The sequence below is a fragment of the Ornithorhynchus anatinus genome, chromosome 20 (assembly GCF_004115215.2).
Source record: "Ornithorhynchus anatinus isolate Pmale09 chromosome 20, mOrnAna1.pri.v4, whole genome shotgun sequence".
Lineage (NCBI taxonomy): Eukaryota > Metazoa > Chordata > Mammalia > Monotremata > Ornithorhynchidae > Ornithorhynchus > Ornithorhynchus anatinus.
This window is the reverse complement of record NC_041747.1, coordinates 8,825,668-9,114,025: the sequence shown is the minus strand read 5'-3', so window position 1 is coordinate 9,114,025 and position 288,358 is coordinate 8,825,668. Positions and strand designations below refer to the sequence as shown.

General features: G+C 43.5%; 7 protein-coding genes and 2 long non-coding RNA genes across 20 annotated transcripts; 3 read left to right on the top strand and 6 right to left on the bottom strand.

Moving 5' to 3' along the window:
- Positions 1-47,660: 47,660 nt before the first annotated feature.
- On the bottom strand, positions 47,661-75,674 carry SUCLA2 (succinate-CoA ligase ADP-forming subunit beta). The gene is made up of 11 exons (XM_001513578.5): positions 75,582-75,674; positions 72,178-72,358; positions 65,853-65,952; positions 65,463-65,625; positions 61,476-61,604; positions 60,249-60,387; positions 55,608-55,769; positions 55,360-55,502; positions 54,328-54,448; positions 50,533-50,621; positions 47,661-48,473 (listed from the first exon to the last, which is right to left on the bottom strand). The coding sequence occupies exons 1-11, from the start codon at positions 75,672-75,674 to the stop codon at positions 48,399-48,401; spliced, it is 1,395 nt and encodes a 464-aa protein (XP_001513628.1). The 3' UTR covers positions 47,661-48,398.
- Positions 75,675-77,989: 2,315 nt separating this feature from the next.
- Positions 77,990-83,486, top strand: NUDT15 (nudix hydrolase 15). The gene is made up of 3 exons (XM_029047770.2): positions 77,990-78,136; positions 81,237-81,433; positions 82,663-83,486. The coding sequence occupies exons 1-3, from the start codon at positions 77,997-77,999 to the stop codon at positions 82,800-82,802; spliced, it is 477 nt and encodes a 158-aa protein (XP_028903603.1). The 5' UTR covers positions 77,990-77,996; the 3' UTR covers positions 82,803-83,486.
- A 176-nt stretch (positions 83,487-83,662) lies between these two features.
- Positions 83,663-157,761, bottom strand: MED4 (mediator complex subunit 4). Its single transcript, XM_007668608.4, has 9 exons — positions 157,672-157,761; positions 153,880-153,962; positions 110,164-110,224; positions 88,714-88,780; positions 87,833-88,003; positions 86,891-86,948; positions 85,879-85,965; positions 84,938-85,069; positions 83,663-84,404 (listed from the first exon to the last, which is right to left on the bottom strand). The coding sequence occupies exons 1-9, from the start codon at positions 157,713-157,715 to the stop codon at positions 84,232-84,234; spliced, it is 876 nt and encodes a 291-aa protein (XP_007666798.1). The 5' UTR covers positions 157,716-157,761; the 3' UTR covers positions 83,663-84,231.
- ITM2B (integral membrane protein 2B) lies at positions 132,343-152,076 on the top strand. Of its 2 annotated transcripts, none has more exons than XM_007668607.4 (6): positions 132,343-132,605; positions 142,857-142,985; positions 147,308-147,511; positions 148,228-148,338; positions 149,378-149,531; positions 151,361-152,076. In XM_007668607.4, the coding sequence occupies exons 1-6, from the start codon at positions 132,489-132,491 to the stop codon at positions 151,447-151,449; spliced, it is 804 nt and encodes a 267-aa protein (XP_007666797.1). In that variant the 5' UTR covers positions 132,343-132,488; the 3' UTR covers positions 151,450-152,076. The 2 variants fall into 2 exon arrangements, with proteins under 2 accessions (XP_007666797.1, XP_001513545.1); XM_001513495.6 differs by having other exon boundaries at positions 132,346-132,605; positions 147,305-147,511.
- Positions 157,762-159,238: 1,477 nt separating the features above from the next.
- RB1 (RB transcriptional corepressor 1) lies at positions 159,239-254,568 on the top strand. Its single transcript, XM_029047864.2, has 27 exons — positions 159,239-159,473; positions 162,615-162,741; positions 176,649-176,761; positions 178,950-179,069; positions 180,411-180,449; positions 181,693-181,760; positions 183,592-183,702; positions 184,822-184,970; positions 187,744-187,830; positions 190,368-190,480; positions 190,883-190,960; positions 192,208-192,295; positions 194,152-194,268; positions 194,799-194,855; positions 194,944-194,975; positions 195,051-195,127; positions 195,879-196,069; positions 237,706-237,824; positions 240,385-240,530; positions 241,991-242,136; positions 243,309-243,413; positions 244,000-244,113; positions 244,210-244,373; positions 248,482-248,512; positions 249,100-249,242; positions 249,614-249,663; positions 252,606-254,568. Exons 1-27 carry the CDS (start codon positions 159,361-159,363, stop codon positions 252,677-252,679), a joined length of 2,772 nt encoding a protein of 923 aa, XP_028903697.1. The 5' UTR covers positions 159,239-159,360; the 3' UTR covers positions 252,680-254,568.
- Positions 167,112-215,884, bottom strand: LOC114805828. Of its 2 annotated transcripts, XR_005661183.1 has the most exons (3): positions 215,306-215,884; positions 213,168-213,193; positions 167,112-167,574 (listed from the first exon to the last, which is right to left on the bottom strand). It is a non-coding gene; the product is annotated as an uncharacterized LOC114805828 (long non-coding RNA). The 2 variants fall into 2 exon arrangements; XR_003753858.2 differs by lacking the exon at positions 167,112-167,574 and having other exon boundaries at positions 213,003-213,193.
- LPAR6 (lysophosphatidic acid receptor 6) lies at positions 213,237-215,309 on the bottom strand. The gene has a single exon (XM_007668606.4). It carries the CDS (start codon positions 215,073-215,075, stop codon positions 214,041-214,043), a length of 1,035 nt encoding a protein of 344 aa, XP_007666796.1. The 5' UTR covers positions 215,076-215,309; the 3' UTR covers positions 213,237-214,040.
- LOC114805826 lies at positions 242,165-255,588 on the bottom strand. 2 transcript variants are annotated; one of them, XR_005661182.1, is made up of 4 exons: positions 255,340-255,588; positions 255,074-255,205; positions 249,683-249,726; positions 242,165-242,236 (listed from the first exon to the last, which is right to left on the bottom strand). It is a non-coding gene; the product is annotated as an uncharacterized LOC114805826 (long non-coding RNA). The 2 variants fall into 2 exon arrangements; XR_003753854.2 differs by lacking the exon at positions 242,165-242,236 and having other exon boundaries at positions 249,538-249,726.
- Positions 255,589-258,650: 3,062 nt separating this feature from the next.
- Positions 258,651-286,974, bottom strand: RCBTB2 (RCC1 and BTB domain containing protein 2). 9 transcript variants are annotated; one of them, XM_029047868.2, is made up of 14 exons: positions 286,841-286,974; positions 279,532-279,667; positions 275,437-275,567; positions 273,121-273,279; positions 272,448-272,598; positions 270,736-270,902; positions 269,624-269,782; positions 268,596-268,703; positions 267,796-267,938; positions 264,903-265,093; positions 263,241-263,367; positions 262,544-262,683; positions 261,568-261,698; positions 258,651-259,487 (listed from the first exon to the last, which is right to left on the bottom strand). In XM_029047868.2, the coding sequence occupies exons 4-14, from the start codon at positions 273,244-273,246 to the stop codon at positions 259,347-259,349; spliced, it is 1,584 nt and encodes a 527-aa protein (XP_028903701.1). In that variant the 5' UTR covers positions 273,247-273,279; positions 275,437-275,567; positions 279,532-279,667; positions 286,841-286,974; the 3' UTR covers positions 258,651-259,346. The 9 variants fall into 9 exon arrangements, with proteins under 9 accessions (XP_028903701.1, XP_028903700.1, XP_007666793.1 ...); XM_029047867.2 differs by lacking the exon at positions 275,437-275,567; XM_007668603.3 differs by lacking the exons at positions 275,437-275,567; positions 286,841-286,974 and adding an exon at positions 286,446-286,571.
- Between the last annotated feature and the right edge of the window lie 1,384 nt (positions 286,975-288,358).

The following is a 288,358-nucleotide window of genomic DNA, read 5'->3' as shown; positions in this document are numbered from 1 at the left end:
ACTCTACACTCCTTGTGAGTGGGCAGCATGTCTACCAACTCTGTAATACTCTACTCACCCAAGCATTTAGTTCAGTGCTTTGCACAGAGTAAGTACCGGTGAAGTATAGTGCTCTATAAGTGCTCAATAACTACAACTGATTGATTCAACTCTTTCTCATTGGCTTCCTTATAGACACACGTCAACGATATACCATTCTACTCTAGTCCAAGCATGCGTTCTATCACTCTGACGAAAATGTTTTCTCAAGAGATCTCCCCAAGTACATCCCGGATGTTCTGCTCAGACATTTTCAGCTTCTCTGGACCCAATCTGTGAGTTGGGACACTCATCTTTATCCTGCCCATCCATCTTTCTTTAACTTTGCATATAGCTTGCACCCTGTCTTTGATAACTGTTGACTTCCTAATTTCTTTGTTTGAAACATACTCTCTAAATCATTATTTGCCCCTGAGATGCTTCCACTGATATCTGGATTCAGAAAATTCTCCTTTTTAGCACATGTTTTTGCCCAACATCTAATCCCAGCTCCACCACATATCTGCTATGTGATCTTAGACAAGTCAATTAACTTCTCTGTGCCTCAATTACTTCATCTGAAAAGTGGAGGTAAGAGTGTGAGCCCCTTGTGGGACAAGGACTGTGTCTAACCTGATTAACTTGTACCTACCCCAGAGCTTAGAACAGTGTGCGTCATATAGTAAGCGCTTAGCAAATACCATAATTATCACCAGCATTGTTGGGAGAACATTGAGTAGTAAAGCTTGATTTTTTTTCTTCACAGGATTTTTTACCCAACAAAGGCACGCTATCGTATTGAAACTGATTCATGCTACACTCCTCCTACTACTCAAGTCAAGCATGTTGGCTTATTGATTTCCTGGTCAGAAAGAAATTAATTTCTACTTCCTCAACGTTTATCTGAATTGACCCTCCTAGGCAATAGTCACTATGCATCTATTTGGTCAGGGAGTTTTGCTTCAACCCTAACTTTGTTCAATTGCTTCTACAATTCTCTGATTTTTCTTTCCTGATTTTGCTACACTAAAATAATGCAATTCATAGGAAAGAAACGGTGCATCAGTTGCTAATTATTAGTGCTGATTCCTGCTTTCCTGTTTAATTTGCTGAATAATATCTCCAATATGGCTGTAAACTGCTTCTGCAAGATGATGTCACTGTGTGTGCATAAAATATTATGATTTTCATTGTTCAAAGGCACCTCATTTTCTCTAGATGATCTGTATATGTTAAGTCCATTCCAGTTTTGCTGAGTGCATTGAAAATAGCATTACATTTCACTGAGTTGAACACTTTTCTTGTACAAGATGAATACAAAGCAAATTTAGTATTTTTGACATTTTTCCACTAGCTGGAAGAGGACGTGGAGGCGGTCAGTAGCTTACAGCTATTACATTGTCTGGAAGATATGAGGGAGGAACGACCTGATCTGATTATCTTGTATCGGCCAAGTGCTTAGCACAGTACTTGGCACCTAATAAGCACTATAAATACCAGGCAGTGCACTAGAGTTGTTTCACCTCTGCTACCTGGTGAAGAATTAGCTCCAGCTACTGCTCTCTGAAACTGGCCCAGGTAATTCACTGCCATCATCTCATGGCTGGATAAATCTGAATCCCAGTGAGGTGGCAGAAGCTTTAGGATTTGTGCAGTTCTGATAAACACTCTGTGGACCTAGAAGCTGGTTGGGAAAGAAAGCTGTTTGCCTCAACAGCCTTCCCAAAGAAGCATCGTCTCCCCAGAAAAAGACACAGGCATACAGAGAGAGAACAGCCATTTCAGCAAATTCTATGCAGCAAGACTCAGTATGTACATTCAATTCCTCGTTCCTCTCCTACTTAGACTTTGAGCCCCATGTGGTACAGGGACTGTGCCCAAAGTGATTATCTTGTGTCTACTCCCAGTGCTTAGACCAGTGCTTGGCACATAGTAAGCCCTTAACATTATTATATCATGATATCCTCAGAAGCACTTATAAATGAGAAAGATGAGGGAAATTTAAGAAAATGCTAGTAGAGTAAGCTAAATAAGGAGATCCCAAGAGCATGCAGCCCAGTAGGACAGCGGCTTCAAGTCAAGTGGGCCTCTGCTAGGACCCACCACGAGCCATGAGCAAACTCAAGACTAGTCTCGGAAATACTTTGAGAAGAAGGTGAATAAGCTGCTTCCAATGGGAAAACACTGTGGCAGTGACAGAAATATCTCCAGGCAAGAAGTAACCTCTATTTAAGGATTAGACCATTTTCCTGAATTGATGAAAACTGGACTGGTGATCTCTCTGACCTCCTTATGGTCAGTCTTGGTACAATATTTGGCTTCTCCAATGAACCAGATTCAGAGATCTGGGGCTCCCCTGACCTGTCTCACTTATATTTCCATAGAAAATAAACTTGGTATTTGTTAAGACTGAACTTTCAGCCAACTAAAGACGAGTCTTTCATTTGTTGTGGCTGTTAAAAAGAAATTCTATTTCAGAAATGCCTTTATTACAGAGTTAGCCATTTATCAAGAGAATGAGATAGAGAGCGCTTCCTTGTCCCTGGACATAGACTTCAGCAGTCATATGTAATGCTTCAAATGTAGTCCCTGCAGTTTAACTAGGACATAGAAAGATTAATGACATAAAGGAGGGCAATAAAAGGAACACCAGAATTGAACAATGCCCATAAGAGAGACTCAAGATGATTAATTTATATAGTCTAAAAAAAGGAGAGAAAACTTAGAGTCAGTCATCCCTGGCAAGGTAGTCTTGGAAGCAAATAAAGAAAATTGTTCTCTTTCTATGAAGTTCATGGGACAGAAGGGAAAAGGAGGAAGAGGCTAATGTTAGAAAAGAAAAAGAGTATTTTAGTCACTCTCCAGTATTTCTGGGCTCCCATCGCACACAATGAAAATTTGAAAAAGTTGTCTCCACATGGATGTCCCACTGGTACTTGAAGCTTAATCTGAAAAAAAACTAAACTCCATTATCTTCCTTCCTAAACCCATGCCTACATCTAATGTTCTCGTCCCGGTCAATACTGCCTAACCTTCCCTCTCCCAGAGGCTTACAAGTTTCCTGACATCTTTCATTCCTCTCTGTGTTTGACATCTCATGGTCCGTCTGCTGCTAAATCCTGTTGGAATTTTCTCCCCCTTATTTTGCACATTCTTCGCTTCCTCTCCACACCCACGGCCTCCACCCTAGTTCCAGCTCTCATCTTATCCCATCCAGACTCCTGCATCAGCCTCCTCGCTCTTCTCCCTGCTTCCAACCTCACTTCTCTTCAGCCTTTTCTATATTTTACTGCCAGATCATCTTCCCCAAACATCATTCGACTAGTATTGTCTCAAAAACTTATGAGTTTTACTGTGGGCTGTTTGAGGGTCACTGCTGGCAGACAAATAAATGTGGAAGCATCAATAAGAAATTCCCAATCTCCTCCCCTCCTACTGATCTAAGTGAGTTCATACAGGGAATTATCCCTGTTTTCCAAGTTGTGAGGCCATCAAGGAGAAGCAGAACTTTCTCGGAGATTTCCTCTACAAAAAGGGTAGAGTGCCAAACTGGAAGGCCAAATCTTGATTGTTTTTCCCTAGTACCAAAGTGGCTTCCTCATCCAATGATCCCCTTAGAAATCTGGCAAAACGTTTATCATCGGTGCTTACTGCAACATTTAGCCCAACCAAATGCCCTAAAAAATACTTTAGGTCTGGGGAGATGACATCAATCAATTGATCAAGTGTATTTATTGAGAGCTTATTCTGGGTAGCACATTATACCAAGACTTGGGAGAGTTCACTGGAGTTAGTAGACAAGATCCCTGCCCTCAGTGGGCTTACAATCTTGCAAGAGGGTCTGGGAGAGACAGGCACTAGAATAATTACAGATGGGGGGAAGCAAAAGAGTTTAAAGATATGTAGATATGAATGTAAGTGTCTCGGGTTGAGGTTCCACTAACTGTGAAAGCGGATAGAGTTGCCTACCTGGAATAGAGTTGGCCTGGCCTTTGGTTTCTCAGAACTTCATAAAGTGATCCCAGCTGCTGCTGGCATCTATTTCTGCCTTGTCTCATGGCCAAGGGTGTCTCCTGCCCACATTCACCTGCCAGGAGAAATCACTGATATAGAAAATGCAATAATAATTCATTTTAGCCACTTTCCCCACTATCTGTAAATAATAGTCTTCCTGTCTACCCTCCCACCTCCCTCATTTGATTGTAAATCCCTAGAGGATAGGGACCGTGTCTTTTGCTTCTGGTTTATACTGTGTGCAGCGTAAACACTAAAAAAAGCATTACTAGTATTACTCTTCACATAGTAGCCAATCAAATACCAGTGATGACGCTGCCTAACTTTGGAAGAAAATTGTTGTCTTGGAAACCCAACCAAGCCGACATCAGAAGCCGATCAGTGCCGAGGTCTTGAGGTCAGTAGAGGTAACTTCACCGGTCTTTCCTCTCCCTTTTGCACTGCTAAAACTTATAATTTACAACTTGATCAGGTCTGGGCAGTGATAAAGTAATTTTATCATCCTCATTATGTCATCCAAATGACTACTAACACTAGTGACTGTAATGGGCTAGGAGTGCAGAATAAATCTATTTCTTTGGAAAAGAAAACGCATATCATAAGGGGATAGAGGCGAAAACTGAAAAGTGAACTGGCACGTTCAAAGAGCGCTAGCAGAATCCACCTGGATAGCTGTGTTTTACCGCAGACAAAGTGAAAACTTTGGTGCAACTTCTCAGGGAACTCATTGCTCCTGAACCACCAGGCATACAGGACAGAGGTACGGAGAAACGGGAGAACCTGTTAAAAATGTTTGCGGGGTGGGGGGGGGGGACGTAAAGCCTTGAAGGCATCTATTGTCTGATTGTCTGAAGTCTCTCAGGTAATGCAGGCACTACCAGAGAAAGATCACAAGTGAACAATGCTGCACAGTGAGGCGGGCTGCCATGAACTACAACCTTCAGATGCTTCACAGTATTGCTTCCTCTGCATCAATGTCATTCCAGAGGGACCAGTCCACAGAAAAAGCAGCTTTTATCATCTTATTCAGTGGCATCGTGACACTTCTCAACATCAGAGCCCAAGTTCTCAAGCCCATCTGATCTCACTGTGGTAAGTACTGAATGTCATCTGGGGACACGATTCACTCCTCTTCTCTGAAGTTCTGGAACGCTACTCTGGACCTCCTCTGTTGGCTCTACAGCTGGAGCTGAAGTTTTGCATAAGGAAATAACATCTTGGGACCCATTTGTGATCTTTGATATTGCTGTTTCAGTGCTCAGGAGATAATGGATAGGAAAAATTGTTATTAAAATGCTTCATAGATACAGAACAGTCAGTCCTTGTTCTGGATTAAGGGTAAATTTCCAACCCTGAACATGGGGGGCTTTTTTAGGGACTTTATTAACAAAGTTATGTTCACTAAATAGTTTTCATTATTTCTTAAATCAAAGAAAGAAGAAAGGAACTCATGACAACTCATTTTCTACCAAGCAATTTGTAACATGCTCACAGTCTACATGCAATCTAACAGGAACAATGGAAGGGTAAATATGTTTGTAGTGTAAAAGGGTTTTGTTCTTTCAATAAACGAGTGCATTTTCCCTAAAATGAATAACTGAAATTACACTGGTTAATGAGTGTTTACCACAAACAAGGGGATAAAAGCTAATGTATAAGGTGACTCAAGGAGACAAAATTTATATTAACAGAAATACATTCCATTCGAGTGAAATAATACCCCCCATTTTGGGAGAATACGTTCATAAAACCACTGCAAAGATGAAAAGGAATTTTTAGAAACTCCTAGGAGTCCTGAAAATATGCCTGCCACCTCTCACTCACCCAATTAAATTGGAATATCTGAGGTGAATTTAACTTGGTGGCAATGAAATAAGGAATTCTGAGTGACCAACTGTCGGACGGATCAACTCCAATGACAATCTGCCTTTTCTGGCTGCTAATTTATGTCTTAAAAACTTAGCTCTGAACTTGAGAAGATACAATATAATGACTTGAGAACTCTTCAGAAGTGAAACTCTTTAAAGGAGTCCTCTATAGAGAGAAGCATAGTGGCACTAAAATGACCTCAGCTTTTAAGCCATAAAGGAAACAATTTCAAACTGGGACCAGGAAAGATTCAAAGCAATCCATTGCCGGGAGGGTTTCCACTAATTGAGTTATCATTGTCAATGCGCTGCTGCACTGAGAGGACGCAAAAAAAAAAAAAATGCCGACTTCAGAACAGTTTCCCTGACACACTCTGGAGGTCACCAGCAATCTTATGGAGCAGAAAAACAGGCTAACTGTCTTTACAAATAGGATGCAAGTGGTTGAAAGCATAACAAGATAAAATAGCAGAATAATTGAAAATACAGATGAAAAACCAAATAAAAAACATACAGTCATATATTTTCCAGGCAGCGTGGCTTAGTGGAGAGAGCCCGGGCTTGGGAGTCAGAGGTTGTGGGTTCTAATTCCGGCTTCGCTACTTATCAGCTGTGTGACTTTGGGTGAGTTACTTAACTTCACTGTGCCTCAGTTACCTCATCTGGAAAATGGGGATTAAGACTGTGAGCCCCATGTGGGACAACATAATTACCTTGAATCTAGCCCAGTGCTTAGAACAGTGCTTGACACATAAGCGCTTAACAAATACCATCATCATCATAACCCTATTTACAGTACTCCCCCAAGTGCTGAGGGCAGTGCTCTGCACACAGAAAGCCCTCAATCATTATCAGTGGTATTTACTGAGCACTTACTATGTGCAGAGCACTGGACTAAACCCTTGGGAGAGTATATTACAAAGAACTGTCAGACATGTTAGCTTGTTGGGGGCAGGGAACATATCCACCAACTCTATTACACCGTACTCTTCGAAGTACTTAGTGCAATGCTCTGCACACAGTAAGCGGTCAAAAAGCATGATAGACTGTTCCTTGCCCACAGGTGGCTTACAGATCCATAAATATTACTAAGTAATTAATTCGGTAGGAAATGTCACTCCTCTCTTAAAAAGACTCCATTTAGTCAGTTCAAAGCGGATTGGAGGAGGAACTATCATTAAATGGCGGGCCCAAAATATGGTTTTTGGGCAAAGGTTAAACAGATAGATGTTAAAGGCAATGGGGAAGCTTCTCACCTCTCCTTCTCTGTTCTCCTGTTCCCCCTTGGTCCCCAGCGTGTTTGGGTTGCCAAACTTTTGCCCAAGGCCCTCTGGGGCCTTGTTTCCCAAGTGCACCATTTCCCTTTCCTGGCTTGAGTGAAGAGTAAGGTGTTAATCTCAGGAACCTGGGTCTTGTTAAATGGCCTTTCCATGCTTGTCAAAACCTGAAGCAAGTACACCCACAAAAAACTAAACTCAGAGTCCCACAGGACTGGGTTTGACACTTCATGACTAAACTTTAAATGCTCAGAGATTCTCAGGTTTACCAGCTACTGCAAATGTCACGGGGAGAACACTCTGACAAACTTTGAGTTATCACTTCAATGTTTCGTGAGGCTACAATCACTGAAAACGCTTCAGTTGCTCTTTTTCCTCATTTAAGAAGAGACAGTACTCACAATACTTTCTCTCTGAGTTTTCAAAGGGACATTAAAGGACAGCCCCAGCATAAAACAAAAGCAACAGCTTTCCTATCAGCTGCAGACAGATAAATGGAAGAGCCACCTCCTGGCTCTCCAGCTCTGAGGGTTCTCGGAGCCAGAAGATAGTCCCAAACCCCTGGCTGGAAAGGTGAGGCGGTGATTCCCATGCTGCGGCAGGAAATTCTTTATTTGTGTTTGGGCGGGCTGTCGGGGGTGAGTTCCTTCCCAACCCCTTTTTTGACATTTTCTGTTGTTCTCTCTACCTACCCTTATTCCCCTTAATCCCTTCTGCCCTCTTCTCCTTTCTGTCTTTCCTGCCTTTCAGCCCCATTCTCATCCCAATTGGTTCTATCCTAAACCTGGGCACCTTGGCTTGAAGGCTTTAAGCTATTTATTATCCATGGGAGAAAGAAGACAAACACAATTATTTTAGAGTAAATGTTTCAAATCTGGACAGTTTCGGCGTATGCTCCTTGAGGTCAGGGATAGCACCTACACAGTATGCATTCAATAAATATCATTCAGAGAGGTGGGAGTCCTAGAATTATTATTATTACTACTACTAATAATAATAATAATGGTATTTGTTAAGTGCTTACTATGAGCCAGGCACTGTTCTAAGCCCTGGAATAGATACAAGATAATCAGATCGGACACAGTCCCTATGCCACAAAGGGCTACACAGTCTTAATCCCCATTTTACAGATGACGAAACTGAGGCACAGAGAAATTAAGTGACTTGTCCAAGGTATTAGAAGCCATGACATTCTGACTCCCAGGCCCATGCTGCTTCTCTATTTTGCTGAATTGGGCTGAAGAGATGGCAAATGGCTTGTGTTAAATAGGGTGAAGCATCCTGGGGGCATGGCATGGCAGATGAGAAGAGGGAAGCTGTTGTGAAGACCATTTGGGCTGAGGGAAGGAGGCAGGAGAGGTTGGACAAAGTACGGAGGTCTGGGAGGGACAGAATCTGTGATTATCTTGTACCTATCCTGGCACTTACCACATTGCTTGGAATATAGCAAGTGCTTTTAATAAATACCACCATTATTATTACATTTACATTGATATTTAATAATGTTGGTATTTGTTAAGCGCTTACTATGTGTAGAGCACTGTTCTAAGCGCTGGGGGAGATACAGGGTCATCGGGTTGTCCCACGTGAGGCTCACAGTTAATCCCCATTTTACAGATGAGGTAACTGAGGCACAGAGAAGTTAAGTGACTCGCCCAAAGTCACACAGCTGACAAGCGGCAGAGCCAGGATTCAAACTCATGACCTCTGACTCCCAAGCCCGGGCTCTTTCCGCTGAGCCACGCTGCTTCTCTAATATTTGATCATATAGCTATATTTACTGATCGTGTAGCTATATTTATTGTTATTTTATCATTTTAAATATAGTTATATTGGTTTGTTCTACTTTTTTTTACAACTTGGGAACACATTAATATACATTACGCCATATCTAATAGGAGGCCCAACTTGATTTAACATTCACTCTATTTTCACTGAGCCAATGAAGAGTGCTAACCAGAGTAGGGCAGTACTTAACTACAGACTGCTCCAACCCAATCCAGGCTTATAGAGAGAAAGGTTATGTAAGTAGTGCAAATTCAGGTATATAGCGAGTTGTTCTTTGTATTCTAAAGACAGCACTGAAGATGAGGCTCACCTACTAGGGCATGGGTGGATGAAAAGCCAAATGTGAGACCCACAGGCCTAGCCACGTTGTCTGGACATAAAGGCTGTTTCTCTCTTGTCGTGTTGTCATGTTTGATGTTTGTAATACTTGGTACTGTTTTCTCTTTGGCCTCCTTGCCCCTTCTTCCTTCAGAAGCTTTTGCTCAAAAAGAGCTGCTCTTTTTTCGATGGCAGAATGCCATACTGGTCTGTCTTCAGTGAATGACTCCCAGTTTTTGACAGTGCTGGGATGCAGCATTGTCTGAGTTTTTGTTTTTCCATATCCTTAAAATGTTTCCCTCTGTCTTTCTTGTTTTCTCGGTTTCCCGAAAACAACAATCATTTGGGTATATCCTGCTGTCACTCACTCTCCTCTCATGTCCTACCTAGCATGGCCACAATGAGGTGAGCTCACCTTCAATACTAAGAGACTGACATCCTTCCTGAACTTAATTGCTTGCAGCCAGGTAATTCCAGAACCAAGAATTGCAGATGCACCTCCAGGAGGAAGAGAAGTGCAGGCCAAATTAAGGGCCATGGTATTTGAGCTGGAAAGTTCTCTCCAAAGGAAAAATAAAATTCCTCCTCCCTTCAGTTCAATTTGGAAGCTAATAGGTCAGAGCAATTCCTGAGCCTGCAGTCTAATTCTGTGCTTTCTTCACAAGGAAGAAAGTGGTAGACGTAGCTTGGTGCCAAGGACTTAGGACTCTTAAGGCTCCACTGTGCTAGAAAAGGGCAAGGAGAAATCAATACGGTCATCATAAACCTGCTATGGTGGAGAGGGGACAGTGACAATGGGGAGGCAAAACTGTTACTTAAGGAATAAATTGTCAGCCGTGGCTTTTGATGAATCCAGTGGACTAACCCAAGTCCATGCCCTTTGCTTGAGAACTGCGCAAACAAAAGGGAACAAATAAGAGGAAAAGAGAACAACAGAAGAAACGAGAGTTGGTGATGTCAAGTAATCTGCTGTAATAATAATAATTATGGTACTTAAGCACTTACTGTTTGCCAAGCACTGTTCTAAGCGCTGGGGTAGATACGAGGTAATCAGGATGTCCCACTTGGGGGTCACAGTCTTAATCCCCATTTTATAGTCAAAGTACCTGAGGCACAGAGAAGTGAAGTGACTTGCCCGAGGTCACACAGCAGACAAGTGGCGGACTCCCTCCTCTGACTCCCAAACCCGGGCTCTTGCCGCTAAGCCACGCTGCTTCTGTAGAAACCACCTCAGTTTCCAGACGTTAAGCAGGTTAATTATTCCTATCCAATACAATAAAATAACTGCCTCTATCATCCCTCAACAAGCTTCCCAACTATATTCCCGGTTTATTCACAGGGCATGGATTTGGGTCATTTTACCCAAGTCAATCCTAGAATCATTTTTGTAATATGCAGCCTCACCCTTAAAAATGCTGGACTGCTTAAGTTCCTCCTCTAGGTAACTCCTCGTGGGCTTGAAAGGTGTCATCTCCATTTTGCTTTCCCTAGTGCTTAACACGGTCTCTCACACTCAAGAGGTGCTCAATAAACGCTAAGTTACATCTGCCCATGTAACTTCTATTAGCTCTGCCATTTCTATCACTTTCTGCTGGCTCCTTCTGAGGGCAGTGCTGCCCTGCCCCTTTATCTTTTCTCTCTTCCCTGCCCACTTTGGAGCCTGCGACACAAGAAAACACATTTTGAAGGACTATGACACTGCCAAATCTTTGGGGATTCCTGAATTTATGGAGCACTTCCCATGTGCAGAGCACAATACTGGGTGCTTTATGAGCATACAACTCAAGTCTCTGCCCTTGAGGAGCTTACAGTCTAAAGGAGGAGACAGCAGGTACAAATTGTATACATCCAACGGGAACCAAAGGAAAAGCAAAGATTCAACCGGCAACAGCAAGAGTGAGCAACACATAGATGAATGGAATAAACTATTGTCTGCATGAGGGCTAAGGATGCCTGATTTATAGCCAGAGGACTAGTTGCTAAATTACCTCTTGGGGACACTCAGATCTCGATTATCCACCATCACCTCACCTCTACTGAAGAGAAAGACTCTGATGATTAACTTCCCAAAATAGCACACTACAAAAAGAGATCCTAGAGGTAGTCTTATCCTCCTACAGAAGACAGGATTCAGGAAAGGAGAACCAGCCAAGAAAAAGCCCACAATACAGAAGGATCCTGCTAGAAGCAGAGCAACAGGAATTCTGTTTGGAACTACAGAACCAGAACCAGGTCCGTTTCAAGAACCAGAATTAGGCAGGTGACATCCACCAGCAGTTAGGAAGGCAGAACCCAACCAGGCTGCTGAAATGACTGAAAATGAATGAGATATAAACTCATAAAGTGAGAGCTAGGTAGGAGAAGGCGGAGCTGAAAGTGCCCAGATGTGAACAGATGAGAAGTTGGTGACTTCAAACTGAGCCAAAGAAAGCTGAGAAAGAATAGAGCAGTTTCAGAGCCCCAAATGGTGAATCACCAGCTTATTGTCCAAGGAAGAGCTGCTGTGATTTTCACTGTTATTCCCTGAAAAAACAAAAAAGTTGTCAAGAAGCAGGGCACAGTCCTCAGGAAATTAAACCCAAGTCATTTTAATAGAATACCTGAGTGGAATTGGTTTTGCTGAGGTATTATTGCCACGAGAATAATGAAAGCAAAACATAACCACTGAAAATTATTTTTTCTTTCTCAAAATATTCCAAACTTGACTTTTCTCCTGACTACTGAAGAACCTTCAATAAAATAGGGCTATTACATTCTGCCAAACAACCTGTACTGTTTCTCTTCTTAAATGCATCCCTCATAATGCTGAAAATGTAATTTTTTTAAAGGAGTGTAAGGCTAATTCAGGACTAAACTGAACTGGATTAAGAGTTTTCCTGACCTAGGTGCCCCAGTCTGTAATGAAACACAGAACATGGCATTGAAATCAGATAGCTGTGGCACTCCCGTCTTGGTTATTTTCAGTACAGGGGGTTAGGCAGAAAGCAAGGTCAAAATAGTGGGATTATTTGCACAAGTGAAGGAATAAGGAGAGATCCTCTATTATTACTCTATGACTACTAAATTATTAAGGCACTCTTTTGACAGTGAAATTGGCACTGGAAGGCAGATTGTAGGGAAGGAAGTCAGAACTAGGCTTCCAACAAATTTCCAAGTCACTTTGGAAATAACTTCATTAAAGTCACGCAGCAGGCAAATAGAGCAATTTAAAGATATGTACATAAAAGCTACTGGGATCACTATCATCTTGTAGGGGATGGGGTAAATAGCCATGTGCTTAGGTGATGTGGAAGTTCTGAAGTGTCAGTAGTAATAGAATTTATTAAGTGCTTTCTGTGTGCCGAACACACTGTACTAAGCTCTGGGAGATAATACACAATGTCTTGTCCCCGGGGAGGCTCAGCACAGTGTGGGAAATAGAGTGAGAGGATGAGAGGATAATCGGGGAAGCCTCCTGGAGGAGACGTGATTTGGGAAGGTGTTTGAAGATGGAGTTACGGCTACATTCAAGTTGAGCAAAAGGAAGATCAAGGAGTCTTAATGGAATGGAGCTGAGTGTGATTCAGCATTGTCAGCCCTGTGTCTGAAACAGCAAGCACAAACTTGATACGCACCGAATGGTAGATGTCAGGATGGAACTGGGAGTTGGTGCTCCCAATACCATCCCGATGAGTTTAGCAATGCCTTCAGGCTGGTGCTAGTGTGCTCTGTTCACTTCTACTGCTCGACTGCTCAGAGATGTGTGGAAAACTTGGAGAGGATTCAGAGGAAAGCCACGAAGATGATTTCAGGGTTGGAAAAATAAGACCTCAAAGAAAAGATAGGAGGAACTGGAATTGATGAAACAGGAGGTAAAAAAAAGCTGAGAGGTGATTTCAGTAAGAGTTCTCAATTATCTGATGAGCTCTTAACCAGCGAGGGTGACCCACTATTCCCTTGCTCCACTAAGGACAGAGCAAGAAGGAAGTTTGGACTTCAGGGCTTAGGTTAGATACACTGAGGTTGGTTAAATATTGGAGTGCTTCCACTGGAATTTGAGCATCACCTTCAAACAGGATAGACTCTCCCCCGCCTGATGGTTTGGGTACATATCTGACTGAAGGGATGGATTAGGCATTTTTAAAAATCCTTTCCAAATCTAGAAATCTATGAGGCTTTGAAATAGCTAGCTCTTCAGGCAGTTTCCCCACAACTTCACCAACCACCAAGACACAATGGATAAAGCACCGGCCTGGGAATCAGTAGGTCATGGGTTCTGATTCCGACTCTGCCACTTGTCTGCTGTGTGGCCTTGGGCAAGTCACTTCACTTCTCTGTGCCTCAGTTACCTCATCTATAATATGGGAATTAAGATTGCGTGCCCCACAAGGGACAGGAACTCTGCCCAACCCGATTTACCTGAATCCACCCCAGTGCCTCTGGCACATAGTAAGTGCTTAACGAATATCATTATTAAATATCAGCATCATTACTATTATTATTGCAAATGCCATCTCCTCCAGGAAACCTTCCCTGACTTACTGTAATGAGCTGAGGATCTCCATGGGAACTCACTCATTATTTAGTCTGCATGTCTTACCTGATGAAAGTACTTTGATTTGTGTAAAGTAGTTGGTGGAGAGGAAATGAAGGCAGCAGAAATTAGTTGAATTCCGCTTTGCCTCTATAATCTCTCCCAGACCTCATTCTGGCTCCGTATCTTCAATGTAACACAAAATGACCCTATTCAACTTTTCCTCAAGCCAACCTCAAATGACTGTACATGCTTATTGACCTCTGGATGTTCCCCCCTGCTCTCAAATTTCTTCCTAGGCTATTTTTCCTTTTTATGTGTAATCTAGTCATGCTGGGATTTCTCAGTTAATTCTATCTTGGCGCTTAAATATGTCTGAATTTCTATCGAGTACCTAATAGAGACTATTTCCCTCCACACAGTGTGTTTTGCTCCCTGCAATATCAGCTGCTTTCTTTGCACTTAGCAGTGTTCTCAGGGCTCAACATTACCAAGTTCACAGGAAGTTTCCTTTTCACACACAAAAAAAATGCCAAGCGGTTCGTAGGTTCTCCTGTTAGAGAAGTCGGTGGTATTTTTGAAAGGAAGAACACAAGAGGTCCACTCTAATGATTTCCAGAAAACCTGATGAAAAGTAAAAAGCAATTTGAGACTACAGTGATGTATAAATGCTTTTTTAAAAAAAAATCAACAACCCATAGCTGTTTATTGATGCTGCGACCAAACTCAGATAAATCTTGTTTTACAGGAAATAGCAGAACTGTTTGGAAACCACCTGCCCTAAATGGATTATTAGTTATTCCCCTGCCTGGGGGCAGGAGGTTGCAGAATATGACCTTGAAGCCCCTCCACATCATGAATCAAAGAAAATTACTCCAGGTTTAGTTTGGGAATCTTATGGACTGACGTTCCTCTACTACTAATCTTCTCACTGTGCCTCCATCTCGTCTACCTCACCGCCGACCCCTCGCCCACATCCTGCCTCTGGCCTGGAACATCCTCCCTCCTCAAATCTGACAGACCATTACTCTTCCCCCCTTCGGAGCCTTATTGAGGGCATATCTCCTCCAAGAGGCCTTCTCTAAGAGTAATCTCATTTAATTCCAAGGACATGCTTTAAAATCTTCCCCCGCCAAAGAAAAAATACAGCGTGGCCCCCAAATTAAGTGGAGTACTTTGTAAAGTGGCATTTGCTTTCATTACATTTCATTCATTCATTCACTCATTCAATCGCATTTATTGAGTGCTTACTGTGGGCACAGCACTGTACTAAGCACTTGGAAAGTACAGTTTGGCAACAAATAGAGATGATCCCTACCCCACAACCGACTCACAGTCTAGAAAGGGGGAGACAGACAACCAAACCAAACAAGTAGACAGGCATCATTAGCATCAATATAAATAAATAGAATTATAGATATATACACACATCATTATACACAAGTGCTGTGGGGCGGGGAGAGGGGTAGAGCAGAAGGAGGGAGTTGCAGTGATGGAGAGGGGAGGAGGGGCAGAGGAAAAGGGGGCTCAGTCTGGGAAGGCCTCCTGGAGGAGGTGAGCTTTCAGTATTGTCAGAACCTCCAAAGAAATGATAATTACTATTAGAAATCTCAAAAGGGATGTCAGCTGTGCTTCACCACAACAATTTGTGAAAAACCAAAGATCAAAATTACAGCCTGAAACATGTAACTTTCTCACTGGTCTGAATATTTTACATTTCTCACCACCTTAGCTTTGAAATAATCCTTTAATTAATCATGTTTCTCCATGACTAATCTCTGGGTAATCAAACTAATTTTATGTTGCACGGAAACAAATCCTTCTGAAAGTGTTCTACCCTGCACTTATCTCTACTAATCCTCAGGCTGTTGATTTCTCTCAACTTCTTCAATTTAAGGACACTGTGAATTTTAATCCTCCCTTCCTCGTGTCGGTGATCCAGTCACCCCCACCCGCAGGGTTCCCTTTCTGTAGCATCATTCATACCGCTAGTGAATTTATTGGACTCCACTGAGCCCAGGTCTCTGTGGGACGCTTCTCTCCCCACACCCCGCTTGATAATGAATCTTTAATATCAACCAGACATCTACTTACTAATCAGACAGTGGTCGAGAGGCAACTGGTGACCCCACCCCTCCGCCCAAAGAAGTGTTCTACGCCACCTTCATCACTCCAAATGCCTCACTATGACAAATTCTGACCTGGCCTAACTGCTGCTGCTTGCCATCACGGATGCACCTAAGGGCTACTCAGAGGCAACTCAGGGACTGAATCATCATCCAGCAATGGAATCTGAGGGGCCAAGTTCTGGTTCATTATTGCCCAATCACTCCCAACAATATATAACATGGGGCATCCAAACCACCTAGCTAGCTACCTCCAAATCAAGTTCCTGGAGAATAAAGGCACAAGCAAGGAGCTCCAATCTGACCTCTACACAGCCCTAATTTCTCAGAAGTCCCTCTGAAAAGACTAACACCAGCTGACTCTCTGCGCAGCTGACAGAAGCAGCATGGCCTAGTGAAAAGAGCACAGGCCTGGGAGTCAGAGCACTTGGGTTCTAAATCCCAGCTCTGTCAATTCCTTGCCATGGAATCTTGGGCAAGTCACTTGACTTCCCTGTGCCTCAATTCTCCTCTTCTCCCTTCTACTTAGCCTGTGAGACCCATTCGGGATAGGGACTGTGTCCACCCTAATTAATTTGTATCTTCTACAGTAGTTTGAACAGTATCTGAGACATAGTAAGCACTTAACAAATACTATAAAAAAGAAACCAGACAACCATCAAAAATATAGGGCACTGTCAGTCAATGAGTCAAAGATCAAATACTTGAGTCCTTGGCTTCCCCTTTCCTCCTCCTTTACTCTCTGCCAAAATTAGAATTAGAATTAGAACCCAGGTCTTTCTGTCTTCCAGACCCATGTTCTAGCCACTAGACCATGCCTCTTCTTCATTCTCAGAATAGTATTCTTCCCAGAATTAGCCCCATACGTAATGAAAATTGATTTTTTTCTGGGTTTACATCCTCAAGTTCTTTATAAAGAAGTATGTTTCCCCCACTTTTATATTTAATCGAGACATACATTAAAAGGATTTCCTAAGGACCTTGTGTTGCACCGCAGACAGCCCTCCTGATTCAATCTAGCTCATTCCCAAACCACTTCTGCTCTGCTCTTTAGCAAAGTCTGTATTTATGAGCTTTTCATTATCTCCTAAATGTCCAGTCCTACCGCTTGGCTTCCACAGGCCAATTTTTAAAGTACAGACAGTGAGTAGCTCTGCTGCCTCAGAATCATTAATTCAATCTTCCCCTCATTATTGGTGCTGCTTTCTTCCTCCAGGATTTCTTTCTCCCTGGGCAGAGGGCTTAAAAGCCTTTCCTGCCTGTTTTGGGACCACGGAGTCCAAAGCTAATCTAGAAGGGTTTCCACTTTAGAGAAACTGCCTTCAAGAAGGATCCAGAACAGCAGCAGATTCAAACTCTGCAAGGCAGAGAGACAGGCAAGGAAAGGCCATACTGTCATTGTTCTGGGTCTAGATCTTTATTCTGAAGAATTGGCTGCCCCCTCTTCTAGGGGGTATGGAACAGTCCTGAGTCGCCTGGCCAACCTGGGTGTGTAGAGCAGGGGAGTGAAGTTTTGATCCTTCCTTGGGAACTCAGAAGACTCAAAGAACCACGATTGCATTTCATCTAGTGGAGGGACACTGAGCCTTTCAAAACCCTTTATGGAAGCCCAGTCCTTCTTTCCAAGGACAGAAAGAAGAGGGAGCCCTTTGGCCTTGGATGGTGAGGCATCCCATGGGTCAAAATTCATGCTTTCCCTTTCACCTGAGTCTTTCCTCCCACATTAGCTGTTTCACCCCCAACTAAAAATGGTTGTCCAGGTGTCCAGGGGGGCTCCTGAGGAAGGCAAACTCTGAACACACAACGTGGCTTAATGGAAAGAGCACGGACCTAGATTCTAATCCCGGCTCCGCCACTTACCTGCTGTGGAACCTTGAGGAAGTCACTTCACTTCTCTGGGCCTCAGTTCACTCATCTGTAAAATGGGAATTTAATACCTGTTCTCTCTCCTACTTAAACTTTGAGCACAATGTGGGACCTGATTATCTTGAGTCTACTCCAGTGCTTAGTACAGAGCTATGCATATAGTAAACGCCTACCAAATACCACAGTGATGATTACTAGTATTATTATTACACCTTGTTGTCTCTGGATGAGGCAACCTGATAGGAGAAAACATATTTTGCTCAACTTTCGAGAAAAAGTCTTCCAGTCATCCTGGTTTTATGTCTCCCCACTTTGAGTGTAAGTGTCTTGTGGGCAGGGAACACATCTCTTCTTTATCCTGTACTTTCCAAGCACTTAGCATGGTGCGCTGCACCAAGAGGGCAATCTTTAAATACAAATACCACCCCTTAAAAACCAGGTTCTAAAATAATCATTAAGACGTAACAAGGGATAGAACAAGTATGTGCAGAGAAGCGAAGAGGCAAATATTAATCAGGTGATTAATAAATTGCTCTGAGAGGAAGCACTTTCACTCCTCTCGAGAAAAACAAGTATGAGGAAAGATTTGACCTACATCCGGTTTCCTGGGCAACCCATCCTCTTGCTGCTGTCATCATTTAAAATCCCCGTGGCTACAAGTGAACAAGTCTGCAAATCGTTTGGCAAACAAAGTATTTGACAATTTATCCTGTCAAAGCTAAGAGCAAGGGGAACGATTTTTAAGGAGAAGGAGCCATCGCTGGCAACGTAAGAACAAAAGAAATGCCATTCTTGGGTCAGACCAACGGTCCATTCAGGCCAGTTTTCAGCCTTCAACAGTGGCAACAGGATACTCAAAGTCACACCGCAACCCACCCCCTGCCACTGCTCATTTATATTTACTGAGCACTTAATGTTTGCACAGCATTATACTAAGCGCTTGGGAGAATACACTATAACAACAGACACATTCCCTGCCCATTCCAAGTCCCACCACACCATCACCACTCACAGCCCCACTATAGTGGTCTGATTCACATCCATTCCATACTGACACCTTTCGGGCAAAGGTAAGTTTACGACCTACTACTGTACCCAGAGAAAAGACAGACAAGAGGGAATTTTGACCAGCCATTCACAGGCACCTAGCCCCTGTGGAGCTCTCCCCAGGTGCAGGAGGACTGGCTAGAATTACCAGGTCTCCAAGGACCTGCTGCACAAGCAATATATCAGCTCTGCCTCTGAAAAATCCATGAATTGAAACAACAGTTTTAATTCACTGATACTGGACCCTGAGACTGCCATGGTGATACAAGGACATAAAGTCTAGAGAAGCAGTGTGGCCCAGTGGATACAGCACAGGCTTGGGAGTCAGAAGGACATGGGTTCTAATCCCAGCTCTGCCACTTGTCTGCTGTGTGACCTCGGGCAAGTCACTTCACCTCTCTGTGCCTCAGGGTCTTCATCGGTAAAATGGATTTTCAGACGGTGAGTCCCATGTGGGATATGAACTGTGTCCAAACTAATTAGCTTGTACTGACTCCAGCACTTAGTACAGTGCCTGGCAAATAGTAAGTGATTTACAAATACCATAAAAAATAAGTGTAGGGCAGGACCTAACGTGAATTTAAACTGGCAGTTGGTGCAATTGATATCTCATCTCTTAATTAGCATCGATTCAGAGATAACAATTCACTACTTGACTACGGCGGCGTGACTTTCATGGGGAGATTATAACCAGCAGGTTGTGGTTTCTGTACCAGTCACTGAGCCTTACCTCACTGAGCTATCACATCGTCGTCCAAGAAGAGCATAAAGTGACATGACTTTCGCTGAAAAGGATGAGCTTCAGAGCCGGGCCTCATCCTAGGGCTTTCTGGAAGTGAAAGAGGGAGAAACTGTTTGAGTGGGATGTACTGGAACCAGGTTCTCTGGTAGCATTAAAATCTAGATTGCTTGCAATAAAATATCCAAGCTGTCATCATGATAAATGGTGAGAGTTCTTATCCCACATGCTTCCGAAAAGCTAAAATGACATCAGCGGGTTAAATAGCATACTTGGGGGCCGAATCCAGTTTAGACCCCCTCAGTCTTTACCTTAGAAAGAGCTGCATTCCAAACTGGCTTTCTCAACAGTAGACACCATTTCAATTCAAGAAGAAGCTAAGAGTCACCATGCTATATCAAAATCTTGCTTAACAAAATCTTGTTCTATCAGGTTTAAATTAAATTCAGTAGTACTTAGGGAGCATCTCAGTTTGCACATCACGGAATTAGGCAATGGAATATGAACAATAAAAGTAAAGGACAGGTTCTCTGCAAGAGCTTACAATCTAAAGGGGAGACAGGCAGACCTGTGTAGATAGAGACTTCACATGCCCTTCTGTCTCCTTATGGAGCTGTTTGTCCTGATTTTGTCCTGCTTTCAACAAGCTGCTTCGGGGAGACTCTCTGACATCTACGGCCTTTGGATTCAGAGGCAGAGAGATGCTATCCACGTGTGTGGCTGAAGAGGCTCATAGGTCATGAGGACACCAAGGTGTCCTTCGGGCTCAGGATTCAAAAGCAGAAGCCGTGGCTGTGGGAGTGAGTGCGAGGGTCCCATTTCCCAATCGGTAAAGCAGTCCGGCACGCAGTTAGCTTTGAGGTCCTAGAAATTGGAAGGGGAAAGACTCTCAACTTTCATTTCAGTGCATACCACCAGGTAGGGAATTGAAGATGTGGAGGACGACATTGCCCGGTCTTACAGACGACTGAAGTGACCAAGATTCGTTCTCATTAAGTGGGTGCTAATAACGAGGGCTCCACTGTGATACACGATTGCTCTTAAATTTACATTGTGTCCAGCTCTGGGCCATGACAGAAGGGAATAACTTTAAGAAACAAACGGTGATTAAACTCTAATATAATTGAGCTCTCAAGGAGACTCAGCAAGCAGCATTGATCCCACCACACTTAAAAGAGTCTGGGAGCTGAGCGCCTGTGACCTTTGATTAATTTGTTAATCAAAGAGTGTGCTTCCAAGCCTTTAAAGATTTTCATGGCAGGGTTAGGGAGCTTTAGGCAGCAGGGACCTGAGCGGTTGGGAAAAGGGTGAACAGTCACCAGGCATCAAAGCACACCGAAGAACTGAGTGACAGCCAACACCGACTCTAGCCTGGAATCTCATTCTACACAGTGTCCTCTCCATGCTCGTTCCCTACCAGTGGCAGTGTCTCTTGGAAGCATAGTGTGGTATACAGGTGTGAAAGGAAGTGCTGTATGGCCTAGTGGAAATCAGTTACTCAATCTATGGTAATTCTTAAATGCTTACTGTAGGGAATGCACTGTACAAAGCACAGTACAGTACAGAGTACAGTACAAAAAGAGTACAAAACAATTCAGTTGTTAGACACAATTCTTGCCCTCAAGGAGCTTACAGTATAGAGGAAAGAGCACAGAACTGCAGCGTGGCCTAGTGGATAGAACATGGGCCTGGGAGTTGGAAGGACCTGGGTTCTAATCCTGGATCCGGCACTTGTCTGCTATGTGATCCTGGGCAAGTCACAACTTCTCTGTGTCTCGGTTACCTCATCTGTACAATGGGGGTTAAGACTATGAACTGTGACGTGAACTGCATCTAATCTGATTATCTTGTATCTATCCCAGTGCTTAGTACAGTGCCTGACACCTAGTAAGTGCTTAACAAATGCTTTAAAAAAGAAAAAAAAGGCGCACGAAGTGAGATGTTGTTTCTAGTCCAGGCTCCACCACCTACTATGTGATCTTAGGCAAATGACAACTTCTCTGTGCCTTAATTTCCTCCTCTGTAAAGTGGAGATGAAATACCTGTTCTCCCTCTCACCAAGACTATGAACCCCAACCTTTAACTTCCTATATATCCACCCCCTTATGTGGAATGGTTGACACTACATACAATGAGGTTTCCCAACATCACAGATTCCAGAGAATCAATCACAGCTTCCCTGTCCCCACTTCCAGGCCAAGAATCCCAAATTAAAAAATCTGTTCCCATATTATCCTCCAGGCATTTTACTCAGTTCCAGGTGGGTTAGCCTAACCTTAACACCCACCACCCATCAATGGGAGTTCTGCTGAAACAAAGTAGGGAATCATGTATTTTATGCAAAATGGGAGACTCTCCCATTCACGACGGATACATTGACCTGTAGATCAGCTCTAAGGTAATTTTCCAAATAATTTCTACGATCCTTTTCTTGACCTCCATATTCTATTATTTAAATACGGAGAGGACATAGACATCACCAAAACATATAGCGATGTGCTTTTAAAGACTTCTCAGTTTATAATATTATTAATGTAGTGCCTGTTCGGTAGCTGAAGTCATAACAGTATGGAGAGAAATGATGAAGCTGAAGGAGCTGCAAAATTCTCTGTTAATCATATGAAGAAGACATTAAGCTTAAATTATCTAAAGCAAAGTGCTTCTCACTGCTAAAAAGAAAATCACGTATGAGTGGCAGATGAGATGAAATAACAAGACAGAAAGAGTTTTTCTATAGTGTCTGCCACTCAGTAAGTCATAAACCTTTCATTAGAACCCGAAATGGAAAAAATGAATTATTAATAAAATTTTTGTCTAGGGCATGTCCCTCTAAGTCAATATCTATTTAAATTAGGAAAACATGAAGATGGTGTAAGCTTTTGATATAATTCTCCAAAAACAATTGGACAGTTCCAGAACAACAGGCTCAGCGAAGAAATAAAAACACGGAAATCCAGTTAAGAAACGAAAAGACTGCAATATAAAGTCTTGATGAAGACCGGATCAAAATCAAATTACAGCCTGTGAAATACTTTATATACATATAAATTTTAAATCATGCTTTTGTTTCTTTAATACCACTTTCTCACCCAGACATGTGGGTAGAACTGAGCAGGAAAAGTGTGAGGACTATTTGAAGGATCCAGCAGTGATAAAAGTCAGAATGCAGATGTCAGTAAGCTACAATAAAAACAATAACTATGGTACTTGATAAGCGCATACTATTTGCCAAGCACTGGTCTAAGTGCTGGGTAGATACAGGTTAATCAGGTTGGCCAGAGTTCCTGTCCCACATGGGGGTCACACTCTTAAATCCCCATTTTTACAGATGAAGTAATTGAGGCCAGGGAAGTGAAATGATTTGCCCAGGATCATACAGCGGACAGGTGACTGAGCCAGGATTCAAACCTAGGTCCTTCTGACTCCCAGGCCCATGCTCTATCCACTAAGCCACACTGCTTCTCACCTGGAGGGCAGGGAACTTGCCTACCGACTCTGTGATAGTGTGCTCTCCCTATGGCTTAGTTCAGGGCTCTGCACACAGTAAACACTCAATAAATACAATTGATTAACCGATTACACACAGAGAGCAGAAGATAAGTCATGCCAAGTTCACTTATTTAATTTACCTCTTGTGAATCAGGTAACAAGAAAATCCCCATAGCTACTCCCTAGAAAAGAACCTGGAGGATAAGCTACCTAATTTTTATCATGTTGTGTTAGCTAATACTATAATTGATTTTGCAAGGAATAATTCTTGGATGTTATCTGGCAGTGTTTAGAAATTCAAGACCTGCCTCTTGGAAAAAAGGAGGAAAATTCACCCCATCCCCCACTATCCACTCTTTGTTCTCCAAAGAGAAATAGGCTTTTTTTTAAAAATCACACGGCAAGTGGCTGGGTGAAATCAAGCTTTGACTATTTTTGCAAACTGAAATAATCTCCTGGGACACAAATTACCAGTACAACCCCTAAATGTCGTACTAACAATAGGCACAGGCCTGGCACACTGGAAGCACAAATATAGAGCAGAGATGTAAGTAGTTACCAAGAGACAAAGCAAAATGCATCTGGCCTCCTCTTCCTTACAACTCCCACTGCTTGGGGGAAATGGCAAGCATACACGCAATTCTTTCTTCATCCATTTAAAAATTGTGGGTGATATTAGCGAGCGACCTTAATTACCCACCAATTTTGGACTGTGTTATAAGATTCAGAAACTTTGATACTCCGTGCCCTTTTGGCAAGTGGCACTTTCAAGATGTATCTCAAGCTTTTGAAATTTTTCTTTAAATATTAGCAAATATGATGATATAGCCATCCAATAAATTATGCATACTTTATCAATCACTAGTATTTATTGAGTGCTTACTATGTTCAGACCACTGTTCTAAGTGCTTGGGAGAGTACAATACAACAGAATTAGCACACATGTTCCCTGCCCGTAAAAAGTGTATGCAATATGTGTATGTGTTCATTTGTAACCAAATTTGCATCCAAACCAGAGCACCCAATACAGGTACACAAAATCAGGCAGGGTTCAGGGTGGACTGGCATATACTAGTAAGGTCTCCTAGCATTTCTGTATTTAGCTCTATTTTCTGCTCAGAGACCAGGACTGCAGAGGACCCAGAAAATTCCCAGAGGTTGAGTGGGCTCCAGACATGCACCCCGGCCGCTATTCTCAATGATGTTATTACGATACGTTGCTGACCTCGCCTATCCCCAACAAAATGTAATACACGACATGATGCGGAATGTTGCTTCTCCATCACCTCTTCCCCTGCAGCGGCTGCCCAATCGAGCTCAGTGCTGTGCCTATAACTAATGCCCGCCCTAGCCAATCACACATAAACACACTTCTTTCTTGATCCATTTAAAATCTGTAGGTGACTTTAGTGCGCGACCTTAATTACCTGCCAGTTTGGGACTATGATCTTAAATAAGATTCAGGAACTCTGATACCCTGTGCCCTTTTTGCGAGTGGTATTTTCAAGATGTGGCTAAAGCTTTTGAAATGTTTCTTTAACTATTAGCAAATGTGATGATAGAGCTGTCCAGTAAATTATGTATACTACATCCATCTATCATATTTATTGAGCGCTTAGTACGTGCAGAGCACTGTTCTGCCATCCTGCTGCCATCTTTGCGGAGAGCAAAAGATGGCTCGGCCATCTTTGACAGGTTGCGAGTGGTTGCCATCTTCGGTTGGGCCCAGACCACAGCTCCCTCTGGCCTAGTGCCCTGATATGATGCCTTACCTAGCTTACTGGCAGAAACTGTCACTGCCTAGGAGGAGAAGGGAAATGACCAGATTAATCTGGGCTCCTTCTACCTCTTGATTTCATTAGCTTGTAAACAGGGGAGCTGATTGCTTAAATCAGGTCGGTTTTTTCATCATAAAATATTTCCAACTGCAATTAACCTGCAACGATGATATCAAACAGAAGTGCCCTAAGGGCACTGACGATTCAAAGGTCTAAAGAATTGGCACTAGTTGCTTCTGAGTTTGGGCTGTTACTGAAACCCCAGGGAGATAGAGGAAAGGCTCTAAGGAGGAATTACGCTACCAATATTCTGGGGGTAAATCTGAGCCTCTTTCATCTTAACATCAGCAGTCAGACCCCATGAGAGTGGATAATGTTTTGTGTAATTTGCTTTTACATCCATTAGTAGCTAAGATTAGTGCTCTCTTCTGTGAGTGAAAGATTAATGTTTTGTGCTTCCGTAATTGCAAGATTTGGATAATTGTGTTAATTTGAAATCTTAAAGTATAGAAAATTAATAAGTTTGCTTCACACGAACCACATTAGAAATGAATCTTTCTTAAAGTCGTTGAAAATACGAGATCGGAACCAGGATCTAGGAAAAGTGAAGAGTTACAAATGGGAACTTTCCACTCACAGAAGTGTCCACTGTCATAGCCCATCCTCCCACACTTGGATGGTTAAGTGTTTGAGGCCCATACTTGGTAGAGAATCAAATTAGACATAGCGGGAAGTCATAAGGAGAAATGAAAAAGAGTTGCTTAGAAGCTAACTGGGAGCCAAGACCAACACAACTATTGGAAGCAGACAAGCAATAATTAACCATATTTATTAAGACCTTCCGTTATGCCAAGCACTGGGTAGTTAGAAGATAATCAAATCACAGTCCCCATCCCACAGAGGGATGTAAGTACAGGAGCTTCTATGAGCTGCCCTCAGTGAAATGTGACCCTCTTGGGCAGCAGCTCCCTGAGACTTTTCCAGTAACCCTGTGGGCAAGCCTGGCCCTGCTTGTTCACATGAATGCATTCAAGGCTGGAGGGCAGCTATAGTGACTGTAATAATAATAACAATAATAACAACAGTAATGGTGTTTTGTTCAACCACTTACGATGTGCCAAGCACCATACTAAGCACTGGGGTAGATACAACGTGATCAGACTTGATATGGTCCCTTTCCACAGGGGGCTCCCCAAAAAAGGAATGTAGGCTATAATGAGTGGCGTTAGGAAGTCACCCTGGGAAAGAACATCAGATGAAATTGTAATAGTAGAGCTATTTAGTGAGTACCCACTGACTGCACTGCACTGTGGAAAGCACAACAGAAAGTCCGACAGAATCCCAAAACACATTCCCTGCTCACAAGGAGCTTACACTGTAAAAGGGAAGGCAGGCATAAAACTATTTTCACAGTTTTGCTACCTTCCTCTCCTCTACCCAGGATGGCTAGAGGGCCAGCTTCCCAGAAGTAGCTCAGAAAATGCCTAGCTCATAAAAGCAGGGACACCGAGAGGCTCCCCATTACTGCCACTTCATCGCAGAAACGCTCTATATTATCAGCCAAGAAACTAGTTTCAGAAGGAACATTTAATCCAAGAGCTCTTGTGAGTGGGCAGCCAAAGGAATTTCACAGCAACATTTGCTAGAAAAGCTGCAGCCTTTTAGCTGAGCCCAGCAACAGGAAATCCTCAGAATGGAAAGTGAGCAAATTTCAGGGCAAGATTTCATTTTCATTAAGAATGCCAATCTTTTGCTGGAGCCAACTTACTAAAAAGACTGATTATTTAGGTCTCATTTCACCATCAGTCCTCACTTTTAATGAGGGGAAAGAATTAAGAAAAAAAACAACATCCATGCAATTGTCCTGCATCAACAGTGACACCACTGACAGTGAAATTTTAACTAGGGATGAAAAAGAGAGCCTGAAAAAGCCAATTTGGGACTGACAATCCTGATCACAGCATGGGAGATTATCCCTTCTTCTACTCCCACTAGGAACCAGAGAGAAGGGGAGAAAGAGGTCTATCTGAATTGGGCAGTAAATTCCAACACAACTCTCAAGAGTTCTCAGGATTCACTTGGCCCAGCCTCCAGGAACATAAATTCAACTACCTAATCAATGTGCTGAAGGTCAATCTTCTAATCAGAGGTTTAACGCTCATCTTTAACATTATATTCTTCAACGTTACTGGGCTTGGTTCATCCACTGCCAGGAGTCCAAAGGTGATCCAGGTGATCAACTCCAAACCAACTTCCTTAACTGGCCCCTCTAAGGTCCTCATTGAGTCCCGGGTGAGTGGCTTCATGTGTGTACGGTGTTCCCTTCCCATTCTGGAGGGACCCATCTGTTTGGTCCCCTTGGCTTGCATGTTTAACCTTTTCCTTCCCAGCAATCTCTCCCCCCTATTCCCCAAACTGCATGGAACACGACTGCTTCCATTTGCTATTTTACTCAAAGGAGCAGTGGACGTTCTTGGGAATTTTTTTGGCCTCACTCTAACAAACTAATATACCCCTTTATTACAGATTGCGCAGGGAGAGAGACTGATGCTTGAGAGAAAGTAGAGGTGCCAGATTTACTGAAGATACTCAAGTGACTTGCAGGTGAAAGGAAAAAGATGTGAATGTGGAGAATGAGAAGAGGATGGCTTGGTCCACTGGTGGTAGAAGACAAGAATAACAGTATTTTATCAGGTGCCTCCTGTGTGCCAAAACATTGAACTTTGCCCTAATGGAAAGAGCCTGGGCCAGGGAGTCAGAGGACTGGGGCTCTAATCTCAGCTCTGCCACTTATCTGCTATGTGCCACTTAACGTCTCTGGGCCCCAGTTACCTCATCAGTAAAATGGGGATTAAATCCTGCTCCCTAGTCCTTAGATTGTGAGCTCCATGTGGGACAGGGACTGTGTCCAACCTGATTAACTTGTACCTCCCCAGCACTCAGTGCTTGGCAAATAGTACGCAAATAGTAAGGCTCACAGTCTTAATTCTCTGAGGCATAGAGAAGTAAGTGACTTGCCCAAGGCCACACAGCAGACAAGTGGAGGAGCCAAGACCTTTGCTCGCTCAGGTAGTAGAAGACCATCCATCCTAAACCCTACACTGAGGATGGAAAACACTGGACCACCTGATCTCCTTAGCAGATTAAATCTTACATCTCACTCAGAGGCTTTATACTAGTAATAATAATAGCAGTATTGCTACATAACCTTCCCTCTTCCATCCTGGTTCCATCCCACACACCACAACTTTAGAAATAGTGGATAGATGGCCCTGAATGGCAGCGAAGGGTCAGGGCCAGCCACTGTGGGACCTAGTTTTTTTAAAAAAATTACATGGGTGATTCAGATGCAGAGCAGGACTGGCAGAGGCTGGTATTCAGGGATGTGGAGCATGGAGGGGTGGGAGAACACGGGGCTGCCACAGACATGGAGGCTTTAAAGTTTAAAGGAGGAAGAAGTTGTGGGGAAGGGAGGGGAGTAAAGAAAAATAAATAGACTTACCTGGGCAGTAGATGGGGGCGTCACGAGGAATTATGTTCAGCGAGCCGGGAAGATGAAGTAAAAGTTGCCTCTCTGATGCTCACCTACGATTCATCAGCCAGTCATTTATCTTTCTGAGCAGATTTGGCAAGGGTTTCTCTGAAAGCAAATCAACATGCATTTGACCTGAAAAAGAAGCCCCTTCCAAAGGACGGTGCCTTCACCAAGTGGTCCAGTTGTGTTGGGGGCGTGATGCCAACTCCATATCTGGCTAGTTCATGACCACAAGTATCCTCTACATTTCTGGGTGACCGCCTGATTTCTTTTATGCTCCAGGACCGTAAGCCTTAAGTTACTGTTGTGGCTGATATGTACCTTGCATTATAATTATAATAATAATGGCATTTGTAAAGTGCTTACTATGTGCCAAACACTGTTCTAAGTGCTGGGGTAGATAAAAGGTAATCAGGTTTTCTCACGGGGGGGTCACAGTTTAATCCCCATTTTACAGATGAAGTAGCTGAAGCACAGAGAAGTTAAGCATCTTGCCCAAGGTCACCCAGCAGACAAGCAGCAGAGCCAGGATTAGAACCCATGTCCTCTGACTCCCAAGCGCGTGCTCTTTCCACTAAACCACACTGCTTTCTCCAAGCCCCAATCTAATGTCTACCTCCTCCACTAGATTGCTAACTTCTTGAGGGCAGGGATTGGGTCTACAACCTCTATTGAACTCTCCTTAATGTTTAGTACAGTGCTCTGCACGGAATAAGCGCTCAATAAACATTATAGATTGATTTTCATTTTCATCCCAAGATATAAGTTCCATGAGGGTAGGGAATTGTATCTACTTGGTCTACTGTACTCTCCCAAACGCCTAGTAGAGTGCTCGGCACTCAGTATTGATAGATTAGCTGATTACACAGAAAAGGAGGCAATGACTAGACCAAGATCACACAGAGCCATTACCCCTCTGACCGCCAACCCGGCTCCCATAGCTACCGAACCCTTGTGAAGTCAAGAACCGCACCACGGGTCCAGAACTGCCTCACATGCTCACATTTCTCGCTTTGCCCTTCGGGAAGACTCGACCCATCCTCTCACCGATATGCAGAGACATCTAGTTAGTCCGGATAGCACCAACCATAGGTTAAGCGGGCCTCCGTAAGAGTGCTCAGAGGATATCTTATAATAATCAACTGCCCACCCTGTCCCTTTTAATTGTGTTTTCTATGAATAATTCTCTACCTTGAAGTCATTAGAAGCAGAACTCCTTAGAAGATATTAAGGAGCTTTTGTGTTATTAAAGCTTTATTTCTGGCAAAAAGAAGCCACAGGCAACAATCCTTTTTTCAGTTGTCTTTACAACCAGGTTCATTAAAAAGCAGGTGACTGAAAAGCCTTGAATATTAATAACCATTAATGCTCAGAGAGCACATTGCATTGGGGCAGAGCTGGTCATTATCTCAGCAACTTATATGACATAAACACCAACTTTCCAGTTCAGTGGGAAAAATGACATCAACAAGGAGTTCAACAGAGCCTGAGGTCCTAAAATGCTCTTTAACCAGACTGGGAGTCTGAGACGGCAAAATTAAACTTTAATATTAGGGAGTACATTCTAAGCCCCTGAAGCTTAGTTAGAACAAGCAAAATAATTCAAAAGCCATTTCAAATTATTCAAGAGGAACCTACAAGCCTCTTAAAGGCACGATTAACCTGAGACGGTGCTTTTTGGAAGGTCACTGCAGCCACGTGAAGTCTTCCCAAGAAGTGAACTTCCAGGTCGCGTCTTAATATTTCAAAGAGAAAATGCAAAGGCTCTGCTAGGCAAAATCCCCCATGTTGAACCCTCACATAATCTAGGCCACAAGTAAATGGGGAACTGAACCACCACAAAGGAGAGTCTAAGCGGGAAGCCTCTGCAAGAACAGGACACGTTTGCAAGAGTGAAACATTAATACAACTACGCCATCGCACCCTGTGTTAATTACCCCTGAATAGTACCGTGGCCCAAATCCCTAAAAGATCAAGAAAGTCACATATCCTTCCCACAGGACATAGAGGCCACATCTAAACTGAAAAATTATCCACCGAACAAGAATCTTTGCAAATGTAGAGCCCTGACCCAAAGTGATGATCCCTGGATCTTTGTGACAGCAAGGTTATGGCCGGCAGAGATAAGAAAGTGAGGATGATATTCCACAAACCACCATTGCTATAATAGATTTCTTGCTTAGGTTCTCAGATCTAAAGTCATCACCATCAATATCAGTCTCCCTTCTGGAGCAGAAACACTTTCCCATTTTCAAGATAGCCCTCAGTGGAAATTGGACTGGCCTATGGCACCTAGAAGAGGCACTATTTAGCAGGGGTTCTGAAGAAAGCCATAGAGGGAGCACAATACAAATGTTTCCCCAGGAGCAGAACTGTTTGTGCCTTGGTGAATATAACTGCTCTGTGCTTTTGGTTGCAGGGACTGGAGGTCTTACTGAAATATTCACTTTGGAACTAGACTGCACCTGGAAAGAGAAATAATAACTCTACCCTAAGTTCAAATTGGATATGGTGGAGTGATTCCCCAATTAATGCTTTCATTTGTTGTTTTTAGAGTTTTCCATTTACTGCTTAATTAATACTGATATCCACTGTGCTCATTTCCCTATAATGACTTGTTTCTTTGACAATAGAGCAATAAAATGGTAGCCTATTTCTCAGCATGTAACCCTTTAGGTGGAAGTCAAAATGTTTTTCTAATGTTGTCAATTATTAACACATACACACTCATTCCCATTTGCCCCATTCCTACAGTTGGGGCTAGAGACTGTGGGACAGCTTCAGGGGAGTGTTCTCCAGCATGTGGTTAGGAGAGGGTCAACTGACCATCTCATGTTAAGGTAATTAAGCCCGTCAAACGGCAGGGACTGTCTCTATCTGTTGCCGACTTGTTCATTCCAAGCGCTTAGTACAGTGCTCTGCACATAGTAAACACTCAATAAATACCATTGAAGGTAATAATATTGGCAAGATATTAAGCAGGATTGTAATTCCACTAGATTATAAACTCCTTGAGCACAGAGATAACGCCTACCAATTCAGCTGCAGTTTACTTTCCCAAGCACTTAGCTCAGTGTTCCGCTCATGGTAAGCATTCAATAAATTCCACTGATTGATTGAATGGGAGGTGGTATTGCCAGGGAGAATGTCCTGTCCGGTTGAGCCACTCTTAACTCACCAAGGAGTCACAGACCTTCTTCAAGGAGGACAATAAGCCAGGCACTGTTATATTATACTCTCTCAACCACTTAGCACAGTGCTCGGCACTCAATAAATACAATTGAAAAACTGACTAAACCTTAAAAGAGGGGAGGAGGATGATATGCAGAAAAAAAATTCCTTAAAAGACAGACCCAAGGCACTGATGCACTGGAAGGCAGGAGGTAGGTGAGGAATTGGGGCTAGGTATTTGATGAGATTGTAATTTTTAATTAGCCAAAGACAGTGAAACCATTTGCAGCTCAATTTTCGAATGAAATGGACTTCTTTAAAATTTCTAATCTTGTCAGTGGAACTGTAACTTAAAACTAATAGAACACACTTGGGAAGAAACAGCAAAAGAAAAACTAATTTGATCAGTCTTTATTTATCAGTTCTTACTCTTCCTCTAACAATTGTAGACTATTTTGGTTCCTTTTCCCTGTGCTCTTGTTTCCAAGAACGTTCCTGGCATAAGATCCATCATTCTCAATGACCATGATGCAAATTATATTTCAAGGCAAATCATATTAATATAAGAAAAGGAGTAATAATCAAGAGCCTGTCACAACAAGATCTGCAGTCACTTACAAATGCTGATTTGGGGTGAATTTTCAATGAATGAAGTGGTTACATCTTCCTTTAAAATGGAAGTGTCACGGTACATCCACCAGTACACATCATGACATCAGTGAGGGGGGAAAAGGGGGCATAAAGAAGCATCGTGTCACCTCATGGAAAAAGCTTGGAGCTGGGAGTCAGGAAAACTGGGTTCTAGCCCCAACTCTGCAACTTTGCTCAAGTCCCTTAACCCCTGAGCCTCAGTTCCCTCACCTATAAAAAGGGGATAAAATGTATTTTGAGCCCCATTTGGGACAGGGACTGTGTCTGATCTCCTAACCTGGGATCTGTCTAAGTGCTTAGCACACCGTAAGTGCTTAGTAAATGCCATGATCAATTTTAAGGATCTAGATCACTCTATCACCACAGCATAGACATCTGACCAAATGATTGTCATGGGAGACTTCGATGCCTGTGAAGGCAGTGATTTAGAAACATGGAAAGAAATTGCTGGACTATATGGGATCGATGACCTAAAAACCACTGGCTTGGTTTTTTGTGGGTTTTTTTTTTTCAGTGAAAACACCAAAACCTCAGCTACTGAACACCAACATTTTTTATTCGGGACCTTGGCTCCCATTAAGATTAAAAAAATGCCAAAAACTGGGCTGGTTATTGCCTAATACATTCCAAACTTTCACTAATAATAGAGCCAATGGATGGTAAATTGGCATTGGATGATTGACTATTAAGCTCCTGGAGAATCAAAATGCACCCAAGAAACTTGGTAACAGCATAAAAGCATCATTTTCAGAGCCATAAAAAACCATCTAACTCAACCAGTGTGACCAATGACTGGGTGTTCCTCTAAGATGCTATCAGTCCAAAAGCCTTTAAGATGGTAGCTGTTGCCAGCAGACCACCAAAACAAGTTTTTGGAAAATGACCCCTCCTCCCCCCCCAAAAAAAAATCAAAATCTACTTGCGGTGGGGAAGACATGCAATATAATGTTATTTTGCTGATCTTGATGACTCCAACAAAAAGAATACTTATCAGAAACTACATCATGGACTATTGGACAAGCTAAGAAACAGGAGCAATGAACAGTGGATTGCCAACACCGATAAAATATAAGGCTGTATGGACTGAAACACCATGTAAAGGGCTTGATAGTATTCCAGGTGCCTCTCTTGAATCTGTTGTGCAGTAAAGGTGACATCTACAGTGGTATTTTTGGAGCACATATTTAACCCTGCTTTTTGGCCCCCTGCACAGGGAGAGCAGTGAGATCGGGTAAATACCCACAAGTCAGCTCTCTCCCCAAGTCTTCTTGAAAATGATGTCAGTGGTATCTTTGAAATCCAGTGACATTTCCTCTGGGTTTCAAACGTGACTTGTTTGAGCAAGTGACTGAGCACACGGTCCCCTCCCTGCTGGTAGATCTCATCAGATTGAGAACCAGAAAAATTGCATTGACTGAAAATCACCGACTGGACGACTAAGGTTAGATATCAGTTTGCGTCTCACAAATCCTCTGGGCTGCCAATGACTTCCATCAGCCCCACAGAGATGAATCCTATCCCCACAGGCAGCCCATTGCCCACTGATGCAAGGATTGGCCACGCCAGATGATGTGAAATGATGTGGCAGAACGGAGGTCAGTTAGGAGACAGCAGTGAAAAGCATATCAACCTGGTATACAGCAGTTAGGAGAGAAGGGGACAGAGTTGGAGAAGAGACTTCAGGTGGTTAGCAACATGACTGAATCAGGCGCCTTTACTGAGCATCTGTTGTGGGCAGAGCTCTGTACTAGGCACAAAGAGAAAAGAAAAAAAAGTCCTAGGCATCCTGGGGAGCAAATGAAACAGAGTACATATTTACACCATGAGGAAGAGGGTGTCAATCAGCCACTGGCCTCAACAGCTCCACTTAATCATTTTGGTAAAAATCTGTACATCGGTAATCTCATCCTTAAATCTGAAGTACACACACAACAGCACCCGAGAAACTTAAATTATATGTCTATCAAGGTAGGCTTGTGTACGTGGTTGACTTTCAATTAACACCTCAATAAATCTATCTATGCATTTCTATAAAGCTCCTTACCATGTTATCTAGACATTATTAATTCATTAATTCAATCCAAGAGGAAAGGATAGGGCTGCCTCTATTGAAATACACCCAATCAAGCGGAAGATGGGAAGTGGCTCATCAGGTGACTTTTCCAAGAGGACTGAATTGAGTTTCATAGGATGAGCCTCAGAGAAACTGTGTCACCATAGCAACCCAGGATGGATTTTTGTTCAATACTCAAGCTAATGGCAAGCTGTTTACAGTTGTATCAGGGAATTTCCATGATAAACAATAAGTAGGATGTGAATTGTTGAGCTAAAAAAATCCTGGCTTTTTTAAAAATATTTGTATCAAAACCAGGTGTAAATTTTAAAAGAAATTCAATTTAGGGTTTCATTTTACCTTTTTAAAAATGAGTCCCCAGGAGGGGCATCTAGCAAAGGGTAACACCAATGTCCCTTACCTGAAGAAAGAGCAAATATGGAGATTCTGGTAGGGAGTCATATGAAACTGCTACTCTGCGGAACAAGTACTTATATCCTGCCTTGCCTGCTACATCAGCCTCCTCGCTGATCTCCCTGCCTCCTGCCTCTCCCCACACTTCACTCCGCTGCCTGGATTATTCATTTATCTAAAAAAAAGGTTCAGTCCATGTTTTCCCCACTCCTCAAGAACTTCCAGTGGTTGCCCATCTATCTCCTCATCAAACAAAAGCTCCAACACTTCGAAAGCACTCCATCAGCTTTCCTTTTACTTTACCTCGCTCATCTCCTACAATCCAGTACACGCACTTTGGTTCTCGAACGTCATCTTACTGTACCTCGATCACATCTACCTCGCTGCTGACTCCTTACCCAGGTTATCCCTCTGGCCTGGAACTCCCTCCTTTTTTACATTCATCGATGGTATCGATTGGGCGCTTACTGGGTGGAGAGGACTATATTAAGCACTTACAACAGAGTTGGTAGACATGATCCCTTCCCAAAATAAGCTTACAATCCAAAGAGGGAGACAGAAATTAATATATTTATTGTATAAAGCATTTATGTACCTATCTGTATTTTGTTTTAATGTCCATCTCCCCCTCCTCTAGATGCAGGGAATATACCTGCCAACTCTGTTGGATTATGCTCTTTCAGGCCCTTTGTAGAGTGGTCTGCACACAGTAAGCACTCAGTAAGCTGCAAGGCATAATGGACAAAGCACAGGCCTCCAAGTCAGAAGGACCTGGGCTCTAATCCCAGCTCTGCCACTTGTCTGCTGTGTGACCTTGAGTTCACATCTCTGTGCCTCAGTTACCTCATCTGTACAATGGGGATTAAGACTGTGAGCCCCATGTGGGACATGGATTGCGTTCAAACTGATTAGCTGGGATCTACTCCAGTGCTTAATGCAGTGCCTGGCGCATAGTAAGCCCTTAACAAATGCCATTAAAAAAAAAATGCCATTGAGGACTTCCCTAAGCCCTCATTTCCCCAATTCCCTCTCCCTTCTACTTCGCCTATGCACTTGGTTGATATTCACCTCATCCTCAGCCCCACGGCACTTATGCACATATCTGTAATTTAATTTAAGGTCTGTCTCCCTCTGTTTAAGCTTCTTATAGGCAGGGAGCATGCCTACCCCCTTGGTTGAATTGTACTCCTCACCAAATGCTTAGTATGGTGCTCTGTATTAAACACTCAAATACCACTGTCGATTAAGCAGGTGGAGATGGCCCTGCCAGTGGCCCGGAGGGCTACAGCTGGGCCTCTTCTGTAGATGGAAGTTTGAGGAGATGAAAAAGACAGGGACGGTATGGGAGGCTCTGACTCCATAGCAGAATAATCCTCTCTTCTTCCTGCTTCCTCAGCCTCACTGTACTAGGCTCTGCCTTGGAGATGGGAGGGAAGGAAGAGAAAGGGAAAAGGGGAGGAGAGTTTGCATGGAATGAATGGAAGAAGGGGTGGGGAGAGGTTGGAGAAAATGCAGCAGAGAACAGAGGTGCCCAAATTGGGACAGTGTTTTATGGAACTCGGGGGTCAGAGAGAAACAGTTTTGTTTTTGTTTTTGTTTTAAATGATTCATGCAAATTTTTTAAAAAGAAATAATTGGGGGTGAGGGTATGGGGAAACGGAGAAAAGTTAATCACTGATACTTACTGAACATTTAGTGCGTGCAGAACACTGTATTGAGCACTTAGGAGAGTACAATACAGTTGAGAGATACTATTTCTGCCCTGGGGCCGTAGGGAATGATTCCAAGGCAGGAGGCCCTGGTTCATTTGTTCTTCACAGCTGGGTCTTGGGCCGCAACAGTTTTACTAAAACTTTACTTGGGGTCACGGAAGGGCCTACCCTCTCCTTTCCCCCTAAGGACCGCCCCAGTAAAAGCAATGGGGGTAGGCAAAAGGCTCTGCATCCTCAAACACCCCTTCCCTTCGCCTCCTCGGAACCGCTCGAGACCAAATGCCAGCGCTGTGTACACGAGGCACAAATATTCCCAAGAAGCGGAGTTGGAAATTGGGGTGAGCTCAAACTCGGTACCTTCGTTCAAAGGGCGGCTGGATGAGGAAGCTGGCAAATGCCACGGGCGTGCGGGCAGGGATCGTCTCTGTTGCCGAATTGTCCATTCCCAAGCGCTTAGTAGAGTGCTCTGCACATAATAAGCGCTCAACAAATACTACTGAAGGAACTCTGAAGGGGTGGGGGAGGGAAAAATAAAGTCCGCCCTGCCTCGGGCAATACCCCTTGAAAATCGCTGCCTTAACAAGAAACTATTTCAGCACCAAATAGGACAGAAGGGAGGCTCACTGTGAGCCCGTCACAGGGCAGGGATAGAGAAGCAGCGTGGCTCAGTGGAAAGAGCCCGGGCTTGGGAATCAGAGGTCAGGGGTTTGAATCCCCACTCTGCCCCTTGTCAGCTGTGTGACCGTGGGCAAGTCACTTCACTTCTCTGTGCCTCAGTTCCCTCATCTGTAAAATGGGGGTGAAGACTGTGAGCCTCGGGTGGGACCACCTCATTCTCCTGTATCTCCCCCAGCGCTTAGAACAGTGCTTTCTCTGCATGCAGTAAGCGCTGAACAAATACCAACATTATTATTATTATGGTCTCTGTGGCCGAATTGTCCATTCCAAGCGCTCAGTCCAGTGCTCCGCACCTAGTAAGCGCTCAATAAATACGATGGAATGAATACCGTCGTCACAGGGCAGAACTGTACCTTGAACTCATGTGAAGCTGAGGCTGAGGCAGCTCGGGGCGCCTTAAGCCGTTCGTCCACGGGGCGGGGGAGGGCAGCGTAGGTCGCTCCTTTGTTTTGCGAGTTTTTGCCAGAGAGGAGAAGGGAGATTAACTCGATTTCTTTTAATTTTATGGGCTGGGCCTCGCCCGGAGCCGGGCCTGCAACCTCCCGCTCGTCGGGCTGCGAGGGGCGGAGGGCCGAGGGAAGGGCGCCAGCGCCCCCGTGTGGTGGGCCGCCGTTCGGCCCCCAATGGCCGCTCCCCCTTCCTCGCTCTTTGCCCTCCCACCGCGGCCCTTCTTCATTCAATCGCATTTAATAAATAATAATAATAATAATGTTGGTATTTGTTGAGCGCTTACTATGTGCAGAGCACTGTTCTAAGCGCTGGGGTAAACATAGGGGAATCAGGTTGTCCCACGTGGGGCTCACAGTCTTAATCCCCATTTTACAGATGAGGGAACTGAGGCACAGAGAAGTTAAGTGACTTGCCCACAGTCACACAGCTGACAAGTGGCAGAGCTGAATAATAATGTTGGTATTTGTTAAGCGCTTACTATGTGTAGAGCACTGTTCTAAGCGCTGGGGTAGATACAGGGTAATCAGGTCGTCCCACGTGAGGCTCACAGTTAATCCCCATTTTACAGATGAGGTAACTGAGGCCCAGAGAAGTGAAGTGACTTGCCCACAGTCACACAGCTGACAAGTGGCAGAGCTGGGATTCGAACTCATGACCTCTGACTCCCAAGCCCGGGCTCTTTCCACGGAGCCACGCTGCTTCTCTACCGAGCGTTTCCTATGTGCACAGCACTGGCCTCAGCGCTCGGAATGGACAGTTCGGCAACAGAGACCATCCCCGTCCAATGACCGGCTTGCTTGGCCCCCTCGCCCGCACCTGTTGGCACAGATCTTGAACAATAATCATGTTGGTATTTGTTAATAATGTTGGTATGTGTGAAGCGCTTACTATGTGCAGAGCGCTGTTCTAAGCGCTGGGGGAGATACAGGGGCATTGGGTTGTCCCCGTCGGGGTCACAGTCTTCCTCCCCATTTTCCAGATGAGGGAACTGAGGCACCGAGAAGTGAAGTGACTTGCCCACAATCACACAGCTGACAAGCGGCAGAGGTGGGATTCGAACCCATGACCTCTGACTCCTAAGCCCGAGCTCTTTCCACTGAGCCACGCTGCTTCCTATATGCCAAGCCCTGTTCTAAGCGCCCGGGGAGATAGAAGGTCAGCGGGTTGTCCCACGTAGGGTTCAGTCTTCATCCCCGTTTGACAGAGGAGGGAACTGAGGCCCAGAGAAGTTAAGTGACTGGCCCAGGGTCACACAGCTGACAAGCGGTGGAGCCGGGATTAGAACCCACAACCTCTGACTGACTCCCAAGGCCAGGCTCTTTCCACTGAGCCACGCTGCTTCCAGAGAGGCAGTGTGGCTCACTCGTCACAGCCCGGGCTTGGGAGTCAGAGGACGTGGGTTCTAATCCCCCTTCTGCCACTGAGCAGCCCTGTGGCTTTGGGCAAATCACCTTGGGCAATCCCTGCTCTGCCACTTACCAGCTGTGTGACTTTGGGCAAGTCGCTTCACTTCTCTGGGACTCAGTGACCTCATCTGTAAAATGGGGATGAAGACTGGGAGCCCCACATGGGACAACCTGATCACCTTGTATCCCCCCCAGCACTTAGAACCGTGCTCTGCACTTGGTAAGCGCTTAACAACTGCCGTTATTATTATTATCTTTCATCACCACCTGGCACATAGTGCCTGGCACATTGCAAGCGCTTAACAAATACCATAATAATAATAATAATAATAACACTCTGTCTTCCCTGCTGCAGGGGAACCCCCTGAAAACAAACTGAACAGGGGTCTTGAATAATAATAATTTTAATAGTAAGAATAATAATGATGGTGTTTAAGCGCTTACTATGTGCCAAGCACTCTTCTCAGTGCTGAGGGAGATACAAAGTTATCAGGTTGCCCCAGGTGGGGCTCCCGGTCTTAATCCCCATTTTACAGATGAGGTAACTGAGGCCCAGAGAAGTCAAGTGACTTGCCCAAAGTCACACAGCTGATAAGTGGCGGAGGCGGGATTAGAACCCACGACCCCTGATTCCCAAGCCCGGGCTCTTTCCACTAAGCCACGCTATCTCTCTAGTAGTTCATTCATTCAATCGTTATTTATTGAGCACTTACTGTGTGCAGATCACTGTACTAAGCACTTGGAAAGTACAACAAATAGAGACAATCCCTACCCAACAGCTTATTATGCGACAAGCAGGTTCTAAGCACAGGGGGGATACAAGTTAATCAGGTCAGACACAGTCACACTCTACAGATGAAGGAACTGTGAGGCTCAGAGAAGTGAAGTGACTTGCCTAAGGTCACACAGCAGATAGGAGTTGGAATTAGAATCCAGATCCTTCTGACTTCCAGGCCCGGGTCCTTGGGAACGTGTCTGGATAACAAATTGTTTTCTTAATAATCCAAGGGATTTCAGCAACACAAGAGTTTTTTTGTCAGAATGACCTGGAAAATTGTGATTACATAGACTTGACCTGAAAATAGAGTTCATTTTAATAGTTTCAAGCAGTGCTGGTTTGGTCAGGGTTACTGTAGTGCCCAGGTCTGGATAAATACATACTTATCAATCACGGTATTTGTCCAACGCTGACTGGGTGCAGAGCACTGTACTAAGCACTTGGATGAGTAAAACACAACAGAGTCGGAAGACAAGTACCCTGCCCTCAAGGAGCTTATAGATGGGAGATGGACAATAAAGGCAATTTAAATGAATAAACCCCAATGAGGCTTTGGCAGAAAGACCCTCCTCCTCCACCTCTCCTGCGGAGACCTGGGAAGGCAGGTGGGAAACAATGAACCAGTTAATAATATGGGTTTAATTAGAGTAGTGTAACCGCAGGGAAAACAGAGCTCCTAGTTGCAATGACCCCTAAATGTCAGGGTGGATTAGCATTAATCATACTTTCAAACATTAATCATTTTCTCAAGACTAATCATTTTAACATCCAGACAGGTATAATTTGCTGATTAAAGAGACCACATCGGTGCAGTATTGAGTTCCTTGCAAACAGACACAAGATGACAGATTTCCCAACTTGGTAAATGGAGACATGAGGTGTTCATTGAATTTTGTCACCCCGAAGAAGTTCATTTCCCTTTCAATCCCACGGGTTCTACATTCCTCCCTCACTGATTGGCAGGTTTATTTCAATGGGGAGATTAAAAAAAAAATGTTAAATTGGTTACCCCAGCTTTGTTTTAGCATGTGTGTCGTAGTGTGTTTAATAAATACCAGCTATCTTGTGTTCCCCTTCCTTCCATCTTCTCCTCCCCAATCCCCAAGTGTACTTCTGACTTCGGGCCCAGTCGAGTTCTCTCCTCCACTACTTCTCTAGCTAGGTGGAATGTTCTAGTTCCCAATGAGACCAGGAGGGAAACACTTTTGTTGGGGTGTTTTTTTTCTTAATTAAGACTCCTGAAAGTCTGGGCCCCCACCAGACAACAGGTCCTCAACTTGAATTTGACCTGATGGCCATTTATCAATTAATGGAATTTGAGCAGTTACTGTGTGCAGACCACTGTACTAAACACTTGGAAAAGTGCACTACAATTGAGTTGGAAGGCACGATCCCTGTCCACAAGGAGCAAGGGAGCTTTGAAGAGGAAAACCCATTCCTACAACTGTGAGAATCTAAATTTAACTTCAAGGGTATCTAGGGGACTAATGAGGCTGCCATGGTACTGCTTACCACCATTAAGAGGATGGACCAACAGAAAAAGCACCACGCTGGGAGTCAGGAGACCTCGGGTTTTTGTTCCGGCTCCTCGGTTTGCTTGCCGGGTGACCTTGGGCATGTCACTTGACCGCTGTACCTCAGTTTCCTCAGCTATAAAATAATACCTGTTCTTCCTCCCTCAGACTCTGAGCCTTAAGTGAAGGGGACTAGGTCCAATCTGATTATCTTGTACCTAACTCAGCACTTAGGACATAATAAACCCTTAAATACCACTACTATTAATGAGAAGAGAAGCACTCGGGAAATCAACAACCTCCCACCTCTCCTATCCCAACAAGCTTTTCCAAATGGGGAGGAATCTGGCAGATGTCTGGGTTGACACCGTATATTACATCATTAAGTATAATTGCATAAAACAGCAGGCCATTTTAAATGGCTAAGAATCAGTCTTACCAGCTAGCAGCACAGCTCAGTGGATAGAGCATGGGCCTGGGAGTCAGCAAGTCATGGGTTCTAATCCCGACTCCACCACTTCCTGCTGTGTGACCTTGGGCAAATCACTTCACTTCTCTGTCCCTCAGTTACCTCATCTGTAAAATGGAGATTTAGACTGCGAGCCCCACATGGGACAACCAGATTACTTTGCATCTACTCCAGCACTTAGAACAGTGCTTGACACATAGGTGCTTAATACCATTATTATTATTATTGGTTGGGTAAGGAATTTGGGAGAGAGAAACCAGGATAAGGCATATTCTCATCATAATCATTATCCATCAATAGTATTTTTCATCAAATATCAAAAATATTTACTGACTGTTGCCTGCATCAGAATGGTTCTGGAGATTACTAATGAACACAGAAGAATTCCTAAAGATATAAATTGAAGAACAAGAAAGCTATCCTGAGTATCATTTATTTGATGGTATTTGTTAAGTGCTTACTATGTGTCAAACTCTGTTCTTAGCACTAAGGTAGACACAAGTTAATCAGGTTGTATGCAGTCCCTATCTTACCTGGGGCTCACAGTCTAAGTAGGAGGGAGAACAAGTATTGAATCTCTGTTTTACAGTTCAGGAAACTGAGGCACAGAGAATTTAGGTGACTTGCCTAAGGTCACACAGGAGGCAACAGGGAGAGCTGGGATTAGGAACCAGGATCTCTGACTCCCAGGCCCAAGTTCTTTCCACTAGGTCATGTTGCTTCCCCAGAATATAGTGTGCTATTAAAATTCTATCTAAACCACCAAGGACTTTCTTGTTATTGTGCTGTCACAGGTTCAAGACCCAGATCAAAGAGAGAAAATGAGAGGGGCAAGGGAAATTTGGGCACAAGTTGGGAGGAGGGGAAAAGGAGGTGTAGATGGTTAGGGAGAAGGGTTTTGAGGTGTGAGGAAGCCTGGGAGAGGAGGGTGGTGGGTCTCTTTGCATTGAGCAGAGAGAGAGCAGAGATGGGGGTGGGGGTGGGAGCAGCGTTGTGGGGGTGGAGGGATCTAACAGGTAGGAAAATAGAGAGTGAACAAGGAATAATGCTCGGTAGATTCCCAAGCTTCCAAATGAGCTTCCTCATCTCGAAGACCCTTCCCAGCCAATCTCTCTCTCACACAAACACACACACACACACCCTCCATTCCCCTGGCCCCCAACCCCATGCAGAAGTTGGGGAGAAGGGTCCTACTAGCAGCAGCAGCTCAGGGCCACTGAACCCACCACACTCATTTGCTGCTTTGTTCCCTCGGGCCAGCATAGCCCTCCAGCTGGGGAGCAGAGGCCGGGAGCAGAGAGAGGGGCTGGGGAGCAGAGCAGTGCCTCACCCTCTCCTCACCTCAGTGGCAGAGTCCAGGGAAGCGATTACTCCTCCCAACTACACGCAACTCCACTCTTTCAGTGCTGAAGCAACAGTGACTTGCCATCCCACCGAACCCTTTTCCCAGCTCCATAAATACTACAGGTCTGTACCATACCCTCTATTTAGTACTTTCTCACTCTCAAAATTCTTAAGGACTTCAGTGAATGTCTGTCATTCAGAGATCCTTCTCCTGGTGCTTTGCCAGAGAAAACAGGTCCAGTGAACTGAAAGGGAAGCTCTTCCTCTGCCTGACGCTGAGGCTTTCTCATCCCAGAGACAACCTAGTGAAGCCCAAGGATTCCAATGGATTCCGTTTCTCCTGGGCATCACCTGGAAGACCAGTTTGTCATACGGCCTGTCCGTTCAGACATGCTTGGTAGGTGATGCTTTCCAGAAGCTGAACTGTCTGCTCTGGCCCACGTCGTAAGGTAAAGGATGACGTGGCTACTGCCTTCGTCTTCACGGCATTCATGAAATGTGAGAAACAACTGAGCAAGCCAAACATCCGGCAGTCGGAGTCCGAGAAGGATGGCACCGAGCCAAGATATTTGATCCTTGTCCAACAGTAATTTTAACCTTTGCCCAGGAACTCACAGAAGGAGTTCTGTTAAACATTTTGCTCTTTGAACACTGCTGTCTCAGGATAGCGGGGGTCAGGGGTTGGGCACTCAAGGAGACAAGTGCAAGGAGAATGAGATTATGTTGGATATGGTGGAAGCTTCAGTGGAACACCCCAAAGAGCAAACGACAACCTTCAATATTGGTGAAGACTCCCAAAGGTGAAGTGATCAACTGAGCACCAGAGCCAGTATGTTCAGGCTGCCAAGGTGCTGACTTCAGAACAAAGGCAGAAGTTTTCCTACGAAGTAACAGAAGTTGTTACCTGTCAAACCTGAAAAACCTAACTCAACACCGAAGACATAAACAAGAACAATGGAGAAACCTGCATGAATGACTGAAATTGTTTGCCCTTGGAGTGTCACAAACTCAGGATGAAAACAGTCCCACAAGATAGACAAACTTCGTGTCCTAATTTCTTTTCAATTGCTTTCAACTTCTCTCACAACCCGCCCATCAAGGCAAGGCAAAGTGGCTGGGAAAACCAATCAATTTATTCTTGCCACCAACTGGCTCCCAGCATTCAAATGGTGATGTAGATACTTGGAGTAACTGAGCCAACATTTTCATTTACTCACCCACGCTGCCTTATAAATACGGTTGCAAATGCCACTGCTTTGTTTTAACATTGGTAGAATTGGTATCAACAAAAAAAACTAACGTTTTTATCTGGCAGATTAGATAACCCCTTACTCCAGAAGCAGAATCGGGTGGAAGGAAAAACTGTTTCAAAAGTCATATCCACAACTCCGTCTGTCACCATCCCCAGATCCATCTGTTGAAGCCTGTCTTTCCAATCCCACCCCTCAATAAGTGTTAAATGAAAGCCCAGTTTTCTTCAAGTCAGGAGGCTCAGGATCTAGTCTGCAACTGGCCTGCTGGGTGACCTCTGGGCCCCTGTTTCCTCATCTATAAAATGGAGAAGTACCTGTTCTGTTCAAAAGAAATAATTGAATATACAAGTAAATATGTGAGGCAGGGCTATACCTGATCTGATTGTCCTGTATCTGACAGCATAGTAAGTTCTAAATACTCTCAGAAGAATAATAATTATGGCATTTATTAAGCGCTTACTATGTGCAAAGCACTGTTCTAAATGCTGGGGAGGATACAATGTGATCAGGTTGTCCCACGTGGGGCTCACAATCTTAATCCCCATTTTACAGATGAGGTAACTGAGGCACAGAGAAGTTAAGTGACTTGCCCGAAGTCACACAGCTGACAAGCGGCTGACCCGAGATTTGAACCCATGACTCTGATTCCCAAGCCCGTGCTCCTTCCACTGAGCCACGCTGCTTGTCTCGGAGCTCCCCGATATTCTGGCATCAGGACATCCTTGCATTTTGGGCTCTTCCATCCCTAAGCCCAGCTTCCATACCCGGCTGTGCTGAGGAGCTCTGGGACTGCCACTAGAGTCCAATCAGACTGGCAGCCACAGGGGCAATCCAGAGTCCCACCGACCAGTGGGCTCCCCAGCCTGTCAGGAGAAACCGAGAGACAGATCCCCAAGCCGAGAGAAAGTTGCCCCCACCCCACCCACCACCAGGCAGCAGAAATGATTCCGACTCAAATGGTAGCATGGAGCGGAACCCCAAACATCTGTCACCCAATTTACCATTTGCCAATCTCTTTCTGGGGTGGGTAAATAGGCAACTGAACACCTCTGCCCCTTGAGGAAATTTCTGGAGTTTAGGATCTTGTTTGGAAAAGAACATTGGTTTTGTCTTGTGTAAGACCAGGCCAGTAAGATTAGAGATGCCCAAAGAACAGCAGAATCCACAGCAGGGCCACCATGGAGGAGGACAGGGGAACAATGTGAATAAGCAAAAAAAAAAAAATGGGGGAAATGTCAATGGGCAGATCCCCTTTTGGCACAAGGGCCAAGAAACACTGCAATTCTTTCATGGTAGAGAGAGTAGAGTGGAGTGTGTTGACCAGGCTGACAGCAGGGAAGGCAAGAGGGGAGAATGAAGTATAGGAGAGGCCAGTGAGGGAGCTGGTCCTGGGGAGAGGCGAGCCTCCCAAGGGGGAAACAGATCAGGGGGCTGCCAGTGCTGTCAATGGGGCTTACAAACTCTTAATTATGAGGCCGTTTGGACGACGGATCAAATGTTCTATCGAGGGCAAACAACTTGATTACCTCAGTTCTAGTCCACAACATCATCTGCACTACTTCATTTTCCAATTTCCTCAACTTCAGGTTATCACTTCAGACCATTTCAACATTTTAATCAATACTGCTCCAACTCTTCACTTTCACCTCTGTTTCTAAATCAAACTTTAAATACAAAATTGATCTTTTGACTCCTTTACCTTACCCCCTTTAACACTGCAAGCCCATAAATCCTATTTCAGCCTTTCCCTGCTTCACAATGAATTGCACAGCTCTTCAAATTGATTTTCACCCCATTAAGTCTCACCAGGACAAGGGCCAGGATGCTAAAAACAGTTTTTCACACTTTACTCAGTCTCTCCTTGCCCTCAGTCTTAGGACTGCATGACTTCCTCAAAAAAAACCTCCTCAAAAACATTCCTCAAAAAAAAAGGACATAAACAAGTCATGGGGCTCTAGGTAACCAAAATAACAACAATGACATTATCATGATGCTACTTTAAATCACGTTTCTGACCAAGAACTCCAGGTAGTCTAATGGATCATTATCTTAGGGTGGTCTCTGGAAGGCCCCAAAGACCATGAATTTGCATGTCTTCCAGGAGGCCTTCCCTGATTCTATTTCCCTCCCTACTCAGCCCCAGTTCAGCCCTTCTGCGTTGCCTAAGCACTTGGTTACTCACCCTCTCTCCCATCCTCCATCGCACATAAAACTCTACGCTTCCCCTTACCTATAATTTATTTCAGCATCTGCCTCTCCTCCTAGATTGTAAGCGCTCTGTTGGCAGGGATCAAGTCTAGTACCATCACAGTACTCTCCCAAGGGCTGAGTACAGTGTTTTGCACAGAGTAAGCACTTAATAGACACTACTGATTAGGGAAACTGCTTCCACATCAATTATAAAATCGAGGTGTTTATTTCTGGTCACTTATCTCAAACAGCACCTGAAGAGTGCAAGGCCCTATTTTAAGCCCTGCTAAAGAATATACTCAGTTGTACCTGGATGTGTTGCTTTCACAACACATATTGGGCAGGGGTCTGGGGATTGAATTGGAAGGTTTAATGTACAGGTGTACATTGGGGTCTTGTCTGACCCTTGACCTATCATCAGTGGAGTAAAGTGGATCTAGTAAACTGGCCATCTTATCACACCTAATGTTCACCACCATCCTTGAAGAGACAAGACACTTTCAGAAAACTTACAACTCAACAGGCTAAACAATAAAGTCCTTAAAAGCAGACCTACAAGAGCTGGTGGACACCAATGGCCATGCCCTGGACCCACACTCAGAAAGGCAAGCAAACGTTTTGCAGAACAACACGATCGTCACTCATAAACCTGAAGATCACTAAGGTGGTAGATCAGCCTGCACCAGTTAAGTCCTACAAATAATCAAAAGCTTTCATCAGTAAGAAGCTAAAGAAGGGACTGAATTCTGCTGCCTAGGCCACATTCTTCCCAACAATAAGGAAAAACAAAAGCAGCAAACTCCATTTAAGGGATTAGTATGTCCTTGGGAGACTACATGAGGCATGAAGGGAACATCGACATTCGTGTCCAACCAAGACCATGACCTATCATAGACAACACTTCCAACTTCAGTTTTGTAATGGTGACCCCTGAAGCACACTTAAACAGCAAGATGGGACTTGGCCCTGCCACACAATTCTACTACAGTCAGAACTCTGTCACAACACAGCTACTTAGGTGAGGCACGTACGCAGGGAGATGGGAGGTAAACCCAAGCATCCAGGGTCAGTTCAAGGTTCTGTTGGACCTTGGGACCAACCTCGGGCCAAGATTTATTCTTTCTCCAATTCCCCTAAAGTACATGCCCCTAAGTTTCCTAAATTTAAAAACCTTGAAGACGGACAGAGACGGCACTCAGAATCAATTTGGGAGAATTTTATTAACTTAAAATTGACATCTTTCAATTTCTTTTGAGTCTGCCAAGCCCTCTGTAAATATGCTTTATTTGTTCATATACAAAACTAGATGGTGCTTATTAACGGCACCACAAAAATCATGAGGATTTTCAGTGCTACAGTAAGTTTTGTAGTGATTAAAACATATTGTCCGATTGATCGACTGGTCACATCACTGAATGCTTAAATATTCTGGGGAGTGTTTGAAAGCACTGTTTATAAATAATAATTTGTAGGTTTTAGGTAGGTAGATAAATGTCTCTGATATAAAACATTTCAATACATTCCTCTTCTAACTAGAGACACAAGCCATTAGAACTATTATTACTGAAACCAATCGGGAAAAGAATAAAGTTTACCTTCAGTTTTTTTTATTCATAAGAAGCTTTCCAACCAAAAACTTTGTTACTGACAATAATGAACGAGCATATTGCAAGTGACATTCAGCAGAAGCTGGAGAAGGAAGCTGCATCAAAAGGAGAAATTAAGTATCTGCACTAGACTTTCTTTTCTTGAACCGACCATTTTGAACAGAATCATTAAATGCGGACCAGATAAGTCAATATTTGTGCGCCTGGAAGGCAATTAAAAACTTCCACACGATGTGACAGGGGGGAGAAACAAAGAAAGAAAGAATACCACAGAACACAGTATTTCAGAGAACATAGCACATGAACACTTTGTCAGCCACAGGTTTCCGGGATCAGATTGGCAACTGAAACTTCACATCCACCTGAGCTTGTTTGGCTAAGGTGACAATTTCTGAGAGCTTTACAACCTGAAAGAAAAAAAGCAAATCTTGTGAGGGGCTGTGCTTCCATACAGAGTTTGGGGGAATTTGAATTATTCTTCTCTTTGAATTAAATGGAAGTTAGGCCAAAGGGAGTTATTGATATGAAAAATGCAGTGTAAACTCAATTTACTTTTAAACATTTACTACCTGCCTTGCACTGTAGCACATATCAAAATATAAGGGACTGTGAGGTTTTGGAGTTTAAAAAAAAATCTAAACTAAAGAAAATCATCCTGAGTTTTTATTTCAAAAACTGGGTTCAGTGTAGCAGTGCTCTTTGGACATCTTCAGATCAGAACTGCTTCTGACTGTGTAAAGCAGGATAACCCAAAACATAAACTTGCCAAACTAAGGAAACCACATCTTAGTACCTGAGCGGGGGAGGAGGAGTCAGGGGATTCAGTCATGTCACCCCAATCTAATGGGAAGCCCTAGCCTTGCTTAGCTGGCATGTTTCAGAGCTGCTCAAGCTCAAATTTAAGGTGGCAGTGTAAGCAGTTGGGCTACTTAACTGCCTCAGAGAACGAGGTCCTGACTGTAACAATTCAGGGACATGTGAAGTCATTTTTTCCCTTTAAAAAGTGTGTTTTATGGCCCAGTAAATATAGTAGGATCTTCTTTTGACAGAATTTTGTCATTGTTGGAGCAGGATCACAGAGTTCTGTATAAGACATTAATATTTTCGAAGCACAAAAAGAAATTTAATGGTGTCCATTTCTAAAAAAAAGTGCATTAAGCCACAACTTTAGACAAGTTGCATGTAAGTCAAGACGTGAACTTGGCTCGAAGAGGTAGCACTTTCACCTCCAGGACAGAATAGCTGGTGATTCAATTACTATCCTGGTACTTGGATTAATGCCCAATGCTGACACTGTAATGCTGAAAGAAGTATATCAGGGAAGATCTTTCTATACTAGGAAATGGAGGTTATTCAAGAAGACAGAAAAGAGGGAAGAATTCACAACTGACTTTTAACACCATAGAACCATACTGAGTGAATCTGATGTATTCCCTGGGCTTCCAAGTCTCCTGTCATGTATCCACAAAAATCAGATTATTTCACTTGATTTTAGTATATAGCATTAAAGGTGGGAGGGAAATTTCCAAAGTCCTCATATTTTTAACTTGATCTCACGGAGTAAAATTAAGAAGTTACATTCATATGAAAACAACCATCCCATTAAATACAGTGTTTGTCATGATATTCCAATACATTTTGCCTGACTTATGAGGAAGTAATGTAGAGAACAATTATCCAAAAGGCAATATAGCTTTTACTTAGAATGCCTCATAGGAGACATTTGTACTTCTGAGTTCTTCATTACCTCTCCGCCTACTCTTTTGGTCCAGAACATTTCATTCATTCATTCAATCGTACTTACTGAGCACTTACTGTGTGCAGAGCACTGTACTAAGAGCTTGGAAAGTATAATTTAGCAACAAATAGAGACAATCCCTGCCCAACAATGGGCTCACAGTCTAGAAGGGGGGAGACAGACATCGGAACAAATAAACAGGCATCAATAGCATCAACATAAATAGAATTACAGATGTAACATTTCAAGACTTTGCCCTTTGATTTGTTTTCTGTTTACCAGTCACTGTAATTTCAAGATTTTACTTGCTTCTTTATATAACATGGCAGATTCACTCAAACTGCAAAAATATTGGGGAAATTTGCCACTATATTAGAGCAGTCTGAATTTCAAAAAAAGTATTTTTTTCAAATAATAATAACGGTACTTGCTAAGCACTTACAAAGTGCCAAGCACTGTTTTAAGCACTGGGGTAGACACAGGTTAATCAGGTTAGACACAGCCCCTGTCCCTGTCAAGGTTTCAGTAGGAGGTAGTAGGATTTAATCCCCATTTTACAGATGAGGCAACTGAAGCACAGAGAAGTGACTTGCCCAAGGTCAGAGCAGACATGTGGCAGAGCCAAGTTTAGAACCTAGGTCCTCTGACTCCCAGGCCTTTCCATTAGGCCATTTCTGCTTCTTTGGGATAATCTTGTGATAATTTTGCAACTGTCATCACCTACTTACCATTTTAGCAGCTTCATCCAGGTCATCACAAGCAAGAATTTTAAGACCACTAGCTGTAATCAAGGCTTTGGCATCATCAACTCGAGTACCTGGAGAGGATTAAAACAAATCATATTTAGATTCATGAAATCATTTTCTTTCTAAAACTCAAAAGTGCTTTCCTGTATTTTATTCTGATTATAGCCTTGTGAAATTTAGTTACTGCTGTCCTCAGGACTCAAAAGATACTTCTGATGATATTTCCTAAAAGTGTGTGTGTGGCTGATAAAGAGAATGTCAGACCCACATCCCTTCCTCATAAGGTGTATTAAAAGATTGTTCCTTTTCTGTTGCCTTGGCTCCCCCAATACCTGATTCTGTTTTGGATGGTGCCTGTAATTACCTTCTTGAAATCTCTCCTCTAAAAGTTACTCCATTTCTAATTGCTGATCTCAAAGTTCATCTGTCTTGTTTCTTTCTCCCAGCGGCCTACAGGTGTCACATCAACTGAAGTTATGCTTCAATTTGTCTTTAAAATGTTTCCTCCCTCCTCCTAGTTTATAGTCTCTACCACATCAGCTCACTGCTCAGGAGAAGTCTGGTCATTGGGCAGTCATCAATTCAATTACCTATCTCATCTAGTGATGGTATGAATTAACCAAGTATTGCTTCAATGCTGGGAGACTGGCTGCATTCAGGGAAGCAGCATGGCCTAGAGGATTCAGCCCGGGGCTGTGAGTCTGAGGGACCTGAGTTCTAATTCCAGCTCTGCCACTAGTCTGCTGCATGACCTTGGGCAAATCACTTCACTTCTTTGTGCCTCAGTTACCTCATCTGTAAAATGGGGAATATGACTATGAGCGCTATGTGGGACAGGGACTGTGTCCAACCCAGTTACCTTGTATTACCCCAGAGCATAGTATCGTGCCTGGCACAAAATAAGTGCTTAACAAATACCACAATTATTTGGATCTTGATTTTGTGATCCTGTTTTGTCATTTCCAGGATTCAGAGCAGTGCTTGACACATAAGCACTGAACAAGTACTATAATTATTTAAAGTTAGGAAGGGCACATAAGCAATACTAACAGAACTGTTCTACAAGTTAGATATGGCATTTATGGTAGATCCAAGCCACTGGTCATACAGAAGCTCGTATTCTACAGTTACTCTACATTCCTTCAGTTTGGATCAGTCAGTCAATCAATGACATGTAGTGAATGCTTACTGGGTGGAGAGCACTATTTTAAGTGCTTGGGAGAGCCCAAAAGAGATGGTAGACACGTTCCCTGCCCACCAGGACGTCACAGTCTAGCGGAAGAGATATTCAACCTTGATGCCATATTGATACCACACACTGTCTTTAAAATGTTAGTTCTGACTTCCCCACTTATAAATTTCCCATTTCATGTCCTCATACGGCAGCTGACTGGGTATCCTGTTCTTATTTATTTTCTTCATGCGTTCTACCAACTTAAACTCTTGGGCTGACAGAGAATTTACAGAGTGACTGCATTCCAGGACCTTGCTGTTGGTCATCCTGTCTTGCTATTTGATGTCAAGCCTCTTTCTAGGGGACACTCATGAAACTTCTCAAGAAGCTATCTGTGTCTTCTGCAGTTGGTCTAGGTACCATCACCACCACCAACAACATTTCTGGAGCATCTACTGTGGGCACAGAACTGTACTAAGCACTTTAGAACATAAAGTAGAAGAAAGACATGGTCCTTGCCCTTAGAGAGCTCTTAGCCTCACAGTCATATGACGGTGGACACACCCTCATTTTTAAAGAACTTCAGTCGGGACTGGGTAGTACAGGGTGACAATATGGAGCTCTGTGTGGCCAATGGAAATCTTTGGGTGTGTGAAGGATTTTCACAGTGCAGACTAGTATGTATCCTCGATATTATAATGTCTCTGCAAAGCAGTTTATAGTCATCTACTCATTTTCTTCTAAATGTACTGTCAGAACAAAGACAATAGCATACAGCAACTTCTGGATGACAATCAAAGGCATTTGATATCCCTCATTGCCTGTTGAGCTGAAAGAGAGCCCCAGAGAATTCTGACAGCAGCTTCCTGGTCTCGTTACACCCTAACACAGAAGTAGAGACTCGGCTGAATGTGATCCAACCAACTACATTGCCTTGCATTACTCTGAGGATGATGGGAGAAAGTCAAACTGAGCATTTTATTTAGACTCAATTGGTCATACCACGGGGTAAGTAGCCTTAGGATCTCAGTGACACTTCTCAGAATAGCCAGATTTGGTTAGAAGCACCCAAAGATTAGGCCTATCAACTGCTTTTTAAGATGTTAGAATTCAGGTCAAAGGGCTTGGTTTTTGTTCCCTGACCTTGCCCTACATGGGTCACGTTTCAAAGATGATGCCTGCTGTACTCTTAGTTTGGCACCATGTAAGCATTCAGGAAATGTGTAAGTAATGGTATTCTGTAAGTAGGGCCCCCCACCCCCCCCAATAAGACCTAAAGTTAAAACACTATGCAAGTAATTCTGCTCAGATAGTTACATATAGCTGTCCCATGGCTTTGGCAGATTTTTCGTTTGCGATTTCGCCTTATCTGTGGTTGCCTAGACTGAGTGGATCCCACCAGCAGCAGTGGGTCCCGCCCCAGCCCCTGCCGTCTGCTCTGTCTCCAGATGCCAGCAGTCAGTGGCTGGCAGATAATCCCTACATCCCCTTGGAAGCCCCAGGCGGCCAGGAGTTGTTGGATAAACCTTTGTCATCCGGCACAGATGGTATTTGCAGCTTTATCTCATTTGCAGGGGTTTCTCTAATGAATCCGCCAGGAATACAGATGGACAACTGTACATATTTTAGAGTACTTATCACTAATTCTCAAACTATGATATGGCTTTATATAAAGGGTATCAGGTGATCTATGTATCCCACTATAAAAACACTGTAATAACCCTTAACCATACATTTAGCATTTCAAAAGGTTATTAGGGGATTATTTTACTCCATGTTCCCAAATATCTTAATAACTGAGTAATATACTGAGCTGCACAATGGAACTGCAAAGGCACACCCAAATCATGCTGAATTCCACCAACAACCCCGTGAATGTTCATTAAATACATATTAAGCTGCTCTTTTCTTAGACCTTGGTGGAAGGAGCACGGGCCTGAGATTCAAAGGTCCTGGGTACTAGTCTCGGCTCTGCCAGTTTAATCAATTAATGGCATTTATTGAGCACTTACTGTGTGCTGCCCACTGTTCTATTTGCTTTTTTAATGGTATTTGTTAAGCATTTACTATGTGCCAGCCACTGTAACTAAGCACTGGGTAGATACAAGGTTGGACACAGTCCATGTTCTACATGGGATTCACAGTCTTAATCCCCATTTTACATAAAGTATGTGACACACATGCTTGGCAGAGAACAATATAGTTGGTAGGCCCGTTTCCTGCCCACAAAGAGCTCAGTCTAGAGCCTCTGTGCCTACCCTGTGACTTAATTTCTCTGAGTCTCAGTTTCCTCATCTGTAAAATGGGGATCAAATGCCTGTTTTCCCTCCTACACAGACTATGAGCCCCAGGAAAGGTCTGACCTAAATACCTCGAACCTACTCCGGCATTTATTGCAGTGTTCATATATATGTACATATAGGTACAATGTATTACCATTATTATAAAAAGTATCTTTATGGCAAACTACACAGAGTAGGTATAAAAGTACATTCACTATATATAGCTTACTGTAAAGAAGATGTCTACAATTTTCTGTGGTTTATAATCGGAAACAATTAATTTGCAAGTCAAATTTAAAAGTTACTTGATTGACTACTGACCTTGTAACCGTACCACAATAGGTATCGTAATATCCAGATCTTTCACTGCCATGACTATGCCTTGGGCAATAACATCACATCGCATGATCCCACCAAAAATGTTTACCAGAATAGCCAGCACCTATGGGAGAAAAGTGAATATGAGGAGGTTTCAAAAAGATAATCAAAAGGAACTAAGTTATCCTCCAAAGGAAACACTGATTTTGCAGTATTAAGAAGCTTCAAATTTAAGTAATTGACAATCTGGACTGAATCTAATAGAATCACAACCCAAAGATAATTTATATTTGATCCCAAGTCACTATCCCATCCACAATGCCATGAATTCAGCCCTTTTTTTCATGAGGAAAACTTCCTTAAAACTCTGAACTAAAATGGCAAGTTCCACACTTAATCAAGCTGGGGATCTTGACTGCAGCCAAAGAAGTGTTTCTTGAGAAATACTGTTGCAGTGAAGAAAATAATCTTTAAATTTAGGACTACAGAGTTATGTCATCAAAATGCTGAGGTGATCGTTACACGGGGTCATTACACAGCTGTTTTCCATTCTGCTTAAGATAGAATAAGAGGGAATTGATAGACTGTAGCCATGAGGGATTTAGTGTTAATACAGTGGAAAAAAAAAAAATCCCTGACAGGAGCACTGCTACTCAATTACCAAGGGAGGTTTTGAAATTCCTCCTCTGGAGGCTTTCCAGACAAGAGTATATTCCCACATGTCAGGGATGGTTTAGGTGTGGTTCCACTTAAAGGCATGGGGACCCGCTGGGTGACAACTTAACATCTGACTGGCCCCATGTTTTTATGACAAACCTATTTAATATTCACTCTGGAGAGCCACCAAGCTTCACATACAACCATAACTACAAAAATGTTATTGTTCCTGCTAATGTTGCATTATACTGAGGAATTATCCACTATATAATAATGTTGGCTCCCAAACTGGGCCAAAGGGAGCGTGTTAGTTTGCTTTTATCCTCAAAGTCGACACATTATTCTCTTTCAAAGTTGAAACAGAAGTGCTGGCCTTACCTTTTTATCTGAAGTGATCAGCTTGAAGGCTTCTGTTACTTGATGGACTGTGGCACCACCACCAACATCAAGGAAATTGGCTGGAGTACCTCCATGAAGTTTAATTATATCCATTGTGGCCATAGCCAAGCCAGCACCATTCACTGAGTAAAAGGGAGAAAAAAAACAATTCCTTCAGCAAGGAGCCCTACCAAACCAGAGCTCCTTAAACACCAGTCCTCTCTCCCAAAACACCCCCAGAACAGTACCTAGACAGCCTATGTTTCCATCCAGTCCTATGTAGTTGAGATCTGCCTTAGCTGCATCTTTATCTCTTTGATCCTCCTGTGTCCAGTCCTGCAGATCAAAGATTTTCTTCTGGCGATATGCAGAATTGGAATCAAAATTAATCTTCGCATCCATACAGAGCACTTGAGTGGAGAAAAGAAAATTTGGTCTTCGATTTAATTCAAAGACAAAAATACAGTACTGCAAACAGATAAGCTTTGCCTACTATAAGAGTGAGGGAAGAAGCAGTATGGCCTATTAGATAGAGCACAGGCCTGGGAGTCAGAAGGACCTGGTTTCTAATTCCAGCTCCTCCACTTAGCTGTTCTGTGACCTGGGCAAGGCACTTAACTTCTCAGTGCCTCTGTTATCTCATCTGTAAAATGGGCATTAAGACTGTGAGCCCCATGTGGGACATGGACTATGTCCAACCTGACTAGTTTGTATCTACCCCAGTGCTTACCACAGTGTCTGGCACAGAGTAAGCACTTAACAAATGCCATTTAAAAAAAAAAGGTACAGGAAGGGCAAAGATGCTGATTTTTGTTCATCATTAACAAAATAAATCTTATTTATGCCCTGCTACAGTCAAATAATTGGGTCAGGAAGAGCTACCCAGTGGCTATTGGTTGCTTGCCAATTCACTCTGTAATTTGACCTGACTCTCAAATTGCCAGCTCCTCTCCCAGGTGAATGAAAAGTCAGGAGAGCCTGGCTCAGAGAGCCAAGACAAATGCCCTGATTGCCAGGTAACAATCAATAGCTCTGGTGTGATTCATTGGAAAGGTAAATACTTGTTGGCCATCTGAACTGGAACAAATATTTCACTATATCACTCTATTCTTTCCAAACATCACAGGGGTTAAGATTGGAGGCCAAGTGCTTTTATCTGGGCAATCAGAAAAACCTACACAGTAGGTATCCCCAAGTGATTAAAGAAAAAAATAACAAACAAAAAAAACACCAGCCAATATCTTCACTCGCCTCCAAAGTTCTGCAGTGTCTATTACATGTACCACTGCTCCCTGTCACCTCCTTCTGGCCATGATCCCCTTATGAGTTTAGGGACAGGGATAGCGACTAATTCCCACCGGTGTACTCTCTCCTGCTGTTTAGTACAGTGCTCTCTACATAGTGTTTAATAAATACCATTACTACTAGTACCTAGTACCGTGCTCTGCACACAGGAAGTACTCGATAAATATTATTGATTGATGATCTCTAGGCTAAAAAAGCATAAACATACACCCAGAGTTTAAGCTCGAATTCCAATAAAAACAAATAGAGGCAGAATTGACTGCATTTTTTGGAGCCAGGTCACATGAGCACATACTAATTTCCATTGCTTAAAATGGCTTCTTAATCTGTTAGTTTAGTGGAACTGACTTCTACTGAAGTACCTAGGGGATTTCTCCCAAACTCCATCACACCAATCATACCCCACTACAGTAGCTCTAAAACCCCCAAACATGACCCTCGGGTGGGTGAATTCGGTCCTGCCTCTTGCCCAATATATTGACCTTCGTGAACCCAAAATGTCTTTCACTGAATTGCACAGATAAGTGACACTTCCACCATAATACCTCAATCAAGCATTGGTTGGGAGGATGAGGGGGGAGAGTGTCCATATTTCCAACTACAAGGCAAATTAAATCCACTCAAGAGGCTTTGGTGTTTACCACCCCTTCTGCTATGTTACTGGTCTGTCAGTAAGAGATTCTCCAAATAGTTCCACCTTATTTTGGTTAATAACTTCACAAAGTTGCAGAACTGGCAGATGGGTATTTGGACATTTCCACTCTGTCATCCTACCTGCTCCCTCTGCTCTTGGTTATCAGCCTCCAATCAGTCTCCTATTACCTAGTTGGCACATGTTCCGGCATCTGTGGTTTGCTCTTACTTCACTCTCAATGAAGGCCCACATTCATTCTAAAAGGGAACCCGAAAAACAGCTGGCCAATAAAGTGGTGATGACTGCAGTGGCTACCGAGGTAGCTAGCTTGGCAGTAGCCTTTTGGTCTAAGGTGCTACAGCACAGCATCACTGGCTGAAAAATGGGTTTCGAACTTAAAATTTGCATGTGAGTTTCACAGCTTGATACACACACCCCTTCCCATCTTCCTATCGTTGAGCCTACGAGCCCAGCAGGAGCACAAATGGCAGGGATTAGACAAGTGCAAGTAATGCTGCACAGATTCTCCACCCAAAAGCCTTCATGACTAGACTGTGGCTTGACCGGTGTTTACAGCAGGAGATTTTATCAGCATCAGAAGTTCAAAATAGCTATGTGAGAGAAATAAATCAGCAAGTTCTGCCTACCCAGTCTGTCCATCAAGAATGTGTTTGGGAACTGATTTTTCCTGTTTAATGTGAACTAAGGGGAGAAGTTGTGAATTGGTTAAATATGCTAGATATATATAAAAAAAGTTAGATCATTCAACTTAAATCTTATTGATTTGAATTACCTCAGAGGTATTTGGGGAATTAGGGTGAGACTGTGAGTAGACTGCCTCATTTATTTCTCTTTCAGAAATCTAACATGCGAGGGCCGAGTGAGGGCTACTGGTTACTGAGTCAAAGTAGAGAGGAAGCAAAGTCAAAGAAATCTTTTTAAAAAGTGAAGCCCAGGCTTCCCCTTGTCCCTAGCAGGCCCAACTCCAGTGGGAGGCAGGTTTTCAGCCTGCCTCAGGCCAGATTACAGAGTCAAGTGCTGCAGGGGAGCAAGGGAAAGCCTGCAAGTAGGATCACTCAAATTCAGAAGAAACATTTTTCAGATTATTCTTTCCTTTACTGAGTAGTTTGGGCAGGTTCATTCAGATCCCTGTGGCAGGCCTGCCATCTCCAGCCACCTCTGTCACGAGGGTGGCTCTGATGCAACTCTCAGACTCCTGTCAACTCTTCATGATATTAACTGGGGTCTTCAAGTACAGAGATCCGGCCGCTAATTATTTCTCCAACCTGGCCGAGAATGGATGCTGGAGCTGCTGGAGACTCTTTGGGGCTATCGATCGATCAATTGTATTTATTGAGCTCTTACTGTGTGCAAAGCCCTTCACTAAGCACTTGGGAGAATACACTGTAACAGAGTCGGTAGGCACATTCCCAGCCCACAAGGCCCTTACAGTCTAGAGGGGGAGACAGATATTAATATAAATAAATCACAGATATTTACGTTAAGTGCCGTGGGGTGAATGAAAGATGCAATTCCAAATGCAAGGGGCTAGAGTTCAAAGCCAAGGCCAAAACCTCCAAAGATGCCCTCCTCCAACCACCATTCCTCCCCACCTTTTGATGTGTCATTAGACTTGCTATATATTTCAGCTCCTTGGCAGTCCAGAGAGTACTAAGCAGATCCCCAGATCTACGCCTCCGGCCCTGACCGCTCTCCTTCCCTGAATCTTGCACTTCCTCTTGCCTTTAGGACATATCTACCCGGATGTCCTGACGACATTTCGAATTAAACATGTCCAAAACTGAACTTATTTTCCGACCCATACCCTGTCCTCCACGTTCTTCCCGTCACTGAAGACACCACCACTCTCCTCCCTACCTCACAAGCCTGTATCTTTGGCGTTGTCCTTGACCAACCTCTTTCTTTCCGTCCACATACTCAATCTGACACTAAATCCTATTGGTTCTACCTTCACAGCATTGCTATAATCTGCCCTTTTCTCTCCTTCCAAATTGCTCCGTGCTGATCCAAGCACTTATCCTATCCCACTCTGACTACTGCATCTGCCTCCTCGCTGACTTCCCAGCCTCCTGTCTCTCCCCACTCTAATCCACATTCTATTCTCATCTAACAAAACCATTCAGGACATGTCTCCCCACTCCTTAAAAACCTCCAATGGCTGCCCATCCATCCCCTCAAGCAGAAACTCCTTACACTTACTCCTTACTCCTTTAAAGCACTCAATCAGCTCACCCCATCCTACTTCACCTAAGTTAGGGTGTGAGAAACTGTTCATGCTATCCTACTAATTAGGCATTTTTAATATAATTACCGCGCAACTATTCTTCTGCAACAGGGCCCTCAGATTTTTAAAATGAACACTGAAAATTCAATGACTCTTTCAAGGTTTACAAGCTACTCCACTGTGACAGAATTTAGGCACCATTACCACACTACCAGAAACAGACTTCAGCATAAAGGTCAAATCTAATTATGGGTGCTATGTTGAAAAAGAGGCCTCATAAACGCTGAAGAGAATTAGAAGCCCAAAGAGATTTATTATTGGGTACTACTGAAATAAAACATGTTATTTTACAAAAATTTCAGTACTCGGGGTATTTTAAAACCACATTTTAAGAAAAATTTAGGCCAGAACATAAGAAACGTAGAGAAAACACTGCACTGAGAAGACTTGATGATTCCACATTCCATTCACCACCAAGCACCTAAGTTAGACAGAATTTAGCAATTACTCTGTCAACTGAAGTGACAAGCTAATCTTCTCCTGTATGTGGCTAAGAATAATATTATCAGGATTCCACTATTGGGTAACATGCTCCTGCCCAAAAAAAACCTGCCAAAGACCCATCTCTACATTAGGAAATGTTCCTCCTTCATTTGAAATGACAATTCAGAATTTTTGATCCCTCTAAAAATAAAGAAAACTTACCAACTCCATCTGCATCTTCTACCATTGGGTTTATTTCTACCATAGTGGCATCATATTTCATAAAGAGGTTATACAGCTTCATCATGTTTTCTGCTGCTGGATCCACAAGGTTGGCAGGAAATCCCATTTTCTGGGCAAGCTGAAAACATACATATTCACAGTTAGTGTGGTCTTTTTTTTCTGAAAACCATTTACAGATTATAAAAGTTTTGGCACCCACAGTTTTAGGAAAGGATTTCATTTTCAAATGGCAAAGCAACCCTTACCCACTAGTACAATTGTATTTCATTAAAATACAATTTAATTACATATTTTCATATATCTACACTATGCATAATTATGCACATCAATATATTCACTTAAATATTAGCCCAGAGTAAGAACTTAGTTCAGAGGGGGAGGGGAAGGAGTCGAGAGGCTGCTCAATTGTAAAGATGGGATCCAATCCATATTCTCCCTCTTGCTCAGACAATGAGCTCTTGTGAGACAGGGACTGTGTCCACCAGGATTAACCTGTATCTCCTCCAGTGCTTAAAACAGTGCTTGACACTTAGTAAACACTTAAATACCATAACCAACAAATTATTTGGTAGCTGGCTCTTTCCAAGTCATTTTGGAGTTCCTTTTATAGAACATTTCTGGCCTTTACCATAAGAATGAAGTCTTAAGCTTTGCAAATATAAACCAACCATTAGCACTAGCTGCATTTCTCTGTGGTTGCTACAATATCCCCTATTCCCTTCAGAGGATTCATTTGGTCACTTGCCAGAAAGGCATATTGGAATGTGTCTGTCATATTGTTGTGCTGTATTCTCCCAAGCACTTAGTAAAGTGCTCTGTACACAATAAGGGCTCAATAAATATAATTGATTGACTACCAAGGAAGATGTGACATACAGATTTGGCCGTAAGGGAATTATAAAAATAAAACCTGGAGGCTTTTGCACTGAAACCTGAATTTTATCCAGTGACCTCCTCAAAAATTATTTCTTAAGCCAAAAACCCATACTCTGATATATATGGCTTTTGCAAATATAAATGGAAGATGTCCAGCATATAAGTCCTACTCAAAACAAATCCATATTTTGATTTGCTTTGAAATGGATAAAGGAGTTTTGTCAATCAGGTTCACTTGCTTAATGTAAAGCTAATCACTTATTAAAAATGGATTCATGTCTACATTCTCTGATTATGGGGCCGGAAGCAAGATATTTTGAAGCAACATACCCTGACAGCCTGTTCCTTTTTGATGCCTTCCATGATATCAATAGGTTCCTTAACTATGGCATCAGGATTCTCTGCAGCTACGTCTTCAATATTGACACCACCTTGAGAACTGCCTATTAGTACAGGACCCTAAATAAAAATAAAAGCAAATTTTAATCAAATTATCATTCAGGTCTCATTCTTAACAAAAGTACTCCCAGGGTATATAAAATAAATAAGCCAGTAACAGATTAATACACAAAAGCATCCATTCATTTTTAAAGTTAGTCCATCTGATCTCCTCCTTTGGGGTTCACAGAAGCACAGGGGTCCCTCTTGCTGGGTGTAAGTGGAATTCCCACTTGAAGCCCCAAGGTTTTCAGAGCACCTCTATCTTTGATTTCACCCACATGCATAAGACTGGGTAAAGAAAAGATGCTTCAGTGCTAACTGCTTGAAGGAAGACCCCTAATTCTCAGATCCCATTGGTTTCTGGAAGGGGGGGAAGACAGGAATGGGAGAGGAAAGGCTGTGGATGTGTCCCCTATTTAAGGAGACTCTGCCATGATAGCTGTCACCTAAACTGGTGTCTATTTTTGTAGCCCAAAATTTGATAGGCAGCCCAGGAACCCAGTCTAAATGACAATTTCCAAAATGATATTCTTTCCATTTTAAATCTCTCTAATTTCAACTGCATTTGGTATTGTTCATTTCCTCTCTTAACTAAGGTAGTGCATTGATGAAATCCATTCTAAAGTTTGAAGGGACGAAAAGGGAATTTATCCATCCAATTAAGACAAATAGGTGAACTTTTAATTATCTACGCTTACAGCATAATGAGACATAAGGTGGATAAATTAAATGGTGATTACTGCAAAAACCTCAATTCAATAGTTTCAACTTTCTTCCCGCCTCTTTTCAAAGCTAACGAGCAGCAAAATTGATTTTCTTTTCATTTCACCTTCTTTCTTGAGAGGAATAAGTCTTGGAGATTAAGACTATGAGTCCTATGTAGGGCAGCAACTATGTCCAAGGTGATTAGCTTGCACCTATCCCAATGCTTAGTACAGTGCCTGGCATGTAGTAAGCACTTAAATACCTTTTTTTTTTTTAAAAAAAAAAAAAGGATCTTACAACTTACAGGACGGGATCAGAACACTAGCCCCTATGCTTAGTATTCCAAATTCGGCAACTGCAACGGGATGCTTGGGGAAGCAACATGCTGTATGCCTTTTTCAACATCTACCATAAGCGTTAAGAAAGTATGCCACAGCACTTATAACCGCAATTTATTAATTTATTTTAATATCTCTCTCGCCCGTTAGACCGTGAGTTCCTTGCGGACAAGGAACATGTCGTCTACCAGTTGTATTGTAGTTGCCCAAGTGTTTAGTACTGTACTCGGAACACAGTAAGTGCTCAATAAATACCACTGATTGATTGATGCCTAATTTCCCCCCCTTGCAACTAATTATGGCCCACTCTTCCATGAATTTTTGTTCTGCACAGCTTTCTTTGGCAATGAATTCTATTTGTTTTCCATCCCCTGTGGAGAGAAAATGTTTTTTCTTAATTTTATACTTCCCCTTTCAAATTTCCTTGGGTGCTCCCTAATTCTGGGGGCATTGGTACAATGGAGAAATTGGAAGTTCCTGGAAGTTCCTTTACTCCTAGCAGGGCATAATCTGGCTGTAAACCAAGGAACTGCTCAGAGGCAGAAAATAGAGCAGATTCTTGTCTCAGAGCCAATTCCAGCAGTGAGGCAAAAGTCAAGGAACTTCCACTCATCATTCTCTTCTCTGGTTCCCTTGGAGGGGCCCACCATCTGGCTCTGTTTTGGGTCTACTGGAACTCAATCCAACCTCATTTGTGGCTACGAAAGAATGGACACAAAGCACAGGAGAACTGAATGATCAGCTCCTAAAAACAGAAAGGAAAAAAGTAAAATCAAAGGTTCCCTAATATTTGGAAGACATTTTGAGGTTTGTCTGCAAAAAAGGGTGAGACTATTATGAGGTAGTTTTCCTATACATTAATTACCCTGTGCTAAGAATACCCAAAGGCCAGTTAAAAACCAATAAAGATTAAAAGCACAATGTTGACTCTTACGCAGATTTCCTTCTGGGACCAGAAGATTGAACAATCATATCTTGTTTTTAGGGCTCCCTTTTAGATTCCTTCCCCAGGACTTTGGAAATATACTAGAAATACTTTGAGACACTTTCAACAATTTATGGTTAGCAATTATTCTACTCATTTCCTAACGGTGATTTTGTTTCCTTATATTATCTTTGTGACCTTCAGAGACTTACATTAATAGACAATTTTAAATATCTTACATGAAAACTCTTAATTACTAAAATGAAGATCTTTTTCAATTGAATGGCCCAAAATAGAGCAGTATGGACTAGTGGAAAGGAAAGAGGCTTGGGAGTTAGAGGACCTGCATTCTAATCCATTCTGCCACTTTCCTGCTATGTGACTTTGGGAAAAATCACAACTTCTCTGTGCCTCAGTTTCCTCACTCATAAAATGGTAATTCATTTCCTGTTCTCCTTCCTGCTTAGACTGTGAGTCCCATGTGGGACTGGGACGTTTCTGACCAAATTATCTTGAATTTATCCCAGTGCCTGGCACATAGCAAGCACTGCACAAAAACCACAATTATTATTAGTAACAAGAATCCTTGCATGTTTTAAGATTTAAGATTCCAAAAATCCTATTCCTAGTACCGACAAAATATTAGAAATAACAACTACTACAATAACTAGATATCATAAACCAAATTCCCTGAAATATTTAGAGCTGAATATTTGGCAGATTTTGGTTTCTTCTATCTACACACTGCAACATAAAATTCAAGTCATCTTAAAAATATATTTAAAGATGAGGGAATCTTCCTTTGAGAAATATGGACAAGTTCTTCGGTCCTGAGACCTCAGGGCCAAGAAGCTTCTCCCAGGAAGTGGTTATATGATAAAGTTTTGAACAAGTTGGTACTTACACTCCGTTATCCCCATTAGTTATGTTCCTACTGAGGCTCGGAGGGCAACAGGTAAGTAGGCAGGTAAGGGTCAAGCTCACTGCAAAATGCACACAGGACTCATTTTCTAGCTCAAGTGACATAGCACAGCGCGATGCAGTGCCATAATAACAATAATAATAATGACGGCACTTGTTAAGTGCTTACTATTTGCCAAGCACTGTTCTAAGCACTAAAGTAGATACAAGGTAATCAGGTTGCCCCCCCTTCTCTCCCCCCCCCCCCCGAGGGGTTCACAGGATTAAGTCTTAATCCCCATTTTACAGCTGAGGGAAACTGAAGCACAGAGAAGTGAAGTGACTTACCCAAAGTCACACAGCTGATAAGAGGTGGAGCCGGAATTAGAACCCACAACCCCTGACTCCCAAGCCTGCACTCCTTCCACTAAGCCACACCGCTTCTCTAAGAGTCATGACCCAGCAAAAGGTTGCCTTGGTAGCCAATGTAGGCAGGATATATGGAAAAAGAGCATAGTGAAGGTGATCCCAAGGCAACTGAAAAGCTTCAGACTTGGGACTGAGAAAGACTTAAATTCGATTTCATTTAGGCAAAGTTGATGGTAGAGCTCGCGTTCCCCCGTGAGGCCAAAAATAGTTCTAAGTCTTCAAAAAAATCACAAAAACAGTACAGCTTGACTACCACCCAGTGGTACGTTGTAGGTAGGAAAATGCTTTCATCTGACAAAATGAAAGCAAAAAAAAAAGATAAGGATGTCACAATAAATGAGTTTGTGGAACTTAAACACTGCTATACGTTAAATGATGTGGTAGTGCTTTTCCTGAATCATACAGCAAACTATGCTTTTAAAAAAGGGCTGAATAATTATCTTCACGCAAGTAAATATGGGATTCATGATATAAGTAACTGCATTTTCAAATACAAATCTGACTTGTGCCAAGAACAGCTAGAGCTGTTTTTAAGTCTGAATACACCAAATTCATTACTAAAACACTATGATTACTTACTTGAAATGACCTTTCCATTGTTATTGCAAAGTAGTACTCCCTCCTGGGATATCTACGTTCACAGACAAGTACTTGATTGCATATCCTGCCCTTTTCGCCTGTTTGCTTAGTAAATAGCTTCTTCCCAATCATTTGGGAAGAAATCTTTTTAGCTTCTTCTGGCCTGAAATAATTAAAAAAAAAGCCTCAGAACCTCACATCTCCTATTCCGAGTTTAATTTTTATCACATATAAAAAAATCAACCCCCCCCCAGTGCTTCTTGTGTTTTATGTTTAAATTGTATTATTTAAACATTAATGTCCTTTAAATGTATTGCAATGACAACACCTGAGGCATGGTTGTTTAAAATACAGATTTTTCAGCATCTGGAACATTTAAAACAGACTTACGAAAAAACTATTTTCACTCCTCCTTTGAGGCCACCTTCAAATGTTCCTTTTCCTCTGCCACCTGCTAAGACCTGTGCTTTTAACACAACATCTTTTGAACCTAAAAGGAAAAAATAATTACTATCAAAAATGAGTTATCGTTCAGTAAACAAGAAATTGTTAATTAGAACATACAACATAAATCTACAATTGGAGAAGCAGCATGGCCTGGGAGTCAGAAGGTCATGGGTTCTAATCCCGGGTCCGCCACTTGTCTGCTGTGTGACCTGGGGCAAGTCATTTTACTTCTCTGGGCCTCAGTTACCTCATCTGTAAAATGAGGATTGAGACTGTGAGCCCATGTGTGACAAACTGATTACCTTGTATCTACCCCAGTTCTTGGGACAGTCCTTGTCAATAGTAAGCGCTTAACAAATATCATCATCATCATTACTATTATTGGGAAGGGAAGAAAGAAAAATACTCAGTTAAAGATCAGGTATTTAACACTAGCTTAAAACAAATGGAGGACACGTGATTAAGGAGAGTTTGAATTGGTTAAGAAATACAGTGCTGTCACATGTTAAGGAACATCTGGTAAGGTGTCTGAGCTTCATCATCCACCTCTGGAGTCTACCTTGCATAAGAAACACAGAGTCAATAAAGCAGACTTGCAAATCAGAATAGAACCTCAGGTCTCAAGAGTCAGGGAACAAGCACATAAGAACTTGGATATATATTTTAATATATATCAAAGTTATGTATATACACACAAAGTTATACATATGCATATATGGATATATATATAAATTGATCATAGGTGTGATTTATTAATTAATCCAACTCATTAGAACTAAGACTTTGTACAGAAGGGGAAGGGATGGTGAAAATTCTTGAGTTCATTGGTGTTTTGACCCTATCTGCAGAATAAGTTATGCATTCAGATCACCCATTGATTCCCTAAAACAAAATGAGTATTTATTTTTACACAACTCAAGTGATGCAACCCTTAGGTCTTTAGAAAGTTGACTGAAGAGTGAGATAACTGGCTTCAAAAGTACACAGTCAAAAAAAAAAAGGAAAGACTCCCTTAATGGTGTTTCTTTGGGGTTTTGTGGCATTAAGAAGCTTTACAATACAGCATGGGAATGGAAAATGTATTTTTTCAATATACATTTTCAATTAAAAAAAAAACCTAAGTGGAAGAAGAAACGGAGAACTGCATCCTCATATCTGCATTAAAGAGAACAACAAATATATAAATAAGGGACCTGGTTAAGGAAGATTTGTGTGCATGCATGTATGCGATAGGCAAAAACAATGTAACTTTTTAAAAGGACGAGATACTAGGATGAGATCCTAAAATGGGAAAACAGAATGAGAATACCTGAATTAGCTGAAAAAGACTCACTCACTCAGAGTTCTGGTTAATGTTTGGCCCACAGATACTCAAATGTTTACTGATCTAATAGAGAACATCCTCATCACTTGACATAAGAATTTGAGTTCACAGCCAGTGAAGATGGAAACCAAATAGTCCTGAGGCCAGACCAGGCCGAGAACTGCATCTTGCTTTTCAGAGGACCAGATGTGGAGTTGCCATCTTGGCTCCATCTCTGGTTCCAAGGGTCATGACAGGCTTTCTGAAGTTGCCTGTCCTGTCCAAAAACTGTGTAGAAACAGCGTGGCCTAGTGAAAGAGCATGGGTCTGGTAGCCCAAGGAACTGGATTCCGATCGCGACTCCACCACTTGTCTGCTATATGACCTGGGGCAAGTCATTAAATTCTCTGTGCCTCATTTCCTCGTCTGTAAAATGGTGATTAAATCCTTCTCCGTCTTACCTAGACTGTGAGTCCCATGCAGAACAGGGACTGTGTCCAAACTGGTAATTTCACATCTATCCTAGCATCTAGGAAAGTGGATGGCACAGAATAAGTGCTTAAATACCATTATTACTATTATTATGAGAAACAAAGGGCTTCACCTCCATGATGTCAAGGGTGCGGGAAAGATCACCTCCCTCCCCCCACAGAAAGGGCACCTCTGAATAAGGATAAGTACAAACATATAAACTGAGAGAGGTCTGCTGGTTGTTCAAGGAAGCAGCCTGAGACCAAGGGTAAAGAAATACTAAAAGATTTTGGAAACTCTACTGGTAATTGGTCCATGAATAAACAGGAGTCCACTGCCAGAAAGTGAGGTATCTGCTGGACCTTAACAAAGGAAAAAAGAGTTACGGAAAATCAATTCAATCAGCGAACTGTAGCCTTCTCATCTCTCTGCATCACCTTGCCTAGTTCTCCCTGTCGATCCCTCAGGAGCAGCAGGAGCCTCTGGGCTCCCGCTCCCAAAGCAGGCTCCATTGTGCCCCCGCTTTACGCTCTGGCCGCTGCATTGTTATCGCTCCCAGAGGTGAGCGCCTATCTGCCATGCCCTCATCTTCGGCGGCTCCCTCGTGCTCACGCTGAGTCCTCATTCTCAGCGGGCCACTGCGTTAGATCAGTGTCTTTCCAGTCAAAAGCGCAATCTCCCCCAAGTTTTCCCCACCGCACAGCCTCCACTATGTCCTCCTGCACCCTCATCGGCCCCATCGGTGTCCCTGTGCAGTCCGCCCATCACTCAGCCCTTGGGTTGCTTCCGTCCTTGCTGTCCTCAGCCCCTCCTGTGGGTTGGTAGAGTCCTCCGTGACCCCAAGCTTCTCCGTGCCCTTGCAGAGTCCTCCCTGTCAACATCTTCCTGTCTGCCGCCCTCTGGCCCCTTCTGTGTATTTGCTGAGCCCAATCAGCAGTTCTCTCCCTCAGCAGGAGTCACCGTAAGCTCCAGGGATCCTCTCTGTCCACAGCTCCCTCTTAGGGGTCAACTCTCCAAGCTTCTGGTGATTTTGTGACCTTGCAGGTTCTCATTGCCATCAGCCCTGCCGGTGCCCTTGCAGAGACCCCCCCCCCAGGTCAGCAAGCCCCTTCCCTGCGCTTCTACAGTGTGTTTCGAGCCTACGGTCCACTCTGTGAGTCCTCACCTTCCACAGCACCCTTGGAGTTCCTGCAGGGTCCTCACCATCCACGACACCCTCTGTCCTGAGTCTTCACTGTCAGGGTCCTCCTCAGCTTTCTCTTATGGTCCTCAGCCAGGTGTCCCCCAAGGTGCTCAAGATCATCAACTCTCTCTGGGTAATCTGACCATCCCCATTTGTGCCCGCTAAGCATGCTCCTTCCGAGCAGCCCCTGCGTGGGTGACTCCAGAATCCTCACTGTCCCGAGCCCTTCTGTGATCTCAGAATCTCTCGACAGCTCCCTCTTGAAAGCTCCGGAACCCTGTGTCCTCACTGTCGGCGGCTTCACCTGGGGCAGGAGCGTCAGTGCAATTCCCTTCTCCTTAAACAATCTCTTCTAGGAACGTTCTCTCTGTCAGGATGCTGCTCTCTGGACTCTCACACAGTCCTCCCTCTCAGAAACACCCATGGTCAGGGCTCATTTTCCTTCTCCTCTTCAGGAGCCAATTCTGTCCCCTAGTGCAGAATCCTCACATCCAAGGGTCCCCTTCCTTCACAAAGCTCTCATTTCACCTCTCTTCTGCGGCCTTGTCATTTAGCTCCCCGCTACACGTGTTACCCTTTCTAGGTGCTCCACTTTCACTCTCCACCGCTTCTCGGCCAGGGGTCTCACGCTTACTGAGCCTTCCTCGGTCCTGGCAGAGTGCTCCCTGTCAGCGGCGCCCCTGCATCTCCCTCGTTAAAAGTCCTCCTGGGTCCCCTAAGCCTCCTCTCCATCCGCAACCCCTCACTGTATGGCAGCACTGTCGTTCGCTGCTGCCGCTTCCCCTCACTTGTACTTGCGGAGTCCTCACCTTCTACAGGCTTGGATCCCGGGCGCCCTCAGCGCAGGTTCACTTCCAATGAGGTGCAGGCCGAGAGGTGAGAGTAGGGAAGGGAGAAGCGAAGGCGAGAGGGAGAAAAAGAAACAGAAAGGAAACTGGGGAAAATAGCCAAGTCCCTCACCCCCTCTCTCACTGACTGTTCCCCTGCCATCGGTTTTCCTGATAATCATCAGCCACCTGAAATACTCTCTGTAAAACTCATTTGTTCGACATGAGTCAGAGACACGTACAGTGATAAAACTAATTCAGACTGATCTTTGTACTCTATAGTCCAAATGACAACTTATATGCCTAGGGGTACACAAAAGAAGGCAGCAAAGAGATCTTCTGCAGCCTAAAGCCATAACCAATAGGAAGAATGTCAAAAATGTCAATCATCACCTTCTTCCTCCAAGATCTTGCAATCTTGAACACAACCTGTATTTCAGAATACTGGGTTGGCTGGCCCACTGGTCTGACCCTAGAATGGTATTTACATTCTTTAAGATTAGTGTAGAACAATGTACACACTAGTCCCTGATGAACAGAGAGTGAGAGCTCTTCTAAAGTGTTCAAATGATTACCAAATATGCTATCTTAATTAGTTGATGGCTAGAAAATGAGCTTGGGATCTGGGCACGATAGGGGCCTAGTATTTTTTTTTTTAAAGAATTCTGTTATAGATACAATAAAGTGATAGTAGCTAGATGCTTTCTAGTCAGAAAATATGCCGAGAATTAGCACCAGGTGAGGTTTATTGCAATCATCTGATGCTAGACTGTGTAGAATAAGGACGTTAGCTTTTTGTAAGATTCGTGTTTTATAGGATTATAAAGAAGTAGTTTCTGAATTGGCTTTCTGTGATCAAACTATAAAGGGCCCTTCAAAATCTTCAATAAAATGAACTGCATCCATGTGCTGTTTTTCCATAGGTTTTCTTTGCTATGACTATATTCTTTTAGAGAGGGACGATCATTCTCTCTTTAGGCCGCAGGAGCCCGGTAGAAAAAAGCGGCAATGTCAGGAAGAGGAAACAGGTAAACTCCAACCAAAAAGACCACTGTGATCTTCTTCCCAGGGTCTGGAGCTTGAGCTGCAAGTTCTAAATTTGCTGTGGCCAACTCATGGACACTTCTCACCAAACAATATTCACATTCCCCAATTAAGCCCTCTTTTCCCTGGCTCCCTCTCCCTTCTGCATTATCTATGCGCTTGGATCTGTGACCTTTGGGCATTTGATATTCGCCCCATCATCGACTCCACGGCGCTTATGTCTATATCTATATATTATATATTATAAATGATTTATTTAAACTGTGGTTCCCCACCCCCATCAAGACTGTATGATTATTTTGGGCAGGAAACATGTTTGCCAACTCTGTTGTTGTATACTCTCCCAAGCTCTTAGTAATCTGCACATCATAAGCACTCGATAAATAACACTGATGGTGACATTCCGTCTGCTGCTCTATCTCCCGCAATATATATCCCTGGTAAAAGGCAACCTCATTTCCAGTCGAGTACATACATCCACACTTGAGTGCAAGACGAATATATTATTTTATAAGAGGCACAATGAATCTAAGTTTGCAATATATCTGAAATGCCAGCAAATATAGAAAGGCAGTAATGTCACCTCATCTAAAGGTGAAAAAAAATATTGTTTTACTAATACAGTGATTAATAAGAATGACATTTGTTAGGGGCTTACTATGTGTCAAACACTGTTCTAAGTGCTGAGGAAGATAGAAATTAAAAAGGTTGGACACAGTCCCTGTCCCACATTGGGCTCACAGTCTAAGTAGGAGGAAGAACAGGTACTTTATCCCCCTTTTACAGATGAAGAAACTGAGGGACAGAGTGGTGAATTGACTTGCCCATGGTCAACAAAGCAAGCAACTGCTAGAGCCGGGATTCAAACATGAGTCCTCTGACTCTCAGGCCCGTACTCTTTCCAAAGGCCATCTGGCTTCCATTGGGCCACGTTGCTAACTACAGAATCAGGGAAATTATCTACTTGAACTTCAAGACTCTTTCACTGTCCAAAAGCAAAGATAAGCAAAAGAAAAAAAAAGTAATAAGTAGAGCAGTAGAAAAACCATATGGGGTATTTTTCTGACATTCTAAATTTCAGTTGTCAGCCTCCCCCTCCCCAAAATACATATAAATAGAAGAGAATACATCTAAGGAAAACTCCTTTATTTTCCTTCTCCCAGTTATTTAAATCTTATAGGCTTTCAAACTTAAAATGTGGAATAAAACCACTAAATACTTGAGCATCACCCCTGGGTAATGCACTGGCTACAAGTTGGAAGACAAGATATATCCAGAAGCACACATCAGCATCCAAAGCAGGGAACAAGTTCCTTACACCACTCATATTCTTTGGTAAAATGAGGTAGTAATGCCACACAAACTGTTCTCTGCAGGATAAGGTTATTTCAAACTCTAAAGGCACAGAAAAATGAAGTCCTATAGCATTATTATTTATACCTAATTTTTGGGCAATTGAATAAGCTTCCTCTGGTGTTTTTGCCACTTGTCCACTGGGAACAGAAATGCCGGCCTCTTGCAACAGTTCCATACTCAGGTACTCGTGTAGGGAAAGTTTCCTCCGCGGCTGCTGCTGCCCCTGGAATCCATGGTTGCTGAACAATCCAGAGCTTCCCAGGACCTAGAAAAGCGGGAGATTTTCACTCTTTGTTTCCAGAGCAGGTATCTGGTAATCGTGTCGAATTATTATACAAAAAGAGGATCAAGCTGTAGAAGCATTAAAGAACAGAAACTATTACGTAGCTGTATTAGGAAATATCAGAAAGTAACAAAATCTTGCCACAAATGTGACCGAGTAACTCGTTGGCAACACTGAATTGCCCTCTAGGAGTGGCAATAAAGCCAAATGCAATGTTTCTCAAACAGTAATTTGAGACTCCTTCCCTCCCACCCTGCTCCTCCAAAGCTCGTGGAGGGGAAAGTTCCAGGGGGATGACGGAGCTGTAGAACTTCAATCTCTGGTTCAAACCGTTGGGAGAGTGTGATTTCTCCACACAAATCTCTCTCCCACTAGACTCACTAACGTTGGTTAGTTATACAGGACCCTTAGATCATTCACGGTCTACTTCTGATTTGGGAATGAGGAGCATAAAACCCCAAAATCCTTGTCAGAGAAGCTTCCAGGAGCAAGGAGGGCCCTATTGGAAGGGTGAGTAAGCACACAAACGAGTTATGGAAAGAAGCTGTGGGATGGTGACCCTGGAAAACAACAACAACAACTGGAAAAACAAAACAACAACTGGAAAAGTTGTTAAAATACGGGAGTATCGGTCTCCGAGAGTTCAGGCATTTGCATGGATGGCCTAGTGGATAGAGCACAGGTCTCGGAGTCGGGAGGACCTGGGTTCTAATCTTGACTCTGACACTTGTCTGTGTGACCATGGGCAAGTCTCTTAACTTCTCTGGGACTCAGTTACCTTGCTGGTAAAATGAGGATTAAGACTGTGAGTCCCATGTGGGACAAGGACTGTGTCCAACCTGAGTAGCTTATATTTACCCCAGTGTTGAGAACAGTGCCTGGCACATTGTAAGCACTTAAATGCCATTATTATCAATACATATCTTTACATTATATTGCTCTCCGCTACTTGTCTACTGTGTGACCTTGGGCAAGTCACTTCACTTCTCTGGACCTCAGTTACCTCATCTGTAAAATGGGGATTAAAACTGTGAGCCCCACGTGGGATAGGGACTGTGTCCTACATGATTCACTTTATCAACCCAGCGCTTAGTACAGTCCCTGGCATGCAGTAAGTGCTTCACAGATACCACAATTATTATTATAATATTTGTGAAGCACTTACAATGTTCCTCTAGATTGAGAGCTCACTGTGGGCAGGGAATGTGTCGATTACTGTACTGTACTCTCTCAAGCGCTCAGTACAGTACTTTGTAAACAGTAACCGCTAAATAAATACCACTGAATGACCAAGGGCACTGAATAGGACTCAACGTTTGGATGCGTTTTCATTTATCTGTTCTACTGTTCTTAAGGTGTCAGCAGCAGGAGCCCTGATATTAAAAATGATCAAAGGTGAAATCACCTATATCACTCCAGAGGGTAAATTTGAGGCGGTGCTTCCGTGGTCTTAAATTTATCTAGAGACAATCAAACGGTCCCCTTTAAGTGACAAATTTATATCTGTTCTTAGTTTTAGCACGGGCCATGTTCCAACAGACTAAATTCCAAAAATAGCTAGTGCTAACGAGGTCAAGCAGCAGGAAGTGTTTTAAAATGCTAACAGACCTTTCCACCAAATGGAAAAAAAAAACCCTCCAAACTACATCATTTACCAAAAGCAAAACCTTTTTGCCCACTATTCTAGATTGCAAACTTGCTGTGGGCAACAAATGTATAGATTCATTCACTCAATAGTATCTATTGAGCGCTTACTATGTGCAGAGCACTGTACTAAGCCTAAAGATGTGTACAGTCTAGTCTCCCAAGCTCTGCACATAGTAAGCGCTCAATAAATACCACAGATGATATTCTATATCTACCCGAGTCAATCAACTCCAAACACTATTCTCTTTACTTGGGCTTGGGGCCAGCTGGATGGGTCAAACTGTCATTCTTCAACAGACCAGCTGCGTGACTCTCCAGTAAGGCGGGCTCTGCGTAACACCTTTGGGAAGCGTCTTGCAGAAGGTGGGAATGCAACAAGACTAGAATTCTTGAGAAGCAGTGTGGCTCAGTGGAAAGAGCCCGGGTTTGGGAGTCAGAGGTCATGGGTTCTAATCCTCGCTCTGCCACTTTGTCAGCCGTGTGACTTTGGGTAAGTCACTTCACATCTCGCTGCCTCGGTGACCCCATCTGGAAAATGGGGATTAAGACTGTGAGTCTCACGCAGGACAACCTGATGACCCTGTATCTACCCCAGCGCTTAGAACGGTGCTCTGCACATAGTAAGTGCTTAACAAATACCAACACTATTCAATTTAGAAAGTTACGTTATTCGACATGGCAGGGATCTGAACCAAGTTCCTCAAAAAAAAAAAAAAGAAACCCCAACGAAGTCGCCTTAATGGAGATGCGCTAATAATAATAATTTTGGTATCTGTTAGGCGCTTACTCTGTTCTAAGCGCTGGGTAGATACAAGGTACTCAGGTTGTCCTACCTACCCTACACCCCAAATCGAGTCCAAGGACCCCCCTCGAATAATAATGATGGTATTTGTTAGACTGTAAACTCGTTGGGGGGAGGGATCGTCGCTCTTTACTGTTGAGATGTACGTTCCCAGGCGCTCAGTACAGTGCTCCGCGCACAGTGGGCGCTTAATTCGAGTGAATAAAAGGGGGGGGAATATAGATTTCGCAGGGAGGTCCTGGGTTGTGTGTGTCCCTGGAGAGCCGCCCCCCTCCCCAAATAGCACCTGGCAGGGGCCTTTCCCACTGGGACAGCAGCAGGTCCTGGGAGCCGCCGGGTTCATCTGAAGGTCACTGTCGTCGCCGGCCGGGGCCCCCCCCCGACCCACTTTCTTTATGGACCCCCATAAATAAAGCGGATCCCGGCCCGCTTTATTTATTTATCCCTTCCTTTCCATCAGTGCCCCTCTGCCCCGCCAGACTGCGAGCGGGCAGGGTGTTGGACGGGTCCTCTCCCCAGCGCCTAGGACAGTGCTTTGCACAAAGCTCGGTGTGCTCAATGCGATTACTAAAATAATGAGGGATTGCTGCTAGTGGTGAAATGAGGAGGATCACGGCTGTTGCTAGTGGTGACCCCGGGGGGATGAGGGCCGCAGGGGAGGCAGGGACCGGCTTGCCGGGCCGGGCCTGGGGCGGTCCCGGGGAGGTCCGGGCCGGTTCGGCCCCCGTCGGGAGGGAGAGAGGGCGGCCGTCCTACCTTGGCGGCGGCGGCGCAGAGCGCCGTCCGCGGGCCGTGAGTCCGCAGCGCCGCGGCGGCCGAGAGGCGACCGGTCATCATGGAGGCCGCCATGGCGGGGACCCTCCTCACCTTCCCCTCCGCCGCCGCCCGCGCAGGCGCAGCAGCAGCAGCACCACCACCGGACGCCCGCGCAGGCGCAGCAACAGCAGCACCACCACCTGCCGCCCGCGCAAGCGCAGTCGCAGTCGCCGGGGTTTGGGAGGGGGTGAAGGCACCCCAGCCGCCCGCGCAGGCGCAGTCGCCCGGCCGTGGGTGTAGGGGGGAGGAGACCCAGCCGCAAACGCAGGCGCAGTCACCGCTGGGAGGGGGCAAGAGCCCCAGCCGATCGCGCAGGCGCAGTCACCGCTGCGGTTTGGGGGGGGGAGAAACCCCAGCCGCCGGCGCAGGCGCAGTCGCCGGGGCGGGAGGGGGGAAGGGCCCCAGCCGCATGCGCAGGCGCAGTCACCGCTGCGGGGGGGGGAAAGAAGCCCCAGACGCCGGCGCAGGCGCAGTCGCCAGGGCGGGGGAAGAGCCCCAGCTGACGGCGCAGGCGCAATCGCCGGGCCGTGGGAGGGGGGGGTGGGAAGTGCCCCAGCCGCACGCGCAGGCGTAGTCACCGTCTCGGGGAGGGGGGGGAAGAAACCCCAGACGCCGGCGCAGTCTCCAGGGCGGGGGGGAGGGGGGGGAGGAAAGAGCCCCAGCTGGTCGCGCAGGCGCAGTCGTTAGGACGGGGGGAGCGGGAAGAGCCCCAGCCGCCTGCGCAAGCGCAGTCACCGCTGGAGGAGCGGCGGGGGTGGAACCTCAATCGCCAGGCCGCTGCCGCTCGGAGCTCCAGCCGCTTCACTCGATGTAGGCCGCTGGTGCTGCCCTCGGCTGGCCGCGGGGAGGAATTACAGGGCCTGCGCCGGGGCGGGACAGACGGCCAAACCTCACTCATTCATTCACTGATGATGAGGATCATATTCATTCACTCATTCAGCCGTATTTATTGAGCGCTTACTGTGTGCAGAGCACTGTGCTAAACGCTTGGAGTGTACAATTCGGCAACAGAGACCATCCCTGCCCAATAACGGGCTCACAAGCTAAACGATAATAATGTTGCTGTTTGTTGAGCGCTTACTATGTGCCAAGCACTGTTCTAAGCGTTGGGGGAGATAGAAGGGCATCAGGGTGTCCCACTTGAGGCTCACTGTCTGAATCCTCATTTTACAGATGAGGTCACTGAGGCACCGAGAAAGTGACTTGCCCAAAGTCACACAGCTGACAGGCGGCGGAGTGGGATTAATAATAATCATAATGTTGGTATTTGCTAAGCGCTTACTATGTGCACAGCACTGTTCTAAGCGCTGGGGTAGATACAGGGGAATCAGGTTGTCCCACATGAGGCTCACAGTCTTAATCCCCATTTTCCAGAAAATGGAAAGAGCCCGGGCTTAGGAGTCAGAGGTCATGGGTTCGAATCCCGGCTCTGCCACCTGTCAGCTGTGTGACTGTGGGCAAAGTCCCTTCACTTCTCTGGGCCTCAGTGACCTCATCTGTCAAATGGGGATGGAGACTGCGAGCCGCACGTGGGACAACCTGAGGACCCTGTGTCTCCCCCAGAGCTTAGAACAGTGCTCTGCACAGAGTAAGCGCTTAACAAATACCCACATAATTACCCACAAATACCCAGAGAAGCAGCGTGGCTCAGTGGAAAGAGCACGGGCTTTGGAGTCAGAGGTCACGGGTTCAAATCCCGGCTCGGCCATTTGTCAGCTGTGTGACTATGGGCAAGTAGTCACTTCACTTCTCGGTGCCTCAGTTCCCTCATCTGTAAAATGGGGATGAAGACCGTGAGCCTCACGTGGGACAACCTGATTCCCCTGTATCTCCCCCAGCGCTTAGAACAGTGCTCGGCACATAGTAAGCGCTTAACAAATAACGCTTAGAGAACGCTTAACGCTTAGAGAAGCAGCGTGGCTCAGTGGAAAGAGCACGGGCTTTGGAGTCAGAGGTCATGGGTTCGAATCCCGCCTCGGTCACTTGTCAGCTGTGTGACTTTGGGCAAGTCACTTAACTTCTCGGTGCCTCAGTTCCCTCATCTGTAAAATGGGGGTGCAGACTGTGAGCCCCACGTGGGACACCCTGATTCCCCTGTGACTACCCCAGCGCTTAGAACAGTGCTCGGCACATAGTAAACGCTTAACAAATACCAACATCATTATCATTAAAACAGGAGAAGATCCGGGGCGGCCCCTTGGTCACCTTGAGGAGCGACCGGAAGTGGAAGGGGCGGTGCTGAGGCGGCGCCATTTCCACGGTCCCGGCCGCCGAGGCGCATGCGCGGAAGCGGCGGGCGGTGCCGGTGACGTCACTTCCGCCCCCCGCGCGCGCGCGGGGGCGGCTTCCGGCGTGATGGCGGCGGGGCGGCCGGGCGTCGGGGTCGGGGTGGTGGTCACCAGCCCCAGGCACCCGCGGTGCGTCCTCCTCGGGAGGAGGAAGGGGGCCGTCGGCGCCGGCGCTTTCCAGCTCCCCGGGGGGCACTTGGAGTTCGGGTGAGTTGTCGTCGCGGGAGCCGCTCAGTGAGTCCCGTCCCCTGAATGAATAATAATGTTAATAATGTTGGTATTTGTGAAGCGCTTACTATGTGCCGAGCACTGTTCTAAGCGCTGGGGGAGATACAGGGGAATCAGGTGCAGAGCACTGTTCTAAGGGCCGGGGGAGACCCAGGGTCCTCGGCTTGTCCCACGGGAAGGCTCCCAGGCTTCATCCCCATTTTACAGATGAGGGAACTGAGGCCCAGAGAAGTGAAGCGACTTGCCCACAGCCACACAGCCGACAAGTGGCAGAGCTGGGATTCGAACTCATGAGCCCTGACTCCAAAGCCCGGGCTCTTTCCACTGAGCCACGCTGCTTCTCCGAATGAATGAATGAATGAATGAATGAATGAATGAATGAATGAGGGAATGAATGAATGAAGTGGCACTGGGACCGGAGCAGTATTATGGCATTTGCTAAGCAACGTGGCTCTGTGGAAAGAGCCCGGGCTTTGGAGTCAGAGGTCATGGGTTCGAATCCCGGCTCGGCCACTTGTCAGCTGGGTGACTCTGGGCAAGTCACTTCACTTCTCGGTGACTCAGTGACCTCATCTGTAAAATGGGGATGAAGACTGGGAGCCCCACGTGGGACAACCTGATTCCCCTGCGTCTACCCCAGCGCTTAGAACAGTGCTCGGCACATAGTAAGCGCTTAATAAATACCAACATTATTCTTATTATTATTAAGCGCTTACTATGTGCCAGGCACTGTACTGAATGAATACAAGCGAACATAATAAATATGATAGTATTTGTTAAGCACTTACTCTGTGCCAAGCACTGGGGTGAATGAATACAAGCCATTCAGGTTGTAATAAATAAGTATGATAGTATTTGATAAGCGCTTACTCTGTGCCAGGCACTGTACTGAGCACTGGGGTGAATGAATACAAGCCAATCAAGTTGTAATAAATAATAAGTATAGTATTTGTTAAGCACTTACTATGTGTCGGGCACTGTACTAAGCACTGGGGTGAATGAATACAAGCCATTCGGGTTGTAATAATAAGTATGATAGCATTTGATAAGCACTTACTATGTGCCAGGCACTGTACTAAGGACTGAGGTGAATGAATACAAGCCAATCAGGTTGTAGTAAATAATAAGTATAGTATTTGTTAAGCGCTTACTATGTGTCAGGCACTGTACTAAGCACTAGGGTGAATGAATTCAAGCCAATCAGGTTGCAGTAAATAAGTATGATGGTATTTTGTTAAGCGCTTACTATGTGCCAGGTACTGTACTAAGCACTGGGGTGAATGAATATAAGCCAAACAGGCTGTAATAAATAATAAATGTTACGGTATTTATTAAGCGCTTACACTCTACTAAGCACTGGGGTGAATGAATACAAGCCAGTCAGGTTGTAGTAAATAATAAGTATGATAGGATTTGTTAAGCGCTTACTATGTGCCAGGCACTGTACTAAGGACTGGGGTGAATGAATACAAGCCAGTCAGGTTGCAGTAAATAAGTACGATGGTATTTTGTTAAGCGTTTACTATGTGCCAGGTACTGTCCTAAGCACTGGGGTAAATGAATACATGCCAGTCAGGTTGTAGTAAATAAGAAGTATGATGGTATTTTGTTAAGCGCTTACTATGTGCCAGGCACTGTACTAAGCACTGGGGTGAATGAATACAAGCCAAGCAGGCTGTAATAAATAAATATTACGGTATTTGTTAAGCACTTATACTGTACTGAGCACTGGGGTGAATGAATACAAGCCAAACAGGCTGTAATAAATAATAAATATTATGGTATTTGTTAAGCGCTTACACTGTACTAAGCACTGGGATGAATGAATACAAGCCAATCAGATTATAAAAAATAATAAATATAGTATTTAAGCGCTCACTATGAGCCAGGCACTGTACTGAATGAATACAAGCCAGTCAGGTTGTAATAAATTATAAGTATGATAGTATTAAGTGCTTACCATGTGCCAGACACTGTACTAAGCACTGGGGTGAGTGAATACAAGCAAATCAGGTTGTAATAGATAATAAGTATGGTAGTATTAAGCGCTTACAATGTGCCAGGGACTGTACTAAGCACTGGGGTGAATGAATACAAGCCATTCATGTTGGACACAGGCCCTGCCCCACGTGGGGCTCACGATCCCAGTCCCCATTTTACAGATGAGGTAACTGAGGCACAGTGAAGTGACTTGCCCAAGGTCACACAGCCAGACAAGTGGCGGGGCCCAGGTATTTCTGACTTCCAGGCCTGTGCATTATCCACTGCACCGTGCTGCTTCTCTAAAATAATGGTATTTTTTAAGCGCTTATTGGATGTCCAGCACTGTCCAAAGCAGTGAAAAGCAGCTTGGCATAGCTGCTAGTGCACGGGCTTGGGAGTCAGAAGATCATGGGTTCTAATCCTGACTCCGCCACTTGTCCACTGTGTGGCCTTGGGCAATTCACTTGACTTTTCTGTGCCTCCAGTACCTTATCTGTAAAATGAGGATTGAGACTGTGAACCCCACGTGGGGCAGGGACTGTGTCCCACCCGATTTGCTTAACCACCCCAGCGCTTAGTACAGTGCCTGGCACATAGTACTCACTTAACAAATACCATAATTTTAGTTGTTATAATATCACAAAAGAGTTTGGGGACTTGGTAAATACAGTGTTTCCTCTAGTTTCTAAGCTGATTGTGGGCAGGGAATGTGTGTGTTTATTGTATTCTCCCAAGTGCTCTGACAATGCTCTGTACACAGTAAGTGCTCAATAAATATGATTGAATAATGAATGTTTATGGACTATTTGAAACCCAGTTTCCTCTAATAGTTACAATCATTTAGGGATAAATAATCACCCTAAGTAGATAAGGCAGATAAGGCAGGGCAAGATGGACTGAGAGTGCTTAGTACAGTGCTCTGCATACAGTAAGCGCTCAATAAATACGATTGAATGAATGAGAGTGTTAATTTATTGAGGTGTGTGTGCTGGTGAAATTCTTCTTTTGTACTGGAAGGTCCCAGTTACAGACTTTCCAGGGTGAGCTTTAGGTAAAGGAAAACAAATGCTGTGGTGTATTTTTGTTGTTTTTCCAGTGAAAGCTGGGAAGAATGTGCTGAAAGGGAAACCTTGGAAGAAACAGCTCTTCACCTGAAAAATGTTCGCTTTGCTTCTGTTGTGAATTCTGTCAGTGTGAAGGACAGTTACCACTATGTCACTATTTTGATGAAGGGAGAGGTGGATGTGACTCATGAATCCGAACCACAGAATGTAGAACCCGAAAAAAATGAAAGTAAGATAGTTGTGTAGTAGTGCTCTTAATTGAGAAGAGTGTGTGGCTGGGGGCAGTTACTGGGGTTCTCATCCTAGTTTTTTGTTTATGGTACTTGCTAAGCGCTTACTATATGCCAGGCACTGTACTAAGTGCTGGGGTAGATATATGATAATCGGGTTTGACAATCCTTGTGTAGGAATTGTAATCTAAATCTCCATTTTACAGATTAAAAAAATACTGAGGTACAGAAGCACAGTGACTTGGCCAAGGTCACAGTAGACAAGTGGCAGAGCCAGGATTAGAACCCAGGTCCTCTGACTCCCAGCATTACCACTGTACAAATGGCTGACTTGAAGCAAAATGTTTTCACCTTCATAGACTCATTTCGTAAAAATGGGAAGGTTACGCATTCGTCTTCCCGGTGTTTGTGACCAGCCTGCCTCGGCGCGTTCCCACCTCCCCGCCCTGAGCTCTTGCCCTTTACCAGGTAGGGCTGGGGGCCCCCGTGGCATAAATCGGAGCCTGGGTCCCCACGGAGCGAGCAGGAGCTGAGCGCGGCCGAGGCTGGACAGGAGTTGGAACTCTGGAGCTGGGGCAGCATCGTGCCCACCGCAGCCGTGAGATCTGTGGGGCCCTGCGGAGGCAAGCAAGGCAAACGGGCGGGCATTTGGGGGCTGGAAAGCCCACATGAGTCCCACCCAGGTGCCCCGAGAGGCCCAGAGGTGAGGCGGTGGAGGAGGTGTGACTTCTTTGGCTCATTTTACTTACACTTCCTTGCCCTCTCCTTCCTCCTCCTGCCCCTGTCTCCTCCAAGCCACACCCCCTTTCACCCCCATACTCAAATTGCAAAGTCTTCTGTGCCAAAAGTTCTCCAAGAACCTTAGATTCCCCTCAGCAGTTAGCAAGAGTTATAGGATTACGTGTATAGCAACGGACTGATAGGAAAATCATTTGGGTTTTGAAGAACATGTGTAATTGCAGGTATTTATCTTATCTGAATGTCACAATGTACATTATAACCTACCTAGTCTACCTTGTATTGTGATATTCAACTTTAGAAAGTGAAATGGTCCTGGCCCAGAGTCCAGCCAAAAATCATATTTTACTTCCAGCAGAAAATACCGTGACTTATTAAAAGCAGTTCAGATACTTTGGATCTAGCACACATTGGAATAAAAATAAAACTTGTCCTCATTTGCCCTTTTTTTCCTTCATGCTAAATTTATTTTCTCATTCCTCTTTTCCAGGTTGGAAATGGGTCCCTTGGGAAGAATTTCCTCCACTAGACCAATTATTCTGGGCTTTACGGTGTTTAAAGGAGCAAGGTTATGATCCTTTTAAAGAAGATTTTAATCACCTTGTAGGATATACCGGAAATCACCCTTGAAAGAAAGCCCTAGGTACTCTGGTATAAATTTTAGCTTCTCCTGAAGTAACGTCCTTTCAGTGTCTCCAAATACCTGGAGCTGTTGTCATTGAAACCAAAAGTCACTATTTTATTCCTGCTTACAGTGATTGTCTTTAAAAGAAGAAACTCTCTCTTGATTTGAGAAGCAGCAGGGCCTAGTGGAAAGAGCATGGTCTTCAGAGTCGGGGGACCTGGGTTCTAATCCTGGCTCCGCCACTTGCCTGCTCTGTGACCGCAGGCAAGTCACTTGACTTCTCTGTGCAGTTTCCTCATCTGTAAAATGGGGTGTCATATCTCCCTCCCCCTTCCCCTCTGGAGGGGAATTCATGAGTCCCTAGCATCCAGACAAATTTGGGAGTGGGAGACTAGGGATGAGCAGAACTGTAAAACACTCTGGAATTCCCAGCTCTTTCGAGAGGCATTCATCCCCCCAATTAATTCCCACCACCTCAGATCATATCATCCCTGAGCATATATACCAATATACATATTTTGTTACTTGTGCTTCTGTTTATTCTTAAAATATTTTTTTATTCACTCGTTTCAGCTAGTTGTGTCTTTATTTTTCATTCTCAGTTTATCATTTGGTGCATGCCTTTTCCCCTTAGATTGTAAGTTCCTTGGTGGCAGGGGGGGTCTTGTGTTTTACTAATATTAATATCTTGTAAGTGCTTGGATCTCAAGTACTGTCGATGATGAAGATCACCTGCCACTATCTTCACCTCCTCATTCCGTGGGAGGTTTATTCTAATTCAACATATGTTGACAGGAATTTCCCCTTTCGAGACAATCCCTTTACTATCTACTAGTAAATTCTAATATTGAAAACACAGTGCACATTTTCTTTAAAAAAAGCAGCACACTAAAGTTGAATTTATTTACAAAACCATGCAATATTACAATAATTACAAAAAGTTGTGAAAATAAGCATTATTTCAATACTGATCTGCTTCTGAAACAGCCAGTCATCTTCACTTTAAGACAGGGGTGGGGGGTGGGGGGGGGGCTTAAGACAGGTTATTTTCATTGGGGACATCTGTGCCTTTTGAAATAATTACAGCAGAGTTGTAACGTACAAAAGTCCATATCCCCGGGTGCTTTTCCCAGAGCTCCTCTTATTATACATTCATCAAAATAACTGGTTCAGGTTGGGGAAAGGCAGTGCTGGCACAGTTCTTCTCGAGAAACCGAAAAATCCCCTTCAGCGAGAGACATTGCTAGTCATTTTTAATGCTTAATATCTCTCTTGTGAACTCGAACAGAAGCCACAATTGCAATTTTTAGAAATCTATTGTGGTCCCAACTGAGCTGCACATTTTCAAGAGAGTCAGTGTTTTGGGCTATTTTGTGGCTTTGAGATTTGCACGGTATTTCTGTGGTCGACCTGGAAAGTCTTTGTCCTCTGTCCTTAATCAGAGTCACTACTGCTACTCGAAGAATCTGTTGACATGACCTCTACGTCGTCTTCGTTTTCCTTATTGTGCCCAGGAGGTTCCAACATAAAGTCATTGCTATGATTGGGAGGTAGCATGTTCAGAGACAGATCATTTGACTGCCATGGGTATTGTGGGGCGAGAACATCTAGAGGGGAAAAAAAGTCACTTTATTCAAGTCTCACCCTTCATTTCTCATTTATCACTGTGATTATTTTCAAATTAAAAGGTTTCCCTAATGTCAAATGATGATCAATTTTCCATTCTAATGCAAGCAGAATCCTTGGAGTAATTGTGGGTGACACGGGTTCTGCCCCACCCCTCCCCCGCAGCTACCTTAAGGTCAGACCAATAACCTTGTACCTCTATTGGACTCTCCCAAGTGCTTAGTACAGTGCTCTACACACAGCTCCTGCTCAATAAATATTAACTGACAACAAAAACAGGAACTCTTAAAGCTCACTAAGGTGGGCTTTTCAGAAAAGAACCTTGGAAACCAAGTCTATGTGAAGAAATGCTTTGAGAGGATTGTTTTGTAAACTAAGTGGGGAATCGGAGTTCCCCTGCAAGGAGGATTACGGCTTCAGATCTTTCCGTCCCCCTCTATATCCTCTTTAATCTTTAAAAGTACAGTTCTCACTGGGGCCGGTCTTCTACAGACATCACCGATAAAACACCAACCTGGCAATCTGCCCGCTGCAAGTGCGTCACCTGGGAGGTGTCCGTTCACACCATTCGTGGAAGGATTGCTCATCTGCCCCAGTAAACCACTTCTCATCTCCAAATCCGTTGGGTACGGTCTACGTGGGTCCCCTTAAAGAGAATACATGCGCTTTTGTTTCAAACAGAAGCATCAAATTGCTACTGCTTTTATTTCATTCAGTTTCTCTGGCTTCACATTTGCCAGGTGGAGCTCATCTGATCAAGGAACTCCACCTCCCCCAATCAGAGGAAAAGTACAAAAGAAAATCCCTTCAGAGAGCTAGTTGTCTTAACTTCTGAGGTTCTGCACTTTAGAACTCTGCCAGGCAACCAGAGAGAAATCCCTAAGCAGGAATAAAAGCAGAATGCTCTGTAACTCCCGACCCTTATAAAAAGCTATAAAAATCAGCTCAACCAATCAACTGAATTATAAGGCAAGGCTAGATCAGTAGCACAGCCACAAAAGAGGCATTTAAGATAAAATGGCTATGAACATAGACTGCAAACTAATGCACCAACTCTACAAAGAAAACAGGTAGTCAGTTTGGAGCTCTCGAGTCCTGGGTCTTGCAGGCCTAAATGAAAAATAATGAACCTGCTTCTAAAGACCACTTCTTTGGCCCACACAATGTTTAGTTCATGGCCCATCGAGTCAAAGAAATTACTTCAAAAAGTATTTCGGAAGTTGAAAACGCAGGTCGCCTGACGTAGCCCATTGAGTAGAATTCAGTGGTTCAGATGGAAGAGAGAGAAGCTTTAAATCATTCACCGGTTAGGTTTGGCTAAGAGGATAATTCAGATGCAGGAAGATACGTTCTATACACCATATGAAAATATCTTTACAATTTCCTAATTAGAGGCAAAAATCTCCCAAGTTCTCAAACTCACATATATTGAGAATGAAAGACAAAGGTGTTTACCTGGGACCCAAGTCAGAGGGGCACAAACAGCGTTGCTTGCGCTAATCCTATGGGCATATTTAATTATTTCTTCAGAGGAGATGGCCCCTGCAAAAGTAACAGTAAAAATTAAAGGGGAACATTACACTTATTTCACACAATCAACAGGTTACATTCCAGTTCACTCAGAACTAACCTGCTACTTTAACTTTTTTCTGTACAAGATAACCTTGCCCCTTCCCTTCTCATTCATATTCAGTGGCACCTGACAAGCTATGTTTAAAATCCAAAGGGGAAAAGAGATCGACATAGGAAGTGAACGACAGCTAGCAAAATTAACACTGTATTGCCAATTCTGCATTAACTCAGAATGGGGGACAAGAACAAACTCAGTACATGATACGGATTATCCAAAAATTTAACCTATCAAGTTTCAAACTCCTATCCTAACCCCAACTGTGACCTCCTTGTGGCCAGAGAGCTAGTCTCCCAACTCTGTTGTGCTGCACTCTCCCAAGTACTTAGTACAGTGCTCTGCACAATGTGAGTACTCGATAAAATACCACTGATTGATTTGGCTGGCTAGAGCTGTAATAAGAAGCAATGGGTTTTTTCTCTTCCTAAACCAATTTCACTTCCTAGTCAGGGTATTAATGAGCAAGGAAATACTGAGAGTGAGGCTGCCAAAGCAGGAGCAAGATGGAGCCAGATAACCACCCCCACACATCCAGGACCCTACACACTAAAACCAGCCACAATGAAACAGACATAAAACCTTCCCCGTCAACAGAACTTAAAGGAGTGCCTATGTGGAGAGCGTCATATGAGGAGCTTAGCACATGCTTCTTTCCCTTTACCGGTTTATTTTCTAAATTGTTAACTGAATGGAAACATTACTGAAAGGAAAAAAAGATGAGATCTTTATAAAACGTTTCTATGTTAGCAATGTTACATAAATCAAGCATCTTCAGAAATCCAGGTAGCACTGAGTAAATTGCTCAAAAACTATTCCAAGCTTTTTAGCCATACAAACCTTTTCTTGCTTTATCTATTGATTTGAGCTTTTCTTTTGCTTGGTAAACAGCTGTTGCCTAATTTGGGGAGGAAAAAGAATGAGAAATACATTATTTAGGACCACCTCAGTGATAGTTTTACACTCAATATGAGCCCTTTAATGGAAATTTGGAATCACGTAGGTAAAATGTGGTGATTCCTACAACTGCCTGCATGGTCCCTTAACGTAAGAGGGGGTCAGAGAAGAAGCAAGCAGCCACACTTCCCCTATTTGTTCTCTAATAAATGCAAACATCCGATGGGGATCCAAGCCACGAAGCAAGAGAGCATGGCTCTGATTCTTTCCACGTGACCAGGGTCGGGAGAACGTCTGGAATATGAGGCTTGCACCTTCTTTCAGGAAACCGATATTCCAATTCAACTACATCTCCACAGTTGGGGAATAGTCATTTGCCAGCGGACACTTGGAACTGACTCCCCAGTGCACAGAATTGATAAAGGATGCAACGCTAATTAAGGAACCACATTCTGTCCTCAAGTGAATCTCTTCTTTGCTACAGATAGCAAAGGAGAAAATAATCTCTACATTTTTGTAATCAAACCCTTGCTTCTGACTGAAGACTAAATTAGAGGAACACACATCTATTGATCTAAAATAATTTATTTTCATATAAAACATCCAAAATGAAAAGATCTGTGGTGTTACCAAGCTTTATGAAAACTTTAGACTATGAAGGGAGAAAAAGACAGAGTTATCTAAGTAAAGAACCCAAACAAATAAGATGAAAGAAACAAAACCAAATAATCAAATCATGCACAAGCCTTTGTAATATTTCTCAACCCAGCTTAGCTCAGCAGTTATTTCTAGATTTGGGCAAAAAGCTATGGCTTTCAGCCCATCAGAAGTACAAAGGACATAAAAACCCTCCTCCCGCTGCAAAAACCACACCTATCAACTTACCAATATTTGTTCTGCTTCTTTCAACTGTTTCTGCAGCTGCTGAATATCACTATCTCTCTTCTCTACTTCTTTTTCCAATAGTTGCATTTCATGATGAATTTTCCCTTGCTCAAGTGCCAGTTTCATTAATTCTTGAAATTCCCCATCTCTAAGAATTAGCAACTCCAGGATCTGTCAGGTAAGTCTTGGGTTAACTAGGTGACAGTTGGAACACTGAGAAAACCATTCCTATCCACTTTTCTCCAAAATCCCATCCCAAAGGAACAACCTAATGAATTGCTGATTGTTTGGGGGGGAGGGGGGACACAGGACATAGAGATATAGTTCTTAACCCTCCCAACTGAGCCCTGCCCACTGCTACACTGGCACCTCTTCAAGGGCAGAAGTGATGTCTAATAACTCTATTGTACTCTCCCCTGCACTTATCTAAGGCCCTCTACACAGCAGATGTGCAATAAATGCTACTGATGGGTGGAAACAGCCCAAGGCTGGGAATCAGGAGGCCCGAGTTTATGTCCCAGCTCTGTCCCTGGCCTGCTGAGTGATATCTGGCAAGTCACAACTTCTCTGGTCCTGTTTCCTCATGTATAACATGGGGATAAAATAGATGGAGTGCTCCATGTGGAAGATTGGGGCCAATCTTGTAACCTTTTACCCACCCTAATACTTAGCCCAGGGTAAGCAAGCACTAGAATCATTCCATGACTACTGACTGATTGATTGAAAGTAATGCAAAAGAAAATTGTCAGTAAGGCTGCAGTCAGAACTCAGTGTTGCCCATTGGGTGGCTCAATCCACCAGGACTCACCGCTAACGAACAGGAGGCTGGAGACACAACTCATCTGTTTATGGGGAATTGGTTTCTAAAAAAACCTACTTACCTGGTTCTCCTCCCCAGGCTGCAACAACTTCTGGTTTCTTGAAAGTGCCAGGATTTCTATTAACTCCCTAAAAAGAAATTTTCGGTGTTGTATCGCCAATACCTCTCATTTTAAAAGCCACAGAAATGCATTAAGAATTGTCATAATAAAATGCTTTCTTGATCATACTACTTAATATTCTCACCCTATTCCAATGGGTAAAACCTGGGAATTATAGGCAATACAACCATAAAGAGACATGGAATTAGACCTGGGGTCGAGACATTTAAGAGGTAGGTTCAAAGCTAATAAAAAGAGAGATGCTGCATATAGCAAGCAGTTATCTAGAATGCTTAAGGAACTTGTTAACCAAGCAAGATATGTAGGTAACAGGTTCCAGAAAGCCTTAAATTCTTATCTCTGATTTATTTTACTACCTGTAATCCCCTCGGGATCTCTAATGGGTAATTAGAGGAAAATAGTTAAGGATGTTAAAAGTGCATTCTTAATAAAAATTAAAAAGGGGGGATGCCAAAGAGAGCACCTATCATTTTTCCTATCGGAGACAAAATGCAATGCATTTCCACTAAGACCCCGTTTTAATGACACTGAAATTTCAGTTGCACAGGAGAGACAACATAATCTAGTAGAAAAAGCATGAGCTGGGAAGTAAGGCGGTCCAGCATCGAGCCCCATCTCTGCCGCTGGCCTGCCAGTGAACAGGAACTGCGTCTGACTTTCATTCATTCATTCAATCGTATTTATTGAGCGCTTACTGTGTGCAAAGCACTGTACTAAGCACTTGGGAGAGTACTGTATAACAACAGACACATTCCTGCCCACAGGCAGCTCACAGTCTAGAAGGGGAGACAGACATTAATATAAATAAATAACCCTTTTTTAACCTCTCCCAGCATACACAGCACCCAGAACACCATTTGCCTGCTGTGTGACATTTGGCAGATCTCTACCTCTCTCATCTGTAAAATGGGGATTCAGTTGCTGTTCTCCCTCTCTCATAGACTGGGACTGTATGTTGGACAGGGACTGTGTGTCTGATCTGACTGCACCATCTAACCCAATCCTTAGTATGTGCTTGGCAAATAGTCAGCATTTAATAGATACCACAATTATGATTAGTAAATAGCTCTAATTATTACTATGGGAGTAGGCATGTTCCCCAGGGATAGCAGCACCACCATCACTCAGGCACCACATGATTACCGAGTTTTTTCACCCCCACACAAACTGGCTTTCTTACTAAAATAACAGCCACAACCTCAGGAATCAGACAGCTGATGTTTCACTGCCACGATCCTTTCCTTATGCTTTCTCATTCTTTGGCTCTGCAGAACTGCACATATACAAATCTATCTCAATATTTGCAGAGTTTAGACCAGGAGCAGCATCTTTTCATTTTAAGCATGGGCACCGACCTGAGATGTGGGCTTGGAAAAAGAGGGAAATATCTCAAGTAACCAATAATATTAGCTCCTTTGAGAGTTGTTTTTTTTTAAATGACTTCCATTTAGATCTGAAATCAGATGCAACCTGGACACCAGGGCTACCTCTTCGCAGGACTTCAGAGACCGGTTTCAGGAGTTCCCGTCAAGTGTTCTAGATCCCTGGTGTTGATCCAGCATCACTCAAGGAACAGGGAGATGTGGTTCTATTCTCGGTTCTGGCTGTACTTGACTATCGTGGGCGAAGATGGCACACCCTACTCGTTTACTGTATTCGAGTACTGGCAGAAACACGACTGACGGGTATGAGAGTGTGTGAATGGCACTGAGCAAACCACTAGTACTCGAATCAACTTGTCTAAGCCGGTTCTGGGTCATGAACGTCAGGGCCGAGGCCAGTCCGTCGCTCCTGGGGGGAAGACTCCATCATCACCGAGTGCTCTGGAGTCACTTTTCCAAACCGGCAGAGCCGTGAATGGGGGGAGCATGCTGACATCTGATAAACCTCATGTGGAAACGTCATGAGCCGGTGAATTTATGGATCATTTCAGAAGCAAATAATCAATCAGTGCAATTTAGTGAGCGCTTACTCTGGGCAGAACGCTGTACTGAGGGCTTGGGAGACTATAATAAAGTTAGCCGATACGATTCCCTGCCCTCCAGGAGCTTACGTTTTAGTGGAATAATTTAAAAAGCATAGGGGCACCCAATAAACTAATGAGGACTCACTTGGAAAGTGCAAAATTCATGGCTGGCAGACTCGAGGTGAAAACAATTTGCCTAGAAATATCATGCTGCTAATTCTCATCTTGCCATTTTACTTTGCTCACTGCCTTCCTTCCTCTCAAGAGGATTTCTCAGTTAGCATGTACATCACCTCTCCACCAAGAGCTACAAAAATAGCCTACATCAGTTCACTGTATCTCCTGGGTGACTCTGACGGGCATACCCTTGGATGCGCTCAGAGGACTACAATAAAGGTAAAAGACAAGATCCCTAGCCACAAGTCGAGCATGTAATATTCACGTAATAACGTTCGTAGAGGGGAAGTATTATGGCAGTTGCCTTGCACAAGGTTTTAAAATTTACTATAGGAATAATAATAATGCCATTTTGGCAATTGCCTTGCTCAGGATTTTAAAATTCACTATGGAAATAACTGGCTAAGCGAAAAATCCACTTTTCCTATTGTCATCTGTATTTGAGCCTAATAAAAGTATAAACAGTGTGCCTATGCTAATCTGGGACTGTATGGAAAAATAACTGGTATTTAATCTTGTTGATTCGGCAGCCCTGCCTAAGGGTCAATTCCATTATTAAAAATATAATAGGCCCCATTCACTTTTAACCTAAATTTTCCACTTAGGAGCACAAGTGAGCATAGTCGCTTCAGGTAGCTCGGAAAAAACGTCTCAAGTGCTCCGAAGTGATTTCTTTAAGTCACAAAGTCGGTCAGTAACAGAGCACCGGACTAGAAGTCGGGTCGCATCCAGCGCTTAGGACAGTGCTTGGCACATAGTAAGTGCTTAACAAATACCATCATTATTAATTCCAGATCTGTGTCCTTGCCATAAGACCTCAGTTGCCTGTCTACAGTCATGGAGGCTAAAGTTCTCAGGAGGTGATAATGAGCAGTGAAAGAAACTACAAGCAAGGCACAAGACAAAGTTGGAGAAGCCATCAGCAGTCATTTACACCGATCGTTTAGTTCTGAATGGGGATCTTATAAAATAGTTTTAAATTTTAAATAATGGAATTAGCTTGAAGATAGGTGATTTCATTCAATCGTATTTATGGAGCCCTTACTGTGTGCAGAGCACTGTACTAGGCGCTTGACCCAAGGCCGTGTGAAAAGTTTGTATTCCAATTACTTGACTACTGCTTGATCCTCTAGACTCTAAGCTTGCTGTGGGCAGGGAATGTCACTGTTTATTGTTGCACTGTATCTTCCCGAGGGCTTAGTACAGTGCTCTGCACACAGTAAGCGCTCAATAAAGACGACCGAATGAATATGGGGGAGAAATGAGGAGGGGCTCCGGGTCCCCGGGGCACTTTTGGTTTTGAACTCCTAGAGGAGGGTTGTTAAACCATCAGCAAATCCAGGCAGGGGGCGGGGAGGCAGCCAGACAACAACTGTGACTTTCATTTTCTCGGTAACCAAATCATCACCCCGGGCCCGCAAGGCCCCTGGTGGATACGTTCGGCCGCCGGCACTAAACCTTTCACTGCTCCACCACTTCTGAGCTGGGTGACCTTGGGCAAGTCACTTCTCTGGGCCTCAGTTCCCTCATCTGGAAAATGTGGATGAAGACTGTGGGCCCCGCGTGGGACAACCTGACTACCTTGTATAATAATGGTGGCATTTGTTAAGCCCTTACTATGTGCAAAGCCCTGTTCTAAGCGCTGGCGGGGCATACAAGCAGAGAAGCAGCGTGGCGCAGTGGAAAGAGCATGGGCTTTGGAGTCAGGGCTTGTGAGTTCGAATCCCAGCTCTGCCACTTGTCAGCTGTGTGACTGTGGGCAAGTCACTTAACTTCTCTGTGCCTCAGTTCCCTCATCTGTAAAATGGGGATTAAGACTGTGAGCCCCACGCGGGACAACCTGATTCCCCTGTGTCTACCCCAGCGCTTAGAACAGTGCTCTGCACATAGTAAGCGCTTAACAAATACCAACATTATTATTATTATACAAGGTGATCAGGTTGGCCCACGTGGGGCTCACAGTCTTCATCCCCATTTTACAGATGAGGTCACTGAGGCCCAGAGAAGTGAAGGGACTTGCCCACAGTCACGCAGCTGACAAGGGGTGGAGGCGGCATTCGAACCCATGACCTCTGACTCCCAAGCCCGGGCTCTTTCCACCGAGCCACGCTGCTTCTCTAAACCAGCGCTTAGCACGGGGATTGGCACAAAGTAAGCGCTTAACAAATGGCATCATTATTATAAATAAATACCATTACTGCGGTCGTGAGGTTTAGGGGCGGGGAGTCGGGAGAACTGGGTTCTAATTCCGGATCCATCTCTTGCCTGCTGTGTTGACTCTGGACAAGTCATTTTGGAAGCGGCTTAGCCTAGTGGAGAGAGCCCGGGCTTGGGAGTCAGAGGTCGTGGGTTCTAATCCCAGCACATGGTACGTAGTTCAGTGCTCTGCACATAGTAAGCGCTCAATAAATACGATTGAATGAATGAATGTGAGCCCCAGGTGGGCGAGGGGCTGGATCCGATCTGGTCGACCCATATCACCCCAGCACTCTGCACAGTGCTCGGCCCACAATAAGCGTTGAACACACAGTCCGCTTACTATTCTTGTGGCTGTGAATCTGTTCGTTATTTATTCGAAAGTATTCATTGAGCGTTTACTATGTGCAGGGCACTGTACTAAGCGCTTGGAATGTACAATTAGGCAACAGAGACCATCCCTGCTCAATAATGGGCTCACTGTCTAAATGAAGCCGCACGGCGTAGTGGCTGGGGCCCGGTCGTCATTCATTCATTCAAAAGTATTTATGGAGCGCTTACTATGCGCAGAGCACTGGGTTCTAATCCCGGCTCTACCACCCGTCTGCTGTGTGGCCTCGGGCAAGCCGTTTCGCCTCTCCGGGACTCAGTTTCCTCCTCGGTGAGATGAGGATTGAAGGTGTGAGCCCCACGTGGGACAAGAGACCGTGTCCAGCCCCATTTGCTGCCCCCACCCCAGCGCTTAGTACAGCGTCTGCCCCATAGTAAGCACCTTCCAAACACCACCAATCACCACCAATCCTCCCCCGATTAGACTACGAGCCCGTCATTGGGCAGGGATGGTCTCTATCTGTTGCCGAATTGTACATTCCAAGCGCTTAGTACAGTGCTCTGAACATAGTAACCACTCAATAACGAGCAGAAGCAGCGTGGCTCCGTGGAAAGAGCTCGGGCTTGGGAGTCAGAGGTCATGGGTTCGAATCCCGCCTCCGCCCCTTGTCAGCTGCGTGACTGTGGGCAAGTCCCTTCACTTCTCTGGGCCTCAGTGACCTCCTCTGTCAAATGGGGATGAAGATTGGGAGCCTCACATGGGACCACCCGATGACCCTGTATCCCCTCCACCCCCCCGGCGCTTAGAACAGTGCTCTGCACCCAGTAAGCGCTTAACAAATACCCACATTATTATGATCACTTCTCTGTATTATGATGACTTCCTCTGTAAAATGGGGATGAAGACAGGGAGCTTCACGTGGGATCACCCGATGACCCTGTATCCGCCCAGCGCTTAGAACAGTGCTCTGCACACAGTAAGCGCTTAACAAATACCAACATTATGATTACTTCACTTCTCTAGGCCTCGGTGACCTCCTCTGTCAAATGGGGATGAAGACTGGGAGCCCACATGGGACCACCCGATGACCTTGTATCCCCCCCCCCCAGCGCTTAGACCAGTGCTCTGCACACAGTAAGCGCTTAACAAATAGCAACATTATTATGATGACTTCATTTCTCTGGGCCTCAGTGACCTCCTCTGTCAAATGGGGATGAAGACGGGGAGCCTCACGTGGGACCACCTGATGACCCTGTCTCTCCCCCGGCGCTTAGAACAGTGCTCTGCACGTAGTAAGCGCTTAACAAATGCCAACATTACTGTTATTATTAAATACTACTGAATGAACCGTCCTCATTCTAGAGAAGCAGCGTGGCTCAGTGGCAAGAGCCCGGGCTTGGGAGTCAGCGGTCACGGGTTCGAATCCCGGCTCTGCCACTTGTCAGCTGTGGGACTGTGGGCAAGTCACTTTCAACTTCTCTGGGCCTCAGTTCCCTCCTCTGAAATGGGGATGAGGCCTGGGAGCCTCCCGTGGGACAAGCTGAGGACCCTGGGTCTCCCCCGGCCCTTAGAACAGTGCTCTGCACGCTGGAAAGAGCACGGGCTTTGGAGTCAGAAGTCACGGGTTCGAACCCCGGCTCTGCCACTTGTCAGCTGTGTGACTGTGGGCAAGTCACTTAAACTTCTCGGTGCCTCAGTTCCCTCATCTGTAAAAGGGGGATGAAGACTGTGAGCCCCACGCGGGACAACCTGATTCCCCTGTGTCTACCCCAGCGCTTAGAACAGTGCTCGGCACATAGTAAGCGCTTCTCGATCATCATAGTAAGCGCTTCACAAAACACCAGCATGATTCTGAAGCCCTGTGCGGTGCGGGGGCAGGGGTCCGGTGTGCGCTCTGACCTGGCCAGCACCTCCAGGTCTTCGAGGCCCGCCAGCAGCTTGTCGCGGGTGCTGTTGCCGCCGGGGGCCGCGGGCCCGGCTGCTGCTGCTGCTGCTGCTGCTGCTGCTGCTCCTCCTCGCTCCTTCTCCGCGGCCCCCGGCGGGGCGGCCGCCCCCGGCCCCACCGGTCCCCCGGCCGCCCCCGGCCCGGAGGCGGAGGCCCCCGCTGCCGCCGCCCCCGCTGCCGCCGCCGCCATGGTGGCCGGTCGGTCCCGGCGCCGCCAGCGAGAGGACGACGCGGCGGACGGAAGGGCCCCGCGGGCCCGGAGCGGCCAAGAGGGCCCGCCACCCCGCACACACCCCCCCCCTCCGTCTCCACAGCGCCCCCACGAGCGCCGGAGGACCCGCCCTCACCCCCGCAGCATTCATTCCTTCAATCGCCTTTACTAATCATTCATTCAACGGTCTTTATTGAGCGCTTGGAATGGGCAAATCGGTAACGGATAGAGACGGTCCCTGCCCTTTGACGGGCTGACAGTCTAATAATCATCATCATCGTGATGGCATAATGATAATATTCATTCATTCAATAGTATTTATTGAGCGCTTACTATGTGCAGAGCGCTGGACGAAGCGCTTGGAATGGACAAATCGGTAACAGATAGGGATGGTCCCTGCCCTTTGACGGGCTGACAGTCTAATAATAATCATCATCATCATCATGGCATTCGTTCATTCATTCATTCAACAGCATTTATTGAGTGCTTAACAGAGACGGTCCCTGCCCTTTGACGGGCTGACAGTCTAATAATAATCATCATCATGATGGCATTCGTTCATTCATTCATTCAACAGCATTTATTGAGTGCTTACTTTGTGCAGAGCACTGGACTAAGCTCTTGGAATGGACAAATGGGTAACAGAGACAGTCCCTGACCTTTGACGGGCTTACAGTCTAATAATAATCATCCTCATGATGGCATAATAATAATAATAATGTTGGTATTTGTTAAGCTCTTACTATCTGCAGAGCACTGTTCTAAGCGCTGGGGGAGATACAGGGTGATCAGGTTGTCCCATGTGAGGCTCACAGTCTTAATCCCCATTTTACAGATGAGGTAACTGAGGCCCAGAGAAGTGAAGTGACGCCCACAGTCACATAGCTGACAAGTGGCAGAGCTGGGATTCGAACCCATGACCGCTGACTCCCAAGCCCAGACTCTTTCCATTGAGCCAGGCTGCATTTGTTCATTCATTCATTCAACAGCATTTATTGAGCGCTTACTATGTGCAGAGCACTGTACTAAGTGCTTCGAATGTACAAATCGGTAACGGATAGAGACAGTCCCTGCCCTTTGATGGGCTTACAGTCTAATCGGGGGAGACGGAGAGACAAGAACAGTAGCAAGAAATAGAATCGAGGGGATGAACATCTCATTAAAACAATAGCAAATAGATAGAATCAAGGTGATGTACAGATCTCATTGACAAAATAAATAGGGTAATGAAAATATATACAGTTGAGAGGACGAGTATTTGTTAAGCGCTTACTATGTGCGAAGCACTGTTCTAAGTGCTGAAGAGGACACAAAATGATCAGGTTGTCTCACAGTCTTAATCCCCATTTTACAGATGAGGTAGCCGAGGCATTGAGAAGTGAAGTGACTTGCCCAAAGTCACACAGTTGACAAGCTGCTGAGCCAGGATAATGTTGGTATTTGTTAAGTGCTTCCTATGTGCAGAGCACTGTTCTAAGCGCTGGGGGTAGATACAGGGTCCTCGGGTAGTCCCATGTGAGGCTCCCGGTCTTCATCCCCATTTGACAGATAAGGTCACTGAGGACCAGAGAAGTGAAGTAATAATAATAATGTTAGTATTTACAAAACTGCTCATCAGGGACAGTGCTAGCTTGCCATTCGTCTGCAATTCTTTTCCTCAGTGGCCAGAAATCTTCTGCAGATCCCTGTATTTAGCATAGGACTTTACGTACTTAATAATAATAATTCTATTTGTTAAGTGCTTACTATGTGCCAGGCAAAAGACACCACAGTTATTATTATTATCTTTCTGAGCTAACAAGATTTCTCAGTGGTGACGGCTGGATGGTCTGCATCTCGATTTTGCACTAGATTTCTTGGTGGTGTAGAAACTGTGTTCTAATCCCAGCTCTGCCACTTGTCTGCTGGGTGACCTGGGGGAAGTCACTTCACTTCTCTGGGCCTCAGTGGCCTCAACTGTAAAATGGGAATTAGACTTTGAGCCCCATGTGGGACATGGACTATATCCAACCTGATTAGCTGTATCTACCCCAGCGCTTAGTACCGTGCCTGGCACATAGTAAGCACTTAACTAATGCCATTTAAACATACACAAATAATAGCAACAACAACAAAAAAACCCTTGGTTGTCTTCTTTCTTTTCCTTCTCCACATTTGTTGAGCACTTACTATGTACTAGGCACTGTACTGAACGCTGGGATAGATACAAGATCACCGGGTTGGACCCAGTCCTTGTCCCACGTAGGGCTCACAGTCTTAATCCCCATTTCACAGATGTGGTAACTGAGGCATATGGAAGTGAAGTGACTCGCCCAAGGTCTCACAGCAGATAACTGGTCAAGTCAGGATTAGAACCCAGGCCCCTCTGACTCCCAGGCCCGTGCTCTAGCCATTAGACCACACTGCTTCTCGTGTGCTTTAAATGACTGAAGACACGAATTCACTCTGCCAAAAGCATTTGCAGTGCCTCAGAAAGTCAACCCAGGTTTCCAGGAAAATTGCCAAACTTCAAGAAAGCAAATTTCAGAGGCTTTTTATTTTTCTAATCCAATTATCTCATTTAAATCCAAATGGAGCCCTTTAGCAAGAAAAGTTTTCCTCCGTCTAATAACGGCTCTCATCTCATGCATCCCATCTGTCCTACTTCGATCACGAGACCCTCAGGGCTCTTGGGGTTCTGTGGTCCCAAGTACCCCATCCAAAAACCATACCGTCTCCAAAAAGTCACTTCATGTTGATTTACATGCATTAGCTCCATTAAAGTAATTGAAGTATTTGTCCCATCATCTCCTCTGGATTTCAGAAAACCCTGTTTTTGGAGATGAATCCTCAACCATTTCAGATTAAACTACCATACATACACATAAGATATCTGCACCGTGGATTTCAAAGGGAAGGCCCACAGTCTTTAATCAATCAAACCTAATACTTAAAATAAAAGCCTCCCATTTTACAAAACTCCCAACATTAATCCTCAACAACCCTGAGGAAAGATGGACAAGAATTCAGTATTAGCCCTTGTGTATATAGTATTGGCCTTTTTGAACTCTCATTTCTTCTAGGTATCAGTTCCTGATTAATCTTTTATCTCCACACCTTGGGCAAGTTACTTCACTTCTCTGCACCTTTACCTCATCTGTAAAATGGGTAGTAAGGCTGTGAGCCCCACGTGGGACAGGGACTGTGTCCAAGCCGATTGGCTTGTATCCACCACCGCGCTTTGAACGGTGTCTGGCACATAGTAAGTGCTTAAGAAATGCCATTACTATCATTAGTATTATCAACATTAATGATAACAATAATCAATAGCATTGATTGAGTAGAAGTGAGCTGCAGACACTGAAACCCTCCCTTCCTTCCTGCACCAGTATCATAAACTTTTGTAGACCAAATTGCTAAATTTCAGGAGCCAGTTCCTGAAACAATGGCAACTTCTACAAACGTTAGGGGCAATTTTTTTAATGGTATTTGTTAAGCGCTTAGTATTTGCCAGGCACGGTACTAAGCACTGGGGTAGACACAAGATAATCGGGTTGGACACAGTCCCTGCCTGGCATAGGGCTCACAGTCTTAATCCCCCTTTTAAAAATGAAATAATGGAGGCCCAGAGAAGTTAAGTGACTTGCCCAAAGTCACAGAGCAGACAAGTGGCAGAGCCGGTGTTGACACCCAAGGTCTCTGGCTCCTGAGCCCATGCTCCTTCTACCAGGCCATGCTGCTTTACATTCTAAGTGCTTAGTACAGTGCTCTGCACATAGTAAGCACTCAATAAATACTACTGAATGAACGAATGCTTCTCGAGGCCTAAGTCAAAAGACAGGATGAAAGAAGCGATCGGATTGGGGAGTGAATCAAATGAAAGGAAATAATAACTGATGATAAGCTGACACTTAAAAGGAAGAAAAAGAGTCATTACAAATGCAGGAGACACATGAGGAGAAAAAGAAGAGGCTGAAGAAGCAAAAGGGGAAGCCCAAAAGAATGTAGTATTTTCTTTTTAATTTTGTAGTTTTGATCCATTCTACATTTCACATCTCTGATGTAATGATTGCTTGACCATTTCCAGGAACAATTTGGCTGGAAGTAGGGAACCACCTGCTCCCCAGACACAAATCCCACTGGTTGCTTTGCATCACCCCTTTTTTCTTCTTCTTGAAAACACTGGCCCATTAGCTCACCCCCTTGGGTACTCTGGAAGATTCATTTTATTTTCCATCCCCACCCCTCTAGCCCTCGCCCCTCTTCCAGCCTTGGTTCTGATTAAAACTCCCTTACCTCTTCTTTGTCTGTGGAAATAATACAATTGTGTGGAAGCGTATTCTAAAGTGCATAACAGAAAAACCCCATGGGGTACTAAATGGAAACTAAAAACCTAGGGCATGCCCTGGGTTCAGAGGGAAACCTCACTGGGAAACCAAAGTGGATGCTTTGTCGGTTTGGATGAATTAATGAACTTCCTATGATGCTGAGCTCCATCACTGCCCCTGCTGATTCTGAGTTCCGTGTGGGTGGGGCTTGTGTCTTACCAACTCTTCTGCACTCTCCCAAGCGCTTAGTACAATGCTCTGCACACAGTAAGCATTCAGCAAGTGCCACTGATTGATTGACTGCTGAGGAGGGCTAGAATCCCTCCCAGCTGAACTACTGTACTGTGTGAAATTGGGATAGAGTGAAATGGCTTCTCGACCCCACAGAGAGCAGCACAAAATGGAAAATAGAGTTTATAGGTGTCCCCTCCTCCCACTGCCTTATGGGAGCTTGGTTCGGCCTCACCTCGCAATGTATCGCCAGTGATCTGGTGAGGTGCTGATTGCTGAAGGTGAGCTGTTTTTGCTTCTTAGTCTGGATGCTGATCCCATAAAGACCTATCCTTCATACTCAAAGATGAGCTAAGCACAGGCCTGAAGGTCAGAAGCATAAGCTTCTGTAGTTCCCCTATGGCTGCATGTGTGAGTGGGTACAGGTATGAAATATCCCATCGTCAGTAGGCCTTGCCCTTGAGGGGCTTTTCATTCGTGGTGATGGTTGGCTCTGAGCCATCCACGCTCTCTCCTCCAATCACCCCGTACCCCAAAGCAGGCCTTGTGAGATGGCTGGCGAGGGTATATGGGGCAGTTTGGGACGGTGGAACAGCGTATTTCTGTGCACCTTCTCAGCGGTGGGTTCCGCTGTGCCCTTATCTGATGACCACCCTGATGCTGAGTGGGGCATTCACCTCGGTCATACCAATGGAATTTGTTAAGTTCTTACTATGTGCCAGGCGCTGTACTAAGTGCTAGTAAGATATCAGGTTGGACACACTCGGCTCACTGAGGTCTTCAGATGCCGAGAAGCAGTGTGGCCTAGTGGAAAGAGTATGGACCTGGGAGTCAGATGAACTGGGTTTTAATCCAGGCTCTGCCACTTGTCTGCTGGGTGACCTTGGACAAGTCACCATTTCTCTGTGCCTCAGTTACCTCGTCTGTAAATGGGATTCAATACCTGTTCTCCCTCCCATTTACACTGTGAATCCCGTGTGGGGTAATAGAGGTTATTAGAGTTCACAGAAGAGCAAGGATCCCACAGATTCAGGATATGCAGGGAGGGCATAAGATTAACTTGCCCCAGATGGCCAGGGAAGCTGGGTTTCTGCCTAGAGAAAAAAGGCAGTCTCCTCATAGCAAACAGACCAACTGTCCACTCTCTTCGGACCCCTGCTCCTCTACTCCCTGACCTCCCTTGCCTTTTCAATTTCAAAGGCTTCCAAACTTGTGTTTTCTGAACCCAACCCTGGCCTGAGGGTTGTACCAATGAGGTCATTAAAATAAGTGCATTGCTTAACATTTAGTGGATAAGAATTTGCAGGGGGAGGGGGAGGGTGCAAAATGAAGGGGGTTTTTTTTCGGGGGAAGGAGGGACGAGGGGCATGGGGGGGCAGGTCCATGCGGAACAACAGTGTCTCTGTTTTCACACATTCTCCAAAGGACGCAGTTCTTTGCCTTCTTTGGGGGAAACTGTTGTTCTCCGACAAATTGGGTTTCAGCCAGATCTGCTCCTCAAGCCCCTCTTAATCAGTCAATCAGTTGTATTTATTGAGAGCTTATTATGTGCCAAGCACTGTACTAAGCACTTGGGATAGTACAAAGACCAGGAATAGCAGACACATTCCCTGCTCCTAAATTACGGCTTACCCTCTAAAGCGGGAGACAGCCATTAATATGAATAATAAGTAATTTCTAATATATAATTCAAAGATTCTCAACCTAGTGCTTTGGAGCTGGAGTGGGGCAAATATCAGGTGCCCCTACATGAACTATTCCCGACTTTAGGAATACCCAAATTGTCAACGGACCCACTTGTTCTACACTGTGAACTGTGAGGTTTCTGGTAACCGTGTGAGCGGGTTATTCATTTTACACCTAATGAACATTTCTCCTAATCCCAAATTGAATAGGCCTCCCAGCGGACAGGGGAAAGCCTGCTCAAGCTGTTGCTTCAACCTTCTTTCATTTGAAATCACTTGCCAGACCAGCCACGCTTGTATCTCCTTTACATCAGACACATCAGCAACCCTTTGCAAGCTAGACTCCCAAGCTGACTGATTTTTCGGGTTTCAGCTTCAGCTAGCTGATGAGGCTAATGTGCTCTATAAAGAAACCCAAAACTCCTTCTTAGTGTCTGGCAGCAGAACTGCATGGACGCTGAGAAGCAGCTCCTCAAATTGCATTTTAATAACTGGCCCTAACCGTCGTTCATTCATTCAATAGCATTTGAGCGTTTACTCTGTGCAGAGCACTGTACTAAGCGCTTGCCGGTCTAACTCAGTAGGGCACCTCAAAATACTGCATTTTGAACTTCTAAGACCAGTGGTGTTTTAAAGAGTGTGGCTCGGTAGAAAGAGCGCGGGCTTGGGAGTCAGAGGTCCCGGGTTCTAATCCCGGCTCTGCCGCTAGTCAGCTGTGTGACCTTGGGCGAGTCGCTTAACTTCTCTGTGCCTCAGTTACCTCATCTGTCAAATGGGGATTAAAACTGTGAGCCCTGCGTGGGACCACCTGATCACCTTGTATCCCTCAGCGCTTAGAACAGTGCTTGGCACAGAGTAAGCGCTTGACAAATACCGCAACTTAACTTAAAGGCTCATCCGCTGTGTAAGTGCATGTGCTGAAAAGTGAATGGAAGTTGAAATTGGAGAAAATCTGGTGAACCCTCAAAGGTAGTATCTACCCCAGCATTTAGTACAGTGCTTGGCACCTTAGTAGTCCCACCACGAGAGGGAACTCTTTCCTCACTTCCGGAGTTCAATAGATGGTTGATGAGGGAATACTCACTGCTCTTTATGTCTGTGCTTTAGACCCAAGAAGCCATTTCAGGGATTAATAGTTTGGAGGATTCGGAACTCTAGCCTGCTCCCCTTTAAGCCTCAATAGGCAAAGACCGGGAAAGGAAGGTCTTACCTCTTCCTCCTCTGCAAAGAATTAGTTGGAGATGGTCCCCACCTACCATCTGTTAAAGAAATGTGTCCCAAAAGGCAGACCAGTAAGCCAGTAAACTTGCACAGGCCTGAACAAAGGAAGTCAGCTGGTCTGAGGCAAACAGCTCAAGGGAGCTCTTGAGCATGTGATGTCTCCAGCATTGTCCGAGAACAAAGAACTTTTTGCTGGTTTAAAAACACAAATGACAAATCCCAAATGACACCAGGATTCAGCAGTTTTAGGGAGCTGAAAAACTCTGTTTGCGCCTTGAGTAGGGTCCTGAGCTGTCAAATAGGCAGGACAATTTTTAACAATAATAATCATTATTATGGTATTTAAGCCCTTACTATGTGCCAAGCACTGTTCTAAACACTGGGGTCGATACAAGGTAGTCAGGTTGGAAAAAGTCTCTGTCCCAAATCGGGCTCACACTCTTAGTCCCCATTTTACAGATGAGGTGACTGAGGCTCAGAGAAATGAATTGACTTACCCAAGGTCACACAGCAGACATGTGGCAGAGCTGGGATTTGAACCTATGACTTTCTGACTTCCAGGCCCATGCTCTACCCACTAAGTCACACTGCTTCTCCAACTTGTAAGCCTGTAAAGTCTCATCCTCAAGGGGCCATCACTAAGTAAGTCCTTCTCCAGACAGGACAAAAGTTGGGGGCAGTTTCAAGGAGGTGCAAGGGAGTATCACCTGCCAACTTCAACACCTTCACAGCCTTGGTTTCTTTAATGGAAAAAAAGAAGGAAGGAAGCAAGGGATATTGATAATGGCAGGGAGAACATTTATGGGAAGAGTAAACAGGTCGACATTTCCGAGTCACCGAAGCTGGTTCTGCCGCTCCAGGGAAAAGCAAGATGGGAAAAGGACAGAGCTCTGTCTGGAATGGGCTCTGAAATGGGCATTCTTCATCGTCAACAGGATTTATTGCATTCTAACTAAATGCAGAGGACAACACTAGGTGCTGTACAGGGAAGTGTAAAAATCAATCACCAGTATTTATTGCACTCCTATGCCGAGAACAGGACTAAATTCTATGGGGAATTGTAAAAATTGATCAATAATACTTATTGCACTCCTATGCCGAGCACAGTGCTAGGTGATATGGGGAAATCAATCAATGAATGATATTTATTGCATCCCTACTTTATGTCAACACCATACTGAAAAGGATATGACATGGTTCCTGCCCTCAAGGACTCGGAGGTCAATGGGAGCTATGTCCCAAGAGCAGTTTTGGCTAAGCACTCTGCTGTTTGGGATCAGGACTGCACTGACCCATGGGGATGATGGGAGAATCCCAGTGGGCTGTTGCTCTAGTTCTGACTCTAAGTGGCCCAAGGGCACACAAAGAGCCGTTCAGGGCCAGTTAGGGGACTGCCGGACTTTGTTGAGAAGCCTCCTCTCATCGATGCCTCCGCCACCGTCCCGCCACTTCCCCAAACCCATGCACCCTCCCCCTGGCTCACACACACATCTTGTTCTCAAGTGTTACTACTAGAATTCCCCAAGAAAGCTTTGAGCTAATCTGGCTCCTTTGGGGATTACTGCCCTTAGCTACCGGGCATGGGCTAACTAACCATTCCTCTCACCTCTAGTTAAACCATCCAGACTGAATTTTTTAAATCTCAAAGAGAAACTGGAAGAAGTAAACATATAAAACATTTCACCTGTAATAGAAAATCTCATATTAAGAAAGTGAGCCCACTGCAGGGACAGTTTTTAAATTTCAAATAGCCTTAATAAGCAGGTGTTTTTCTTGTTAAACTCTTCATAGCACTTTGGGATCTCCTCAGATGAAAGATCCGGAGCAAGTGCAATGTGTTATTATGCCCATCAAATATACCCACTTCAAATCCAGGAAAAGTGCAAACAATTTAATTCCATAAACTGCAATGTCTTTCAGCCGCTTTGATGTGCCTGCAGAGTCCTCAATTACACTACATCCTCCCCTCCCCGAATGTTTACATCAAAGCAGTCTCATGTGCACCTTTATCCAACCAGCTGTTCATTCTGACAGGCTTTCCTCTAATTAACCCCTTTTCCTCTCTCCTCTTTGTTATAGCTATTGGCCCAGCCTTTTACTAAAGGAGGAAGAGGCAGGAGGAGCAGACTGTAGTCTCTCTCATTGGCTCCGAATCTGAAGACCTTTCCATTATCTTCACCTGTAGTTATAGAAAAGCTTGGGCATGCAGACAGCTAGGATTTCTGGGTGTAGAGGCATGGGTGGAGTTTGGTCTCTCAACTTCAAGAAGGCTTTTGAGCCTACCTCACCTACCGTTTTGACCAGTACAAAGGTAAAATGTCTAGACCAATCGATCAATGATATTTATGGCGCGTTTACTTTGTGCTGGGGAGAGTACAACACAACAAAGTGTGTAGACAGGATCCCTGCCTTTGAGGAGCTTTCAGACTAGAGCGGGGACAGACATTAAGACAGATGACAGAGAGGGAGAGCTTCAGAGTAGAAGGATGTGTTCAGAAGTCCTGGGGGGCTGGGGGTGCAGGGATTATCCAAGTGCTTAAGGGCTGGTACCACAGACCACAGAACTAGGATGTGGTCCACCTTAAAACCGTGTTTATCAACAAATCAATGTCAATTTAGGAAGAACACCCGGTGAGCTGCCAGAGCCTTGGTTACCAAACAGTTTTGTCAGCGACCTGGAGGCTGAAACTGACCCACTATACTTGCAGATGACTCCAACTTGGGGACTAGCCACTGGGTTGGAAATTGGGATTAAAACAACTTTGGTAAAATGGGCACAGTATCAAAACCAGAATGGATTTCGGTCAGGGTAATAGCCTGGAGAAGAAAAAGAAACTGCATAAATACAAAACGGGGACCGAGCAACTCAGTAGAAGTTCTCCAGGTGAAGACCCAGAAATCATATTGAATAACTAGCTGATCGAGAAGCAGCAAATTAACAATGAAGTGAAAAAGGAAACACGATACCAGCGGACAGTGGACGTCCAAGCATGTGGTGCATGACCCTGCAGAAATCTCAAAATGTGACCTAATAACCATGTGCCTTAAAATGTGGACTAATTTTATTCTAATTTACCTGCATTATGCTTATTTTCTTCGGGCCAAGATAGCATAAGTATGGTGTCCAATCTTATTTCATGCTGTGCCAACTCAGCATGCTTTTCCGATGCTTGCACTGCCAATTTGCTTTCTACTGTGGCATCAGTGCCGCACTTTAACAACTTATCTTCAGTGCTAAAACAGCCAAGGATGCTAAGTAAGTGCTCCATGCCAAGGGGAGCCTGACATACATGTACCTCGCGTCTGCCAATAAGCAGCAGGGAAGAGGAGGAGGCATGGCCTAGTGAAGAAGCGTGGCCTAGTGGAAAGAGCATGGGCCTGGGAATCAGAAGACCTAGGTTCTAATCCCAACTCTGCCACTTGTCTGCTGGGTGCCCTTGGGCAAATCGTGTCACTTCTCTGTGCTCAGTTACCTCATCTGTAAAATGAGGATTAAGACTGTGAGCCCCATGTGGGACATGGAGAAGGTCCAACCTGATTATCTTTTATCTACCCCAGTGCTTAGATACAAGATCCTGTCCACATGGGGCTCGCAGTCTAAAGGGCAGGAGGGAAGGTGTTTTGTTGGGGTTTTTTAATAGTATTCATTAAGTGCTTAATGAATAGTACAGGCACTGAGTGCTGGAGTAGATACAAGCTAATCAGATTGGATTCCATCGCTATCCCACATGGGGCTCACAGACTTAATCTCCTTTTCACAAACGAGGTAACTGAAGCCCAGAGAAGTGAGGTGACTTTTCTCTTATGGTGTTTGTTAAGCACTTACTATGTGCCAGGCACTGTATTAAGTGCTGGGGTAGATACAAGCTACTCAGTTTGGACACAGTCTCTGTTCCACATGGAGTTCAGTCTTCTTCCCTGTTTTACAGATGAGGTAACTGAGGCAGAGAAGTGAAGTGACTTGCCCAAAGTCACCCAGCAGATAAGGGACAGAACTGGGATTAGAACCCAGGTCTTTCTGACTCCCAGGCCTGTGCCCTATCCACTAGGCCACGCTGCTTCTTGGTATTTTATCCCATTTTTCAGAGGAAAAAACAGAGGTACAGAGAAGTTAAAGCGGCTTGCCCAAGGTCAAGCAGCAGCTAAATGGTGGGGCCAGATGTAGAATCTGTTGACTCCCAGTCCCCTGCTCCATCCGCTAGGCCTCGCTGCCTCTGTGAAAGGCATCTGTGCATGGTGCCGGGGACATTTCTCTCTGCAATTTCATTAGTGCCACGTGTCATCTCTCACCTGCGGAAATTTTACTTGGCTCATATGAGGGATATCTGACTCAACCACGGAGCTGAACTTGGTCCAGCAGGGGCTTTAAGATTAATATTTTCACTAAAGATAAATCACATGTGTTGTCTCAAACCAATAAGACTCTTAGGCCTAAAGTTTTCATTGGCTCCTTATCAGGCAGTTAGGGTTCCTGGCTGTCTAGTGGTTGCCTGGCAGAGGGAGGGAGTGCTGCAGCCCCTTTGTTATTATTATTATTATTATTGTTATTATTACAGGGCAGCCTTCCCTCTGATACTCCCACTGCCTTCATTTTTGTCACTACTGACTGTTGCCTTCCCCCATCATTTCTACCACCGCAAGTTTCAGGGAACAGCTTGCAGTCACAGAGGAAATGATTGAGACTGTGAGCTCATTGTGGGCAGGGGATGTATCTGTTTGTAGTTGTAATGTACTCTCCCAAGCGCTTAATACAGTGCTTTGCACACAGCAAGTGCTCAATAAATACGAATGAATGAGGGAAGCCAAAGGTCAGCGGCAGCAAATGGGCAGGGAGCAGGAGAGTCAGCAAGAAATGTGACTTCACATTGACCTCATCTTCTCCCATTTGCTGCTGGTTTCTGCCCCCCTGCTGCTAAGGCAGGTGCCCTGCCCCGGCCACTGTGAAAATCACCTCAGTAAATAGTTAACACCCTGGGTTTGGGGGTGTGTGTGTGTGTGTGTTTGGATGCATGCATTTATGTTGCTCCTGCCTAGATGTCTTCCTCTGCCTCTTTTTTCTCTTTCTCTGGCTCTTTCGTTTCTGCCACTTTTTGACTCATTCCCCTAATTCTGCTCTGCACTCCTGAAATTCTGGTCACCTGAAGAATAATAATAACAATAATGGTATTTGTTAAGCGCTTACTATGTGCCAGGCACTGATCTAAGCACTGGGGTAGATACAGGGTCATCAGGTTGGACACAGTCCTTGTCCCGCATGGGGCTCACAGTCCTAACCCCCATTTCGCAGATGAGGTAACTGAGGCCCAGAGAAGTGAAGTGATTTGCCCCAGATCGCACAGCAGACAAGCGGTGGAGTCGGGATTAGAACCCATGACCTTCTGACTCCCAGGCCCATGCTCTAGCCACTACGCCATGCTGCTCAATCAGCTGGTTAGCACAGGAATTGTTTTCAAAAAGTCTTTCTTGTGACTCTGTGGTTGGGATTAGGTGAGGGTAATGATTATGGTTTTTTAATAGTTAATTTTAATTTGTCATGTGCTTACTATGTGCCATGCATTGTACTAAGTGCTGGGGTGGATGCAAGGTAATCGGGTTGGACACAGTCCCTGTCCCACATGGGGCTCACAGTTTAAATCAAGCTGTCATCCAGCAGCCAACTAGCAGGGTTTTTTAGTGCCATCCTCAGCATTTACGATTGTTTTGATGTTTTGTTTGATTTCTACCTCTTCCCCCAGTAGGTGTTAAGCCGACTGAGGGCAGACTCTGTGGTTTTTGCTTCTATTGTACCCTCCCAAATCCTCAGTACAGTGCTCTACACAAAGGAGGCAATAAATATTACTGATGGTTGGGAAGTTCTGACAGCTTGTAACACTGTGTTCTGACTTCAATAACAGTGGAGATCAGAAGCCAAATCTCTATTTCCCTAAAAATTCTGACTTTATTTCTTGATAGGACACACAAGTCAACACAAAGAAGCATTTCCCATTCATTTAGTCCCCTTTCTTGCCTTCCCCTTGTAATCACAGTAATTGTGGAATCTTTTAAGGGCTACTATGCATCAAGCACTGGGGTTGATACAATTTAAGCAGATTGACGTAGTCCATGTCTCTGTGTCCTCACCTATAAAATGTCTCATGTGGGCCTCGCCATTTTACAGGCAAGGACACGAAGACATTAAATGACTTGTCCAAGGTCACACAGCAGGCAAGCAGCATAGCCAGGACTAGAACAAAGGTCCTTTGACTCTTAGGCTGTGCTTTTTCCTAAGCTTCCTGCTTTTCCCCCAGTCTATCTAACAGAGGGCAGAGAGGAAAGCTGTCCAAGGATTCATGTCGGCCCATTCTGGCCTTCAGGCTCAGGCCCTAGAGGCAGAAGTCCAACTCTCCCCAGACACCCACCAGCCTCTCCAAGCCCCCAGCAGACCCTGTTGAGCTCCCCACCTTCAAAGCCCTTCTCAGATCACATCTCCTCCAAAAGACCTTCTCGACTAAGCCCACATTTCCCATATCCGGCTTCCCTTTTGCGTCAACTATGTACTTGGGCCGTGTACCCCTGAGTCTCTCTGATACCCCAGCTCCACAGCACATATTCTTTTACTCTACTACTTCCTCTCCCTGTTATTTTAATGTCTGTCTCCCACTTCAGACTGTAAGCACCTTTTTTAATATATTTGTTAAATGCTTCTTATGTGTCAGGTACCGTACTTTGCACTGGGGTAGATACAAGCTAATCAGGTTGGACAGAGTCTGTGTCCCACATGGGGCTGCTCACAGTCTAAATCCTCATTTTACAGATGAGGTAACTGAAGCACAGAGTGGTTAAGTGACTTGCCCTAAGTGACACAGCAGACAAGTGGATCAGTAAGCAATAAATACCACTAATTGATTGAGGCAGTAAACTGTATGGGCAATTCCAGGCCTAAGCAATTCATGAAGTTACCCTGGGATTCAGAGGCAGTGCAAGCCCCCCATCCCAGCTCTTCCACCAGCTATTGGCCCCCCCTCCCGCCCAGTGGATTGGAAGGAGTGGTGAAGAGAAAAGTTGTTGCTCCCGCTTTCAACGTTGGGTGATGGGTGCTGGCAGACAAGAAGATTAATTCTAACAGTTATTGAGTGCTTACTGTGTGCTGGAGGGCAGAGAAGAGAATGATTTCACTTCCGGACGTGGAGGAGAAGAGATGCCTGGAACATAAAAAAAGCATTCAGAACCCAGAATGACTCCCAGTTTGAAACACAGTTTCCGCTTCTTCTAAGTAAAAGAGTGCCACTAAAATACCCTGCCTGCATGACCTGCAGGTAGTACTTTTCTGCTCTTCTATACTGCACTGCACTTAAGTCCTGGGAGCCAATCCCCTAACATTAATTGGCCAATGAGTCAGCTATTGTTAGCATCATTAATGGCCCAGGCAGACTTTGAGAAAAGAGTCCAACCACTAGTTAGGTGAGCCCCATGCAGATGTAGGCAGTGACTAACACCTAGAGCGTGTTCTAAATTTACACCTTGACTTTCAGTTCATGTGACTTTTAATGGAAATGTACAGGGCCTAGTTACTGAGGGACAACTGATCTTAACTGGAGGCTAACATTTCACGAAAAGTTTGAGCTAATTTAAAGGCTTAGGTGTTTGAGCTATGAATGGGTTAAAAAAAGGTCAAGAAATAGCAATGACTTTTTTTTCCTAGCCCCCCACTAAGGCCCCAGTCTTGCAACTCAGCTTTACTGAACTATAATCTTCTCGAAGAGCAAAAACAAAGTTACACATTTAGGCAAGTGACAGTTTCAGTTATAAACTTATGTCAGCCCAAAATAATAGGCTCGACTGAGCAGGTCTGGAAGAAGAAGAGAGTTCAAAGCCAGCTGAACTCTCTAAGCATTTGAGACCAAAAAGTCCAAGAAGCAAAGTAAACAAAAGAGTTTCCCCTTCTCATGCTACAATGTAAAACTGTGCTCTTTCTTTGCTTTTCTTAAGAACAGAAACTAGTGGGAGGAGACCCACTTAGGTGGAGGAAGAGCCGGAGCAGGAGAATTAAACCCCGACAAAAGTAATGGAAAATCTGACATTGTTTGGGTGGAGACTTTAGCATAACTGAAGACTGAATTGAAAGTTAAGTTGATGACTTCGGAAATATAAGTATAAAATTTCCTATTCCCGCTTTCATATTTTAATTAACTTTCTTGATAATCGTCTCAGCAGTTACTACGTATTAGGAAGTGCAGTAGACGGCAAGATCTTATACTGATATTCTCCAACTTTTGCATTTCCCTAATTTGTATTACTTAAATTTGCTCCCTTCAATTATGGCTGATTGGTGGCTCCCACTGGAGACAATTCACCTCATCAAAGGACTGGAATGAAAGGCAAAATGGGTTCAGTTATTATTCAGTCTAAGGTAGTTTATGCAAGAATATCAAGGTCACAAGAAAAAAAAAACCTCACCCCTAAATGCTAGGGCTAGACTATCTCTCTGGTCTCTGAATTTCTTTCCTTTTATGAAACTGCAAATTATAATTATGATATTTATTAAGCCCTTTCTAGGTGACAAAGCAGTGTTAATTAAGAGCTGGGGTAGATAAAAAGTAGTCAGTTTGGGCACCTACCCCATCCCACCCCAGACCCACAATCTAAATGGGAAGGGGAGCAGGTGTCTTAGATCCATTTTACAGATGAAGAAACTGAGGTCATACAGCAGGCCAGAGGGATTAGGTTGGGACCAGAAACAGAATCTGATCCCAGTCCCATAAGTCTTCCACTAGCAAAACCTTAAAAGTTACAAGCATTTATTAGAGCCCCTAATTAGGCCTAGTGAATGCTAGGCATTGTACCAAATGAGTTAGACAGACTTCCTGACCTTCAGGGATTTATGATATAAAATACAGTCGAACCTGGTTATAACATTCCTTTTTTGAATATTAACCCTGAGACAGGGTTATTCACAACTTCGTCCCTAAGAATTGTGCACAGGATACAAGCTCCAGCTCATTAACCTCTGTATGACATTTAGCTCTAGCGCCATGAATTCTTCCCCACCTTGAAGGTTGTTATAACCGGCTTCTACTGGCCTAATCTGTAAACTTCGAGCTGCCGTGAGCGCCAGAACCCTGGAAATATGCAAATCGGCAAACCCGAAAAAGATGACAGACCGCTCTGCAGATGCACTTATGGACTGACAATCACCCTGAGGAGTGAATTTACGGATCACATGGTAATTCTATACCCAGTTACGGATTCTCATTAGTCGTAGACAGCAGATGATGTAGGAAAAAGATCAGCATGGCAAATATTCCTCTGGGACACTATGCAATAAGGAATGGTGTCTGATGGCACTAGATCAAAGTAAAAACTTTTAGAGCTGTGGTTTTGGCCAAGATATTAGATTTGGGCCTGCCCTACATGTGCCATGCAGTATTTTGAAAGTTTCACCAGTGTCACCTTCTTTGAAGGGATTGCTAAAATCCAAGTCTGGGAGGGACGGAGAATCTGAAGGAGTTGCCGTTTCCAGGCTTTGCCGGCAGTGGAGCCCCACTTTCGATCAGCCTTCACTCGTTCACTCCGTTCATTCACTGATTCATTCATACAATCAAATTTTTTCAGCCTGTTTGTCTCCCCATTAGAGTATACCCTCCCTGTGTAACTTTGTTATTCTGCACTTACCAGGCAACCAGTAGAGTGTGCACCCCAAGTTAGTGTTCAATAAATGTCGCTATACTACTACTGACATTTGTTAAGCGCTTACTGTGTCAAATACTGCAATTATTATTATCATCATTCCCACCTAAGCCCTGTCTTCCCTCTGACTTTCCCATCACTGGAGAAAACACCACTACCCTCCCTGTCTCCCAAGCCTGTAACCTTGGCATTGTCCTCGACTCATCTATCTCATTCCACCTACATATTCAATCTGACATTAGATTATACCTTCACAGCATTGTTAAAATCTGTCCTTTCCTCTGCATCCAAACTGCTACCACGCTGATCCAAGCACTTATGCAATCTCACCTTGACTAGTGCATCTGCCTCCTCGCCGACCTCCCGGCCTCCTCTCTCTCCCCACTCCAATCCATAGTTCACTCTGCTACACAGATCAGCTATCGACAAAAACATTCAGTCCATGCCTTCCCACTCCTCGACAACCTCTACTGGCTACCCATCCCCAGTGAATTGCAGTGACTGCCTGGCCCCGAAAGAAGATGGAAGTTGCTCCACAATGACAGACCTCAAGGTGAGCAGAGGTGTTAGCTAAAAGGCTTGGTTCCCTTTTCCCTTTCAGGAACCCTCTGGACTGAACCCACCCAGAGCTCATTCTGACAGAGGAGTCATCACAATTCTCCCCTTTGCCCTCTTAGTGGGCAGCGAACGTGTCTCCCAACTCTGATAGATTGTACTCTCCCAAGTGCTTAGTCCAGTGCTCTGCACACAGTAAGCATTCAATAAATACAGTCGATTGACTGACTGGATGGACAGTGGCAAGGAAATGAAGATTCCAAGGTTTTTTCTTTATAAAATGGATATGAAGCAGATGGTAAAACGATACCCCAAAGAAATCCCATGCAACATCGACTCTATCTCCAGGGATCTGCAGAACAGGAAGCAGAGGTGCATCCCAGCATGAGTTTAGTTTGGAACACGGAGGACTGGGAGCTGTGAAGATCGTGACATCTCGCGTTTTAAAAAGTGAGGTACAGCGAAGCACGAGGAAACTGTGGGATAGGACAGAGGAGTTCCTAAGATTGCTAAGCAGCAATTCATTCAATATTCATTCATTCAATAGTATTTATTGAGCGCTTACTATGTGCAGAGCACTGTACTAAGCACTTGGGATGAACAAGTCGGCAACAGATAGAGACAGTCCCTGCCGTTTATCGGGCTTACGGTCTAATCGGGGGAGACGGACAGACAAGAACAATGGCAATAAACAGCGTCAAGGGGAAGAACATCTCGTAAAAACAATGGCAACTAAATAGAATCAAGGCGATGTACAATTCATTAACAAAATAAATAGGGTAACGAAAATATATACAGTTGAGCGGACGAGTACAGTGCTGTGGGGATGGGAAGGGAGAGGTGGAGGAGCAGAGGGAAAAGGGGAAAATGAGGCTTTAGCTACGGAGAGGTAAAGGGGGGATGGCAGAGGGAGTAGAGGGGGAAGAGGAGCTCAGTCTGGGAAGGCCTCTTGGAGGAGGTGATTTTTAAGTAGGGTTTTGAAGAGGGAAAGAGAATCAGTTTGGCGGAGGTGAGGAGGGAGGGCGTTCCAGGACCGCGGGAGGATGTGACCCAGGGGTCGATGGCGGGATAGGAGAGACCGAGGGACGGTGAGGAGGTGGGCGGCAGAGGAGCGGAGCGTGCGGGGTGGGCGGTAGAAAGAGAGAAGGGAGGAGAGGTAGGTAGGTAGCAATTCTAAGATTGAGAAACAGCATGGCTCAGTGGAAAGAGCACGGGCTTTGGAGTCAGAGGTTATGGGTTCGAATCCCAGCTCTGCCACTTGTCAGCTGTGTGACTTTGGGCAAGTCACTTAACTTCTCTGTGCCTCCGTTACCTCATCTGTAAAAGACTGTGAGCCCCACGTGGGACAACCTGATTCCCCTGTGTCTACCCCAGCACTTAGAACAGTGCTCTGCACATAGTAAGCGCTTAATAAATACCAACATTATTATTGCTACAAAATGGAGCTGGCTTTGCACTTGAATGCTTCCACAAGCTTAGTCCTCTGTTACTTGATCCAGCTAGCTGCCTCTCTAATGGCTCAGGGGGTGTCCCTTTACCAGCCAATCTGTTCTTTGCAGGAGGATGAATGGCTTTTTATGTTTTAGGCATCAAGGGATTCATTTTCACACTCTGAATAGGATGGACCTATTCTTCCATCTGGAGCTCCTGAGGGCATGACTCACACTCAGGGGTATTGGGAGGGTGGGTGGGGGGGGTTGCAGAGGGAGCACCACTCTGTTCCTTCCCTCACAGGCCAAATGCCTACCAAACCTTGATAGGGTTGTGGTCACCTGCCTATGCCTGCACACAACCCTGAATACACTTGCAAAATCCTGTACACACTGGCATACAACTTTATGAAGCATGTAATAATAATGATGGTATTTATTAAATGCTTCCTCATCGTCAAAGCTTTACTAAAAATCTTATCTCCTCGAGGAGGCTTTCCCTGACCAACCCCTCATTTCTCCAATTACTCATCCTCTGCCCTTGGGTCTGTACCTCTTAAGCACTCTGATTCTCTCCCCACCCCAGTCCCTCCCACATCACTCTTAGGCACTTTGTTAACCCACCTGACTCCAGCCCCACAGCACTTTTTATATAACCTTATACTCTGCCATTTCCCTATTTGTAATTTATTTTAATGATTTTCTCCCCAAATATACTGTAAGCTACTTGAGGGCAGGAATCATATCTACCACCTCTACTTTACTGCACTCTCCCAAGGGCTTAGTACAGTACTCTGCACACGATAAATATGATTGAATAAATTAATGCATTGACTGATTGATTCCTACGGCGCAAGGTACTGTGGGATTGATAAAGATAATCAGATCAGTTACAGTTTCTGTCCCTCGTGGGGATCATAGGCAGATGGGGAAACTGAGGTTCCGAAATAAGTGTCTTGCCCGAGGTCCATTCATTCATTTGATCCTATATCTTGAGTGCTTACTGGGTGCAAAGCACTGAACTGAGTGCTTTGGGAAAGTACAATATAACTATAAATAGACACATTCCCTGACCACGATGAGGTTACAGTCTGGAGGAGGAGACAAACAATATAAATAAATACATTACAGATATGCACGTAACTGCTGTGGTCACACAGAAGCTCAGTGTCAGAGCTGGGTTTAGAAGCTGGGTCTCCTGACTCCAAGTCCGGTGATTCTTCTACTGAGAAATACTGGTCTCTCCCAGGGGGCTGCTGCTTGAACTGATTCCATCTGCTGCTTCCCAAAGTGACTCTTGTAGGTTCATTAAGGTGCTTCTGGGGGGAGCGAGGCAGTGTGAGCAATGCTCTGAGGGCAGATACTGCCAGGAATCCACTCTGCTGACCTCACCTCCAGCCCCGCCCGCTCAAATAAACTCCCCGCCCCATCCATGGTGTCCCAAGCAAGGACAGGGCAAATGCCTCTGAGCCTGGTGCAGAATGTCAGCGGGGACCCATTCTCCCCACAACTTCACTCTGTGTAGATGTCTCTGTGCTGACTACACAGCCCATCCTCTCCCTACCCAGGGACAGGATCGGATCTATGACTAGCTGGCCAAACCCACCAAAGAAAATGAAATTTCTGCTCTCAACCTAAAGCAGTGTGAATATTGGGCTGGCTCCTATTGGAAAATTCACCCTTTCAAGGATCGCCACCCAGGGTGCCAACTCTGGGGTAGCAATGTCTTATCCCTACCTCACCATGAACACTAACCCTAACTCTGATCCTAAACTTCCCTACTGATAGTCTTGGGGGCATTCCATGATCGACTGTCAATACTTTGGGCCAGTGCTGAGGGTGATTGATGAAGAAAATGACTCTCTGAGGGGCTGAAGGTAAGAGGTGGCTGAAGGTGCCCCTGCCACCTTGGCAAGCCTCCAGCTATACCTCAGACCATAAATACTTCTTTATTTGGCTCCCCTATTAGAGTATAAACTCCTTGAAGACAGGGAATGTCACTCATTTTGTAGTTTCCAAGGGCTTAGTACAGTGTATTGCACCCAGGGGCACTCAATAACTGATTAACTTGGGAATCACCCAGTCAATCGCATTTATTGAGCACTTACTGTGTACAGAGGATTATATTAAACGCTTGGGAGAGTACAGTATAACAAACACAGTCCATGCCCACCATGAGCTTACTACTACTTCTATCAAAAGTTCCCTGGAATGCCCCAAACTTTCATCTTCTCAGAGTTCAGCGGAGTGTTTCTGGAACTCGCTGTTCCAGTAAATGATCTTCCTTCTTTCCCCTTGCCTCCTCTTTCCTCACTCTCATACCTGTTATACTTGTAACTCAGCTGTGCAGTTCCATTTCTCTAGGGCTGGTCCCCTGACCAACCCTCTCTGAGTGCTAAATCTTAATTGGTCAGACATTAGATTGTGGCATTTTTTTTGATCTGCAGGCACAATCCTACAAACACACCCAGCCTAAAAGATTAAGAAACAGTAACTGTTATGAAAAGATAAAGACAGGCTTTGCTAGAATTTATCCATCATGGTTAGGCCTACATTACATGCTTCAACTCTTCCAGCCCAGCTGCTCTGCTGATGCTGCGAAGGATGTCTCTGGCACAGCTTCTGTCCCTCGGCAAATCAATCAGTGGCACTGATAGGGCACTTACTCTTTGCAGAGAGCTGTACCAAGTGCTTGGAAGAGTACACTAGAGTAAGTGTACACAGTCCCTGCCTTCGAGGAACTTTCAGAGACACACCTTAAAATAAAGGTAAATTGTAATGCTCGGCTTCACATCTGGGTTTCATTTCCCCTAGCTGCTCACCTCTCTTTGTCGCCTATGCATTTGCCTGTGTATCCCTTAAGCCAATTTAAGGCTTTGATACTCAACCCAACCCCAAAGCATATCCTTATACTATGCTATTTTTCCTATCTGCAATTCATTTTAATGTCAGTCTCCTCCTGTAGACTGTAAACTCCTTGTGGGCAGGGACTGGGTCTACCGACTCTATTGCACTGTACATTCCCAAGTACTTAGACAAGCTCTCTGCTCAAAGTAAGCACTTAATAAATATCACTGATTGACTGATACCCAGCTCCCAGGGCCTTGAAAGTTTTCTCAATCCAGGTCACCACACTGTAATGACAAGTCTTGAGTGTTCTAAATGGGCAAACACCCCATTTCCTGTGAGTAGGACTCTGATGTGACCATCGGATGTGGATACATTTAATTTGGGGGTTATCTAATTGAGTTTCAATTCTAATTTCTCCTTCCCGGGAGATCACATGCTTAAAACAAAACTGGCAATTTCCCAGCTGCAGTGAAATCATCTTCAGGTGAATTAAGTTGGTGAATTAAATTTGAAGCAGCGTGGCTCAGTGGAAAGAGCCTGGGCTTCGGAGTCAGAGGTCATGGGTTCGACTCCCGGCTGTGCCACTTGTCAGTTGTGTGACTGTGGGCAAGTCACTTAACTTCTCTGTGCCTCAGTTACCTCATCTGTAAAATGGGGATTAACTGTGAGCCTCACGTGGGACAACCTGATTACCCTCTATCTACCTGAGCGCTTAGAACAGTGCTCTGCACATAGTAAGCGCTTAACAAATACCAACATTATTATTAACTTGGAATGGCATCCAATCCAACATTAGGGACAGGTATAAAGCAATGTCCTTCTCTTTTTAAATCTCCTTATAAAAGCAGTTATAAAATCTGTCTTCCTGTAATCCTGGACTAGTTTCTAAATCTTAGCCTCTAAACCCTTCATCTCTCTCTGGTTCTGGTTTGTTTAAAAAAAAAATCGAAATCCATATTAATCATAAAACTGTTACCCAGTCAATCGGTGAATGAGTCAGCAAAGAAACTAAAAAGGGCATCCGATTGTTCCTTTAGCCATTGGGACATTCTCCCTTTACTGGGAACTGGAGAGCACTACAGCATGAAAAACACAGTGGGGAGGCCTGAGTCAGTTGTGTGGGCATCTAAATAAGACCTCTTTAGACCAACAGGTGCATTTTTAATGGAACCCGCCAAATAGACTTAATCGATGGATTTACGTATGTAAATAATTACACTTGGAAAGCTTCCTGCGACGTTCTCTTCGCTACGAATGCTTTAAAGTCAATTAGCCATCATCTCAAGAAAATCTAACGTGTGGGTTAGTACCTGTAGACAGTCCCGAACCCATTCACAAATCCAAGTCCCGCACAGACTTACCTTTCTGAAATAACAAAGAAATAAAATCTAGCAGACATAAATTGAGAAGCGCTAAACATGTCAGAAGTAAATTCTTCTATATATTGTACTCTCCCAAGTGCTTAGTACAGTGGTTTCCACCCAGTAAGCACTTAATAAATGCAATCGAATGAATTAATTTGAAAAAAAATCATCTTCTGTGTAATTGTTCTTGCTGAACACCTATCAGCAAGAGCAGGGGCAACAACGGTAGCATTTATTAAGCCCCTATTCTGTGAAAAGCACTGTACTGGGGACTTGGGAACATACCCTGGAAGTAAAAAAATCTGATTCCTTCCTCTGATAAATTTACAGTCTAATGGAGTAGACAGGTAAATACAAGTTCCAAACTACAACAGGCAAAACAGTGAGAAAATACAAGTCTCAAATATAATAATGTTGGTATTTGTTAAGCGCTTACTATGTGCCGAGCACTGTTTTAAGCGCTGGGGTAGACATAGAGGAATCAGGTTGTCCCACATGGGGCTCACAGTCTTAATCCCCATTTTACGGATGAGGGAACGGAGGCACAGAGAAGTTAAGTGACTTGCCCACAGTCACACAGCCGACAAGTAGCAGAGCTGGGATTCGAACTCATGAGCCCTGACTCCAAAGACCATGCTCTTTCCACTGAGCCACGCTGCTTCTCAAAAGGTGAAAGAGTAGGAGCAGAGATACCAATGATACAAGCAAAAATAAGAAAATTAATGATTAAAGCTATTTCTAGTATCTGAGTGTGCATCTGTTGAACTGTGTGTGTGTATGTGTTGCTATTAGAGTGTGTACGTGACTGTGTATTGTTTGTGGGTGTGTCTGACACAAGTGTACGTTGACAGATATACAAAGACAAAAGCAGTCAAATAAATAAATGCATGCTCTGCCCTGCTTGGGAACTAATGATAATATGGGTGGTGTTTGTTAAACCTTTACTGTCTGCCTAGCACTGTACTAAGTGCTGGGGTAGATGCAAGTTAAATAGGTCAGACACAGTTCCTGTCCCAAATGGGACTCACAGTCTAAGTGGGAGGGAGAACAGGTATCGAATCCCCATTTTACAGATGAAGAAACTGAAGCAACTAGAAGTCAAGTGACTTGTCCTGGGTCACACAGCAGGCAAATGCCAGAGTCAGGATTAGAATTTAGGTCCTTTGACTCCCAGGCCCGTGCTCTTTTCATGCCTACCGTCATCATCATCATTATCATCAAAACTATGAGACAAATGGAAAAGTAGATTAGTTTACTCATTTAACCATGTTCTGCTGGTGGTTTTGGCACACGAGTGAGTAGACTGCAAGCTCATTATGGGCAAGGAATGCTTTTGTTAATTCTATTGTACTCTCTCAGGCACTTAATACAGTGCTGTGCACATAGGAGTCACTCAATATATGCCACCGATTGATTGACAGAAAAGCATCAGGACACAAAGTTAGCTGAATACACTGGTCTGTTAACATGAAGTGACACCCAGTCCTCTCCCCAGCCTTTCCTCTTACAGTGACTTGGGTGGTTGCTTTGTCATTAAGTTGCTCTAGGAGTTCACACACCCTTTCACTCATTGAAAATCTGTCATGATGGAGAAGTTTGGAGATTCCTTGGTGCATGACTAGTCTTATTTATTCACAGTTCATTTAGAGTTTATTTACAGATTTAGTCTTTCTAGGAGGGTCAATTGTCTTTGTGGATCTCAGGTGGATAGAACACTCTGCCCCTAGTTCTTTGGCAGCAAAAAGAAGGAAATGTATCCCCTTCTCACTTTCCTCTTGCTATTTGTTCAGAAAGCAACAAGGAAATTATGTGAACATTGGGCCAGAAAGAGACCACTTCTGCAGTCTTGGACCTGTTCTCAGACTTTGTTACACAATGATTTCTCTAGCGAAGCAGTTACCTAAGGTACATGGCTGTTTCTGTTCAAAAGTTTAAGCTTCTCTTCCAGGCTCAGATCATGCGTTTCTGCCATCTGAAGCATCAAGGCCCAGAATCCTGGGATCAATGAGCTCCGCATTTCCCCAAGGAGGAACTTCCTCAGTGACTGTACATGGCACGGTTGCACTTCCTTTGGCCTTTACAGATACTTCAAACCCTCTCACTTCCTTTGTCTCGCAGATAAAAATGCCCTTTTAAAAATGAAACAAATATTAAAAGTCTTTCTCACAGTGCTCATCACACAGCAGGCACTTTATGAATACAATAATCAGACACAGTCCCTGCCCGGAGGGGCTCACAATCTAAGTGGGGTGGAGGACAAAGGGTAGAAACATGGAAAAAAGAGAGATTATAAGCAGTGAAGTTAGAACATTCAATTTAAGACATTATATGAGAGACGAGACTGCGGAAGAGGGAGACTTACTTCACCTCACCAGACCAGTTCTTGGGTCAGCTTCTCCAACTTCCACCCAGTCCTATCAATAATAATAATAACTGTACTTTTTAAGTGCTTACTGTGAGCCAGGCACTGTTCTAAACAGTGGGATAGATACAAGTTAATGAGGTTGGACAAAGCCCCCGTCCCATAAAGGGGCACGCATTCTTAATCCCCATTTTATAGATCAGGTAACTGAGGTCTAAAGAAGTGAAGTGACTTGCCCAAGGTTACCAGCAGACAAGTGGCATAGCCAGGATTAGAACCTACGACCTTCTGACTCCCAGGACCATGCCTGAGAAGCAGAGTGGCTCAGTGGACAGAGCCCAGGCTTGGGAGTCAGAGGTCATGGGTTCGAATCCTGTCTCTGCCGCTTGTCAGCTGTGTGACCATGGGCAAGTCACTTAACTTCTCTGTGCTTCAGTTACCTCATCTGTAAAATGGGATTAACTGTGAGCCTCACGTGGGACAACCTGATTACCCCGTATCTACCCCAGCACTTAGAACAGTGCTCTGCACATATAGTAAGCGCTTAACAAATACCAACATTATTATTTATCCACTAAGCAACACTACTTCTCAGCTGGGAATGCCTCAGTTTCTGCTGAATCTGTACACAGGGGACTCTGCTTCCATTTCCTCTGTGTGGGCAGGGCTAAATCTCGGCAGTGGTCGTCGGGAGGGGTGGGGGCTGACCTAGCCACTGGGAAACCAGCCCTTGGTGGGATCCAGAGCCCAGCCCGAAGGAACTCATCAAAAGACAGTGTTTCAGTTTCCCAGATTTTGGGCAAGTCACATTTTTTCTTAAAGCAAGTCAAAGAAAAATTAGAAGAGAGATGGCATGGGGGCATTTTCTTTTAATTACAAGTTGGCTTAAATATGTATGGCCTATCACAAAGATGGTGGCTGCCTGGGATTTCCTACAGAGGGTAACCACCCAGTTCTTCTCAGGGTGGCGACGGGATGGAAGTGACTTGTCAGAGGGGCATAAGTCAGGGTCTTGGAGCCAAGCTGCCTGGGATACTTGTTCGGGGGTGGCTGAGGGATGGGAGCAGCAGTGGAGAAACACTCTTCTGCAAAACGCAGCATACCATGTGATTATTCGTTCATTCAATAGTATTTATTGAGCGCTTACTATGTGCAGAACACTGTACTAAGCTCTTGAAATGTACAATTCGGCAACAGATAGAGACCATCCCTGCCCACTGACGGGCTCACAGTCTAATCGGGGGAGACAGACAAAAACAAAAGCAATAAATAGAATCAAGGGGATGTACATCTCATTAACAAAATAAATAGGGTTTATGTTATGATTCTGTTACATAGTGTATGCTCCCAAATTAATATAATGGCTGAGGCTGTCTCTGGGGCAGAACAAGTGGTTCATAGTTCCAGAACATTCACCTCAACTGCTGGGGGTCTCCCTTGCATGCACTGCATGTGTTCGCCCCGTGCAGATTCAGATGACAAGAGGAATTTTCAATTAGAAAATCCCTCGACAATCTCACTTCACTCCACGCACGTTTGACTTCTCTGCGGTTCTCAGTTCCCCACCAATAGAGAAACCAAAACCAGTTCAGAATCCCAGGTTCATGGTGAGATAAAGAGCAGATGGTTCCCTCTTCTAATGTTTTCTTTACATCACCATCAACAGCAGTTCCAGAGTGCTACAGTAAAGAATACTTCTCTGAGCTCCTACTGTGCACACAGCACTGAACCGAGAACATAATTTGCGTTTAGCTTTTCCCTAAGGGCCTACTGTGCTCAGAACACTGAACTGAGTAAGTACTCCATGCCGAACATTGTTCTGAGTCCCTGTTTTATACAGAACACTGGACTGAGCTCCTATTCCTTTAGACTGTGAGCTTGTTGTGACCAGGAAATGTCTCTGTTTATTGTTATATTGTACTCTCCCAAGTGCTTAGTACAGTGCTTCGCCCAGGGTAAGTGCTCAGTAAATACAATTGAATGAATGAATGAATACCATGGACAGAGAACTGTACCTAGAATCTACTGTGTGGCAAGCATTATTCTGAATCCCCACTGTGTACGGAGCACTGTACTGATCTTCTACTGTGCGTGAGCATCGTCCTGAATACCTGCTGTGCGCCGAGCCCCATCCTGGACGAAGCACAGTACTAATTCTGTTTCTGGCATGATTAAACTGAGGAAAACAGGAGCCGGCCCCTGACCCTCCGGGCCTGGAAAATGATGTGGTTTGGCTGCGTAAGCCCCTTGCAAGGGTTGACTGGCAGTCAGCCAGGGAAAGGCTGAGCCCCAACCCGATGTCTCCTGGGGGCTGGGTGGTGGAGGAGCCAGATCTGGCTGGGCCCATTCTATACTGTGGATCGAGGAGAAGCCCCCCCAGCGGCCTCCCAACCAGGTGTAGGAGCAGCAGATCTGTGGTCCGGCGGCCATGCAGGGTAACTGGATATAAAGCCTTCAGTGTTTCTTTTGTGCTAATTGTGCCGCTTCAGAAATGTTTCCCCTCTTTTTCTGGGACTTTTAAAACTAAATGAGTCTAAAAAAGGAGAAATATTCAGACCTGCAACTCTGCCCCAATCAAGCCCTCCCCATCGATTAGGAAATAGGCTGTGATGGTCCAGGAACCCTGAGGGCCAAGACTGGCTGCTGTAGGCTTTGGACACAAGGAGGCTTTCGCCGACCCCTGTCCTGCAAACTAGATATCTAACTCCCAGGCAACCGGGAACTTCCCAATCCCACTCACTTGGCTTGGGAATTTAGTGTCTGGATTGTTTCCTTTCGGTTCGCTTTAGATTGCAATTTGCCGATGGACCTCATGATATTGGTGGCAAACATTTTTTTTTTAAATTTCAGTATGTGAATGAAATCTGTGTGAACCAAATCACACAGAAAAAGTTGGAAATATCACAGTTCCTCCCGTGACTAGTCTTATCCTGGAGCTTCCTCGCATTGGCTTATTCTAAAGCTTCAATAAAAATTGGTCGGAAGAAAGCACCAACTAATCCCCTTTTAGATAACAGATTTGATTAAAAAAAAAACACTTCCAAGGGATAGAGTATCAAATCCACTAACAACCAACCCTCGGGTTATGAGCAGAGTTGTCCTAGACTGGAGTGGCTGCTGTTTTTAACTGCTTTAGTTTACTAAAGCATCCTAACCCTGAAATTGCATGCCAGAGCCTAGAGAAATTCTACCATTTGAATGCAATTGTTTTTGTACAGTTCTTGATTTAAGTGAGACATAGTGATTAGATAGGATTGAGGAGAACAAGAGGGAAATAGAGGATTTCAATTTCAATTTGGGAATAAACAAGCAGCACATAGAATCATTCCGAGTAGAAAGGATGCAGCTTCTCATAGGACTGCCTCTCTCACATCCCTTACTGCCGAGAATTCTCCAAGATAACCGCCAGCCGCTAAGGAAATTTTAACCCACATCGATGGCTAACAACCTTCTCAATTGGAAAAATGACTTAAACAGAGTCTCAGTTTCTTTTGTTGCAGCATAAGTGTGTTTCTTCTTTTCTGGCCCATTGAGATGAAGAACAGCTGCTCAAATTTTTCTTTCTCGCTCTCTCCCTCCCTCCCGCCCCCCATTTTTCTTTTTTCTCTGAACCATAGTTTTTTCTTTCCCATTATAAATAATTGTAATGGCTTTAATTTGTCCTCTTTGTGACATTTTCTAGCCCTTTAAACTCCTTCTATCACCCTTTCCAATGATTCCATTATCTCCTTAAGCAGTGGTGCCCAGAACTATGTGGTAATGCAGTAAGGGTCTTACTAGGGCTGATCATAAGGCACTTTGGTCCTTAAATCTCTCATGGCAGGACCCACCATGGTTGCCTCTTCTGTCTCTCCTCTCAGCCCCTACACTGGGCTCAGGACCAGCCTCTACAAAACACCATCAGTTGCATTTCCTAAAATTCCTGTTAAAGACCACTGATGACAGACTCCTATCAATGGTTATGGAGCCATTTAATAACAACTTCGTCTGCCAGGGCAACTACTTTTAGATGTATTTTTCTGGTAAACCTCCATTTTGCCCCATATCTGCAGGAGTCAAACAGTTTTGGAATTTTCCCTTGCAGATACCAGAATTTCTCAGAGCTATATTCCAGCAATCGATTAATCAATCTTTGTTACTAAGTGCCCACAGAGAACAGAGTATTGTTCCAGGGGCTTGTAAAATAATAATAATGGTATTATGAAATATCTACTATGTGCCAAGTCCTGGGTTAAGCACTGGGGTAGAATCAAGATAGTTGGTACTGAATCAACTGTAACCAAACTAGCTATTCAAATCCCTATACCCCTGCAAGGAAAACAGGATTGCAAATTTCCATGGCAAGAAATGTACAGTTCGGGGATTTCTTTTTTCTCACAGTCATCTGAGTTGTCCTAAGCAAGCATGGACATTGTGTGCTCTAGATATCTGGACTTCGTTTTCTCATTACTGATTAATTATTTTAAGATATAATGGGAAAGCGATATCTGATTACTTTTTTATTTTTAACCTACTCATCAAAATTTGGAAAACAGAGACTGACTCCATGCAGGGTAGAATCAACAATTGTTTCCCCACCAAATCCTGAACCCATATATTTCTTAATGGTGCAAGTCGTCCAACTTCCTTCCAAAAGCACACAATACTGAGAGAAGGAAATCTGCTCAGGGATACAATAGTAATAATAATTGTAGTATTTGTTAAGAACTTACTATGTGTCTAAAACTGTGCTAAGCACTGGGGTATATAAAATACAGTCAGATCAGACACCGTCCCTGTCCCATGCCATTCCGAAACAGGTGGGTTAATGATCTGGGGGGAGGAGGGGACAAAATATATTTTTGTCCATGTAGCCTCCAAAAGTGACCCTGAGAAAAAGGGAAGAAGGCATAATAGTAGAGGTTCTAGCGGTGGTAGTACTTGTTATTGTAGAAATAACAGTGGTACTTGTTGAATATCTACTGAGTATAATGCTCTGTAATAAGCACTCAGGAAGGTAAGACAGAAATATGAGGCATGTTCCTTGCCCACAAGGAGCTTACATTTTGATGGGGAAGACGAACATAGACTATTACAAACAGCTAAAGCAGAATAAATGAAATGTTCAACTAAAATATGGACGTAGAAAACTGCTGAGGATGAGTGTAATCCAGAGGCAGGACTGGAACAGCAATATCAAAAACCTCATCCAGAAGCCCAGGCCTGGCCCAGCTCATAAACGGTTAACTCTTCTTCTCTTGCCTCCCAGGGCTAGCTAACTTCCTTGAGGTAGTGGGTGTACCCCATCTGCAGTGGGTGTGACATTTCTTTATGCTGTGGTGTTCCTGGTGTGTCTAGAATGTCATTTACATTGGGTAATTTCAATGTTCACAAGTCTGTCATGATGGATTAAGAGATATCCTGGATTTACAGTGAGTCTTTCCTCCTAAATTCAATATGTGAAAGTGCATTAAACACTTTTCTCAATCATCCCCCCACCTATTATTTATTTTAGTACCTGTTTCCCCTGTTAGATTGTAGTCTCCTTCAGGGCAGAGACCAAGTCTATTATTTCTACTGTACTCTCCCAAACCTTTAGGGCTATGCATGAGTGAAGACTCAATATAATTCTATTTATTTATATTGATGCTACTGATGCCTGTTTACTTGTTTTGATGTCTGTCTCCCCCTTCTAAACTGTAAGCCCGTTGTGGGCAGGGACTGTCTCTATTGCTGAATTGTATTTTCCAAGCACGTAATACAGTGCTCTGCACACAGTAAGTGCTCAAAAAATACTATTGAATGAATAAATACTACTGCTTGATGGATTGATTGACTGAAGATACCATGTCTCAGGTTCTCAAAGAGAATACTGGTCTTCTCGATTAGATGCTTTTCCTTAGCTTATTCATGCTTCTTTGAGTAGAATGTGGTCTCTACCATGGAAGACAATCTTTCAGTGTATGAAGAGACAGATTCCCAGGTTCAGAATGAAACAACCCCTCCATCTTCTTCAGACTTGCTGAGAGTCCACATTGCTCTTCAAATGGGGCAGAACGTAGTTCAAACACTTGTATACTCTCTCAACAGTTTCAGCTTCTATTTTGGTTTAGATGCAAAAAAGTACATTTTACACTGGCAGAAACTTAAAAAGGGAGACAAAGGGAGCATGAGAGAAGAGAGTTGTGGTAGCCAAAGAGTAAAGAGTTTCATCAGGAGTGTAACAAAAGAAGGTGGAACCAAAAACTTTACATGGGACCATCAGCAAACGATGAATGGAGGGGAGATGGGAGGAAGAGGAGGACAGATCAAGTCAAAAGAGGACATCAAGGAAACAAGAATGGAAACAAAGAGAAGGTGAAAGAAGAAAATGAGCACCATGTTGAAAGTTTTTCATCTTGCCCAAAAGGATCACTTCTCTCTTAGCTTTAGAAAAATCTATCAAATTTGTATGGTGCTCTTTTTGTTTTTCCAAACTGCTTTGACAAAGATCCTCAAGATGATGTGCTCAAAGCAAACGAAAAAGGGCAACAAGGAGGTTTCATTAAAAGTTTCAAAGGACACATTTAGCACTGTTACTCAGTATTCTTCTGGGCTTTATATTTGCAAAGAGTTTTCCAGTCAAAACAATTCTAGAAATCATGAAACATTATTTGCCCTTCTTTCTAGAGAGCCATTTGAGTGAATTGTGGTGCAGAAAGCGGGTAATATCGATAATATAATCAATATATCTATATAATATATATAATATAATAAGCGGTATTTTTTAAGCACTTACTGTGTGCCAGGTACTGTACTAAGTGGGGCAGATACAAGATAATCCTTAGGACACAGTCCCTGTCCCACATAGGGCTCATAGTCTTAATCTTTATTTTACAGATGAGGGAACTGAGGCACAGAAAGGCTAAGTGACTTGCCCATGGTCACATAGCAGACAAGTGGCAGAGATGGGATTAGAACCCACGACCTTCTGACTCCCAGGCCCACACTCCTTCCACCCAAGACTAGAACCAGAATTGGGGATTTAGTCAACTGGAGGGCTGCATCCTTGAGTGTAAACCCAATGCTCCCTAATAATAATTACTGTGGTATCTGTTAAGCCCTTACTATGTGCCAAGCACTATTCTAACCACTGAGGTAGGTACAAGATAATCAGGTTGGACAAAATCACTGTCCCACAGGGCGCTCACGATCTGAGAGGGAGAACAGGTTTTAATCCTCATTTTCAGATGAGGAAACTGAGGTAATGAGGTACCCAAGGTCACATAGCAGATAAATGGTGGAGCTGGGATTTCAATACTGGTTCCCTGACTCCCAGGGCAGTGGGATAGTGATAGATCAGTGGAGGGATGGGAGATCAAGTGAGTTAAATTAGTGGAGAGAGCTGTATTGAGGGCACCCATTTGTTCACCATGAGAAGGAAGTTTAGGTATGAAGACCAAATGGAGCTTCCTTCCCATGTAAATATGGAAATCAAGGTTAAAGATACAGAGAGGATCAATTCTAAGTCAATAGTTTCTTGCTGTTGCTAATGTGAATGAAAGCATGGAAAACAGGGGCCTGCCAGATCTCAAAAATTTTGGTTTAACACATGCAGTCTAAACTATCCATTCTAAATTTGGTTTCTCAGGAAATACTGGTATTGTTTTTCTACTTTCCTTTTGTTTTCTACTCCCAGCCCCCAGCTTCACAAGACAAAACTGCTTAGATTTGGTTTTGATCCAGCTTCTTTACTTTTCCTGTTATCGAATAGTTATTACAACCACAGAAGAGAAAATAGTCACAATAGGCAGAGTTCTCAGACCAGTTTTCACTAATTAGTTTCAAACAGGAAGACCTCATCATTCCATCAAAAACAATATATCTATGCTCTTCTCCTTGTTGAGACATAAGGTTCTTATTCATGATGCTGTCAAAATTTACCGTGAGACCTTGTGAAAGCTGCTTATCCTCCCCACATCTCAGTTTCTCCATCTACTTCATGGGTTTATGCAGGAAAGTTTGTTTTCTTTGGACCCAGATTTTACCCAAAGCAAAACGCTTGTGGCATTTTACCCGTTTCTGTTAGTTCAGAGAACCTGGATTGAGCCATAAATCTTCCTAATTAATCCCCCAGGGACATTTGCCGAGAGACACCCCAGCCTCCAGCAGTAGCATCCCAGGAAACTTGCTGCCCCAGTTTACCATCTCTCTCATTCATTCTTCAGACTCTGAGATGAGACCTGGGGATTTTGATATGGAATTGAATTTAGGAGGCGAAAGGTGGCATTCCCTCAGTCCCCTGTTTTATAGCCCTTCCTCCCCCCCCCCCACCCCACCCAGGTGCCATGTAACCACGGGTGTAGACTTTATATGGTTAAACCCTAGGTACTGGCTTTAATCCAGCTTCAGATCAGAAAACCATGGGCCACAGGATCAGTTTCAGGTCACCTTTAGAGGTTCAAGTTCTGTCTGGAGCCAGCCCAGAGGAGTGCCCAAAGAGCCTAGACTGAATTCAAATCCCAATCTACTTTAGGTGGACCCAAATGCCACCTGGACCCAAGATGATTTTCCTCCCCAGCAATGAATCACTAACAAGACCGGTTCTTCCTTCTCACCAACTGATAAAGCTGGGGCAGAGGCAGCTCTTAATTTGTGCCAGGATTTGCAGCCTGTAATAGCCCTTGGGCAATACCTTCATCTTGCAACCCCTTGAGTGTTGTCACTGACCTTAGGGTTGGGGGGGGGTGCTGTTGCCCAGGATTGGGGTCTTGGGAGAAGGACCCACAAGCAACCGTACAAGCCAGGTCCTGGAACCACCAATAAGGAATCCCAGGAGCATAGCAGTCTTTCAACCCAGAAACAGAGGAGGAGACATGGTCCTGTTTGGGGCTCTAGTTATCATGGTGATGCTGGCAGGGAATGCAGCTTAGAGTTGAGCAGCAGCAAATGGAGAAGGAAAGAGAAACCACTGAAAGCAGCTGCTCTTGCCACCTCCATTGCTGGCCCCTACATGGAACCCCCACAAAGGCGGTAAGCAGCTGCAGAAGGGACAGCTTTCGCCTACTCAGTCAGTCTTATTTATTATTACGATTATTATTATTATTCACGATAATAATTATTATTATGGTATTTGTTTAGCACGATGTGCCAGACACTGTACTAAGCACTGTGGCATCCACAAGCAAATCGGGTTGGACACAGTCCCTGTCCCAAGTGGGACTCACAGTCTCAATCTCCATTTTACAGATGAGGTAACTGAGGCACAGAGAAGTAAAGTGATTTGCCCAAGGTCATACAACAGACAAGTGGCAGAGCCAGGATCAGAACCCATGGCCTTCTGACTCCCAGATCCATGCTCTATCCACTACTCTATGCTGCTTCTGTTGCAGATCACTGTACTAAGTGCTTGGGAGAGTACGATAAAACAGTAAGCAGAGACATTCCCTGCTAACAACAAGCTTCAGTTTAGAGGGGGAGATGGGCATTAACATATATAAATTACAGATTTGTACATGAGTGTTGTGGGGCTCCAAGGCGAGGGGATGAATAAAGGGACCAAGTCATGGTGACACAGACGGGAATGGTAGAAGAGGAAAGAAGGGCTTAGTCAGGGAAGGCCTCTTGCAGGAGATGTCAAATTGTACATTCCAAGTGCTTAGTACAGTGCTCTACACATACTAAGCGCTCAATAAATACTATTGAATGAATGAATGTGTTTTCAATAAGGCTTTGAAGGCAGGGAGAGTCATTGCCTGACAGATATGAGGAGGGAGGGAGGGAGGGCATTTCAGGTCAGAGGCAGAATGCGGGCCAGAGGTCTGCACTGAGAGAGAGGACCTGGGGCAGTTAGCATTACTACTGTTTTCCCACCTACTCCTGCCACTGTTCCGTTCTGTAAGGTTGGGCTAGTAGGTGAACCACTAAATTAGTCAGTCTGTCAATCCTATTTATTGAGCGCTGTGTGCAGGGCACTGTACAAACCACTTGGGAGAGTTCAATATAACAATATAACAGGCACATTCCCTGCCCACAATGAGTTTACAATTTAGAGGGGGATTGGGTCTGCATTAAAGTATATGTATCTGGATGTGCATGTATATTTGCATATGTGTATGAGGTGTGTGTCTCCATCACCTCCCCTCCCCGCAACTCCGTGTCTGTGCCCGCCCTCCCCCCCGCCCCCAGATTCCCTTACTGGCTGTTTTTTCTCTCCCCACAGCACACTTAGAACCCCATCCTCTGGCAGGCTGCGGACTCCACCTTCCACTTTGCACTGCAATAAATACAGTCGGTGATCTTGGGCCAGGCTTTACCCAAACTGCTCTCCAGAAAAGCTAGAGGAATTCAACTTCACCTCTCATCCTTGGAAAAGTACGGTTGACTCTCTATTGACCCAGATGGGCAAGAGAAGTAGCCTAGCCTAGGGGAAGGAGCACAGGCCTAGGTGTCAGAGGACCTGATTTCTAATCCCTACTCCACCTTTTGTCTGCTAGTGACCTTGGGCAAATCGCTTAATTCCTCTGGGCCTCAGCTACCTCATCTGTAAAATGGGGATGAAAAATGTGAGCCCCAAGTGGGACGTGGACTGTGGCACCTGATTAAATTTCATCTACCCCGGCACTTGGTACAGTGCCTGGCATATAGTAAGCGCTTGACAAACACCATCGTCATTATTATCATTATTATAAGAGAAGCAGAGGTCGTGAGTTCTAATCCCGACTCTTCCACTTATCAGCTGTGTGACTTCGGGCCAGTCATTTAACTTCCCTGAGCCTCAGTTCCCTCATCTGTACAATGGGAGTGAAGACTGTGAGCCCCACGGGGGACAACCTGATTACCTTGTATCTCCCCCGGCGATTAGAACAGTGCTTGGCTCGTAGTCGGTGCTTAAGAAAGACCATCATTATTAGCACAGTGCTCTGCACGTAGTAAGCGCTCAATAAATACGATTGAGTGAATATTATTATTGCAGCTGGAGCTCCTCACGTCCCGGGAGGGGGTGGCCCGATGGCTTTCCAAGCTGCGGGCCTGGAGGGCCCGAGGGAGATGAGGTCCTCCCCCGCCGGCCCCGCAGAGGAGGAGGGTCCCGCCCCTTCTCCGCCGTCCCCGCCCTCGGCTCCGGGTGCGTGAGTCGTCGTCCCCGCAAACACAACCCAGCCCCAACCGGAGCCGGGGGAGCAGGACCAGCCGCCGCAGCCACCGCAGGACCCAGCCCGCATCCCTCCGCCGCCCGCCGGGAAGGGGACAGGCCGGCACCATGGTCAAGGTGGCATTTAACTCGGCCCTGGCCCAGAAGGAGGCCAAGAAGGAGGAGGCCAGGAGCGGCGAGGAGGCGCTCATCATCCCCCCGGACCTCGTCTCCGTGGACTGCAAGGTCCGGGCAGGGGTCCTGGGCAGGGGTGGGTGAGGACGGGGCTCCCCACCTAGGGTGGGCTGCACCATTTCAAGAGCCGGGGCGAGGCTGCGGGCTCTTAAGGAGGGAGAGAGAAAGAGAGAGGGGAGGGCGGTTGCAGGGGCCGAAAGAGGAGAGGAGGTCTGGGCCAGACCCGGGCCAGACCCTCACCCTCCTCCGGGCTTCATCCCCCTCCGACCCCCTCGCTTCTTTGTAAGGCGATGCGTGTGCGGGGAGGGGGGTGGGGACACTGTCAGGACTAGAGCCGCCAAGCCCGATTTTGGGGAGACAATGAAATGAGATGGCAACAGAGGGCAGGGGCATTTGTGCCAGCCGTTCGTGGGAGTCCTGTGAGGACGCGTTTCTAGAGAGAAGGCAGCGGCACCACCGCCCCCCCCCCCACGAAAACAGCCCATTTGTCACTTCCTTCCCATTATAAATCATCTTTCTAAAATGGCTGACAGTGGAACAAACCCAAACCTCTCTTTTCTTCCTACTTTCGTTTTGAGCTCGAGCGGGTGTGGACGGAATCCAGGCCCAGTAAGCCTCTTATTTAAAGCTTTTCCCACTTCACCTTCTTAGCCCGTGCTCCGATCCTTATTGGCAGCCGAAGTTGACCGGGGGGGAGGCGAGGCATCTCGGCTGGAGCAAGAAGCTGCCTGTTTGTATAATGAAAACAAAATCGTTTATGCCAAAGGTCAGCAGTAACATGACGGCGAGGGTTGAAGTGGGTGTTTGTGGAAACCGGCATTGGATTTACAAAACACTAAGCAAAAAAAAAAAAAAGTCGCAGGACGATAAGTACCGAAACAGAAAATGAGAAATCGAATCCCTCTGCCTCTAATTAGGTTTACTGCAAAAAATAGTTCAGCCTAATAAGCTATTTGGGATTTGTCTGTCTTTCCATTACAGCAACCCCTTCGTTTCCAGGGGTTTATAACAGCCGTAAGCATTGGGTTTGGACCGCAGCTGGTATCCCAAATTACCAAGCCAGTACCAATGAGAAACCCCGTGGTTTTAAGAAATATATATCGTGTCTATCACCTAGTAACTGCAGAGAGACAGTCGCCAAAAGAGAAAGGAGGGAGAGAGATTTCTCGGCTCCTAGGTTGCAAAGAAATCACTCTATAAAAAAGTTATTGCTGTTGGAGGTTTTTGTGCACCTCTATAATTCAAAATCGCGTTACTTCCAAATTAGTCATGTTACAAATTAATTTTCCCGTACCATTTAATGATAAAGGGACTCAAACACCGCTTTAACGTAGAGCGTAATGATGCGTTTTACTATTCTATATCTGGTCTAATTTGCTATAGAATTTGCCAGTTACAAGAACCTATTCAACTAGGAGTATACTGTATTGATTCAATAGCATTTCAGATTTTGCTTTGTACAAGAGAGTGCTTCAGATGCACACACTGAGAACTAATTTAATTACTGGTGACTTGCCTTGAAATAGAAACGACTATCCTCCTTAAATGGGTTACAGGGTTTCTAGTGTCTGTGGTTTCCATGAGTACCCTAAAAAGAGCGAACATCATGCTTGAAATGCACAATATGGACAGGCGGCAACTACTTTACAAATCACCACATTACCTTTGTTTTAGCTACGCTTGTTTAGTGTACAGAATATGACGCCTATTCATTTTCAAATGGAAACAGTACAGCAAAGAGTCTAATCTATGAGAACAAAAAAACCCCTCTATTAATATTTAATGACCTTACACAAGCCACACCCACCACTCCCGTCCTTTCTCTTCCCCCGCCCTTTTTCCCCCCCAGGTGGAAAAAAAAACCCACCCTATGATGTCACTGTCACTCTGGGCTATAGGTCTGCCTTAGTGCTATGGGTTACCCTTTGAAAGTCTTGGATTCCCATTGGTAAGGAAGCTTTAAATCTCATGGTTACAGAAACAATGACCCTCTTCTCGGGAGCCTCAGAAGTTATCTTAAAGTACACCATCTTTAGACTTGTGGTTGAAAGCGTCTATAAAACAGTGACCAAATATAGCTCTGAGGCTTTTTCTCAGCCTCTAAAAGACGGCATCAAAAGGAAAATACTGCGTGGGCCGAATCCTGCTTCAAAACTACAGTGGTAATCAGGGAATTGGCAGATTCAGCTAACTCCTGCAGAAAGACCAGAAAGCTCCTTTTCCACTGGTCACAAAATACTGCTCTGCATTTAGATCGAAGCACTTATGGGGCGCCTTGAAAGTTTGAAACCTTGAAAATTTACTGTACTTTGAGCAATATGTAGGTATGCAGCAAATCTTCAGAAATCCAAAATGCATAGTGACAAACGGGGGAAGTGGGGGGAAGGGGAATGGTGGCAGATTTATTTTTTTTTAAATGGTATTTGTTAAAAGCTTTCTACGTTCCAGGCACTGGACTAAGCACTGGGGTAGATGCAAGCTAATCAAGTTGGACACAGTCCCACTTGGGGCTCACAGTCTAAATCCCCAATTTACAGATAAGGTAACTGAGGAGTGAAGTGACTTGCCCAAGGTCACATAGCAGATAAGTGGTGGAGCAGGGATTAGAAGCCAGGTCCGCTGATTCTCAGGCCCATGCTCTTTCCATTAAACCATGCTCCTTCTCCAGGTGTTTTTTGGGGGGTGTTTGTTTTTTTTGAAAATTAACTTCTTATAACATTGCTTAGGTTTGACAGTGATTTTATGTTGTGATTGCTGCAAAGGGAAGAGGTATAAGAAGAAAAGTGGGGAAAGGAATGAGACAGAGTTGGAAATAAAAAATAAATGGCATCAGTTACGGTCACCATGTATCCTGGCAGCTTTCTCTAACCCATCAATCACTGCCCAGGTACTCTGAAGTAGGTAGCAGGAAAGCACCCAAGGAGCTCTTTTTTACCCACCCATTTTCCCCTGACAATCTATTGGTTCCTCTGCTGGAGGAGTCTCAGAGGAACTGTAAAAGTTCATTACTGTTATGAATTGACATTCGTGGATATATTCTGAAGATCACCATCTCACACCTTTTTTCCCCACTGCCTGAAATCAGCTCCCATTTAATTTAGCTCCAGCAAGAAAGTGATTCTGTATTTTATTCATCCTTTTTAATCCCACCCAACATATCAAAATACATATATTTTTTCCACTCAGAAGCATTCTTGGCATGAAAATGGAGAATGGGAGATAAAAAAAAAAGACTATGCTGGAGATTACTTGTCTCTTAGATGAATGTCCTTTCCCCCTCGGGTGTGGTCCTCTTTGTTAATACTTAGAATTTGCCTGCCCAACGTTTCTCTTCAAGCAGCATATAAAGGAGATCTTCCTGAGCCTTTTCCCCAACAGTGAAATAGATACTGTTCCTTTGCAGGGTCAAGTACAGGACAGTAAGCATATCTAAGGAAACTTCAGAAAGGATCCTTACAATCCAAGCTCCCAGAAACAGAGAGGAAGAATTATTTTTTCCCACAGATATTCCCTGCAGCTTCTTTACCAAATTAACTAGACAGGCTTGTTTCTACCTTTTGGGCTACATTGTTTTTAATCTATTCCATAGTTAGAATAGGAATACAATAAAAATCTCTCTCCCAGGCACTTAGTTCAGTGCTCTGCACACAATAAGTGCTCAATCAGTCGATGGTATTTATTGATCAAGTGCCCAATCAATCAATGGTATTGAGCACTTACTGGGTGCAGAGCACTGCACTACGCAGAGGGCAATAGAGTAGACATGTTCCCTACCCACAGTGAGCTTACAGTCTAGAGATAAATACCATTAACAGGGAATCCATGATAATTTTGATCAGTACTTAGTCTCCGATTCCTATTTTTTGCCCTTCTACTGCTGCCAAAGGAACTCAAGCTTTGATCCAAGGAAGTAAATGTTTGATCCACAAGAAAGTTAGAAAAGTCTCAGTTATGTTACAGACAGGGCGATAAGCAGAGGCAGTGAGTCAGAGTACTTGAATCTCTATCTGCCCAAGAAAGATTAACAGAGCCTGCGAGAGAAAAAGAAGCTAAACTGTGTAAGCTAAACACAAACGCCGAGTGAACTTGGCCAATCAGTTGTATTTATTGAATGCTTACTTTGTTCAGAGCACTATACCAAACACTTGGGAGAGTACTGTACAAGAGAGTTGGTAGACATGTTCCCTGACGACTAGGAGTTTTCGGTGTAGAAGAGACAGACATTAATATAAATCATGGATATGTGCATAATTGTTGTGGGCTGAAGGTAGTGAATAAAGGGTACAAATCCAAGGGAAAGGGTGACATAGAAGAGAGAGGGAGTAGGGGAAAGGAGGGCTTAAGTCAGGGAAGGCCTCCTGGAGGAGATGTGATTTTTAAAAGGTTTGAGAAGGTGGGGGGAGTGATGGTCTGTTGGCTATGGGGAAGGCCAGAGGCAGGTTGTGGAAAAGGTCGTCACTTCACTTCCCTGGGTCTCAGGTTTCCTCCTTTGAAAAATGGGAATTCAATACCTCTTCTCCTTCCTACTTAGACTGTGTCTGACCTCATTATCTTATATCTATCCAATACTTAGTACAGTGCTTGGCACATAGTTAATGTGCCACATAATACCACAATTTTAAAAGTAAACTTGTGAACCCCAAATCACTTAGTTATGAAACAGAATATATTTAGAAAACTCTCACTTTCAAATGGGAAAATTGAAAGCAAATTTCTATTCAAAATAATAGTCATAAGTTCAAAGGATTTTAGGTATTAAGGTTTGAAAATTGAACAGCAAATCTGAAGCTTCAATTTTGAGAAACATAAAACACTGTCCCTCTTGTTCCTCATTATTATGTTTCCTAACAAGCGATATTCTTATTTCTACAATAACATGCAGGGTCTTCGGGCAGTCTCTTTAACAGCATACTTAAGGAAAGAGTATAGTGTAATGGAAAGAGCCCAGACTTGGGAATCAGAGGACCTAGGTTCTAATCCCAGTTATGCCAACTGTCTGCTGTATGGCCTTGGGCAAGTCATGTAACTTCCCTGTGCTTCAGTTTACTCATCTGTAAAATCGGGGTTTAATATCTGCTTTTCCTCTCCTCTACACTGGGAGCCCCATGTGGGACAGGGACTGTGTCCAACCTGATTTGTACCTATCCCAGCACTTAGTATGGTGCTTAGCACATATACCATAGAGCTCAATACCATAATAATAACAATTACTATTAGGAAATCTGTTGTGGCTAAGTTCAGCTATGCTGTGAGCACAGCTATAGTAGTCCTGCCTCCCAGCTGTTTTGTGACACATGCCACTGGGCACAGGGGGACAGAATGAAAAGTGGCTCAGGGCAAATCATCCCCGTCACTGCCCAAACAACTCAAGTACATGTCCGGTTGGCAGTGGGATGGAAAACTTTCCCCTCTTAAATGCTGATTTCTGAACAGAGCCTACACTGGATGGTAAGAGGCCAGAGAGAAGGTGCACTGCTCTATTTTCATGTATGTAGTGGGCAAAAGATTCTCAAAGACACTCATATTCCTTGGTGCAATCTCATTGTTGGCAAAGTTCATCATAAAATCATCTTCCTTCACTTTTTTCTTAAAGTGACATTACGTTTGAGGCATTTTAGCCAGAACCAGTTATCTCAGATTGAAGCATTACAGTTGTATTTCTCAATCACATTTATTAAGTACTTAATCTGTGCAGAGCCCTGCTCTAAGCAAACCAACCTTTCTTAACTTCAATTTACACTCACTTTGTTTTCCAGGTTTAGTTGTGTGTTTTTTCCTGAATTAACCTAAACCAGTAACAGCTCAATATTTCAAGTGATGCTTTAAGCGTTCTTTTTTCCCCTTCCGTACTATGGGGTCATTCTGTTAAGCAATTTGTCTCTCAGATAATTGGAGGAAGGAGAGAGGGCGAGAGGGAGGATAGCAGCTACCAACCTGGATCTTCCTTTTTGCCTCACCTCTGCTCTCTGCTTCCAGATGCCAAAGCGGAAATGGCTCCCACCACCCCCACCCATTCCTCACTGGCAAGGCTCGGTCCCCATGCCAAGAAAGGGGGCCCACTTGGCCACTTGCCCTCCTTACCACCCCCCTCCTCTCATCTATCTCAGGATAGAGCCACAGTGGCTGACTCAATGGTAGTTCCACCCCTGCTTTTAAGTAAGAAATGAAACAGAGAAGCAGCGTGGCTCAGTGGAAAGAGCACGGGCTTTGGAGTCAGAGGTCATGGGTTTGAATCCCGCCTCGGCCACTTGTCAGCTGTGTGACTTTGGGCAAGTCACTTAACTTCTCGGTGCCTCAGTTACCTCATCTGTAAAATGGGGATTAAGATTGTGAGCCCCAAGTGGGACAACCTGATTTCCCTGTGGCTACCCCAGCGCTTAGAACGGTGCTCGGCACATAGTAAACGCTTAACAAATACCAACATTATTATTATGTTCCTTGTCTTGCTTACTATTCCAGCTTAACTCATTCTAGCAGTCTCACTAATGGGCAAATGGGGAGAATGCAGGTGTGTTTTGTGACTTTAGAAAATAAAAAGTATGTCCATGGGCTTGGTGTTCTAGCGTGGTAGGAGTTTAGGGTTGCGGATTCCGACCCTGCCCAAACACTCGGTGGATAATGAATGCTAATGTCTGCCTTCTATCAAATTCCCATTCCTCAGTGTTTCTACCCTTGGGAAAGGAGGCCCAAGTAGAAATTAAAATTACTGAGTGCCTGCACAAATAATCTCCTGTGAGTTGAATGGTTTGCGTATATCCATAAATAATATAATTAAATTAGAGGCTCCCTATCATTCCTGCAGTGAAAATCATCTTATCTAATTATGGTCATATTTGTACACAGCAAATTTAATAATTACAGATTGAAAAAGATCTCACTGATTCAATTGGGTCTCAATGGCACCAGTGATGGCCGACTCCTTAGCCATTTAGAGGGATTTACATCAGTTTAGCCTGGAAAGTATCGGGTCTTGAGCAGGGAGAATGTTCACTTGTAACCTCTGCATACCTCCCAGAGGGCCCAGGATTCTGGCTGAGTGACAGCCACTGCCTTGGGGAGCGATGGGAGGGGGGAGTTGGCTACACATGCCCCACACCCTCCATTTTCCAAATGCCTCCTCCAGCTTGTTGGAATTCAGAAGGCTAAGGGCCCCCCCCCCCAAAAAAATATGGAAGCTGGGAGGGCCTCAGGAGGGACAGGGCAGAAAGTGGAAAAGCCTGAAGTGCAGTTTGTCAGCTGGTATGCTGACCCCTTCAAAGGACATACGGTACATCCTGGGAAAGCTGGAAAACACATCGTGCTCCTTGACTGAGTACATCGGATACTCACTGGGATTCACTGACTGATTCGGCTAACCGTATTTTGTAATCTCTAAATGAGGTGAATCATTTAAAAGTAAAATAAATCACATTTTTCAAATACAAAAGCTATTCCTTTGTTATCTCCACTCATAAAAGTACCATTTATTAAATGCAATAAACAACAAATAGCATGAGAGATTATTTTTACTCACTTTGCCCTTATTTTAATTGTTCTTTATGGGACATTTTTATACATGAATTATTTTTGTTGTTGTTAATTAAGACAGGGACACAGTACTGTTACATGAATTGCTTTTGCCCCAAAACATTCAAGCTCCTGAAGGATTCAAGCCCATCTCTTAGGATAAGAGGTGTAATTTATCTGCACACTTTGAAGAAAATGTACTTTTAGATTCTTTCTCATAAAAAAACAAAAACTTATCATAAAGGATAGTATTAAGGCTGCTTCCATTTTCAATCCCTCCATATAATATCTAGAGGGACTGCCATTTTCCATGTCCTTGCTGTTGTGCTGAAGTTGAGGTGGATACAGAAGAGAAGGTCAAAGAAACACGGCCATGAACCTTCGCGATGGCCTTCGATCTTCCCTTTCGGGGATACACCTGGACAAATGTGTCATGAAAGGGGAGGGAGGGAGGAGGCAGGAACAGGTAAGAGTTGGACATATATATCCAGTCCTGGAAAGGCAGGGGGAGTCTGGGAGCAAAGAGGAAGAAATCAAAGGAAACCCTCTTTTTAAACTAGACATAAATGAGATTGTTTTAAAAATAATTCAGTGGTCAGTGTTACTATCACAGGATTAATTACATGACTGAAAAGTAAACTGGAACTAATAAGAGAATGCAAGTCACAAAACAATTAGGTCCAAAGTTCAAAAAGCCAGTCATGAGCTTGTCATTCTCAGAGGGCTCTTTTTGGCTATTTACCAAGGAGTGAAGTGAGGCTGGCTGCTCTCAATTAATATCTAGCTCTTTTCCCGGACCTCACCAGAGGTATTACTCAGCAGGCATGCTGAACATAGGTTCAAACAGGCCCTGACTTGGGATCCCTCATCACCTCAACTCCCTACAAGGTTAGAAGAGGCAATTTTTCCCCAACCAAATCAAAATGTGTGGAGAGATGTTTCTTTTCTTATGCTTATTTGGAAAACTTTTTTTTTTCATTTATTCAGGCTTTTTAATTATTTGAGACAATGCCAGCCTTGTGAGTTATAGATGGGATATCATGCTGGGCATGATAAATTTGAAATTAAAATGCCATCAGAGGTTTGCTGACAGGTTTGCACAGCTCTTCGCAACATCAGCAATTTAGCTAATCCTTACAAAATCACCCAGTGAACTAAGTAGGGCCACATTATTCGTTTTCTTGCCATCTCTCACCTCTTCTTCCCCCTTTCTGCCACCCCCTCCTGATATTATCAAGTTTTTTTGCATCCTGAGAACTTTTTTTTTTACCCCCCTCTGTTGGCTCAAAAACTTGAAAGGCCGAGTAACTAAATAACATATTACTCTCGTGCTCCACTATGGATTTTCTGACTTGGGCGGAGTAGTAATATTACAGGTTCATTTCCAAGGGAGTAACCCAAAGCTTGTCCTCTTGGTGAAGTTGTCAACAAGCATCCATGTTTGAAATACATCCCAGCCCTTGAGATGAATTATGTTTTCTTGCATACCACCGTATAGTTTTGGTTGATGGAAAATATGTGAACTTCTGGTGGGGGAAAAAATTAATCAGCCTTCAGATCTTTGATAAATCTCAGTTTTTCATGTTGGTATTACCTCATCACCTTCAATGAGGTGAAGAACTCTGTTTTAGTCATTTGGGAGCATATAGCAAAATAAAAAAGTCCAACCCCTGTCCTCAAGGAGTTTGTACTCTGAGGCTTACATGTTCATAGATGTGAAATATATAAAACCAAAAGCATAGGTTTAAGTGGTAAACAAATAATGAACAGGTACACACATGAATGCTGTATGATCGGGGAAGTGGGAATTTTCATTAAATTGGGATAAGTATTGGAGAGGAGACAGGAAAATCAATTAAGGTATGGTTAGAAGGTTTGCTTGGGAGGAGTAAAGAGTGTGAGCTAGGGAAAAGAAAAAAAGTAGGTAGCCACTGGAGGTTTTATAGGAGAGGGTGATGCGTTCTGAGCAGTGTGTGCAGGCTACACTGAAGAAGTGAATAGGATTAAATCAAGGAGACTGGTAAAGAGGCTTTATCCAGGATAGTGGTTCTAAGGATGGAGAGGCAATCAATCAATGGTATTTATTGAGTACTTACGTGCAGATCACTGTACTAAGTGTTTGGGAGAGTACAACAGAGAAGCAGTATGGCCTAGTGGATAGATCACAGGCTTGGGAGTCAGAAGGACCCAGATTCTAATCCTTGCTCCACCACTTGCCGGCTCTGTGACCTTGGGCTAGTCACCTAATCTCTCTAAGCCTCAGTTACCTCATCTGTAAAATGGGGAGTAAGACTATGAGCCCCATGTAGGATGAGAAGTATGTCCAACCTGACAACCACACACACAGTGCCTGGTGTGTAGTAGTAAGTGCTTAACAGAGACCATTAAAAGAAAAAATACAACAGAATTAGCAAATACATTCCCTGCCCATAATGAGCTAACACTCTAGGGAGGGAGAGGGGGAAGAAGAGGCAAAACCATTTGTTCTTAAAATCAGAAGTTAGTGAAAGGTTCAAGCACATTAATAGTTGTTCAAGAAAATTTTCAGTTGCAATTTTTACTGCATCTTTGACTATTAAAGGCAACTATTTTCCTCATGAAAAATCCATTCTGTTACAGGATGGTAATAGTAGCAATTATTGAGCCCCCACTTGGTATAGTCTACTGTTCTAGTGACCTGATGTCAATATGAGTAGATCAAGGGTTGTCTCTACTCGCTGATGCTTTGCATCCTGAAAGGGATGATACAATAAATGGAGATATAGAACTGACCCTTGACATTTGTTTTATATTTAGGACCCAGAGGAAGTGGTGCCCATTGGCCAAAGAAGAGCCTGGTGCTGGTGCATGTGTTTTGGACTGGCATTTATGCTGGCTGGGGTGGTCCTTGGAGGGGCTTACCTGTACAAATATTTTGCATTTCAGGTAAGTGGAAAAAATTTAAGTGCACTTTCTCCCATTTCTGTGTTAGATAGAGTGGTTTTCTACTTTTGCCATGGGTCTGGCATCTTTCTTTGGCCTCTGAGCTTTAACTTGGGTCACGTTGCTGGACTTGAGGTGAGCCTGACATTTGCCATATCTAATACCTGTCCTACCTCACTGCATATGCTCCAGAACTACAGCTCATTGCAAAATGCAGAAAAAAATGAAGGTTGCCTAATATTTAGCAGTCTGGAAATGAGGGACTTATGAGGTTTGGGTTTCTTACATACCATTTGACCATGTCAGCTAAAATCTTGGTAGCACTGACACGTTATGGCTTCTTTTTATAATATTAAGTGCTTACTCTGTGCCAGGCACCGTATCAAGTGCTGGGGTAGATACAAGGCAAGCAGTTGGACATAGTCCCTGTCCTTTGGAGCTCAGGGTCTAAGTCAGAGGGAGGAAGATGTCTGGGGACCCAGGAGGTAACTGGCTGGAATCAGGTCCTCATGCCAGGGCCCTTTTGCAGTTGCTTTCTTCCCTCCCAGTCATTTGGTTTGTCCATCCTGAAAAGTACATAGAGTGCTCAGCGCTAAGGTTTATGAAATATGTACAGCAGCATGGTCTAGTGGAAATAGTATGGGCCAAGAGTCAGGAGACCTGGGCTCTAATCCCATCTGTTGCCACTGGTCTGCTCTATGACCTTGGACAAGTTGCTTACTCACTCTGGGTCCTAGTTTCCTCATCTGTGAAATGGAGATAAGATAGCAGCCCTCCCTTCCTCTTAGACTCTGAGTCCTGTGGAGGACGTGGATGGTGTCAGGTCTGATTGTTTTGTCTCTCCAGTGCTTAGCCCTACCCTTCCCACAGAGTAAGCATTTAATACATACCAGAATATGTGTAACTCATGGTTTTCAGTAGTAAACAAGAATTTTCCATTATCATGCAGTTCTCTCTTGTCATTGTGAAATCCTCGGGCAATAAACCTGCAAGTTGAATTCCACTGTAAAAGTGTGAAGGATATTCTCCTTTCAGAAATCACAATGGTTATTGCCTTCTATTTTGAGTCACAAACTGCTTTTCAGATAACTCAAGAAAAACCTATTACTGAATCTTAGAAAAGCCCTCTTCCTGCAGCCCAACTTTTAGAAAAACGGGACAGAATGAAAGTAATAATAACAATAATAATAATGCTGGTATTTGTTAAGCGCTTAGTATGTGCAGAGCACTGTTCTAAGCACCGAGGTAGATACAGGGTCATCGGGTTGTCCCACGTGGGGCTCACAGTTAATCCCCATTTTCCAGATGAGGTAACTGAGGCACAGAGAAGTGAAGTGACTTGCCCACAGTCACACGGCTGACAAGTGGCAGAGTCAGGATTCGAACCCATGACCTCTGACTCCCAAGACCAGGCTCTTTCCACTGAGCCACGCTGCTTCCCCCGAAAGTCTACATCTTTTTACTCAGATGGGATTGGATTTTTCCTCAAAGTACAGAGGACTGCAGAAATGGCACAGGACTTGTAGGATTCCACATTAAAACCTTTAAGAGAAAAGACAAGGCTAGGGGAGCCAGCAAGCAGCATGGCTTAGTGGACAGAGCATGGGCTTGGGAGTCAGAAGGACCTGGGTTCTTATCCTAACTCCATCACTTCTCTGCTGTGAGACCTTGGACAAGTCACCGAACTTCCCTGTGCCTCAGTTTCCTCATCTGTAAAATGGGGATTAAGACTGTGAGCCCCATGTGGGACAGGGACTCTGTGCAATCTGATTAGTACTTAGTACAGTTCCTGGCACATAGTAAGTATGTAAATACCATAAAAAAATAGAAGCATCGCTGGCAAGGCTAGACATTGAGTCCTTTTGGACAAGCTTATAATGGTGGAATCTTTCTATTTCCTGAGATCTGGAGATATGTAGGAATGCTTGGTGTGGTTTGGAATATGTGCAGAGGGGAGTATTGAGAGGAGTTGAACACTGTACAGGCAACTGAATGCTTTTATGAGTTAAGATACAATATCAACAGTATCATCCACATGTAGATTTTGCTCAAATCTCTGGAGAAATGATGAGAAACTCCTTTTCTGTAGGCTTCTGGTTATTCTGGTTTAGGCAGAGTTGCCTATGTAGTTAATAAAAGGGAAGTGTGGCTCCATATGGGATTGATATCCTATCTGGGTGGTGATTTCATTTGAAATCAATCAGATCACTGATTACTCTATTTAAAGAACCTTTTTTTGTGGGCACCTTCGTAGTACCAAATAACTTTGCATTATAACATCCCGAAGAAGTATGCTTAGCAGAAATCTCTTTTAGAAATGAAGTAGCACAGGGATTTTAAGGCAAGAAGTGGTTCCCTTTAAATTTATTCAGAACCATTTACATTTTAAGTGGGAAATTTCTATGCCTGTTCATGTTACGCCTGATACCAGAAAGGGAAGGGTGTAAGAAGCGCCTGCAGTTTTCATGGGCACTGCAGCTGGCAGCTACAAAAATCCATTAACTCATGGAGGCAGATTTTGGACACTTACTCATTTAACCTCTGGTCTTGTTGCCTGCCTGTGGGGCCTGGAGAATGGGCCTGAGAAACTGAAAGAGAGGGAAGGGAACTTTTGGTTTACAGCCCCACTCAATGCCCTGTGCGGACCTGATTATCTTGTATCTACCCCACTGCTTAGTACAGTGTCTGGCACATAGTAAGCACTTAGCAGATACCATTAAAAAATAAAGCATGGAGAAAGAGAAAAGGGAAGGAGGATTTAGTTTTCTTTCTGGCACTGCCTTTATCACTTTCCAGACTGAGACTGTGGCTAGAGCTTCCTCGGTCCAAGTGAGCGAGTTGCATTCCAGGTCTACCCAACCTCTGAGATAGCCAGAACCAGGGGGGCTGGTTGCCTAGCCCAGGTCTAGGAAAGTTCTAGAAGTGGTGGCCCAGCTGGAAAGCTGCAGGGAGGCCACCCATGGACCTCCAGAAGATGCCACAGCAGCTATACAGTGTCCAGCCTTTGGCATTCCAAAAGTCCAGGAGTCTGCAGGGGACTGCTCCCTGAAACGGCTGCAAGATTCATTACAAGGCAGGTAGACAGTTCTCAGTGCCCAAGTGAGGCACCTGGTTATCTGGGTGTTACTTGCAAACTTAAGAAAGGCGAAAAAGGATTTTAATAGATTGCTCTCATTCCAAAGTGAAGCACTACTCAATTTCAAATCAAATCAGAGGTATTTGTTTAGTGCTTACCATGTCAGAACACTGTCCTGAGTCCTTGGGAGAGTACATACAATGGAATTATCAGATATGATCTCTGCCCATAATGAATTTACAGCCTAGATCCCTTATGAAGTTTCCCAACCCTAAGCCTTCCTGAAAGTAACTGTGTTATGTGTACAGAGATCTTAAAGCAAAAATTATCACTTACTAGAATTGTTCTGTCCTGCATTGAAATTACCTGAAAACTTTAAAAAGCGTTTGAGAAGCAGTTCTAAATTTCTCTGCACATTTTAAAATGCATTATGACTTATTTGAATTGAGATGGTCCTTTAAATTTAGCTTTTGCCAGATGGATGATTGTTTTTGTTTTTGTTCTGTTAACCGGGGGAGAATAATAAACTTCCTCTTTCTCAGAAATCATTTTCAGCTGGTTTCACACCCAGATCTGATCTCGAGTATAAGCTGTTGATATGTAATTAAACAGTATATTTGCCTTAAAGTAAAGATTTGCAAAAAAAAGGGCTACTGGCTTTAAAACACTTAATCACCTTGCCCTCTCCAACTTCACCTTGCTACTCTCCTACAACAACCCAGCCCGCACACTTCGCTCTTCTGATGCTAACCTTCTCACCAAACCTCAATCTAGTTTATCTCGCCACCAACCTCTTGCCCACTTCCTACTTCTGGCCTGGAATGCCCTCCCTCCTCATATCAGATAGACAATTTATCTTCCCCACTTCAAAGCTTTATTGAAGACACATCTCCTCCAATAAGCCTTCCTTGACTAAGCCCTCCTCTCTTCTTCTCCCACTCTCTTCTGGGTCGCCCTGACTTGCTCCCTTCATTCATCCTCCCTCCCCTCAGCACATATATATAGATCTATAATTTATTTATGAATTTATATTAATGCCTGCCTCCCCCTCTGGACTATGAGCTCATTGTGGGCAGGGAATGTGTTTGTTGTTATATTGTTCTCTCCCAAGTGCTTAGTACAGTGCTTTGCACACAGTGCACAATAAATACGTTTGAATGAGTGAAAATGGTAGCTTCAGTAATGCTTACACTATAGAAAATTGGCTCCTATTAAATTGTTGAACTGTTGTTCAAACTTCTTTTAGCAGGACGACGTGTATTACTGCGGATTAAAGTACATCAAAGATGACTTCATCTTAAACGAGCCCTACGCAGAAGTTCCAGCTGCCCACTACCAGACGATTGAGGAAAACATTCAAATTCTTGCACAAGAGAACGTTGAATTCATCAGTGTGCCTGTTCCTGAATTTGCTGACAGTGATCCAGCTAACATTGTTCATGACTTCCACAGGGTAAAAAACTCATATCCAGAAGTCTAGAGAGCATTTTGTTTGTGAAGGTTGCCAACTGAGTAACTTAATGTTAGCGTTAGACCAGTATTTTTTTAAAAGTGGTGCCCACATCGCTTTGACCCAGAAAGGTAAATGTCTGTCACAGATTTGTGTGGCATTCTGAAAAATATCATTCATTAAGATGAATCAACAATATGTTGAGAGTAATATCTCATTGTCTGATAGAAAAAATGGTGGTCGGGGTGGGGGGCGGGCGTCATGGGACTTTCTCAAAAGGTACAGAGCCAGTCAGTGGGAGAGAAGAATTAAAAGGTTATTTTTGGTTAATTCATACTTGGTTCAGAAGTTCCTGGAGCCTTTTGATTATTGGCTGTGCATCCTGAACCACTTAGCATTTTCTGTAAACTCTTTGGATGTATAAGTTAGGGATGCCCACTGATGGCAAAACATTTGACCTCATGCACAAAGGCATTGTAAGTGTTCTAGATGAGTTGTGGCATTTTTAGGAAGGGTTTTTCTTACGTTCACTTAAAAAAAAAGTATTATCCTAAGACCATATAATACTACCATTCATCATTCTTCAGGATTAATATAGTATTCTATTTTGCATATTTTTGTCACATCTATACATCTATCACATCACACATCTTTTCTAGAAATGTGTTTGCTGCTAGAATGAACATGATCTGAAAAAAAACATGCTTTTTTCTCCCCAGAGACTCACAGCCTATCTCGATCTTAGCTTGGACAAATGCTATGTGATCCCTCTGAATACTTCAGTTGTCATGCCACCCAGGAGCTTATTGGAACTTCTTATTAATATCAAGGTAAGAAACACACAGCACCATTCTTTTTTATTGTTCCATCTACACTAGACACATGAAATGCAAATACTCTGAAGAGAGCAATGTAAAAGACTAAAAACACCTTTTTCTTAGTGATTTTAGTTCTCGCTTTAGAATCATGAATGGTTGACTCACTGCTTAGTCTTACAACCCCAAGGCCCATTTTCCCTGTTCAGTTATCATCATCAAACTGGATAAAACATTTAGATGCTAGATGAGTATGGGCATGAGACTCTAGGTCACGGCTGTACAAAACCTCAAGGTTTCTCTATGTCTACAGGATCAATTCAGTTCATTCTGTGAATGAGGGGTCAAGTGACAAAGTGAAAACTTGAAAAGCTTATTGCCTGGAAGTGTGACTGCAGCTCAGTTTAATTAAAACTATCTCTCTCTCCCTCCAAAAACCCTCAGAGCGTTTTCAATTTTCCTGAAGCTTAGTTAGCATTACTACAAACTCTGTAAAACTTCTTTGATCTCAGAGTTTGAGTCCATATTTTAGCTCAGAGTTTGGGATGGAACTAGTTTCTGCAACACCCAGTCTAAGTCAATTGCTGTAGCAAGATTCCAATCAGCCCAATTCAGTCAAGGTATTTGCTTTCCGATGTTTTAGCTGTCAGTGAGCCTTTCCAATTCTGGAACTGAAAGAAGGTGGTTCCCCTGGCCTTTTACATAATGAGGGGCCAGGGCAGATGCTGGGCTCCCAGAGAGATCTGCAGCTCCAGTGCAGTCATCACCCTGACCAAAACCAGTGCCTCAAACCCAGACCCACTACGGTGCCCCTACCACCCTCAGCAAACAGCAGAATTAACTTCGTGGTCAGGGAAATGTTCACATGAATCTAGGCACAATGGCAGACTGGGGACTGGTGTTGAATGGACCACATGTCTGAGAGCAATATTTGAAACTTTTTCCTAGTTATAAAAGTGGAGACTCCTTTGGCTGGGTTATGTGCCTCAGATGTGAAATAAATGCTTTGAAATGTTACTCAAATTCTTATTCTGTTTTATTCATTTTAATGTAGGCTGGAACATATTTGCCCCAGTCCTATCTGATTCATGAACACATGGTCGTCACTGACCGCATTGAAAACGTCGATCAGTTGGGTTTCCATATTTACCGTATGTGCCACGGCAAGGAAACTTATAAACTCCAGCGCAGAGAAATGGGTATTAAAGGTAAGAGCTCTAAGATGGCTTCTTCAAGGATGGGAAAATTCTGCTTTGCAGTTTGTGTCGAACAGTGCTCTGATTAAAAGCCTAAAGAAAGTTGTCTCTTACAATTGATGGGGAAATTCAAGTGAGTCGGTCAGTCATTGCAGAACATTTTTAAGCCTTAATTGGTGGTATTTATTGAGCGCTTGCTATGTGCAGAGCTCTGTTTTAAGCACCTGGGGGATTACAATATGAGAGAAAAAAAATGACTGCATAGTGCTCCCGCAGTCTAAATCTTTTCTGACCATCAAGAGCAGTGGTCAAAGAATAGGCCACTACTTGCCAACCCAGTCTTGGGCACCAGCTGGCATCTTTTTCAAGTCACTTTGGCCTTATCCTAAGAGTCCTGGTCATAATGGCACCTTGCCTTGGCTCCTTGATCAGGTTTTTCAGGAGCTGTAACTACCAGTTTTTGCCCAGCAAATCAACTTTATTTCTGGGCAAGGGTAGCACTGTTCAGTGAGTGGTGCAAGAGGCTTGAGAAGGAGTAGACTGAACCACTTCCTGATTGTGGTGTTGGGACAAATCTCTTAGCATCAGCATCAAACTGGCAATGACCTTTTTTCAAGTCTTGATGGGAGAAGATGTAGTTATAGCCCTTTGATCATTCTAATCCAAACAGGCAAATCTTGAATGAGAACTAATGGGAAAGCAGAAGTTTTTATGGAAGCAATTTTAAAAAAAGGGAATTTTCCCTACCAAAACAGGTCTAATGCATTTACAAAAGGTCCGCGACATGGGGCCATCCAGAAGGCAAAGAAACCTTTGTCCTTCATGGCCATGATTTAATAGAAGAGTGTTATACAGGCAGTCACCGTACAGGCTCTTTGCAGACAGAAATAGGGCTACCCATCTCTTCCAGTTTTCCTTCTCTAACCTGCTTTTACCCTCTGGGAGTAATTCACACTTCCCTCTTCCCACCCAGTGTCCATGTTGCTTTTTATCAATAGTATTTATTGAGCCCTCCTTTGTGCAGAGCACTGTACAAAGTCAGCTCTTGGGAGAGTACAAGACAACAAAGCTGGTAGACAGGTTTCCTGTCTACAGTGAGTTTACGGTCTACAGAATAGCCTCTGGAAACCCTTATGGTGGCTGGGGAGGGCCAGGTGATATCACTTGGTGGCTGTCAAGAAAAAGGATGACAGCCAGAAGGGGCAAACCCTGAGTGCTGCAGCATGTGCAGAAGGAGGGAACCTCATTGAGAAGTTCACTGTAGGTGATTGGGTTCTTGGGATCCAGAGAAGCAGTGAAGCAAGATGAAGGAGAAGAAAGAGGGGGAAGGATGAGAGAGGATAATGGGAGAGGGAATGATGATGGGGTGGGTGCAGGGAGCATATAGGAAAATGAATTACGAGGGGAGTCGAAATATTTTCTTTTCATGAAAATACTGGAAAGAGACTTGTTTACAGTAAAACTGGCTGGAGGAAGGGAGATCCTGACAGAATGACAGAGGCAGACACTGCCTGTAGTTTGGTCTCCCTAGAATATGCATTGAAAGAGTATTAGGGCTCAGGAGCCCGGGGGGGAAAAAAAGTTTCCAATTCACTGCTCTGTCAATCAATTGATGGTATTTTTAATGAGCGCTTACTGTGTGCAGAGCATTGTACTAAGCACTCTGAAGCCAGCCCACTCCTGTTTCAATAGGAGTTACTTCCTCTATTTCCCTGACTGCAGGTAATTTAAAAACAAAACAAAACAAAAAGACTGATTTTGGGACTAGGCCAAACCCCAGATTTTCCAAACAAGGAAGGAACTGTGTAAATGCTGACATTAAGTAACCTTATTCTTCACAGGCATTCAGAAACGTGAAGTCCACAGTTGCCGCAAGATCCGGCACTTTGAAAACAGGTTTGCCATGGAGACACTTATTTGTGAGCAGTAATGAAAAAACATTACTAAAAGAAGACTTACTACTTCAGTGAATCCCCACCCTTGGTATTTTGTGCAGTGATTTATTTTTTAAAAAATCTTATGTAAGTAGCACACAGGGCTTTTATTGTTGAATACCTTCAAACTTTTCATCTCATGGTATGATTAAAACCAATAACTTTGAGTATTATTTTTTAAATGTGGTGTCTTTTATATTTTAACTGTATAAAGTCATAGCTATTAGTAAATTTCATGTCACTAGGCAAAGTATGAGAAGAGTAAAATTTCTTTAAAACATTTGGCAGGTTTTTTGTTTTAAAATTTTCTTTTGAGTAAAAGGATGAGGGAACCATAAGATCCTCAGAAACTGTAGTAAGAATTTGTAACTATTATTGCCCTGCTACCAAGTTTGCCTCCATATTTGAATTGCATTTGCAGTTTCCCTACTTGGAATGTGCAGGTTTTGCAATTGTACCTTCTTAGCTCATCATTGTCAACTTGATGTTTTAATAGGCCAAGCACTGCTGTAACAATATTTTAGAAAATGTATGAAAATTAAGCAGCAACTTGTGTCACTAATTTGTATATAACCTATGTAATGTGCAATGGAATATAAATCTTACAAACTTGTTTGTCTAAAGAGCTTGGGTTTTTTTCCCCATATTCACACACATCCACCCGTGTGCCCGCTTTTACTTATGTCAAAAGGTTTCCTGGAAAGGAGTAAACTGCTATGCAGGAGTTCAAAAAAGTCATTATACTTTTTCTATAAATATAGGCCACAAAAAGCCATTCCTCACAATCCAACGGCAGATTTTGCATTTTAAAAAAATCTGAATCCATTCTCGAAGGATACTCTATAATAGATTTGATGTTTATTTTTAAATCATATTTACTCTATGACTTGTGTAGCTCTAAAATGCTTTTACTTCTGTTACAAATTGTGGCCACAGACCATTAGTGTTGAGAATGTAGGTTATTGACAATTTGCAAGATAGGTAGAGATTAAGCAGTTTCTCTTGCTTTTAAATAAACTGACACTAATCTACTGCCTCTTGCAATATAGCTGGGAGACTCTTCCCTTAACACCCAGAAACCTCTAAAACACTCTTGCAAAAGGTTTCAAACTTCTTTAGATTGGTACAATGTTTAGATTTCACCTCCATTACCCATGCTTACTCATGGGTCTGTTAATTCAGGTGTTTAAGTTCTTATTTATATATCTTAGCACTGGGGTACGTACAGGTTACTCACGTTGGACGCATTCCCTGTCCTGCCTGGGGTTCACAGTCTGAGGGAGAACGAGTATTTCTATATAGTGTTCTATATATTCTCCCTGACAAGCACCTGTTGGTTTATGTCTACAAGGGATCCTGTCTTCTATTACTTTTTTATGTTCCCCTAGAGCCTTTAAGGTACAGTGCTCTGCCTGCAATAGACACTCCATAAATATTGTAGTTACTGCTGCAGATGAGTACTAAATGGTGCCAGAGAAAGGCTATAGCTAGTTTCTGACCTCACATCCAGTGCTTTGTGGTGCAGAAACAACACAGAGTAGCCCACTAGTAACAATTACGTTATTATTAATAAATAACAATAAAAATGCTGATGTTATTTGTTAAACACTTCCTCTATGCCAAGCACTATAGTAAGTGACAGTGTAGCTACAAGTTTATCAGTCCCTGTCCCACATGGGGCTCACAGTGTACATAGGAGTGGGGTCAGGTATTGAATCCCCATTTTATAGATGAGGGAAGAGACACGAGAAAGTTAAATTACTTGCTCAAGGTCACAGAGCAGGGATTAGAACCCTCATCCTCTGACTCCCAGGTCCATGCTCTTTCCACTAGGCCACTGCTCCCCAATCAGTAGTGGAATGGGGAGGGTTCTTTTTCTTTCAGAGAAAGTGAATTCTCTTGAAAAGTTCCAGACTCCTCAGGGGGAACCTCCCCTCCTTGGTTTTTAGCCTCAGAGACCCTTTTGATAGTTCTTCCAGGAGAGAAAATTTCCTCCTGCAGTGGAGTTGTTCTTGCCCCGCCCAACTTCTCCCCTACTGAGTGGGACAGTTAGGAGGAACCAACCAGGCGGTGGTATTTATTCAGCACTTACTCTATGCAGAGCACTGTACTAAGCACTTGGAAGAGTACAACAGAATTAGCAGACACATTCCCTGCCCCTAACGAGCTTACAGTCTACAGTCCTTCCTTTGTCTTATCCACAACCATTTACAAGCTTCTAGTCTAGACTGAAGAACCAGTTCTTCATGTTGTCTTAAGCACATCCGTAAACACTTCATCCTTTAACTCAGTCCTCCACAGCTCTGTGAAGATTCTGATCTTTTACTGTCCCCACACTTGCCCCTGTATTTAGTTTTTTTTAAATCGTATTTGCTAGGCACTTACTATGTGTACATGCTTCATTCCTCTCCCGTCAGCCTACTCACTGTGCTTGGAGCTTGTCTCCTGGTTAGGTATTAATGCAGGATCCACCAGAAGGGAGGTAACAGGACAAGGGAGGTAACAGGACCTAGAGAGAATGAACCCAGAGACAATTCATTTTCATTTGTCTGGAAATATCCTCCCATTCTCAACTCTGAAACCTATTTTGTCTGATCATCAGCTTTTACAAAAGAATGGGTCCAAGGGTGTAAATCAGTGTGGGATTAGGCTAAATGGTATATCCCATTGGGTACTGCAGTCACACTCTGATTTTGGCTACTGAGATAGAGGAAGTCACTTGGTTTTAATTCAGCCACTCTTGAATGGTCTGGGTTCTTTGAGCTTGGAGTTCTGACAGGCCTCACTTGCTCACTTAAAATTTTATCTGATGGCCATGAGAGAAGGATAACACAAATTATAATTCTGGATAACAAATGTTTCATTGTTATCCCTCCTGGGATGTTTACTTTAGGTTTTACAAAAGAAATACTGTCAACTCTGAATTTTTCTGTATCCAGTTTGTGAATTTTCCAGACCCATTAGTTTTTCTTTCTTTGGTTATCCAGTCTGTGGATTTATTCACGACCTTTATTTCTTTTGCATATCACCTTTGGCCATTTCATTGCTCATCACCTCCACCTAAAGGTGAGCAGGTAGAGGTTAAAAAAAAAAATCAGTGAAACTAACAAGTTAACTAACAAGTTACCACTTGTGTAGCAGCTCTGGTGGTGGAGGAGGTTGGCATTTGCCTAAAATGAGTTTTCTAGGTTGCCCATAGATTTTATTTATCCCTGCCCCAGATTGCAAAACAAACTTGGAACATTCAGTTGCTAGCTTAGCCCAGAATTCTGATATATACATATTATATATCTTTTGCATAAGCCATAATGAAAGGCCTATAAAACTCATTTTATGATATGGGGTAAAAGCTGGACATTTTATTTCCTTAACTTTCAGGAGAGCATTCAAAACACACCACGATGTTCTGGAGTTCCATTTGTCCTCTTTTAAAAAAAGCCTTCCCTGACTGAATTGTACTGAACTGAAATAATATTTTAATCAGGGGATGATCACTTGATTTATCAGATACAGAACAGCTTCCTACCATTGTGAAAACTGTTGCCATCAAGCTTCCTACTATTGTGAAAACTGAGGGCAGTTAATTTTTTAAGAAAGGTTTCTTCAGGAGTGAGAATAATATTTCTCTTGAGCAAGACTGCAAAGGATTCTTTATAGTTCCTGGCTAGATTTTATCAGTTCTTTAACCCTCTATAGAACTTTGTAAGAGCACCGTTAAATACCACTTTTCAAACTCACCCATGATGCTGTAGAAGAGGCAGACTATCAGACCTTTCTGCTGTACTTTGAGATAGAACACTTTTTGTAGAAACAATTCATGGTAGAAGAAAACAAGCATGCAAAACCCATTAGGGAAAACCTGAACCCAATTTTTTCAGGATCCTGTAATTATGAATGCAAACAATTAACGTTAGTAATAAGCAGGAAGAAAGGGTTAATAGCTCACTTGCTGACATCTGAGAGACCAGGTTTTGAAGGACACATGATAATGTGATTAGCCGCTAATTTCCTACCATTTCTTATACAGAGCCAAAAGAAATAGCCAGAATGGAAGGCTGGCCTGGAGCCCAGGGTCATGCAATCCCAAGATCTAGCTTTCTGGTGCTACAGGGTTGATTGATGGTGGCAGGATCTGAAGGTCAGGGGCCAGCATCCCGAGCTGAATAAAATCTACTGACCATCTCTGGTGCTTAGAACCATTTTTAAACCCATCCTCAGCCCTTAGGCCTACATGGTCATTCAATTTATTTATTTGGAATCCTCTATTTTTAAAAGTTTTATTTCTGACTCACCCAGTAGAGTGTATGTTCCTTACGGACAAGGGATGTAACGCCACTTCTTTGTTTTGAATTTCCCCAGGACTGAGTACAATGCCCTGGAAACTGAGCTGAAGAAGGTTGTTCCCAGTGGGAACCTATTGTTGACGGGGGCCAGAAGGGGAAAGGAGATTCTGTGTTTCCTGCAGTTCTTTGCAAAATAAAACTACATTAATCGCTTATCACCTTTAAAAATAAAAGCTGCATGATCATTCAAAGAAGGGGCTTGAGGAAGCAGGCAAGCTAAATGGTAGATGGGAGAACACAGACATTTCCCTGGGATTTATTAACTGGATGGGGTGAAAAACAATGACACCCATCTGTTTGGTTATCCCACACCTTAATGAATTGCCCCCCAGAAAGCTGGCTTGGTTTCACGGTTACATACATATTGTTACCTACAGAAATTCTGTGCCAAGAGATTTTTCACCAATAGCTAAGTTACATTACTTTCCCAAGTGCTTAGTACAGTGCTCTGCACACAGTAAGCACTTAATACGACTGAATACTTGTGAAACTGCATTTCTGGACTTTATACTATCAGTATTTTATACCCAGCTTGTGTTTTGCTGAAACTTCATAATGTCATTGTGATGTCTAATCTATAAACCAAGCCTATGTAGTCTCATGGAATACAATTTTTTTTGGAAAGAATAGTTTCCAGTAATCCTTTGGACCAATAAGCATCCAGCTACAAATCAGCCTGCACACTTCATTCCTCTAGTGCTAACCTTCTTGAAATACCTCGGTCTTGTCGATCTCACCGCCGATCTCTCGCCCACATCCTACCTCTGGCCTGGAACGCCCTCCCTTCTCATATCAGATAATTGCTCTCCCCCACTTCAAAACCTTATTGAAGGCACATCTCCTCCAAGAAGCCTTCCCTGACTAAGCACTCCTTTCCTCTTCTTCCATTCCCTTCTGCGCTGCTCTTGCTCTTTCATCCACCCTCCCTCCATCCCCATAACACATATGTATATCTCTGTATATATCTGAAATTGATCTATTTTTATTAATGTCCACCTCCCCCCTCTAGACTGTGAGCTTGTTGTGGGTAGGAATGTGTCTGTGGTTATACACAGAGAAGCAGTGTGGCTCAGTGGAAAGAGCCTGGGCTTCGGAGTCAGAGGTCATGGGTTCGACTCCCAGCTCTGCCACTTGACAGCTGACTGTGGGCAAGTCACTTAACTTCTCTGTGCCTCAGTTACCTCATCTGTAAAATGGGGATTAACTGTGAGCCTCATGTGGGACAACCTGATTACCCTGTATCTACCCCAGCGATTAGAACAGTGCTCTGCACATAGTAAGCGCTTAACAAATACCAACATTATTATATTGTACTCTTCCAAGTGCTTAGTACAGTAGTTAGTACACAGTAAGTGCTCAATAAATACAATTGAATGAATGCACTATCAAATAAGATCCCTATCAGCTATGAAAACTTACAAATGAACATTTTGGGGTTTCTAACATGGATTGCAAAATATGTTGTACTTTCTTCTGTCAATGCTTATGACCTGCCAAATATCAGCACATCTGTAACTAATGCAGTTTCCTGAAATTCAGCAATTAACTGATGCAGTCTATTGGGTTGCGATACTTGCCGGGGAACATTTCTTTCAACCTTTCACTGCATCACCTGTGTATTCACCTGTGCTATGAAACACTTGACTGCTTAAAAAACAAACCCAGAGAACATCTCGACCCTCAAGTTCCAAGACCAGTGTCACTAAAAGTTGCTCAGCATTCAAAGAAATAACAGAACCACACTAGTTGAGAGGCATTAAGGTCACCTTGTGTAACAAGACTCACAGACACCACTGTCAGTTTCAGTGGAAACAATGGCTTTATGAAGGAGGCTTTCTCACCTGAAGGATGGATACACAGGATGATCTGACTCACCTGGGGTGGCTGGAGGAAGGTATGAAGAAAACCAGGTGCCCCATCCTAACAGCGTGGTCTAGTGGATAGGGCACACACCTGGGAGTCAAAAGGTCCTGGGTTCTAATCCCACTCCTGGGAGTCAGAGAGTCCTGGCTTCTAATCCTGGGAGTAAGAGTTCTGGGTTCTAATTCACTCCTAGGAGTCAGAGGGTTCCGGGTTCTAATTCCACTCCTAGAAGTCAGAGTCCTGGGTTTTAAAGTCACTCCTAGGAGTCAGAAGGTCCTGGGTTTTAATCTCACTCCTAAGAGTCAGAAAGTCCTGGGTTCTAATTCCAATCCTAGGAGTCAGAGAGCCATGGGTTTTAATCTCACTCCTAGGACTCGGAAGGTCCTGGGTTCTAATGTCACTCCTGGGAGTCGGAAGGTCCTGGGTTCTAATCTCCTCCTGGGAGTCAGAAGGTCCTGGGTTCTAATTCTCTCCTGGGAGTGAGAAGGTCCTGGGTTCTATTCTCACTTCAGGGAGTCAGAAGGTCCTGGGTTCTATTCTCACTTCAGGGAGTCAGAAGGTCCTGGGTTCTAAGGTCACTCCTGGGAGTCAGAAGGTCCTGGGTTCTAATGTCATTCCTGAGAGTGAGAAGGTCCTGGGTTCTAATGTCACTCCTGAGAGTGAGAAGGTCCTGGGTTCTAATGTCACTCCTGAGAGTGAGAAGATCCTGGGTTCTAATGTCACTCCTGGGAGTCAGAAGGTCCTGGGTTCTAATTCCACTCCTAGGCGTTAGAAAGTCCTGGGTTCTCTTCCCCCTCCTGGGAGCCAAAGTCCTGAGTTCTAATCTCCCTCCTGGGAGTCAGAGAGTCCTGGGTTCCAACCCCAGCTCCACCGCTTGTCTGCTGGGGGAAACCTTCCCTTCCCCTCAGTTACCTCACCTGTAAAACGGGTACTAAGGCTGCCAGCCCCTGGTGGGTTTGGGGGCCGCGTCCATCCCCATTACCTCCTATCCACCCCAGCACTTTCCTTCCCCTGGGCCGGTCCCTCCCCTCGGTGAAAAGGGAGTAGGAGACGTCGAGGGCCGCTCGACCACCCGCCTGAGGGGGGAAAAGGAGGGAGAGAGGCGGCCTCACGGGGGGGGGGGGGGGCCGCAGCCACCGCCCCTTCCGGGGGCCTCGCGACCGGGGGGGGGGGGGGGAATGCCCTCACTCTGGGCAAGGGGGCGGGGCCTCGCCTCGCTCTGGATGAAGGGGCGGGGCTTAGCCTCGCTCTGGACAAGGGGGCGGGATTTAGCCTCGCTCTGGATAAGGGGGCGGGGCTTCGCCTCGCTCTGGGCTCCGGGGGCGGGGATTAGTCTCGCTCTCGCTCGGGGCTCAGGGGGCGGGGGGGGTAAGCCTCGCTCTGGACGAGGGGGCGGGGCTTCGCCTCGCTCTGAGCTCCGGGGGCGGGGCCTCCCCTCCGCCCGCCTCCGACTGGCTTTCGTTCCCCCCCCCCCGACTGTGGGCCTCGGAGCGGAAGTGACGCCACCCGGGGCGGAAGTGACGTGTAGCGGCGGGTCGGGGTCCCGTGGGGGCGGTGGGGTGGTCCCCGGCCGAGGCGGGGTCGGGGGCGGGTTCGGCCATCTCTGTGGCCGGAGGCGAGACAACGGGCCGCTGCGGCGGGGCGGGGAGGGGGCCGGGAGCAGCCTCCGGGGCCCCGCGCCGCCGCCCTCGGGGGCCCGTCATGCCGCCCAAAGCCTCTCGGAGAGCCGCCCCGGACCCCCCGCCTGCTCCCGCTCCCCCTCAGGCGGGGATGGAGGCGGACGGCGGGGCCGAGGACCTGCCCACCCTCAGCAGGTGAGAGCCGGGACCGGCCGCGGCGGCCGGATGCGGACTTGGCCTCTGCCTCCCCCTTCGAAGAATAATAATACGAACGAGGGTATTTGTCAAGCCCTCGCTCGGTGCCCAGCACTGTGCTAAGCGCTGGGGGAGACGGATCGTCGAGTTGTCCCTCGGGGGGCTCACCGTCTCCATCCCCATCTTCCAGAAGAGGCCTAGAGAATGATGATAATGGTGGTATTCGTTAAGCGCTTCCTAGGTGCCAAGCACTGTTCTAAGCGCTGGGGGAGACAGAAGATCATCATAATAATGTTGGCATTTGTTAAGCTCTTACTATGTGCCAAGCACTGGGGGAGAGAGATCATAATAATAATGTTGGTATTTGTTCAGCATTTACTACGTGCCAAGCACTGTTCTAAGCACAGGGGGAGAGAGAGATCATAATAATGTTGGTATTCGTTAAGCGCTTCCTAGGTGCCAAGCACTGTTGTAAGCGCTGGGGGAGAGAGAAGATCTTAATAATAATAATGTTGGCATTTGTTAAGCACTTACTATGCCGCCAAGCACTGTTCTAAGCGCTGGGGGAGATAGAAGGTCATCGGGTTGTCCCACGTAGGGCTCACAGTCATCATCCCCATTTTCAGAGGAGGTCACTGAGGCAACAGTGAAGTGACTGGCCCAAAGTCACCCAGCTGACAAGTGGTGGGGGCAGGATTAGAACCCACCACCTCTGACTCCCCAGCCTGGGCTCTTTCCGCTGAGCCACACTGCTGCTTCTAGACTGTGAGCCCGTTGTGGGCAGGGATTGCCTCGCTTTATTGTGTTATTGTACTTTGCAAACACTCAGTCCAGTGCTCTGCACACAGTAAGCACTCAATAAATACAACTGAGTGAGTGAATGGGGACGCTGCCGAGGAGACTCTTCCCTCCCTCCCTCCCCCTGCCCCACAACACTCATGTATGTATCTATAATTCTGTTTATATTAACGCCTCTTGTTTTGATGCCTGTCCCCCCACCACTAGACTCTAAGCCCATTGTGGGCAGGGATTGCCTCGCTTTATTGCGTTATTGTACTTTGCAAGTGCTCAGTACAGTGTTCTGCACCAAGTAAGCACTCAATAAATACGATCGAATGAATGAAAGACGACGCCCCAGGGTCGAGGGGAAAGAAGATGGGCCCCTAAGAGCGGCTCCAGCCTTGGACCGGGTGGGAAATGGGGGTGAGGGGTTCGGCTGATTGCTTCTTTCCTCCTTCCCCAAAGTCCCAGCACACTGTTCTGTACTCTGTGGACTTCGAACAGATGCGGGCCAACTGTTTGGCTTCTGCAAATGAAGGAGAAAAAGTTACTGAGATCTAGCATTCTTTTTTCCCTCCCACCAGGATTTTACAGCTTATTAAGGTGCTCAGGAGGAAGTATCCATTGGCCTCTCTATCTCATGCAATGCAAGAGTTGTCCCCCCACTTAAAATGTACTCAGCAGTAGGGTCCTCTATTGACCTAGCCCCAAGTGACTTACTACGTGTCCTGCCAGAGTTTACGGTTTTAAATGCACGTATTCGTGCCTCTGAACAGACCGCCATCCAGGAACTGTTCATTTATTGAGGTTTTGTAGCATCACGACCCACAACCAGGTCTTTGAGATCATTAGGGCGGAAAAACAAACCATCTGTTGTTGTTAGTAGTTATCCATCGTGCTGAAATACTTTCTGTAGTATAGTTTTCCCCCAAAATTCTTGAAATTTTGGCGCTCGGGTCTATGGGCAGAATCTTTTAAGGGTGTAAAACGGTTATTTTTAAGCTCCACCTGTTCTGTCTCTCCTTTTCCTCCGCAGCTATGGGATACAGCTTTGTATCAGTGTTGCCTTTTTAGACTATGTGCATTAAGTAGACTAGGATGCCGGTTGCCCATATTTTAAAATTAACTTTGCAACCCATAGGCCAATACTTGAGTTTGTGCAGAACTCCTATTTGGAGATTCTATACTTAAGAACCCCCATGACATACTGCTTTTTTTTTCCCCCTCATTTAAGTAACTAAAATGTATAGACTGTACTTATTATAATGTTTGGCAACAATTCTTTCTGCTAGGGAGCTTTAATTCCATTGGAAGGCTCTGGTGATAACCTACAAAGTTTCCAGTGATCTGAAATGTTTATAATGTTCAATGTAACTTACATAAAATGACACCTCCAGAATGGTCTGATGTAACAATATTGCATTGAGATGTCTGTTTTATATGGACTGTGCCCATGAGCATAGCCCAATTGAAAGTACATTTGTGGGAGTAGGACAGACAGGTGGTCGCAAGAAACTGGTTCTGCACAAGCTACCTCACTTTAAACAACTTTTTCAGGCTCCTTTGATGTTTTCCAAATCCAGCAAGCCTCTTATAATTAATCAATCAATGTTATTTATTAAGCACTTATTATGTACAGAGCACTGAACTACGCATTTGGGGGAGTACAACAGAATTAGCAGATATGTTCCTGGCCCTTATGAGCTTACTGTCTAGAGGGGAAGATGGACATTATTATAAATACATAATTTAAGGATGTTAGACCATAGTTCAAGTTACCTCCATATTTTTAATGATTTGAAAGCGTTTCCCAGCCCATTCTAACCTCCCTTCCAAGTAATTAAAGAAAAGTGCAGAATGTTGAGGAGAAAAGAATGAAAGAAACAGTATTGTGTATCAGTCTGCATTGAGATAAATGGTGGTAGATGGTAGAATTATGATAAAATTTACTGAAATACACTTGGTTGCCTACTTTGACAGTTCATAAAGTGTTGGAAATTGACCCTAAATCTGTCAACTGCTCTTTACCTTAATCTCACTGATCCTGCCTCCAGGCCTTGCTGTTTCTACTTAGTCTGACTTCCTCAGACAACACTTTTTTTTTTTTCATAAGATATATGGACTGCTTAGTCCCTGTCTTCATCCCCTTTGCATCTCTTTCCTCACTCTAGGGCTTTTTTTCTGTATTGTATTCATGAAGGGAAAAATCAAAATGAGGCAGTGAAGATAGATAAATAATTATAACTTAAAATATCATTTGGACTGTCAGCACCATTGCAATTGGGAGTCATTGTCTAAATGGAAATGTTTTTAATGAGCTGCTTGATACTTAAAAATATTCTTTCTGTTTCTTTCTCATAGTCTGGAATTTGAAGACATCGAAGAACCTGATTTTGCTGTACTATGTCAGAAGCTGAAGGTACCAGCTGATGTCAGAAAGGGAGCTTGGGATACATGGAGGAAAGTCTCATCCATGGATGGGATGCTGGTGAGTATTTTCTCTTTTTGGGGGGCTCTTAGAGTGATCTGTTACTGCTTTTTCATGTTATCTCTGATCACATATGTTTTAAGAGTGCTTCTGCAGAAGAGGTGATAGGTTAACTTTTATTTTGTAGCACATTTTCAGAAAATCTGCCCCCAACGGTCCTTTAATACAAATAATTAGGAGCCTCTTTTTTGATAGGAACTAAAGATATTTGCAAACATCAAAGGGATTTATTTTGCGCTTGTTGTTCGGCGAGTTTTCAAAGGAATGCTATTCGGGACAATTAAAATACTTTCTGGTTTGGAAAATAATTTTATTTGCTTTTAAACATTGCCTTGAGTTTTCTGTGATCCACATATTGAAACGTTATGAATTGAATGTGAAATTAGACCCAAAAAGTATAATGCAAGGTCTTTGCCAATAGCATAATGAATTATGAAATTAACAATTTCAGTATTAGATATTTTGGATAAAAATAGAATTGTAGCATATTGAGATTGTCTTTGTTAATGACCATATTTTCTCCTGCTTTTAAGAGTGTCATTGTTCATACATTTTTTAAGAACATTCAGTCGTATTTAGTGAGCGCTTAACTATGTGCTGAGCACTGTATTAAGTACTTGGAAAATACAGGAGCACATGCAAAGAAAAAAGCCCACATAATTCTAAGTGTAGCATGTTCTTGCTGTCATTTTTACCACCCTCCCCCTGGCTTAGTATAGCACATCCCCATCACAGGCGATGCACCTTTGATCTCTCCTTCTCCAAAGTCCTGCTGAAATCACATCTCCTCCAGAAATTTTCCCCAAATGATTTCTAATCTCCCCTCCTTATTTTCCCCCAACTGTCATTTCAGCATTTTCCCCTTACAAGTCCCCCTAGCACTTAGGTTCATACGCTATACTCTATTACTCCAGCCTACTTGTAATTTATTTTAGTGTGTATCTTACCCACTAGATTGTAAGCTCCCCGAAGGCAGGGATCATGTCTACTAATTCTCTTGGACTCTTCCGTACAGTACACATAGTTCAGTGGTCTGCCCAGGCACTCAGATAGCATTCTAAATTCAGTGTTCTAATCCCAACCACCACTTGTCTGCTGTTGATGTTGGGTAAGTCACTTAATTTCTTTAGTCCTCAGTTACCTCATCTGTAAATGGGGATTAAGACTGTAAGTCTCATGTGGGACATGGACTGTCCAATCTAATTAACTGGTGTCTACCCTGGCCCTTAATTCAGTGCCTGGAACATAGTAAGTGCTTAACAAATACCATAAAAAAGTATTGATTGAGCATATGAAAAACCTGGAAAATTAAAGCTGAAATTTCTTTAAAGAGGAGAGGATGTAAAGGGAAGAGAGACGGGAGATATGTTGTATTGTCCTGGGTACTGTGCCGGGGAGTGGAAAGAGGACATCTGTCAATGATGTTCAGGTCATACGGACTTGAGTATTTGGGATGCGTATGATTAGAGGGAGATCAGAGCAGCTTCCTTCTCCTCCTTTACAAGTGGCTAGTTAAGCCTTCTTGCCTCTTTCAGGAGGAAGAGAGAGGATGGAGTTTACCTTTTTTGGGGGAGGGGAGGGAGGGTGGTATTTGTTAAAGTGCTTACTACGCGCCAGGCACTGTATTAAGCCCCAGGGTAGATGCAGGATATTCAGTTTGAACACAGTCCTATGTCTCAAATGAAATTCATGGTCTCAAACCCCATTCACAGCTGAGGAAACTCAGGCACAGAGAAATGAAGTGACTTCCCCAAGATCACACAACAGACCAGTGAAGAAGGCAGAATTAGAACCCAGGTTCTTCCGACTCCCCAGCCTGTACTCGCTGCACCAAGCCACTTTGCTTCTCCAAGCAGTGTGACCTTTGGAAGTATTCTGAGGTCATACTTCTGTAAATGTGTGGTCTCAGAATATTTTGGAAAATCCCTGAGTCAGTTAAGGTGCCCTTTTCAGTATACAGCTGGTCACCAGTGTAGTTAACCTCTTCTCTTTTGCAAGTGTTAATTTAGCACCCATATGGTGAATATCTTGGTTGAAAAGATGTCTGGGATCATATGATCTCACTATCTATTCCTTTGAGGAATTAACGTCTACATTCTGTTTTACTTTCATGCCAGATATGGTTGGGACCTAGTCACTGGGCAGGGGAGGTCAGTTTTCTAGTTTTGGAATCCAGAAATTCCTTGCTCACCATGGAATTACAATGACTACTATTGTTGACCGACAGGAACAGTGGTCAGCTCTTTTTTGGTGTGTCACTTGTTTACTCTTTGATAATGTTCCTTATTCTCAAGTGAAATTTTAGTTCTTCAGTTGTGCAGAATCATTTTTATGGTGGGGGTCATTATGTTGGTCCTAAAGAAGCAGCATGGCCTAGTTGATAGAGCAAGGGCCTTGGAGTCAGAAGGTCATGGGTTCTCATCCCAACTCCCCCACTTGTCTGCTGTGTAACCTTGGACAAGTCACTTAACTTCTCTGTGCCTCATTTACCTCACCTGTAAAAATGGGGATTGAGACTGTGAGTCCCAAGTTGGGAGCTAGGACTGTGTACATACCGAATATCTTGTATCCACCCCAGCACTTAGTACAGTGCCTGGTACATAGTAAGCGCTTAACAAATACCGTTATTATTGTTAATAATAAATTCACTTGCCTCAGCTTTCTAGAAATTACTCACTTCTAATTCAAGCACAATGGGATTTTTTTAAACTTTCTAGGCTTGCTAGAAAGAAATGGAAGTGTTAGAATTGTGATTACACTGAAACTGAAATCTCTCACAAAAACTTTTTACTTCCTAAACTGATCTCTGATGAATTCCTGTATCAGTCAATCAGTGGTATTTATCACATGCTTATTGTGTACAGACCACTATACTAAATACTTGGGAGACTACTATACAACAGAGTTGGTAAACAAGGGCCCTGCCTATCTGCTTACGGTCTAGGTGGGGAAACAGACATTAAAATAAATTTATGGATATGAACATAAGTGCTTTGGGGTTGAGGGTGGGTGAAAAGTGCTTCATGGGTACGGATCCAGATGCATAGGTGATGCTGAGGGGAAGGGAATAGGGGAGATGAGGGCTTAGTGAGGGGAGCCTCTTGGGGGAGATTTTTTTTTTATAAAGGTTTTGAAGGTGGATAGAGTGGTGGTCTGGATATATGAAGGGGGTGGGAGTTTCAGGCCAGAAAGAGAATGTGGACAAGGGGGCATTGGCAAGGTATATGAGATCGAAGTTCAGTAAGTAGATTGGTGCAGCTGGAGTGAAACATGCAGACGTGGTTGTAGTGGGAAATCAATGAAGTAAGGTAAGGAAGGAGAGGGTGAGAGGGTGATTGATTAATTGCGTGATTTAAAGCCGATAGTAAGGAGTTTTGGTTTGATGCAGAGATGGATGGGCAACCACTGGAGGTTCTTGAGAAGTGGGGAGATAGGAACTGAACCTTTTTTCAGAAAAATGATCCAGGTAGCAGAGTGAAGTAAGGACTGGAGTGTGAAGAAACGGAGGGCAGGGAGCTGAAGTTTTTGAGAAGATTGAGTACAGTGCCCAGCACATAGTAAGTGCTTTTAAAATACCGTAAAAAAAGAGCAATTGATCAACATATTTCTCTGAATCTGTTTGAAAACATGCTTTATAAATTTTTATCAAAAAGATTCAGAGAAATATGTTGATCAATTACTCTTTTTTATGGTATTTGTTAAGTGCTTACTAGGTGTTTAACATATTTGCTGAAATTAGTCCACTCGGTTTATGGCATCAAGAGCAATAAGTAAATCAGCTAAAAAGAGTGGATGAATGGTGTCTGTCCTTGGTCCTGAGATTAATTATTTCAGTTTTGTATACGAGCTTGTCACAGTCAGAAAGTCATCAACTTTTTGTTTTTTTCTTTGGTTCTTTCACTGTACTGTAGTGATGAATGAAGGAGCAGTTTTTCTCTTGAAATTCAGGAACTTTTGAAGATTAAGGATCCCTGTGAGTTACCTTGAGATTTAACTGATTTTAGTTATGCTTTGCACCCTATCCATCAGTCAGTCAGTGGTATTGAGCACTTCTGTATGCAGAGCGCTGTTTTAAGTGCTTGGGAGAGTACAGTGCAACAGAGTTAGTCGCTATGTTTCTTGCCCACAAGGAGCTTGCAGTCTGGAGAACAGACTATTTCAAAAATGGTTTCTTAAAGTAAAATCCCAGTATAGCATGTCTCCAATGTAGGGTGCAGATTAAAGAAAAAAAATATACCCATCACTTACAGTTACTGTACTCTTACAGGTGTTTAGTACAGTGCTCTGTACACAGTAGGATTCACTATATATAAATATAAATGATATTTATATAAACTATATATAATATAAACAATTCACTGATTTGAATGTATGAGTAGACAAAGAGAAAAAGCTAAATACAAATGGTTAGTCTGCCCTTTGTAGTACCGACAGTGTGCAACAACACAGCATCAAGCTTTGTTACCAGTGTGTCAAGGTGCAGAATGGTTTGGGGGCCGAGTGACTTCCATAGCAATCATTCTGCCTTTCAAGGAGGGACGGCTGCAGTCCACATTTAGCATCAGCTGACTAAGGAGTATCACAAATACTGAGGTCCTGAAACTCAGTCTACCAACACTCAAACTTTACTCTTCAGAGGCAAAGGGTCTTCTTGGTAATGTTGGTTTCCTTGGTAGGAAGGCGAGGTAGGTGCTGACTCGAACGGTATTATGCCTCCTCCTTCCAGCCTTCTCAGCAGGTAATGATGTTTAGGAATAGAATTCTCACTTTGTGGTGTCATCTTCCCATTAAGACAGCTATGCACTTCGATGTGTAGGCTCAAAAAATGTTGACCTGATTAACAGTTAGACAAAAATTTCATGAATAGATGCTTGATAGGAACAGTGGCATATGCAGAATTTCATTTAATGTTTGTTTATACACACACCCACAGACACACACACCCACTTCTCATCTCTCACTCCCTTCTGTGTCACCCTGACTTGCTCCCTTTGTTCTACCCCCGCTCCCTGCCCTTACATATATATCTGTAATTTTATTTATATTGATGCTTGTTTATTTGTACTGTTGTCCATTCCACACACACCCCCACACCCCCACCCCCACTGTGAGCTCCTTGTGGGCAGGGATTGTCACTCTTTATTGCTGTTTTGGACTTTCCCAAGCATTTAGTACAGTGTTCTGCACATAGTAAGTGCTTAGTAAATACGATTGGATGAATGAATGACCTAAAAGGGGATCATACAAAAGTAGGGAAGGCAGAACTAGTGCTTGTACGTTATGAGGTGAACCTGTCTCCACAGTGAGGTCTATCAGTGGACTGTTGGGAGTGACAACAGCAGAGATACCCGCCTGGCATATAGCAGTCAGGAGAGAGGTGTGTGTGCTCTTTTTGTTTGTTTATTTACTGTTTTTGACTAAAGACATTAGGAACATCAGAAGTCAAGAAGCACATTTGAAATAATGACAGATGTAATTTTTTTTTCAGCCACCCTTACGTGCATTAAAAGAACTCATTGTGAATAGTGCCATCTTTGAATGCAAAGACCACCCTTTTTATAATAATAATAATGGTATTAAGTGCCTGCTATGTCCAAGCACTGTTCTAAGCCCTGGGGCATATAAATTAATCAGGTTGGAAGCAGTTCCTGTCCCACATGGGGCTCACAGTCTAGAGGCATTGAACCCCGTTTTACTGAGGCCCAGAGAAATAAAGTGACTTATCCAAAGTCACACAGCAGGCAAGTAAGTGGCAGATACTTGTTTTTTTGCTAATGTTATTTGTTAAGGGCTTACAATGTGCCAGGCATAAATACATTACAAGCATTTTGTACTTTTGTCCTGAGGCTATTTTTTCAAGGGAGGAACAATATTATAAATTGAGTAAATGTCTTCATTCATTTTGAAAATCTTGTTTTTGTCATTTGAGCATTTAGAAATGATACAAAGAGGAAAATAAAAAAAAATGGAGTTGGAAAGTAAGTTTCAAGAAATTGCCAAGTCAGAATAGAAGACTAAAGGGTGACATAACTGTCGGCAAGATTAGGAAAAGTTGTGGAGGACAGAGTTGTGGGTTTTTTCCTTTGTGTCTACGGAGGAAAGAGAAGGAATGTGCTAAATTATTGTAAAGGAGAATTCAGCTAAACCTAAAGAGATTATGGGCAAGTAGTGTTTTTGCTAATTCTGTTGTACTGTCCCAAGTGCCTAGTACAGTGCTCTGTGCATAGTAAGCACTCAGTAAATGCCAGTGATTGATTTTAAGGGTGATTTTTCATTGGAAGTGTCTAACAAGATAGAGGTCTTTCCTTGGAGATCTTTAAATAAAATAATAGTGTCTGTCTAGATGGTGTAGACTATATTTGTCAGAGGTAAGGGATTGTATTAGATGGCATGCAACAATTCATTTTGAATGTTAACTAAAGGCTAAAGCCTTCTTCAGTCTGGCCTTACTTAACTCTCAGCTTTCTCGGGTCTCAAGAAAGGCAGGCATAAAATTAGACTTAATTGGGATCCAGCTGGATTCGCACACCCCCAAAGTCATCATTGCCTTTCCCCTCTTTTGGTCCGATTGGGACCTCACACACTAAACCCATTGCCCATATTTAGAAACTCTAATTCACCCAGACACATGCCAACACAAACACTCAGGTATCCACTCTCTCGGATTAACATCGGACAGAAGGTGACGGGGTCAAGTAGTCGAGGCGGCCTGTGAACCTGGCTCCGATTTCATTTACTTTGTGCTGATGCCACTGCTGTCCCACTCCACGCAGCACAGGGGATGCCTGAGTAGATAAACCTGTGAGTGTCTATGAATGCGTGTGTATTTGTCTGCGTGGGCATATGGGTCTAAATGGGGGTGATGGATCTTGGTGTGTGGGTGTGGGTCTGAATGTGTGCATGTGCCAGAGTTCTGTGAGGGTAGGTGGCTGTGCCAGCCCTTTGGTGGGCCAACAGATTGGAGAAAGCAATGACACCTCTCCTGAGATATAGTCAGTCCTGCTCCTGCTGAAGTTGGGTTGGGACTGATGGGATTGGTCACGGGCCTCAGGTGGGAGGGAACGAGAAAGTCGGATTTTTGCTCCAGGGTTAGTGGAGACAGGGCCTTGGCAAGAGAAAAGGGGATTACCTGTATAGTGGCCCAGGGAGGCTACGCCTAGCATATTTGTCTGGCCCTATGTCTTAGTCATGTGATTACCTGGAACCATCTCAGGCTTAGTCACAGCTCTCAGAAAGAGTAATTCAGACAGTAAGTCTTCCTTTGGTATTTATATGCATCCAACCGTGCCCAGAAAGAGATTGATTAGTGGTGGATTAATGTGCTTCCAGTGTTGTCCTCAACTATCAACTTCATTTAAGAACTGAATCTGTGAAAGCTTTTTTTTAAATAATGTTTAAGTGCTTTACTTTGTCAAGGACTGTTTTAAGTGCTGGGGAAGTCAGGCCAAATACTGCTTATGAATTGGAAGTCTGGAAAACAATACCTTTTAACCATATAATCACCACTGGTATTGATGGAGTTCTTATTGGGTCCAGAGCAGTGTATTAAGCGCTTGGGAAAATACAGTACAGAAGAGTTGGTAGGCATGATCCCTGCCCACAAAGAACATGTAGTCTCCAGAAGAAACTTAAAGCGTACAACATGTTAGAATTTGTGCAGAGGAGTCAAGCTTTTCCTTCCAGGATTTTTTAAACATTGTTCTGGAGGGTCTATCTGCATGGTCCTCTCACTAGAGTAGAGGTGTAAAAAACACCTAGTGTAAAAACACTCTGGGCACAAGGGTCCCTGATAATGATAATTCAAGTGGAGCAGCATAGCCTAGCAGAGTAATGAAGCCTAATGGAAAGAGCCCTGGTCTGGAAGTCCGAGGGCCCAGTTCTAATCCCAGCTCTTCCAGTTGCCTGCTGTGTGACCTTGGACAAATGACCTAACTTCTCTGTGTCTCGGTCTCTTCATCTGTAAAATGGGCATTCAGTCCCTGCTCTCCCTCCTGCTTGGACTATGAGTCCTCTGTGGGAAGGGGACTTGGTTTGACATGATTCACTTATATCTATCCCAGCGTTTAGGACAGTGCTTGTCCCATAGTAAATGCCTAACGAGTATAATAATTCAAGGATGACAGCTGTGTTGATGAGAGATACCTGATCTAGCTGGTTAGCGGAGAACAGCAAACAGTACTAGTCTAGATGCCACCATTCACTTTTAGTCAGTAGGTTAAACTATGCCTACATTATTTCAGCAAAATTTTCTTCTAGGGTGAAACTGCTATTTATATATGTGTGACTGAAAAGACCAGTTGGTGACTGCTTCCCCTTCCACGTTGTGTTGCATGAAGCTGAAAATTGCCCTTTGGCTTGCAGTTTATAGGCCCTGTCAGTGTTTATAGCTCCTCCTCTTTGTCTCACAGAGACCACGCTGTGTTGAATTGTACTCTGCCATACACTTAGTACAGTATTCTGCACATAGTAAGTGCTCGGTAAACGCCATTCATGATGACAGATGGCTCGACTAGTGAAATTAAAATCGAGACTCCCTGAAAGCCACCCTGGCTGAAAGACAGTAGGCCCATTTCAACTAAATATCTCTAAAGGTGCTCGAAGCATCATTCATAGCCTAACCACATCTGTGTAAGGGCATATAGCAATTATAAAATGCTTTGAAAACTGGGTCTGAAATTACAAAGTGCCATTGTTCCTAAATCATATAATTGTACATTGCAACTGTTATTATAGTAAGCACTAATGGAATATCCCTGTTACAACCTTAGTGTTATTTTAATGATTTCTTCTCCAAGAGGAATACACTTTCAAAATGACTACCCCCATTTGGGAGAAGCAGTGTCACCCTGAACTCTAATATACTGGGTGGACAGAATTTTCTTGTCTCCAAAGTAACTTAAACCAATCTGCTATTTCACCACTTGATGGCACTCTTGACTAAATTAGCTAATTATGAAAACATTAACTAGTGCTAACTAATAATAATAATAATGTTGGTATTTGTTAAGCGCTTACTATGTGCAGAGCACTGTTCTAAGCGCTGGGGTAGATTTACAGGTAATCAGGTTGTCCCATATGAGGCTCACGGTCTTTATCCCCGTTTTACAGATGAGGTCACTGAGGCACAGAGAAGTTAAGTGACTTGCCCACAGTCACACAGCTGACAAGTGGCAGAGCTGGGATTCGAACCCATGCCCTCTGACTCCCAAGCCCGGGCTCTTTCCACTGAGCCATGCTGCTTCTCCTTTGTTATGCAGCTAGTTAATATCATCCTTATTGGACTCAACTGTATGATGTTCAGTTGGATTTAGAAGGATGTGAGACTGACTTAGTGTTTTTATGACTTAGAGGAATCCTTTCTGTCTTTGCATAAATCATGTGTATATTTAAAAAATTATTATAACTTTCCTTTCTGAAAGCATTTTATAGGCTTCTGGGAGAAGAACCTCTGGTTTTGACCTTATGATTTTCAACTTCAGAGGCTCTCACTTTTCTTTTTTCTTTCCCCTTCAAACGGTCAAAAAAATATGTACTTGGAAGTGACCACATTAGTAAATTGGAAACTGAAATCTTGTGTTCACTGACAGGATATGTACGCAGGACAAACTTACCACCCCGTACCATAAACGTGTTCGAAACTTGTCTGGAAGAACCGCCTCATGGAGCTGATTCTCAATGGCCCATTCAGACTTTGACCTTTTTGAGATTGTCAACAAGGATGTTAATTTACATGTTGGTTTGGAGTTCTGTGTTTTTTGATGTGGGCACTCTGCCTCCAGGCAACCAAACCAAGATCCTGACTCCACAGAGGGCTTTTATGTAGCCACCACCTGGTAACTATTTTGAGGGCATTGTAAGCCGGGACCTCATCACTTCCCTTCCCTTCCTGCCAAGCAACTCTTTCTAGCCCTGCGAATTAATCACATTCATATTTATTGAGCGCTTACTGTGTACAGAGCATTCTGTTAAGCGCTCAGGAGAGTACAATGTAACAGAGTTGGTAGACATGTTATCTGTCCACAAGAAGCTCACAGTCTAGAGGGGGAGATAGACATTAATATAAATTATAGATATGTACATAATATGACTTGGAGGAATTCATTCCATCTTTGCATGAATCCTGCATATATAGTATAATAATTATAATTATTATAACTGTCTGAAAGATTTCTTGGAGAGGAACTTGGGTTTTTGTCCCTATAATTTTCAGCCTTAGCGGCTCTCCCGTTTCTTTTTTCTTTCTTGTTCAAATGGTTAAAAAAACATAGGTGGAAGTGCTCTGGGGCTGATGGAGTGGTAAATACAGAGTGCAAATCCAAGTTCAGGACCCACTCAACTCATCTGTAAAATGGGGTAAGATAGATGCCTTTCATACCTCCTGGACTGTGAGCTCAGTGCGGAAAATGACTGTGTCCGATATGATTTTCTTGCATCTAGCGTATGCTTGATATATAGCAAGTGCTTGATAAATTCAGTAATTATTATTTATTAGTATTTACTATTTTCTACAAGAGGATTACTGTTAAGAATTAAAAATACATTAAAATGCATTCCCTTAGTGTGTAAACTCATGTGGGGAGGGAACATTTCTACAACTCTGTTGTATTTGTCCTCTCCCAAGCACTTAGTCCAGTGCTTTGCACATACTAAGTGCTCAATAAATATGACTGATTGAACTGATTAAAAATAGTTTTTTGGCTTTAAATGTGTGCTCCCTGTGGGTAAACTTCCATAGTCTATATCTTGAGGTGGATAAAAATATTTCTTTTTTTTGTGTACACTCACTTCACCTGAACTATTACAAATATAAAATGACTGGTGACCCCAGTTTTGTTCAGAGGAATCTTCTTTATTCCAGAAAATGTGCAAGTATATATGCACATAAATATCGCTTCCAGAGAATGTTTTTCTTTTTCAGAATCACATTTTGCATTCCTAATCTACACATTGTGGTTCTTAATAGGTATGGACAAATATTTCCTGCTTGCTCATAACCAGCGTGTTTTTTGAAGGTGAGGAGGGGAAAATTGGTAACTGTTTATGATTCACTCTACTGAAGCATGGGGTGATGGAGAGTAATACACTTCTCATAAACTGTCACCTGGTTCCTGTAAATGTTCCTCAGATCCAAAAATCATTGAAGGCATGGCTCTTGGCTATTTTTTTACCTTCAGAGAGCCACAGTTTTTAATGCCGAAAACTTCTACTGTCTCTCTTGGGGCAGGCCTTGCCTCTTCTTGCTACCTCTTCTCTCTTCTCAGAAGACCCTCCTCGCTCCTCTCCCCACTGCCCACCTCAGTGCTGTCCCCTGCTTCTGGCAGTCAGTCAATCATATTTATTGAGTGTTTACGGTTTGCAGAGTACTGGACTGAGCACTTGGGAGAGTACAACATAACAGTACAACAGACACATTCCCTGCCCACAACAAGCTTACAGTCTAGAGGGGAGACAAACTTAAATATAAATAAATACATTACAGTTATGGACATAAGTGCTAAAGGGCAGGGCAGCGCCTTGACTGTCATTCCCATGGGCTTTCTTCCACCTCTCATCCATGCCTCTCATTCCTTCTCCACCCTTCTCTCCCAGTCCCTTCCTCTTCCCAGTTGGTTGGCTCCTCCATGGAACAGCAGCCTCAAAAATTGAAGAGTACTAATCCTTTGGAAAAAAAGGGCCCTATTCTTAACTAATGCAATGTAATTTTCCTTGAAAAAGCAAAGTAGAAAATGTAAACAAAGTGGGAAATGCTTTTAATCAAAACAAATGTTCTGTGAGGTTCTGTGTTTAAGCCATTTTATGTAGGATTTATGGAATCCATAATTGGCTTTCTGGAAAAATCTCTTCAAGTCATTTCCTTTATTAGAGCCCTCTTTTGTATTTTTCTCTCTTTTGAGGTAATTGACTCCCAGGTGTAATTTTAAGAAGAGGTATTTTTCACACTGGCTATTAAATGAAAAGGCTACTTTCAATTTTTGTGTCTCTGTCAGCAAGGGAAACTATGCTGCTCATTGTAAGAAGCAATGTGAGTGGAAAAATAGCAATCATTTCCCTGAGAATAACCAGTCTGCGTTGAAATTCATTAGGGGAAAGGTAGAAACTTCGTTGGCAGAATAAAGCCAACAGCTAGATGGATGTTTTTCCAAAAGTCTGTTTAGGTTGGCAGTTGATATTTGAAGTTAGTATATCACTGCTTAGGTTCACAACCTAAAAGAGTGAAGATTGAGAAATGAGAGTCATTTGTTTTAAGGCCAAAAAGTTTAAATTGTATTGTTTAGGACACTGAAATATGCAAACCCTCTCTGCATCTAAAAAATGAACATACAGACGTGCCCCTGGTTGCGAACAACTGCACTGCATAAAATCTGGAGATAAGTCATGCACTAATTGCAGATGTTACCCAGGATCCAGAAACCCTGTCTGACACTACCACTAATCAGGCTGTCAATTCAATCCCCGCAGTCTCCATCATTTAAAAACAAAAAACAAAAAAACACACAAACTCACACCAAAAAAAAACCAGTGACACTGGTTGGCAGTGAAGGTGATGAACGCCAGCAGGAACTTAGTGGAATTCTGTGTGTGTTTGTGTGTTGTGCGCATGCACTCACCCTTTTCTTTGTCCCCCCCACCCCCAAAATTATTTAATGGATATTTTTCAGTCAATGAAATACCAGTCAGAGATGATCAAGATAAAGGCTGAAAAGGAAAGGAAGGGAGGTAATTAACCCAAAGTAAACTTTGTAGCATTATCTGAGAGAGACCCCCAGTAAGAAATAACAGCACAACAACACTAGCTCTGCTTGACTGCTATAAGAAATAACAGCACAACAGCAACAGCACTATTGGGAGATTACTCTGAGAAAAATGTCATAATGGGGGATGGGTAGTAAAAGACAAGGTCACAGCTCTTGGGGAGCTTTCAATCCCAAGGGGGAGTTAGGCAGATGTCAATTGTGTTCATAGAGTGGGAATAAGGGGGGAAAATGTAAGTACAAATGGTAATAGCAATCATATAGAAAAATGAATAAATGTGTTGTACATAGTCACAGACATGAGTGCTGAGAGTTGGTGCAGAGAGTGGTTGTAAGAGTGGCAGAGGGTAGATGTTGGGATGACATGACAAGGAAGAGTGGAAATTAGTTGGGGAATGCCTCCTGGAGGAAGTAGGTTTTCAGAGGATTTTGAAGGTGAGGAGGGTTGTGGTATGGTGGATTTGAAAAGGGAAGGAGTTTCTGGCAGGACAAAAGGCCTGAGGAATGGGTTGGAGTATTTGTGGTGGTTTTGGTTGATAATTAAGATATTATTCATGTAGTTAAAGTTGTGGTGAAAATATAACTTTTCATTCTTGGTTTTATGAATGCACCTACTCTTTTGCCTTTCCTTGGAAAATCATGAGCAATTTATTTTACCTTTTCATTTGCTGCCTTTGTGCTTCACTGTCCTAATGTGTTCAGTTTTCTGTCATAGACCTAATGTTTCACAGCTTAAAAAATAAAGAATCCCTTTCCCCTACCTTCAGAACATAAACTTTGGTGTAGCTAAGGCAATTAATCAAGTCAGGAAATGTCTTTGTTTTTAAACAGGATGTAAGTTCTGCTCTCTCAAACCTTTTAACTGCTTGTAAGCCACTTAAAAAAAAGCTCACCTTAGAAAAGTCTTAACATATTAAGATGTTATATTGAGAATCTTCTAATATCTGTCTAATAAAGTAAAGATCAGTACTTCAAAAAGTAAAAGGAAATCAATTTCAAGCTAACCTAAGAGAAACTAGATTTGTTTTTGAGGGTATAATAATGAAACTGATTTGGAAGATTTATTTTTTCAGACCCTCTTTGTGTCAGTATACCTCTTCTTTTATTCACACATGTAATAACCTATTATTTGAATAATTACATTTCCCTTTTTAGGATTATATTCAAAAGAAGAAGGAATTATGGGGAATCTGTATCTTTACTGCAGCAGTTGACCTGGATGAGATGACGTTCACTTTTACTGAACTGCAGAAAAGTATAGATGTAAGGTAAGCTTCCATAAGTAAATGTCCTCTGTACTGTCAAAGGAAATAACCTAAACTTCCCATGTAAGTAAAACCCAAGACAGAGTTCAAACAAGGAACTAAACTAAAAGGGAAGGGACAAAGCATTGGGAAATTGTAACAGGGAAGTAAATGCCAGGGTGAATCTGACCCTCTGGAAACTTTATCGCCTTCTGGAGGCTCATCTATCCTGGTTGAGGATTTCCAAGAAAGTCCTGGACCAGCCGAGAAAGTCCTGGACCAGCCTAGAGGATGTCTCAGTGCCTCCCTAAACTTGGCCCAAAGTAAGCCTCCAGTTGTCTCCGGAGTCAGTGATGGACTTCTTGGGCCTCCAGATGGGGAATGACCGGCCACTTCTCAGGCCCTTGGGCTGAGCTGGAACTGGATCAGTTCCCAAGAATGAGAGAACAAAGTGATGGGTCTCGGGGCACGCGTCTGACCGTGTTCCCTTGTGAACTTCAGTCTGTGGTGTACCAGTTTAGTTTCAACTTCAAACTCTTTCCTGTTTACTTAGAATTTCTTTAAAAAGTGACCTGGAATGGGAATGCCGTGGAAATACTGGAAGAATCAGGAGGTTGAGTAGACATGGGGAGAAATAGTGGAGACTAGTTGTAATGGAGAGGATGAGGAATGAGAGCAGGGAGAGGAGAAGTTTCCTTTTTAGACTTCCCATGGGAATTTCTTGGTTGTGTATTTTTTTTCCTGGAGCCATGAATAATAGAACACAGCTGAAATGATATCTCAAGTGTTCATGAAGTCATATATGTACAGTAAATACGCTGATTACAGAAAGGCACGTAGTGGTCCCTAAGAGCACATAAGATGGTAATATTGATTTTAGGCAAGTCACTTAACTTCCCTGTGCCTCAGTTACGTCATCTGAAAAAAGGGATTAAGACTGTGAGCCTATCTGATTACCCTGTATCTACCCCACTTCTTAGAACAGTGCTCTGCACATAGTAAGCACTTAACAAATGTCAACATTATTATGATTACTATTATTACTGATTGTTTTGAGCAGGGAACGAGTCTGCTAATTCTGTTGTGTGTGTGGCGGGGGGAGAGGGACACGGCCGGGGCTTGTACACACACTGTAGCACCGTCTTTCTGACTTTCCTACCTCCTGTCCAGGTAGTGCTTCACTCTGCTTCCCAGATCAATTTTCTACAGGCCATGCTTCCCCACTCCTCAAGAAACTCCAGTGGTTGCCCATCCACCTCCACATTAAATGAAAATTCCTCATTATTGACTTTAAAGCACTCGATCACCTTGCCCGCTCCTACCTCACCTTGCTACTCTCCTACTGTAACCCAGCCTGCACACTTCGCTCCTCTAATGCTAACCTTTTCACTGTACCTTGAGTTCGTCTGTGTCACCGCCAATCTCTTGCCCACATCCTGCCTCTGCCCTGGTAGGCCCTCCCTCCTCAAATCTGTCAGATAATTACTCTCTCCCCCTTCAAGCCTTATTAAAGGTGCATCTCCTCCAAGAGTCTTCCCTGACTAAGATCTCCTTTCCTCTTCTCCCTCTCCCTTCTGTGTCACCCTAACTTGCTCCTTTCATTTGTCCCCCCTCCCAGCCCCACAGCATTTTTGTACGTATCAATATTTTATTTATATTAATGTCTGTCTCCCCCTCTAGACTGAAAGCTCGTTGTGTGCAGGGAATGTGTTTATGGTTATATTGTGTTTTCCCAAGAGTACAATACTCTGCGCACAGAAAGTGCTCAATAAATATGATTCCATGAATGAATGAATGAAAACACACAAACACACATAATGATGTTTGTTAAGCACTTCCTGTGTGCTAGGCACTGTACTAAGCCCTGGGCTAGATGCAAGATAATTGGGTTGGACACAGTTCCTGTCCCACTTAGAGCTCACAGTCTTAATCCCCACTTTACAGATGAGGTAAGTGAGTCATAGAGGAAGTGAAATGACTTGCCAACACATGGCAGAACTGGGATTAGAACCCAGCACCTTCTGACCCATAGGCCCGTGCTCTATCCACTAGACCACAGCGCTTCCAAGTGCGTAGTACAGTACTCTGCACATAGTAAGCACTCACTGAATACCATTGATTGATTAATTGTTTCCAATGGAAGTGTCTTAATTCAGAAAGTAAAGAAACTTGACTTGAAAAATATTTAACAATTTCATCTTTCCTTTTGCAGCATGTATAAATTTTTTCAGTTGCTGAAAGAAATCGACACTAGTACTAAAGTAGACAGTACTGTATCAAGACTAATGAAGAAATATGATGTATTGTTTGCACTATACAACAAATTAGAGAGGTAATAATTTTTCTTTCTAACATATTTTGGACTTATGTAGTCTCCTTACCATGATTATAATGTTAGTGCTTCAAGTTTATCTAGAAAAATGAAAACCAATGAATGTAGTGACATAAACTGGAAGTGCAGAAAGGTCAACATTTTAACAAACACAGGGGCAAGGTAACGTTAGACATCCGTAAAAAGACAACGCTTCTGCCGTTTTCCTCAGGTGCCACAGATCTGCCTGCTCCCTCATCACATGGTCAACTTCCCATCGTTTCTCACCACAGTAGAATAGCAGGAATTTCAAAATCTTGCTATGCCAAGACCAGAGCTCAAAAACACCGATCACTAAAATCATAGCCACAACCAGAATTTTCAGTCTGATTAGTTTGAGTAATCTGGACCCTGGCTGTGGTTTGTTGTTCACCCAGGTACCTGGCAGTTTGTTTCCACATGATCATTAGTTCAACCTTGTCAATACCTGTCTTTCTCTCTATTTCGGTTCCTTCTCATTCCCTCCAGTTCATCATCTTCCTGTTTTACAAGGGAGGAAACTGAGGCCCAGACAAGAGCTGCTCAAGGTCACGCAACAATCCAGAGGCAGGGCTGGGACTAGAACCTGGGTCACTTGACTCCCAGTCCCATGCACTTTCTACTAGGCTAGGCTACCTCCCATATTACAGTAGGTTCACTCCACTTTAAAGAAAATCAATTGATATAAAAGTACTCTTGCAGATAAATAAATATAAAACCTTTACCAGCCTAAATTTTTCTTTTTCTAATCTTCCCTCCCAAAGCCAGTTCAGTGCACAAACCATCTTTACTATTTGATGAACTTTAAATCCGTGTTTTCAAAAGAAAGATAAAGGTGACCAAGGAAGAAAATTGGAGAGAATCAGAGAAAGTGACTTAGGGATTACAGTACAGAGAAAATGAGAAAACTCAGTTGCCATAGGCAAGGCAGAAGAAGGAGTAACATTAAGTTTACGTTTTAATCCTGTGTTCAAAAGCATTGAACTGGCAACTGGAATTTATCAAAGTGACTCTCTGGAATGGGACTGGACCCTGCTAGCTAGCATCACCGTTTCCTGGTCCAGATACTGTCGAACTCTCAGCTTCATTATTGGTATAAACTGAAATTCCCCTAATTAAGAAACTAGTCGAACAAAATTTAGCTTTAATGATTACTTTTATGTTTGTTTTGGAGGACTGCCACCAGTGTTTTCTCATTAGAAATACAATCCTTAAGCAGCATTAAACCCTCGTATATAAATGCCATATCTTCAAATAAGAAAAAAAGAACCATTTTCAGTTTTTCAAAAGGTAAACTATATTCATTTATGTTTTTTTTCTTAGGATTTGTGGACTTATATATATGGCCCAGCCCAGTAGTCAGTAAGTGATTTAAAGTATTTTTTTCATTATTTAAGATTAAAAGCATTATTAAAGTAAGTCGATTTTTCAGTTCATATTGACCTGTCTAGTCTCCACAAAGGATCTTGTAAATGAACTTTTAGTTAAGGAAATTGTTAAACTTGTATTGCTCTTAAAAGTGTTGCATCCCTTCCACTTCCACTTGGCTGAAGGGTAGTGATATCAGTCTATTATCTCCAAACTGAAACAGGGTGAATCCACTGAAAATGAGGTTTGGAGTGAGACTGCTCAAGACACGCTTAGTTAGTGCCCCTCTTTTCTTCCCTTACCTCATCCCACCTCAGGCAGGGAACCATGGACCAGATAACAAGGTGGGTGGGAGTGGTAGGTGTGGTTCGGTCAGACAGAAAATGGAAGCAGCTAAGTAGCTTTTTGACTGCTTCTTTTGGGGCAGGTAAAAAAAAAAATAAAACCACAGTATTTGCATAGTGGGAACCTTAGTTGGACATTCTTATACTCTGGTAGTCAAAAAAGTTATCAAGGGAAGCTATCTTGAGGTGACTAAAGCTCATGAGAGAACTTCCTTTTCTTACAGTAAATTTCTACAGTAGTAGTAGTAGAGAAGTATTTATATGAATTAGCTAAGTGCCAACTTTTCAGTGTAAGTTCAGGGTTGAAAAAGGAGCAGGGATTTTAAGAGGGATGAGGGCAGGGAGGCCTTCCAAGAGCCAGTGGGCCAGAAAGCCAACATTTGGCTGGAAACTCTCAGATCTTGTGAGAGTCTTAGTTTGAGCAAGGCTGCGAATCCAGCTCACACAGGTATCAGAGCCATAGCCTCCTTGGAAGGGGCACTTATACACATTAGGTTTTCTTCTCTTTAGTCAAATTGATTGATTTATAAGAAAAAACATAGATTAAAACTATATAAAGCTGTTTGGAAATAAACACTTTCTTGGCATTTTTGTACGTAACTCTGGGGAAATAATCTAGCTATAAAATCCTAATTTTAAATTTAATTTTATGCCAAAGGATATATTATAGAACAAAGTAGGTAGAATTAGATGGAATTAGAATTGTTTTGGGGAGTAATTATAACCGAATATGTGTATGAGTTACATGTATTCATTCATATGTGACTATTAAATGTAAAATGTTATTTTCTGTAATACTATTTGTCACCCAATTTCATATTTTTTATGAAGACATTGGTGATCATTTTAGCAGTCATTGTGAAATTTTCATTCTTCTGTGATCTGTTTACTAGGGTGGCTACTGAAATAAATTCGGGGTTGGTGCTAAAAGTTTCCTGGATCACGTTTTTACTGGCTAAAGGTAAATTAAATGACAGTCATGTCTGTGTAAAGATGAAATCGGATATTAACTAAAGATAAACATGCAGTTCAAATCTGTAAAATCTTAGAAAAAGTAAAAGCAAGGAAGTGCCATTTCTGAGTAACATCAGTATGTTGCCCTTTATATGAAATGTGTGTTTGCCATTTGCCATTTGCCTTTTTCATGTGCTTTGAGACTAGCAGTTTTGGGGCAGTGATTTCGAGTTCTAATTTTGAAGCCTTCTATTTGGAAAGTATAAGAGGAGAAGAAAGAGAACATTCCACTACGTGGTATTTTAAAATGCTGTGAATTTGAATCCTTTCTAACCACTTGATTTAATGGCAAGGGAAGCAAAGTGCATGGTTGGGAACGATGCACATCAGCAGTGGATTAGCAGTTGGTAATATGCCCAGATCCCAAATCTGGCATGTTGTTATTTCTTCTTGTATGTCTAATGTAGCCCTGTCCATAAACTACTTTACAATTCCAGGCTCAAATAAAGTTGGTATTACTTAAAATTCAGAGACCAAAACGTGTAGGAAGATGTGTAAGAACCATCTGTCAGAAGGGTAAAACCAATTTTTAGGTAGATACCCATGGGTTAAGTAGTTACTAGTGAATTGGAATGAGTGAAACCAGGAGGGCTTATTGGGATAGGTTCTTAGAGAAGATGAGATTTTAGTAAAACTTAGTAAATGGAAAGAGACAAGTCTTGTTAAAGGAGAGAGATTTCGGATGGAAAAAATAGCATATTCCACGGTTTGGAGGCAGGCCAGTTTGTGAGTAGTGGATTGTAAACAACTTTGCCTGGCTGGAGTGGAGACCCCAAGTTGCTGGGCGGGAAGTGGGGTGAGATGGTAGTTGGGCTGGACCAATTAATAAGGTGCCATGAAGTTTGGCTCCAGTGTAGTTAATTACTTTGAATTTGGATTACCTATGTAATAGACACACTACCTGATTTTGGTGTTTTTTTTTGTTTTTTTAATGACTTCAGGTGTCTCTATCAGAACCTTGATGGAAAAATTATAATGATTTAGACAAACCAGTACACTTTATATTTTTCAGACCACCATTTTTAGTTTACCAAAGTATGTTTGTTGGGTGAAAGACCCAGATATGGGTATGGTGTTGATAGATTATAGATTTTCTCATAATAAATTATCTTGTGTTTGAGCCAATATTTAACTTTTGTTCAAGGATTTTCTGGTTACAGAGCTTTTGATTGGTTTGTTTTTTCAATATTTCAATTTATTAGAATTAACTATAAAAAAGTGTGAATTAGACTAGACATCTTTACTTAGGTAATAGAAATATTATTAGCTTACCATATCTTATCTTTTAAAAATTAAAACAGTTATGTATATCTATCTATCTCTCTCTCTACATATATATATATATATATATATATATAAAAATTGAGCTCAAATCTAACCCTGGTGATGAAATTCTCAGGGAGAAAGAGAATTTAGTTATTTTAAATAGTAATAGGTATTTTCAAAATTGATTATGATTACCTTTTGTAAAACACGAAGTCCTCTAATCGTGATTAAATATTTCTCTCTCTTTATTGCAAATCAGGTATTATTAATGTGTCATATCTTGCTTGTTATGGGCTGCGATGTGTTTATTGTGATATTGTACTCTCCCAGGTGCCTAGTACAGTGCTCAGCACACAGTAAGTGCTCAATAAGTGTGATTGAAAGAATGAATGATACATTGGGTAGAATTTTCAAAGAGCCTGATCATGGATGTGAAATTCTCTTAACCTTGGATTATATTCAAACTCAAACTGTAGTGAAAAAAACTGTGTCACATTCTTTTTCGTTCCTAGGGGAAGTATTACAGATGGAAGATGACTTGGTGATCTCCTTTCAGTTAATGCTCTGTGTTCTTGACTATTTTATCAAGCTCTCACCTCCTGCAGTGCTCAAGGAGCCTTACAGTAAGTTTTAAAAATCATGAGTGTCTATGAATAAGTAATTTATATGGCATACTCATGCCAACACCTTAATGCTTCAAAGACAAAATATTGGGAACTATTTTAGAGTTTCATTGAAAATATTTCAGAATTCAGTGAGAGAACTGTGTAGAGTGATAGCCTAAAAAATTATTGTTTTAAAATTTAAAAACTCTTCACAAAATAGGAGAATTAGAAACAAGGCTGGGAATTATTTCCACCCCATAATTCTAAAGCTTTGTTCTAGTTGAGTGAATGTGATATTGCATCAACATTAAGAAAAACAGAAGAACATGTTTAAGCTCCTTGTGGGCAGGGAATGTGTTTACCATCTCTGTTGTAGTCTCCTAAGTGCTTAGTAAAATGTTCTGTGCTCAGTAAATGCTATTGATTGATTGATGTGTATTGATTACTTTGGAATGTGCCAGAGGAAGGGATATGTTATAGGATTATAACCATTTTCAGAGATAGAAGTTACAGATATTTTCACTTTCAATCCAATAGCACTGTTTCTCTACCATTTCTTTATGTAAGAACTCTAAATGGTACTTAGCAGGGTAGTTGGTGGGAGTAAACAGCTAAAATGTTGACTTTAGGTGTATATCCCAAAAGGCCATAGGCCAGGAAATTCTCATGAGCTCCTCAGAGTTGACAGAGCAAGCATGATGGCAAGCCACCACCTACTAGACTATAAAGACTGCTAGTCTTTAAAATAGAAGAATCTTACCATAGATAACTTGAGACTTAAACAGTATCAAAATCAGTTTATAAACCTAAGCTTTCTGCCTCCCCTCTGAAAAAGTGGGCTATTCTTGCTGAATGAATTCCTGGTGGACTGGGTAGAGGTGAAGACTGTGCAATCATCCTAGCACATTATGGATATTCAGTTAGACGGGAACAGTTCTTTCTAATTTGACAGGAATTCCCAAGGAAAGGGATAGAAGAATGACACGTAGGATCTCTGCCCAGTGACGGAATATTTCATTTATCTTAGAGCGTAGCACAGTGCTTTGGTATATAAGTGCATTGTAAATACTGCAACTAAATACCATAACCAAAAGAGAATTTTATGCGACCGATCATTTTATTTACCGGTTTTTCCAGGAAATGCTGTGACTGCAATACCTATCAATGGCTCACCTCGCACATCAAGGCGAGGTCAGAACAGGAGTGCACGGGTAGCAAAGCAACCGGAACATGACACAAGAGTCATTGAAGTTCTTTGTAAAGAACACGACTGCAATATAGATGAGGTAATTTGCCCCATCTTGCTTTCTTTCTGGAATTGGATCTAATGTTGATTTCCATCAGGGAATAGGTATTGGGCTGTTTCTTAAAGAGTCTATTCAAAATTGAAAGAGGCCGTGCCTGGTTCTTTCCCCGTCGTCAGTGGAATAAAGTGATATTGTGCATTTTATCCAGTCCTGTTCAACCTTTTTCACCCAGCCATGCATGAGGATCAATAAATGGTCTTTCTTGAGTGCTTACGATGTTTAGAGCACTGTACTAAGCACTCGGGAGAGTACAGTACAACAGAGTTGGTTCCCCTGCCCAGGATAACTGAAGCAGCTTGACCTAGTGGAAGGAGCACAGGTCTGGGAGTCAGAGGACTCGGGTTCTAATGCCGACTCTCTCAATTGCTTGTTGTGTGACTTTGAACAAGTCACTTAACTTTTGTATGCATCAGTTTCTTCAACTGTAAAATGGGGATTTGATGCATGTTCCCTGTTGTACTGTACTCTTTGCACACTGTAAGCACTCAATAAATACCAGTGATTGATTGCTTGATTGATTTGATACTTAGATTATGAATGTCATGTGGAACAGGGACTGACTCTGTCCAACCTGAATCACTTGGGCCTGCCCCAGCCTTTAGAATACTGCCAACACATACTAAGCACTTAACAAATACCATAAAAACCATACTAGTAACCATATTAGGAACTGCTTTTCAGAATCAGTAAAGCACTAGCTAAATCGAGATCTCTCTCTGATTCAGAACGGAGAGCAGAATGCAGGGTCAGTTATCTTGGCAGCACTTTGTCTGCTGATTTAATGACAAATGTATATAAAAATAAATCAAGAAGGCGGGTTGGTGCCAGTGTGGAAGCAGCATGGTTTAGTGGAAAGAGGACAGACCTGGAAGCCAGAGAACTTGGGTTGTAGTCCCGCTGTACCACTTGTCTGCTGTGTCATCTTGGACAAGTCACTTCACTTCTCTGAGTTGCCTCACTTGCCTCATTCGTAAAATGGGGATCAATACTCTGAGTCCCTGTGGGTTAGGGATTGTGTCCGATCTGATTAACTTGTATCGACTTCAGCTCTTAGGACAGAGCCTGGCACAGAGTAAGCACTTAACAAATACCATTTAAAAAAAGCTTCAAATCATATCAAAGATACTGTAGCGTCAAGCCTTCTCAAAGGCTGTGACCTGCATTTATCACAGGCGCCACATCTGTCTCCTGGAGCAGGATCACAAACAATGAGCTCCTCGAATATAGTCAGTCCACCCGCATCGAAGCAGTGCTTGTCACATTACAATTTAACTGGACGGAACATGTGACAATATGGACAATAGCAGGAAATCCAGACAGCTGTTAGAGGGTCAGCTAGGGGACCGTAAACAAGAAGTACAAAAGAATGCTTTAAAGACAAAGTGAAGCAAAATCTCAGATCAAGTGGCATAACTGAAGACAGCTGAGAGACAGCAGCAGCCGACAAAGCAATCTGTCATTCAACAAGTAGAAATGGCTGGCTCTGAGTAGGAGCTTTGACAGTATCCTAATCCTCCTTGGTTTCTTGATTACTTCGGTCATCATCATCCACTTTTTCTAGAAACTGTCTGACTTGGGCTTTACCCACACAGCGCTCTCCTGGTTCTTACTGTTCTGACTGCTCTGCCTCATTCACCTTAAAATTGATTATCTCTAAGACTCTTGTTCTTAACATGGTTTCAACTGTTACTTTGACACAAGTGACTCCCAACCCTACCTCTTGAGCCCTCCTACCTCATCCTTAGCATACTATATATAAGTTTATTATTTATTTTCCTGCTTTGGTTTTAATGATTCATATATATTCACCATTCTCCCCCCACCATTAAGGAGAGATTGGGTCTTTTATTCTAATTTTATGTTTACAAATGTTTAGTGAGGTTTTCTGCATACAGTTGGGTACTTAATAACCGCAGCTGGTGAAAAGGTAGGACTTAAAATTTGGAATCAGCAAATGTAACAGCACTGCAGAGAACAGTCAAAATATCATCATCTAAACATCAGTCTTACCAACCATACTGTCTCACAAATAGATTAGAGCTCTCTGTCAGTAGTGTCACCTATAAACCCCAGAGGGCAGTTCTATAAATTGCATAAAATTTCAATTTATTAAAAAGTAGGATTAGAAGACTTGGGAAATCTTGGATTCTCCTATTTCAAAGAGAATTGCTCTCCGTTTTTGAACACAACCCCCTCAAACCAGAATGACTGAATTGACCATCAGTCGTCCTGTTACTATATTAGAACAATATTTTGTTAGGGATTTGGGGGAAACATTCTCCTGTTTTGTGAGAATCACAAGGCAATCTCTCCTAATAGGAATTTTTTTAAAAAGTGGTAAAAAATTATATCCTCTCTAAATGCAGCTTTTATCCTAGTCCATCTAACTAGGAAGTGACATTGTCTGAATTGTTCTCCTGTCCACCAACGTGGATTGGGAGAGCTATTCGCAGGTCTTCAATTTTAAGACTGAAAATAAAAACTTGCTGACTTTATCTGGTGGTCTTAGCCCAAGAAGTTAGTTTTCTGTGAAAATAACTCTGGAATTAAGGGATCCTTTTGATTCTGGTGTGCAGTTTAGGAGGAAAATGTGTTAACTATATAAAGCTCAAGTGAACAAGTAATAATTATTTTAGTGCTTCAAGTATTTACCTAAGTGCTAGAGACAGGTTGGGGAAAGCAGTTTTAATTTGGTGAAAGTGATTGTATCTGGTTTTCCTCTAAAGAGATAATATAATTTGATGTTTTCCAGGTGAAAAATGTGTATTTCAAAAACTTCATTCCTTTTTTGAATTCTCTTGGCATTGCAGCTTCTAATGGAACTAGTGGACTTCCAGAGGTAATTGGAAAGTAAATATTCAACAAGATCATATGTTTTGTGGTATATTAGGTTGGGTTTTTTTTTTTTAACATTTCATGAGATCATTTGGCAAAAGAAGAGAGATATGCCTTCATTTAGAAATTTATTTTTTGAACCTTTAAATGAAGGCTGTGAGCTAAAAGTTATGGAGTTTGTATGTTTATAAAAAATTTTAATTATTGCCAGTGAGTCCTATTTAGCCATCAAAGACCTCAAGGCATTTCTTTGTCCTTTTCAGTTAATCAGTGATATTTATTGAGTATTTACTGTGTGCACAGCACTGTTCTAAGCACTAGGAGATTACAGTGCAACAGAGTTGATAAACAAGGAGCTTATAGTGTAAAGTAGGAGTTTACAGTTTAGAATAATAATGTTGGTATTTGTTAAGCGCTTACTATGTGCCGAGCACTGTTCTAAGCGCTGGGGTAGACATAGGGGAATCAGGTTGTCCCATGTGGGGCTCACAGTCTTAATCCCCATTTTACGGATGAGGGAACTGAGGCACAGAGAAGTTAAGTGACTTGCCCACAGTCACACAGCCAACAAGTGGCAGAGCTGGGATTCGAACTCATGAACCCTGACTCCAAAGCCCGTGCTCTTTCCACTGAGCCACGCTGCTTCTCTAGAATGCCTTTGAAGCTATGAAGGGGATATATACCAGGGTTACCCACCACTTCCCAAGTACTTTTTTCAAGTACACTGAGGTGGTCAGAAGGGAAATGGAACTATAGCAAGGGCAGAATCAGATCACTGATGAATCACCCCATTTTACATGCAAATGGCAGAGAGCACATTTCTCAATAATAATAATGGCATTTGTAAGCACTTACTATGTGCTAAGCACTCTTCCTCAAAAAAACCCTTAAGATTTATCTGCGTAATTGTACGTGGTCAAGTTTTGTCATCTCCATAATTTAAAACTGAAGAACATTTGTTTCACTAATTTCATTTTGTGATGGGGCTCTGTGTTGTCACCAGATTCAGTTATATCTGTTGATTATGTTTGGATATATTGAAATTCCTAGGGTTGTGGGATTATGGAAAGATATTAAGAGACAATGCTCTAAAGTTTATTTCCTTGTTTATAGTGAACAGATGGATAATTTAGCATAGAGTAAAGAAAGCTAATGAAAATCATTCAAAAGTGTTTAGAAATGAAGTCTGCTTTTTATCCTATTTTGAAAATAAACTATGTGAAAGATACCTGGAATACTCTTTTTTTTGCTAAACTCATATCCTTAAGCAAAAGGGATAAAACACAAAATTTGAATAATGTACTGGTGAGTTGAGATATATAGGGCAACGGGAAGTGGTGAGATGGATGATTTGACTTGTGATTGTAACTTGAAAATGAAAAGAAACACAGTAAATGCATCAAATTTTGAGGTTGTTGAAGAGGATATATTATTTGAGTAGGTGTAGTTTACCATTTGTGATTAGTGACTTACATACCCAAACTGCTCTACAGATGTGGCAAACAGTACAAGTAGTAGTGTATACTCTAGGGGGAAAAGGGGAAAGGAAAGAAATTGAAAGGCGAAAGTGCGTATGCCATTATATTGAGATATTGCAGTAATAGTTCTTTAAAGACAGCAGTTGGCCAAATATGTTATAATTCTGTGTTCTAATTTTAATCTTTAACATGGAAATTCAAAAGAATATACAAATAACCCATTGCAACATACTTTATTTTTCATCCAGGCTGATTGTGAATTATTTCATTGGCTGCCACAAATGCAGTGTCTTGGAAATGTTTCCCAGCAAGTGGTTTGAATACCACACCACAAACGATTTCCTTCCCAGTATGAAGACATATTATTGTCATTTATTTTTATTAAGACTTTTGCCTTTGAATATTATTCCAGGCTTTGATAAGCCCAGTTGCATTTGGATAGTAACTATTGCAGCAATTCAGGTCCTAGAAATCGAGGACCAGCTCAGGAATGTCTTTGTTGAGAGAATTGTTTTTTATTTCCTTTGCTGCTTTGTGCGTGTAAACTACTAAAATAAGTAATTGTATCAAATGGAGGAATAATTCAAATCTTGGAAAAAGATTCTAAAGAGAAAATAATTCTCATGCTTATATGTTGTAAATGTGAACTACGTATAATGTAGCATCTTAAATTGCAAATTGTACCCCAGTGTCCTTTACAATTAAAACTAGAGCCTCTGTAGATAAGTATAGATGAGCTCATAAAGTCCAGCTGAATTAGGTTATTTGGATTTGCAGGACTCCATTCAATTTTGTCATTTGTGTATGCTAATAAGTGACTGGATAAATTACTCTTTGGTACTACTGTTTATCTGTAACACCAGTATGCCAGCAAATATTAGTAAGTATTAAACCTAAAATATTAGCATTCTAGTAAAATTTTAAAATTTATTTGTGGAGTCATATTGCATTTGCCCTACAGATAGTTGAGTGAATGTTACTACTATTGTTGTGCAGATTTCAGAATTAAATTTGAACCTCCTTCACATGTAGTACTGTAATCATTTTTTTTCTCCTTTTTGAGGTTGAAAATCTTTCCAAACAGTATGAAAAGATTTACCTTAAGAACAAAGATATGGATGCAAGACTATTTCTAGATCATGATAAAACTCTTCAGACTCAGCCTAGTGATCTAAGGTATTTGTCTATTGTGTATCTTGTTTTCCTTTGAACAAAGTATATAGGATGTATAATTAGTGGCCTTTTTTTACCCCCTTCAATTTGATATTTTTTGAATATTCTTTTATCAATAGCTCTAGAGACTATCGAGTAATAATATCCTAAATTTTAAGTACTGGCTAGCACTGAACTCCAACCTTTTCTTGAAGTCCAAATATATATTATTTTATTCGATAGAAAGCTTTATCTACAGTCAACTTAATGAATAATTTTACCCCCAAATACCTTGATAGGCAAAAGTGAGTTTCACCATGCTTTATTAATTAGTATGGGATATTTGCTTTGTATTGCTCAGCAATTTTTTAAAATATGAAGTACAGAATATCAAAGTTTATGATTATGATATATGTCTTTGTACAGTTCTGAAATCGAGAAAACACCCCAAAAAAACAACCCTGATGAAGAAGTCCAGCTAATTCCTCCACAAACACCAGTTAGGTAAGGATTGCTTACTTTCGATGCTTGATTTTTATTACATCCCACTTTGGAAATGCAGTAAGCAGTGAATGAAACAGCCCATAAGACCTGGGCTGCCACTGGCCTCTTATGATCAGGCTAACCTCCCCAACTGGCTGTTGGGGAGGGAGTCATTTGGACTGATTTTTCCCGGATTCGTGATTTTATTCTGTAAAACCTTTTATATAAAACAGATGGAAGGTGACAGTCCTGATCCAAGAATCAATAATAAATTTGTTATTCTATGGCCTTTAAATTGATGGGTCCACTGGACTTTAAAACAATCAATGAAGATATTTATTGAATGCTCATTGTGTGCAGAACTGCACTTAACCCCTGGGAGTGTACAGTGCAGCAGAGTTGTGGGTATGAGCTTCTAAAATAAGTAACTGTTTTGAATGGAGGAATAATTCAAATCTTGGAAAAAATTCTAAAGAGAAAATAATTCTCATGTTTTTAAGTTGTAAATATGAAATATATATTAGTGCACATTAGGATATGTTCAAGGAGCTTACAGTCTAGAGGGGTAGATAAACACTAATATAAATGTTATGGGCATGTATAAAAGTGCTGTGGGGCTGATGATGGGTGAGTATCAAGCCCTCAAAGGGTACAGACCCAAGGGCATACCCGAACCAAAAGGGAGAGGGAGTGGGGAAAAATAAGAGTAGATGTGACCTTACTAAGGCTTTGAAGGCAGAGAGAGTGGTTGTCTGGCCTATATGGAGGGGAAAAGAGTTCAAGGCCAAAGAAAGGACGTGGGAAAGTGGCTGCAATGAGATAGACGAGTTCGAGGCACAATGCTAGAGAAGTGTGTGAGCTGGACTGTAGTAGGAAATCTAAATCCACATAGCTCATCTTTTTTTAGTAGTTGTTTATATTCAGTTGATGATAATGTCTTTATGGAGTGTAGCTCCCTTTTTGGATACCAACTCTAATACTGTTTTCCTAAGGAAAAATAAACCTTTGTTTGGAAAAATGCATTTACTCTTGATTCATTATGTTTATTTTGTGAATGGAGTAACTATCTTATGTGCTTATAGGTTTGAATATGCTCTTACATTAGCAAACATATACTGCAGTTTACTAGGGAGTTTCTGTTTCAGGAAATGTTTTTGACTGTATTAGAGATTATCTTGTTGAAGTTCAGTTTGTTTCCTTTGTTAGATAATTTTTTTTCCTAAATCGATTGAGTTTTTAATGTCCCTTAACATTTCCTTATTTTCCAGGGCTGTCATGAATACTATCCAACAGCTGATGATGATCTTAAATACTGCAAGTGACCAGCCATCTGAAAACCTCATCTCGTATTTCAATGTGAGATAACATTCTCAATTGAACTAAAATAAGATGATGAAAGACCTATGTCTGACAATATATATTTAGATATCAAATAGAAAGGGCTAGTTTTGGGGGGGGGAGGGAACCAAAAAACAGTAAATAAGGCACTTAAAGTTACCAGCATCCAGGCCTGCTTGACTACAAATAGCAACATTAGTCAAGTAGCTTAACTTCTATGCTTGTTTCTCCAATTTAGTTAACATCCTCTCTGAGGAACAGTTAGTTCTTCTAAAAAGCATATTTTCATTATGCATTTGGGATAGTGAATTAGGGAATGTGCTTCCCACAGGCATGTCTGTGAATACTTTGCAGTGCAGTGTCGGAAGAAATGCTTATGCTCACATGCAAGACGTCAGACCCAAGGTGAAGTCTGGGAGTACTCTCTCGGGTGAAGTTTTTCTTGTTCTTGGGGTTCTACCAGAGAGCAACCTCATTGTTAATAGGAGAAATAAGTATGTCCCCTAAAGTATGTCTCTTAAGTATTTGTTAGCAAAATAAATAGTAAGTTGTATTTGTGCTTTTAAAAGTAAAATCTAGAGTGGGTTTGAGGGATAATGGATGCAAATGCTTTTTGAAGCTTTTTTTTTTTTTTAAATCTCGAGATCAAAAAATATTTTACCTTTGACTGTTATGACACTCTTTTGCTTTTTTATTCCTTGGCATAAATGAGTGAAAAAGGGATTAAATATACCTACCTTCCTTCCACATATTGTCTTTCCATCTCCTCTTTGTAGAATAAAACCTGATTAGGCTTTGAATTGTGAAAATACCAGCAACAGAGTTTAAATTGGACATTAGCCAAGACCACTCTTTGGGCCCACCTCTGATACTCTGTTCTGCTCTTTCCCCTACTTGGGTATCAGGGAAGTTGGGAAAAGTAACGAGGAGGGTGCTTGGGGAGATTCTGGATTGGTAGAGTTGAGTCCCTGGTAGTTAACTTCTGACTTCTCTTGGTGCTGATCTCTTAGTGATCTGTGTGGCATCGTGTCCTCCAAAATAATCCAGAGAAGTACTGTGGCCTAGTGGAAAGAACACGGGAATCAGAGGACCCGAGTTCTAATCCTTGCTCTGCTCCTTGTCTGCTGTGTGACTTTGAGCAAATCACTTAAACTTCTTTCTGCCTCAGTCACCTCATCAAAATGAGGGTTAAGACTGTGACCCATATGTGGGACAGGGACTGTGCCAATTGTGATTAGGTTGTATGTCCTCCAGCACTCGGTACAGTGCCTGGAACGTAGTAAGCACTTAACAGATACCATAAAGAAAATAAAACATTTCAGCGACCAACACACATTTGAGTACCCCTGGTACTCTAACTTGTCCAGGCTACTTCTTGGGTTTAGGGGGACTGATTAGGACACCAAAAGTGTTTCCTGTAAATGCCATAAAAAAGCCTTCTATTCTGCTGCTTTGTTGGGGTGGACATGGCCACCCCATAGCTCTAACTGGTTCTATGGTTTGGAAGCGACACAATAGCCCAAGTTGACTGTTTTTTTTGTTTTGTTTCTTGGTTTTTTTGGGCAATCATGAAGATTTGGCTAAAAATATTCAATTATTTTTCTTTGCAAATTTAAACAATCTCTGAGTTTCTCTGGAACTCTTTACTGATTAGTGATCAATAATTATATTTATGCTTCTCTAGTGCCTCAGAAGTGTGTTTGAGTAATTTCCTTCACTAAACAATGTGAACATTTTGTAAATATGCTAAAGTTCAAATTTAATGTGTTGTGGAGCACAGGAAAAAGCTGAATGCTTCAGGTTGTATTTTAGATATTCATGAAATCTGATTAAATTATATATTCAAAATTTGTTTTGTCTCAATCAACTTCAAGAACTGCACCGTGAACCCTAAGGAAAGTATCCTTAAAAGAGTAGAAACCATTGGATGCATCTTTAAAGAGAAATTTGCTGAAACTGTTGGACAAGGATGTATTGAAATTGGCTCACAGGTAACTTATGAATAATTGGATAGGTGCCATACTAAGTTCATATTTGGTCATTATAGTATTTCCCAGCTGGCTAAGTGCTCTGTTGTTCTTTAATTAAAATATTGGGTGATGCAAAACTTGTTACTTCAACCTCCATTTTTCCTTTTCCATTTCAAATCAAAAAGGTTTTATTATATTTGGCTTGGAAAAATAATACTGAATGTAGAAGTTGTTTTTTGGATGGAAAATGCCATTTATTTGTATTTGTGGTTGTGGCATGAAGGAAAATATCTTTGTTAGACTTAGAGGAAGGGAATTATCTCTCTTAAGTAGACTTAAAAGCACTCTTTCTCATTTCCTATTTAAACATGACTATACTGTTTTCATCTGCCTGCCATTTCAGGGTAGCTTATCTGATTCCTTCAGAGAGGTCCTAGCAGCCAGGTTTCTGAGAAGCTGCCAAAGTCTTTTCTGATAAGGTCATTGATAACTATGAGCCTGTTCTTTTATGTTGTATAAACTTTTCTAAAATAGTAATTTCTTTTTTTTAGCGATACAAGCTCGGCGTACGATTATATTACAGAGTAATGGAATCTATGCTCAAGTCTGTAAGTTAAAAGTGATGTATTAGAATACTCCTCAACAGCAAGCGTAAACAGAGACGTTACAATTTTTATCTCTTATTTTGTGCTTTAGGAAGAAGAGCGCCTATCCATTCAAAACTTTAGGTAAATTTTCTTAGCTTTATTGTAATATCCATTTTGTACAGAAATTAGTGTTTTAAGACCTTTATTCTTTTTCAGCAAACTCCTGAATGATAACACCTTCCATACCTCTTTGTTGGCTTCTGCAGTTGAGATTGTCATGGCCACTTATGGCAGTAAGTGAAATTTAGTAATTAAATACTCCTATTAAATGTATGTCATTCAAGCCTTTAAGGGACTGCACTCTGCTTTATTTAATGAGGAAGTTAAGCTTTTATGTTTAGCTTAAATCAGAGAAATATTATATATTAACCCAAGGGACTTGGATGTGAGCTCAACTCAAATGTTTTGAACACATTTTGCAGATGGATTTCATAGTGCTGCCAGCTTCAGGGAGAATCAGAAGGTGATATATGCCTAGCAGCCCGCTGATAACTGTGGCGGAGGAGCAAGCAAGGGGAGTGAAGTGTAGCGGGTGGGTTGTGGAAGCTGCACTCGGACTGACCCCCCGACGGGACCCCGCAAAGGATCACATTCCCTTGCAACATAGATTTCCCCCAAAACCAGACACCCGGGTCCTGGCCGGAGCAACTGAAAGACTGTTGAATTGCTAGCTTCTCTTGTTATATTCACTTCCTTCTCATCTGAGAAACTCTCACTCAAGCCCCCAATTTGGCAACTGTGGTCATCCCGGCAGTTTGTGAAACAACAGTAGAAGCATTTTCTGAGATCCCAGTTGGTGTCGCACACTGTAATGGCCATTTGGGATGTACAGAGATATACATTACAATAATAACTCACATGGGTGCAGAAGTTTGGGCAACAGGTCTGAGTGACTTGAGCCGAAAAGAGAACTTTTGGACTATTATAGTCGTCGAGCCTCCCGCCCCACATTTATTAAGCAACTAACTTGTCTTTTCCTTTTAGGGAGTGGATCCCAGAATAATGGTGCTGGAACTGATTTTCCGTGGATTCTGAATGTACTTGATTTGAAAGCCTTTGACTTTTACAAAGTAATCGAAAGCTTCATTAAAGCAGAAGCAAGCCTGACAAGAGAGATGATAAAGCATTTAGAACGTTGCGAACATCGAATCATGGAGTCCCTCGCGTGGCAATCGGTAAGTGAGCGGCCAAAACAAAGATTGTTATAGTGTGTGTATCCATCAAGAGGAAGTATATAACAGAAATATCGATATTAGTTTTTGGAAGTTCTCTCATTTGAATGTCTCCAAATACCTTATTTAATCATGGATTGAAATCCAAGTCTTTTTCCCCCAGGCTTTGTTACCATAAGTGGGTTGCAAGCATGAGTGATGGAAAGTAAACCACAAGCCAAATCTCTTGTTACAGATTTGCCGACTCTCCCCTCAAGGAGTAGTAGTAATAATAGTGTGTATTAACCACTTACTGTGTGCAGAGCATTGCACTAAGTCCTGAGAGGGAACACATGGGTGACCATTAGACAGTCCCTGGTCCTCAAAGGACTCACAGTCTAAGAATAAGAGGGGAGAGGCTGTGACTAGCATATAAGGAGAAAATAAAACAAATAAGGAAATTAACATAGAATAAAAATCCTGAGAGTAAAATAGTGAGAACAGAAGTGTTTCAAGTTTCTCTCAGCTCAAAGGCCAATGGTCTGTAGCCCTAATCGCTTCAGATGCACACACACCCCCCCCCACCAATGTTATATATTTTGTGGGGGAGGTATGCTACTCCTCCTGTGGAGCTGGAGCAAGGCAGGCTAGGAGGAGGCCCCAGGATGACGCAGTGGGGGACGGGGGAGCAGTGAAGGAGCAGTGTTGAGCGGCACACTTTGCTGGTTCAACTCGCTGATGGCTGCCTGTCCCACTGAAATGGAGTAAGGCATGTCAGGGATGAGGCCAACGACTCACTGTGGGTCTGCTGTACAGTCTGTTACAATGCAAGCTCCATGTGGGCAGGAAATAGGTATTTTCTCAAGCACTAAAAACAGTGCTTGGCATTGACTAGTGCTCGGTAAATTACAGGTACATATGAGTTGGTATTATGCCCAACATGGTAATCATTGTCGACAACTTTTATTGAGTACCTATCCTGTGCAGCATCCTGGACCAGGTTCCTATATGCAGGCAGGGAGGTTTTTTTTTTCTTCTTAGCCAGTAGTTTGAAATTACAGGTCTTGGTATCACATTTTTACAACCCATATGAGAGGTACTGGGCAGAGAATGAAGTTTTCTTGTACTTTGTAGTTGTGTAATATTTTAGAATAATTGTTTAAAAATGGTTGCGGTGTGAGAGAGGAGTGATCATTCCACTCAATCCCCTTTTCCTTCCACACACAAACCAGACATCTACCAATTCCACAACTGGAAAGGGAAGTGAAATTTGATCATTCATTAGAGCTTTAAAAAAAAGTTAGAGAACTTGTAATATGGAGATGGTTGAGGCCTCAGAGTTTGATGTGCTTTATTCTCTTTACCATTTTGACTTAGAGCACAAAATCATCAAGAATTGCATGGTTTCCCAAAGCTTGGTTCTAGAAATGGGGAATACTTCACAGAATTTGAAAAGCTATAAATTCTTGATGATATTTAAAGAAAATATCCAAAGTATAAAACAGAAAGAGACCAAATGTACTTCCTGTTCCTATTTAAAACACTAAGTTTGTGATTTTATAACCTTTTCTGGTGCTTTGGGAAATTCAGCATTACTCCTTTCAAGTCAAAGGATGTGTTGCCTCGTCTGTGTGATTTAATTGACTTTTGTATGATCCTTAAATAAGCAAAAACACTGGTAAAAATGGACTAGCCCATCATTTCAAGCCATCTGTCCTCTTGAGACAACTTTCGGTAAAGGGTGTGTTTTGAACAACTTCTTATGGTGAAAATTGAAGCTTTTGTGCAGAGTGCGTGAGGTTAATGCATCACTGCTATACAAACAAGCACCAGACATCCTTTTAGGAGTCACAGGATTTTCTCCTCTTTGTGTTCATTTCCTGTCAAGTCTAACATTTTAAGAGAGCATACTGAAGAAGCTTAAGCCTTTGTTTACAAATTAGTCACTAAATAAAACTATAAATATTTTAAGGTCCTTTGCAAACTGGGGCAGAGAGTAATTGTACTATTCCATGTGCCACATTAAAAATTTGTGGCGTTTTCAGACCATATTTAAGTAAATATTAATGGCTGGAAAAAGAATTTGTGTAAAGTGAGTTTTTAAATTTCTATAATCTGAGCAAGAAGAGATAGAGGTTGGTTTTAATTAATCCTTGAGTGGGAGTCAGAAATTTGGAGGCGCACTCAATCAGTAATATGTATTGTCCTAGATGTTTGGAAGAGTAGAATAGAATCAGTAGACAGGATCTCTGCCCTTAAGGAGCTTACAGTTATACTTGGGGAAGGAGTCACTCAAATAAATTTCAGAGAAGAGGAAGTAAAACAGTATAAATATTTGTACGTAAGTGCCATGGGAGAGATGTGAGAATCCAAAAATTTAGACTGCTCAGAAATGCTGAAGTGGGCAGTTGGGAGGATGTAGGGTGGGGAGATGGGAAATTAATCTGGGAAGGCCTCCTGTAGAAAATGGGGAGAGCAGTGGTTTGCTGGTTGAGAAGCGGGAGGGAGTTGTAGGCAGAAGGAGTGTCGTGACCAAGAGTTTGGCTTGAGAGGGATGAAGAATTGGAGTTGGGGCTATAGTGGGAGAAAAGATTGGATAAGTAAGAGGGGGAGAGTTGATGGAGTTCAGTTCCATAAAGACAATGGTCAGGAGTTTCTACTTGATCCAGGCAGCAGTGGGGGTGTTTGAGGAATGGCTGTGTACATGGTATGAGTACCAGGACCTTTTAGAAGATTGATCCAGTGAACTCTGACCTGGAAAGGGCAGAGACTGGAGATAGAGTGATCGGTGAGAAACTCGGCGCAGCCTGAGTCATGGACAAGTTGCCTGGACCGGTTTGGTGACCGTCTGGATGGAAAGAAATGGGCGGAGTATGGAAATTGATTTATTGTCTGCCTCTCTGTTGTAAGCTCTTTGAGGAGATGTATCAAGTGTATTAATTCTATTATACTCTCCCAAGTGCTCAGTACAGTGCACTGCACCCAATAGGTGCTCAGTAAATTCTCTTTGGTTAATTGGTGTTGTCAACTAAAAGGGGAAGTTAGGTGGAGGAGAAGATTTGGGAGGAAGATGAGGAGTTCAGTTTTGGATATATTAAGCTTAAGATGTTGGTGAGATATCCATGTAGAAATGTCTTGGAGGCAGGAGGAAGTGCAAGATTGCAGACGAGGAGAAGGTTCAGGGCAAGTGTGTTAGATTTGGGAATCATCCACATAGAGGTGGTAGTTGAAGCCGTGGTGAGCAGATGAGCATTAACTCTCTCAAGCATTAGGGTGCCATTTAAGACACTGAAGCAAGATGTCTATTTTCGATTCATTATTTATAAAAAAATTTTGAGTATCTACTTTGTGTACAGCATTATTCTAGGTGCTTGAGAATTTACAAGAGATAAACAAGACATTCCCTATGCACAAGTAGTCTTCAATCTAGGGAGGAAGAGGCGCAGAGTAACAACTGACAGTGTGGCCGCAAAGTGTAAGAAAAGTGTAGGGAAGTGCACCAGAGGAATAGAAAATTGTGTTATATTGCAGATATTTCACCCTGTAGGCTTAGAGATCGATGGGTTGAATCTGACAAATTCAGTGTTATCCGTTCAATTTTTATGTCTTTGGTCTTTTTCTACAGTGCAGCTTTTGTAGTTTAGTAAGCATTAATAAAGTCCTTTATTGGCAGGATTGGACTTGAATTGGGGTAGATTCATCTTCCAAACCTGTTTGGTCTGAAGAGAATTTGAAGACTTCAAGTGGCTTTGCATTTAAGTCATGGAAGACTTTGATTGTATAATGTCTAGCAAAATGAATCTGGTGAGCCCTGGGCCAAACTGTATCCCAATCCCTAAGTCTGATCCCAGAAGAGCCCTGCGAGTCTGGGTCCAGACCAGAGGATCCTGGGAGGAGATCCCAAGTTGCCCTGGGAAGCTAAGACCAATTGCAGTTAAGCCTTTGTTCGTAGTAGTTATGAGGACCCACCCTGAATAAGCCCAGAATGGATGTGGCTCTCTAGACTAGATTATCCTGTCCCTTGAGTACATTATGATCAAGAACTACCTCTCTGAGACTCAGTCGAGTTTGAAATGCGATTTAAATGCCCTTTGGCCCAATATTGGCCCAAGTTGCTGGCAAGGACTTGGCATTGTCGGAGGCCCATCTAGACATTATCCTTCCCCTGACTTTCCCGTTACTGTAAATGGCACCAGCCTCCTTCCTGGCTCACAAGCCCATAATCTTGGCATTATCATTGAATGCTCTCTCTCATTCAACCCACATATTCAGTCTATCGCTAAATCCTGTTGGTCGCATCTTCACAACATCGCTAAAATCTGCCCTTTCCTCTCCATCCAAACTGCTACCACGTTCCTACAGTCACTCATCATATCCCGCCTAGATTACTGCATCAGCCTACTTGCTGCCTTCCAGCCTCCTGTTTCTGCCCACTCCAGTCCATACTTCACTCTGCTGCCTGGATCATTTTTCTACAAAACTGTTTAGGACATGTCACCCCGCTCTTCAAAAAACTCCAGTTGTTGCCCATCCATCTCTGCATCAAACAGAAATTCTTCACTATTGCTTTAAAGCACTCCACCCCTTTGCTCCCCTCATACCTCCTCTCACTTCTGTCCTCCTCCAACCCAGCCCACACACTTTGCTCCTCTAGTGCTAACCTTCTCACTGTGCCTCGATCTCACCTGTCTCGCCACCGACTCCTAGCCCATGTCATGCCTCTGGCCTGGAATGTCCTCCTTCCTCTAATCCGAGAGATAGTTACTCTCCCCTTGTTCAAAGCCTTATTGAAGACACATCTCATCCAAGAGGCCTTCCCAGACTAAACCCCACTTTTCCTCGTCTCACTCTCCCTTATGTGTCACCCTGACATGCTCCCTTTTCTCTTCCTGCCTCCCAGCCCTGCAGCACTTACTGATGTGTCTGTAATTTTATTTATTTTTATTGGTGTCTATCTCCCCCACCCTAGACAGTAAGCCTGTTGTGGGCAGGGAATGTGACTGTTTATTCTTGTACTCTCCCAAACGCTTAGTACAGTGCTCTGGACCCAGTTAACATTCAAATAAATATGATTGAATGGATGAGACGGTGCTGAAGAAGGTACAAAGTCTGGAGTTGGAGAAATATTTCTAATACCAGCAATTTTACTTTCACTTACTCCGTTATATTTTCCCAAGCACTTAATACAGAGCTCTGCACACAGTGAGAATGTAGAAGATATCATTGAATGATTGATTACTTTGGTGATTTGAACACCAGACTGTGAGTTCCATTCAACAAAATAGCATTTTCCCCTTCCGGTACTTTCTCCTTGTGTTAAAGTACATGCCTGGAGTTTTGGTTTTTAGCCTCCCAACCCAGTAGAAGGGAGATAACTGTTTGAACCAATTTAGTCATTAAACTCTCGTTTGCTAGCTATTTTACTGATGTAGCTTTGTAGTAGTTAAACTGCTTTGCAAGGTACATGTAGCTCTTTGGCCACTCTGAGTCTTACGAGGTTGTTGGCTATCTTGTCGGGGGAAATCACGCAAAAAACTTGCTAGCAGTGGGATGACCAAAGAGTTATTTGGTTCCCTGCTCACCAGTTGTTATAGCTTAAAACACAGCTTGGGGAGCTTCATTTCATTTTCTCCACCAGGGTCCCATCTTTAAAAAAAATTGCTGTGAACCCAGGTAGCAGGACAAGGCAAGGCGGCCCAAGGCAACTGTTTTCCCCAGTCAAGAGGGCATCTGATACACCTTCGGTTCTGGACTATCACTTCCAGGTGATTAGTCTCTGCATTCATGTGTTATGCCTGTATAAACATCACTGTCCAATGGCCAGTGCTCCCTTCAAACCATGACATCCTGACTCTAGAGCCAGCTCTTAAACTTTGGAGCCACAAAGTTATTTTTCAGCGTCAGGTTTTTATGACCTCTCCTTACCATCATAGGAAATTTTTTACAGCTTTTTCAAGGTAATGTCTATTTTGTTCATCAAGGCGTATCTTGGGCCCTTTCTACTTAAAAGAGCTTAGTCCTATTTTAGAACATTAGCCTAAATTAGAAAAACATCCCTCCAGCCTTGCAGATGGGTGGAGAAAGATGATCAAAGTTCATCTTTTCCCCACTCTTTAGTGCTTTGTTTAGGAAGACTTGAAGCTATCTATACTTGTTAGGAAGATCTCTGTAAACAGGAGCCCAGATATAAAATGTCCTCGGATTCTCCAGTTGTTTTTAAGAAGAGTTGACATTAAGGCCAAGATTCTTCCTGAATAAAATTTAATAGTCTGGGAAATCACATACTTTAGGGATGTGAAGGATGTGATTGATGATGATAGAAAACTGTATGCACATTTTAAACGTGTCTGTCATTGCAGAGGCATAAATAGCTGTCCACTATGAATTTTATTTCCATTCTTACATCTGCATTAATTACTCTCCTGTTGATGCTGTAATACTTGTTCCAGTAAAATCTGAAATCGACCTTGTCTGGGAAGATTTGATTATCTTTCAATCTGTGACCCCGAGCTGATCTGACCTTCTCTCTGTCAGTCAATGGAATTTATTGAGTGCTTACTGTAAGCAGACCACTAACCTATGTGCTTGGAAAAGTACAATACAACAGAGTTGGTAGACACCATTCTCTGCCCACAAAGAGTTTACAGTCTACTGGGGGAGGCAGTCATTAAAATAGATTAGAGATGGGGGAAATAGAATATGAGAGCTTCAGGAGTTAACAGCCATGTTGATAGCTGACAAAGAGGGTCAGCTGTTAATATTTATACATCTCTGTTGCTGTGAATTGTCCTATTACATTTTATTCATTTTGAATATGTTTGAATTTTTTTTTCCATTTTTGGTCCCCACTAGGTCTTTGTCGTACCAAAACCTTATTGGTTTGTAGCAACTGAAACAAAACCTATGAGAAGAAACTTAGCACGAAACTTTGGTTATCATCAAAAAGGTCATTTCTTAAAATGTACTATATTAATTTCTAAAAATAATTTTTTAAAATTCTTTCCCGTGGCTAGAATGGGAGTCAGTGTGCATATATCAAGCATTTTGCCAGATTCCCTCCTATCAGGGAAACAAACTGCAGAGTTCTTTGCATTTATTGTTTATTTTTAAAATGAAATTTTACCATGCTAAAAGCATTTTTCCACAGTTTAGCTGAGCAAGGTAATTTTATGCACTGGAATTCTAGTTATCTCTGACCGTCTGTACCCGCTCATTTTAGTTGAACTGTGATTTTTTTCTTCTTGGAAGGAAGCTAATGGAACATTGGAGTAGGAGAAAAACCCAACCTGAAATTCAGGCATTTTATTTGTCAGCTTTTGGCTGTACTCATTTTAATAATTGCATTTGTGGGTTTAAATGTTGCCTTAGTTCTAAATCACCTCCACATAATCCAGCAAAAAGCACTCGTGTTAGCAGTTGAGTACAGGCAAAAAACAGAATGCAATTATAATAGAATTGCTTCTAATGCCTGTACAATACTATGTAAAACCTCTGTTAAAAAACCCACATACTATAAAATAAGGGGATATCCATTAATAAACTTGTTAAAATATTTTAGGATCACTTTGTTCATAAGCATATCTGTTCAGGGACCATTAATGGCCAACACTGATACTATGCATACAAAAGAGGAAAGGTAGATGCAATTGGCAACTAAAGAAATAACCAAAAACCAAATAAATATGAGGCATAAAGGAGTCAATATATCCATAAATATCACGGTTGCCTGTTGGGCTATCTTGATGAGGGAGGTGGTGATTGGTTGGGAATACCTTCTAGAGGAGGTGGTTTTAAAGGAAGATTGGGGAAATACTGTTTTGAAAGATATGAGTGAGGAGGTAATCCCATGCAGGAGCTGGACTGTGAATTATGGGATGAATATGGGAGAATCAAAAGTGAGATGTAGTTAGGAGATGAGTTTAGGGAGTAGGGGGTGTCAGTGAAGAAAAAATAGTGTTCAAGTAAGGAGGAAACTACCTGAGGAAGGTCTTGAATCCAATGTCAGGAGTTTGATGTGGAGAGAAGGGTATGAGAAAGGGAAGCAGAATGGCCTAGTGGAAAGAGCACAGGCCTGGAAGTCAGGGGACCTGGGTTCTAATCCCAGTTACAACTCCACTTTTCTGTTGTAGGACCCTGAGTAAGTCACTTTTAACTCCTTTATGCCTCAGTTTCCTCATCTGTAAAATGGAGATTAAATCTTATTCCCTTAAATTTTAGAGCCCTTTGTGGGGCAGGGACTTTGTTCAACCTGAATATCTTATTACAGTGCTTGGCATATGGTAAGCGCTTAAAAAATACCATTATCATTAAGGGGGTGATGTATTGTGAGTGGCATTTTAGAGAAATGATCTGGGTAGTAGAATGCAGGATAAACTAGAGGGGGGAGACCATTAAGGAGACTGATGTAAATAGGGAAGTAACGAAATTCATATTAGATTCGTAGCCCTCTTTGAGAGCAAGGATCACATCCGTTCTTTTAGGGGTTCTTCCAGAACCTAGTACAGGGTTCTGAATGCAGTGGGGATGACAGCGTTAGCTATGGCTTCAAAATAATGATAACTGCTGGGAAGCAGAGTGGCCTAACGAGAAGACCACAGGCCTGGGAGTCAGAAGACCTGCTGCTTGCCTGATGTATGACTTCTCTGACCTTCAGTTTCCACATCTGCAAAATGAGGGTTAAGTCCTTCTCCCTCCTACTTAGATTGTGAACCCCATTTGGAAAAGGGACTGTGTACAATCTGATTATCTTGTATCTAACACACCACTAACCGAGATTGACACATAGTAAGCCCTTACAAAAATAATAGTAATAAATATTATTTTAAATTACCGATTGATTTGTTCAGTGAGGTAGGAGTTAATGAGCCTATATGTGACTAAAGCCAGTCTTGGTCCTGCATTTTTTTCTTCATATTGGGCAAACTGAGCTTTACATTTACATGTCCTGATCTGCCTGTAGCTTTCTCTTCTGTCTCTGCCATTTTCAGCTGGCACTCAACAAATAGAGTTGATACTGATGCAGAGAGACTAGTTCAAAGGTTTTCCTTTCTGGTTTGCAAAATCCCGGAATTGGGCTGGGACAAAAAGACATGAAAACATGGTCATGGAGGAAAAAAGAATCCCTAGTTTTAGTGATATAAATTTGTGGGAGGAGAATGTGTCTGTGTATTGTTATAGTGTACTCTCCCAAGTGCTTAGTATAGTGCTTTCTACACAGTAAGCACTCAAGTGAATACAACTGAATGAATGAATGAATGCTGCCATCATAGCCAAGATTTAATTGTGAGTTTCGGGATGAGAAAGGGACAGGGATTTAGTTTTGTGGGATAAGACCTGGGAGAAGACAGGATTAAAAGAGATGATAAGCCAGAAGGCCCCCATTCTGGGGCTTGTCAGCACAGATTGGTTACTCTTGTTTTCACTAAGACCTGGCATGAATACATATGGAGTTCAGTTTAAAAAGTTTTGGGGACAGTTGTCCTCATCATCCCTGTGCAGCTGGCATCTGTGCCTCCCAGTATTTTCATATTTGTCATAAATGTCCAATCACCACAGTGGATTTTTACTTTCTTATAGAATCTGCTAGATTCAGAGCCAGATTTAAAAGGAAAAAAAAAAGTAAGAGGGAAATCAGATGTGGGTGTAAGTTTTTCCCACCTCACCTTGCCTTTTTTAATCCATTAAAAATGCAGTCAAATTGATTCTAGAAAGGATTCCAGTAACAGCACTTCTTATAAGGACAGAGCTAAATGAGAAGTTGCTTATATAGTTTTGTAGTTCACCTAGTTGTAATCAGTTGGTGGTTTTTAGTACTTACTGTGTGCAGAGCACTGTAGTAAGCACTTGGGAGCATGCAGTACAACAGAGTTGGTAGACATGTGCCCTACCCACAAGTAGTGGAAACAGGCATGGAGAAATGGAAGAGAAATCAGATTGAATTTGCCCCTCATTCTTTGTTTGCATTCAGGATATGGATGAGATTTGCAACAAACAAAATTAACATCACTAAGGATAATAACAGTAATTCAGATGTCTGAATGGTAATGAGATAAGCCTCATGACAAATAGCTTTATAAAGAAAAACTCTGGAAGCAGGGCAAGAGTTTTGAAAGAAGGAAGAGCTAAAAATGATCTGAAAATAATTTCCACTGCCGACCAGAAGCTGATGAACTGAAAGAAATGAAGAGAAGGAACTGGGGAATACTGATCTTGTTCTTGTTTCTCCTACTTCCCCAATAATAGGGCTTTATATTTTTTTCCAAATTTATATTGGGTATACTTCAAGTATCTCTTCCGATATTACCTCCATTTTCTTCCCTACTTCCTGTTCAAAAAATTTGTAGTTCTTCTAGTAATCCACTAATTAGAATTTAACCATGACTAAAATTTGCAAAACAACTAGATCTATTTACATCTGTTGTTACATCATAGGTGGTATTTATTGAGCACTCATGTGCAAAACACTGTACTAAGCACAGAGTTGGCAGACATGTTTCTTACCTACAGTGAGATTACAGTCCAGAGGGGGAGACACATTAATATAACTAAATAATTTCTATTATTTAAAGATATATGCATTAAGTACTGTGGGGTTGTGGGTGGGGCAAATAAATGCCTGAAGTTACAAGTTACAGCTTGAACCTGCATATTAAATTTCCCTCATTTGTCTAGATTTTGTTTTAGGTCCTTGCATGGAAAATAAGATTAGGATGTTGAAATTTCACAGAGTAGACAGATGTAACATTTTTGGAGTGATTTATTATGAATTAGTTTATTGCATACTAACTGTATACAGAACCCTGAACTTGGGGGAGTTCAGCAAAATTAGTAGGCATGTGATCCCTGCCCTTAAAAAGGTTAAACTGTAGAGGGAAAGAAAGACAGACACTGAAATAAATTGCAAGTAGGAGGAAACCCTATGTATATATTCACACACACACACATACACAAGAGAGATGATATTAACACAGATGAAACTTATGCAGTTCTTTTGATTACTCCCATCACCTTGATTTTTCAGTTGTTCAATCATATTTATTGAGCATACCGTGTGTAGAGCACTGTACTAAGCGCTTGGAAAGTCCAATACAGATTGTTGACATAGCTCAAAACGTGGGTCACTGAATTGGGAAATTTGCATCAAAGGCAAGTAAGATCACCAAAAAGCTCATTCCTGTATTTCCCTGCCAGACTCCACCACAGCAGCGGGGACTGGCTAAAGAACGATCTGTGCACGTGTCCTCTCAGGACTCTCCAGTAGCCTGGCCGCTCACCTAATAGCCGTGCTCGCATAGTGCTAGCCACCAGGCCCTACTGTCCATGCCAGGGGTGATGGGTTTCCTTGCTGTTTCCCCTGGGTGGTATCAAAAAGCAGTTTATGAAACCTATAAGGACAGCATGGGCTTACCACTCCTTGAGAGTTCACGTCCATCCTACCACTGGCATAGACCAGGGAGCACTTTTATATAGTTAGATACCAGAGAAAAAAATGTATGTTCTCTGTGTCATGAACTGACTTTTCTTTTCAGTTAAGTCTTGATTCAGAATTTGAAATTACAATTTTATTTTAAATCTGTAGGGTTAAAATCTGAGTCAAATAAAGGGGTTTAGTATGGTCTTCCCCTTTTTAGAACAGTTACGTTTTTAAGACTTACATAAAATAAAGCACCAAACCTCATCCTCAGCTAAAACTTCTAAATATTTTGTGGTTTAAAATATTGAAAGTATTGTCATTTTAGGATGTGGGCTGACTGTGACTCAGTCCTGTTCGTGATATGTTTAACAGCAACAAGATGGTTAAAATACGCTACCACAAGTCACGAAAATACTAGGCTTTACACATTTTTTTAAAAAATTCTCTCACATCTTGAATTGGCATTGGAGTGTCTTTTTTTTTTAAAAAAAAAAAAGCAGGGTGGTGTTAGACTGCCTTATATAACCTTGGAATTTTGCCATATTTTAATGCCAGTTTTTATAGCAAATTTAGTAGATTCTGGCGCTGATTGAGCTTGTATTTTCTATAAACAGTGTTACATATAACTCTAAACATTTTAGAATGTACACTTCCTACCCAGGTAAATATTTGTGAATAGTTACAAGTGACTGGATACATATTCACTCACATAATTATCTTCATTGCATTCTTCCCACCTCCTCTTGATTTTTGAGGAGGAAATTAAAGATTATTTTTGTAAGCCGCGATAACATGTGCCGGGGAAGGAAAAGGGGTAAGTTCAGAAAGCTGTGGATAAGGGCTTTAACGCAGTAGCTTCCTATTTGAAATGGGTCTATGCTTAGTGGTAAGAAAAAGTAGGGAATTTACTGTAATTCACCGAGTCCCTATTGTGGGCAGCTCCTGGGAGAATGAAATAGGAATAAAAGACTCCGTCTCAAGTACCCTCTTAACTTTTCTTTCCTTCCTTTCCCCCTATTTTCCTCATCCATCTTTCCTCTGGCTCGTTGTGGGCAGAGAATGTGTCTGTATTGTTGTATTGTCCTCTCCGAAGTACTTAGTACAGTGCTCTGCACACAGTAAACTTTCAATAAATACGATTGAATGAATGAATGAATGCTGCGTCCAATTTCCCTGTAATAACCACTCACCTATATTTGGATTGCAAAGATTATGCAGAAGAGTGGGGCAATTAGGTAAATGTGGAATTTTCGTTTTCATTAATAACTACCATACAGGTCCATTGCTCCTAATGTTTCATTTGATGGGTGCAGTCTGGGGACAGTGGGACAGCATATTTCTATACACTCTCTTGGCTATGGGCTCTGATGTGTCCTTATCTGATAACATCACTATTGCTGAGTAGGACTCTCACCTCAGCTCTACCAGTCATTGAGGTCTTCAAATAAAGAGAAGCAGTATGGCCCAGTGGAAAGAGCACAGGCCTGGGGAGTTGGAGGACTTGGGCTCGAGTGCCGGCTCTGCCTCTTGCTTGCTGTGTGACCTTCGACAAGTCATTTAACAGCTGTCTGTTTCCTGAACTGTAAAATGGGGATTCAGTACTTGTTCTCCCTTCTACTGAGACTGAGTCCCATGTGGGACAGGGACTTTGGCCAACCTGATTAACTTGTATCTACCCCATTGCATAGAACAGTGCTCGACACTCTCAGCACTTAAAAAAATACCATATATGAAAGGGGAAGGAGGACATGGGCAAGGGACTGAAAATGATGGATCAAGATACAGCGAGTAGGTCAGCATTAGAGCCAAGTCAGGCAGTTGTATTTGAGTGTGAGCAGAACACTGTACTAAGCACTTGGGAAAGTACAATATAATAATAGACACATTCTCTGCCCACAGTGAGCTTATAGTCTAGACAATGAGCTATAGTCTATAGTCTATAAACTACAGATATGTACATAAGTGCTGTGGGGATGCAGGCAGGGCGGGGGTTGGGGGGGTTGGGTGGTAGTAGGAAATCAACGAGCTAAGGTAGGAGGGGGAAAACTAATAGAATGCTTTGAAACCCATGTAGGGGGTTTCTGTTAGATGTGGAGTGGTTGGGCAACCCCTGGATGACCTTGAGGAGTGTGGAGACATGGACTGAATGGTTGTTTTGTTTTTTTTTAGAAAGATGATATGGACTGAATTGGGGGAGAGACGAGAGGCAGAGAAGTCAGTGAGGGGGCTGATGCAGTAGGCAAGAGTGGGATATATATGCGTGATTCAGCGTGGTGGCACTTGGGATGGAGAAAAAAGGGCAGATTTTAGCAGTGTTGTGAAAGCAGAACTGACAAGATATGGTGACATCCAATATTTGGTTTGATTGAGAGCAGTGAGTTGAGGACGATGCCAAGTTTGTGAGATGGGGAAGAGACTGGTGTTGCCTACTTTGAAGGGAAGGGCAGGGATTGGGTGGGAAGATGGATTCCCCTCCCTCTTCATATACTGAAGACTTCTCTCCCCAACTTCTAGACCCTTATGAAAGGACATCTCCAGTGGAGCTTTTCTGATTAATCTCTCGTCCCTCCCTCTCCCCACTCACAATTACTGAATTGAATGAATTAATTACTACTTCAGCACTTCTGAGCCACCCATCTCAAATGTATTCACTCCTCTGACCCTATAGCACTTATGTACATATACTTTTGTATGTCCTATTTGTAATTTATTTTATTGTCTGTCTTCCTGGCTAGATTTAAAATCCTTTGAGGGGCTGGGATTAAGGCCACTAATTCTTATGTACTTTGCCAAATCCTAGTACGCAGTAGGTGCTCAATATTGACTGATTTATTAACTCTTGGATTTTTCAGGGGCTGATTATTTGGTTTGTGAATTATTCTTGTGCTCATATTTCATGGCTCATCAGCCCCCACCCCTTCAGTGAAATTAAGAGAGTAATTCAAATTTTCCTGGTAGCTGCTTTGGTTAAAGATTTAGTGACAAAAGTTAAAGGCAGTTGGTTAAAATACTTTTTGAATTATCTATGAATTGGTTTTTTATTTAGGTTTTCAGGCTTTCAGTTATGGATTAGAAGAGCATGGGCCTGGGAGTCAAAAGATGGTGGGTTCTAGTGTGACTCTGCCATTTGTCTGCTGTGTGGCCTTGGGCAAGTCACTTCACTTCTCTGTGCCTTAGGGACCTCATCTGTAAAATGGGGATTAAGACTGTGAGCCCCACGTAGGACAGGGACTGTATCCAATCCGATTTGTTTGTATCTACCCGAGCGCTTAGTATAGTGCCTGGCACATAGTAAGCGCTTAACAGATACCATTATTACAACTGAGTAATGGTGATGTTAATGAATAGGTACTGTGTGCCAGTCAATGTTAGTTTGCTCTGAAACAGGATATCTTTTTGGTTTTTAACAATTTGAAGTCGCAGTTAGCAAGGCATCAGTGCTGTTTGTTCCTTAATACATGTCAGATCTTGTGTTTTAATCTTCTGACTTCTTAGCTGTTTTTGGTAGTCAGCCAAAGAGAACTTCTTTATTTTTTTAAGATTTTTTTTCATAGTCGCTGTCTTAATTCCTTATGGTGTTGCTGATCCTTGCACTGTTGCCCAGTATCAGGCTTCGAGTTCATTACCTCTTGCACACTTCTCTCTTCAGAGTCCTATTGAAGGTTCACCTCCTCCAGGAGGCCTTCCGAGACTAAGCCCCCCTTTTCCTCAGCTACCCCTCCCCTCCCTATTGCCTCGACTTGCGCCCTATGCTTTACCCCTCCCCCCTCACAACACCTATATATATGTACATATCGATAATTCTATTTATATTAATGCCTGTTTACTTGTTTTGATGTGTATATATATATCTATCATTCTATTTATATTGATGCTATTGATGCCTGTTTACTTGCTTTGATGTTTGTCTCTCCCCTTCTAGGCTGTAAGGCCCTTGCGGGCAGGTATTGTTTCTTTTGCCGAATTGTACTTTCCAGGTGCTTAGTACAGTGCTTTGCACACAGTAAGCGCTCAATAAATATGATTGAATGAATGAGTGAACAAATTTACCTTCTTCCTGTGTTCCCACTGCTAAAGAACCACTCCCACCATTGCTAGGATTTGGTTCTTCATTTACAATTCTTAGTCTAAGTCACAGAAACGATTCCCGCTATAGATTCAGGAAACTATAATTTTGCCATTTCCAGCAGACCTTAAGGGTAGCAATATGCTCCCAAAGGAAATGAGTATTCCTTTAATAGTTGTTATTGGTATTTACAGTTTTACATGGAAGTTAGGTAAAATCCCAAATGTTATTGCAATTTAGGACTGTCAAGAGGTGTTTCTCTGAATGGGGTGGGGTCAGGTTTAAAGTGGTAAACAATAGAATCCCCAGAGCACCAACACTAATGCAGATCATGAGGTGGTTGGAGGAAAGGGGAGGCGAATAACCCTTGGGGCATTTGAATTTATAACAGTACTATGTTTGCCTTCAAAGTGTAATTCTTCTAACAACGTGGGGACTGAATATTATTTTCCTTATGGTTTTATGTACTTGTAAATCGGTATGTAAATGAAATTTGCCAGGTCTTTAAAATTCCCAGGTTTGAATTCTATCCCATTATCTTTTAGTTGGTAAACAATTGTGTAAGACGTTTGACCTACCTTACCACCCCTTAGAAGGGTTCTTTTTCCCCTTAAACATTTTACAAGCTTCCAGTACGTAATAATCAACTGGATTGCCATTATGCTTGTTAAAGTGGATGTTTAGAATACAATTTACATGATCTATAAAGAGGCTAAGGCCAGACCTCATAATCTTCAGTCAAGAAAAACTGGGAGGGAAATAGTTCCCTTTCAAAACCTAAACCGCTAGAATAGTCTAGGTTCATGGGCCTACCGCTGGCATGCTTTTGAATTTTGAAGAGCATTTTCAAAATGTTAACTGCTCTTCTGTAGTTTTCCACATTTGCTTTTCCAAAACCTGTTATTAACCAAAGTGGTAAGGCTTCAGGGTCACTTAAAGAGAAATTTTATATTGCACAACAACTTCTGATATAAAGGCCAGCCTTTTAAAAAAATATGCTTTAAATAGTTTTTAGGGGGATTTATTATTTTTTACTATTTAGAAGCAGAATTTTTGCCATTTTTATTGGTTCTAGCGAAGAATTTTCATTATCCTTTGACCTATATTCCCTTCCAAAGAAATGCAGAATTTAGAATTTTAAAGCATTTTAACCCAGTGAAAAATTCACATTTTCCCCGGCAGTCACATAATTCTTTCTCTTGGTACTGCCATACATGGTAGTGTTTCCCGTCTTTCTCATTGTAGTGTAGATGAAAATGGCTTGCTTGTCTGGCACTTTGATGATGCCCTGATGAGCACAGCACTAGGCTTATTCAGAATTAGCCTCAAGGAACCTAGCCAGGCATCCGAAACCAAAATTTCATCTCACACTTTGTCCGAGGACAAATTGACAACTAAGCACAGTAAGACTAAGACGGTCTAAATCAAAATCGACTGAAAACTGAAACTAACAGGGTGGACATTAAATTGCAGATGTGTTTCTGATCTAGGAAGAATATTTATTTAGTTATCTATAGTACAGTTGCCTGGATTTAAAAATTGAGATGGTCGGCCTTAAGCAAACTTTTCTTATTTCATTTATATTAGAAAAGATTAGGACAGTGCTCATATTACTTTAATGGAATAAACTCCAGATGGCTTACCTCTTTATCATACTCGTGTTGCACACCTGAAAAATGCAACCAAGTGTTAGCTTTAAAACAATACCTTCATCACTCCCTTACATTTTATTATTAAAAACGATCAAAATTCCTATTACACACGAGAGCAAGCAGGGTAGCCTGTATGAGAAATTTTCGTAGCTCAATACCAAAGCTTCAGCTCCCAAAATTTACAAGGTGCTTCTGAGCAGAATAGCTTTGCCACAGTTTAGGGTGTCTATACTCTTTACGTAGAAAAACATGGAGATATATTTAGCAACTGCCTTTGGTAAAAACATCAAATTGTTTTCCGGGAACTGAAACCCAGGAAACGAAGACTATAATTCCAGTAACATTAGACTATTTTACTGGTTCTAATTCCTACAGTTAAGTTGAAATTGATCCTCCAAAATGACTTCATTTTTTCATGCAATGCAGCATTTCTCAGCTGAAAATATTTTAATGTAAAAAGAACCCGGCTGGGGGAGAATTGACGGCGGGCTTTTTCTTTTTCCCCTTCCCCACAAAGACCTGCCGAATTACAAAACCCTTTGATATATATAGTTGTGTGAGCTGACAATACCGGTTTTAGAGGCGTTTCTCCTTAATAGTAAGAGAAGGTTCAGAGAAAGTGATGAGTCCAAGACTCAAAAAAGGCCGGATTTTCATATTTTTAATACTCAGAAAACATTTTCTGTAGGTTTTCCTTATATATATATATGTATAAAAACTTAGATCATTCAAATATTGTCCATACTTTTACTGTCTTTTAGAGGCGACCAACAGCGGTTTGTACACGAAAAGACTTTCACAGTTGAGGGACCTCTTGTAGGTTCTTTTTCCAGGGGAGTCCGGGGAATCCCTGCGCCTCGCCGTTTAAATCGTAGATTCGTTGTCAGGTATTTTAGTCTTTAAGGTCTGCATGCTGTGTTGAATGAGGTTCTCCGTTCCTTGCATTTCAGAGCACCTGGAATCGCTCTTCCTAGTGGCCCAGTTTTTCAGTTTGATTGAATTTTGGATAGTTTCCGATGTGAAGTAGTAAATGATAGGGTCGAAACAGCAGTTGGTCACCGCGATGCAGAGGGTGATGGGGTACATAGTCCTGACCGCGGCCACCACCGAGCAGTTCAGAAAGGTCTGGGTCCTCATGAGAGAGTAGAAGATGAGGTTGACGTTGTAAGGGACGAAGCAGAAGCAGAAGATGACCAGGTGGACGAAAATCATCCTCAGGACCTTGGCCTTGTTGAACTTGCTCCGGCTCAAGGTAACCGGCTTGTGCAGGGTCCGCAGGACGAGGGTGGAGCAGGTGACGTTGAGGACGAGGGGGAGGAAGAAGCCCACGATTTCGATGAAGATGACGATGCGGGAGAGGTAGGTCCTCCAGGTGGCCTCGGGGAAGTTTTCGAAGCAGGCCTCGGTGGCGTTGTTGCCCTGGGAGTTGATGGAGCGGAAGAAGACGGCGGGGGCGCTCCCGCCGATGACCGTCAGCCAGACGGCCAAGCAGACGGCCCGGGCGTTGCGCTTGGTCCGCAGGGTCTTGGAGCGGAACGGGTAGAGGATGGCGAGGAAGCGGTCGACGCTGATGCAGGTCAGGAACAGAATGCTCCCGTACATGTTGGTGTGGAAGAGGGTGACGGAGATCTTGCACAGGACGTCCCCGAAGGGCCAGTTCCGCGTGGCGAAGTAGAAGATGCGGAAGGGCAGCGTGAAGACGAAGAGCAGGTCGGAGATGGCCAGGTTGATCATGTAGGTGGTGGTCTCGTTGCGCACCTTCAGCGTCCAGACGAAAATGTAGACGGCCACGCAGTTGGCGATGAGGCCGAGGACGAACACCATGCTGAACATGCAGCCGTAGAGGGTGTACTTGAAGGAGTCGTCGTAGGAGCAATTGGAGCCGTTGGAGCCCACCATGCTGCCCGACGAGGCCGCCCCCTCGCCCTCTGCCCCTCTCGCCGGGGGCGGCGGGGGTCCAGGCGGGGACCGCTCTAGACGCCCCGGTTTCTTGGCCGAAGCATCGGTCCCCGCCCCCGCCCCGGAAAGGCGAAGCCCCCACGAGGATCCTTTTTTTCCCTCTCCCTGGCTCTTGAGCCCCTTTCCCAAGGCGCCGCGAACGGGGAGGGGGACGGGGCCGGATTCCTCACCAGGGCAGCATCGCCGACTCCGAGGATCCTTTCTTCAGTCGCCCGCCAGCCCGAGAGGGCCTCCTCAACGCGGCCGGCCAGGCCATCCCTCCAAGAACTCCGGTCGAAGGGGATCCCCGGGAAGCGGCCGCGGATGGGCGGGAGGATCCCGGGATCCCCCGAAGCCTCGGGGACTTCGGAGCGTCGCCGAAATCCCGGACGGAGGGGAAGAGGCGGCAGGACGGCCCCCTTCCCTTGCTTCTTCCTCCCCGGCGTTCACCTAGGGGCTCGCATCGCCCCCCTTCCCCGCTCGCCGCTCCGAGAAGGCGGTAAGGAAAACCCCCTCGCAAGTCCAGCGATCAAATTCCAGGGCGTGTTTGCTCTTGCCGGAGCGGGGGCCTCCTCGCTCCTCCAGCTCCCGCTGGATTGTGCGCGGGGGCCGCCTCCGAAGGCAGAGGGAAAAGCTCGCCCGATTTGTTCTGTGACATCACAGGAAGAAGAGGCCGGGCCGGCACAAAGAATGGGCGCTCTCTCTAGCGCACTTTGTTTGCAGTTTCTTAATCTGATAATGCGTCTGCTGGGAATATACCTTGGAGGCTTGCAAATGGTCACTGGCTCCGTTCGGCCCCGCGGCCGGCCCCCATCCCCCCCCTTAACCCCTCACGAGCCGGGCCTCCTCCGAAAAAACCCCCAACAAAGTGGAAATGTTTGCAAAAAATAAGAGCTTTTTATCCTTAGAGGAACCCCCCACCCCCAAACACACTTCGAAGCGTTAGACTTTAAGGAAAGTCGTCCTACCGCGTTACATTGTCCCCGGAAAAATAGTCAGCGCCTCCCCTTTGCTCAGAGGTCCCTTAATAAATACCTTGATTTAGGAGCAAGGCGCCGTATTTCTTGGGCAGAGGAAGTGCAAATTGAATCTTCAGATGTGGCAGTCAGAGAGCGGCTCAGCTGTTTTCTTTACTCTGCAGTAACAGAATGAAAGCGTGTATTTGCTACGCCGATTAATGTCACATTCCAGATCCAGGAATTGGAGTGGGGGGGGATTAATCCCCACGCCGCGGCTCCTCCACCGTGTTTTGCAGGAACGCGGCTCTGTAGCAGATTGATTTTCTCCATTGATGAATCGTTAACATTTTATCTTAGAAACGTTGTGTAAGAGAATTCAAAGAGGTCTGTTGGGTTGAAGTTTTAAAGAGAAAAACCAAGATTTTTTTTTCCCCACCGTTCACGTTTTAAAAATGTAAAGTGCAGAAGTGAAAAAATTTGAAAGCTGCACAAGATGAAGTGCTTTGGAAAATTAATTTCATTGTCTTTCACTTTTGTCTCGTCTAACACGACAGAATTCCATCCCAGGACCTCGGCTATCCCATTGGGGAATCTGATTATATTTCAGTCCTGAAAAAGAATACGAATGGTCTCTAAATGTTCTGAGAAACTACCTGTCTGAATTGTTTATTTTCGATCCATCCCAGCCTTAGCATAGTGCTCGGCACATAGTAAGCACTCAATCAACACATAGTCAACCTCGAAGGGGTAAAAGGGGTCGATTATGTCAAAAAAAAAAAAAAGTAAGTGGCTCCCATTGTCTTGATAACTCTTAGCCCGTGCGTGAATGGATTACCTTTTTTTTCCCATTGAATGAATTTCCTTCTTTTAGTTTCTTATATTTATCACCTTGTAGGGGGTCTTAAACCCAACCGTTGAGATTCTTTTTTCTTTTGCCACAGCAACTTTAGCTCTCTTTGCTTTGAGTATCAATAAAGGGAATTCAGGAAGATCAGCATCATAGTTGCTTTTATCATTAATTACTTATGAAATTAAAAAGAGATCAGTTAAGCACTTACTGTGTGCCAGGCCCTGCGCTAAGCCCTGGGGTGGATACGAGAAAATGGGATTGGACACAGTCCTTGGCCCACATGAGGTTCACAGTCTCATTCCCCATGTCAACTGAGGCCCAAGAAATGAAGTGACTTGCCCAAGATCACACGGCAGACAAGTAGCAGAGCCGGGTTTTATTCAGAATTCAGCATCAAATGGTTGATTTGATTTTAAATAAAACTCTGTTGCTTTCCTTCATAGTTCAGTACTAATCCCAGGGTGCCATAGTGGATAGAGCACAGGCCTGGGAACCAGAAGGGTTGCAGATTCTAATCCTGGCTCTGCCACTTGTCTGCTGTGTGACCTCAGGCAAGTCACTTGACTTCGCTGTGCCCAGCGATCTCATCTGTAAAATGGGGAATGAGACTGTGAGCCTCCTATGGAACAGGGATGGTGTCCAACACAATTTGCTTGCCTGCACCCCAGCGCTTAGTATAGCGCCTGGCATATAGTAAGCGCTTAACAAATACCACAATTATTATTATTAATCTGCAAATCATAATTTTCTGTTCTTTTCTAAAGTGAGCCCAGTTTTTGCCAAGTGAGCCAGGTGTGCGGGAACAAAATATAATGGAGAATAAACCACAGCACTCAGAACTCCTAAATTACTTTTTAAAATGTAGAATGCCATTTACAGTGTCCCTCAGCACTTTTCAATATCTGTACCTTAAAGACATCAGTAGCCTCTGGGGTTAAAGGGAGGGATGTGTATTTTGGTATTAGGAGGGAGGGGGGAACAAGGAGTGAAGGGTTTAGAAAGATAACCATCCAGACGAGCTTATGAGCTTTTTTTCTGATCGGAGGAGGGGAAGGGAAGGGAATTCCTCCCTGTGTATCCCCGCAGTAGAGGACAGTGACTTCCATCTCTGTGACAGTCTTACCTTCTCTAGAGTGTAAGCTCACTGTGAGCAGGGAGCGTGTCCGTCAGTTCTGTGGTATTGCACTCCCCTAAGCACTGGGTGCAGTGCTCTGCACATAGGTAGCCCTCAGTAAATCAATCAGTGGTATTTATTGAGAACTTACTGGGTGCAGAGCACCATACCAAGTGTTTGGGAGAATACAATGCCGTAACATTGTGCCAGGCAACGTCAAGGTAAAAAAGGTGCAGGTCAACTTTTTGCCTGGATTTTACACTTACATATAGATGCATTATAACAGATAGTTGTTTTGTTAGATGTAATCGACTTGTGGGCAGGGAACATGCCTGCTAACGCTGTGTCCTGTTCTCCCAAGCACTTAGTACAGTGGTCTGCACCCAGTACTCAATAAATACCATTGATTGATTATTCTTAAACACCAAAGTCAACATTTTGTGTGTGTGTGTGTGTGTGTGTCTGTGTATGTATTGAAGGTTTTTATTGAGTGTTAAATACTCTGCAGGATAATGGAAGGGGCAAATGAGGTGGTAGAGGAAGCTGGATAGAGAGGAAGGGAAATGATATTCAAAATGGATGAAGTAGGAGGGGAAAGGAAGAGGGAAACAATACAAAGCAGAGGCTGAGAAGAGCAAAGACAACAGTAGAGAAGCCTTGATTTTTATTTTTGAATGGTATTTGTTAGGCACTTATGTCAAGAATTGTTCAAAGCTCTGGGGTAGATTTGAGTTTATTAGGTTGGATACAGTCCCTGGCCCACCTGGGGCTTACAGTCTAAGTAGGAGGGAAAACAGGTATTAAGTCCCTGTTTTATAGATGGAGAAACTGAGGCAGAGAGGAGTTAAGTGGCTTGCCTAAGGTCTTACAGCAGGCAGTTGGCAGAACTGGGATTAGAACCCAGGTCCTCAGACTCCCAGGCCTTTGCTCTTTCCACTAGGCCATACCGCTTCCCAGATAATTTCCTTTTATTTTCCCCATTCCACTATGCCCGAGGTGATCAATTTTAGGAAAGCATTTGGGGGCGAGGAGGGGTGGGGAAATGGCGACATCAGATTGTTGCTTAAGGCGTTCCCCTCTCCATTCCTCCTTGCTCACTGAAACTCTTTAATCAGGATCGACACCATGCACTTACAAATGATTTGTTTTATTTTAGAGCTAAGGAGAGCTTTCCAGTTTTAGGGCTGTGGATCTTTCCTGGGGACTTCTTGCATAGTTACAAGTTTATTTTGGAATATTTTTAAGGATTTCAATTTCTTTTGTCCAGTGTAAATTGCTTGACAAAAGGTCTGAGTCACCTCCTGGATTTAACATTGAACAGGAAGACTTAACAAGTGACTACTTAGGGTTTAAGATATTTATACAGGTAGTTCTTGCTAACTTTGCTTTTGTAAAGATTTTTCTGGAGCCACAGTGATATTCAACTAGAAGTTAGTAGAGGAATGGAAATTTTGTTCTTTCAGTGTGTTTTCAAAAGTCACAACCTCATCGTGTCAAAGTGAACTTCACGGTGGTTTCAACTGCCCGTTTGTAGAATCAAAGAAAATCACATCTCTCTGTAAATGTCACAACAATATCGTACATAGTATTCACATTTATGTGCACCCACGTGGTACATTTCCCTGTATTAAGCTCTTGAGAAATTCAAAACAAAAACGTGACGATTTCCTGCCCACAAGAGACTTATACTGATAGAGGAAGAAACAGGCTGTTGTCCCCCAAAGTGTGTCTAGGAAGATGTCACGCCAAGTCATTCCTGAGGGCACCCAGGCCTTGTGGATTTGCTAAGAATACCAGTGCCACTTTTGGGATGGTACGGCATTTAAGAATATGTGGTTCACTGGGGGAAATGACGGTGGATGCGTGGTCCATCGACTCAGGCTTACCTGTCTCTCCCTCCAGGTGACAGGGACACGCTGGGGATCTGGGATGGAGGTGTACAGCTCTTCACAAGCTCCTCTGTTTTCCCCCCTACCATAAGAAGTCTTCTCTCACAGTTTTTGCTCTCTCTGCTGACCCAGAGATTATGCTGCTATAGAATCTAAAGGAAGACAAACGGAGAGGTCAATTCTCAGAAAAAGATAAAATTGCAAATTCATAAATATTCCATATCATTTCAGCCTGTTCAATAGAGTCTGTTGTGCACATAAAGCAAGTCACTTAACTTCTCTGTGCCTCAATTACCTCATCTGTAAAATGGGGGTTAAGACTGTGAGCCTCAGGTGGGGCAACCTGATTACCCTGTATCTACCCCAGCGCTTAGAACAGTGCTCTGCACGTAGTAAGCACTTAACAAATACCAACATTATTAGTATTATAAAGATGTTGTTGTACTACAGATATCTTGAAGGATTAGGTGCTTAAAGAAACTAAAATTAATACCCTTGTGTACACCTAGGTTGCCTCCATTCATTCACTCTTCTCTCCTGCACTGGGGTCTCAAGATTTACTTTGTCTTAGTGGCAGTTTCTTTTTTTCCATAATTAGCAATTATTTATTGAAGTAATTCAGTTTTAGATTGCTTCCAGAATTCCATTAGGAACACTAATGTGTTCATTCAATTGTAATATCTCCCTAGTAGATAACCAGCTTGTTTTAATAAAGCTAAGATTCTTTAGCACTTAGGCAATTAATGGAGGCTTTTTTAATTATCTGAAGAATGGATAGTACCAAAGACAACTGAATCTGTGCAAAATTTTCCTCAGACGTTTAGCCCTGTGTGAGACAGAGGGACTGTGCCCAGGGTAATTGTCTTGTATGTACCCCTCCACGTTTAGCAGAACAATTGTCACATATTCAACACTTAATAAATATCGTTACTGTTGTTGCCCTGAGTTTGTGTGTTCTCTACTCAAGGAGTCATTTCATCAGAATTTCTCTTTAAAATTGTGAAAATGGGCTTTTAGCATTAATTCATCATAAACTGCATATTTTACTTAAGAAGAAAAAAACCTCTTTTCTTGTCGTGACTCTCTTGAGTCTTCCGATTTAACTTCCAACAGTTTTGCCTGGAGTAAGAGATGAGACCAGGTTCTCTGTGGGCTATTTTCAATTTTTAATTTCTGTGATTCATCTTAGAGCAGGTTTCTACCTCGTATAAACTTCTACCAGTTTGAGAAGGGAATATCTTCACTCTTGTCTGTGTATATTGAATCATTTTTTTCCATTTAAAGGTCTTAACCGTGAGAAGGAAGCAGAATAATATCTTCTTCCTTTTAGAAATTGGCTCACAAGGCAATTTCTTGGAATAATTTTCAAGTGATTTAGCTGTTTTTATTGGGGACACTTAACCCTATTGTAAAATTGTGAATCATCTTCCAAAATTCAGAGCAGGCTCAAATATTACTGGGTGAAGGGTGCAAGAAGTGAAGAAGCAGGGCTAGTAACTTCATGAATGGCAAAGTAGAAGAGTGTGTGGAGGGGAGGGGGGGAGTAAAACCGGGCCAAGCAAAAGGAAAGAGATGAAGGTGGAAATTAGCAGGTCAGGTTGAGGAAATACAAAGATTAAGGGGAGGTGGGATGGCTGCAAGAGTGAAGTAGTGAGGGGGAGGAAGCAAAATTAGAGAAGGTGTTGAAATCAAGATAAGGTTGTTGGAAGGGCTATGGAAAAATTGAACGGATGTTAAGCCTGATTTGTCTAAAGTATGAGGTGGTCCAGTAGTACAGTACAGTCAGCTTTGTCATAATGTGTATTCTGTTCAGCTAGAAAGCTATTGTGGAGTTGGGAAATATCTTCCGGCAGCACACATCTGTCTGGAAATAATACTGCGCGCTGTTGGAAATGCTAATTTTCCTCTTGCTAATATTTGCTCGTGCGGGCATTGTAAGACCTAGCATGAGTTCTACAAACATGAAATTTCATAAATGCAAAGTTCTTCAGAAACAGTCCCAGTGTTCTGTACTGTAATTAGGATGAACAGTCTAAAAGCGACTCCATAAAAATAACCCTTTGATATTTTTATAAATTTCCTTGAATATTGAAAGGGAAATCTTTTGTGTTAAGGGCATAAGACTGAAATGGTTTCCAAAGGTATTTTTAGAAAAAGAAAAAGGAAGCACCCTTTGTGGAGGTTTTTTTGGCATGAAGAAATCAGTGGATGGTTCCTAAATGCTACTTCTCTGATCAGGTGTTCTTTAGGGTGAAGGTATTGGAACAGCTGGCTCGTATTCAGCAAAACAAAATTCTTTATCTGCAATTCAAATGAAAAAAATGGTTGTCAGGATGCTTTCTGTTTTTCGCTTTAAATTTTGTGGCCTTCTTTGAGGATGGTATTAGCTGCTTTATCAGGGTAGTCCAGGTATAAGGGCAACATAGACGCTTGTCTACTTAGAGACTTAATTTTACTGAAATGCTTTTTTATTCTTCATCTGTGTTCTCCGAGACATTCACCACTTCAATGTGACAAAATAATGTTCTTCTGAAGTTAAGAATATGTCAATAAGAGTGCAGCAGTAAATACTAAACATCTTTGTGGATTGAGCAAAAATAAATGCTGTCAGTTGAATAATTCCCAGATTTTCACTAGGCAGAGAATATTATACCAGAGAAGAAAATTTGTACTCAAATTTATATATTGGCTCTTGCATCAGTTTGTTTTCAGTGGCATTTAAAAGTAATCAGAAATACTGAACAGATATCCCCTAGTTTTTGGAAAATATTTTTATGATAGGCTTCACCAATGTGCAATATTGAATGTCAAGTCTGAAATTATTTAATTTACTAGTACTCAAAATCAAGTGTGGGAGGGGCTTCCTCCAGGGGGCCCACCGTGATAAAATTCTGTCCCTACCCCTTCCCCATACTGCCACTTCATCACTTCCAAGCCACTTAAGTACTTTCAAACTCACAGTAGCACTTCCTTACATACCTTACATACCCTGTTACTTAAGCACTGACTCATGTACCTATCCCGTTTTTCCATCTACCCTCCTATCTGTAATTATTTTAGTGTCTCTCTCTGTCTCTCCTCCTCTCTAGACTCTGAACTCCTTGAGGGCCGGGATTATGTCTACTAATTCTTTGGTACTTTCCTGAGCCCTAGTACAGTTCAGTACAGTACTCTGTAGTAGCTCAGTAAATACTATTGATTGTTTGGTTTTTGGGTGATTTTTCAATAGTGATAGCTTTTTCTTCCATAGTTGTCAACCATAATTTCCAGGACTTTCATGAATAAGCAGGTCATGAGTTGACTTTTCTTTGCAGTTTTAGTTACTAGAGCAAATTTGAGGGTTGGGCTAATAGCTTCTAACAGGACTAGATGCTATTAGTTCAGCTGAAGGAGAGCGAAAGGTACTATATGGGAAAGGTATTTCAGTTGTTTCATTTGCTTGTTTTATGATTACATAATTCTAATATGAAGTGTGTGGAAATGGGAGATCGTTTTCATTCAAGCTTCATGTGGAATTATTTTCTGCTTTTTTTTCGACAAAACATTGTACCTAGAGGTTTATTTCAGAGAAGCAGCAAAATCTTCTTTTTGACTCTATTATTCGTCTGGGTCTAGACACTGGGTACTATGAAGTTTGTTTAGTGACCTAAATCTTTCCCATAGATATGCAAAATAAACTGAAAGTCTTATTTAAAGTTTTAATGGCCAATTTTCTCTGGTTATAGAACTACTGAGTATACACATCTTGCTGGCTAAGCTATTTTTCTCTGCTTGGTCACTTAAACCATATTGCTCATTACTTAGTATTGCTGAGGATCCATTAGTCGGATGACCTATTTTATCAAATAAACATCTGTAATAGAATATTATCACTTAAAGCCTATGTGCAACCTTTTCAAAACATGGGCCAAAGAAAGATGAGCCGAGAATCAAGATTACCGCTCTGTAAGAGGCTGGGACTTTCTCCTAACTCTCTTCAAGCCTGTGTGCCCATGACTGGAGCCATTAACAGGAACCATTGTGGTTTTACAGCTGCCGACTTAATGTCTTCTCCGTTTTCACGCTGAAATTAGCTAATCAAAACTATATTTCCCTGTTTTTTTTAATAGAGAGTCCCATGGGACCAAATGAAATACCTTAATTTCCCAAGATATGTTCTATTTATGGTTTCCATTTGACTACCAGGATCGTCATTTTGCCCAGGAACCTGTATTTAGCGGAATGCTGTCCAGTGGCAGGAGGAATGCAGGGGGGAGACATGGGTCCCTGGTTTCCTGCGATTTATTCAGGTTGGAGACAGATTGGAAACATGCCAGATGGTAGCAGGGAAAGGGAAACCTCTCATTTGGCAGGACGTCTGGGAAAAGCAGAGGTCCTCCTTTGCTCTTCCTAACCCCTACAAACCTCAAGAAAATGGAGTCCTAGATCCTCTCTTCCCCCACAACCTTCATAGTCAAAACTGAATAGGCCAAAAGTTTGAGTTCTGTGTATGGGGTCTAAACTTTAGCAAAGTAGAACATAATTTTGATTGCGTTTTGAATGGTATTTGTTAAGCGCTTACTGTGTATCAGACACTTCTAAGTGCTGGGGTAGATGCAAGTTAATCAGATTGGATACCTGACTTGGAAATCAGGGTAGCACTAATGGTCAAGTGATGGAGGTACATTTTCTTTGAGGTCAAGACCTCTATTTGATGGAAACGGAATGAGGGAGATCATTTTGCAGTTAGTGAGTGAAATGAAAGGTTTAGATGCTAGTCTTGTTGGCTCAGGGTTGACAAATTTGATGGTATGTGACAATGCCTAAAAAATGGTTATCGCTGTACTTGTTCCCTTTAGCAACTCATCTCCTTTACTTAGCATGAGATATTTTAAAACTGATGAACTTTGGATAGCTTGATTGAATCAAAGGTGCAAATCATCACTACCAGACCTCGCTTCTGACTGCCAAAAATCCAGTGGAACCCAAGAATCCAGCTATTTTTGAAACTGACACTCCAATAGTAGTCTTTGCGCTTATGTGTCAGAGGCACGTCTGAGCAAGTTGTTGCGGGCTAGTATGCGGGTACCTTCCCCACCCCACCCCCTGTCACTGCGAGCAATTGTCAAGGCAAGCTCTTTTTAAAAATTATTTATTGGACCCAGTACCAGCATTATCCTCTTCACTTCAGTGGATTTATCCAAGAAGCAAAGTAGCATTTTTTAAATATCAGAAATCCATATCTCTGTGGAAGTGGTTCCCGAAGTCATTTCTTCATTGACAAAAGAGAGCAGCAGGTTGGGAATTTGTATCGACATCCTTGATGGTAGGTGTCCCCAAGATTATCAGAGGTATTTATGGCATGCTTACTATGTGCCCAATACTGCAGTAAGTGTGTGGGAAAGTACCATATAACAGAGTTGGTATTAACATTCCCTGATTAGCACCATTTCCTGATTTTCCAAAGGGTATTCCCTTTCGCCAGGTCATCTCACAGTAGCTAGAGAAAAGGCCAATTAGGTTATTGAAAAAGATCTATCATGGGAGAATCTCTTCTATTCCATAATGCAGCCCAGCTCACTCAGATAAATACAGTATAAAAATGGCCTGAGTCATTTTGCTCTGGGTGCTGGCAAGTGACACAATTTATTATCCTGTAATTATATAGTTGGGTGTGAGGAGTATGTATTTTGCCTGTTGCAGCTTAAATTCTTTTGACTATAGTTACAATAATGTTTTAAATAGGGGATGATGACTAACATAATTAATGTACGTGGCCCCTGTTTATCCAAATGCTGAAACTGTTAACACCCATACTTGAAAGGAGAGCTTTTTTCTATTTTGCAAACTTGGCACTCTGAAAATCACATTTTGGCATTGATAGTGCCAGATTCTCCCCCCCAAAAAAGATGTTTAATAATCATTTTAGTGAATAATGCTAATCTGCATAAAGACTTTATCAGCCTCCCCTTCCTGCCACCCAATCCCCCAGACCTGTGCTCTTAACAAAACTCCCCCTGTAGATGGTCAGCTCCTTGTAGGCATGGATTGTTTCGATCAACCCTAGTATATTGTAGGGAAGCAGGGTGGCCTAGTGGAAAACATATGTACCTGGAATCTGAGCTCCTCTATTTCCCTGCTGTGCAACCATAGGCAATTCGCTTGACTTCCCTTTGCCTCAATTTCCTCATCTGTAAAGTGAGGATTAAGTCCTACTCCTTCCTACTTTGACTGTGAGCCTCATTTGGAACAGGGATGGTGTCTGATTATAATAATAATTGTGGCATTTGTTAAGCGCTTTACTATGTGGCAGACACTGTACTAAGTGCTGGGTGGATACAAGCAAATTGGGTTAGACACAGTCCTTGTCCCACACATTTATGTGTCTCAATCCCCATTTTACAGAGGAGATAACTGAAGCACAGAGAAGTTAAGTGACTTGCCCAAGGTCACACAGCAGACAAGTGGCAGAACTGAGATTAAAACTCATGACCTCCTGACTCCCAGACCCATGCTCTATCCACTACACCATGCTGCTTCTCTGCCCTAGTGCTTTGTCCAGTCCTTGGCACATAGTAAGCATTGAACAAATGGTAATAATATTATTACACCTTTTCTCCAAGTGACCTGTGACGGACCATTGGTTTGACCCACAATCTTGTTATGTTACTGTGTCCCCAGAAGGGAGTTGATAGCTGAAGATGGAGCCTCTGATACGCTAGTTTAAGATGTCTCTTTGTCCAGAGAATTTCATTTTAGAATAACTTATAGCAACTAAGGTTAATTTTTTTTTTTTACTTTTTAGACATGTAATGTCTACTGTTCCCTTTTTTAAATGCATTAAGTATCAAGACTTTAGACATTTAGAGAGTGAAACTTGTTTCATTTCTCTTTCCTCTACCAGTGGATTCTAACAGAAAACATGAGGAACCAAGGGAAGATTTTATCTATGGCAGTGCTCATAAGGACCCAGTTCACTTAAACACTTAATGTAAGAGGCACCCATTTTTTTTTTGGTTCCCCAGTGATTTCTGGAAAAAGAGTTTCCATTGCTGAATATTTAACAGCAAGGAAATGGTCTGTCTAAAACCAGTCTGTGCCATTCATCTGGGGAAGTGGTCAGAGTATGTGCTGACTCTGCAGGAGCAGCCACTGGATGTGGGGTAGAACTGTGATTTTGCAGCTCTGAGGTTCTGAATAAGCAGAACTCCCTCTTCCAGTCCATTCTAATAGGGCGTCCCCGTCACCCAGACAGAAGCTGTTAGGAGAAAATGGCATGGACCTCCATTTCCCAGGGAATCAGTTCAGAGGTTTGTTGGCAGGGAATGTCTCTGCTTATTGTGATATCGTACTCTCCCAGGTGCTTACTATGGTGCTCTGCACACAGTGAGCACTCAATAAATACGATTGACAGCTGACTGACTGGTATGAATCTCACAAAATGCCAAGGGCCCCCAAATTGGCTGGGATTGGTAAACCACCTGCATTCTAGAGTGAGTAATCTTTTTCCCTTTGCCCTCCCTGTTAGACTATGGTCTCCTTGTGGACAGGGAGCGTATCTTCCTCCTGTCCTCTTCTGTCCTCTACCAAGTGCTCACTACATTGTTCTCCCCACAATAGTCAATAAATGCTATTAACTGATGGAATTACAAATGTTTTTTAATGAAGCCACTCTGCGCTCTCAGAATGAGCTATCTTGGGAATCTTTCTTTTTCTGTTTTTGCTATTGTTTAAAACTTGATCATATTAGTATTGCATATCTTAATTCAAGCAGCTAAAAAGAGAAAGGAAAAAAAATTGGGGTCAAGATGTCTACGATATACTTATATATGTACAATATCTAATATACATATATTGATATGGGATATACATAGATGCATAGATATCTATATCTATGTATCAGTTTTCAGAGCAAGATGCCACTGATATTGAAACTCATTTATGGATCCATCTGCATGGGTGGTTGAAAAGGTAAATGCAGGAACCACAGTCCTGATCCAGTATGTATAGTTGGGGTTGGCGTTTACAGCACCTGACCTTGTTTTCACTTTTGCCTTTTGTCTCAGGATCCTCTGGAAGCTTTAACTTCTAAAGGGCCACTTCTTTCTTGATTGCAGTAGGCCGTATCTATTGCAGTTGTCTCCCAGTTTTCAGATGAGATGTAGTATTGTCTGAGGCTTTGTTTTATTGCATCCTTACAACATTTCTTCTCCCCCTCTTGTTTTCAGTTACCCAGTTCCAGCTCCCCATAAAGCAGCTATTTGGGAATCCCACTGTCCTCCATTTTCTGTACATAAGCCACCCAGTGAACCTAGGTTGAGGTTAGCATAGTTTCAGTGTTTGGAAACTGACTTAGCTCCAGATTTCTTTGTTTGGGATCCTGCCTTTTTATTTGATAATTAAGTAAAGCAAGTATTTTAAATTTATATTTTAAAATAAAGGGGTTTTGGATTTTTTGTTTTAGCTCTTAGACCTTCAATTATAGCTTCCTTCGATAGGGAACTCCTATCCTTCTGAAGAGTATAAATAGCTTCCCGTGGCCAAAGTCCAAGAATATCTTTCCATATACAAAGAAAGCTTGTGGTTTACACCCTTCAATTCATTTGCATTCAGTTTCTCTTAGTGCTCATAATTCTTGAAGAGCCAGGTGTCCATTGCTTATTCATCTCATCAGCTTTCTTGCATGGAGGTACTGTTGATCATGGATATTGTTTGCACTCTTAGAATCAGGTGGATGCCCTCCCAGCCTCGTCTGAGAAATGTTACAAGGAACAAAAAGGGCTTTATCCATTGTTTTATAAAGCACCATAAATAATCCATTGCCTTACTACTTTCCTTCACTGTAACTTTTTTTTTTACAAATTATAATGAAACTCTCTTTTTTTTCAACATTATTCAGACAAATTTTACCAAAGATAAAGAGGTCTGGTTTCCTTCACAAAATTACAAAGTAAAGCAGAACTCAATGCTGTACTGAAAGAGATTATGCCGACAGCTAATTGGAATAGATAAGTATTGACATGAAACAGCTTGCCTAGCTCAGAGAGGATACTGTTGCCAGCAAGTCAGGTATGGGGAAAAAAGTACTATTGAGGAAAAAAAAGAAGGAATCTAGGTTTTACTTTCAATGGTGACGTTTTCAGTTCCATGCTTTCAATACAATCAATTTGTATTCGTTAATGTTCACTTCTTAATTCAAGTAATTCATGTGTCCCTTCACTTTCAAATGTAGCGATAGTATTTTCCTTTTGAATTCTTGGAACTGCAGCCTTTGAGCAAGAATACTTCACTAGTTTGTTGCTGTTGCAACCTAACATGAGCTAAGATAGCCAGTGTCAGGGAGGTCTGATTTTAGAGGCACCCAGACCACAGGAAGGTTTGGAGTCGTCACCTGGTATGTGACATAAAGTAGGATGAATATCAATCAGGCCAAGGTATTTATTGAACACCTACTGTATGCAGAGTACTGACCTAAGCACTTGGAAGAATGGAATGAAGTCAAAGGACCTGATCCCTGTTCTTAGGGAGCTTACAGTTGGACAGGCACAGAACACTTTAGAGAAAGAAGAAAAGAAAGAAAAAGTGGATGTGTAAAAGAGTAAGTGCTTAAATAGTAGGGTGTGTAAGTTGATACCTATAAGTGCTTTGAGTACATTAAGGGCCTAATTAGCTCAGGAATGCTGAGGTGGTAAAGGGGGAACATGGCCTGGAGAGAAGAAAAATTAATTGGGGAGGACCTTCTGGAGGATTTCAGAAGGACTTGAAGATGGCAGATTTTAGTAATAGTAACAATAATAGTACTTGTAAACTATGTGCCAAGCGCTGGAGCAGATACAAGATAGGGTGGACACAGTTCCTGTTCCGCATGGGGCTCACACTCTAAGTAGGAAGGAGTGGGATTTAATTCTCATTTTACCGATGAGGAAACTGAGGCAAAGAGAAGTTAAGTGACTTGCTCATATTCCCACAGCAGACAAATGGCAGAGCTGGGTTTAGAATCCAAGTCCTCTGACTCCCAGGCCCGTGCTCTTTCCCCGGGGGAGGGAGTTCTGATGGGAAGGAAGGGCATGAGCAAGGGATTGGATCTGGGAGGAATGAAAACAGGGCTCAGTGAGTAGTTTAGCTCAAGAAGAGCTAAGAGTACCAACCGGGGTAGAGTGGAAGAGTGGGGAGGGAACTAAGAAGGAGAGAGATGATGAAGTGTCATGGGGCCACTGATAAGGAGTTTCTGCTTGATATGGGGAAGTATGGATAAACAGTAAAGATTTTTTTTTTTTGAGGAGAGGAAAGACGAGCAGAATGATAGCATAGAAAACTAATCTAGACAGCGCAGTGAAGAATTGAATGGACTGGAGAGGGGAGAGATTGGAGGCCAGCAGACCAGTGAGGAGGCTGATAGAGGAGTCAAACAAGTGCCTGGTCCAGGGTGGTAGCCATGGGAAGGAGCAGAGGGGATGGGGCTAAGGGGGTGTCTATCAGTGAATGTTGTGAAAGAAAAACTGACAGGATTTAGAACAGACAATATGAGAGTGGAAAGAGAGCAAGGAGTCAAGGGTAATACCGTCCTTACGGGCTTTAGAGAAAGGTAGGATGGTGATGCCAACTGTGTTGGAAAAGTTAGGAGACAGAAAGTGAGTATTTGGAAGAGAAGATGAGTTCAGATTTAGACATACTCATCTTTAGGTGCTGGTGGCATTTTCATGAAGGCAGGGGGAAAAAGTGAGATTGCATAGGGGACGAGTGATAAGTGAGATGGTTGAAGCCAGTGGTCAGATGAGCTCCTCAAGGAAATGAGTGTACAATGAGAAGAGATTGGAACCCAGAACAGAGCCTTGAAAGACACAGGTGAGGAGTTGAGGAAGAGCCAGTGTAGGAGATGGGAGGGAAGTAGCAGCCAGAGAGGTTGGTCTGTTCATATGCAGTTCTGACAATACTGAGTACCATAAAAAGGTGACAGTTCCTCTTTAGATTTTTGAGAGGAGTCTTCAGGCCTCTCTGGACTTTTGTTTATCTCATGCCCATCTACTTGCCCCTCTAGACCGTAAACTCACTATGGCTAGAGAACCTGTCTGCTAATTCTGTACTGTACTCTCCCAAGGGCTTAGAAATAATAATAATAATAATTCTGGTATCTGTTAAATGCTTACTCTGTGCCAGGCACTGTACTAAGCGCTGGGGTAGAGACAAGCAAATTGGGTTGCACATAGTCCCTATCCCACATGGGACTCTCAGTTTCAATCCCCATTTTGCAGATGAGGTAACTGAGGCACAGAGAAGTGAAGTGACTTGCCCAAGGTCACAGCAGATAAGTGGCAGAGCAGGGATTAGAACCCGTGACCTTTTGACTCCCAGGCCTGTGCTCTATGCCCAGGAAGCACTCAATAAATATGATTGATTGATTGATTGGCAGAATAGCCCAACCTTGTGAATGTGCAGGTTGCCCAATATGTGGACTTCTGTTTCCAGCCGTGTTCACAGCCTGTGTCCACCTTGATCTCATCTGTCTCACCACCGATCCCTTGCCCAATTCCTGCCTCTGGCCTGGAACAGCACCTTCCCTCCTCAAATTCGACAGAAAATTAGTCTCCCTGCCTTCAAAGCCTTATTGAGGGCACATCTCCTCCAAGAAGCCTTCCCTGACTAACCCCTCCTTTCTCCTTCTCCCACTCCCTTCTGTGTCACCCTGACTCGCTCCCTTTATTCACCACCCCACCCCCTCAGCACTTAAGTATATATCTGTAATTTATTTATATTAATATCTGTCTCCCCTTCTAGACTGTAAACTCACTGGGGGCAGGGAATGTTTCTCTTTATTGTTATATTCTCTCCCAAGCCCTTGAATGAGTCAAGCAACTTTTGAAGAGCTGGGGGTAGGTACCGGTGAATCAAGTTGGCCACAGTTATGGGGCTCACAGTCTAAATAGGAGGGAGAAGAGGTATTAAATCCCCATTTTGCAGTCGAGGAAACTGAGGCAAAGAGCAGTGAAGTGACTTCCCCAAGGTCATACAGCAAGCAAGTGGGGGAGTAGGATTAGAACCCAGGTCCTCTGACTCCCTGTCCAGTCATCAAAACCAGAATCAGGGCCAGGTCACTGGATGGCGTTTACAAGGCAAAGGCTTCCGGGCTTTCTTATGTCCCCTGTGACATCCGGGGAGGAGGAGAGAGGGAGAGAAGGGTGCAGGGTAAGGAGGTTGGGGCTCTGCATTTACCTGAGAAAGAAAAAAGTAGGTGCAGAGTGAGAAGAAATATAATTTTAGATAGCCTATGAGAAACAGGTACTAAATATACAGTCATGTGTGACTATTACCTTTAATTACGTCCTTGTTTGCTGCTAGGAGAGGGATAAATATTTATCGAGAACATTAAGATTTAATAATAGTCTAATTTTTGGATAATCTTGTTAAAACTAGCCACACACTTCCTTTGCTGATGAGAGGATGTACACCATGTAATTAATAGGACTGTGTGGTGATTAATGTTGGTGTAAGATCATTAACTCTCACATGTGTTTTTCTTTCTTAAAATGTCATGAAGGAGAAACAGTGTGATTTAGTGGATAGAGCACGGGCCTGGGTCTCACAAGGTTATGGGTTCTGATCCCAGTTCTGTCATTTGTGTGCGTTTGACCTTGGGCAAGTCACTTTACTTCTCTTTGCCTCACTTCCCTCATCTGTAAAATGGGGATGAAGCCTGTGAGCTCCATGTGGGACAGGGACTGTGTCCAACCTGATTACCTTGCACTAGCCCAGCACTAGAACAGTGTGTGGCACTTAGTAAGCGCTTAACAAATACAATCATTATCATTATTTATTATTATTATGCCCCAACCAACAGTGATCACCAGCACCTAAATTCACTAGGCCCGTTGTTACAGCTGGGATTCAGGAAAGCCAGTTTCCCCCCTTGTAGGTCTTGTAGTTAGGAAGATGGAGGCTTACTGACAACATCCCCTTGAACAGATGCCCCCAGGCCACGCAGCAATACTAGTAACAGTAAAAATCAATATGTATTGAGCACCCTCCTTGGGCAATGCCTTGTCTTAAGTGCTTGGGAAGTACTAAACAAAGAAGTGGTGCATTCCCTGCCTGTGAGCACCCTGATTACTCCATGAGCTTATTTTGCTTGCTTTCACTCAGCCCCATCTTCCTTTATTTATTTAATTTGCTCTAGGCCATACAAACACCCAACATTAGCACCTTGTATCTTCACCCATTGTAGGTGTTCCTGGGACTTTTCCCTGGGGACTCCAGCCTTGATGAGCCTCCAGCTTTTGCCCCTTGTTTTGTAAAGACGCCAAAATGTCCTCCAACCACTGGTCTTTCACACTTCAGTACCTCTAGTCCTACTGGAGGCGCTTGGGTTCATTCATTCATTCAGTCGTGTTTATTGAGCTCTTAACTGTGTGCAGAGCACTGTACTAAGCACTTGGGAGAGTACAGAACAATAAACAGTCACAATCCCGGCTCACACTGAGCTTAGAGTCTTCTGAGCTTCTGTTCCTCCTGGCTCCCCTCCCTGAGCTCCGAAAATGTGACCCATTAAAGGTTTTCCAGATGATTTCTAGATGCGTGTGTCCAGAGGGTAACTAACTCATCAAGGGCATTTTTTCTTACCTTGTGAAAGGCCAGATTTGCCTTCTCCAAGCACATTCACATAATAATAATAATAATAATGATGATGATGGCATTTGTTAAGTGCTTACTATGTGCCAAGCACTGTTCTAAGGGCTGGCGGGGGGTACAAGATAATCAGGTTGTCCCAGGTGGGGCTCACAGTCTTAATCCCCATTTTACAGATGAGATAACTGAGGCACAGAGAAGGTAAGTGATTTGCCCAAGGTCATCCAACTGATAAGTGGAGGAAGTGGGATTAGAACCCATGACCGCTGGCTCCCAAGCCCGTGCTCTTTCCACTGAGCCGTGCCATATACCCATTCACACATTATCACTTTTATTTTAACTAGTCATTATGTATCAGAGTAAGGATAGTTTGCTCTTGAGACACTTTTAAGCTTCAGATTTTGTTACCTACCACCTAGAGATTCATGTTTTCCTTCTATAGTAGTGAGAGGCTTTGTGGGTGAGTGGAAAGTGCATAGGTCTGGGATTCGGAAAATGGGGAATCAATCGTACTGAGTGCTTACTGTGTGCAGAGCACTATACTAAGCGCTTGGAAGAGTACAACACAACAATGTAACAGACACAATCCCTGCTCACCGAGCTTACAGTCTAGAGGAGGAGACAGACATTAATATAAATAAGTTATAGATAGTGGCCATAAGTGCTGCGGGGCTGGAGGCGGGGGAGGTGAGTAAAGGGATCATGTCAGGGCAAGGCAGAAGGGAGTGGGGAAAGAGGAAATGAGGGCTGAGTCAGGGAAGGCCTCTTGGAGGAGATGTGCCCTCAGTAAGGCTTTTAAGGTGGGAAGAGTCACTCTTGTTGAATATGAAAAGGGAGGGCCTTCCAGGCCAGAGGCAGGATGTGGGCAGGGGGGCCAGATAGAGGAGATGGAGATACAGTGAGTAGGTTGGCAGTAGAGGAGCGAAGAGTACAGGCTAGGAAGGAGTTGAAGAGTAGGCAGATGAGGGAGGAGGGGGCAAGGGGATAGAGTGCTTTAAAGATCTGCCACGGCACTCCTTTGTGACTCTGGGCAAATCACTTAACTGCTCTGGGCCTCAGTTTCCTCATGTATAAAATGGGGCTAAGATGCCTGTTCTTCCTACCTCACAGATGGTGATGTCCCATGTGAAACAGGGAGTAGGTCTGATATAGTGATCTCTATCCACCCCAGCACTTAGCACAATGCTTGATACACGGTAAGCACGTAATCACCATAGTAATAAGTATTCTTGTTGTAACAGTAACTACATAAATACATGTAATGATTTTTTAAGATGAAACTTTTGGGCTAATGTAAAGTGTTGGCCAGGTAGATAGTTTTAGGAAGGAGAATAGATTAGTTATGGTAGGATCCTCAGAATCCTTAAATCGGTCATCCTGTGTTAGGGAGCGCTACACATAAAAATCCAAGTTCTATGAATGTCTCACATGTTAGTAAACTACAAGAGAAGATTTCCAGGTCACTTTTGGAACTCTTTTCAATATAAAAGAAGTTTTATTTATGTCTAACCTGAACTCTTGCCACAATTTCAACTCAATTTTCTCTAGCCGGTGTTCTCAGTAGAAATTGAGATAAGGATTTACCTAATAAATGAGTTTTGGTAAATCATGTATCACATAAGCAGTGTGAAGCTGAGAAGCGGCGTGGCTTAGTGGAAAGAACATGGGCTTGGGAGTCAGAGGTCGTGGGTTCTAATCCCGACTCCTCCACTTGTCAGCTGTGTGACTTTGGGCAAGTCAATGAACTTCTCTGTGCATCTGTAAAATGGGGATTAAGACTGTGAGCCCCATGTGGGACATCCTGATTGCCTTGTATCTACCCCAGAGCTTAGAATAGTGCTTGGCACATAGTAAGCACTTAAATACCAACATTATTATAATGTTTTTTAGGAAACAAATGGAAATACATTATCTTGAAAACCATTCTCTTTATCAGTCAGTGGTATTTACCTTTATTACTTAACATCCTATCTTCTGCTTTCATTTTCATATCTGACACATCCCCCATTACACATTATACTTCACATTATTTTGTTACGAAGGTAGAATTGAAGGCATTTATTTATGGTATATATTTAGCATTTACTCTGTACAGAACACTGTGCTACGAGTTTTGGAGAGTTCAATAGAGTTAGTAGACTTGATCACTGCCCTCGGAGTTTACAATATAGTGGGTCAGAGGGACACTCAAATAAGTTACCTATAAGAGGAAGGAATAGAATCTATACAACTATGTACATAATGAGGAGGCCTGTGAGTACCTGTGTGCTTAGGTGATTCACAAGGGCTGAAGTAGTATTCAATCAGTTGTATTTATTGAGCGCCTACTTTGGACGGAGCACTGTACTAAGCGCTTAGAAAATACAATTTGGCAACATATAGAGCTCACAGTCTAGAAGGGGGAGACAGACAACAAAACAAAACAAGTAGACAGGCATCAATAGCTTCAAAATAGATAAATACAATAATAATACAATAAATAGAATAATATATGCAAGTGCTGTGGGGCGGGGAAGGGAGTAAGCAGAGGGAGGGAGTTGGGGTGATGGGGAGAGGAGGAGGAGCAGAGGAAAAGGGGAGCTCAGTGGGAGCTCAGTCTGGGAAGGCCTCCTGGAGGAGGTGAGCTCTCAGTAGGTCTTTGAAGGGTGGAAGAGAGCTAGTTTGGCAGATGTGAGGAGGGAGGGCATTCCAGGCCAGAGGTAGGATGTGGGCCAGGGGTCGATGGCGGGACAGGCAAGAACAAGGCACAGTGAGGAGGTTAGCGGCAGAGAAGCGGAGTGTGTGGGGTGGGCTGTGGGCGAGAGTGCCAGGCAGAGACGAGGCACGAGTCAGGAGTCAGCCAGCAGCGAGAGAGATGAGAATGAAGCAAACCGAGTATTTTGACTCCATATTCAGAGAAATGTGTGAGCTGGGATGGCATGAGGGTGGGGATAAGTAGGTGGGGAAAGTAGTTCTGAGTAGTTTTGAGTGCCCTAAAGCCAGGGGTTAGGATTTTCCCTCGACGTGGAAATATACTGCTGAAGTAGCACAGAGAATATTGACCATCTTAAGCGTTGAAGTTCACTACAAAGTTAAATGCTGTATTTTTTTTCTGTTAGCTTCATAGTTTACACTTACCTTTCTATGTAAAATAAGTTTTTGAATTTGTACAAAGTGTTCAGTTTTTGGAACTGATATATAACTCATGGTTATAAATTTTGGAACCACATTTGTAATAGTGAATTTTAATGTATTTACTGCTGCAAGTGGCATAACATCTGAATTGAATGGAACAGAGTAAGTTGACTAAAAAGGAATGACCAATAAGTGGCTGAGAGCCAACATGACATCCAGCTCAGTCAAGCAAATTGGCAAGTACCCGGCTCTTCTCTCCCAGAGGTTGGGGTAACTGGAGATGCCGATCTGGTTTGGGAAGTACTTAGGAACATAAAAAATGCTGTTACTGGGTCAGAAGAGTGGTTCATTCAGCCCAGGATCCCATCTCCAACAGTGACAACAGAATGTTTGGAGGGACAGTGACATTTGCTCTCCATGGCATCTCTCTGAATGATTAGGATCCTAGCATTCTATTTCCTCCAGTAACACAATTTAGGTCTCTTATCTATGGATTTATATAGACACTGCCTGGAACTTGCTGATATTTTTGGTTGATGCTAGGAAGGATGGGCAACCTTTGGAGGTGTTCGAGGAGCTGTGCAAAAAAAAAAAAAAAAAAAGAACCCCAAAAAACAGCTCTTAAATCACCTTTTGTAAGAAAAAAAGTGGATAGGATAGAATACTAAGTGCTATTTGATGCTCAAGGCCTGGCAGCTAACTTTGGGGTACAAAAGTATTGCCGTGAACCATAGGTGCAGAATATTGCTTGTCAGTAATTTGCCAGAGGTGTACATATAATGTAAGTTAAAATGGAATGAATTTTAGTTGAGACTTAGCATAACTGTGGCCATAGATTGGTGTTTCTTTGTCCTCATTACCTCAAATTGCTCTTATTACCTCCCTTTGCCGGTAAAGATTGCCAATTACCTCCTGACAATAAACATTGTTAAGCAAGAGCCCCGAGTAGTGGAAAATGTCCCAGCAATTAAGAATTCAAATTTGCAGTTAATCACTGACTTGTGTGTGATTTTGATGAAAGAATCCATACGATGATGTCTCACAAAGGGTATCTTCTTTCCCATAGGATTCACCTCTGTTTGATCTCATTAAACAATCAAAAGAACGAGAAGGACCAGCTGATCACCCCGAGCCAACTTCCACTCTTAATCTGCCTCTTCAGCATTCTCACACTGCTGCAGATCTGTAAGTAAACATTCATTTCTGCATAGGCGCCCTAGTCTTGACTTCAGAGCTGGGCGATTTCTCCTAAAGTATTTTAAATGATTTGAAATTGGAGTGCCTGTTCTACTTATTTTTATTATGGTATTTATTGAGCATTTACTATGTGTAAAGTGGCCTGTTCCTTGTATTTGTATTAGCAATATTATTATATTTATTGAGCATTTCCTATGTATAAGGTGCTATACTGAAGGCTGGGTTAAGTTTGAGAAAGAAGACCTACTCCTCTTCTCAATCAGAATATGAATTGGGGAGGAGTAATACATAGGACAGTGAGAATAAATCACAGTAGGAGCAGCTAAGAAAGTTAAAGAGTCCAAATGAGCAACATTCAAATAGTTCATAGAGTAGCAGGAGGGAGCAGTCCTCTTTTATGGGCAAAGCACTGCACTCTGACAGTGGGGATTAGAAGGGATCCAGAATCTATTCCTAGAGTTGACCACATGTCAACGAGACATGTCTATGCTCCAGAAAATCTTGTATGTCCACTGGGAAGCAATGTGGCCTAGGGGAAAGACCAGGGGCCTGGGAGTCAGAGGACATGGGTTCTAATTCTGGCTCTACCAATTGCTTGCTGTCTGACTTAGGGCAAGTCATTTAACTTCTCTCCACCTCAGTTTCCTCATCTGTAAAATGGGGATTAAATCGTCTTCCTTCCAATTTAGACGTTGAGCCCCTTGTGGGTTAGGAACAGTGTTCAACCTGATAAGCTCCAATCTACCTCAGTGATTAGAACAGTGCTTGACACATAGTCAGCACTTAAAAAAAATACCATTAAAATATATATAAAGCATCGCAGAGAATTACTCATTTCCTCTTCCCATCTTCATCATCTCTCCCAAGTTCAGATTTAAGCTTTGAAAATGTTATACAGGTGGGCTGATTAGATATTTCAGTCTTCGATGCTTACTGAAGCCTTTAATTGTTCATTGTGCTATATTTTTCTTGTGAAAGCCTCAATATTAAGATCCTGTTTTAGCTTGTAAGATCCTCGAAATGATCAGTAGTATTTATGGAATGTTACTCTGTGCAGAGCCCTATACTAAGCGGCGTGGCTCAGTGGAAAGAGCCCGGGCTTGGGAGTCAGAGGTCATGAGTTCAAATTCCAGCTCTGCCACTTGTCAGCTGTGTGACTGTGGGCAAGTCACTTCACTTCTCTGTGCCTCAGTTACCTCATGTGTAAAATGGGGATTAAGACTGTGAGCCCCACGTGGGACAACCTGATTCCCCTGTGTCTACCCCAGTGCTTAGAACAGTGCTCTGAACATAGTAAGCGCTTAACAAATACCAACATTATTATTATTATTAAGCACTTGGGGGAGTAATAATAATTATGGTATTTAAGCGCTTACTATATCCCAAGCACTGTATTAAGTGTAGTGGCAGTTAAAAAATAATCAGGCACGTGGGGCTCACAATTTAAGTAGGAGAGAGAACAGGTATTGAATCCCCATTTTGCAGATGAGGGAACTGAGGCACAGAGAAGTTAAGCGATTTGCCCAAGGTCACCCAGTAGGTACGCAGAGGAGCTGCAGAAGAATCCAGGTCTTCCAACTACCAGGTAATAATAATAATTATGGCATTTGTTAAGCGCTTAACTATGTGCCAGGCACTGTACTACGTGCTGGGTTGGATACAAGCAGATCGGGTTGGACACAGTCCTTGTCCCATGTAAGGCTCACAGTCTCAATCCCCATTTTACAGATGAGGTAACTGAGGCCCAAAGAAGTTAAGTGACTTGCCCAAAGTCACACAGCCGACAAGTGGCGGAGTTGGGTTTAGAACCCATGACCTCTGACTCCCAAGCCCAGGCTCTTTCCACTGAGCCACACTGCTTCTCTAATTTTACCTTCTACCCTTTTAGAGTAGGCTGAGCTAAAGCCTCAATCTGGTGCAGTGAGGTTCAAAAGAGCCACGCCATACTGGCCAAGGCTAAATATGAAGCTTTCCTCAGCTCCCGGGGTGGCCCCGGCTCTTCTCTTGCTGCACCTACCGAAAGCACCATGGTCTCATCTAGTAGCGAAAGGGGAGGAAAATAAGGGAACGTTCCAGTTTTTGTATCTTTAAAAACCTGTGCAAAGCCAATGCCTGATCTCTCCTCCTCTCTCTCTGTTTCCTCTCTATTTTCCCTCCACTTCCCCAGCTGCTGCTTCTCTCTTGCTGCTTTCCTAATTCAAGTTAGGCTTTTGACTGGTTTGAGAATTGAAGAGGTGCGGGAGGAGAGGAAGAGAATGAAGCACAGGGGTTTTCTGCTCCTTTCATACCAATCTCGTCTGAAGTAGCCTGATCGCTCTTCTCCCAGAGCACTGGCCTCAAAAGTTTACTAGGTGTTCTCTCCATTTGTAAAGAGCTTGTTTTTTTGTTTTTAAACAGTATGAATTTTTTGTTCCTTTCAAAGTTGTTAGAAATGAGTATCCTCATGACTGGGTATAAATATATATTCTTGTGCAATTTTATGAAATAATTTTACTACCAAAATTGGAAACATATTTTAAATGTATCACTTCCTTCTGTGTATATGTAGTTATCTGTCTCCTGTAAGATCCCCTAAGAAAAAAGGAGCAACAGTTCGTGTAAATTCCTCTCAAAATACAGAGGCACAGACAACTTCAGGATCCCAAATACAGAAGCAACAGAAATCTACCTCCCTTTCACTTTTTTATAAAAAAGGTGAGTAATTATCATCAAACATTTTACGTATTTGCCCTTTTGCTCTTTGGTAATGGCAAATAGTGTATGGTGCTTTGAGTTTTTTAAGGACAGCTGCATCAGAAATCTAATAAATAATTTCAAAAATCCAAACCTTCCCTTTTTTTGGTTACCCACTTCCCAAGAGGTCCCAGCAACAATAGTAAATATTGTGTTGAGAACAACAATATAATAATACTAATAATGGTGTTATTATTGTGATAATAATGTTGGTATTTGTTAAGCACTTACTATGTGCCGAGCACTGTTCTAAGTGCTGGGGTAGACATAGGGGAATCAGGTTGTCCCACAAGGGGCTCACAGTCTTAATCCCCATTTTACAGATGAGGGAACTGAGGCACAGAGAAGTTAAGTGACTTGCCCACAGTCACACAGCCGACAAGTGGCAGAGCTGGGATTCGAACTCATGAGCCCTGACTCCAAAGCCCATGCTCTTTCCACTGAGCCACGCTGCTTGTGGTATTTGTTTAGTGCTTACAGTGCGGTACATTAGTCCTAAAAATTCATATTGCAGAGTCCCCAGAGCTGAGTCAGATGAGCAGAAAACTAACGCGGTCAGGCAACGGGCTCGGCTCACAATCAGACACAGGGGTCGACCCACCAGAGTCCATGTTGGCGGCAGGGCCTGCGGCGTCTTGACCTGGTGCTGCTGTTGTGCTTTGCCAACTAAGTACAACTTAGTGAGAAGCAGCATGGCGCGGTGGAAAGATCATGGACCTGGGAGTTAGAGAATCTGGGTTCTAATCCCAGCTCTGCCAGTTGCCTTCTGTCTGACCTCGGGCAAGTCACTTCACTTCTCTGAGCTCCAGGTTCCTCACCTGTAAAATGGGAATTCGATGCCAGTTCTCCCTCCATCTTAGACTGTAAGCCCCATGGGGGACAGGGACTGTGTCTGACCCGATTCACTTTTATCTACCCCAGCACTTAGAACAGTGCTTGAAACATAGTGAGCATTTAACAAATACCATCATAATAATAGTAATAATAATAATAGTACAGTAATAGGTGATTAGTATGGTACCATTAGTGCTACTACTAATTGGGGCAGTTACTGGACATCAGACGATTTCTTTAGGTTCCCCAACATGTATCCTTGTATCTAGCCTTCACCTCTGTTCCACATCCATGAAATTGTAAACTCCTTCAGAGCAGAAACGGTGACTTTGATTTGTATTGTCCTGTCCTAACCACCTAGGACAATACTCGGCACACAGAAGGTACTCAGTAAATGCATCAGCAGCTCTTGCTGCTGAAGTGCAAATAGCCATGACAAAAGCATGGCTAGAGAATGCTGCTGGGCGGCCCTAAAATGTTTCTGAACCCCACCATCCCATCAGGTTCCTCAGGGTGTAAAAGAATCCTATGGAAAGTCCAAATGAATAATGAGCTAAAAGTGAAAAATAACAATTCTCCCTCCTCAGTGTATCGGCTAGCATATCTCCGATTGAATTCCCTATGCTCACGCCTTTTGTCTGATCACCCGGAACTGGAACATATCATCTGGACCCTTTTTCAACATACCCTGCAAAATGAATATGAACTAATGAGAGACCGACATTTGGACCAGGTAAAAAACCAAACGAAAACGCATTGACTCCATTTTCCCAGAATTTTATGCTCGGAAGTAGTCTTCTGTTCCCGTTCCCTCTCTCCAAGAAGGTGAAGACCTAAAGTATCCAGAACAGATGGTTACCCGCTCTTTAAGATATTAAGCTTTTAAAGATTATTTTTGTTTCACTAAAATTTTCATTTATCCACAAAGTACTAAGTACTAAAATCCTAGTGCAAACCCAGATTCCAGTCAAGCATGAGGTTACTATGATGAAGCTCTGTTAAATTTTTATAAGTCTTATTTTACTTTAATCCATAAACCTATGAATTTCATGCAAGAATGCAGACTTTTAAATTCCTCTCATTGAAGCCTGGAATTGCCAGCTATTTCATTTATGCAGTTAATTGATATCATATGGTAGACCGACATTCTAGCTCAGCTCTGAGCTGGAAAGTGAATATTTGAATTATGACCAAGTTATTGAATTTATTTCTCCTCCTCAGAAAAGACAGGGAATCCAAATCCTTGCCTTTTGTTTTCCCATAAAATTGATTTCTCATGGTAAATGGAAAGCATATTGCAGTAAGTTCTCAATTATACCAGGTAATGGGTTTCAGGGATAGTTGGATTTCACATGTGATTCCCAAACTACCTCATAGCTATTTGTTTTGCCCTCCTCCCAGACAGGACAGCGGTTCATCAAATAGCCTGGATAATTGACAGGCAGAATGATCAACTTGAAAATTGCAGTGGTACATTCTGCCAAAATGTGAAGGTTGAGTTCCCGAGGAACCCCATGTTCCCGAAAACTCAAGTTGTAATACTGACACTGGGCCTGATGCTGCGCAGACGCACAAAGCTTTGTTCTGGCCACTCAAGATGAGGGTATTGGGAAGAAAATCCCCTAATCTCACAGCAGTGATCTATCCAAAGCGCTTAATGAAATCACACTTTTGAAAAGAACTGAATGCCTTGATTTTCTTCAGCCCAGAGGATAGGCCAGACTTTTCCTGAGTGATTCTTGACTGAGCCTCCTGGGAGATGGTAGCACCATTGAGCTCTGCTTACAGAACCAGCTGTTGATTTTCAGTTTTCTGGTGCAGAGAAAAGGGTGCTGGGAGAGCTCTTTTGGCCTAAAATTAGGACATGCAACTCTGACTACTTCTGCTTTGCTTGTTTTTAAATAGATCATGATGTGCTCTATGTATGGCATCTGTAAAGTGAAGAATATTGATCTGAAATTCAAAATGATCGTGACAGCTTACAAGGACCTCACTCATGCCATCCAAGAGGTATGTAAATTATCTTTGGGAAAGTTGAATCTGGAGAGTTTCACTGTAAGCCCTCTATGGCCGGGAATGCATCTACTAACTCTGTTGAATTGTACTCTCCCAAGCACTTAGCCCAATGCTCTGCACATAGTAAATGCTCAATAAGCACGACTGATTGATCCATTTTAAAACTATCCTCAAAGCACTACTTAATTTGACTTGACTGGCTATTCTCCAGTCTGGATCTGTAAATATAAACAGTATTTCAAATAGGATTTACTCTTCAATTTGCAGCAGAACAATATGTGGGTGCACTTTGAAAGGAGATGACATATTTGCTGTTAAACTGGACATAGCCAATCCAAGGCTTTAAATAGTGTGGTTAATAAAGGTTTTGTGTTTTTTTTTTTCCTTTCAAGGAAACTGTAATTCAGAAAACGCTGTATGTTTACCAAACCAGAAATGAATTCCAAACTTTACCGGAAAATTCTTTTTCCTAGTGAAAGGCACATTTAGCTAATGCTGCCAGTAATCCGTAATAGAAGATAAGAAAACCAGATATGAATTGATATGTTTGTGGAACGTACTTTTTTTTTTCTCTCCAAAGACTTTCAAGCGTGTTTTGATAAGGGAAGGACAGTATGATTCCATTATAGTCTTTTACAACTTGGTCTTCATGCAGAAACTGAAAACGAACATTTTGCAATATGCTTCCACAAGGGTATGTTGAAAACTTTATTATAGTGTGTGTGTGTGAAACTCTCCATTTAATTGTTGAATGACGTACTCCACAAACCTTGTACTTTTTCTCTTGCAGCCCCCAACCTTGTCACCTATACCTCACATTCCTCGAAGCCCTTATAAGTTTTCCAGTTCTCCTTTACGTGTGCCTGGTGGGAACATATACATTTCACCTCTGAAGAGCCCCTACAAATTTTCAGAAGGATTGCCAACTCCCACCAAGATGACTCCAAGATCAAGGTTGGTGTTTACCAGTTTGTTTTTTTATGGTATTCAATAAGTGCTTACTATGTGCCAAGCACTGTACTAAGTGCTGGACTCAGCCCTGTCTGCAACAGGGTGGACCAAGCAGAGCCAAATCCTGTCCCACTTCGGGACAGTTTGGGACAGATTTGTTTTTAGCCTTAAATCACATCCCTCATTCATTCAACAGTATTTATTGAGCACTTACTATGTGCAGAACACTGTCCTAAGCACTTGGAATGTCCTCAGGTTGGATAGAAGGGTAGCTTCGTATCCAAAGTTACGAGTTTAATTTAAACATTTGTCCCAGTTGTCACCAGGTGAGTGGTTTTGAGAATTCCAAATGAGGTGGACCATTATACTCTCCCAAGCACTTAATACAGTGCTCTACTACACACAGTAAGCGCTCAGTAAATGCCACCAATTGATTGCTGCCATTACCAACGGACTTCTTGTCCTGTTGCAGAACGTACCGCCTGGTTAACTATCTGTGTGTCGTCGTCACCGTTTTGCTGTAGCTGGTCTGCTGCAAGGGGAGGGCTTTTTCTGTGGGAATCTGGAAGCAGTCTTTCTGCTTGGTTTGAGGAGCCGTGCTAATGAACGTGGAAACCAAACCCATTCATTCCCTTGCTGTGGCTCCCGTCCCCTGAACCCCATTTGAGAACACCCTTTCTTTTCATTTCTTGTTGGAGCAGATAGGTGAATGTGAATTAAAACTCAGGTTTATTTTCTTAGTTTTATCGTGAGTAAGTTTTATGGCCTTAGGCAGGTTTCTGCCTCTACTTCAAAAGGATGTTGAGGTTCAGGGAGGGTGTTTGTGAAGCTGTTTGAGATTTTAAGATGAAAGGTGCTGTGCAACTACAAATCTTTATATTATCATCTGCATCAACCCAAAAACATTCCCCAGCTTTGATGTTCTGTGTGTGACTTATTATATACCATCATAGGCCATTTGAAACTTGCTACGCTTGTATGCAAAGTAGGAGACAAGTTATAGTCATAACGCAGTAACATCCTGGAAATTACTGTTTTACAAGGCTAAGGGAGTAATCAGCAGAGCCGAAAAGTGAAGGAGGAAGGAACCTGTGATCATCCCGAAGGTGGTGAAAGGTTGAGCAATGATAGGTGTGGTTTTGACAAAGGAAAATTCAGACCAGGCAAACCTAGCTGTTGATTGGATGGGAACTCAGGAAAAATGTGAACCCTATAGAGCTTCAAGGGATTTTTTGTGAAAAATATGTTTACCTGGTAGAAAAGCGGCCTGAAATTTGGATGGATTATAATACGTCCTAAACAACACTGTATAATAATGATGGTATTCGTTAAGTGCTTACTATATGCCAAGCACTGTTCTGAGTGCTGGGGGAGATTCAAAGTAATCAGGTTGTCCCACGTGGGGCTCACAGCCTTAATCCCCATTTTACAGATGAGGTCACTGAGGCACAGAGAAGTGAAGCGACTTGCCCAAAGTCACAGAGCTGCCAAGTGACGGAGCCAGAATTAGAACCCACGACCCCTGACTCCCAAGTCCCTGCTCTTTCCACTAAGCCACGCTGCTCCAAGTTGGGGTGGTGAGGTTAGAGGAGGGGGGAAGGAATGAGGCATTGTACAGCTTTGCATGAGTCAGCATCAAGTGCAGTTTGGTTAAATGCCCAGAAGAGATGGAGACAGAGATGAAGGTTGTTCCGCACTGACGAACAGCAGGTGGGCAGAGAAATAATTCCCTGGTTTTCACATGGTCAGCAATCTGGTCAGAAAATCTCTGGCCTGCTTTCCTTTTACAGGCTGGAGAGTAAAATCAGGGAAGCCATGGGCCCACCCACCCCCGTGGGAGGGCTGCCAGGACCACAAGGGCTTGTCCCCAGAAACGGACATTCCCGGAGGACTTGGGGACCTGAGGCGGGAGGAGTTGGGGAAGGATGACACCAGTTGGCCAGAACTGCTCTGAAGTCCTGGTGGTGGGACAATGCCCAGAATGCCCCGAGGCCAGCTCTACACCTGGCACCTGCCCCGGCTCCATTCCTCTCCCCAGCTCTCCCCAACTCCAATGGGTCTTCAAACCCTGTGCTCCCACTACTTGGGTAGGGCAAGGGAAGATTCGCAGTAGAAAAACGAAGGCCAGAGCATTTGAGAAAATGACTAGGCCTTAGGGGGCTAAGACTTAGTGGGCCCAGGAGGGATGGGGGCTGTGTTTAATTTCCACTTGGGTATTTTCTCCCAGCGCTTAATATAGTGGTTTGCACACACTAAGAGCTTAAGAAATACTATTACTACCACCCTAGATTAGCAAAACTAAAGACCAGGCTGCAGGGCACATTTCCTCGTGTCTATTGGAGGTAAGAGAGGAAACTCTGCAAGGGAAGTAGAGGTGCTTTAGATTGACATTGGAAGACTCCAAAGTATAAGTCTGCTTAGGGGACTATTGGGAAGTGACCTTGCAGAAAAGGCCCAAATTAGGCCATTCACAGCCCCCTGGAGGACTAATGTGGTGTGAATAAGAGTAGAGTAATAGGGGAGCTCTTGTTTCCTCCAACGTGCCTGGGAACAGAAGAGGAACGGGCACTGAATCCTGATACGCAGAAGGGAAAGACACAGAGCATTGAAGGCATCTCTATTTCATTTTCTTTCAGCTTTGTATCTGATTCTGGGGAGAGGGGATCACTGAATTTGGGACTTGGAGTGAAGCAGGCTTAAACTCGGTGCATTTAGGTGAATTCTACACTTTTCTTTGGATTTGCTCACTTCACATCAACGACCCTTAGAAAAAATAGTCGTTTCTCTCTAATGGGGCCATCGAAGAATTCTTAAATCTGGTTGGGCCATGGACTACTGATAGTATTGGATATCCCCTTGTGAAAGTTCTAATGTTAAGATCAGTCCTTGAGACTCTTCAGAAGACTCCCCAAATCCCACAGACAATAGAATAATCACACAGGTTAAAAGAGACCCAGTATAAACGTTTTCATAATGAGTCGCAACTCAGGAACGAGAGCTTGATGCTGCCGTTGTCTGTCCCTTTTGACCATGGCTCAGTGAGAGGTAACAGCACAGATGACAAACAGGATGTTGGTCAACACAAGGGAGAATGGTAGTTTTACTGCTTGAGAGAACTGTGGGTGCATCAACACATGCAATACTGCAAGCAGTTATGGTGGGCGTATCTTAGAAGAAATATAAAATGGGAAAAAGACCCAGAAGAACACTGAAAAGGCTGAAAAGAGAAGAGCATTCTTCAGCTTGGAGTCTTGTGTCTGACCTAAATAACTTGTATCTCCCGCAGCTTCAGCTCAATAAATACCATTAATGATGATGGGGAGAGATTCTGTCCTGGATTGCTGAAGGGAAAAGTTTGAGAAGTGAGAAGCCTCATGAAGGGTTTAGTTTGATTTTGGATGCTAGGCCCATTAGGGGTTATTAGACTGTAAAACTAAAGTGGTTAGAAGATAGACTTGTAACCGTGAGTGTGGATCTAAGGAGGGCAACCACTGTAGCGTTCTTTCAGGTGCTCTTCGGGGCCTTTGTCAGAACAGACTTCTGAGCTGGATGGAGAATTGGCCTGACCCAGTTTGCCATTCCCTATTTCATGCAGAGACATTCTATCTTTAAATAGAAATGTAACGTGATCTTTTTTCTGGGTGTCGCCTTTGTTTTCATGGAAAATACATTCAAAATTTTAGCAGCCGGGGGCTTTGCAAACCCTGGGGTTGATGTACTTGAGATGTGAAGGCATTTTATTTGCTCCTTGCCAAAACAGAACTCAGAGCTTTTTCTTACAACCACTGTTTGTCACTTTACCATTTGAAATGCACAGGCAATGTGCTTGATGCTCAGGAGCCCCAGTGTATCTCTCCAGTGTCAGATAAAGTTTGGGGAGTCTTAGGGAGTAAGTGTAAGTAAGTAAGTAGCCACAGTGATAAAATCAAAGCCCCTTTAAAAATATCTGAAAAGAGGGTCTTGGTTGACACTGCACTGGGGTCTTCAGCCTCCCGACTGGAGTAGTTTGCCGTGATACAGAAGTTGGGTTTTGTTTTGTTCACTTGATGGTTGAAAATAAAGTGCTTTTTTTCTGTTGCTCATTAATCCATGTTTTGTCTTAACTTGACAGAATCTTAGTGTCAATTGGCGAATCGTTTGGGGTAAGTATTCTGTTTGCAAAGGGAACAATAAAAATACAATTTTCTCTAATTGAAACTGGGGAAGGTTATTTGCAGTCCTCCTCTCTTGCTGCCTCTCCTCATATGACACCTCCCCATCTTCCTCCTCCAAAAGGGCGGGTAATCAAGCGGAAACAAAGGAATGAGGGTTGGAAGGGTTGAGGGTGGGGTAAACTCCTCAGAGTCAGGAATCTGGTCATTCGTCCTTTTATAATTCTCCACACAGCCCCTAATAACTTACTCTGCCCCAAATAGGCTTGCAACCAATTCTATTGACGAAGGTGGTGAGAAGGGAGCATGTTGGGTCGGTGAAAACAGGGTGGCACTTTTGGTACCATACTCATTGGGCCAGAACCAGTCCAGTACTGGCCAAAAGAATATAGTCCAAAGACCATTGCAACAACATTTGAAGCATTTGTTCGATGCCAGCTACTTATCCGATTAGGCTTTTGAAGAACCAGCCACAAGCAAGGGGCTTACTTTAGGCACTGCTACAGCTAGGTAAAGACATCTGATGCCAAAATATGCCAGTGAAAATGAATGATACATAATGGTTTTGTAATTTCTAGACTTCTGAAAAATTCCAGAAAATAAACCAGATGGTTTGTAGCAGTGACCGTTCACTCAAAAGAAGCGCCGACGGAAGCAACCCTCCGAATCCGCTGAAAAAGCTCCGCTTTGATATCGAGGGACAAGATGAAGCGGACGGAAGGTAGGTCCGAGACGTGGCCAAGATGCACACCGTTGCATGCCAGGGAGGGTTTTCCCTCTGGCCACGATTAATTCAACATGAAAACCCAAACCCATTCTTATTTCATAGCAGCCTACCTCAAGTTGGTACAGTTTGGGATGTGTTTATCAACATCAGGGAAGCATTTTTTAGTCTTGAAAGGGTGGGGGAGGGGGATGTCAAAATCACTAGAAAATTGTCGATTCATTTGGAACATTTTTATAAAGCCGTCTGTAGACCCAGGCCTGGTTTTTAATATATAAAATCAAAAAAATTATTCCCTTTGGTAACCAAAAATAGGAAGTTTAATTTCTCTGGTGGAGTCATACAGAATTGATTCTTTTTTTCTGCAGTAAACATCTACCTGGAGAGTCTAAATTTCAGCAGAAACTTGCAGAAATGAGTAAGTATTTGGCTGTTACCTTTTCAAAATGATTGTCAGTCCTTTGTCTTCTCTTCACAAGTTCTACATGCAGAAAAGACAAGAGAGAATGAATATGTGCAGTTTTTTGAGGGAACTTGTCTTCAGTGTGAGTTGTTTTGAAAAGATATTTGAAGATAATGCCTGTCTTGAGGAACTCTTCCAGGAGTGGCACAAGACCTTGGGTGTTTGTTGGGGAGGATGTTGTGTAAAACTGACATCCTCAATTACTTACTTGGAAAGGGAATTTTTAGATGTAATTACAATTTGTTATTTTTCTGCTACTGGGAAATTTTTCTATTTTGTAGATTTTTAAAGATCATTAAGACATATTATGCCAGTGATCCATCCATCCTGTATTAACAGTTTCAGAACATTCAGGCACTGTTCAGGAATGTCGGATGAGGAATAATAAAAGTATTGGTTACGTGCTTACTATGTGCCAAGCACCGTTATAAGCACTGGGGTAGATACCGGGTAATCAAGTTGGACACAGTACCTGTCCCACATGGGGCGCACAGTCTTAATCCCTATTTTGCAGATGAGGTAACTGAGGCACAGAGAAGTTAAGTGACTTGCCCAAGGTCACACAGCAGACAAATAACGGAGCGGGGTTTAGAACCCATGACCTCTCGCTGCCAAGCCTGTGCTCTTGCCACTAGGCCATGCTACTTCATAATGAATCAGGAGTAATTATGTGGTGTAATTGATTTTCCCTGCCTGGAATATCCCCGCTTCCTGAGTTTCCCCAAACCACATCTTTCCTTTCGAAGCTGTTCCAAAAAGTGACTTCCTCCTCTAGAACACATTTCTCCCCTACACTTCCCTTCTTGCCATTCTATCAGCCACCTCAGCACTGTTTGTTGTTCATTTATGTCTCTTTTCTCCATTCCACCTATTGTATAATGGTCAATTTATGACTGCTCTTTCCCCCTTAAGCTTATCAGCTGCTGTACATATTTATGGCTCAATGTTAGTTTTATTAATGAGACCAAATCTTCATCCTGTCCTTCACCCAGTAAGGTCGGTAAAATTTACAGAAGCAGAATACAGAAAACTCAGATTTTGAAGAAGCTGCTCTAGGTGATTGCTAATGAATGAATCAAATTCAGAGGTATAGAAGCAGCATGGACCTAGGAGTCAGAGGACCTGGGTTTTAATCTCAGCTCTGCCAATTGCTTCCCGTACCTTGGACGAGTCACTTAACTTCTGTGCCTCAGTTCCTCAATTGTAGAATGGGGATTAAATATCTGTTCTCTCTCCACTGAGACTGTGTGGGACAAATGGGAGAGGGACCGTTTCTTACTAATTAACTTGTATCTACCTCAGCGCTTAGAACAGTGTTTGACACGTAGTAAGTGCTTAATACCATTAGAAAAACAATAGGCATGGCCAAGATAACAAGGCCTGCCTAACTTGATCTGCCATCTGCCAGGCCGTGTCCACAAATGCGGGCATTGTTGTGTGGACTAAAGAATGCTGGGTGTTCACGATATTGTGTGATAACCATTCTGATTTTAGAATTTAAGAACTCTGCCATGTAACATGTGACTTAGATTTTTTCCACAAAGAATAGTTTTTATACGCCACACTTGAAAAAGCTCAATATACGGAGAGAGCTAAGTAATCCCTCAAAGTCCCTAAGCATTATTTTCCCCTCTCAACACTTTCAAGTATAATCTTAAAGAATGAAATAAAAACTGAATTTGGCAAGCAGCTCCTGATTGTGTTTAATCTCTGTTGGTATTTTACATTGACTAAGATCTGAAGAATTTTAATCTTCATGTAGTTGCTGCCAGTTTTGCCCTGGCTAGAAGATGGACAAGGGACTTTTGATTAGCTGGAAATCCTACAGATGCATAAGCGCAGTGAGTGCATTAAGGAAGCCCTGTCATTTGCCACAAATTCAAACCAAGCAGCTAGATGTAAGCAGCCCTATCTGCAACCGGTGCAGGGTGCTGTCGTAAATATATTCCTCAGAGACCCAGCGAGCTAGGAGCAGTAAGCTTCCTTGACAGGGTCACAGTTCAGGGCCCCCGTGCCCTCGGCAGCAGCCGAATTCTAGAGAAAGCAGGAGCCTCCTGCAGCGGTTGAACATCTCCCCCACCTACCAAGCCGGCTGCACCGGGCCCGGCACACCCACACCACACCCCGAAGAACTGGCCTTAGTGTGCCAGCCCGGGGACACTATTTGGCTCCAGAGCCATTGGTTTCTTGTCCCCTTGAATGCCATTTTAACTAGATTATCCCTGTATTTCCGTTAAAAACACATTTGAAGAATATTCCTGTTCCAAATTTGGTTAAGAAGATGGGTATCCATGAATTACTTGCAAGAGTGGTTGTCACAGACAACATGGGTCCCCTTTGAGCCTGACACAGGGCCAGTCTAATTTGTGGTGGCCCCAGAGTTCCAGACGACTCAGGCCAGGTTCTGGACCGTCCAAACCAGTCAGGACCTCCTCCAGGGTCCTCCTGGCACAGTTTCTGCCTCGAGTCTGTGGGACCTGCACTGGGCAGGGGTAAAAATCCTCTGACCCCCTGAAGGGAAAAGTTGTGCATGCAGGCCGGTGCCTAGCTTGCTTGTTACTTCAAGACCATTTTGGTGGTTGGCATCGCACCCCAAGTTCAGCACTACCGACCTCTTGGCTGGAGTGGATCTCTCCCATGTGCTTAGCCCAATGCTCTGCGTACAGTAAGTGCTCAAAAAATACGATTGACTGACTCTAAGTGCTTTTTGCGCGGTAATTTGAGGTCCTTGGTTCGTAGTAGTAATCACATTTCTTGAGTGCTTACTTTGTGTAGGGCACTGGACTAAAGTGCTTGGGAGAGGACAGTAGAGTTAGTAGGCACGATCCTACTGCCCCCCCAACAGCAGATGGGGTGTCTCTAAAGCTGTTCATATTGCCTTCCTCACCTTTTTCCAGCCTCCACCCGAACGAGAATGCAGAAGCAGAAGATGAACGATGCCATGGACATCGCAAACAAAGAAGAAAAGTGAAAATCTTCTCAGGACCATTTTCTGCACTGCATACTCTTCTGGCTTCACTTGACTAGTTTGTTTGATTTTGCATCTTATTGTCCAGCCAGCATAGTCTTTTCAGCTACTGGGGACAACCCGTGATTAGTTAAAATATTTAGCTTGCAGCCCTTTCCGGTGTTTTGGGGCACACACGCATGATATTACTAAGCTTGGTGTGAGATGCTCCTTGGGAGCCTCCCTCCTGCTAGTAGGAGAGATTCGTGGCAATCCAGCTGGCAGACTGGCCAGCTTCAAAGGGGCAGAGACAAGCAGGAGGAAGGGCAGCCTAAGTCCCACCTGGTCAATTCTGCTAAACACTCTACCCTAAAATGTAGCATGAACATATCTTAATGCCACTGAGTCTGATTAATTTATGAATTTTTCTTTCCAGATGACTTTTTCCCCTGCTTCCCTGATGCAGCTCTATTGATTTGCCCACCAGTGCATCCTATTTCTTTTGAACGCTTGTCCCAAGTAGCCATTTGAAGCTAGAAAGAATGACTTGAAATGCACTTGTTTTGTTCAGTAGATTTCTCTTTCCCATTGGAATTCGATGCACTATTTGCTTAGTTTGCAAATCTTTATCTTTTACGTACCGACAGAAAAAACAGTGGAAAGTAAACTCGTGTTGTAGCTGTACTACTGACAACAGAGCCCATACCTCAGAGTCTGAAAGCTTCCTACTACTGCTCCTCTCTCCTGCCCCCTCCCTTTCTCTCTAAAACTGTGGGTAGATGACATCACTGTCGATTTGTCTACTTGCCAAATTGGATCCCGTTGAGCGTAAGAACGGCCCAGATGAATACTTGAATAGGGCTGTGTTCAGCCCTCACCGTGAACCTAGTAAGTGCACTCCCTAATCTTTCTGGGCCCTCAAGAATCAAGGCAGAATGACTTAAATTAAAGAAAACAGATTTAACTGCAGGAGTCTATGCTTCCAATTCCGCCCCCCACCCCCCACCTTGAGGTCAGAGACTTAGGAACAAAGCATTTAATAATTAAGGCCTTCACTCGCAAACTTGGGAAAGTTTAAAGCTTCATCAAATGACTTTTAACACAAACTTTATACATTCAATTTTATTTAAAATTGGGTACCTTTTGTTTAACCCTTCGAGATGAAGCTGGCTGGCTTTTTACCTTTGAAGACAAAGTAGCCCAGGTTCTATAAACAAAAGTCTCCTTGAAGGGCAGCCATCCTGTTGATCAAGATTTAATTTGGTGCAAATGCTTCAACTTAAAACAGCTGGGTTAATAAAAAAAATGCTGTTTTAATTTCAGCTAAAGGTGTATTTAAAATATCTTGTGTGGGTAACTTATTTAGAAATGTGATGTAGTTAATTAAGAAAGGTGATATTTAAGGCAGCATCACCTGTTTTTTTTTTTAAAGGATCACTTTTAACAGTCTAAATCAGAACTCGTTAAAAAAAAAAAAAGGCACTGACTTGGGACTGTTTTGATAGAAAGTTAAGCCTTATTTGAAGCCCTTTTTGGTTTTAAACTGAAATACTGTTTTGACAGTTTTCTTGAAATATGTTCAAAAGAGTGGAAATCTATATATTAGCATGTTTTTTTCACCTAGTTTTGCCTTGATTTCAGCCAGCCGTTAGTTTGTAAATCCGAGACTTAAATCTGTTCTTAGGGCCTCTATCTCTACATTTATATTAGGATTCGTGCCAAGATTTAGGAACTGCCAAAACAGTGTGCTGTAAAGGAAAGTTCCTAAACATATCCTCAGCTAATAGTATTGCTTTTCTTTTCCAGTTTTTCCATTTTTGTTCAGATTGGTTAAAGACTGTGCATTAAAAATTGTTTGTTACTATTTTCTACCATTAATATCTTTGAGGAATAATAAAATAGCTATTAAGAGATTTCTGGTTGTCTTTGAAGTCAGTGTGGTGTTGGCATACCCGGTGGGAGACTAGACCGTCACCCGTGTGCCACGTAAGTAAGAGAAAATTCAGAACAAACATTGGATTTTAACTAGCGTGGATAAGAGGAGTAATTGTTTCCTTAAAAGGGAAACGTATTTTTTGTGTAAAACTGTATTTCATTGTTATTTCTTGGAATGATGATCTGCAGTGAGTTCCGCTAGCTGGCCCATCTGCAGCATCTCAGGACGGGCAGTTGGAGGGGCAGTGATGGGCGGAGCGTTGGCGGGGGAGAGAGGTAAGGGATGCTTTGAATGAAATTTTCTCCTTCCAAAACAGACATGTTCCTAATTTAAGAAAAATGCCATTTTGGGGGATGGCGGGAATTGAGTAGTGATTAATATCTGTGAAGGAATTCCTACTCTTTTAAGGTTGGTTTGGGAGGAACTGTGCAATCCCACGTCTGAGTAGTTCCTGGGAAACAGGGAGGCTTCCATCCACTTACCTTGCCCCAGCCACAGGCTCTGTTCCCCGCCTGCAGTCCACAGACAGCTGCGAGACCCCAACTCCGTTCCTGTGTGTTTCTACGAAATGGCCCCTGGCCTTATCTGTGGGACGCCACGGGTTCGCTTGGATGCTGGAAAAGCAAACTTGTGAGTTTTCTATTGTTTAAATGAAAAGTAAAATTTCAGGACAGAACTGGAAGATTAAGGCTGATGTTCTAACAGCCCTTCCTTCATCCTTTGATGTTATAGTTTTAGAATTGCCTACCTGAGTGGTTTCCAAATTTCTTGAAATTGTGACTTCTGTCATTCGCACCAGCCTTCATGCGATGGGCAGGTGGGAGTCTGGAAGCAATGGGCCTTAAATAAGTACTTCAGATAAAGGGTGCCTGCCCATAGCTGGTATTTTTCCACAGGACCTAGCATTGTTCTACTTGGGTGGGGTCGGTTTATGGTATTTGTTAAGTGCTTACTATGAGCACTTAGTGCTGGGGTACATACAAGATAATCAGGTTGGACACAGTGGCTGTCCTACTTGGGATTCACAATCTTACTCTCCATGTTACAGATGAGGTAACTGAGGCACAGGGAAGTGAAGTGACTTGCCCAGGGTCAGACAGTGGACAAGTAGCAGAGCTGGGATTATCCACCAGGCCACACTGCTTCTTTGGGGCTTGGCTTGAAACCTCTGGCTGAGATTCCTCCTCACAAGTAGGATGGCTTTGCTCTTTATTATAGTCATCAGAAGTAGATAAGGCAGAGCACCGTGCACAAGTTCTGTTAACGTCTATAAGACAGATGCTTTCTCAAACTTGCCTAGAGTGCTTGTTTGGTCTCTGTTTGAGGAATAAACACAGAGAGCAGGGTACTGACTGTTTAGAAAAATGCCATAAAATGTTATACTCTAGCCTAATGGGGTTAACTTTTTTCTGTTTTAACAATAAATTCAAATCTACTGTTTCTGGCCACAAAAAAAATTTACACAATCATTCAGCAGTATATGCAGTGGTTTACTGGGACAAAGTTACAGAGCCCTGAAGGTGGTAAGAGGAGAACTCCTCATTACTAACGTTAGGAAAATCACTCAGATTTTGCCGTTAACCGCCTTTAACTGCACATACAAGTCGGGAACTTGCTCTCTAGCTAATCGGTGCTTTCTCAGGTTGTTCAAAGTTGGAGTAACTGTACTGCCAAAACTCTCCCATTGTTTTCTAGAGGGGCAGCTGTTTAGAGTCCATGTGTCAGTCTAGTCCACAGTAAGGACAATTCACCATGTACGTCACGCCTTAGTAGCTTGGGTGTATTAATAGCTCCACTCTGAAATTCTGTGCCTGTGGTTTTTGTTTTGAGCATATGTTACTTCAGTTTCGCACATATGTGTTCCTAGCTCAAGAGTTTCTATTTGTACTAGAGAGCCCTAGTGTGCCCAAATTATTAATACGGTCTTTAAGTTCTTACTATGTGCCAGGCCCTGTTCTATGCGCTGGGGTGAATACCCATACCCACAAGTCGGGTTGGACAGAGTCCCTGTCCCACGTAGAGCTCAAAGTCTCAACCCCATTTCACAGATGAGATAACTGAGGCACAGTGAAGTGACTTGTCCAGGGCCACACAGCACACAAGTGGGGGAGCCAGGATTAGAACCTTCTGACTCCCAGGCCCATGCTCTATCCACTACGCCTGCACAGAAATGTCCAGGTCTCAGCCCTGAGCCCCCCAAATTTCCCTTCTTGCCTGTCTGTGTAGGTGCCTGGAGTTGGCCTAGGGGCTCAGCTCATCTGTAGCGTGGCTGCCCCTGGCTCTCCGGCTCTGTCCCACTCCCTGTGGAAGAAGAGGAAAAGGATATTGGAGAAAATGCTAGAGGCTGAGGATCCCGAGGGGAACAAAGCCAGGGCGGTGAGCCAGGAGGATCCCGGGGGGCCCTGGAACTAAGGTTCTGAGGCTCTATGGGGAGGAAGGCCCAAGCTGGGGAGAGTGGGGTAGGAAGAGAAGGAAGCTGTTGAGGAAGAACCAAGTCCTTGAATTCAGGAGGGAGCCCTCAGATCCCAAAGGGGGCATGCTGGGTGGCAAAGGCTAGAGCCAGGACCTGGGCTTGCCCACTTAGCGAGGCCCCTGAGTACAGGTGGGTTAAAGTCACTTGCTTCCGACTGCTCCTGCCTTTGACTTCAGGATTGTAACCTGAAGGAGCATGAAGCACGAGAGACGAGCTTCAGTGAGATTTTTATGGAATCTGCTCAGTTCTGCCATGTAAAGGGTAGGCAGTTTTGGCTAGGGCACCGTTAAGGAATGTACTCATCCAACTACCAAGCCCCATCTCGCCGGCTGCAGCACTGGTAGAAACAGTAGACTCCCCCGTACGGCACGCCCAACAGAGGAGAACTGGATGTGGGGAAACTCATTTGGTTAAAAGGGATAGAAGCCTCATCTGAAGGGGTTTAGAAATTAGAATTGTAAAAATATTATTTGGCATGCAGTTTTCTTGCAATAGGTGGGGAGTCTCACTCTATTGGTCTGTTTTTCTCTGTGTCTTTAAGAATGGATGAGGACCAGGAGGTTCTTGTGATATTGTACTTTCCAAGCGCTTAGTACAACGCTGTGCACCCAGTAAGCACTCAATAAATACGACAATGAATGAATATTGTTCTCTCCTTGCCTCCTGCCACTTAGAGGGCTCTGGCCTAATTGAGGTTTTGTTCGTCATTCAAAGCCTTAGACAGCAGTATGAAGGATGAAGGGGGATAAAAGTAGTCCACTGTCCAATTGTTACCAATTCTGGTTAGAAATATCAGAATTCATGCAGTTTTACAGAATTGGTATGTAGCCTATTTTAGCTTCTTATCAACCATCTGTGGATTTCCCTATTAATTGGCTCATTTTGCTCCAACGGATACCAAGCTTTGGCAGGAAAGAGCAGTTCCAGATTCTTTCAGAAGCCATGCTGAGGTAAGGTACACCCCTACTGTGTGGTGATGAGGTAGGCTTGCTCTGGGGCACCTACTGGAAACAATACCTTTGCAAAACACAAGTTTGTAACATTCCAGGTGGATTTATTTGCATGTAGAGGCAAGAAGTATGTAATATTCGATCAATCTGTCTTCCCTCGGAGGAAAAAAAAACCTGCTGGGGGAGAATAATCTTTCTTCTAGCAGTTACAGATTAACACTTTCTTACCTTATTTTCTAGAAGTAGAGGAGATTTCTAACTCAGGAAGGTTTCCCGTCTCACGATTCAGCATCGTTACCTACATATTAAGAGTAACGTAACATTTTTTTACACACCATTCCGGTTTCTCCTTTACAGGTGGATCCCCCGATTACACTCACAACTTGGACATCTGTCCCACTTTTGGGGAAACTGAACTATAAATTACTTGGTGTCAGTACTCGGAGCTAAACTCATTTTGAGTGGTATCTGGTTGAGGTACTGATTTCAGAGCAACACAGAAGAAAAAGATTTATGCAACCGATACCGAATTAGTACTCTGTCGCCAGTTAAGACCCAGCCCTGCTAAAACAAACAAAGTCTTTAGTTTGTCATACACTAGGCTGAAGGTAGACCCCCGCAAATAAAACCAAAATCATTTAAAATAAATACTTTGTATTTAATATCCCCAGATGAGGAATGAATGACCCAGAGAAAAGAAAAGGATAAAGTTAGCCCTTGGTCTCTTGACGCTCTTCTCTTGGCCAAGGCCTTCTCGAATGTTAACTGCCTGAAACCAAAGTGGCCCCGGGCCCCTGAAGTCAGTTGTGCGAGGAGTCTTGGACCGTCTTAACTGTTCAGATTTGGGTTGTGTTTCTCTGTGTGACTCTTTCTTCCCTCCCGAATTCTCAGCAACTCAAGGCTTGAATCCCAAGGAAGACTGGGTTCCTTGCCTGGATGTCACTGTGAGTTCGTGAAATCCTGTAAACAGAGCTTTGGGCCAAAAGCCAACGTTAAGGTGCTTTTTCTGCAAAATTTCCAGAGAAGCAGCAGGAAGTGCACTAATAGGAAGTTAACCTTTCAGTATCCTTGAAGTTAGCAGGGGCGGAAGGTGAGGAGAATAGTAGCGTCTGCTCAGTGCATCAGGCTTCCTATGTAAACTTGAGTTAGTGCGGAGGAGATTGAGAAGATTCCATTCCCCAAATTTCTCCATCCCTGGCACCCAGGAGTTCATCGGGGCCACGGTCAAGTTGGTCGGGCCCCTTTTAAGGGCCGTTTTGGTTAAATGGAAATTGTCCTCAAGCTTTGGGAGGGGCAGGCTTTCCCTCTGCAGGGAGGCGGGCTGGGGTTGGTTCAGTTTTTAAAGGCGCCAACTCTACTTGCTTTGCTGATGAAGTTTTTCAAGAGATCGTGGTCCATTTCCGCAAAGCCTGAAGTTTGTGTCACTACCGTCAAGTGGTTTATGCAAAATCTGAAGCAGAATTCTTCTAGATCCTGGGAACAAAGAATGGATTTCACATTAGGGCTTCCCACAGGGGAGAACGGACCGTGATTGTTCTCTGAGCAGGATTGCAGGCTCTACCCATCTCCGATAACGCGCTGCTTCAAGACCGTAGCGGACACATCCTCTACCTTCAGTTAACTGTTGGGTCTGTTCGGCACTTACGATGCGCTAAGCACGGTGGTACGATAGAATCAGAGACAGCCCCTGTCCCACAACCTAAGGGGGAGGGAGAATGGCTATCGAATGCCCATTTTACAGATGAAGAAGTGGAGGCACCGAAAAGTTAAGTGACTTGTCCAAGGTCACTGAGCAGACGGGTGGTGGAGCAGGATTAGAACCCAGGTCTCCTGACTCCCGGTCCTGTGTTCTTTCTACTAGGTCAAATTGCCCTTCTAGCCTTGAAAATGTAGTTCTAGTCTTGAGAACCTCAAACTGGAAAAGAAAGGTTGAGCTGGAAAACATGGTCACACAATGCATTTTAATTCCTCTTTTCCGCATCTGTCGGCCTCTGATTTCCTTCCCGAGACCAAGATAATCTCGACGTCAGATGGCACCACACCTCTGTTTAAACTGACGGCATCTGGGCTCTCTGGAATAAGAAGTCCCAGCATTGAATGGAACCAGGTTACAGGGAGATAAGCGAGCGACGGTTTGAGTCAGATTCAGAGGTCGGCAGTGTCCCGCTCCGGTTTGCTTGCTACCTGATTCAGTCAGCTCACCAGAACCTCCTGAACCCCAGCACAGAAGATTGAGACCACTTTAAAGGTGAGGGTCTCCTCTGTCTCACTGAAAGTACAGGTTCATCTTTCAGAGGAAGAATGGCAGCAGGATGTGGAGGCTTAGGTGGGGTGAGTAAAAAGAGACTAGTGCTCTCTCTCGCCTGGACCTCTTCCTGTAGTGGTTTAAGGAGAGGTGAGAGTTCACCATTGACCCGAGGTGTTTTGGAACAGTAGGAGTGACCAAGTATAAATCACTTGGCTTCTCTGTGCCTCAGTCTCCTCATTTGCAGAATGGGGATTCAGTGCCTGTTTTCCCATCTACTCAGACCGTGAGCCCCCTGTGGGACAGGGACTGTCTCGAACCTGATTACTTTAAATCTATCCCAGCGCTTAAAACAGTGCTTAACAACTATCAGACTTATTAGGCAGTTCCTAGGAGAATGTGAAATGGTGGAATTGGAGAAGGTGAAATACACCCTAAAAGATAACATTTCCTTTTCACCGCCCCCGGCAGGGTAGGGGGCACGCTAACCTCATCCTCCCAACCAACCTGAATGAGGGGCTGCTGGTGCCCCACGCCACTTGAGGCGGGGGCGGGGAGGGATCCCTGGGCAGTGCCACCTAAGGTCTCTGGGGTGCCGAGGGCTCAACTGAGCTTTGGAAAAACTGAAACAGTGATCAAAACAACAAGTAACGTGGGGGTAAAAAGCAGTGGCACCCTCTGCAAACAGAGAGTGTTCTTCCGATGTGACCTGAAAGCTCCTTGAAAGAGAGAGGGCCCAAGCTAACTTAACATGGAAAGGAAGTCTCCCTTGCACAGAATGGACTGCTGATAGGCTTGGGACCAACCCTGCCCCTCCGCCACAGCCTCACGGGGCATTTACATTTGCTTTTTATAGACCAGAGAGAGAAGGGTTCCTTCCATCTCCACCAAGAGCTGGGTGTTCCCTCGGGGCCGGGGCCGATTGGATTGGCAGAGACTGAGGCTCCAAAGGTTAGTGCCGGCTTCGTCCCATCTGGTAAAGGACAGGCTTTCCTTCAGACCCGCGCTAATCTCTTGCGGAGTCAGTGGAAAAGATAATGAGTCAGTGGTACTGATTGAGCACCTACTGTGTGCAGATTGGCAGAACAGAGTATGACAGAGTTGGTAGACTCGTCCCCTGCCCACGAGGAGCTGGGCCTCTTCCTCTTCAGCTTCGGGGTGGGGCGGAGCCTTGCGCGACACAACTCTCCCTCTCCTTCCCACTGACCTAACCTCACGAGACCTCGACTCTCCTCTCGGGCATGCTGCCGGGTTCCGGGTCAAATGATACTCAAGCGGAGAAGGGGGAAACCCGGCCGCCGCGCTTACCTGAGCTTCGTACTTCACGGCAGCGGACAGCAGGGCGATGGCGTTCTCTTCACAGATCCCTTGCTTGATGGTTTCCTGACAGAGCTTTTTCAACCTATTTTCTCTGTAAAAGGTAGCAAGGTCCAGCAGGCCTGGGAAGAGGAGGGAGGTTATTAGAATGGTCTTTGCAATGATTCCGATTTTTCTTTTTCTACCCACCTGCGTTTTCAGAACCCAGGCTAAGGCCATGAAGGCAGGGCAGGCCCTGGGACGGCCTATGCGGGCAAAGGGCCGGGGAGAGTTGAACACCCTCTGAAAAATTCAAGCCTGCTGTGGGATACATCCTCTAATGTTTCCAGCTGCCTCACCGTTCCACTTGTGCCAGGTACCCGTGACCTAATTCCCGTAAACATCTTGGAAGGAAACTCATAAGGCTGAAGTCAATGGGGGGGGACGTTGTCCACTGGACGGGGGCAATTGGCCGCTCCTCTCCCTCTGCTGTTGGCAGGAAGGACACACCCTAAACGCAGGGTCTGGGCTGGGGAAGGGAAGAAGGGGCGGAGGCCACTGGCTAGGATCCCCTGACAACAGATGACAGGTGGCCTACTTCTCTGGCCCCACAAATAAGCTCGCAGTGCACGTCCAGAACAGAAGCTGGGCATCCCTCCTGATGCAAGACCCAGGGTTGGGGATTCAGCCAAAACGGCGGCAGTGGCTCGTTTCTGGTATCTACTCCCAGCTCCGACTGGCACGGTGGAGCTTGAGGTGACTTGACTACCCCAGGCAGGAGCCAGAGAGGGAGGGCTGTGAGGATGAAGAGGAGGAGCAGTCAGGGAGGTGAGTCACGGGGACCTAAAGTTGGGGTGGGCAAACAGCATTCACGTGGGTTCCCAGGGGAATGGGAGAGTCAATCTCCGGCAGGGCCCGGGAGCACCATCGCAAGTTCTTTGGAATGCTGTACCTCACCCGTCTCTTAGTATGACTCTCCTGTCATTACCTATTGCATCCTCGGGAGAGAGGCTGATGCTGTCTGTGTACAGGTATTCCAGGAAGGCTCGATAAACAGGGTATGAAAATTCACCCATTTCTATGATTTCATCCTCATTGTTATTCAGGACAGAACGAAAATGTTCACACCTGAAAGAAGAAGGGACCTTCAGGAGTTAGGTGGGGCACCCCTCACCTCCTACTGTTCACAGCTCTTGGGGCAAACCCCACCTTTGATCAGTAAACCGAGGCAGGGAAACCCTTGGCCCACACCCCTCCCATTCACTGCTGACCTCTGCACAGTCTGTGGTGGGGTTTTCCCAAAAGAAACTGCAGTATTCACCTGGGGCAGGGATCGTTCAGCATTTCGTTCAGTCCCTCCTTCCAAACAAGAAGCTCCTCTTTCTCAACCCTAGTAGTCCATTCCTTTTCTCCCCTCTGCCTCTTCCCACTCCCTTCCTTGTGCTTACTCTATCCCAGCGCCTGACCTCCACAGGCTCCATGTGGCTTGGTACAAAGTGCCTTGGAAGTTGAGGTGGTGCTGTCCGAGCTGAAGTGAAATGCCCGGGTCCCCTCCTCGCAGGACATACTGACAAAATGGACTTTCTAGGTCAGAGCTGAAAGTCAGCTCTCTGTCCAGCTGTGGGCAATTTCTTAGAGCAATTTTTCTCCCGGGCTCACCGCGGACGAGGCACAGAGTTTCTTACCTAATTTTAAGAAGGACTTTATGAACATAAATATATTTTCCGTCCACTAGGAATTTCAAATCCGCAGTGTCGGGGTTGTCAAACTCCTTCTTCAGGGACTGGGCTACGGTGAGGTGATCATCGGGGTCTACAGTTACAGGAGAAATGCTTCGCTATCAGTCTAGCCCTAGGAGAAGGAAATCTCATCTTCTACCCACCACATAAGTAAATCCCTTTCATGGCTACAGATGATAAACCCTCTCATGTGTCCATTTCTGAACTGCTTTTTTGGTCGTGATTCAGGCAGAGCAGCAACTGCATTCACCTTTTACTGCTATTGAAAATGCCCAAAATGCAATTTCTCAGTTAGATCAAAAAAAATAAGCAAAGCAGGATGGCCTAGTGGAAAGAGCACAAGGCCTGGGAGTCAGAGGAGTTGGAGGACCTGGGTTCTAATCCCTGCTCTCCCACTTACTGCTAGTTGATCTTGGGCAAGACACAACTTCCTTGGGTCCCAGCTGCCTCATCTGTAGAAGGGGGAATTCAAAACCTGCTCTCCCTCCCCGCTTAGACTGTGAGCCTGGCGTGGGATAGGGACTGTGTCTGATCTGATTATCTTGCATTTGTTCCAGTGCTAAGCACAGTGCTGGGCACAGAGTAAGGGCTTAACAAACACTACAATTAAGCAAGAAACTCAATTATTTTAAACTATTTTTCACAGATGCAGGAACCTAACCCCCATGGTCTTCAAATCCAAAGACCCCTCCGAATAGAGAATCTAGCACATAAACTGCTCTCTCTGCTCACTCTCGTGAACGCTGGATAGAGCTGTCACAAACAATTTGATTTTTGAAGGTGCTTCACAAACAGAATTTAATACCCTGGATATGGCCATCGCACCGGAATCAGAAATAAAAAGGGCTGTGCCATTCCAGTCCTAACCTCTAAGAAATATGTTAATTTGGAGCATAACAGACACAGCTAAATTCCATTCTACAAATCTAAACAGGGTGCAAACAATAGATGCACTCATGCAATCCGCCACAGTTCCCGGCTTCTTCCCAAGTCCCTCAATCCATGCAGCTCAGAGGGAGCAGCAGTAGCTGGAGAACAGGAAGGCCAGAACTCAAGGGCTGTAATGGTTTGTGGGAATGGGGGCTGGGAAACACCACTCCAAAAATGTTTTCACTCTCCTTTGATTCCCCCAGGTCCCGTCACAAGCGGGACCTACGGTAATTGAAGCAGGAGGGGTGGTGCACCCTCTTCCTACCGCCGGCCACACATTGGAGAGAAAGGGTGGGAGCGAAAAGCCCCTTTTCGAAAGCCGGTTTGGCTCAAATACCCGATTTCCGGGATGGGTTCGTTTTCGCGTCTGAGGAGTCTTTCTGGGTTTCTAAGAATGTCTTTGCTCCAGTAGAAGGTAACAGGTTCTAGTGTTCTGGAGGCTGTCGAGGGACCGTAAGCAAGGCTGGGTGGCAGACCGACGTATTCATTTTTTGGAAGGCGGTGGGTCAAAAACGACAACATACTGCTTCTCTCAGATTTACCAATTCGTTTTGCTACTTTGAATACTGATCACCAGTGGGAAAAAAAAGCTGCCTTAAGCTCACTCCTCCCCACAGAAACAAAGCCTCAGCAGTTCGGCTCCTGAGCCTCCGCCGAATTGACCACGGTTGAGCTCACCTACGGAGAGGAGGCGCCAGGTCACGGCAGGAGTGGCGAAGCAGGCGAACACGTCGTCCGTGCAGGAGAAGTGGGTGAGGTGAGGAAGGGTCACCGACTGACCCCGGCACTGGCCCCACATGTACACGTGGCCGCTCTGGGTCTTGGCTGCGGACGTGTGGGCAGAATGACACGCTGCAATCTCTATAATTCTAAATTCACAAACGGGCACCGAGGTGCATGACATTTGTTAGGGGAATAGCCTTAAATGAACATCTCTTTAAACTATTATAAATCATTTGCATTAATGTCTGTCTCCCCATCACAGCTTGTTGTGGGCAGGGAACCTGCCTGCCAACACTACTGTATTGTAGTCTCTCAAGTGCTTAGTACAGTGCTCTGCGCATTTTAAGGGCTCAATAAATTGACGATGATGATGATGAATAGCTAAGAGTTCAAAAGCACACATCTTACCCAGCTATTTGGGTAAGACTTATGCAGACTGGAGCCCCCTCCCGCTCTGAGTCCTGCGGGCCATTGCTCTTCCCAACTTCGAAGCCTTTTTTGGGGTTGTGACTCCTCCGGGAGGCCTTCCTTGACTGAGGCCCCATCTCCCCTGCTCTCTCTCCCTTCTGTGTCACCCTGGCATTTGGATTTGTACCTTTTAAGTACTGGATATTCACCCCACCCCTAGCAATTTTGTACATATCCATTACCGCTTTTGATATCTGCCTTACCTTCTGGACTGTGAGCTCCATGCGGGCAGGGCATGTGGCTACCCACTCCGTTATGTTGAGCTCTCCCAAACACTCAGTACAGTGCTCTGCACAGAGTAAGTGCTCAATAAATACCATGGATTGAACAGGTTTCTTAAGCAAACTCTGTAAAAGACAGGTAATCCCCACACACCTCTACTACACACTGCATTATTCAATTCTTATTAAAACATAAAAATCTGGGTGAGAAGCCACATGCCCTGAAGGGGAAGCTTGCCTTGGCTGGCCAGAACCACCTGAGCCCTGGCTCCCGGGACCAAGTGCTGCGGCAGGTCAGTGAAACTACATCTCTTACTACTGTCTGCAACCCCGCGCCCCACAAAGTAGAGTTCCCTAAACCCCGTGGCTGAAGGGTGACGACGCCAGTATTTAGTGGCCAGCACCACTCCCTCCCAATACAAACTAAGCCCTGTTTCCAGGCTTCTGCACGTCTTGGCGTGGGGCCCAGGAGGCACAAGGTCAGGCAACAGACAAGGTTACCGAGGCAGAAGCCCATCAGGGGGAATGGATTTTTCAGACCAACAGGCACTGTGCCGGGACTAAAGGCACTGTGCCGGGACTAAACCCCTCTAAGCAGCATTTCACGCAGGATTTGCAGTTTATTTTGTTTTCCAATTTCTTCCCCCCCTCGGTCAATCTTAATGGAAAAATGTTGTCACCCAACCACACACCACTAAAGTGCACTCACTGTGCCACCTAAGAGGGTGCGTCTGCCAGCTGCATTCAATTAGGAGCTGGACAGAACAGAGAAATAATGAAAAAAGAAAAGAGTGGGGAACAGGGAAAGAACATGGGGAGGATGTGATGAAGAGATGGAGGCCGAACAAAAAGGGTTAGAAAGAAAGCAGAAGCATTTAAATGTTAGAGCGGGCACTGGAAGACAAGTGCAGGATAAGTTTCCGTGTGAACGCCAAAAATGATGGTTTTGATTCCTCTGCCTCTCCAAAATGGGCCAGAACCCCAAATCTGTACTCCAGATAGAGACGGGGTTAAATCATGTTTGGCCTATGAACTGGAGGATGGCTGACTTAAGTCATCTGCGGGTTCTACCTCTCCATCTATGCACTCCTAAAACTCCATTTTTATTATTTTGCGACCAATTCTACTGCCTTCTTTTTAAAAATGGTATTTGTTAAACACTTACTACGTGCCAGGCACGGTTCTAAACACTAGGTAAATACACTTCTAAGTACAAGGTAGTCAGGCTACTGAGAGGAAAACACTTACTTCTGGAAGAAGAATGAATTCCTTAAGAGAGGCCCCCCCGTAGTTCCTTTTGGTACAAAGAAAGAAGCTATTCGCAGGGTTCTTGGTACCTGGAAAGATTCATTCCCAGCCCAAAACAACTGCGCTTGGATTCAGATCAAACCACTTGCTCTTAACACAATTGCCGTATTTTCCAATATATACTTTTATCAAAAAATACTGTCCATTAATCTTTGCAGTGCCACGGTACTCAAATAACAACCTTCAATGCCTCCTTAATCTCCATGCTTATGGGGCAGAGAAATTACCAGTGAAGAGAGAATCCAAGGAGGAACCGAGCCAGAGAAATTCAAGAGGCAACTAAAGACATTATTAAGATAAAAGAGAAGTCCTGATGTCCTTAGGAGGTGGAACATAACCTAGCCTTGTCGATGCATTTTAAAATGGGCCCCAATTTGCACAATTCTCCTCACTCTAATGTGGATTGAAGTGTTTCTTTTGTGTCACTCATCAGGCATAGTTCCTTGCTCCACACAAACAGATGAGTGCCTTTTCCCAGGCTCGTTAATATCCCTTTTGAGATTCTCTCTTTGAATCTCCAGTGCCACAGATATGTTTCCCTGATCTCCCATTCCAATGAAGAGGAGAGAACTGCAGGAGGGTTGGGGCCTATGATGTACCAACAGAGTGGGTGATGGAGCTGATGGAAAACTAAATGAAGAAAGGGAAAGGAAGTCACCTCCGACTAACTTGTATCGACCCCAGCGCTCAGAACAGTGCCTGGCACATAGTAAGTGCTTAACAAATACTGCAATTATTATTATTAAGGTAAGAATATCGACAGACAGAAGGTAAACTCCCACAAATCAACATCATTTCCAAGCTTGGCTCATCACTGTGGCACAACTGGCCCTATACAATGCAAGCTTTACCTGTCCTTTTCCACGGGAACTGGTATGGGGTAAGACTGGTTACTTTTATTGCCGGTGCCTAGCTGTCCGTAAGAATTGGCTCCCCAGGCATATAGCTGACCTTCATCTGTCAGCACTAACGTATGTGCATAGCCACACGTCACCTGCAAGGGAAAAACAACCAAGTCTTTTTCTACTAGCAAATAGGGAGAGACCAATATGCTTTCACGTGACATCAGATGGATATTTAGTTGCCATAGTTTTTACGAGATGTTCTTCCCCTTGACTCTATTTATTGCCATTGTTCTTGTCTGTCCGTCTCCCCCGATTAGACTGTAAGCCCGTCAAACGGCAGGGACTGTCTCTATCTGTTGCCGACTTGTTCATCCCAAGCGCTTAGTACAGTGCTCTGCACATAGTAAGCGCTCAGTAAATACTATTGAATGAATGAATGAATGAATGGAACAGAAACACGTCCTAGTAACTCTATCTTTTGCAAATACAATACTATGGTGCTGTGCAAAACTGTTCCCTGGGCCTATGGGTTAAACCATTTGCAGCAATTTGAGATTTGAGCTTCAATTTACGCACACGGCAAAAAGGCACGAATGGACTGTGCGATATCGAGGGAGGGTCCCAAGCGAAGATGTGAGGGGAAGGTGTTTGGCGACCTGCTGCTCGGCCCTAACTTGAGAGGTCCCTTCATCGCGGACCGGAACTCTGCTGTGGGAGTCCCCGTCGCGCCCTTGAAACCGAATGACTATGCGTTATTTCTTCGGAGCTTGGAAGACAGACTAAGCTGATATGATTGACGAACGTACCCGCTGGACTCGAATGCCTTGCAGGGCTGCTATCCTGCAGGGGGTGGGCTGATTGCCACTGCTGCCCAATCCAAGCTGTCCGTTGCCGTTGTAACCCCAGACATAGACCTTAAAAGAGAGAGGGTGAGACCTTGCATTTCCAAGAGCGAGTCTGCTCTGCCGCTCCGCGCCTTAACGGAGGTACGGTTCGGGAGACTCACCCACAATTTCTGACCCAGGATGATCTTTTATTGTTAAAAGAAATTGGAGAACGATTATACTCTCGTCAAAGAAATCTCCCTTCTGCTAGAACGGTCCTCCCTTCATTGTTGTTATACTTGTTAAGCGCTTACTATGGGCCAAGCACTGGGGTAGATACAAAACAATTAGATCAGACGCAGTCCCTGTCTCACATGGGGCTCACGGTCCAAGTATTAGACGATACCTCCCCCACAGTTCAACTGACAAGTTAGGCGCCCTCAATCCTTATTATTACTATGGTACTTGTTAGGGGCTTCCTGAGTGCCAAGCATTATGCTAAGTGCTGGGGTAGATACAAGTTAATCAGGTTGGACTCAGTCCCTGTCCCACACTGGGGTTAACAATCTCAATTCCCATTTTACAGATGCGGTAACTGAGGCCCAGAGAAGCTACGTGACTGGCCCCATGTCACACAGCAGATATTTGGCAGAGCTGGGATTAGAACCCTGGTCCTTCTGACCCGCAGGCCCGTGCTCTATCCACTAAGCCACAATGTTTCTGTGCATTTTCCTTCCCTACCCCAATTCCCTGTACTGGATTTAAAATTTTACTCAGTTGAATTTGTTCTGTTTGACTTTAGACTTGGAGGAATTTAATCATCTGGTCCAGCCCCCTGGAAAATTCTCCATCAAATTATCAAGTAAAGCCCAATGCACACAGCGAAGAAATAAGAAGAGAACACAAGTCCCAGGTTTTGAGGTGCACACTACATTTCCAAGCCATTGGCAAAACTCTCAGATCTATTAATAGGGAAAAATCTTGAACTCATGATGAAATAGTGGTCTTACCTCTCCACTTTCCACTACAGCCATTGAGCACATCTGGCCACAAGCTATATTAGTAGCGATCTTATTTTGTAAGCAGCTGGTGACTCTTCGAGGAATTGGCTGATTGGCTGTTGAGCCAGACCCAACTTGCCCAGAGTTATTATAACCCCAGGCATACACCTGGGGAAGGAAATATGAACAGATCATCCCAAATAATTCCAGAGGGTGGGTCTGAATTGAACAATAATAATTCCTCGACCTTCCTTAGCTCCTTTCCTCTGAGAAGCACAAATCGCTTCCCAGTACCTCACAACACCGTGGACCGGGGCAGGCTGGTCAACTTTGCTTCCCAGCTCCATGGGGGTCTCTCCCCTCTCAGCTCCAAGGAGTCTGACTCTCCATGCCACAGAATTGAGAATGGCCACCCTCCACTGCCTTCCAGGTGTCCCGCTCAAAATGGGGGACTGTTTCGGGGGCTCCAGCTGAGGGAGGGCACAGCTGCCCTCTCCAACGCCTCCCCCATCATAGACAAGATGCACGAGGAAGGAGTTCTGGAAGAAGCCGGGGCTCCGCCTTGCCTCATTACAATTCCTGGCACTGTGCTCCGTGCCCAATTCATGCTCAATTTTTGATAACCTTTTTGTGTATGACATCATCTGTAAAGATGGAAAATGTGTGCTTCTCCACCATCACAGTTTGTTTGGATAACATATTTCCATCTTCTTTTTCAAAAATATCCACTGTGACTTCACAGAGGTGCCACATCTTCCAGTCCTTTTCACACTACCCTTCCCTATGTTAGTGTAATAGTTTTTTTAATTCCTCAGAAGGTAGAGCTGACAGATTAGACTTCAATAGGCAAACTCGCTGAATGTTGATTTATGAAAATAAGGTAATGAGGCTAAGTCACAAACACACAGTTAGGTCAAGGGAGAGGATTTAAGACTTGGGATTTTGTAGAGCAGGGTACCCCTACTGGGAGGGAGTTGTGTTGGTGGGGGGAGTGAAAGAGTGGAGGAGGGACACCTCTTGTAAATTCCCATAAGGAACGCTTCACAAGCTTCGCTGAGATTGCTATGGGAATCTTTCTAATCTCCCACACTTTGCCCTGAGAGAAAAAAGATTATTCTTACCTCTCCATCAGAGGTTAACACTAAGGAATGGTGAGAGCCACAGGCGACTTCGACAACTTTCTTGTTCACTAAGTTAGTGGAGACATGGCAGGGAATTAAGCCATGGTTGGTTGTCCCATTGCCTAGCTGACTATAAGCATTATGACCCCATGTATACACCTCTCCTTCTAAAAAGAAAAAGAAAGATAAAACAGCTTCTGTACATTTATTGATATTAAGCACCTGGACACCAAAAAGTGGCAACAATTGAAAAATAATAAGTCCAATTAATAAATGACCTATTTTTCCAACCAGCACTAGCCCGCAGAGGATACAGGCAGCATAGCCGGGGAGTTGCGTTCCTACAAAACCTCACATTAAGGAAAGCTCTCACTACAAAACCCAGACTTTTCCTGACAGACGCCACATGCCTGGATACAGTCATTTCTTCTGACTCTGCGCTGTTCTCAGCCAAGCACTGGTTGAAGAATGGCGTTCTAGAAATGCAGTCTGCTTCCCAGACAGCACCACGAGGACTGCGTGGCCCTGAAATCCAAGCAGCTTAGAAGCCTTCCCTCCCCTGCTCTCTAGTTTTGGGTCCCTCTAGCCTGTAACCTCCTTGAGGGCAGGGTACGTGCCTACCAGTTCTGTTGTAGTATACACTCCCAAGCACCTAGAAGGGTGCTCTGCACACAGAGAGCACTCAAGAAATACCACTGATTGACTGATGATGGATTGATTACCACTAGCAAAGGCTCTGGACCCAGCGGAAGGAAAGCCTGAAAGCGATAGAGGCCAAGAAAGTCGGTTCTTCTTCAAAAGAACAGTGCCCCAGGCTCAGGAACAAAATATACGTTCCCCAGGCACAAAGAGAACACAAAGGGTACTCCACCTATTGAATTAATTTACAGACATTTTCCCCTTGAAAGACAATGGGCATGTTATTCTCTGTAAGACAAATATAAGAAAGGAAACTAAGTAGGATCAAGGTAAAAAGAGCAAATGCTGGAAAAGAGATGCATCTAGCCAGAGACAACTGATGATACAATTTTCCTCAGGAATTTGGCCAGAGGAGCACCAGGTAACAAGTTACTGCTTCTCCCTTCCTCTTCTCCTTCTTCCCAGTTGCCAAGAAGGGAAATCAGATCTCTTCCAAGAGGCCTTCCCTGACTAAGCCCTTATTTCCTCACCCTATTAGTTCTCCCCTCAGTATCACCTAAGCACTTGGCTGGTACCCTTTAAGCACTCTGATACATACACCAGCCCCACTGCACTTAATGGACATAGCCATAGCCTCTTATTTTCCCTATCTGCGATTTATTTTCATGTCTGTCTATCCATCCAGACTGCAAACTCCTCATGGGCAGGGATCATGTCTACCAATTCTACTGCACTGTTCTCTCCCAAGCCCTTAGTACAGTGCTCTGCACCCAGGAAACACTCAATAAATACCACAGATTGATTGACCAAAAGTGAACTGCTGACCAAGGCAATCTCCCCACACCATCCTGCTACACCGGGAAAAATGGGCAGAACCAGCACTCATCCACAGGTTCTAGCACCCCACCTGGACCCAATAATTCAGCAATATGGACAAAAATGTGACGGATCCATCAACGAGGCCTTTTCTTCGCTAACTTAAGTCAATTTCTCCCCATAGGGAGATACCCCCATTGATTCACATCAGGGAAGGGGACAAATGCTACAAGACTGGGTCTCCGTGCGGATGTTACCGGCTGTAGCAACGACGACGTGAGGGCCACTTCCATAGCTCAGGCAAGTTATCTTTTTGCCACACAGACTGTCTATTCGCCGTGGTTCAATGGTGTTCTGGACGTCACCCGTTCCCAAGCAACCACTGCAGTTGGTACCCAGCACAAAAACCTGTGGGAAAATGCACTGTTTAACTGGGCCAATTCTGGATCAGGACTATCAGCACATTATCAACATCATCTTCACCAAATTCATCATCATCAATAGTGTTTATTGAGTGCTTACTATGTGTAGAGAACTGTACTAAACATTTATTAGTTAGTTAGCTGATGTAGCTAACGTGAGCTAATGCCAGTAGCTGGCTAACGGTTATCCATTCATTCGATCATATTTACTGAGCTCTTACTGTGTGCAGAGCACTGTCCTAAGCGCTTGGAAAGTACAATTCAGCAATAAAGAGAGACGGTCCCTGCCCACAATGGGCTAACACTCTAGAAGGGGGGGAGGCAGACATCACAACAAGTAAACAGGCATCAGGGGAGGATTTCTTTGATGTAGTTCCCCCCAAGTTGTTTTAATCTTAATTACCTAACTCTCAAAAAATTTCCACTATCCTGCTGCACTGCTAGTTACCCCTGGAAAATCCAAGGCAGAAAACATGAGTTATAGTGGATTTGTTTGGAAAATTTTTACCTCATCATTTTCAGTAGCATACAAAACTTCATTTCCAGCACTGCCGAAGACACAAGCCTGACGAATTAACTTCAGTTCCTCTGGAGAACAAAGAGCAAAAATTGGCCACTTCCCCACATCTAGCATCTTCAGTGTGAACAAAAAAGTAACTTGTATCACCTGAAAGAAAAAAAGCAGCAGCAAGTATAGCTCACATTTCTTTTCTGTAATAAATTTCCCTACTTCCTTCTATCATAAAAATGCTATGACTTCTGTAAGCTCACAGCTAATATATCTTCAAGAAAGAAAAACAGAACTACTTTTATGCTATCTCCATCAATCGCACTTGCTCCAAGCATCCTCAAACAGTCCCAAAATGCCCTCAGAGTAACCAGAGGGGATGGAGACCTAGCCTCACGCCTTTCCCAAGGACACCGATATGGAACATCCCCAGCTGGTCATTAGGTAAGCAAAATGTCTGGTTAAGAATACAAGCAATGGAGTAGAAACAAATGAAACTATGGGCCCCAAACCCAGAAAGTGCAGAACATGGCTGAACTGAATGCAGGGCATTCAGGGAATGCAGGATGGGAGCGGGAAGGTCACAGCAAAAATAAATACTTGGAAGAGAACAACACTGAAAGTGATGCCAGAAAAGCGGTCCCGAAGTTCCAGTCTGATGCCAGGTTTTCATGTCTTTCAGTTTGGATGTGGTTGCTGTATTTCTGGTTAAACCTTCAACAGGTAGTGAGATGCAGATTCGCACAATACTTAATAAATATGAGCATCCAAATGGAGTCTTGTGGCATGCATACCGCTGGCTACTTGAAGGAAAGAGTCTATCTTTTCCGTTCTCTCTCACCAAGGAATCACTCCACAGCAACTCTCAGACTTGTTATATGACAGTCTGCATCAGCCTTCGAATCAACCTGAGCAGAGGCCAAGTCTAGAGGATCTTTAGTGGAAGACATATGCCCATACTTCCACGGGAATGAGATGAGGCTGGATGGGATGAAAACTATTTTGGCTTCTAGAAAAAACACGCCAGTTGATTATTTTGCACTCATTATTAAAAGTGATCTATTCCCTCAAGCCCTTAAAAAAAATGCTCTGCACAGAGTAAACCCTCAATAAATACTATGAGTGACAAAAAAAGTGAATTAAGGAAGCCAGCGTACCCTATGGAATATAGTGACAATAGGACACCCGGCTTTGTACTCCACTACAGGGTGACAAAGTGTGGTGCTGTTGGTATCCGACTTTCTATATGAAATGAGATCTGGACCTACCACCAAAAAAAGAGCATCCCTGACTCCTCCCTCTTTTTCACTCCCTAAATTAAGTCTGTCACTTAATCCTGTTGGTTTTTCCTTCACAACATCTTCGAGATCCTCCCACCCCCATCCTCTCCATCCAAATGGTCAGCAAGGGAGTCCAGGTTAGTCATATCCCAATCTGACCACCACAGCAGCCTCTTCACTGGTCACTCTGCCTCTGGCATCTTTCCTCTCCAGGGTGTACTTCACTCTGTTTCCCGGATCATGTTTCTAAAACGCTGCCTGGCACACTTCCCGCACCTCAAAAACCTCCAGTGGTTACTCATTCCTCTCTGGAGCGAGCAGAAATTCCTCACCACGGGCTTTAAGGTACTCAATCAGTGCCCCCTACCCCTTCTCCCCCTCGGCCTAAACTCATCCTCTTCATTCCTCTCGAACTAACCTACCCACTGTATCTCATTCTCACCTCTCCCATCTTTGACCACCTTGTTCTCGCTTTTTCCCCAACCTGGAACTCTCTCCCACTTCAAGTCTGCCAGACCATAGCTCTCCCCAATAACAACTCCTCCAGGAAGCCTTCCCCAACTAATTTCTCTTCTCTGCCACTTTAGGATTTCTACAATAACTATGTACTTGCAACCATCCACAGCACTTTTGTCCATATCAACTTACACACTATTTAAATACCTCTCAATCGAGGGTATTTAGTTAGTGTTTACTGTATGCACAGCACTGTATTAAGTGCTTGGGACTTAATAAAGAGGCGCTTCTCCTCCTTCCCACTATCTGTACAATATCTGTCTTTTCCACTAAATGGAAACTTGAGGGGCAGTTTTCATATAAACTAACTCCAATGTACTGTCCCAAGTGCACAAGAAATACAACTGATTGACCAAATACGACTAGAAAAATGTCATGGTTGCAATCCTCTACAGTTCTAACGATTCATTCCACATGTAAATTAACTGCTATTATCAAGAAGCCACATCTGTTTAATTCATAGAGAAAAAGTGTGTTTTTACCACTGCCAGTTCTCAGGAACCTAGCCGGTGATTTATACCTGCACAAGCACTGTGGGGGCCACAGATCACTTCCCAGCTTCCTCTGTGGCCTGCAGTTAGCTCTATGGGGGAAGGAGTGGAGCCCAAACATCACATCGCGTTCTATCCAGTGATGTAAGGAAGAGCACGGCTGTGAAAATATAAGATTTAATATCATATTCTCTGGCTTTTCTGCAGCCATGGCACTGCATGGAAATCATCTATTTTTACAGTTTAGCAAGCAACGAAACTCATTTGCTATCACCTTCCTGGTGGTGTTGTTCATTCGTAGGTTTTTATAAAATAGAATATTTGGTGAAAGACTAGGCTTCAGAATTTTTTTTTTGTTAATTTTTTTTGAAATTCTTCAAATCTTTGAGTGGGTAGATTTTTGTCAGAAGACAATCTAAGGAAAATTTTTGCTATTATTTTAAAATTGATTTATTACCAAGTAAATCAAATTGAATTTCTTCTTTTTCTCCATTCCCCTATTATCATCTATAAAAATCTTCTCCCCTGAACTGGACTATACTCTATTTCATTTTCTTTAAGACTACCCCATATCTGAAATAAATGCAGGTCATCAAAATTGAGATGGGTAAACTTACTTTTTTTCTAACTTCTAAAATGATTAAGAACTTCATTCAGTTGCCACAACACCAAACAAGAAATTATTCTGCAATAAATACTAAGCATGGAGATGATGGGATATACATTTAATAAGCTAAAGAATGTGTTATTTTTTACATTTAGACGACCCCTTAAAGGAAAATAACTACTGAAGAATGTAAAGTTTGGAGTGATTGGCCTCAACCCATCATCTTATTTGGTTTGAGGGGCAGAATCAGCGCTAAAATAAAATTAAATGAGAATAAAAAGGAAAACTCCCTGCTTACTCTACCTACCCTTCCCCCAAAATGTCCCCTGCTCTTACCTTAAGAAGCCCAGTCCAATTAGGCAGATTGGGATAATGCAAAAATACCTCTACCTCTGCTCAACTACTGCCTAACAAAACAAAAAAACCCTAATACAAACCCCAAACCCCGCACTATGACAAACATTAAAGGAAACTCTTATGTTTCCTTAGAGAGGACAGAGCACATATTGTTGCCTGAGGAGGCAAGGTTGGAGTATGTTCAGCCCCCAGTTAAAGTCACCACGCCTTCCCCTAACCCTTCTGAATGCCTGGAAAGGCCCTGCGGAGAGGTCGTAAAAACTCGTGCAGCCAGAACTGACATCCAGGGGAGAGGCTCTGAGTCAGCCGGCTCCCTCCCATTTCCTGAGCTCCCTACAGGCATTCTCCTTGCAGAACAAAGTGAGACAAGTTCTCTGAGGGCCATTTATTACCCTTCTGAATTTAAAAAAAAATTGCTTGTCCCACCTCTATCCTTCCTCCTTTTGGTCTGTTGTGTTTGAAGGTTTTTTGTTCAGCCTCCTGAACTCTTCATAGGGAAAGGGCTCCAAAAATATTAGCCTTTGTCAACTCAATACATTTATTTGATAAACTACATGCCACAAAAAAAAGAAAATAATTGGTGTTTTCCCAGTCTTACAAATGCAAGGACAAGTTGTAATTCTACTTAAGATAAGAATGTGACCATTATCTGACAGACATTATTTATTCATTTTTACCGATGGGGAAATCATCATATGGCTTTTCCAAGTGCAAAATTAGCTGACTGGAAGGACAAGAAAAGTATACTTTCTACTGAGGAAGGTTCTGTCCATAAGAATTTGCCATCTGGTTTATTCATGAGAGTAAGTTCGATCGTTGCCAGTTGTTCCCTTGCAACCTCTACAGTAGAACATGGAATTGAGCCAAGCGTCCCCTACTTTGAATGTGAGCCCCCCATGTGGGACAGGGACTGTGTCCAACCTGATTAACTTGTATCTTTCCTTGTGCTGAGAACAGTACTTGGCACATAGTAAGAGCTTAACAAGTACCATAATTATTATTATTTTTAAAAGGTAAAAATGACACAGAATTCAACTGAAATTTTCACAAGTAAGTCTGAATTGAACCCTGGTTCTGATTGTGCGGCAAACTTTCAGCATTAGGTCAATTAACTGTACATACGTGAGTCTATCTTCCCCTCTAGACTATAAGCGCAAGTTCTGTTGTATTGTGCTCTCCCAAGCACTTTGTACAGTGCTCTGCACATAGTAAGTGCTCAACAAATACCACTGATTGATTTTAGAGATGAGGAAACTGAGGCCCTAAAATGCTAAATGACTTACCCCAGATCACCCAGCAGGCAGGGGGAAGAGTTGGAATTAGAATCCAGGTCCCCTGATTCCCAGGGCCCTTGCTCTTTAGATTAGGCAAAATGGCTTCTTGTGCAATTCATTGTGGAATATAGTTTGTAGATGACGCTGACAGAACTACTTGAGTCAATCAGTCAATCGTATTAGAGAGAAGCACCTTGACTTAGTGGAAAGAGCATGGGCTTGGGAGTCAGAGATCATGGGTTCTAATCCCAACTCTGCCACTTTTCAGCTGTGTGACTCTGGGCAAGTCACTTAACTTCTCTGTACCTCAATTACCTCATTTGGAAAATGGGCATTTAAGACTTTGAGTCCCACCTGGGACAACCTGATAACCTTGTATCTCTTCCAAGTGCTTAGGACAGGGCTTGGCATATAAGTGCTTAACAATTACCATCATTATTATTATTTGAGAGCTTATTGTGTGCACTGTACAGTATAACAATAAACAGACACATTCCCTGCCCTCAATGAGCCTATAGTCTAAAGCCAGCTCTGGTGTCTGTGGGGTGATTAGGTGTGACCGATGTAGATAAAGTCAGACAGCGTCACAGCTTTAAAGACTGTTTAGTCTGGAGCTCAATACACTGTTGCTGCCACACTCAAACTTTCAAATGATATGCTGACCTTGTTGATTCAGTTTTCTACTTCCTTGCCTTAATAATGGAACTGTGTGTCAAAATTAGCTCTGTGATGCCAATACAGGCTTTTCGTGGTGTCTGTGGCTGTCCTGGTGCAAGCTGATAAATTTACAGGCCCTATGAAGACTAGAGATCAAATTTCCAGGGCTCCCATGCTAATACCAACTCCAGGAAGCACACAGCCTGCCCTCTGCAACTTCTGAAGAGACCGTGTGTGGTTAAAGTCAGGGCCCCACCTGTAAAGCAGCATGTTTGATGAGACTGGGCAGACTGAAAATAAAGCATTCTCAAACTTAAGCAGGATTTGTTGAAAAGGAGGAGAAAGGAGTTAAAACTGAGGCTCAAGATATTGGCAGAGTACTGTTATTTCATAGCCATTAAAAACTTGAGCTTTGGACTGCAGCTGTTCTGGAATTTCTGCTTTGCTTCTTAAAAGCCTCCTCATTTAAGTTATGTCATCACGCTCGGCACATAGTTAAGCGCTCAATAAATACCATTGATCGATTGATCTCTTCTACAGCTACTTATGTCTGGAAAAGTTACTCTTTGGGATGAAGGAAAGCTCTTAGTTCAGTGAGTAAACTGGAAGGAGGATTTAGTAAATTCCAATTCAGAATTGTTTATACATCAAGCGAGAAAAATATGTTCCCGGCCTTGGTTAACCTTTCCTGAAGTCTGGAAAGTTCCAAATCAGGAGGGCAGGCACACAAGGTCTTAGCCTCAAAGAAAAATGTAGGCTTTTGCTAAGTTGGAAAGCAAAATAAAGGAAGGAATGAGAATGAGTAATTGAAAAGGCAAACTTCTACATCCAGCCACACAATTTCTTTTACTCTTTCAACATCTGCTTTTAAAAAATAACTTGTCCCTGCCTTACAAGGAACATTAGAAGGGGTCTAGCTAGAAAATGCCTACAATGTTCATCGTCTTATTAGAAAGGTTTCAAACATGTGAAATACTGAAGCAGTTATACAATCTCATCTATCTTTGCACAATCAAATGTACCAGAGTGTCTATGTCATTCCATCTGTAGAAAAAAAATTGAATTATTTTCTAACTGCTTAAAAAAAGAGTTCACCTTTATCATTGTATCTGACAACCAATGGTGGTTTCCCAGCTGGGTGGATCTAGTTTTGGGAACTACCTCTTAAATTCTGAATATGCAAAGATGGATCCTTCAATGAGGTGGGTCCCATGACAGCCACAGCTCACCTGTACAATTCAGTGAGTAGAAAGACACTGATTTAGTAATTGAATTCTGCCAGGGCTTCTTCAGCTGATTCCCAGGTAACCTTGGAGAAGGCACTAAACTTCTCTGCTTCGATTTCCCAACTATACAAAGGCCATCCTTGAATAAAAAGAGAAACAGAACAGTAAATCAATAAATGGACTGAGGCCTTGTGAAGAGTCAGCTTTTAATCGTACTGCATACCATAGGCCAAAATAAGTTATCTTTATTATATAAAGGAGCACCTTGAATAACCTTAAGCTCTGACACAAAACTGCACATTTGAAACTTAGCCAGGGCACCAATACTCAGACAACGAAGTAACAGGCAACTCATTGCTCCCAATAATTAAGACTCATTCACTATAAGCATTCTCCAGCTTGTGTTGGTGGCTCACGCTATCCCTAACTTTAACCTTTTGCATCCCTAGATCAAATGAAAAGACTTTACTGCCCAAATTGGAAAAAAATACAGGGCAAAGGGTAACCTATGTGGACCTGTGTCTGGTTGTAAAATTCAAGGGCTGGAACGTCTGTGGAGAGTTGGAGCTCCACCTGGCCTCCAGGAACCGGCACCTGGGACTGCACCATAATTCAGGTATTAATCAATCTTCAGTTAGTTTTACAAGGTCGCTGACAAGCAAACACAGATAACATGGACAGGGGAAGAGTGAAAACAGAATTCTTCATTTCCCCCTTTGATTGACATGCCATAGGAAAAGGGAGACCAATCAATCAGTGGTATTTATTGAGCACTTTCTTTGTGCAGAGCACGGCACTAAATGTTCGGTAGATTACAATATAGTTGGTAGGCACGATCCCTCCCTCTAGAAGCTTAACTGTCCAGTCGTGGAGAGAGAGACATTAAAATAAACAACAGGTAAGGGAGGCAACGAAACATAAAGACACGTACATAAATTCTGTGGGGGCAGGAAGGTAGAGGGGAAGTACCTAAGTGTTGAATTGGTGGGACTAAGTGGGTGAGGCAGTAAGGAGGGAAAACAAAGTGTGTGTGTGTGCATACGCCTGCGAGGTTGGGGTGGGGGGAATGAGCGCTTAGTCAGAAGAGGCTTTTCTGGAGATGTGACTTCAGTAGGATGGATGGCATATTTTATTCTAAGTGCTGGGGTGGAGAAAATGTAATGACATCAGACACAGACCCTGACCCACATGGGGCTAACCAAATACAAACACGGTCTCCAAATATGTGGCAAGAAAGATCCCTCCAGATTTCCTTTAGTTACCTTCTTAAAGATCCTTAATATGCTTCACACACTGGTTGCCAAGAACCAAAGGTGATATGATCATTTTAATATAAATATTCCGTGCACATAGGACCATAAAGTCTAATCTGGATGCAGAACCAGTATATTTTAAGTGACTTTCCAAGACCATTTAATTCTGGCATGGGAGTTTTGCCCTTGGACTATACCTACACCTGAATGTTTCTAATGCACTTCTGCCTGGGGGCCATCCATCCTTAATCTCAGTCCTCCTATGTCCTTGTGATTGCCTTCCCCATCGCAGTTAATGAGGCTGAAAAACATATACCATTAGAGCAAGGAGATATTGAACAGCACATACGCATGGACACACGCTAAAGGAAGTTCAAACCTAAATGATTTCACTACAGGAAAACCAAAGGCCATTTAAAAATCAGATCTAACAACAAAAAATTTGGCCCTGTAGGTATGAAAGGACAGGGAAAGAAGTATCTTGGGGGCATTGCTACTTTTTCATGGAACATGTGTTTTATCTGCTACAATCACTGATGTCTTTGGAATCCTGGGCCCTGTATTCCTAGTTAATCAGTCAATCAGTGTTATTTACTGAGGGCTTACTATGTGCCAAGCACTGTATTAGGTACTAACCGGAAGACCTGTTCCCTCCTCATATGACGTTTATAGTCTAGAGAGGAAGACATACAAATAATTCTATGGGAAATGGGAGAGAATGAAGATTTGTACTTATGTGCTGCTGGGGGTGGGGTGACTATCAACAGCTCAAGGGGTACAGTGCTCTGCACATAGGAAGCACTCAAAGAAACAGTGGGCTAATGAGAAACAGCGAGGCCAAGTGGAGAGAGCCCGGGCCTGGGAGTCAGAAGGACCTGGTTTCTAATCCCGGCTCTGCCAACTGCTTCCTGTTTGACCTTGGACAAGTCACAAAGTTCTTTGTGCCTTGGTTTCCTCAACTGTAAAATGGGGATACCTGTTCTCCCTCCTACGAAGATTGCGAGCCCCATGTGGGGCAGGGACTGTGTCCAACCTAATTAACCTCAGCTCTGAGAAGAGTGTTTGACACACAGTAAAAGCGCTTAAGAGACCATTAAAAAATACCACGGATGAAGGTTCAGTTGCATAGGCAATGCAGAGGAGAGGAGAAATGAGGGGCTAGTCAGGGGAAGACTCTGGGAGGGGGTGTGAAATCAGTTAAAGGGCATTCAGAGAAGGGAAAGAAATATAGTAATTATTTCTGAAGTACTTAAGAGCAGTCAGGGTTCATTTCTATTATTTTCGGCCACTTGGAAAAAAATGTTCCTCTTTCCATTAAATCCCCTTAAATGCAGAGAAATGTTAATTACGTATGCATGCACTTCCCCAGCTTAAGAACAGATCATCCTCCAATCCAACTGTAGTTCAGACATCATATTAACAATGACCTTTCACTCTTTTTGCATGCTTGCCAATATCATCTTTCTCTCTGTTTGAAATTATTACATATCCCTTGTAACTTTAGCCTCTACCCATATTCTACTCAATACACGCAAATTATTTCTGTAATGGCCGAGTTCACCTTCCAAGCATGACTGTAATTTGCTGAGTAATTTCTTAAAATGCCCAGTCCAGTTTGGGGGAGGCACAGCTAAAGGAGTCCTTGATTAGCAGCGTTGAATCCCATACACTTGAATTCAGCAGACGTGTCCGCCGTTCTATAAAGCATAATTGCTACCTAGTAAGAACCCATCAGATCCCTACGTTTCAGGGATTTGAAGAATTCAGTCTTACACACTCAGTCAAGTAGTCATGTGACTCCCTGCCAGACAGTGGCAAGCTCAGTTCACTCACACACCACCAGCGTTATAGCCCCAGTCTGGTTCCTCTCTCCCAAGGGAGGCTCCCAGCTGGGTGAACAGTCTCTGAGCATCAATCAGTAAACAGTATTTATTGAGTGCTTACTGTGAGAAGCAGCATGGAGTACTGGAAAGAGCACTGGTCTGGCAGTCAAAGAACCTGGGTTCCAATTCTGGCTCTCCCACTTGTCTGCTGTGTGAGTTGGGGAAGTCATTTCACCTCAGTTACTTCATCTGTAAAATGGGAACTGAGACAGAGCCAGCCGTATGTGGGTCAAGGACTGTGTCCAATCCGATTAGCTTGTACCTACCCCAGTGCTTAGTACAATGCCTGGCAAATAGTAAGGGCTTAACAAATGCTTTTTTTTTTTTTAAGTCCATCCTAGGTTCTACATTCTGCCTGGACATTACTCTTCAAAGGGCAGGAGAGCCTTCCTCACCACAGAGGAACAGAGAGAACAGCATATGACACCTGGATAAAAAGCTGGGCTTTAGCAGAATTGGATTAATTTTTATTGCAGAGCCCTGCATTAAGGAGCAATGTGGCCTCGTGGAAAGAACAGAGTCCTGAGAGGCAGAGGCCCTGGATTCTAATCCCAACTCCACTACTTGTCTGCTGTGTGACCTTGGGTAAGTCATTTAACCTTTCTGTGCCTCAGTCTTTTCATCTGTAAAAATGGGGCTCAAATCCTACTCTCTCATACCTAGACTGTGAGACCCAAGTGGGAGAAGGATTGCATCCAAACTGATAACACTGTACCTATCCCAGCACTTAGAACAGTGCTTGGCACATAGCTAGAGCTTAGCAAATAGCATTATAATTAGAATTTCTGTTAATAGTCATAATAATGATTAAAAGCTTATGTAATATTCACCCCATGTCATGTGTGATCAAGTGTTTCTTCTGACACTGCACTACCCTCTCCCCAGAGACACTGTTAAAAGCATATGTCCCTATTCTGCCATGGCCTTCCATCCAAAATGCAGATTGGACACAGGCGTTCTGGCAGAACTGAGTGTATTTGCAAGATGGTCAATGGCATTCCTATGGATCAGGCTCCCAGAAATAAATACTAAAACTGATTTGTATTACTACAAACACACATTAAAATGACTGCTTAAGTGCATTTTTCTAGTACTGGTTTCTGTTAGTAGCAGGAGAGAAGAATCTGAGAGATTCCTTCTAGAGGCTCCTAATTAGGGATCCAAAAACTATTGGCTCAAGTTTTACCCAGGAGCAATTTTACTTAAGGAGTCATGGAACAAGGCTAATCCACAGCCATTCATGTTGGCCGTCTTCCTAAACCTCATATGGGGCAGCACCTAATACCCATTATACCCCTTCTTGGAGGCACAACCATTCTCTTTTCATGTATTTTAATTTCATTGCTTTCTTTGTAAACTTGTTAATTTCTGGGCACAACAATCATAAAGGTTTTTGCTTATGTACCGGTATGATGAGCATGGCTAATCAAAAACTCAATCTTAACTATGAAGCTCTGCCGGCCAAGCAATTCATAAGGCTCACAGCAGACCAACCCCCACAAAATCCATAATCTGTAAAATGAAAGAACGCATTTGCTAAATAGTATGTCATATTACCCAGAGACATACAAAGATGCCTCTAACCCAGAGTGTTGGGGTGAAGTTGCTATAGGAACCTAGACTGTCTACATTGACAATGAAAATAAAGTGTGGTAAAAGGATTTAAATCCAATTTCATTTGAATGGTGGCATTCACATTACCTCTGCGGGTTGCTTTTCAAATGAATTTATATCCAGATGCACCAAATACTACCTCAAGAACTCTCATGTCATTTAAAGTCACCTTCTTTCTCTCTCTCTCTCTCTCTCTCTCTCTCTCTCTCTCTCTCACACACACACACACACACAGAGCTCCTTTTATATGCACTTTGCAATAATATCCCTGTGATGGAGGAAGTGCAGGGACAGAACCCAATATATAAAGGGGTTTGGCTCACCTCATTCATGCAACCCACTTGGTTTCAGCAACCTTTTTGTATGGCAGAGCCAAACAAAATGAAATCTTTGACCAGTTGGGGAGCAATGAGCCAATCGTATAATATATGGGCTCTCTATGTGATGTCATTACATTATGCTGTGCCTGGCGCAAGATAATGATGTCATTTGTGCCATGTGGCTGCTTTATAACAACAACTGTTGCTGCCAGTGGGAAAAGGGAGAAGAGAAGAAAGAGGTAAAGGGGCTCACTCTTCCATTTTTTCCTTCTCTCATTTCCTCCACACCCACACCTGGGGTGCCGTGGCCTGTTACTTTGAAGGAGGCATTCTCTTTTAGCTCTGGCCTGTGCTCTTTACCAGAAACCCTGTGGCGAGTCTGACCCAAAGATCACCTTGAACTAATATCTCCCTTTAAGAAACAATGTTATCAGCAGTGACAACTGCTAATACTAACTAGGATTACAAATGTAAACCCACTAGATTAGCATAAGGATATACTAATTTTCTGATCCAACTTTTTTATGGTATGTGTCAGACACTTACTGATTGCCAGGCACTGTGCTAAGCACTGAGGATGATACAAGCTAATCCAGTTGGGCACAGTCCCTGTCCCATACTGGGCTCACAGTCTTGATCTCCATTTTACAGATGAGGTCACTGAGGCCCAGAGAGGTGAGCTGACTTGCCCAGGGTCACACAGCAGACAAGGGGCAGAGTCAACATTAGAACCCAGGTCCTTCTGCCTCCTGGGCCCACACTCTATCCGCTAGGCCAAAACTGCTTCTCAAACCCAAAACCACCTTCAAACCTACCTAAAACCAAATCAGTTCCAACTGAAGAAAAAAACATCCAACTGCATTTTAAAAATCAAGTCCTCAAGAGAAGTTGGGCGGCATATTACCCTAATCTTTGGATCTCGTTTCTGCAACACCCAATGAGGCTGCAGGTGGATGGGTTGTCACTCCCGCCTCCGTTTCCCTAACCCAGGTAAACCTGGCCACTTTCTCTAGATTATATTTACTGCCTTATGTTCCTACCAATGTGGTTCCATTCAACTGTTATAAATATCCTCCTAATGCTGAGTTAAGAGTGAAAAACTCAGGAGTAAAGATCCAAACTTTCCCAGGGACTCTGAGAGAACTCGGGCCCACATCTAGTTCAGTGCTTCACACAGAGCTTGTGGTTTAATAAATACTATGACTATTGCCCTATTTTTCCTCACAGAGGCCCTCACTGATGTGAACTAGACCATTGTTCTCCTGCCTGATCCAAGCTACCAGGGTCAAAGGCATCTCTGTGTTGGAATCTAATGACTTTCTCTAAGATGGCAACCTGTCTGTACGAAAGCAAACTGATTTTAGTATTATTAATACTACGTGCGAGTAGTAAGGCCTAAAAGTAAGTTAGTCTGTCTCTTAATTTTTCCCACTTTTTTCCAAAGAAAAATAAGTTCGCCTCTGAAATTCAACCGTCACGCTACAACCCACCTAGCCGAGTATTCACGAAACGAGTTGGGAGGCTCTAACCCATCACCGAATGGAACAAAACAGACAGTCGTCTGCAAAGTCGGCCCGTCCCAAAAACCATCCACGCCTTCAACCGCATTTATCGAGCGCTTCCCGTGCGCGGAGCACTGTACTAAGCGCTCGGAAGGTCCACGGGCACCGTCAGTGTCGGAAGAAGGTAGCTAACTCGGCCTAACCCTGCATCCTCCAACTTTCCTTCAACCTGTCGGGCGGCGCCGAGCCGGGCCGGGCCCCGGGGATGCCGGTTGTAGGGGGGCGGGGGGGGGGGGGCGGGGCACCGCCGAGGGGGGGGTCCCTCGGAAGAGGGGCGGGAGTCACCTTAATCCAAGCGTTGTGTTTGCAGGCCGGCCAGGGAAGGCACCGAACCAGGAGGGCGATGGCTCTGGGGGGGACGTTTAGGGGAGCAAAAAGGTGGAGCAGGAGTAGTGCTGCGGGATGGCGGGCCGGCCCACACGGAGGCCCCGCGGCCCGGCCGGGGGTAGGGGCAGGACCGGGGGCAGGGGCAGGACCGGGGGCAGGATCGGGGGCAGGACCGGGGGCAGGACCGGGGGCAGGGCTTCTCCCCGTAACCGCAGTGCCGCGCGCCCCCGCGCCCCTCGGCCGCGCGCGGCTCCGTGGACGCGCAGGGCGGCGGGAGGTTCCTCGAGGGGCGCGGCCACGGGGGGCCCGGCCCGGCCTGGCCCGGACAGACACACCTGGTGCCCCCCGCTTACCTTGCCGAAGGGCCAAAGCTGCGGCTGCTCCTCCTCCTCTTCCTCCGCCCGCTCCCGGGGTCAGCGCCTCCCCCGCAGCCTGGCCCCCACCGCGCCCGGGAGGCAGCGGGACGCCGGGCCGCGCCAGCAGGACCGGAGGAGGAGGAGGAGGAGGAGGAGGAGGAGGAGGAGGAGGAGGAGGAGGAGGAGGAGGAGGAGGAGGCGTCCCCCCCACCTCCACCCTCCTCCTCCTCCTCCCCACCTCCATCACCTCCTCCCCCCGCCCTCCAGCCCCACGCCCGCTGCCCACCCCCGGGGGCGGCACCCTGCCACCGAGCCCTCCACGTTGCTCTCACCCGCCCTCCCTCCTCCTGGAAAGGTGGCAAGTCCAGCCCCCTCTCACCTGGCGCCCAGCCCACCCAAGCCCCGAACGGGTCGGAAGGGACGGCGACACACTCAGACACACTCTGACACATTCACACAGACACATACACAGAGTCAGAGAGAAGGCTGTCGGTCCTGCGGGTCCCAGCTGACCTAGGATCTCTCAAGGCCCAACGGTATCGAAACTGCCCTCTTTCCCTACAAGGGAGACCCTTGCTTTTATTAGATCACTCTCCTTTCCCCATCGGCCTGCAGTCCCCGCACTTATTAGGCTTTTAGAAGGCCCTTTATAATTACACGGAATAACCACCGATAAAACCCAACAGCCCAGGGAAGTAGGCCTGTGCCTTAACTGGGCTTTTAGAGACTGTGGTCCGGAGGTTGGATCGATTGCCCAAGGTCACCCACGCCTAAGCTCGCTGTAAGCAGGGGATGTGTCTGTTGAGGGTTTGAGTGTGCCTTCCCAAGCGCTTAGTACAGTGCTTTGCAAACACTAAGTGCTCAATAAATACAACTGAGAGAATGAATGAACCTAGGGAGAAATGAAATTCGGTTCCCAAGATGGTAGGCTTCTTGGCCCTGTTTGTTTGTTTTTTTAATCCTTTAGTTATAGCGGGCACTATTCTGACTAGTCTCGGTGAAGGTTTCCATAGAAAGGCCTCTTACAGAGACAACGGGTGGTATTTTTGTCATAAATAGGGATAGTCTCCTGCCTAGATAACTAGAGCATGCTTTATATAAACTACTACCACAGTGACATAGGTAGAGCTTTTCTATATATGCTCCGAGAAAAAGAGTCCCCCAAAAGACAACATGGTACCCGTTTATTTTTTATAAGAAAAGGTTGGGCAGGCCCCGAATCCAAACAGAGTGTATGTTGCACAAACTGATAGACAGGGTGGCACTAATACCAATGTCCCTCAGAGACATATGAAAATTAACCATGAACACACACATACACACACACACACACACACACACACACACACGCTTTAATGCTAATTGGATTCTAAACCTGACTGCTCCTCACCTCCCTCATTTGGCCTAAGCAGACCTATATAAAAATCATGACTTTTGTCCTCACCTCATTCAATTCAGTAGTATTCCAAAATATTACATCTTTATCCTAAGAATACATTTTTTTCTCAACTCAAA

Bases quoted from the DNA above. Each gene is read 5' to 3' on its own strand.
- SUCLA2 (XM_001513578.5), bottom strand. From the start codon at position 75,674: ATGGCGGCCTCCATGATGACCGGTCGCCTCTCGGCCGCCGCGGCGCTG. The intron at 55,503-55,607 runs GTACTGTTCTGG...CCTTTTACTCAG, and splicing joins TGGAAACATAGGCTGTCTAG to TGAATGGTGCTGGCTTGGCT. The intron at 50,622-54,327 runs GTCAGTAGTCAA...AATCCTCTCCAG, and splicing joins TATTGTGGTACGGTTACAAG to GTACTCGAGTTGATGATGCC.
- NUDT15 (XM_029047770.2), top strand. From the start codon at position 77,997: ATGGCGGCGGGGCGGCCGGGCGTCGGGGTCGGGGTGGTGGTCACCAGC. The intron at 78,137-81,236 runs GTGAGTTGTCGT...TTGTTTTTCCAG, and splicing joins GGGGGGCACTTGGAGTTCGG to TGAAAGCTGGGAAGAATGTG. The intron at 81,434-82,662 runs GTAAGATAGTTG...CCTCTTTTCCAG, and splicing joins AGAACCCGAAAAAAATGAAA to GTTGGAAATGGGTCCCTTGG.
- ITM2B (XM_001513495.6), top strand. From the start codon at position 132,489: ATGGTCAAGGTGGCATTTAACTCGGCCCTGGCCCAGAAGGAGGCCAAG. The intron at 142,986-147,304 runs GTAAGTGGAAAA...AACTTCTTTTAG, and splicing joins ACAAATATTTTGCATTTCAG to CAGGACGACGTGTATTACTG. The intron at 148,339-149,377 runs GTAAGAAACACA...ATTTTAATGTAG, and splicing joins AACTTCTTATTAATATCAAG to GCTGGAACATATTTGCCCCA.
- MED4 (XM_007668608.4), bottom strand. From the start codon at position 157,715: ATGGGGCACCTGGTTTTCTTCATACCTTCCTCCAGCCACCCCAG. The intron at 153,963-157,671 runs GTGAGTCAGATC...CATTCTCTCTAG, and splicing joins CCTTCCTCCAGCCACCCCAG to GTCCTGTTACCTCCCTTGTC. The intron at 84,405-84,937 runs GTTGGTGTTTTA...TTTCCCCTCTAG, and splicing joins TGCAGCGGGCAGATTGCCAG to ATGTTCTCGCCCCACAATAC.
- RB1 (XM_029047864.2), top strand. From the start codon at position 159,361: ATGCCGCCCAAAGCCTCTCGGAGAGCCGCCCCGGACCCCCCGCCTGCT. The intron at 159,474-162,614 runs GTGAGAGCCGGG...TCTTTCTCATAG, and splicing joins GACCTGCCCACCCTCAGCAG to TCTGGAATTTGAAGACATCG. The intron at 244,114-244,209 runs GTATGTTGAAAA...TTTCTCTTGCAG, and splicing joins TGCAATATGCTTCCACAAGG to CCCCCAACCTTGTCACCTAT.
- LPAR6 (XM_007668606.4), bottom strand. From the start codon at position 215,075: ATGGTGGGCTCCAACGGCTCCAATTGCTCCTACGACGACTCCTTCAAG.
- RCBTB2 (XM_029047865.2), bottom strand. The intron at 270,903-272,447 runs GTAACATCCGCA...TTTTCTTTTTAG, and splicing joins CGTCGTCGTTGCTACAGCCG to AAGGAGAGGTGTATACATGG. The intron at 263,368-264,902 runs GTGAGCTCAACC...CTGTAACTGTAG, and splicing joins CTGGCGCCTCCTCTCCGTAG to ACCCCGATGATCACCTCACC.